The sequence below is a fragment of the Dromiciops gliroides genome, chromosome 2 (genome assembly GCF_019393635.1).
Source record: "Dromiciops gliroides isolate mDroGli1 chromosome 2, mDroGli1.pri, whole genome shotgun sequence".
Taxonomy (NCBI): Eukaryota; Metazoa; Chordata; class Mammalia; order Microbiotheria; family Microbiotheriidae; genus Dromiciops; species Dromiciops gliroides.
In genome coordinates, this window is record NC_057862.1 from 287,492,129 (window position 1) to 287,735,536 (window position 243,408).

General features: G+C 43.5%; 4 protein-coding genes across 7 annotated transcripts in view; 2 read left to right on the forward strand and 2 right to left on the reverse strand.

Moving 5' to 3' along the window:
• The window catches only part of ZBTB42 (zinc finger and BTB domain containing 42), a 6,558-nt gene extending 5,196 nt beyond the window's left edge, over window positions 1–1,362 (reverse strand). Inside the window, exon 1 of one of the 3 annotated variants that reach the window (XM_043988786.1) lies at window positions 1,125–1,362. The gene's annotated coding sequence lies outside the window, so the exon portion shown is untranslated. Of the gene's footprint in view, window positions 1–430; window positions 492–815; window positions 930–1,124 lie in introns of those variants that run through there. The other 2 variants (XM_043988784.1, XM_043988785.1) reach the window with 2 other exon arrangements.
• Window positions 1,363–34,610: 33,248 nt separating this feature from the next.
• On the forward strand, window positions 34,611–177,088 carry AKT1 (AKT serine/threonine kinase 1). 2 transcript variants are annotated; one of them, XM_043984680.1, is made up of 14 exons: window positions 34,611–34,890; window positions 48,464–48,621; window positions 112,494–112,622; window positions 121,147–121,258; window positions 123,755–123,902; window positions 124,478–124,609; window positions 124,732–124,797; window positions 130,135–130,203; window positions 133,087–133,212; window positions 140,856–140,984; window positions 150,806–151,020; window positions 162,006–162,093; window positions 170,424–170,526; window positions 175,489–177,088. In XM_043984680.1, the coding sequence occupies exons 2-14, from the start codon at window positions 48,576–48,578 to the stop codon at window positions 175,566–175,568; spliced, it is 1,443 nt and encodes a 480-aa protein (XP_043840615.1). In that variant the 5' UTR covers window positions 34,611–34,890; window positions 48,464–48,575; the 3' UTR covers window positions 175,569–177,088. The 2 variants fall into 2 exon arrangements, with proteins under 2 accessions (XP_043840615.1, XP_043840616.1); XM_043984681.1 differs by lacking the exon at window positions 34,611–34,890 and adding an exon at window positions 42,415–42,486.
• Window positions 177,089–203,256: 26,168 nt separating this feature from the next.
• LOC122737949 (POU domain, class 5, transcription factor 1-like) lies at window positions 203,257–204,291 on the forward strand. Its single transcript, XM_043979959.1, has one exon. The coding sequence runs from the start codon at window positions 203,257–203,259 to the stop codon at window positions 204,289–204,291; it is 1,035 nt and encodes a 344-aa protein (XP_043835894.1).
• A 24,921-nt stretch (window positions 204,292–229,212) lies between these two features.
• SIVA1 (SIVA1 apoptosis inducing factor) lies at window positions 229,213–238,628 on the reverse strand. Its single transcript, XM_043990228.1, has 4 exons — window positions 238,387–238,628; window positions 231,075–231,278; window positions 230,256–230,412; window positions 229,213–229,460 (listed from the first exon to the last, which is right to left on the reverse strand). The coding sequence occupies exons 1-4, from the start codon at window positions 238,502–238,504 to the stop codon at window positions 229,403–229,405; spliced, it is 537 nt and encodes a 178-aa protein (XP_043846163.1). The 5' UTR covers window positions 238,505–238,628; the 3' UTR covers window positions 229,213–229,402.
• Window positions 238,629–243,408: the final 4,780 nt, after the last annotated feature.

The window sequence follows — 243,408 nt, forward strand, 5'->3', positions numbered from 1 at the left end:
CCCTGCCTAGGTAGCAGAGAGCCAGTCAGGAATAATTGTTCGCTGGAGTTTGGTCTGTATTAAACTAACTCTGCCATCCCTCGGCACCTGCTGGGGAGCAGGAAAAACTTGATCATAAGTAAACAAGAGCTTCGGTAGCAGAGGGGGATAAAAGATAGAGACTCGCAGGAAGAGAGACCTCGGATAGAGGGAGAAAGAGGAAAGGGGGTGAGGATAAGAAAGGGTGAGTGAGACACAGAAGAATGATCCAGAGCTTAGGCGAGAAGAGGAGGCGGAAGGGAGGGTGAGGAGGGAGAAGGAGATAGAGGAAAAGAAAGAGACACCGAGTGGGGTAGAGAGCCAGAGACGAGAAAAGGAGAGACGGAGAAAGGGAGAGACGAAGAAATCCAGAGGGGGGAAAATGGGAAGAGAGGGAGAGAAGCAGTCTAACCTTTGTCTCACTCAGAAGAGATAAATCCCACAAGTACAAGTTACTGTGGTCACAGAAGCTGCTCTCCTCCTCCTCCCCCACCCCTTCCCAGGCCCTTACAGAGCCCCCAGTCTCCCCCCCCCCATTCCCTCCCTCCCCCTCCTCCTCCAGCTCCATGGGAGCCAAACTTCCCCCGCCCCGAGAATGAACTTCACTTTTCTTTGCTACAGCGAAGCCCTGGACTCCCTGACCCGGCCAGAGCCAGATCTCAGGGCCGGATCCAGAGCCTGAGCCCGGGCCAGAACCAGGTCCAGGGCTGGAGGGGGGAAGGAGAGGGGGAGGAGAGAGAGGAAAAGGAGGAGGGTCTTTTCAACTCCAAGTTCCCCAAAGCCCGCAGCCCCCTTACCTTCCCCGGGTGCCCCCCGGGCGACAAGCCGAGCATGGATCCCCCCCTCCCCGCCTCCTTCCCTCCCTCCGCCTGGGCGGGCGCCAGCACCCCGGGCCGGGAGCAGCCACCACTGCCGGGCCAAGGGGGAGAAGGAGAGTGAGTGTGTGAGAGTGTGCAAGAAGGAGAGAGGGAGGGAGAGAGGGAGGGAGGGAGAGAAGGAGGGAGGGAGGGCAGGCTGCTGCGAGGGGGAGAGGAGTGCTCGGTTTGCTAATTACAAGGCAAGCTGGAGAGTCAGCTGCTCCGACTTCCCAGCGCTAGAAATGTTACCTCCAGCTGCGCTCCTTTTAATGCCATATGTTGCTCGGAATCTCGCTACCAGCCAACCACAGCGGGGCCGCCTTTTAAAGTTTCTCCAGCCCCATTGGGAGCTGCGCGGCGGCAGTCCCGGCCCTCCCTTGCCCTCCCCGGGCCGCCGGGCCCCGGGGCCCAGCCCGGCTGCCCCCAAGTTTCTCGCTCTCCTTCGTCCCGCTTCCCTCCCCCTCCCCGGTCCCGGGCTCCGACGCAAAAGAAAAAGAAAAAAGTTTCAGGAAGTGCGCGTCGAAGCGGCCGCGGCCCGGCTGGGGCTGCGGGGGCCGGCGGGGGCTGCGGGGGCCGGCGGGGGCTGCGGGGAGCGGTCCGGGAGCTGCCCCGGGGAGGGAGCAAACCGTGCGCAGGGCTGGCCGCACGCAACGCAGCTGGGAGCCAAACTTCGGAGCCGGGAGGGAGGGCGGGACGGACCCGGGGACTGAGGGAGGGACGCGCGGAGGGGGCGGAGAAGCCGGGGACTTCCAGGAGCAGGGCAGGAATGAGGTCACCCCACACACCCCCTTCCCCACCTCCGCCCGGGGCGGGCTGGTCCCCGCCTCGGGCGGCCCCTAGAAGGCGGGGTGAAGGGGGAGAGGGAGGAGGAGGAGGAGGAGGAGGGAAGAGGGATGGGCCGGACAACTAGGAGGCCGCAGCGGCGGCTCCAGCGGTGCGCGCCCCCTCCGCGCGCCCCGCCAGCTGCGGCGCCCGGCTTTCCCCGCCCTGCGGGGCTCAGCCCCCGTCTGGGAGGGAGCTTTAATAGGAATATGTGCGCGCGCCGAGCAGGTTGGTAGCCGGCCCGCCGCTCTCGCGATACTTCTCTCTTTGGCCACCACCACCCTCTCCCCGGGGGCCCACTATCTGGCGGAGCCCGAGCGCCCCCTCCCCCAACTCGCCTGGGTTCTATAGGACCGGTCCCAGGCGGGACCACGCGTCCTCTTCGGATCTCAGACTCTCGAGCTCCTCTCCAGCCCCGCGTTGGGGCGCAAGGTGGGGGGAGGGGGCGGACTGGGAGGATCGCTAGGCTCCCGGGTCGAAGCCAGGAAACACTAGAGAGTCCGGTTCGGGGCTCCCCCTACTTCGCGACCCCCGCCCAGGACAGACAAAGTAGACTCGGGTGAAGGGGAGGGGGCGCCTGGGGCACTAGAGAGAGCGGGGTCTGGACACCTGTGATCTTGGGTTGTTCGGACGCTGCTTCTTTGACTTCCAGCAAGTCCCTTCTGTTCTGCGAGCCTCAGTTTCCCCGTCCATAAAACTAGTTTGGACTAGTTGACCCCTAATGTCCCTTCCAACTGCAACAGTCTTACGAAGCGAGGGACTTTAGAACAGTATGTGAGAGAATGTGCCACTAGGTATCATCGGAATTAGACAGCCCACCTGGCTTTGAAGACCGAAGACCTGGGTTCCAGTCTCGCCCGTGACTCTCACTACCTGCTTGAATTTGGGCGGGTCACTGAAACCTTCCTGACCCTCAGTTTCCTTATATGTAAAATGAGGGCATTTGACTAGGTGGTTTCTGAGGTCCTTTGCAGTGCTACATCTGTGATCGCTTGACGTTTGCCTCTCAGACGCAGAACTGGTGCCACCCCCCCCTTTGAAAAACCTTTCCTGCTCCCACCACCCCGGTGTTCTTTGTCTCCTCAAATTGCCTTGTATTTACACCCTGTACATATTGGAACCTTAGAAACCGTGAGTTCATTGAAGCGTGGTGTCTGGCACTTAGTAGGTAGTCTAATAAGTGTGCGCTTCTTCCCCAGAACCTCTTATATGTCTTCTCCCCACACAGCAAATCTTTTATAAATGTCGAATTTAACCCAAAGTGATTTGGGACCTTGGACTACCTTCCCGGTTCCTGAGCTCTCCAAGCTAGAGAGTCTTCCCTGAGGCCCAATCCTTTTTCCTCCTTTGAATAAAGAAATATTTACTAAGCCCCTACTGTGTTCCAGCAGCAAGGATCGAGTCTAACATTTTAATTAGCTGTAATTTCACCCATGGGAAAAGGTTTACCTTTGATTCACACAGGCACAGCTCCACACTTGCTCTCTCAGATACATCCCTCCCAGGCATGATCACAAAATCTTGCCCCTGATTCTCTCTCTTCACATTTACAGATTCACAGTACACTTTTCTCAGTCACACTCAGACTCACAGATACTCTCTCCCATACACAGACCTACCTCCCACATACACATTTACATACCAAGCACCATCCACAGAAGCAGTCACCTCAAAAATTCATATACCAGACACTAATTCATACTTATTTACACCCCTCCAGGACACATATGCCCTGAAACACCCATCCATCAGTGTGGTGCCCAATACTTCCAACTCGAATTCCACACAATGAGCTGAGTTCAAATCCAGTCTTACACATTTAACTGGCTCCGTGACTCTGTACTAGTCACTTAATTGCCATCTGCCTCGGTTTTCTCATCAGTCAAATGGGGATAATAATGGCCCCTACTTCATGGAATAATTGTGAGCATAAAATTAGATAATTGTCAAAAGCACTTGTGCTATATAAATGCAAACAATTATTATTATAGCTTCTTCCATTCAAATTTACATCACCTCAGAGATGGACACAAGAGCTGAGAGGCTGGGAGGGAGCTTCTAGTTCAATCTCATTTTACAGAAAGACAGAGAGAGAGAGAGAGAGACTGACTTGCTCAAGGTCACACAGTGTCAGAGCCAGGATTCTCATACTCTCATTCAGGAGTTCTGGCTCCCATCTTATCCAGCAGTAGTTCTTCCTGTTTTATACAACATGTGGCCCTCTTACCCTAGACTACTCTGCCTGCTATCTTTGAAGAATGCTTTCAAGAAACACAAGGCCAGGCTTTAGTTTTTGAATGATAAGGTTAAGAAATCAAGACAAGGGTGTCCAGGTGGCACAGTGGATAAAGCACCGGCCCTGTATTCAGGAGTACCTGAGTTCAAATCTGACCTCAGACACTTGACACTTACTAGCTGTGTGACCCTGGTCAAGTCACTTAACCCCCATTGCCCCACAAAAAAACAAAACAAAACAAAAAAAGAAAGAAATCAAGACAAAGGAAAGGGATTAGTGGAAAGAGCCCTGGACTCCTTAGGGATTGGAAGACCTGGCTTTTGGTCCTGGCTTGACCATTTAGTTGGGTGACCATTGGCAAATCACATAACTTCTCTTTTCCTTACTTTCCTCATCTGTAAAATGGGGATAATAATAGTTGTATTTCCCACCTCCTAGGGAGAGAGATGTGATTTGTTTATCTTAAAATACTATAGAGGGGCAGCTAGGTGGCACAGTGGATAGAACACCAGCCCTGGATTCAGGAGAACCTGAGTTCAAATCCGACCTCAGACATTTTACACACTTACTAGCTGTGTGACCCTGGGCAAGTCACTTAACCCCAATTGCCTCACAAAAAAAAAGATGCCTGTCCTCCAATGTCCCCAAGTTTAATGAGGCTGCCTTTTCTCCATTTTCTATTTTGTGGATTATCCCAGGCAAGTTTTTTCCAATCTCTTGGCCAACCACAAAGCTGGCAACCTTGAGGATATGGGTCTGCATGTATTCAGGGTATAAATACTATCATGGGATTTGAAGCCGGAAGGGACTTTAGAGATCATCTAGTCCAAATTCATATAACAGATAAGGAAACTGAGTCCCAGAAAGGAAGAGATTAGTGGATGAGCAAGTATTAGCACCCAGACCTTCTGACTCCAAATATATGTTTATTTGAATGTGATTCTAGGGGCAGCTAGGTGGCACAGTGGATAGAACACCGGCCCTGGAGTCAGGAGTACCTGGGTTCAAATCTGGCCTCAGACACTTAACACTTACTAGCTGTGTGACCCTGGGCAAGTCACTTAACCCCAATTGCCTCACTAAAAAAAAAAAAAAAAGAATGTGATTCTAAGCTAAGATTAATTAGGAAGGTAAAGGAGGGAGTTGTTGGGGGGTGGAAGAGAACTATTGACAATGTATTCTGAAGCCATGGCAGCTAGGTGGCACAGTGGAGAGAGGGTTGGGCCTGGAGTCAGGAAGACCTGAGTGCAGATGTGACCCCAGACACTTACTAGCTCTGTGACCTTGGACAAGCCACTTAACCCTGTCTGCTTCAGTTCCTTATTTGTAAAAAAAAAAAAAAAAAAAGAACTGGAAAAAGACATTGCAAACCACTCCATTATCTTTGCCAAGAACACCCCAAATGGGGTCATGGAGAGTCAGACACGACTGAATAACAACAGCAACAAAATTCTTAGGCCAAGAAGGCCAGCTGGGCTCTCAATAGTCATGAGTGACTTTATCTTTGTGGTTGAGTGTGTGTTACTGCATATATACTGAGTGTGTGCACAGGAAGAGGATTGAGGGAGGGAGAAGTGAGGAATGTACAGTACAAGTATTCAATGGTCACAGCACTCAATGATTTAGAAATATGGTGGTGGTAGATGGGGAGGATTTCATCTCATTGCTGTCCTGCCATGTGAGAGATTATATCTATATCGATCTTTCTATCTATTTCTCATCTGTCTATCCATCCATCTATTATCTATCTATCCATCCACATACATACATACATACATATAATAGGAAAAGCTCAGGGTTTAGTGGCAGAAGATAAAGATTTGCCATTTCTGAGAGCTTGGACAAGTCTTTTTTGGCTCCTGTTTCCTTTCTTGAATGAGGAAGTTGGATTTGGATAGGGTTCAGAATCTAAATCCTATCATAGACGGTGGCCTGTAACCATCCCTGTGATAACAACAACAGAGCTTTCTGATTCCTTCCTCTCAACAGTTCTGAAAGGTAGGTAATATCTTATACATGTTTATTGACATTTTACATATGGAGAAGCCGAGGTCCAGACAGATGGAAGTGATTTGACCAACCAGTGTCAGAACGGAGATTTGAAGACCATTACACGCAAACCAATCTAGTATCTTTGTCAAGAAAGCCCTGGGGGGGGGGAGGGCAGCTAGGTGGCACAGTGGATGGAGTACTGGTCCTGGAGTCAGGAGTACCTGAGTTCAAATCCAGCCTCTGACACTTGATATTTACTAGCTGTGTGACCCTGGGCAAGTCACTTAACCCCAATTGCCTCACTTAAAAAAAAAAAAAGCCCCAGGGGCAGCTAGGTGGCACAGTGGATAGAGCACTGGCCCTGGATTCAGGAGGACCTGAGTTCAAACCCAGCCTCAGACACTTGATACTTACTAGCTGTGTGACTCTGGGCAAGTCACTTAACCCCAATTGCCTCACCCCCCCCCAAAAAAAGCCCCAGATGGGGTCATGAAGAGTCAGACACATCTGAAGAGCAACATTCCAGGCACCTCAAAAGTATGAGAGGCCTCAAACTTCTTGTAGCTCCTCTCTCCCTTCAACACATATTATACAATCTTGTGTTCCTTTATTCAGGAAAAAAAAAAATCACATTAATTACACCTTTGTGGAAAGAACACACACAATAATAATAACGAACATTTACATAGTGCTTACTATGTGCTAGGTGCTTTACCCTTATCTCATTTGATCCTCACAACTATTATTGGGGGATATTATTGCCCCCATTTTACAGATAGGAAAACAGAAACAAAAAGAGGTGAACTGACTTGCTCAGAGTCCCATGGTGAGTGTCTGAGACTGGATTTGAATTCAGGTCTTCCTAACTCCAGGTCTGGTGCTCTAACCACTGTACAACCTAGCTGCCTCTAGCATCTACCTCTAGATGAAGCAATGCAATAGCTTGACTGAGTGCCATCAACCTAAAATAAACCTGCAGTTTGAATGATAGATTCTTCCCTGCTCTAATACAGCCCCGTTCAGCTGTCCAGCTGCATAAGTAAGGTGCTTTGGAGAAACAGATGATGATTGCCATCCTTGGGCAGGTGAAGTATTTACTTCTATTCTGCAGACTCCCCTCCTACCTGTTATTTTTTTTAATTATTAAATATTCTCCTACCTTCTATCCCTTCTGGTTTCTTGACACTTGCCAAGTCACTTCATCCCTACCTGCCTTAGCTGTGGAATCCACATTTTATCAGGAGACAAAACAAGGTGGAGGGGAAGGAGGGACTTACCTGATAACTTTTGACACAGATCTGTTAGGGAATATTTGAAGGAACTGAGTGAATTAGCTTGCTAGAAGTTAGAGAGGAAACATAGGAGGCAGCATTTAAACCTACATCCTCCAAATCTAAGTCTACTTTCTGTTCCCTTGTACCACAGGTTAGTTTCAGGGAACTGCTTGAGGTACTTAGAAGTATAGGGTCACACAGACAGTAATGGATCATCTTGACTCCAAGCTCAGTACTTTAACCACCATGCCAGGCTGCCTTTATATTAGCATTAATATTAATAATGATGGTGGGGCAGCTAGGTGGCGCAGTGGATAAAGAACCGGCCCTGGATTCAGGAGTTCCTGAGTTCAAATCCGGCCTCAGACTCTTGACACTTACTAGCTGTGTGACCCTGGGCAAGTCACTTAACCCTCATTTGCCCCTCAAAATAAATAAATAAATAATGATGATGGTGATAGGGGGCAGCCAGGTGGTACAGTGGATAAAGCACCAGCCCTGGATTCAGGAGGACCTAAGTTCAAACATGGTCTCAAACTCTTAACACTTACTAGCTGTGTGACCCTGGGCAAGTCACTTAACCCTCATTTGCCCCGCAAAAATGAGGAGGAGGAGGAGAATCTTGATTGGAATGTGAAATCCCAAGATACTAGAATCAGAAAGGGGCCTTAGAGATGGATGATCTGCTCATTTACACCCCCTGAGGAAGGGAAATTATTTGCCCTCTGTCCAGTAAAGGGCAGAAGTGTGACTCAAACCCAGGTCTCTGATCAGACCAGTGTCCTTTCTATTCTACCTGCCTATGCCCTCTTACTTTGACAGAGTTAATCCTGGCAAGAGTGTCTTGGACTTGGTAACATCCTGACCGTTTTGTTCCTTGTCACTTGTCCACTAATGCCCCTGGGGCAGGCAACAGTGTAGTTAAAATGCACTAAAAAGAAACAGGATGGTTGGTCTCATGCACTGGGCCCGAAAACACTATCGAGCCTGCCTGTAAGGTGGTAAATGCAGCAAGTTACCTATACTTTTTCATTCATCCCTGCTTACTGACTTCCTAGAAATAGCATCTAAATTGGGCCTTGAAGGATAAGGAGGATTTCAATGGGCATAAAGGACAGATTCCAACTTCAGGGAAAACCAGGAGAGAGGAAGAGTCTGAGATACCGTGATGACAGTGGGTGGTAGTCCAGTGTGGCCAGAACCAATGAGTATATATGGAGAACAGCAGCAGGAGATGAGACTAGAAAGGGAGGTTGGGGCCAGATTGTAGAGGATCTTGAATGCCGAGCTAAGGAGTTTATCCTCACAGAGGGGAGACTTAGGAGGTCTTTGGTCGGAGTTGGGCTTCAGGAAGATACCTCAGGGAGTATGGGCCAAGCAGACTTGAAAAGTGGGGCTCCTAACTGAAGCCATCATCAGGCTCCTACCCTACGTGAGGCCATGGAAATCTCTGTTTTTTCAGCCCCAAATCTCTTATGAAATGTTTTCCCAGGGGCAGCTAGGTGGTGCAGTGGATAGAGCACCAGCCCTGGAGTCAGGAAGACCTCAGTTCAAATCTGGCCTCAGACACTTGACACTTACTAGCTGTGTGGCCTTGGACAAATCACTTAACCCTCATTGCCCAAACAAAAAAACAAAAAACAAAAACAAAAAACAAATGTTATCCCATCCCTAAAACCTTCCTTGAGTTGCCAGCAGATAACAATGCCTTTTTCCCAGGGACCACAGCCAGCCCATTCTTCCACTGTGCCCTAGTGTATCTGTCACATCCCTCCCTTTCCCCTCCTGACTGCCCCATTTCCCCTATGTCTAGCTCTCTCTCTCCTTTGACCAGCCAGAGCATCTCCTGTGTCTGTCCTCCCCTCACCCCCTCTGCCTGTCCAGAGCATCCACTTTCTCTGTTCTCCCCTCCTCTGCCACCTGTCTGTGGCCCACATTTGGAATGGCAGTGTGACTAGGGACCGCTGCTCCAGATGAGCCCATGCCCATCCCACAGATGCTGCGGAGAATTCACCGCAGCCCCTTAGGGCTGCCAGGTCTCAGGACCTCCTGGCCAGGACAATGATGGCCAACAGCTGCAGACTTACATGGGACTCAAGGGCAAGGATAGAAGAGGGAGAGATCAGGTCTCATCCCCACTGCCCCATTTAGATTGCCCCTCAGTTTCTGCTGGGAATATTTGTCGGGGTGGGGGGGCAGGGGGAGGCAGTCAGATTCAGCTGCAGCCAGAAAAGAAACAGAATCACAGCAAAGTCTGGGCAGCATTTTCATGGTCTCTTAGATTGCTAGCACTTCTGGAGATAGCAGGGGTCAAAAGACTGAGGGTAGGGGAAGGGGGGAGGCATGATTCTTGGCTCTCACATCTTATTTAGGATAGAAAGAGCAATTGGTCTGGAAAGGGAGATCATACATTGAGAGCTGGAAGGGACCTCAAAGGACACACAGTTCAACACCCTCATTTTACAGAGAAGAAAACTGAGGGGGCAGTTAGGTGCACAGTGGTTAGAGTGCTGGCCCTGGAGTGAGGAGGACCTGAGTTCAAATCTGCACTTACTTGGACATTTACTATCTATGTGACCCTGGGCAAGTCACTTAATCCCAATTGCTCCCCCTCTCACCCCCCAAAAAAAGGAAGCTGGGGCGGCTAGGTGGCGCAGTGGATAGAGCACTGGCCCTGGAGTCAGGAGTACCTGAGTTCAAATCCGGCCTCAGACACTTAACACTTACTAGCTGTGTGACCCTGGGCAAGTCACTTAACCTCAATTGACTCACTAAAAAAAAAAAAAATTAATAAAAAAAATTTTAAAACAAAAACAAAAAGGAAGCTGAGGTCCAGGGAAGTGAAATGATTTGCCCATGGTCTCATAGGCAGTAAGCATCATATGTAAGATTTGAATCCAGGTTCTCTGGCTCCAGACCCAGTGCTCTTTCCACAGTTCTACAATGAATCCTTCCTCTACTTCTCACTGCCTGGGTCACCTTGGGCAAGATGATCTCTATGTTTACTTTTAGCTCAGCTGTAGTTCCTGTGATCCTACAGTCAGTAATTTACTCTGGGACTGATGATCCCTGGTGTCTATTATCCTCTTATCCTCCCTTTCCCTTCCCTACCTCTCCAAGTCAAGGCCAAGGTTCCCTAGTTTCTTCTCCCCCAGAGGGCAATCAGAGAAAGTGAAAGAAGAAATTTAGAGATGTCCTAATTCCATTCAATTCAATGCCTTTCCACAGAACCTCCCTCCCCCCTAGTCTCAGTCTCTCAGTCTTGTATTTAAGCTAGACTGGGAAAAGAGGGCAGCTACGGTGCAGTGGATAGCATTTTCCCCTGCCTGGAGTCTTCCTGAGGTCAAATCTGGCCTCAGACACTTACTAACTGTGTGACCCTAAGCAAGTCACTTAAAGCTGTTTGCCTCAGTTTCTTCACCCATGAAATCAGCTGGAGAAGGAAATGGCAAACCACTTCAGTTGTTGTTTATCCTTTCATTCTCGAAGAGGATCGTGTGAGACTAGACGTCAAAGAAGACTTCTGGGGATCCTGAACTCATAATGCTAAGAGGGACCTCGAACATCATGGAATCTAACCCCCGTGTTTTACAGATGAGGAACCCAGAGAGGTTAAGGGACTTACCTTGGTTAATAGGGCAGGTAAGAATCTGAAATGGAATTTGAACCCAAGTCCTCCTGACTCCTCTATACCGTGATAAGGATTGAGCAGCATCTAGAAGCAGGGATTTAGACAGGCAGAAAAGAAGGGAAAGAGAGAAGGAAAGCACACCAGGAAGGGGGAGCAGTGTGAGCAAAGTTAAAGAGGTAGAGGTGATGGACAACATTTTTGTTGTTGTTTAGTCATTTTCAGTTGTTTCCTACTCTTTGTGACCCCATTTGGGTTTGTTTGGTGGTTTTTTGTTTTTTTTTTTTTGCGGGGGGAAGGGGGAAGATACTGGAGTGCTTTGCCATTTCCTTCTCCAGATAATTTTAAAGATGAGGCACTGGGGCAAACAGGGTTAAAGTAACTTGCCCAGATTCACACAGCTAGAAAGTGTCTGAGGCCAAATTTGAACTCAGGAAGATGAGTCTTCCTGACTTCAGGCCCAGCACTCTATCCACTTTGATACCCAGCTGCCCTGATAGACAACATAGATTAGTAGGGGAAAAGTAATTCTGGATTTGGACTCAGAGGACCTGGCTTCCACTTATACTCTGTGTGACCAGGGAGTTGCTGAAAACAGAATTCTTCTGCAAGGAGGAGGTCCGGTCATCTTGGGGAAACAAATTAGCCCAGTGGAAAGAACTCTGGATTTAGATGTAGGATTACAGGATCATAGGCTTAGAGCTGGAACAGATTGTAGAGATCATAGAGTCCACCCCCCACCCCACCCCACCCCACCCCACCTCATTGTAGAGATGAAGTAACAGAGGCCTGAGAGGTCAAGGGACTTGACTAGGTTTACACAGATAGTAAGTGTCTGAGGCAGGATTCAAACTCAGGTCTTTCTGACTCCAAGACACTTGCTCTGTTAACTACATCATGTCATGAATTTTCTGAAGCCCCTTATTAGCCATGTGGGAAAAAGTCATTTAACCTTCCTCTTATCTCCCAGGTTTATTGTGAGGAAGTTATCTGTATCTATCCCTAAACCCTATATAAACACAAATGCAAATCCTAGGATTTAGATCTGGAAGGGGCCTTGAAGATCACCTACTTGGAAGTCTTTTTACGGATAAGAAAACCGAGATTCACAGAGCAATTCAACAAATATTTATTAAGCACTTCTGCTAGGCTCCCGCATTGGCATTTCAAATGTGGTCCTGGGCTTATGCCACGTATAGAAAGACAAAACAGTCCCTGCCCTCGTGGAACTTACATGGGGGGTGGGGGAGACGGAGGTAGGAGAGGGAGAACACAAAATGTATTCAAATATGCTAATGCTAAGTATATACAAATGGAGAAAGTGAGATACTGAGAGAGACACACAGAGACAGAGACAGAGAGAAAGAGACAAAAATAAACAGAAGACACAGAAAGATAGAGTGGCAGAAAGAGAAAGAAAAACAGAGTGAGGTTGAAAGAGACAAAGAGAAAGATACTGAGAGAAAGAGACTGAGAACACAGAGTGATAGAGACAGACAGAAAGAGACAGAGAGACAGAGACTTGAAAGAGAAAGAGACAGACTGCAAGAGAGACAGAGAAACAGAGCGAGGTTGAAAGGGAAACAAAGAGAGAAACACAGAGAGAGTGAAAGAAATAGAGGCACACAGAGAGAGACGAAGAGGGGCAGCTAGATGGCGCAGTGGATAGAGCACCGGCCCTGGATTCAGGAGGACCTGAGTTCAAATCCAGCCTCAGACACTTAACACTTACTGGCTCTGTGACCCTGGGCAAGTCACTTAACCCCAATTGCCTCACCAAAAAAGAGAGAGAGAGAGAGAGAGAGAGAGAGAGAGAGAGAGAGAGAGAGAGAGAGAGAGAGGAAGAGAGAGACTGAGAACAGGAGAAGGGAGAAAAAAAGAGAGGCAGGGAGTGGGAGAGAGGGAAGGAAGGAGTAAATGCTAATCATCCTTGGAGAGAGTTGAAGAGGCTTGTGTTGGATACGGTATCTGAGTTGTGCCTTAAAGCAAGTTAAGGATTCTAAGCGCTGGAAGTGAGGACAAAAGGTGTTCTCAGCTTAGGGGAACACCTCTGCAAAGGCACATGCAGGAGCTGAGGAGATGGAAGGTTGTATCCTGGGAAGAGCAACCAGACTAGTTGGACTGGACTCTAGAGCAAATGACAGGGAGTAATATAAACAAACAAATTGGAAAGGTAAGTGGTAGTCATATTGTGGATATTTCTTCCTCCCCCCCACCCCATTCTTGTTGGTATCATTTGATTTAATATCATTTATTTCCTTTTTCTCTTTGTTTTCATTTCTTCGAGTAATAAGTATTTTTATTAATCTGTCCCTTTTAGTTTCCCTTACTTCTCTCTCTTTTTTTTTTTTTTGCAGGGCAATGGGGGTTAAGTGACTTGCCCAGGGTCACACAGCTGGTAAGTGTCAAGTGTCTGAGGCCGGATTTGAACTCAGGTACTCCTGAATCCAGGGCCGGTGCTCCATCCACTGTGCCACCTAGCCGCCCCCTCCCTTACTTCTCTTAATGGGAAAAGGGGGAAAAAAAGACAAGAAACAAATCCCTCAATACATATTTACCTAGTCTGACAAAACAAATACCCACATTATCCAGGTGTGAAAATGTATCTCTCTGTGCTTTATTACCTATCAAAAGGAACTCTGTGGAGGGGGCAAGGTGGCGCAGTGGATAAAGCACCGGCCCTGGATTCAGGAGGACCTGGGTTCAAATTTGACCTCAGACACTTGACACTTACTAGCTGTGTGACCCTGGGAAAGTCACTTAACCCCCATTGCCCCGTACAAAACACACACACACACACACACACACACAAGGAACTCTGTGGCATGTTTCACCTTCATTTTCACCATCACCCTTTGCTTCCTGGGAAATTGGTGCTGATCTCACTAAAAAAACTCAGCCTGCTCTCCAACTCCCAGCTATGGGAACATAGCTTGCTCTCCAGACCTTTTGAAACTTCCAGAATTGGAGGCTCTCTTCCCTTCACCAAATGCCATGAGTCAAAGGATCATCAATATCCCCCAGAAGCACAGGAGGCAAAAGCGCATCCCCATGTGGTTAACTGATAAGAATAGGTTGCCAAAGTTTCACGCATGTTCCAGTCCCGCCAAGGCATTTCCCTTCCATGTTATCACTGCCCTCCCAGAAGCAGCTCCCTAGAATCCTTCATGTGGAGAACAAGTGGCCGTGTACCAGACCCCCATTAGCCAACACATCTTGATTCATAGTTTATGCAGTGTTTGTAGAGGGCTTTAAATGCCAGTTGAGAACTTTGTGTTTTATCCTAGAGACAATAGGGAGCAGCTGAAGGTTTTTGAATAGGAGTGGGACATGGACAGATCTTTGTTTTTAAAATATCAGTTCAGGGGGCAGCTAGGTGGCGCAGTGGATAAAGCACCGGCCCTGGATTCAGGTGGACCTGAGTTCAAATTTGACCTCAGACACTTGACACTTACTAGCTGTGTGACCCTGGGCAAGTCACTTAGCTCTCATTGCCCCACTAAAAAACAAAACAAAACAAAAAAATCAGTTTGGCAGCAGTGTGGAGAAATGCTTATGCTCCGGATCCCACGCAGCCGAATGGTCAACTAACCATTGCTTATCTATCTGTGTTTGTGTGTATACACACATATCTTATGTGTGCATATATGCATACATATGTATAGGGTTAAGTAACCTCTGTATATATACACATATAACATATATACATGTGTACAGTACATATGATGATCTATATCTTGTGTTTATATATAGATATCTTGGGCAGATACTTAGAAAGGGGTAGTAAATTGGGCCCTGGATTAGACAGGAGTAATGTGCATTGGGTTAATTTAGAGAAATTGTAGTTCTTTTAATCACCATAATGGCCTCACTGAAATAAAGGACTATGGGTTTCTGTGGTATTTTTATATTTTAAAATTTTATTGATATTTAAATTTTTATATGGTTTTCTTTTCCAAATATATCCCTTCCTTTTCTTCTATCAGCATGCTATCCCTTGTAGCAAAAAAAAAAGAAATTATATGTTCTTAAGAGAAGAAAACAGTATAGCTACAGATTATTATTAAAATTCTACATTATAGGGACAGCTAGGTGGCACAGTGGATAAAGCACCAACCCTGAATTCAGGAGGACCTGAATTCAAATTCAGCCTCAGACACTTGACACTCACTAGCTGTGTGACCCTGGGCAAGTCACTTAACCCTCATTGTCCCACAAACAAAACAAAACAAAAGTCTACACTATAGCTCAAGTCAAAGATCTGTCTTTTGAATAGTAATATTAATGTTGTCCGTGAGGCATGAAACATTACAGTCTAGGAGGGACTGAAGTTGCCACTATTCCAAAGGTCATTGGAAGGGTGCATCTGGAACAAGAATTGACTCCAATACAAAGAAAGAATTGTAAGAGAAGTAACATGAATGATGTCAAAGAAATGTGTGAACAGAAAAAGACAAACTGGCCATATCTGCAGTTATCTAGGATTGACTGATAAATGCTGTGCTCCTTCGTAAACTGTACTCTCTATGTCAAGACAAAGTAAGAAAGGCCCCCAGGATATTGGGTGAATCCTTAATGCCATTCGGATAAGAGTACCTAGACAAGATCCATATAGAACTGGCAGGAAATCATGAGTTGTGATCTGCACGTCAAAGGGAACTACTCATATCATTGTGTATCCCTGGAAGACTTTGCTTTTGTTTTTTTTCTTAATTAGTTGGTTGGTTTTTTGTTTGTTTGTTTTTTTGCAGGGCAATGAGGGTCAAATGACTTGCACAGGGTCACACGCTAGTAAGTGTCAACTATCTGAGACCGAATTTGAACTCAGGTCCTCCTGAATCTAGGGTCGGTGCTTTCCCTCCGCCACCTACCTGCCCCCAATTAATTTTTTTTTCAATCAATGAAAATCTTCCTTCTCTCCCTCCTACCTTTCTTTCTTTCTTTTTTTTTTTTTAAAGTGAGGCAATTGGGGTTAAGTGACTTGCCCAGGGTCACACAGCTAGTAAGTGTTAAGTGTCTGAGGCTGGATTTGAACTCAGGTACTCCTGACTCCAGGGGCGGTGCTCCATCCACTGCCCCCCCCCCACCTTTCTTTACCCTTGTTACCCCCACTGAGAAAAAAACAAAACAAAACCCTGTTACAAACATGGCTAACAGGCAAGTAAAACAAATTCCTGCTTTGGCCATGACCAAAAAATAATAATAATAATAATAACTTAAACCCGTGTCACTGATGAGATCACAGCTCCATTTGAGGATTTCAGTGAATGTATGAATGAATAAAGCACTTGCCATGTGCAAAGTACTGAGCTAAGGGATGAGGATACAAATAGAGAAGCAAAACAATCCCTGCTCTCAAGGTGTTTCTATTCTAATGGGGGAGACAACACATGTGGTAGGTTTTAGCTACACAGAAATGTGTCTGGTCCCCAGAGTGCAGCAGCAGAGCAGATGTTAATCCTTTCTCTTTAATGGAATTTCCACTGATAAAATCACATCAGTTTCTGTTGAGCCATTTGACAGTGCCAAGAACTTTCTTTTCTGGATCTTTGGTAGCTATGGCTATAGGAGCAGTTGCCAGGCTGCATCTCTACAGGGGTTGTTCCCTAGGATGATGTCTGAGGGTACTGAGTTGAAAGCCTTGCTATTCCAAAGGATCGTGGGTTCAGGTTCTGGGGATGTCCCCATCAAGATCTGAAGGAAGATTGTGGCCAAGGTGGTAGAGACGGTTTGACTTGCCTGGCACATACTGCTTCATGTCTCTTTCTGAGGGGGCCTTGCTGCTTCAGCTTGGCTTGGCTGACCTATGTATTGCAGTTGGTGGAGATGACTGGTCCCTTCTCCACAGGAGATGTTTCTCCAGATGACAGTCATGAGGTTGAAATCGAGACTGGTGGTTTGGAGGTGGGGATGGCACTGTCACTCCCAGAGCTCCTGTGTCTTTTTTTGTTTGTTGTTTTGTTTTTTTAGTGAGGCAATTGGGGGTTAAGTGACTTGCCCAGGGTCACACAGCTACTTAGTGTTAAGTGTCTGAGGCCGGATTTGAACTCAAGTCCTCCTGAATCCAGGGCCAGTGCTCTATCTACTGTGCCACCTCGCTGCCCCAGGATTTTTTTGTTTGTTGTTGGTTTTTTTTTTTTTTTTTTAGTGAGGCAATTGGGGGCTAAGTGACTTGCCCAGGGTCACACAGCTAGTAAGTGTTAAGTGTCTGAGGCCAGATTTGAACTCAGGTCCTCCTGAATCTAGCTCCTGTGTCTTTTTATGGAGAATGAAATGGAGGGGGAAGAAATTGGAAGTATGGAGACCACTTTGGCTATTGCAGTACTATGGATGAGAGGTGATGAAGGCCTCAGGGTGCTGACTGGGTTAGTGAAGAGAATGGAATTTTATGAGATTAAAATCGGCAAGACTTGGCAAGTGATTGGATATGGAGATGGAACAGGATGAAAGGAGAAGGAAGAACGAAGGTTGGCTTCATGATTGAAAACACGGACCAGTGGAAGGTGGTAGTATCCTCAGTAGAAAGATGAAAGTTTGGGGGGCAGCTTGGTGGCACAGTGGATAAAGCACTGGTCCTGGATTCAGGAGGAACTGAATTCAAATCTGGCCTCAAACACCTGACACTTGCTAGCTGTGTGACCCTGGGTAAGTCACCTAATCCTCATTGCCCTGAAAAAAAAAGAAAAAGAAAAGAAGGATGGAAGTTTGGAGGAAGGATAGCTTTGGGGGACAATACAATTAATTCTATTGTGGCCATGTTGAAATTGAGAAACCTATAGGACATCCACGTGGAGAGATGAAGAAGGATGTTGGTAATGCAGTGATTTGCTCAGTTTTACATACGTAATAAAAAGGAAAGCCAGGATTCCAGCCTAGACCTTCTGGTGCCAAATCCAGTGTTCTTTTCACTGTTCAACTGGTCAATAGTGAACCTAGAATTGAAAGAATAAAGTGATTAACAAAGTCCAGAGAGCCCAGGAGTTCCATTCTCAAATTGGGTTTGAGTGTTTTGAGAAGCCTGGAGGCAACGGAGCTACTTGTAGCAAATGGAGAATCAGAATGACCAGGGCCTAAGTATTGTGGGATAGAGGTAGGGAAAGTGCCCAGGAGACCTTAGAAAGTTAAGCCTTCTAAGTTGGTCTGGGCTTCCCCCTGTTTTATTCAGTTGGTTTTTTGTTTTGTTTTGTTTTGTTTTGCAGGGCAATGAAGGTTAAGTGACCCCCCTGGTTTATTCTGAAACTGGATGTTATTATTGCTCTAATGAATAAATCCTAGAAACTACTAATGTGGAGTAGAGTCTGTGAATAATACTTCAGGGTGAAAGGAAAAGGAAGCAGATGCTGGGAAAGATAACTGGAAAATGTGATACAGGAGCAGAAGGTTGAATTAAGTCAATAAACAATTATTAAGCACCTACTATGTGCCAGGCACTGTGCTAAGCATTGATAATTGGGAATCCAGTGTAGAAGACCATAACATTCTAGGATATCAGACCTGGGAGGGAACTAAATGTCTACCTATTTTAATACTCACATTTTCAAAGAAAGAAACTGGGGTAGCTAGGTGGCGCAGTGGATAGAGCACCGACCCTGGAGTCAGGAGTACCTGAGTTCAAATCTAGCCTCAGACACTTAACATTTACTAGCCATGTGACCCTGGGCAAGTCACTTAACCCCAATTGCCTCACTAAAAAAAACAAAAACAAAGAAAGAAACTGAGGCTCAGAGAAGGGGAGGGACTTAGTTATGGTTACGTAAACAGTGTCAGAAGCAGAAATTTAATCCAGAGCTTCACATTTCAAATCTAGCTATCTTTCCACTGTTAACAAGCAGCCTCTCTCTGAGCCCTGGGTGCCAAGTAGACTCAGGGGTCAGAAGGCTTGGAATTTTGAGCTAAGCTTCAGGAATCAGTCAAGTTTACTAAGAGATGAAAGGTGAAAGGCCCAGAAGCTGAAGGCAAAGTCCCTAGGATTGATCTGAGAGGAGAAAATGGTACCCTAGATGATGACTAAAAGTCGGTGAAGCCTGAATCTCAGGGCAGGATCCTGTCATACCCTAAAGCCTGTATAAAGAAAATGGTTCTGGGCAGCTAGGTGGTGCAGTGGAAAAAGCCACCAGCCCTGGATTTAGGAGGACCTAAGTTCAAATCGGGGATCAGACACTTGACACTTACTAGCTGTGTGACCGTGGGCAAGTCATTTAACCCTCATTGCCTGACCAAAAAAGAGAGAGAGAGAGAGAAAAGAATAGGCATGGAGGTAAGCATGCCTTTGTGACATCTTCCTATGTTTTTTTTTGGGGGGGGGGGTTGGAATGATGGAATTATAGTTGAAGTGATTGCATGGGGAGGAGCAGCCATTTATTCATTAATTTACTCATTCATTTATTCAACAAGTATTTATCAAGTGGTTACTGTATTCAAAGCACTATGCTTGGCCCTGGGGGTGGTACCAAATTGAGATAACAATAGGTCACTGCACAGAGATACCCACAATATAAAAATAATAATTATTATTATAAGATTGTTTGTACTTCATTTCAGAAGAGGTCCAATGACATCATGAGGCCATGTCTTGACTTGAATTGGATTGAAGTGAGGCCGAGTTGCACAAATTCACCAGTCTCACTCTCTTTTCCAGAGTTATCAAAGTCCACTGGCAGGACAAAAGTCAGGACGACTGGCGATGGCCCAGGATACAGTGGATGACTTTGGTGTCCTTGATGCCTGAGCAAGCTGTAAGCAAGCCACGGTGCCAGCTTCAACTGCCTTCGTGGCCATTGGAACAAATTGTTCTCATTTGCCCATCCTTCAAGGGGAAGTCTTCAAATGCTTGGGGTAGACATCCCTCCTAACTCATGGGTCTCAAACCTGCTGGGTTACCCTCCACCTGCTTTAGTCCATCTGCTGAGAAGGTTTTACTGGAATGTGGCCCCTGTGCATCCTACAGCTTCTTGGAGCCACAGGTGAGAGTTGGGTGAAAGTGGACACTAAAGGTGGATGAGCAGCCTGGAAAAGGGCTCTAGGCAAGCCCTCACACCAGAGGTGGTAGTCCTCCGTGAACACCCCATATACCCCAATTATAAGAGAAGAGCACTAAAGAGGAGCAAGCCAAGTGCTGTGCCGGTGCTTGTGGAGGGGGGAAGATGTTTGTGTCAAAGTAGTCTCTTACCAACTTCGCATCTTGAGTCTACGCCTGTGCACAAGTAATAGCCCAGTTCTGTTTTTTGTTTGTTTTTGGTTTTTTTTGCAGGGCAATGAAGGTTAAGTGACTTGCCCAGGGTCACACAGCTAGTGTCAAGTGTCTGAGGCTGGATTTGAACTCAGGTCCTTCTGAATCCAAGGCCAGTGCTTTATCCACTGTGCCACCTAGCTACCCCCAGTAACCCAGTTCTGGAACACATTCATTCCTCATTTCCACCTGATAGAACCTTTGATTTCTTTAAAACACGGTTCAGGTGCCCCTTCCTACACGAGCCTTCTTTTTCTTTTTAAAATATGATCTTATTTGATTGTCCTAACAACTCTGGGAGGTAGATGCTATTATTATTCCCATTTTCCAGATGACAAAACTGAGGCAAACAGAAGTAAAAGGGACTTGCTTGGGGTCACAGAGCTAATAAGTGTCTGAGTGTGATTTGAACTCACATCTTCCTGACTCCAGGCCCAGAGCTTTCTGCATTGTACCACCAGCTTCTATGAGGCTTTTTCTATCCCCCGCACCCCCACCTTACCCCACCATTTTTGGCATTTATTCCCTTTTGAAATTACTTTGTTTTTACTTAGTTGCTTGTCCATTCCTCCAGAAAGTGACCCTGTTATAGCTTAGTCTTTGTGCCCCCAAGATACAAAGACATACTGCCCTGCACACAGTAAATGCTTCATATGTAAGGTCACCTGTGGACCTGGACCCAGGCATAACTCTCACAGATATAGTTGAGTCCTGAGGATCTCTATGGCTCAGAAACTCTCCAAATATATTCACAATTTAACTTGCTTCTAGGTTTCCCCAAATGTGAGTTAAAGGGGTCCTGGTCTCCAGCAGAACCATACAAGGAAATCAGATAGGGGATGACCTTTACTATACCCAAAAGAAAATGTAGAAGATTCACAATCAATCAATAAACATTTATCAATCACCTACTATGTGTCAGTTACTGTACTCAGTGCTAGGGGATGCAACAAGAAGCAAAAAACGGTTCCTGCTTTCAAGGAGTTCACAATCTAATGAGAGAGCAACAAACAAATAAATAAGCAAGAACTATAGATGGGATAAATAGGAAAAGAGAAGAAAGGTACTAGTATTAAGAGGGGTTGGGAAAGGCTTCATGTAGAGGATAGGATTTTAGTTGGGACTTAAAGTAAACCCGGGATACCTGTAGATGGAGATGAGGAGGGAGAACATTCCAAGGATAGGGGACAGCCAGAGAAAATGCTTGGAGATGAGAGATGGAGTATATTGTCTGTGGATAAGCCAGGAGGCCAGTGTCACTGGATGGAAGGATAAAGTGTAGGAAGACTAGAAAGGTAGGAGGGGGCTAGGTTATGGGGGGCTAGGTTATGAGGGGCTTTGAATACCAAACAGAGTGTTTTGTATTTGATCTTGAAGGCAATAGGGAGCCGCTAGAGTTTATTGAGTAGGGGAGATAGGGTGATGTGGTTGGACCTGTGCTTTAGAAAAATCACTTTGGTGGCTGGATGAAGGATGGATTAGAGTAGGGAGAACCTTGAGCCAGCCAGAACAGAACCACGAGCAGGCTTTTGCGACACTCATAGGAGGTCATTCCTCAACTGATAAATGGTATGGTCAAAGGATATGAACAGGCAGTTTTCAAAGAAATCAAAGTTATCTATAGTCATATGAAAAAAATGCTCTAGATCACTATTGATCAGAGAAATGCAAATTAAAATGACTCTGAGGCATCACCTCACAGCTATCAGAGTGGCAAATATAACAAAAAGAAAAAGAAAATGTTGGATGTTGGAGGGGATGTGGAGAAACTAGAACACTAATTCACTGTTGGTGGAGTTGTGAGATGATACCCTTCTGGAGAGCAATTTGGAACTATGCCCAAAGGGCTGTAAAACTGTGCTGTATACCCTCTGATCCAGCAATACCACTTCTAGGTTTATATCCCAAAGACATCCCCCAAAAGAAAAAAAGACCTATTTGTACAAAAATATTTATACTAGTTCTTTTTTTTTTTTTGGTGGCTAAGAATTAGAAATCAAAGGAATGCTCATCAATTGGGGGATGGTTTAACAAGCTGTGGTATATGATGGTGATGCAATATTATTGTGCTATAAGAAATGACAAGCAGGATGACTTCAGAAAGGCCTGAAAAGACTTATATGAACTGGTGTATAGTGAAGGTGTATAGAGAATGTTGTGCACAGTGACAGCAGTATTGTTTCATGAAGAATTGTGAATGACTTAGCTATTCTCAGCAATACAATGATCCAAGACAATCAATCCCAAAGGAGTAATGATGAAACATACTATCCACCGTGTAAGAAAATAATGGGCTTTGCCAGTGCCCAAAGGCACCAGATTGATTGGATTTATTGGATTGACCGAGATTGACTGATTTTGCTGATTAACATACTTAAAGTTAATTCAGTTGAAACCACACCTGCCTGGCCCTCAAGAGGGTATTGTTCTCAGAAGCTGTGGACTCAGACCTCAACACGGAACCACCCTCAAGATCAGTGAACCAATGGATTTGGGTGATGCTAGCCAATTAGTTTGAAGCAGGGTGGAAGGACCACCTCTCTTTGGAAAGCAGAAGGAGCTTCCTTTCTCAATTCCTCATTTGAATGGGCTGGTGGTGGAGGAATTGAGGGTGCTAGGTTAGATAGGCTTCTTCTTGGCTTTCTCACCCAGGTGTTCTCTTTTTCACTAATAAATGCTTAATGCCCAAAACTGGTGCCAAAGTTTCTAATTGATAAGTAAACCCTAGCTAGTTTTCCCTACACTTGGGACAGGAATAAGGCAACCACACATTAGATTTTAAATGTCACAACCTCCAAAGAAAGATCTGATATTAAAAAAATTTTTTTTGGTGGGGCAATGAGGGTTAAGTGACTTGCCCAGGGTCACACAGTTAGTAAGTGTCAAGTGTCTGAGATCAGATTTGAACTCAGGACTTTCTGAATCCAGGGCTGGTGTTTTAAACACTGTTCCACCTAGCTGCCCCCGAATATTTTTTTTTTTTAAAGACCCATAGGAGGTAAAACACATAAGACACTCCCACAGCCCATCAGCTTCTTCCAGAAGGGAATTGAACCTGGGGGTAGTATAATATAAAGGCAAGCCTTTGACATTATAGTGAGTCTTTTCCCATAGTTCCTCTGAAAACAAGTATTACCACTCTGTTAATTTAACTCCCCCTGAAAGGAAAGCATACATTGGGGGTTGATGAATAAGTAATCTCCTTCCCACTAGTCCTATACTATACAAGTAACTCAACAGTTTTGCTTAAAAGAGGTTGAGTAGGAATTGTGTGGACTCTTCCATTCTTTCTACAAAGGAGCAAGTTATACCAGGCAATTCCCTCCTTTCTCTCTAAGGTCCATTCCCTGAACTCTCAAACTTGGAGACTCTCCACTATGGAATAACCCATGAAGCACTCACCAGGAAATCTCCCTTCTCTAATTTAGAAGACTAGATTTTGGAAACATGTTACCAAGGAATTCAAAACTCCCCCTTCTTGGAAGCTATGTGGAATAGTGGCTAAAGCACTGGCCCTCGATTCAGGAGGACCTGAGTTCAAATTTGACCTCAGACACTTGACACTTACTAGCTGTGTGACCCTGGGCAAGTCACTTAACCCTCATTGCCCCACAAACACACACACACACACACACACACACACACACACACACACACACACACACAAACACAAAACAAAAAAACCCTCCCTCTTCTCTACACAAGAGGTTAGGCTTCTGTAACACTGTCCATGAGTTACCCTCTCAGGCCACACACAACACATGTCCATTTCTGCTTTGTACTATTATTGCAAGCTACCATTGACTTTTTCTGGGGAGAGGAAACTGTATATGGGCATGGTTCCATAGCACTCTTTCACACTGACAAATGTCTTCTGTGTATGCTTCAATCTGTCTTCGGAAGGAGAAAACAGAAGTCCAATAGAGAGAGAAAATTTTTGAACTGGTCTCCCTGTGGAGGGGGATGATGAGTGTTCTGTTAAGAATCTGTCCCCCTGAGTTCCAATCATCCCATCATCAGTAGTTCCTCATGTGTTCTGAACAGGTGCCGGGGGCATGACCTCATTTCAAGGGGAAGGTCCCCTTGGATGCAGCCAAAGAAAGCCCACACCCTGAGATCTTATCAGGTAGATTGGTGAAACTTCTTATAAAATGGTTCAGGGGACTCCCTAATCCAATTGCCTCTATGGAATTGACGTTCAAATGGGGGAGTGCTTTTTCTAACACGACTGACATCCAACACTGAGCTAGGTCACAAAAACCTGAAGGTGGGCAGAACCCAGGAGGGAGGAGGCAAGCATAAGTTCTAGAAAGAAACCTGTGGGGCACTTCTCCCCATTAGAGATGGCATCCTGACTTCATGGACTTCAGGCCTGAATCTTATACAGGGTTCAAACTAAAACTATCTTAGTCTTGTAAGACTAAGTTAGTTTCCTCCTTTGTAAGATGGGGAGTCTCAGAGTAGCTCACATTTATTTGACATATAATAAGGTTTAAAAAAAGACTTTATGTATTCTATCTTATTTGATCCTCACAACAGTCTGGTAAGGGAGGGAGGGTAAGTATTATTAACCCCATTTTTTTTTTTTTTAGTGAGGCAATGAGGGTTAAGTGACTTGCCCAGGGTCACACAGCTAGTAAGTGTTAAGTGTCTGAGGCTGGATTTGAACTCAGGTCCTCCTGAATCCAGGGCCGGTACTCTATCCACTGCGCCACCTAGCTACCCTTCTAAATGAATGTCTACTCTATCACATTGCTTCTCCAGGAAGCATAGTGCTTCTGTAGCCAAGGACGACAACAGGGAGTTGTTAGAGAGCTGACTAAGGTTTCCTGAGTTCCAGAACCATCTTGTATTTGAAAACCGCATTCCGTATTATCATTTTGTGTACATTTGTACACTTGATCCTTTCCTTAACAAGAGAGGGCTGGAGTTGGAAGGATAAAGGGGAAAGTGGACCACAGATAGGGTACCCATCTTCGGCAAGTACAGTAAAAATGAGAACACAATTTTGACCTTGTAACTCACCTGCTCAAGAAGACTCTGGGGTTCCCTATTGCCTCTGGGATAAAATAGAGGCCATTCCAAAAGTCTTAGTGCAGTTCTCCCCTATTAATGGGTCTCTATTTAATGCCCTTCATAATCTGACTCTAAACTATCTTTCCAGAATTTCCTATTACTTCCCTCCACATTCTACTTTCTTGCCAAACAGGGCTTACTTGCTATTTCCTGTGCATGACATTCGATCTCTAGCCTCTGTTTGTGTTTTTGTGGAATGTCCTCCCTCCTCACCTTAGAATCCTTAGATCCCTTCAAGGTTCAACTCAAGTGCCATCTCCTACATGGGACCCATCCTGTAATTGTGTTTCCAATCCTTGGACATTACTTTGTATTAACTCTGTATATAGTTTGTATTTATTTATCTGTGTACATGTTGTTTCCCCTTCCCCATAAAATGTAAACTCCTTGAGAGCAGGAACTATTATTCCCAAGGAGTTTTTTGTTTCTTTGTTTTATAATCCCAATGCCTAACATAGTTTCTGGCATGCAAGAGGTGTTTCATAAATGCTTTCTGACTTGAGCCAAAAGGAATCGAATTGAGCTGTGTCAAGCAATTGAGTATTGCATCAATCAATGAACTAAATGGGACAATCTCCCCTAGGGACAGCAGCATGGATTTCATCCAAGTACCAAGATTCCATGATTCTGCAGAGCCTCTCACACAAGAGATATTTAATAAATATTTTACTGGATTGAATTCTTTTTTAAATTTTATGTAATAAAACAAACATTTCCATAACATAGTACAATAAAAAAGATGATTGCATATGAAATTGTAAGCCTACTATGTACAACTTGCTATTCCTTTCAAATATACAATAACATTATCATGTACATTTTTTCTTCCCTCCTCCCCTACCCTCAGAGATGGCTACCATTAGGCACAAATAGGTATATATGTGTAAAATTATTCTATACATACTTTTGATGTAGGAGACAAAAAAAAAGGGGTTAACAGAAAAACCTAAGACCCAAACTCTAATTTAGATCTGAGCTCTAAAAGGGATTCAGACCCCAGTTAATGGATAACTTAAGACTTGTGTCTTCATGAATACAAGTCAGGGCTTAGGTTCTTGTTGCCCATATTAATCAGCACCCATAACAAGAACATACAGAGGCAGGCCATAGAGACCTTAACTATAACAATGATACACAGACAGGGTATAGAAATTCTAACTGATAAATGAAAATATTTTGAAACCAGGCATGGGAATGAAAAGGTGACACATACAGAAAAGGCCAAATTTGTCCCTAGATTCACCTTATGATGTGTAAGCCCCCAAAACACACCTCCACAAAAAAAAGGTACCTGTCTCAGGAGTTGGCTCAAGACCCCAGGAACTCCAAATTAGGATAAACCCTCCCAAATACCTTCCTAAGGCGATTATTGTAATGAGACTGATAATCAATTTATCTATAAACTATCTTTTCTTTCCCTATTTGAGAGACACCTCCATGGTGCCCTCCCTGTGGTCACTCACACTCACAGTATTGCAATAAAATTTGGGAAACTGAGTCACTGAGTCTTGTAATTCTTTTGGGATGCCTCATGCTTAATTTGCCATCCCACATCATTTTTATTTATCAGTTCTTTCTCTAGATGCAGACAGTATCTTTCTTTATATGTCCTTTATAGTTATTTGGGTATTTACAATAGTCAAAATAACTTATTTGCCCAAAGCTGTTCTTATAACAATATTGTTTTTACTGTATGCAATGTTCTCTTGGGTCTTCTCATTTCACTCTTCATTATTTTGTGTCTTTCCATGTTTTTCTTATAGCACAGCAGTATTCCATCACCATCATATACCAGAACTTGTTCAGCCATTTCCCAATTATAGGCATCCCTGCAATTTCCAATTCTTTGCCACCACAAAGAGAGCTGCTAGGAACATTTTAGAACATATAGGTTCTTTTTCCTTTTTCCTGATCATCTTTGGAAATGGACCGAGTAGTGGTATTCTGGATTGAATTCTAAGGGTCTCTGGTGTGGAACCTATGACTCAAATCTTTAATTCCTGCTACAGATGAAGGACTGATGAATTTATTCAAGGATTTTTCTCTGGATGGGGATGAAGTAGCTGGAGCTCATTATCTCTTTTTTTTTTTTTTTTTTTTGACGGGGCAATGGGGGTTAAGTGACTTGCCCAGGGTCACACAGCCAGTAAGTGTCAAATGTCTGAGGCCGGATTTGAACTCAGGTACTCCTGAATCCAGGGCCGGTGCTTTATCCACTGCCACCTAGCCGCCCCCTCATTATCTCTTTATGAGGCTGACCTTACTGGGAAGGCCTAAGGGAAAGGATGTGAGGGACACAGGGAATACTTAAACATCAGAAAACTTCTCTGCTTTAACTGTCAAGGTACCTGAAATTCACCACCATTAACTCACTTAAGCAAACACTTATTATTAAGCCCTACTATGGGAAAGACCCTGTGTTAATTGCTGGGGATACAGAGAACAAAAAAAAATAATAACAATCCCTGCCCTCAAGTAGCTTACACTCCACCACTATTAATTAAACTCAACAAAATTAAGCCCTACCATGTGAAAGGTATTTTGCTAATTGCTGGGGGATGCAGGGAACAAAAAGAGGTGAATAACAGCGTTTGCCCTGAAGGAACTTACATTCTACTAGGGTCTATAACCTGTAAATAAGTAAGTGAAAAATGATACTTTTAAAAGGGAGAGAACACTAACACCTAGGGAGATCTAAGAAGGCTTCTGTAGGAGTAGGTGAAGGTAGTAGCTAGGTGGTACAGTGGATGAAGTACCAGACCTGAAATCAGAAAGACTTCTGTCCTCAGACAATTATTAGCTGTGTGACCCTGGGCAAGTCACTTAATCCTGTTTGCCTCAGTTTCCTCATCAGTCAAATCAGCTGGAGAAGGAAATAGCAAACCACTCCAGTATCTTTGTCAAGAAAACTCCAAATGGGGTAACAAAGTATCAGACACGACCAAACAACAAACAAAAAAGGAGGTAGTGTATCCAACATTGCCCTCTCCTTCTGCCTTTAATTCTCTGGGAGGAAGCCCTCACTCAGATCTCACCAGTCAGAGAGAGTGAGGGGATTAGGTGCTGCCCATTGGGCAGTGGACAGAATGCAGTAGGTAGACCATGGGATTTGAGGTGAGACATAAGAGAAAGGTGGGGTCAAGGGAGCTAACTCCTTCAGGCATCCTTTGCCTCTTCTTCTCCAGACAGGTGGTTGGTTTGACATGCCCAAATTTCATTCTGTCTGTTTTCAGAAGGAGGCCAAAGGGCTCGTGAAGATATTGTGGAAATACCATTGAATTTGGAGTCAGAGGGGCTAGGATCCAATCCTAGTTCTGGTCTTTGTGTGAGTTTGAGTAGGTCTCCCTGGTGCTTAGTTTGGTCCTCCATAAAATAGGGACTGTCATCTCTTCTACCTTACAGGGTCATTGGGAGGTTTAAATAGATTAAAAAAAATATGTTGTGGAAAGTGCTATATTTGGAGATTAATGTGACATTAGGCAAGTCCATGTCCTCATCTGTAAAATGAGAGGTTGTCTCTAAAGTTCCTTCCAACTCTAAATCATGTGACCTATGACTGTGACTATTTGATTTCTGGTGTTTAATTGCTGGACTTCACCCAAGTGCAGCTACTGAATTCCAAACACATTTTATTTTATTTATTTGTTTTTGTGGGAATTTGGGGGTAATGACATTTTTTTTATCAGAATTTAAGATGTTCACAAATTCTCTTCTGGGTCCCAGAAAGGGAATTTTCCCAAGCTCTGCCCAGCCCTCCCTGCCCCTCACCATGGTCAAGGCCTTGACTCTGCCCTGCCCTTGTATGGGGCTGTGGGGAGTTTTGCCTGATTGTTTACTCAGGAAGGTTGATAGTAACAGGTCCTGAGCAAAGTGTAAGTCATGTTTGGGCCCCAAGTATCAGGGTCCATCTGGGAGGGGTGGCCAGAGATTGTTGGACTCAAGTCAGAGTGGGAGAAATCAGAAGCAAGTGGAAAAAGTTGCCAATTTCATTCCAAAAGATGCCTGCTGGTCCCTTGGGGCCACTTTAGGCTTAGAATGGGTATATGGCATAAGATACTAGTCTAAATGTAATTCTTGCCAAAACTGTTTTTGAGTTTTCCCAGTAGTTCTTGTCAAATAGGAATTCATCCCTTCCCCTTCCCCCCTCCCCTCTCCCAATGGCTGTGTTCTGGCCTAGAAAAGGGAATGTCAATCCAGACAGTGAAGTGGAAATGTTCAGCAGGAAATGGGCTTTTAGTGCTGACTTTATCATTAGATCACTGTGTGACCTTGGACGTGTCATTGCCCCTCTCTGGGTTTCCCCATTTGCAAAATAATGGGGTTGAACGAAGGGTCCTTTTTAACTCTGATATTTTCTATTATAATGAGCTACTCAGTTCTGCAATTCTTTGGTCTAAGATCCCTTTCAGCTGGAAGAGCCTATGGTCCATGTCTGATAGTCTATGTGTCTCTGGAGGGTTCTGGTTTATTAGGGTATTTGGAGGGATTCATGACCCCTATCCCTATCCTTACACACTGCTCTAAAACATCTCACCCTTCTGCTTGCATAGTGCCTGAACCCGTCATTAGAGCTTGCTTCTTCTTTCTGTCATTCATTCAGCAAACATCAACTGAGTTCTACTTCCTCTTCCCCAACCCCTTTTGTGCCCATCCCTGTATTCCCCTTGTTGGGGATTAGGAAGAAGGGCAGAACCTGACTCTATGACTCTAATTTTGGGGAGCTCACAGTGGGGGATAAGATCTGCCCTCAGGGAACTTACAATTTAGAAGGAAAGCCAGGACCTGGACACAATAACTTCAAACCAAGGCTGATTGTGAGTAGGCTGATGATAAAATAATAACTTATGTTTTTAGAGGGCTTTAAAGTCGACAAAACATTTTCCTCACCACCCACTTGTGAGAGTGTTTGTACCAGTATGATTATGCTCATTTTACAGATAAAGACACTGACATCCAGAGGTGAAGGGGCTTTTCCCAAAGCTCTAAGTGATGCTTTCTCTCTCTCTCTCTTTCTCTGGCTACAACCATTTGACCCTAAGGTTTTAGGGGAAGGTGACATTACTTTTGGCTAGAGGCATGGTGAAAGGCTTCCTGGAGGAGGTATAATTTGAGATAGGAGTGAAAATGGGTAGAAAACCCTAAAACTAAGGAATTCTTGTTTATTGGGAGGATCCTGTAAATCAGTGGGTAAACATTTCCATTTAAAACAATTCAAGGGGCAGCTAGGTGGTGCAGTGGATAGAGCACTGGCCCTGGATTCAGGAGGACCTGAGTTCAAATTAGGCCTCAGACACTTAACACTTACTAGCTGTGTGACCCTGGGCAAGTCACTTAACCCCAATTGCCTCACAAAAAACCCCAAAACAAACCAAAACAAAAAACCCCACCACAATTCAGTTCACATTTCACCTTTCAAGAAGAGACAGATTCCACAAACATTTAAGCATCTATTAAGAACCTACTGTGTACTGAGGGCTGTGCTATGCACTGGGGACAAACAGAAATAAACCCAACAATCTTTACTCTCAAGAATTTACATTCTATTGGGAAAACAACATGTGCATATTTAAGTAAATACAAAATAGTAGCTGGGGTGACCGGAAAGGTTTCATGTAGGAGGTGGCACATGACCTGAACTTCAAAGGAAGCTAAGGATAATAAGAGGTGAGGAGGGGCTGCATTCCAGGGATGGGATGATGATAACAACAACAACAACAAACAACCATCACCACCACCACCATTTACTTAGAGCTTGGGCAGCTTGGTGGATCAGTGCATAGGATGCTGGGCCTGCAATAAGGAAGACATTTTCCTGAGTTCAAATCTGACTTCAGAGACTTACTACCTATGTGACCCTGGGCAAGTCATTTAACCCTGTTTGCCTCAGTTTCCTCATCCGTAAAATACGTTGGAGAAAAACAAAAGGCAAACCATTCTAGTGTCTTGCCAAGAAAACCCCAAACGAGGCTATGAAGAGTTGGCCACAACTTCAATGGCTTAACAATTATTATCTCGTTTGGTCCTCACAACAAGCCAGGGAGGTAGGTGCTATCATTATACCCATTTTATCAATGAGGGAACCGAGGCAGAGGTAAAGTGACTTGCCCAGGGCCATACAATATGTGTCTGATTGAAACTCAGGCCTTTCTGACTTCAGGTCCCACAATACTGCAATCCACTGCAATGTTATACCGTTTGGTCAAAGGAGATGGGACATGGGAGGTTGTGTACCATGGACAGCAAGTAAACCTGTCTGGGTGTTTTACATTTCCTATGTAACCACCCTCTCCCCTAAGAACCTTGTTTTTGATTTCACTGAGCAAATAAAGCCATTTGTGAAGAGCTACTTCTCCAGACATCTTCCCCCACTGTCTTCCTTCAGCTTTGTCACACATGAAGAGGTGGCCCCTTCTCCCTTTTCTCTCATACTTTCTTCTCCAGTAGATTTCTCCATCATCCACACCCACACATCATCCACCTCGATCTAATCTTGGGTCATTTTCTGTCTATTGGCGGCTTCCCTGATGCCTACAAACATACCTATCACCCCTTCCTCTCATCCTCAAAAACCTCTCATTTCATCCCTCCCTCCCCAGTAATAATCGTTCTCTCTCTTCCTCCTCCCTTTCCTGGCTAACTTCCTTTAGAAGTTTCTCTTAAGGGGCAGCTAGGTGGCGCAGTGGATAGAGCACCGGCCCTGGAGTCAGGAGGACCTGAGTTCAAATCAGGCCTCAGACACTTAACACTTAGTAGCTGTGTGACCCTGGGCAAGTCACTTAGCCCCCAATTGCCTCACTAAAAAAAAAAAAAAAAAGAAAACAAGAAATGTGATATCAATTATATGTCTCACTCTCTTCTTAACCCTCTGCAGTCTGGCTTCTAATCTCATTCAACTACAACACCTTTCTCCAAAGTTACCAGTGATCTCTCTCTCTCTTTTTTTTTTTAGTGAGGCAGTTGGGGTTAAGTGACTTGCCCAGGGTCACACAGCTAGTGTTAAGTGTCTGAGGCCAGATTTGAACTAGCTGCCCCACCAGTGATCTCTTTTTTTTTTTTTTAGTGAGGCAATTGGGGTTAAGTGACTTGCCCAGGGTCACACAGCTAGTAAGTGTTAAGTGTCTGAGGCCGGATTTGAACTCAGGTACTCCTGACTCCAGGGTCGGTGCTCTATCCACTGCGCCACCTAGCTGCCCCACCAGTGATCTCTTAATTGACAGATTAATTAATTAATCTTCATCCTCGACTTCTCAGCAGGCTTTGACACCGTCTTTCTTTTCTTTTCTTTTAAAAAAATTTTTATTATTTTCCAGTTACATGTAAGGATAGTTTTCAACATTTATTTTCACAGGATTTTTAGTTCCAAATTTTTTTCTCCCTCCCTCCACCCCAAGATGGAAAGCAGTCTGATATAGGTTGTATATGTACAATCACATTAAACACATTTCTACATTAGTCATCTTGTGAAAGAATCAAAGCACAAGGGAAAAACCTCAAAAAAGAAGGAAAAAAAACAGTCCAAAAGTAGAAACAGTATGGTTCAATCTGCATTAATAATCCACAGTTCTTTTGTCTGGATGTTAAGAACATTTTCTATCATGAGTTCTTTGAAACTGTTTTGGATCATTGCATTGCTGAGAAGCGCCAAGTCTATCCCCATTGTCATCACACAGTGTTGCTGTTACTGTGTACGATGTTCTCCTGGTTCCGTTCCTCTGTCAGTATCAGTTCATGTAAGTTCTTCCAGGTTCATGTAAGTACTTCCAGGTGACACTGTCTTTCACCCTCTTCTCTTCATACTCTTTTCTCTCTGTTTTTCATGACAAAGCTCTTTGCTGCTTCTCCTCCCAACTGTCTGACTGGTTCTTGTCAGATTTCCCATAGCTTCTAGTTAGTAGCACTCAATTGGAAATGAACATGCATTGTTATGTCTTTCATGGACAAGTCTCCTTTCCACGCTCAGACTGTGAGTTCTCTTGAGGGCAGGGTCTGCCTGGGATTACTCCTTTTCTCTCTCCCCCATATATTCTAACTGAACACAGGATTAGCATCCAGGGGCTTAGGTAACATTCTTCACTCCTCTTCCCTCCTGTGAAAGGCCAGAGACGGAAGGGACTGGTCCAGGGCCCACTGCCTTGTTCCCAAGTCTCCTCTCCCCTCTACCTAAACCTTAGGTTCAGTCACAGGCTTCAAGAGTCTCATAGGTCACAGGATCATAAACTTCAGAGACCCAGACAATGGTTTGGGTCCTATTGGGCAGTCAGAATAACTACCCTCCCAGTCTTTCCCCCCCCCCCCAGGGTCTTCTGTCTAGGCTGCACCATATTTGGCAGAGCCAGGCAATGGAAGTCCAGCAGGGATTTCCTTAGAATGGGTCATTGAGATATATATGTTTGTCAATTTTATTCTCACCCTTATTTATCTGGAAGTGCCATAAATCAGAAGTAAGGAATTCTGCTTTTCCCAGTTTTTTGCCAAAAGATCCTTGTCCTGGTGGTGGTGGTGGTGGTGGGGACTGCATAATTATTCTCCCTCCCTGGAAAACAAATGCTTTCAAATTCTAGCTTTGTTACTTATTACCTGTGTGACTCTAGGCAAATGACTTAACCACTGGGCCTCAGTTTCTTCATTTGTAAAATGAGGCTAATAATAGCAACTATCTCCTGGGGGTGTTGTGAGGATCAAATGAGATCATTATAAAGTGTTTAGCTAGTGCCTAGCACATAGTAAGGAAGGAGTGGGCTTTACTCCCTGTGTAATCTTTCTGACTCAGTTTCCTCATTTGTAAACTGAGGCGACTGGGCTGGATGATGGCTAATGTCAGTCTATGTTCCTAAGATACCATGAGAGGAGGAGGAGGAGGAGGAAGGAAGAGTAAGAAGAGGAGAAGGAAGAGGAATGGAGAAGAGAGGGGAGAGGAAGGAAGAAGAGGATGAAAAAGAGAAGGGAGACAAGAAGGAGGAGGAGAAAGGGAAGGGGGAGGAGGGAAAAGAGGAAGAAGGAGGCGGGGAGGAGCCGGGCGGATGTTGGCTGCATAGTTGAGGGAGGGCGGGGAAATGGGAGGGCGGGCGAAGTAGCCGGGGTGGTGTGTGTCTGTGTGTTTGTGAGTGTCTGTGTGTGTGTGAGTGTTTGTGTGCGTGTGTGTGTGTGTGCGTGTGTGTGTATGTATGTGTGTGTGTAGGGCAGTGTGAGTCCGGGTCGCCTGGAAGGAGGCGGAGCCGGACGCGCTGGAGGGATCCGGAGGCCCCGCGCCCGGAGCTGCGCCCCCACCTCGCCCGCCCGGGCCGCGGTAGCCCCAGCCCAGAACGCTGCAGGCGGCCGGGGGGTGGCTCTGCGGGCCGCCCCTCCCTCCTGCCCTCCCCGGCCGGACCCTGCGCCCCCAGCGCGGCCCAGCCCCCGCCCGGCCCCAGATCCGGCGGGAGGAGGAGGAGGAGGAGGAGGAGGTGGAGGAGGAGGAGGAGGGAGGCGGGCAGGCTAGCCGGACTCCGCAGCTGTAACAGCGGCTGCCACAGCTGGATTCCCGGCCCGGCCAATCCCGGCTGCGGCGGCGGCGGCGGCAGCAGCAGCAGCGTCCGGGGCCTGGGAAGGAGGGAGGAGGGAGGGGAGGCGCCGCGCCCCCCGCCCCCAACCCCCCGCCCCGGAGCGGACTGGCATGCAGAGCGGGAGGCGGCCCCGGCCCGGCTAGGCCCGCGCCCCGCCAGCGGCAGAGACCCCCCCCCCCCCTCTCCAGCCGGGGCCTGGCCAGGCCCGGCTCTCCTCAGGTAAGCCCGCATCCCGGCCAGGCCGGCTGCCCCCGGGGTCGGGAAGCCTTTCCTCCTGCGCCCCAGGGCCGGGGGAGGGGGGGGCGCAGGGCGCGGGGGCGGGGGTCCGGCCTGGTGCGCCCGGGCGCAGGACCTGCGGCACTGCGCTGCGAGGGCGCGGGCGCTTTGTTCCACGGGGTTGCGCCCCGGGACGTGGCTTTTTGTGTTTCCTTTTGTGCAAAAAAAAAAAAAAGGAAGCGGGGCCGGGCTGGCCGCCCTCCCGCCTCTGCCCGCCTCTCCTCCCCGACCTTCTCTCCTCTCCCCGCCGCCGCCGTATCCTGCGATTAGCGAACAGGAAGCTGTTGGCCGCCCCAAGCCAGCCGGGCCCCGGAGCCCAGACCTGCGAGAGCTGGGCGCCTGCTGCTCTCGGCCCGGCTGGCGGGGGGCGTGGCGGGGCGCGCCGGGGCTTGGGGTACAGGAGCTAGCCGGGGCCGGCCGGCGTGCCACCCACAGGAGGAAGGGACCCGGGTGTACACACATTGGGGAGCCCACCAGGAGAGGCTTTGGGCTCTCGGGGAGCTGGGCCAGGCAGGATTAGGAAGGACCCCAGGGTAGCCACTGCCAGGACTTTGGGGAGATTGGCTCCACTACATCCCCAGGCCTGGCCCGTCAGTGGTTTATTTCTGTACCGAATGATTCCAGGCATCAGATTTTGCTGGACAGCCCTGGGTGCTGGTCCCATCTCTGGTCTCTCTTCTGTGTGACCTTGGGCAAATCGATTCACTCACTTGTCTAAGTCTGTAAAATTCACTTCAGCAAATGTTAAGTGCTTGTGCGCAGGACCCTTAGGTTAGCACTCTGAATTCAGAGATAGAAGCCTGGCACGCCCTACTCTCAGGAAGCTTGCAGTCTAACAGAGGGAAAGGCATGTCTACAAAAAATGGACAGAGAATTTGGCAGGGCTTTTCAGTCTAATAGGCTGAAATAGGAAGACGGAGAGATGATTTTTAACTGGGGGTGGAGAACAACTTCATGGAAGGGCCAATAAGTAGCTGGAATGTTAACTGCAGAGGTGAGGGTACTCTGGGGCTGGACTGTGGAGATCCTTGACTGGTGGGATCTTTACTAGGCAGTGGAGAGATGCTGAGGATTCACCCCATTGCCTTCTATTGTGAAGATTTAATGAGAGAATGGAAGGGAAAGTGCTTTGGACGCTGTAAAGCATCTTATACCTGTGAGGGATGATTATTTTTGTTGTTAATGTATTTACTGGCAATATGACCTTGGATGAGTAACTACCTTTCTCCACCTCAGTTTCCTCATCTATCAGCTGGGAGTAAACGGTATGCATTATTACTATTTTCTCTGTGTGTGCATGTGTGTGTGCGTGCGTGCGTGCCTGTGTAGAGTCCTTGTCAAGGAATTAAGAAACTTTGATTTTCATCCCAGCAGTCACCTTGTGCAAATCACATCTCTCTGCCAGTTTCACTAGCTCTAAAAGAAGGAGGATCGTTTAGGTTGTGAGAGCCATTGGTTGAAGTGTTTTGGATGAAGGACAGGCAAGACCTGGGTTCACATCCTGCTTCTTGACACATGCTCATTGTGTGATCACAAAGCTTAACTTCTCACTGCCTCAGGCAACTCTCTTAAACTATAAGTTATCGAGGAGTTGCCAGGTTGTACACTGATGAGAGGGTTGGTTGTGTGTGGGTGTGTGTATTTGGGAAAGACATGAATAACTTGGTGGTTCTTAAGGCATCCATCCTTTCTGAACTCTTTCTTTTGCCAGGCAGGCTGTTCTCAGACTGTAAATTCCATGAGGGACTCTATTTAAGCTCATGTCTTAGCACAGGCCGCAGGGTTCTTTACACATAGCAGACTTTTAATACTTGTTGGTTTATTTTGAATTTATAAAGCCACTAGTCTTTTGAGGGGAACTTCGGGGTCTGCACAGCCCCAGGGAAGAGTTTGGGGATTGCCAGGTTCTGCTGGTCTCTAGGTCCTAGAGACCTGGGAAATTTCACTCCCTCACCCCCACCTGTTGGGTGGTCTTTAGTATGTTAAGGATCTCAAAGCACTTTCTTCCCAACCGTGCTGTAAGCAAATATCAGCTGGATTTTACAGATAAGAAAACCGAGGCTTGGAGAGGGGAAATAGCTTGTGACCATACAGCTAGTAACTGTGCAGGTTTCCCTACTGTGCTGCCTCACCATACATTGAGTCTGTGTCTGGTCCTATGCTCAGCTCTGACCAGGGGAGAGATCAGAGGAAGAGACATGAGCTGTGCCTCTGGGCATTCTGTCTGGAGACTGCCATTGTAAACAATATATGATGCAAGATCATATGTAAAATGGGGCTTCAGAACAGTAAGTGCTCTTGGTCAGGAAGGGAGAGGTCAGTGGGAGTTGTGGGAGTCTAGAAGGGCTTCCTGGAGAAGGTAAGACTTAATAACAATAATGGCTGGCATTTGCATATATGGCTTTAAAGTTTGCAAGGTGCCTTATAAATATATTATATCATATTGTCTTCACAATAATCCTGGGAGGTAGGTAGGTGTTGGGCCTTGAGAGTTGGGCAGGATGAGTGAGGCATTGTTTGTTTCTAGTTCCTTAGGCTTTCCAAAATGCTTTCCTACCCATGATTTCATTTGATCTTTACCCTCTCTCTATAGGAGGAGCTTGGGGCAGGGTTTATTAGCACCTCTTTTTTTACAGCTGAGGAAGCGAGTTCAGAGAGCTTATGACTTGCCCAAGGTCGCACTGTAAGATAGATTATACCAGGAGGAGTTCTTCAGCTGTTTGGAGAGAATGCCCCTTGATTCTAGGGTGGCCCATGGTGTGGACTGATTTTAAGTGAATAACATCTTGGGGCGTTTGGCTTTTGTGCCTCACTCTTCACCTCTTACACCTGTGGAAAAATCAGCATTGGTTGGGACTCTACCGTCAGGGGCATGGGGAGGGGCGGGGGAGAGGGGGCTCTTTTTTCTCTTCTTCTCTCCCCTCCCTCCAGGGGACCAATGATAGAGGCAAATGACAGGCTTTTTGTAGTTTTTTCTTAGTCCTCTTTGCACTCACCGTCCCTGCAGCTTTTGAACGCTCATCACCCTCTCTTTCAGGATTCAGTCCTAGTTTGCTCCTCCATCTTCTTTCCACCCCCTTAATGAAGGTATCCTCTAAGGTGCTGTCCATAAACCCTTTTTCCTCTCCGTAGTCTTCTTTGGCAGGCTCCTCTAATTTGACTCAATAAACAACCCACTGTTCCTCAAGTCCAATACTCCCATCTCTTTATGTCTTGTCACTGGCTCTTCCCCCTCCCCCCCCCCCATGCCTGGAATGCTCTCTCTCATTTCTGCCACATAGACTTCCCCCTGGCTTCTTTCAAGACTCAGCTCAAACACTACCTACAGGGGGCCTTTTTCAGTCCCCCCAGCTGCTAGACACTTCCCACTAAAATCAGGCATCTTGTTGGTACCAATTTATTTACAGGTTGCCTCTTTATTAGAATATGAGCTCCTTTGGGGGCAGGGACTATTTTTACCTCTTTGTATCAGTGAGGGCTCAATAATGGCCTGTTGAATGACTGATTTTTTTTAAATGTTCAGAATTTCTATTTTATATCTTTTGTTTTTCATCACCTTCATTTCCAAATATACCCCTCTCTCTTATACCCAGGGAGCCAGCCCTTGTAACAATACTAACCTACTTATCAACTGAGTCGACAGTTGTATCAATAAATACTTCTTCCGTGCCCTCTCTGTGCAGAGACTTGTGCAGGGTGGAGGGAGTAGTGGAAGGGGGTGGAGGGGGGTGGGGAGGGATACAAAATTTGGAAAAGACATTCTTTATTCTCATGGAGCTAAAAATCTGAGTGTGATAAGACACAAGTAGAGGTAATTATATAGATGGTAATATGTAAGAGAGATGAAAGACAAAGGAAGTGTCCTGGCATTTGAAGTTCAAGGTAGACAAAATCACCTTCTACCACCCTGTATGCCACATCTCCTAAAGGGCATCTTCACCTTGGACCCCCCCCCCCCCCGGCACTTCACTCAGCAGGTCCCCAAATGTCCTCATCTTCCCTCCCATACCTGTCCCTCCTCCCAGCTTCCTTATTCTTGGGTGACACTACCATCCTCCCAATCATCCAGACTTAAAACCTCAGTCATCCTTTGATTCTTTCCTCTACATCACCTCCACTTCCAGTTACTCATCAAATCCTATATCTGTCTCCCTCTGCAGTCTCTTATTCATCCCCTCCTCTCCACTCCAAATGCCCCAAGTTCAGTCTCTCATCACCTCTCACCTGGACTTATTGTAGTAGCCTCCTCCCTGGTTTCCCTTACCTTGTCTATCCCTTTTCCAGTCCATCTTGCACAAGACATCTTCCTCAAGTATAACTGATCAGTCACTCGGTTACTTCCCATGTCTTGTCTATCCCTTTTCCAGTCCATCTTGCACAAGACATCTTCCTCAAGTATAACTGATCAGTCACTCAGTTACTTCCCATGTCCTCCTCCCTTTGACAGTTGGAGCCCTCAACTCTTTTTTTTGTTTTGTTTTGTTTTGTTTTTAGGGGTTTTTTTTGAGCCTTCAACTCTTGAGCTGGTCTCCCTTAGTATTTCATATATGACTCTAGCGTCTGTGACTTGGCTTTATGCATTAAATAGAATATCTTACTACAAACCTTTGCCTACCCCCCCCCCCCCCAACTGTCTTTCAGAATCTGACTCAGGTGCTATTTCTTTTAATCTTCTTTGATTTCTCTCTTTCTAGTCTAGAGGGATTTTTCTATTTTTCAAGAACTTATGGTCTGTACCACTCCGTAAAAGCGAGCATAGAGTATTCTATATTGTTATCTTCATTTTTTTTTTTTGGTTTGTTTTGTGGGGCAATGAGGGTTAAGTGACTTGCCTAGGGTCACACAGCTAGCAAGAGCCAAGTGTCTGAGGCCAGATTTGAACTCAGGTCCTCCTGAATCTAGGGCCAGTGCTTTATCCACTATGCCACCTAGCTGCCCCTTATTGTTATCTTTGTAATATGATTTCAAAACCATAAAGTTTGAAAGGACCATCTATTTCAAAACCCACATTTTAGAGGGAAGAGAATGCCCAGGGAAGGTAATGGACTTGACCAAAGTCACAGAGCAAGTCAGAAATTGAAATCAAGTTTCCTGGTGCAGGCCTTCTTTGGCCTATGCCATTATTTATCATTATCGTTATCATCATTAATATTAATAATATTGAAATTGACAGATTTTTTTTTCTCTGTCCCACTTCTCCCATCCCCCCCCCATTGAACCAAAATAAAATATGCGTGGTCAAACAAAGCAAATTCCCCTCATTGACCGTGTCAAAAAATCTAGATGAAGATCTGCTTTCTCTCTCTGCTACCTCCCCTTCCTTGTAGGCCCCAGTTGTGAGAAAGCAAGAAAAACAGAATCCCTGTTATAAACATGTAGAGTCAAACAAAACAGCTTCCCGAATTGGTCATGTCCAAAAAATAATGTTTGATTCTTCATATTGAGTCCATCACCTCTGTTTTAGGAGGTGGGTAGCACGTTTCAACATGGGGCCTCTGGAATTGTGATTTGTCAGTACATATTGATCAGAGGTCTAAAGTCTTTCCAAGTTGTTTTCCTTTATGCTGTTGTTATTGTATCATTGTCCACTTTGTCATTTTTAATGGTGAAAAAATGTTCCATTACATTCATGTACCATAATTTATTTAGCTATTCCCCAAGTAGGTGGCTTCCCCTTAGTTTCCAGATTTTGGCTTCTCTGAAAAGAGCTGCTGTAAATATTTCTGCACGTATGCTCTCTTCCTCATTTCTTTGATCTCCAATGGTTATAGGCCTTGTACTAGTATCTCTGGGTTACGAGGTCTAGACAGTTTAGTGACTCTGGGGGCCTTTGCTGCTTTTCAACATATAACTATAAAGGCTTCAGTGATTCATGTTCTTGTTTGTTTTTTGTGGGGCAATGAGGGTTGAGTGACTTGCCCAGGGTCACACAGCTAGTGTCAAGTGTCCGAGACTGGATTTGAACTCAGGTTCTCCTGAATCCGAGGCCAGTGCTTTATCCACTGTGCCACCTAGCTGCCCCCCATGTTCTTGTTGGTGTGGTATCCCTCCATGTTGCAGATAACATATATGATGTATCTTCTTGTCCCATGTGATTCTTGTCTATGCCCTCCATCTATCTATCCAATGTGCTGAAGACCTCCCTATGAGTCAACATTCCTTAGTCAATTTTATGTCATGGACCCTTTTGGCAGGCTGAGGGAGCCTACTTATGGACTCCCCAGAACAATGTTTTTAAATGCATGAGACAAAATATATAGGATTGTAAAAGAAACCAATTATAGTGAAATATAGCTATCAAAATATTCACACCCCGCCCCCCCCCCCAAGTTCATGGACTTCCTAATTTAGGTATTTTTACTTTTGGTAAGTATTAGTGCAGTCTTTAGGTGGTCCTATTATAGCTCTTGCTGCTCAACAGTTGAGCAGTCCTTTTTTTTTTTTTTTTTAAGTGAGGCAATTGGGGTTAAGTGACTTGCCCAGGGTACACAGCTAGTAAGTGTTTAAGTGTCTGAGGCCGGATTTGAACTCAGGTACTCCTGACTCCAGGGCCGGTACTCTATCCACTGCGCCATCTAGCTGCCCCTGAGCAGTCCTTTTTGGACTGAACATTTCCTGGATGATGGGATTTTGTATTACTGGTTTCATTGGTAATATGTGGCAACCCACTCATGCCCTTTGTGTGTATCTCTTCCATGGCCTTTCCTTAGGGTCATCAGTAATTTTGAGTCTTTGAAATGACGGTGTTCCATGAGTCACCACCACATAGTATCAGCAAGAGAATACTAGTGTTAGTATCCAAATCTTTTTTTTTGGCAGGGCAGTGGGGGTTAAGTGACTTGCCCAGGGTCACACAGCTAGTAAGTGTTAAGTGTCTGAGCTCAGATTTGAACTCAGGTCCTCCTGAATCCAGGGCTGGTGCTTTATCCACTGCACCACCTAGCTGCCCAAGAATACTAGTGTTAAAGAAAAGATGGGCTTTTTGGACAAGGAGCCTCTTGGAATGATTTATTTCCCAAATGCAGTCCAGCCTTCTGTCACATTTGGGCCCAATTTATGGTCTCTCCACTTTCAGGATCTCAAAGGTTTGTGTTCTGTTGGACTGAGTGGGCTGCTCATCAGGTTGCAACAATAGGCATTCTTTCCCCCTCTAATCTTGTTGAGGAGACCCAGTTGGCAGCCACGGTTTTCCTGCAATCTGCGCGAATGTTTTCTATAGGGGGCAGCTAGGTAGTGCAGTGGATAAAGCACCGGCCCTGGATTCAGGAGGACCTGAGTTCAAATCCAGCCTCAAACACTTGACACTTACTAGCTGTGTGACCCTGGGCAAGTCACTTAACCCTAATTTCCCCACCCTCCCCCCAGAATGCTTTCTATAAATCTAACTCTTGAATTTTTTTTTAACAGATGAAGAAACTGAGACCCCCCACCCCCACCCCCCAGAGATAAAAGTGACTTGCCGTAGGTCACGAAGGTAGTAAATTGGGGAAGGCAGAATTTGAATTCAGGTCCTCTGGGCACCTGCCTCCATTCCCTAAGGTATCTATCTGTTTTTTTCTGGAGAACATCACCTCTTTCTTTCCTTTGGACTTTTTATAAGGCATCTCCTGTGACCCTAGCGAACCCTTTTGATGTTGAGCTTGCTATTTTCAGTCAGAGGACCTCTGAGCCCTCTCATTGGGTACCCCCTAATATGGAACTTTGTATCATGTATATATATTAATTACATATTAAATACACATACATGTGTATGGATGCAGGCATTCGTACACACATATTAATATACCTGGGAAATAACTGAGTTTTGCTCTACTGAGTCAAATACCTTTTTTTTTTTTTAGAAGAAATAATCAAAAACATTGGGATCCAATACCTCCAAACTGGTTGTGTGAGTGAACATTTCTATAGTTATTATGCTATGAAAAACTTGCAAAAGCAAGTCAGTTCGATTGTATTTTCACTATGACTATATATGTATATATGCTCATTCTTTTAAAGATTTTGTTGAGATGAGGGTCTTCATATGGATTGCTAGTCAATGGGTTTTCTTGATTGTTTTTTTTTTTTTAAAGTAGTAATAAAAATGCAAAGCAGCACGTTGTAAATGGATAGAGAACTGGGTCAGGATGACCTAATACCATAGTGTTTATGGTAGGAGAGAGTTGCCAAGGGCCAAGCAATGTGAATTTAAATGACTTGCCTGGGGTCACAGAAGTGGTCTACTGACTGACCCAGGGCAAGTCATTTAACCTCTGAGTGCCCCCCTGACTACTGTGATCCCTCCATTGCTTGTTGAACATCTGTAGATTTGCATTGATAAAGGAATAAAGGAAGTTTCCTCTTCTGGAGGTCCCCTTGAATCTTGAAATCACAGATCTAGATCTAAGAAAGTCTTGTGATTATTTTTTTTCTCAGTTTTTTTTTCTTACTTTTAGATTTCTTGAAAATACATTCTTCAGTATTGCTTATAAGCATATGTTTCTTCTGGTCCAACCTCACTGGAGACACCAACTCTGGTGATTGTGTTGCCAAAGATAACGAAAATAGATTGCTATAGAGACTGTGGTGAATCTGTTCCATTTTTCATCCATTTGTTGTCCTCTTTCAAGTTTCTGACACAGTTGGATCTTCTGCCAATCTTTTTTTTTTTTTTTGGGCGGGGCAATGAGGGTTAAGTGACTTGCCCAGGGTCACACAGTTAGTAAGTGTTAAGTGTCTGAGATTAGATTTGAACTCAGGTCCTCCTGAATCCAGGGCTGGTGCTTTATCCGCTGCCCCACCTAGCTGCCCCCTCTGCCAATCTTTTGACGTATTTCCCTTTGCTGTTTGAGGCCCATAGTTCTTATATTATCCCACCATCCTGCCTTGTGACATTTTAAAAATAAATTTCTATTGTTAATATGTATGGCCTTTAATTGCCTCAGTGTTTCTCTGCTTAAGATCTAGTGTTTGTCTGCTGAGGCAGTTTTGCAAGTCTTTTCGCCTTCTTATCTGGGTGATTGCTTACATTGATGAAACTCTTAGAAAGTTGTGATAACTACTCTACTGCTTTTCCTTAACCCATTTCCTATTTTTCTGTGTAAGTAGCTTTTTTGAATAGGTCAGGTTGAGGCTATTGTAACTTCACTCTGTTTCATCTTCATATCTAGAGCCTTTCTTTCAACTTAGTCTCAATCTTTGACCTTTTCTTGTAGCTAGTCACTAGTCAGATTGTCCTTGATGATTCAGAAAGAACTCCTACTTTGGTACCCATTTATGTCCTGCTTTTTAGCTCAATTTCAGAGTGTGTGTGTGTGTGTGTGTGTGTGTGTGTGTGTGTGTGTAAGATGATTGTTGCCCACAGTGGCCACTACATTCCAACTCTGCCTTAAAGAGAGTGTTCAGGATACTTGGTCGCAAGGCACATGTGTGTGTATTGTATTATGTTACATATTTTTATATTGCTAAATATTTCCACATAAATGTAAACTACTTTAACATTTGTTTTTTAAAAATTTTGAGTTCCAAATTCTCTTCCCTCCTGCTCCTCTTACACCCCTTGAGAAGGCAGTTTGGTATCCATTATACTTGTGAAGTCATGCAAAACGTATTTCCATTTTAGCTATGTTACAAAAGAAAACACATATAAACAAGAAAAATAAAGTAAAAGTATGCTTCATTCTATAATCAGAGTTCATCAGTTCTCTAGAGGTGGATAACATTTTTTGTGTGAATTTCATCATTTGGAATTATCAGTTGCAAGGCTTTTTAATAAGTCTTCCCCCCCCCACTTCCCATTTTACCCCTGCCCCTCCACCTTCACACTGAAGATACCAAGCATCTATGTGTATGTTGATTTCGTTCTGAAGATCTTGTAACATTTTGGTTTTTTCCCCTGCTATAGCGTTTCCCTCTTTGTAGTCTCCTGAAACAGAAATTGGTGTGTGAATTGAAATTATTTTCTTCATGGTGGTCTTTTTTGCTTATTTTTACCAAGGCCGGATAATGGCACATCACACAAAGTGATGTTTCTTATTGCTTTTTGGGTGAAAGATTGAAGCCAACGCCTGCCAACGCCTTTACTTGCTTCCCCAATAATAACCTATGAGCCGTCCTTCCATTTAATTGAAACTTCCTCTTGTCTCCATTTCATTTGTGAGAATGTCAATATTGATATGATTCACTTCCTTTACCAGTGTGTCAGAGTGTTGGTCATGAGACAATAGGATCTCACATTTAGAGTAGTAACAGTTAAGTTACCATTGGGAGACAATCTAAAAATTGTTGGATTCTTAGCACCTTTTGCCCTTTTTCCTCCTGTTTTGGGACTGTTACTCCTGAAGTAGAAGGGGGCCCAAACAGACTTTTGTGGTTGCCATGGTTGAAAAATCCATCACCTACCAGCCAGCCTGTTGGAGAAGAGCCTTTCTCTACTTAGTAAGTAAAGAATAGCAGGCTCAGTCTTCTGCCAGGACTTTGCTTAAAACTTTTCCAATTTGATCTGAGAGGGAATAAACATTTATTAAGCACCTATAATGTGCCTAGTATTGTGCTAAGTGCTTTATAAATATCCATCCCATTTGATCCTCATCACAACCCTGGGAGGTAGGTATATAATAGCTTATTATCTCCATTTACCTGATGGAGAAATTGAGGGTAAGTGACTTGCCCAGGGTCACTTAGCTAGTAAATGTTTTTGAGACTGGGTTAGGACTCAGGTCTTCCTGACTCCAGGTCCAGAGATATCTAGTTGAAAACCTTCCTTTTATAGAGGATCAAATTAAGACTGAGAAATTATGGCTTACCCAAGGTCACTCAGCTAACAGGAGACAGAGCCAGGATTCAAACTCAGGCTTTCTGATTCAAAAGCTTAGTGCTCTTTCCATTGTAGCACATTGCATGCAGTCTAACTCCCCCCAGCCAAGCTAATACTCTGAGTGTAGGGATCTTGATTAATACTTCATCCTTGTCCTCTGTTACATACAGAACACAGAGGCATCCGGTGACTCTGGATAGAGCTCTAGAACTGGAGTCAGGAAGACCTGAGTTCAGATTTGGCTGTAGACATGTAGTGACTGACCCTGGGCAAATAGCTTAGCTTCTGTTTGCCTCAGTTTTCTCATTTGTGAAAGAGCTATAATAATAGCATCTACTGTCCAGAGAATCAAATGGCATAATATTTGTAACTCATTTAACACAGTGGCTAGGCACTTAAATCCTTCTTTCCTTCCCTCCCCTTTTTACCTAAGACTCACAGAGGATAAGCACCAGCTGATACAATGGGGCCCAGTTTTCAGCTTTAAAAGCCACACTTTTGGGGCAGCTAGGTGGTGCAGTGGATAAAGCACTGGCCCTGGATTCAAGAGAACCTGAGTTCAAATCCAGCCTCAGACACTTGACACTTAGTGGCTGTGTGACCCTGGACAAGTCACTTAACCCTCATTGACCTGCTCCCCCGCACCCCCCCCCCCAAGTGCCACACTTTAAAATTGCCCTAAGACTTTTGGGACACTGTATAATGCTGATTATAAGTGTTACTGGAAAGATAAATTCAGATCTAGAATGACCCCTGAGGCCTAATTTTACAGATAAGGAAATTGGCTGGAGGCAGTTGAAGTGACCTAACGTCACTTAATAGGTAGTATATGTTTGAACCACTGAGGTGTTTGAATACAATAGGATTTGAACCCAGGTCCTCTGACTTAGGGTGAATGTTCTTCCTGTTGTGCCTTGCTGCCTTCTTGGGTTGGAAGCTGGCCTGTATTTGAGCTACCTTGAATGAGCCATAGGATTTATCTTTTTTTTTTTTAATGATAATTGTTATTTTTTTCTTTTCCTATCAGTTCCATTTCCAAATCCATCATCCCCTTCTTTTTAGCAAAACTAACCTGTTATCTAATCTAACAGTATAGTATAGGCAGTATCTCGCACCTAGGGTTTTTATTTTTTCTAGCCTTTGGGACCAGGCTTGGCCATTATCCTTGTAAAACATTTAGGGTTTCTTTTGTTCTTTTCATTTACATTTTTGTAATTGTAGATATTGTCTTCCTCGTTCTGCCTTGTCATTTCAGCGGTTCATCCAAGTCTTCCTGTGATGGCCCTGTTGTCTTTCTCCTGGTGCTATACCATTTCATTGTATTTATGAACCCCAGTGTGTTTGGCTATCCCCCAATTAAAGGGCATCTCCTTAGTTTGCAGCTTTTTGCTACTGTGAAAGTGCTGCTATAAATATTTTGGTGTAAAGAGAACCTTGCTGCCTTTGACCTCTTTGAAGTATACACCTAGCAGTAAGATCTCTGGGTCAAAGGATCTGGACATTTTAATCCCTTCCTTAGCATAAATCCAACTCCTAGGATTTCTGCAAGCAGAAAGGAAGGAAGAAAGAAAGAAAGGCTTTCCTGGGCTGGCAAAGAGTCTGAGGAAAGCTATAAGGAAGAAGAGATGTGATGCAGAAGCGATCAGTCTACCCAGTATGGATAACGAGGGGGAGAGAACATTTAACAAACATTTTTCCTATGAATATTCTATTTTTTCCCAGTTACACATAAGAACAATTTTTAACATTCGTTTGTTTTTTGTTTTTGTTTTTGTTTTTTTAGTGAGGCAATTGGGGTTAAGTGACTTGCCCAGGGTCACACAACTAGTAAGTGTTAAGTGTCTGAGGCCGGATTTGAACTCAGGTACTCCTGACTCCAGGGCCGGTGCTCTATCCACTGCGCCACCTAGCTGCCCCAACATTCGTTTTTAAATTCTAAATTCTCTCCTTTCCTCCCTTCCCCCATCCCTGGTAACCAGTTTGATATAGGTTATACATGTGTAATCTTGGAAAACATTTCCATATTAATCATCAACTAAAACTTTTAAAATGCCTACTATGTATACAACCCTGTGCTGTATGCCAGAGCCTGTCCAAAATCTAGATAAGAAAAGGACTCTGTCCTTATGGTGTTTACAGACCAGGTTGAGGCCGGATTTTTTGAAAAAACAAGCATTACGTACCTACTATGTGCCAGGGGTTGTGCAAAGCATGCTACAAATATTATGTCATTTGATCCTCACAACAACTCTGGGAAGTAGGTTTTATTATTATGCCCCTCCTCTCCCCCCCTTTTTCAGATGAAGAAACTGAGGGAAACAGGTTAAGTGACTTGCTCAGGGTCACATAACCAATAAGTGTCTGAGGTTAGATTAGAACTCAAGTCTTTTTGACTCCAGGCCCTGGGGCTTTATTCATTTCACCTTCTAGCAGCCTCTAGATTGTGCCTATGCCATACACATAGCATTGTGCAAATATATGTTGAATAAATGCATTGTGGAAGCCATTGACTTAAATTTTGGCTAAGGAATCTGGAAGGATTTTTTGTTGGGGATATTCCTTGTGATCCTGGATTGGAGGTCAGATATATGTGATGCCTTGTGTGATTAACAGTCTTAGATGCCCCCAGCCCTGAATCTGTTCCTACATGTTCACATGGGAAGGGGTGACTCTGGGTCCAGAAACATCCCAACTTACTTTTTCTTTCTTGACTTCTTCCAGAATTGTTGGGACCGGTACGTCTGCTGGGGAGTCCAGAGCCCCTCTAGGCCTTCCAGGAGGATTGAGGTGACCACTTGGGACCCACCCAGCCTCTCCTCACCTGCTGGCGGCCATGAACGAAGTCGCGATTGTTAAGGAGGGCTGGCTGCATAAGCGAGGTCAGTGTCACTTGGGTTTCCTAGCCCAAGGGGTCCTGGGGGCTCTGCATTGTGGGATGCTTGGTCTTCAGGTCAACATGGTGATGAAACAATTTAAAGATTCAAACCCTGACTCTGCTCCTTACTTACCTGTATGACTTTGGGCAAACTCTTTAATCTCCCTGGGGCTTGGTTTTTTTCATCTGTAAAATGAAGGAATTGAACTGAATGATCCCTAAGGGCATTTCTTTAAGCACATATTTCCATTTCTGTATCTATGATCTTATGTTCCTGGCAGGGTGTTCTTGGTACTTGAGGAAGGGGCCAGAAGCACTGGTGAGGTTAGGTGAGTTCTTAGATGTCTTTAGGTCAGAGAATAGAAATCCCAGTGTACTGATAGTAGATGAGAAAACCCTCTTTCCCTGATTCCCCTTGGGATATCTTAATTGTCTTTTTTTTTTTTTTTTGTGAGGCATTTGGGGTTAAGTGACTTGCCTAGGGTCAAACAGCTAGTGAGTGTTAAGTGTCTGAGGCCGGATTTGAACTCAGGTACTCCTGAATCCAGGGCCAGTGCTCTATCCACTGCACCATCTAGCTGCCCCTTTAATTGTCTTTTTAAAAAATTTATTACTATTTAAAATTTTTACATTGCCAAATTTCTCTTTTCCCTCTGTGTGTGTGCGTGTGCATGTGTGTGTGTGCACGCATGTGTGTGCACGTGCGTATCCCTTCCTTTGCCCCTTCTCAGAGAGCTATCTCTTATGATAACTTTCATTTATTTATTTATTCATTCATTCATTTATTTATTTCCGGGGCAATAAGGGTCAAGTGACTTGCCCAGGGTCACATAGCTAGTGAGTGTCAAGTGGCTAAGGCCGGATTTGAACTCAGGTCCTTCTGAATCCAGGGCCGGTGCTTTATACACTGAGCCACCTCACTGCCCTTGATAACTTTTAAAAGAAAGAAAAAGAGGAATAAGAGGGGGACTCCCCCCGCCTTTCTTTGCAGATGAGTTGGAGGAAGAGTCTTCCTGTGGCTTTTTGAGGCCAAGCTTCTTTGTAATTTTGCAACATTCATTTTTGGTTGTTTTGTTGCTATTGTCCCTTCTGTTGACATTGTTGTAGTTACTTTGTATCTTGTTTTCTTGGCTCTGATTAATTCTCTCTGCATCAGTTCATGTAAGTCTTTTTTCCCTGCTTCCAAGAGAAGCTTTTTGAGCACAGTTTTATTAGGTCTTGAAACTAATTGGTCTTGTGCAGAATTTGGGGAGGGCATGTAGAGGGAGCAGCATTCAGGGGGATTCCAAGCCTGGTCTGAAGGGGAGACAGGATGATGATAACAATACCACCAATAACTGTTGCTGATGTGTTCACAGAGCCTAAGGTTTGCCAGGTAGGCCTCATAGACATCACCTCATTTGAATTCCACAACAACCTTGAGAGAAAAATGCTCCCCATCTCATAGATGAGGAATATGAGGCTGAGAGTCTTTCCTGGGGTCACATAACTAGTAAGTGACCAAGGTGGGATTCTACTCTTGGCATCTTGAATGCAAGTCTAGTGACGCATCTACCTGCTAGACCATGCTGTCTGGCCACAAGACAGGATGGTGTAATAGGGTTGAGCGTGTAGGGCTGTTGGAACTTATAAGAGCATTTGTGGGCTGGGTGGTGGGGAAGAGGCAGTGGGAGTAAGTAGTCTATCTTGTATCTTCCTCAGTGCCCGGCTGTGCCCACAGCAGGTAATTAATGAATGTTCCTTGAGCTGGCCTTCAGGAATGAGAGATAGGAGGGAGCATTCTAGGGCTGTGTGTGTGGGTGGGGTGGGGTGGGACAGAGAGAGAGAGAGAGAGAGAGAGAGAGAGAGAGAGAGAGAGAGAGAGAGAGAGAGAGAGAGAGAGGAGGGAGGATGAGGGGGGCAGGATCCTTAGTAAAGACTTGCAAGTGGAAATAAAAAGTCCTCTATGGTAAGATTTTAGGGGGTCAACCAGGAAAAGCGAGAAATGAAGTCATTCTCCCAGTGGGACTTGGACACAGCAGTTATCAATTAAAAAAAAACAATTTGTTTCACTCTATCAGTTAATCAAGCAATAAGCATTTATTAAACTCTTTCTGTGTGCCAGGAAGTTTGTTCACTTCTTTAGAATACAAAGGAAATAGGGGATTTAAAGAAAAAGCACACGGTCCCTACCCTCAGGGAGCTTACATTCCAGTGGGAGAGCCAACATGTATAGATAAATGGGTACATACAGGATACAGAGTCATTCTTTCTTGGGGAAGGCGTTAGCAGCTGGGGGGATCAAGCTTCCTGTACAAGTCGAGTCCGAGCTGAGTCTTGAAGGGAGTAGGAATTCTAAGAGACAGAGGTGAGGAGGGAGCAGTCCAAGAGTGGGTTACAGCAAACACAGAGGCACGGAGGCAGGGGAGTGAACAAACAACGCGCTACCAGGAACAGCAGATGGGCCAGTATGACTCTCCAATAGAGCAAGGCTTCTTAAACTTGTTCCACTTGAGAACCCTTTTCGCCTGAGAAATTTTTACCCTCACCCTGCGTAAATAGGTATATAAAATAGGTGTCTGTAACCTTTTACTATTGCCAGATTTTTTTTTTGTGACCCCCCACATTCAGTTACACTACCCATAGTCTAAGAAGCTTTGCAGTAAACCACAGGAGGAGAGTGAGGGGTAAGAAAGCTGGAAGCACAGAAAGGGTCCAGATTGTGAAGGCTTTTTTAAACATCAGAGTGCCTCACATGCTCTAGAAATGTTAGTTGTTGTGGTTATCATTACTATTTGGAGGCTCTTGCAGTTGTCCAAGAGAGTGGTGAGGAAGTTCTGAGCTAGGGAGCTGATTGTGTGAGTGCAGAGGAGGAAATGCCTTCTAGAGAAGGGGGGGTTCCATCCTTGAATGACTAGAACAATGGTGATACCCTGTATAGTAACAGGGAAGTTCAAAAGAGGGGTGGGTTTGGGGGAAAAGAGGATGAGTTCTATTGTGGACATGCTGAGTTCGAAGTGTGGGAGCCATAGCCCGCCCTTTTTTTCTCCTGGGGTTGCCCTGTCTTTATGCATGAGACTAGAATGAGCAGAGGAGATGCTTGTGAAGGGGGAGCCACATGGCTTGGCTGCTTTCTTCCTTAGGCCGGCCTCTCTGGGAGCCTGTCCCTTTGCTTTGAGCAGGGTGGGGTCCAGGAGAACTGTGGGTTTTCCAAAGCTGTGGGCCCCCAGGCTGTTTTATCAGTGACTTCACCTGGCTCCCAGGGCTGTCTCTGGCTTTCCTGGAACAGAAAGGAAAACATTAGGTGCTTTCCACTTTCTACAAATTGACTGGACAGAGGCCTTCAACAGGTTCCTGTACCTTGAGAACCAGAAGGAGCCTTAGAATCGTGTCACATAGGTTAGAACTGCAGGAGGGACCCTTAGACACTATCTTTTCTAAACCCTCCTATTTTGTGGAGGTAGAAACCAAACCCTATGGAGGGGAAGGAACTTACTCAAGGTCACTTAGCAAGTAAGTGGAAAGAGCTGAGACCAGAACCCAGATCTCCTGGCCCCAAGCCCAGGACTCTACCCTGTCTGTCATTGTTACTTCTGTGAGGGAAGGGATCAAGCCATATTTTCATTTTCCATCTTCTCTGCTCCCAGCACACAAGAGGTGTTTAATAAATGCTTGTTAAATTGAAGTTTTCAGAGAGGTATACCGTGGTATAGTAGAAAGATGCCCATGTTGGGGGCAGCTAGGTGGTGCAATGGATAAAGCACCGGCCCTGGAGTCAGGAGGAACTGAGTTCAAAGCCAGTCTCAGACACTTGACACTTGCTAGCTGTGTGACCCTGGGCAAGTCACTTAACCCTCACTGCCCTGGCCCCCCCCCCCCAAAAAAAAAAACAAACAAAAAAAAGAAAGATGCCCATGCCTTGGAGGCAGGGGTCCTGGCTTAGCATCCCAGTGCCAACATTTCCCAGCCAGGTGACCCAGGGACTTGAACTCCCTGAGTTGGCTATGTAAAGTAGGGGTAAAATGCTTTCTTATAGGCTTGTTGAGAGGATAATGCCTTAGAATCCTTAAGACCCTTACTTGAGGGTTGTTTTTTTTTTTTGGCAGGGCAATGGGGATTAAGTGACTTGCCCAGGGTCACACAGCTAGTAAGTGTCAAGTGTCTGAGGTTGGATTTGAACTCAGGTACTCCTAAATCCAGGGCCAGTGCTTTATCTACTGCGCCACCTAGCTGCCCCCAAGACCCTTACTTGAAAAACCTAAATAATCCATGGAGATTATAACTCTATTTCAAACTCTTGAGTATGATATTGGACACTTCTCTTTTGTTCTCTGGATTGTAGTTTTCCTATCTGTAAAATTAGGGCTTTGGAGTGGAAGCCTTTAAGGTTCTTAGGGGCTACATATAAGTTAGCCTGTCTTATCTTAATCCTTTGCTTTGGTCTTAAGTCTTCTTGGTCACCCTAGGTTGGGATACTTTTCTTCTCTCTGATGATGATAGACTGAGGGCCTACCTGGAGGCTGAGGTTGAGTAGAAAGAACCCATAAAGACAGCTCTGACTCTAAGACCCTGCTCCTCTCTCCCTTACCTGTCAGGAAGAGTGCTTGCTAGTTAGGGGATCTCAGTCTTTGTCACAGAATCTGAGTTGGAATTCTGCTTCCTTGGACCCCTGTGTGGGCGAGAATCCTCTCTCTATATTGTGCTTGACAAGAAGTGTTAATAACTTTACATCAAGTAGAAATGTATTCTTTTTTCACTTCTTCCCATTGTGCCTAGTTTAGTTCTTGGGGCCAAGCAGAAAATCCAATTTCCTTCAGTACCAGAAGACAACCCTTCTAGAAGGGAGGAACGATACTACCATGGAAAGAGTTCTGACTTTGGCATCTGAGGACCTGAATTCAGATCTCTGATGTTATCTGTGTGACCTTGGGCAGGTGACTTGACCTTTTGGGGCCTCACTTTCCTTACATTTAAAAGGAGGGAGTTGGATTAGATACCCTCTGAGTTCTCTTCCAATGGCAGATCTAGCCTACATGAATTGATGCAGCATGAAATCTACTGTATACAAAATAACAGCAATACTGTAAGATGATCTGCTGTGAATGACTTGGTTATTTTCAGCAATGCAATGATCCAAGACAACTCTGAAGGTCCTATGAAAAATGCAGTCCATCTACAGAGAGAGAACTGATGGTGTCTGAATACAGGTTGAAGCATACTTTTTTTGTTGTTAGTTTTTTATCTGAAGTTTTGTTTTTGTCTGTTTTCTTTCACAACCTGGCTAATGTGGAAATGTTTTGCATGAGTGCTCATGTATAGATTATGTTGAATTGCTTGAGTTCTTGGTGGGGGGCGGGGAGGGGAGGAGGAAGAGAATTTGGAACACAAAGTTTAAAAAAAAATTGATGCCAACAGCAGATCTACAATCCTTTGAAGTCAGTTAAATTAAGTACTGGGCACACTGTTGTGTCCTGTCTCCTCAGAGTGGTTAGCGGGACATATGAATTCGGTTCAATTTAACAGACGTGTACAAAGAGATTATTCTGTGGAAACTTCTGGCCCGCCTAGATTTGAGATTTGAGAGAGGGAGACATGAGGGAAGAGCTTTGGACTTGGAGTTTGGAGGCCTGTGTCCCTGACTCATTTTGTGAACATAGGCTCCTTATCTAAAATGGGGGTGATAATACCAATACTTCATAACTCCTAGGGCAGTGGTGAGGAGAACCCATTGAAAGCATTAAAATGATCCAGAAGAGGGAATTATGGTGACCTTCTTTATTTTCAGTGGAGACCTAGACAAGAAATGAATGCGGTTTGACCTTGGGTGGGAAGGGAAATCTTTTATGGTATGCCACAGGTAGGGAAGAGTGACAGGTGTCCGTAAGAGACCGGAGTGGGGAAGAAGGGAGATTTCCTGTTTTAGGTCAAGTTGGGACTAAAAGGAAGTTGATTAGTTGGAGGGAGGTAGGATTTTCAAAGGCTCTTTTAAGGAAGAGAAGCTGGAGGCCATGTCAGACTGAGTAAGTAGTAGTGGGATATAGTGAGAAAGTTCAGGGTTTGGAATTGGACAGCTTGGGGTTTGGTGCTTGCTTTGCCTTAGTACCTGTGTGACCTGGGCCTCTCTGCTTTAGTTTCCTCATCTGTAAAATGAGGGGGATCGGACTAGGTGGTTCCTAAGGTGCCAGGAGCACAGGATCTCAGTAATGTTGGGAAATTCTGCATTAGTTTCTCCGAATTCTTTTTCTGACTTCTGGATTCTTTGCTCGTGGGGTTCCATTGCCTCGAATGCCCTCCCGCTGTGGAAATCATCCTCAGCCCCCAAGGGCCAGTTCCAGTGCCAGCTTCTTCATGAAGCCCTCTCAGTCCATCTGGATTTCCCAAGCTGAAAGCCATTTTGGTTTCTTCAACAATAGCAGATACTTATTAAATGCTCGCTATGTACAATGTCTGTGGCTGGTGACATGAGGACAAAAATAATTCCTGCCCCCAAGGAACTTACATTCAATTGAGATGAAACCAATGTATATCAATATAAGTAAATACAATATACTTGGAGCAGAGAGAGTTTGATGACAAGGAGAGGCATCAGGAAAGGCTTCTGGTCAGAGGGAGCACTTGAGCAAAGCCTTGAAGGAAGATTGGGACTGTAAGAGTAGAAGTGAGAAGGGAGGCATTCCGGGCCTGGGACCTTGCTGTTCAAAGGCACGGCTGGACATGGTGTATTAAGCTAGAGTGTACAGTGGAAAGTCAAAAGAAATAAGTCTAGAAGGTTCATAAGTAGGAGCTAGGTTAGGGAAACCTCTAAATGCTACTGTCAAGACTTTGGGTTTTATCCTAGAAGCCATAGGGATCCACAGAAACTTACTGAGAAGGAGAATGAGAGTGACATGGCTAAATCTGTGTTTAATTTAGTAGCCATGAGGAGAACAGATGAGAGAGGGGAGAGGGGAGTTGTAAGCCAGGAGACCACTTAGGAAGACTCTTGGTTATGGCCAGACAAGGGGTGATAAGGGCCAGACCCAGGATGATGATTGAATGAGTAGAAAAAAGGGGACAGATAGGAGATGTGGTCAACTTGGTAACTACTGGATATTGAGGGAGAAGGGAAGAATGAGGAGCTAGGGATGCTTCCGAAGTGGTGAAGCCAGGGGAGTAGAAGCATGTTGTTCCTTTTAACAAAAGTAGGAAATTTTGGAGCAGGATAGGTTTGGGATGAAAGATAATGAGCCCTGTTTGGGGCAGGTTAAATTTGGGATGCTGTTGGGACACTCAGGTCAGGGATAGAATAGAATTCAGTAGGTGGTTTAGTGGACAGAACATTAGGACTGGAGTCAGGAAGACCTGAGTTCAAATCTGGCCTCAGACACTCACTAGCTGTGTAACCCTGGGCAAGTCACTTAACCTCTGTTTGTCTTAATCCACTGGAGAAGGAAATGTCAAACCACTCCAGTATCTTTACCAAGAAAACCCTATGGTCAGTATGGTCCATGGGGTCAGGAAGAGTCAGACACAACTGAACAACAGCCCAATCCTGTCATTTTACAGATAAGAAGTTGTTTGTCTTTCAATCTTTTTGGGGGGTGGGGTGGGGCAGTGAGGGCTAAGTGACTTGCCCAAGGTTACACAGCTACTAAGTGTCAAGTGTCTGAGGCCGGATTTGAGTTCAGGTCCTCCTGAATCCAGGGCTGGTTCTTTATCCACTGTGCCACCTACCTGCCCCTTGTCCTTCATTCTTGTTTTTTTGTTGTTGTTGTTGTTTTTTTTTGTGGGGCAGTGAAGGTTAAGTGACTTGTCCAGGGTCACACAGCTAGTAAGTGTCAAATATCTGAGGCCAGATTTGAAGTTGGGTCCTTCTGAATCGAGGGCTGGTGTTTTATCCACTGTGCCAACTTGCGCCACGGCCCCCCCCCCCCATCATTTTTGAAGAGGACCATGAAATCAGGGTGATGTCATGGAGTTAAGTGAGGGAAGACTGTGCAGGGTCAGTGACCTCACTCTCTTCTCTAGAGCCATCTGGGTCCAGTGGCAAGATATATATCAGGATGGCTGAAGGTAGCCCTGGATGTTTAAGGCAATTGGGATTAAGTGACTTGTCCAGGATCACACAACTAGTTGGTGTCTGAGGTGAGATTTGAACTCAGGTCCTCTTGACTCCAGTGCCAGTGCTCTCTCTACTGATTCCTAGAAAGGGGAAGGAACTTAGTTAAAGTCTGTTAGAACAAGAGCTAGAAGAGACCTTAGAGTTAGTCCAGTGTAATTGAATTTAAATTAAAAAAATTTTGAACTTAACAAACACCAAATAAAATGGTCATTTCCATAAACAAGGTAGAACCGAAAATGAGGGTTGTACATGAAGCTGCTCATCCTCTGTTACCTTCAGTTTGCTTTCCCTTTTCTAGTATATGGTACACAATTAAACATATTACTTTCAAAGCTATCCTTGTTTGTGTTTTCTTCTGAACTTCCTTTTTTTTTCTCTGTACATTTAAAAAAATGCTTGTGGCCTCTCTTTCTCCTTTTTTTCATCAACTTTATTGCCGGGTCTTCTCTCCCTTCCCCCTTCTTCTCACCTCCTCATTGGGGGTGGGGGTGGGAAACCCTCTGTAACAAATAAGTTGAGCAGTACAAATTCTCACATTGCTGCTGTCTGAAAATGTATGTCTCATAACATACCATCACTGATCTGTCAGGAAGTGGGTATCATGCTTTATCATAATTCCTTTGAAGTCGTGGTTGGTCATTGTGCTGATCAGAGATCCTAAATCTTTTCTGAGTTTTTCCTTTACAATGTTGTTATTGTATACATTGTTTTGACTGTTCTCACTTCCAATGCCCCCATTGTACAGAAGAGGAAACTGAGGCCCACCGAGGGGAAGGAACTCACTCAGGGTTACAGAATGAGTCATCTGGGCAGAGTCAGATTCCAACCAAATCATCCCAATTCTCAGGCCAAAACACTTCCTACTGCATCTTGGGACTGGAGAAATCTTTACTGTTTGAAGAAATGATCAACTCCCTAGCCCCAGGTCCCAAGGTGATTTTATTCTAGAGTTCAAGCTTGGCTTCTATCCCACAGGATTGCTATTATTCTCCCTGCCCCTGCCCCTGCCCCCCTCCCCTTTGGGAAAAAAAAAAAACTACACACACAAAAAACCCTACAGTCCCTGGGGGTGGGGGGAGGAAATGACTGAGCAGCCGCCTGTCTGCCCTGCTTAGGGGAGGGGATCCTGCAGCCCTTAGAATGGGATGAGATCACCAACATCTGGGAGAATGAGTTGAGCTGGAGGGAAGAGGAAATCTCTCCTGGCTGGGTAGGACTGATTGGAGGAGCTCGTTGGGACCGGGAGGGGTGGTTTGGGGGAAATGTCAGAAATTTAGGCCTATAAGAGGCTTGAGGAGTTGCCCTGTGTTCTGGGAGGGGGATAGTCAGCTCATCTTGAGAACTGGATGTGGGGAAGACTATTTTTTTTCCTTTTACATTTTTAATAATTTTTTTAATCGTAAAAGTATTTTATTATTTTCTAGTTACATGTAGAGATAGTTTTCCACATTTGTTTTTATAAGATTTCTAGTTTCAAATTTTTATCCCTCCTTCCCCCCTCCCCAAGACAGCAAGCAATCTGATATAGGTTATATATGTACAATCACATTAAACATATTTCTGCGAAAGAAGAATAAAAGCAAAAGAGGAAAAACCTCAAAAAAGAAAAACAAAAAAAAAATAGAGATAGTATGGTTCAATCTGTATCTAGATGCCATAGTTCTTTTTTCATCTGGATTTGGAGAGCATTTTCCATCATGAGTCCTTTGGAAGTATCTTGGACCATTGTATTACTGAGAAGAGTCAAGTTTATCACAGTTGATCAACACACAATGCTGTTGATACTGTGTACAATTTTCTGGTTCTGCTCATCTCACTCAGCATCAGTTCATGGAAGTCCTTTGGGGAAGACTTTTTTTTGTTTTGTTTTGTTTTGTTTTTTGGTTTTTTGGTTTTTGGCAGGGCAATGGGGGTTAAGTGACTTGCCCAGGGTCACACAGCTAGTAAGTGTCAAGTGTCTGAGGCTGGATTTTAATTCAGGTACTCCTGAATCCAGGGCTGGTGCTTATCCACTGCACCACCTAGCCGCCCCATTGGGGAAGACTTTTGTAATGATTACAGCTGCCCTGTGATGGCTTGATTGGGCAGCCTCAGTGGTATTTATAAAGAAGATTACTGCCCTAGGTAAGAAGGTTGGTCTGGGGTGAGCACTGAAGTTCTGATATTCTGTGACTTTAGATTCCTACATTCAAATGATTTTAGGTGAGGAGGCAGCTACGTGGTATGGTACCTAGGGGACCTGGAGGGGGAAAGATCCGAGTTTAAATTCTGCCTCACATACTAACTAGCTGAGTGAACTTGGGTAAGTCACTTAATTTCTGTGCCTCAGTCTCCTCATCAGTAAAATTGGAGTAATAATAACATCTACTTCCTGAGGTTGTTGTGAAGATCAAACGAGATAACACATGATTCTGTTGTTTGTTGAGTCATGTCCAACTCTATGTGAGTTAGATACTGGAGCAGAGATACTGGGGTCGTTTGCCATTTCATTCTCCAGGAGATTAAGGCAAACAGAGGTTAAAGTGACATGCCCAGGGTCACACAGCTAGTAAGTGGCTAAGGCTGGATTTGACCTTAGGTCTTCCTGCCTTCAGGCCCAGCATTCTATCCACTGAGGCATTTAGCTGCCCTGTTGTATGTGAAGCACCTCAAAAATCGTCTTGTTTTTTTTTTGTGTGTGTGGGGCAAATGAGGGTTAAGTGACTTGCCCCGGGTCACACAGCTAGTGTCAAGTGCCTGAGGCCGAATTTGAACTCAGGTCCTCCTGAATCCAGGGCTGGTGCTTTATCCACTGCACCACCTAGCTGCCCCCTACACTTCAAAAATCTTTTTGTTATTGAGGGAAACTTGGACATCTAATCCAACTCCTTCTTTTACAGATGGGGGGGAGACCAAGACCCAGAGAGGGACTATGATTGAGTAAGGGTCCCACAGCTAGTGTCAAAATGACATTTGAATTCAGGAGCCCCTCGTTCCTGGCATTCTCTACTTCACAGACAGTCCCTGCGTGCAGACCCCATATGCACAGGGGGTATTGTGGTAACAAGGAGCCATGACTGGGGAGCCAGGAGACCTGACTTTTAGTCCAGGCTTGGCCACCGATTTTGCTGTGTGACCTCAGGCCTCTCTGGGCCTAGATGCCCTGTTTGTTTAATGAGGAGAATAATCCCTGACCCATACGGCTGCTGCTTTGAGGCTTTAATGAAATCACTCGTGTGAATGTCCTTTGCCAGTTACAAAGCGTGACCCACGTGTAAGGGAGTGAATCTTCCCGTCCGCCACTTAAGATGTGTCACACAGAGGAGAGTTGGCTACAGTTCCTTTCCTGGAGGTCTAGCTAGGTGTTACTCTGCAGGGAGAGCCTTCTTTCCAAAGCTGAATTGAGTCAAGGGTTCATGATATTTAAGCTTCTTCAGCTTCTGGGTCCAGTCATTAATGCTCCTTTAATTATAAGATGATAGAGTTAGAACTGGAGGAGATCTTGGAGACCAACTGGCCCAGCCCTGCCTCATTTCACAGATGAGGAAACTGAGGCAATGGAGGTTAAGAGTGTTGCCCAAAGTAACAGGGATAATACGAAGCAGAGCTGGAATGTCAGCCCAGATTCTTGCTCTCAAACCAGTGCTTTCCTTCCCTACTATACTACATGCCCCTTTAAAGTATTAAATGGCATTTCCTTACAGGCTACCTGTGATTCGTCCTCTCTCAGTGTCAGACAGACTGCCTCTGTTATTCTGAACTAGTGACATGGGGAGCTCTAGTCCCATCTAAGCTTGAGTTTCCCAACATATGCCGTGTGGGCACATTTATCATCATTTAAGAAGGTTCTGCCAGTCTGTTAGTTTACAATTTAATTAGTCTGTACCAGGTGTCTGGTGCTCTGCTAGGCCCCAGGGGAGACAGAGGGAGGAGCAGACTGGAGCCCTGACCTCAGGGAGCTCACAGTCTGGGGCAGTGGAAGAGAGATGAGACTCACACACAGCTACCTGTTTGCTTAAGCTCAGAGCCGAAGCTCTGTCCTCCTCTGTACCCAGGGTGGTAGCCCCTGGCATCTCCCCATGGTGGTTACAGAGCCAGACCGTCATTTCTTGAAAAAGGTAGGTTCAGAAGCAAGGTCTGTAATCTTCTTTCTCCCCATTTCCCTACATGTACCCTCTACTCTGGCTTATCTAGTCCAATCCTACTCACCCCCGTGTGTTCTGCACTTCTGCCCTTGTTGCTCTGCTTACTGAGAAGCCCTCCTCTTCCTCCTCCCCTTCTGCTGCCCCCGAACTCCCCTGACCTCATGAGAATGCTAGCTTTAAAGTCTGGGGAGCAATCAGTGACTACTATGTGGTTCCATTCCATGTGTGTTCAGAGGCTAGACTCTGCAGCTTAGCCTCCTGGGTGGGATAGAAATTTGGAGTTCAATCCATGTTGAATTAATGAGTGACTTGGAAGCAGAGAGATCAAGGTGGGCTAAGTGATGAAGGAAGGCTTCCTGGAGGAGGTGGGGTTTGAGCTATGCCATCACCCTCAGAGATCTAGAACTGGAATGAACTTTTAGAGATCATCTGGTCTAAGTTTTTCCTTATACAGAGAAGGAAACTGAGCCCTAGTGAAGTCAGGTAACATCAAAGCACATCATGCCACGGTATAGAGAGAACTTTGGGGCAGGTGAAGGGCAGGAGGAAGAGGGTAGGCAGAGAAGCAGGGGCAAAGGTTGAGAACACACGAGGTAATCGGATTGGTAGAGGAGGCCAGACTGGCTGGAATAGAGGGGTGCGTGCTGGAGATCAGGGAAAAGAGGTTATAGTCAATGGAGCTGATCCTCTTGTTCTTGGGAAATGATGGTCTGGCTCTGGAATCACCTTGGGGAGAGGCCAGTGACTTGCTCTGATTGCTACCACATTGGGTACAGAAGAGGAGAGGACTTTGACTTTGTTTGAGTTTAACTCCTGGAAATCAGATATGCTAGATATGGCCATTTAAAAAAAATTCTTTTTTAAGTTCTGAACTGTCTACCTCCCTCCTCACCCTGCACTAGAGAAGGTCATCATTTGATACAGATGTGTATACGTGTAAAACCATACAATGCATACTTCTATTTATTCTTTCTCTTGAGGTGGATAGTGGTTTCTTTCATAGGTCTCATAGTTTCAATTTCTTTTTGGGGGGGGTAAGGCAATTGGGGTTAAGTGACTTGCCCAAGGTCACACAGTAAGTGTAAGCTAGTAAGTGTCTGAGGCTGGATTTGAACTCAGGTCCTCCTGACTCCAGGGCGGGTGCTCTATCCACTGCACCACCTAGTTGACCCTTACATAGTTTCAATTTGTAATACTCGTTCACATTTATTCTTCGAACAATATTGTTGCTACTGTATACAGTGTTCTCTTGATTCTGCTTATTTCATTTTATTATTTTTTTGCAAGTTTTTCCATGTTTTTCTAAAATCAATCTGCTCACCATTTCTTATAGCACAATAGTATTCCATCACAATCACATACTACAACTTGTTCAGCTATTCCACAATTGATGGGCATCCCCTCAATTTCTAGTTCTTTGCCACCACAAAGTAAGCTCCTATAAACATTTTAGAACATATAGGTGATCACCTTGGGAAACACACTTAATAGTGATATTGCTGGGTCAAAGGGCAGGCATGGTTTTACAACCCTTTGGGCATAATTCCAGGCAGCTCTCCAGAATGGTTGATCAGTTCATAGTTCTACTAGCAATGTATTAATATCCCAATTTTTCTAAATCCCCTCCAACATTAGTTATTTTCTCCTATTATTTTAGCCAACCTGAGAGGTGTGAAATAATATCTCAAAGTTGTTTTAATTTGCATTTTTCTAATCAATAATGACTTAGAACAGTTTTTTCTCATGGGTATAATAACTTTGGTTTCTTTATCGAAAAACTGCTTGTTCATATCCTTTGGCTATCAATTGGAATAACTCATATTCCTGTAAATTTGACAAAATTCTCTATATATTTGAGATGTGAGACCTTTATCTGAGAAATAGTCTATAAAAATTCTCCTCCCCCTTTTCTGCTTTCCTTCTAATCTTGGCTACAGTGGTTTTTTTTTGGTACAAATCCTTTTTAATTTAGTGTAATCAAGATTTTTCATTTTACATCTCACAGTTCTCTCTCTCTCTCTCTCTCTCTCTCTCTCTCTCTCTCTCTCTCTCTCTCTCTCGTTTATTCATTAATTTTTCTATGCATAAGCCTGAAAGGTAATATGTTTCTTGTGATCTCTTCCTTTACATTTATCATGTATACGTTTTGACCTTATCTTTGTAAATGAAGTGAGATGTTGGCCTATAGCCAATTTCTACCAGCCCACTTTCTAGTTTTCCTAACAATTATTGCCATATGGTGAATTCTTATCCTTAAAACTTAAATCTTTACATTTGTCAAACACAAAATTACTATAATAATTTACTTGTCTATTCTTTCTTTTTAAAATATTTATTTATTTAAAGTTTTGAGTTCCAAATTCTATCCCTCTCTCATTCCCCTCCCTCCCTACCCCCCCCCCCACGGTTGCAAGCAATCAGTATAGGTTTTACATGTGCAATTATGTAAAACATTACCATATTAGTCATTTTACATAGAAATACTCAAGGAAAAAAATAGCAAAATATCATGCTTGAGTCTATGTTCAATTAATATCAGTTCTTTCTCTGGAGGTGGACAGTATGCTTTGTCATTAGTCCTTTGGGACTGTCTTGGATCTACTGCCGTCTGTGTCTGCTCTATTCCACTGATTCATCTTTCTATTTCTTAGCCACTACCAGATCATTTTGATAATTGCTGTCCTATAATACAGTTTAAGATCTGTACTGCTAAACTTTACATTTTCCCCCATTAATTCCTTTGATATTCTTGACCTTTTGTTCTTCCCAATGAATTTTATTTGAATTTTTTTCTAGCTCAGTAAAATAATTTTTTTGTAATTTAATTGGGATGGCATTGAAAAAGTAGTTTAGTTTAGGTAGAATTGTCATTTTAAAAATATTGGCTCTGTCCAGCCATGGACACTTAAAATTTCTCAAGTTATTTGAATCTGATTCCCATTCTCCATTCAACCTTCCCTTGTAACAAAGGAATATATCCCTCCTACCCCCCTACCCCCACCACAGCACTGAGTGTTGTGTTTTTGGATCCAGTTTGTTCATCATGGATTCATCCATTTGACTGCCTTGTTCTGTTTTTTCATATTGTTCTCTTGGCTCTATTTTCTTCATTCTCCATCTTTGCATGCGGATTTCCCATGTTTCTCTGAATCCCTCATATTCACTACTTCTTGTGGCATAGTATTCCATTACATTTATGTTTGTTCATCCATTCTGAAATGAAAGGGCATCCCTTTCCCCTCACTCCCACTCCCCACCCCCTCTTTGCTACCACAAAGAATGCTGCTATGAATAGGAAATCAACCTTCTTGGGGTATATATTATTTCACATAGTGAGATCTCTGGGCCAAAAAATGAAACATTTAATGAACTACATGATTTCAATCGTTTTCCAAAATACTTGGACCAATTCACAACTTCACTGACAGTGTTATTAGTGTGCCTATCTTTCCACAGCCCCTCCAGCATTGACTATTTCCATTTAAATAAATCAGCTTTGCCAATTTGATTGGCATGAGGTAAGATTTCAGAGTTTTCGTTTGCCCATTGGGTTTGTCCTTGGATCCTTACAGTAGTCCTCTAGGAAACTGAGGCTAAGGAAGGTTCAGGAATTTGCCCACTGTTGTACAGTAATTCAGTGGTGCAGCTGGGACTGGTAGGACAAGGGTCAATTCCTGATTCCTAAGCTAGTGTTTTGTGTTTTTTTTTTCTTCACTCTGTTACCCTGCTTCAATAAGAGGTGGTTGCTAAGCAAACATACAGTGTGGATGATAACAGTGATAATGATAATACTTAAATGGAACTGTGATTTCCTTGATGTGGGTGTTCTCTTTGCTGACCCCAAACCTGACCTCTCTATTCCCTAGTAGATAATTCTTTCTGAGTTTCCGTGAAAAAAATGCATTCCTTGGTATCCAGTGCTCCCGTGATTCTCTTAAACTAGGCAGGTCTTTAGACCACAGGTACACGGAGAGACGCCTACACATTCATGCCTTTCCTTGAAACCTTTTTTAAAAAAAGTTTGATTTATGGTCTTTTTATTTTTTACATCTGCATCACATCTCCTCTCTTTTGATGCTTCAGCCATCTTGGTGCAGGCTCACACACATCATTTCATGACTGGACTACTGCTATGACCTGCTTGGGGTGGGGTGTCTCCCCCACACTCCAATCCATCCTTTGCTCAACTGTCTGAAGTGATCTTCCTAAAACACAGATCTGACTGTATCAAGCCTCTCTCCAGTAGATTCCAACAGTTTTTCTGGGATCAAATATGAAATTCTCTGCTTGGTTTTTAAAAATTAAATTAAATTATTTGGTTTTTTTGGCAGGGCAATGAGGGTTAAGTGACTTGCTAGTAAGTGTCAAGTTTTTGAGGCCAGATTTGAACTCAGGTCCTCCTGAATCCAGGGCTGGTGCTTTATCCACCATGCCACCTAGCTGCCTTCCTCTGCTTTTTTTTTTTTTTTTGTGAGGCAGCTGGGGTTAAGTGACTTGCCCAGAGTCACACCGCTAGTAAGTATTAAGTGTCTGAGGCCAGATTTGAACTCAGGTCCTCCTGAATCCAGGGCCGGTGCTCTATCCACTATGCCACCTAGCTGGCCCCCCTCTGCTTGATTTTTAAAGTGCTTCATAACCTGGCACCTTTCTACGTTTCCAGTATTCTGACACCTTACCCCTGTCTTATTCTCTTTGATTCATTCATTGACACTGACCTCCTTGCTGTTCCTCCATCTTCTAGCTCCAGGCATTTTCTCTGGCTTTGTCTCATGCCTGGAACTCCTTCCCTCCTCATCTCTTCAGGTCTTGGCTAAAGTCCCATCGTCTGTAAGAAACCTTTCTCCATCCTTAATCTTGGTGTCTTTCCTCTCAAATCACCTCAATTTATCCTATAGCTATCTTGGGTTTTTTTAAAAATTAAATTTTTTCTTTCTTTTTTTTTGAGGGGCCATGAGTGTTAAGTGACTTGCCCAGGGTCACCTGAGTTCAAATCCAGCCTTGGGCTCTTACTAGGTGTGTGACCCTGGGCAAGTCACTTAACCCTGTTTACCTCAGTTTCTTCATCTGTAAAATGAGCTGGAGAAGGAAATGGCAAAACATTCCAGTATCTTTGCCAAGAAAATCTCAAATGGGGTCACAAAGAGTAGGACACAACTGAAACTGAACAACAACAGAATATCGTGCTTGTAAATAGTTGTTTGCATATTATTTGCCTCTTTAGTCTGTGAGCTTCTTCACATCAGGAACTAGTTTTTTGCCTTTCTTTGTATCCTGGTGCTTAGCACAGTGCCTGGAACATATAAAGCACTTTAATAAGTGCTTATGAGATTGACTGACTCCCTACAACTCCACTACCATCCATCCCCCACAATAGAACCCTTTTTTGGTAACCAAGAATACAGGTAATCAAAACAAATCAACTCCTGGCCATGTCTGACAGCATCTGCCTCATTTGGTACCTATAGTATAGCAGCTCTCTGCAGAGAGACAGGAAGCATGCTTTATCATCAGTTCTCTGATCCATTGCTTACTGGTGTGATGAGAATTCTGAAGACTTTCGATGTTCTTTTCCTTTATATCACTGTGTGAATTTGTTATAGTTCTTTTACTTTGGACTGAATAAGTTCAAAAAGTCTTCCCAAGTTTCTCTGAATTTTTTATGTTCCTTGAAGTCTTTCCAGCTTGGGTAGGTCCTAACAGATAATCAAGTTCTGGCCTAGTTTCCTTCCCTACCACAGCCAGTCGTTGAAGGAAGGCACTGGGGGAGAAAAACAACTCCCATTCGAACAGTGCTCCACAATTTACAAAGCACGTGTTTTACTCTGTAGGGCAAATGAAGCCTTACTTGAGAAATGTTGTTTTGTAGTCAGGGTTGATTTTGGATTAAGGAGATGGATTTGCTCTCCACATTGGGTTTGGGTTTGACGCTTGGATTTGATAGTTTTATTACCTGTGGCTTTGGGAAAGGTACTTCCTCTACAGAGGCCCAGTTTCCTCAGTAGACACTGTATAGTAGGAAAAGTCCTGGATTTGAAATCAGAGACCCAGGCCTCGAATCCCAATTTTCCTATCATACTTTTGTCTTACTGTCTGACCTTGGGAGAGTCACTATCTCATCTTCAGTTAACTTATCTTTAAACCAAATGGGGTTTTACTAGGAAACCATGAAGGTCCTTTGCTACTTTAAGTCTATCTGATTTTTGACTAAATTGCAAAACTACTATTAGGAATGTTGTCAGTGTGGTTCGTACAAACAAAAGCAAAAAATTAAAATTAAAAAAGATTGTCACCCTTATGGCAAAATGAAGAGTCAGATGTTAGCAGAGTTATATGGATTCAGAACTGTTAGATGACCACATGTAGCTAGGTGGTACAGTGGGTAGGGTGCCAGCCCTGGAGTTAGGGAGATGAGTTCAAATCCATCCTCAGACACTAGCTATGTGACCCTGGGCACTTAACTTCTATTTGCCTCAGTTCCCCATTTGCAAAAGAGATCATAATACCTATGTCCCAGGGTTGTTGGGAGGATAAAATGAGTTAATATTTATAAAATGTATTGCAAACCTTAAAGCCTATGCAAATCCTAGGTATTACTATCACTACTACCACACCTAATAATATCACTATCATCATTACTACCACCACCACCACCACCACCACCACTACTACTACGACTACGACTACGACTACTACTACTCTCTTGTTCAGTTGTGTCTACTCTTCAGTTATGACCCCGTTGTTAAGGGCTAAAATTCTAGCTAGTCTGTCTAAAATATCTAATGAGTGGTCGCCAATAAATTATAAGCTTTAGCAAGAGTTAGACTTTTAGGCATTTATTAAGGAGAATAAGAATTTGGTAAAGAGAGAGAGAAAGGCCTACATTCATCTATCTATTAAAGGGAGAGCAGGTTTCTAGCTCCCTTCTCTGCCAGAGTCCCCAGGAAAAAAAGTGAGACTCAGCACCAGTCGCTTCCTTCCTCCTCCCACTAGCCCGCATCACTTCCTGACGCCAAAGACTCCTGGTCTTGCCCTCAAAGACCTTCACTTCATGGGCGGAACTCTTCTACAGTAAGTCTCCAGCAGGTGGCGTCATTCCAATCGTTACACCGTGGACCATAGCATGCCAATATTGTTGTAGGGTTTTCTTCGCAAAGATACTCGAGTCGTTTGCCATTTCCTTTTCCAGTGGATTAAGGCAAACAGAGTTTGTTAAGTGACTTGCCCAGGGCCATATAGCTAGTAAGTACTTTTACATTACTACAATCAAAAGAATAGGCATTAATGGATATTTGAAAGAATGCCTTTAGTAGAGGCCTCATCTGTCCTAAGTCTTATTCTGGTCAAAATTTTTATAAATGACCTGGACAGAGGTGTAGAGGGGATGGCTCATATGTTGTATGGTGACACACTCAGAATCCATAAGGATATCTACAGGCTAGAATGATAAGCCCAATCTAATAAGATGAAATTTGATAAAACTAAATGTGGGGGGCAGCTAGGTGGCGCAGTGGATAGAGCACCAGCCCTGGAGTCAGGAGTACCTGAGTTCAAATCTGGCCTCAGACACTTAACACTTACTAGCTGTGTGACCCTGGGCAAGTCACTTAACACCAATTGCCTCACTAAAAAACAAAAACAAAGAAAAACTAAATGTGGATTTTTCCCTTTGGGTACCAACTTCACAAGTACAAGCTGCATGTGGTGTGGGTGTGGCAAGATCATCCTTCCCTGGGGATTTGGGCGGACTAAAAACTTAGTAGCTCTGAGCGCACCGTAGCAGGTACAAAGGAGTGAGATGTAAAGCTGCGGACAGAGGAACAGATTGTGGGAGATCGGGAAGTCCCAGTGGGGGACTTGGGCTTGGGTCAGAGCACTTCTTGAGTTTTCTGTTCAGGTCAGGATGCTGAGTTCTTAGGAGGAGGGTAATCGGCATGGTAAGAGGGCTGGAGACCACACCTTTTTGGGATCATCTGAGGGATTTGGGCTTAAGACTTGCAGAAGTTTGTGGTTGTTCGGTGGGCCATGGGCATGTGTTGGGGGAGGCCTGGGAGTTTGGCACCTTGGAAAGGTCAGCTCATTAGAAGACAGATGCTTTATCTTTCAAGGCATCTCCCTGTTCAGAGCATATAAAGGCTGGGGCTCACATAACACCTTTTGGGTGATTGAGTGTTTGACCCCTGATGGGCTCTTGCCCATCTCTGGGTTTTGTTTTCTCTAAGTGGAGAAAGCTAAATGAGGAAGCCAAGTGAGTAGAGTACTGCACCCTCACATCAGGAAGATCTGAATTAAAATCCCACTTCAGATACTTGGTAGCAGCGGGGCATAGGGCAAGTCATATCACCTCTGTCTGCCTCGGTTCCTCTGTCTTTTGTAAAATGAGGCTAATTGGCCGTGGATGTGTCTGGGTCTGTGCTGGTGTGGTCAACACTGGACTGCACTTCACTCTTACCCTGGTAAAATAGACCTTTCCTGCTGACCTTCTAAATGGTCTTTGGCTGGAAAATGATTTCACCCTGTCTTTTTGTGGGTTCTGCTGCTCTAGGAATTGTCTTATGGCATTTTTTGAAGGTATTTGGAGGGGTCTTGGGGACAGTTCAGGCAAGTCACTGCCTTTCCTTTGCCATCTTGGCTCCATCCCCTAAAATGAGGGTAATAAGGATGATAATAGCACCTACATTCCTGGATATGGGGCAACTCGGTGGTGCAATGGATAAAGTGCTAGGCCTGAAGTCAGGAAGACTCATCTTCAGCCTCACAGACTTACTAAGTTGTGTGACCCTGGGCAAGTCATTTAACCCTATTTACTTCAGTTTCCTAATCTGTAAAATGAGCTGTGGAAGGAAATGTCAAAACCACTATAGTATCTTTGCCAAGAAAACCCCAAATGGGGTCATGAAGAGTCAGATACAACTGAAAAACAACTGAACAAACAAGGCCTCCCTGGGTTGTTGTGAGAATCAAATGAGATAATATTTGTAAAGCCCCTGATATATACTAGCCACTATATAAATGCTTATTCCTTCCCCTTGCTCTTCCCCTCCTCCAAAAAGTCCTTTTTAAATGATGTTTTATCTGATTTTTTAATGACTTTACACAGCCTACTCATCATAATGATGAGTAAACCAAGAGCTGGAGAGGGGAGGGGACTTTCCCAAGGTGTCATAAAGAGTCAGTGGCAGAAACCACACTCGAACTCAGGGCCCTGAAGTTGCAGATGCATTTTAATTGGTAAACTTTAGCCCTTCCAAGGAGGAGATTAAGGGAAGGAGGGAATTGGTGTACGCTCCCTCCTCTAAGCACCCCCCCCCACAGTTGTTTCGAGCTCTCTTCTTGTGTGCTTTTATCAAGGGGTAGAGAGGAACTGATCAGGGGTGCAAGGGAGGGAGGGAATGGGGAAATCACCCTCCCTCCCCCTTTTCCATTCCCCACAGCTCCTAGAAAAGGACTAGAGTCACAGTGGTTTGAATCATACTATGTTTTCTGTGGTATTTCCTAGAAATGTTGTTTTACAGATTGAGATAATAAGAGGAAAGAGAACTGGCTTCCAAAACCTTCAATTTTCTGATTTTGTTTCTGTGGGCTCTGTCCGTTGTGCTATAGAGATGGGACTGTGGACTTTGATTTCACACCGCCTCTCTGGGGACCTTTCAGCTCTGGCTGGGAAACCCTACAAATATTTGTTAAGAAACCCAACAAATATTTTTTAAGGTCTTACTATGCGCTCGGCACGGAGGGAGAGAAATAGTCTAGATAAGACGACTGGTCTTATAATAGCCTCTGCCCCATAGGGCTCATAGACCTTGGTTGGAGACATAAGACAGAAATGTGGCTATCTGTAATATGCAGTATCATAGAGGTCTATTGTTGTTCCCCGTGAGAGCTGAAGGGGAAAGTTTTTCTTAACAGAGGGATCAGGAAATGGTTCCTGGAAGAGGTGACATTGAGCTTAGCCTTGGATGATGGCTAGGATTTCAATAACAACGTCATGACATTGAGTACAAATTTAGTGCCTAGTTGTGTCGTGAGAGAACGCTGATCAGTAATTGGGAGGTCCTGAGGTTAGATAGGTCAAAGTTTCTGCCCTCTTGTGACTCACAATCTATTAGGGGGATAAGTGAGAGACAGAGAACTACGGGAGGGCTGGTAGGATGGCCTTCCCGTCCCTGGACATCTGCTCCCCTTTTTGCCCCCTCCTCATCTGGATTTCTTAGAATCTGTAGCTTCTTTCAAGGCCCACACTTCCTACAAGAGACTTTCCCTTTGTCCTCCAGTTAGTGTGCCTTTCCTCCTGAAATTATTTGCATTTACTTATCTGTAGTCATATGAAATTATCCAGTAGAACATCATCTCCTTGAGGTCAGTGATTTTTGGTACCCCCAACTTCTGGCACAGTGCTCTGCGTATTTCTGGTCAGGACCTGAAGTAGGCAGTTCCTGGGGAAGAAACTCTTTTCCTAGTGAGATCAGCAGCTGTTCCCTGACTGGATCATCCGACCGCCTAGGACCCTGAGGTTCTAGGGTTGTCTAGGGTTGATTTGCTAGTATGTGTCTCATGTGATACTTGAACCCATGTGTTCCTGACTCAAAAGGTTTGCCCTTTCTCCCCTGCTCCTTGATACCTTTCACATAGTAAGGTCTTAATAAGTACATGCTGAAATGAGTTGAAAGTCTTTATTGAGGAGGATTTAAGGGAGCCTTCCTAGAGTATATAGTTTTTTTTTTAATGTATAAGGTATTTTATTTTTTCCGTTACATGTAAAGATAGTTCTCAACTTTTGTTTATACAAGCTTTACAATTTCAGATTTTTCTCCCTCCCTCCCCTCCCTCCCCCCTCCCCTAGACAGCAGGTAATCTGATATAGGTTATATCTATATATCTCTATACATATACATATATATATATATATACACACACACATATATATATACACATAATAACATTAATCCTATTTCTGCATTAATCCTGTTACAAGAGAAAAAATCAGAGCAGTGATGCAAAACCTCAAAATAGAAAAAAAAAACAACAGCACCCAAAACAAAAGAAATAATATGGTTCAATCAGCATCTATACTCCGAGTATATAGTTTTTGAATTGGGCTTTAATGGGTGGTTAGAAATTCAGGATGCACAAAGGGGAGGAGGGGGATTCTAGGCCTAGAAGGTGCCTTGCTCTGCCTCCCTCCCAGGGCTTTTAGGAGTATGGAAGGAAGAGAAATGGGAAAGGACTTTTGGGAAGCACAGGGTCCTGGGTACAGGGTTGAGTGGGAGCAAAGAAATTTACAGAGAGGAGGAGAACATGGGCCTCTTTGGAGACAGAGCTCTCCTCTTTTGCTGCGGCTGCTGTCTGTCCTGCATTTCCCAAGAGGACCAGTGACATCACGAATAATGTCTGATGTCTTGACTCGTTCGTGAATTGGATTTATGTGAGGGGCCTCCCTCTCTTCCTGAGTCATCGAAGTGCAGTGGCAGGACAGAAGTCCTGGGCATGGCCCGGGATGCAGTGGCTGACCTTGATGTCTTTTGACCATTCCACAGTTCCTGCTTCAGTTGCCGTCATAGCCGTCTACCCATCGTGCTGGGGAAAGTTTCTCCATCTTGGGTAGACATCCTCCTGACTCAACCCTACCCCCCCAATCTAGTTTAGCCCATCTGCAGAGAATGTTTTACCCCGGGGGTGTTCACTGCACATGCTACATGCTTCTTGGAATCACACATGAGCATTGAGTAACAGGACAGCAGCCCTGAAAAGGGTTTATTTAGCAAGCCCTCACACCAGAAGTGCCCGTCCTCCTTGCACACCCCATACGCCCTGTTTACTGCAGTTTAAGTATATGAAGGAGAGTAGTATGAGATAAGCCTAGACAGCTAGGGTGGTAGTAAATTATAGAGGGCCTTAAATGCCATCAGGAGTCAGAACTTCACTTGGTGGGTAATAGGGAGCCATGGAAGTTCACCAGAACTCATCTCTTTCCAAATCCTCTAATTTTCCTCCAGCCTTGGATTTCCCTTGTTTGCCCATTATCTGACTGTATTATCTGACTGAGACCTGGAGTGAATCTGAATTTGGCTTCCTTTTGATACATCTGTGTGTGTGTACATATATGTATGGATGCACCCATTTATTTGAGACAGGCTCTCCCTATGTCCTTCATACTGTAGGCTCAATAACTCCTCATAAGCCTGCCTGCAGGTGGTGGACACCAGACTGGCTTATTGCAGACTGAAGCTTAGAACTCCCAGTCTCAATGAATGGATGGGCCAGCATGGGCCTCTCCAGCCTCCTTGACATTTTTGTGGTGAGTGTGTAGATGGTCTCCTGATTCTGCTGACTTCATTCTGCAGCAGTTCATGGAAGAAAAAGAGCATGGTCCAGTGGAAAGAGCATCCATTGGCTTCAGAGTCTCAGGACCTGGGCTCAGATGCCAATGCCAACACTTCCTGTGCCTCGGACGAGTCATTGCCTCCGAGAGCCTGTTACTCATTTGTCAGATGGGGGGTGGGGTTAGGCTCTGTGGCCTTTGAAATCCCTTTCATCTCAGAATCATTAGTGATCCTCTGAGCCTTCCCGGGTTTCTCTGAATTCCATAGCCTAGTCATTTCTTAGAGTGGGCTGAATGTTCCACTAGAGTCATATGAGAAAGCTCTGATATACAGGGGGCCTTCCAGTACATCCAGGGGAGCTTTCTTTCTGTCTGACCTCCACGGGGGTATATGCCCAACAGCAGGTGTGCTCTCAGCCTGTCTCTTCAGAGGTCTGGAGAGAGGAAGTCCCTCTCCCCCTCTGCCTCCCTCCCGGTGCTTTTAGGAGGATGAAATGAGAAGATAGAGCCAAGTCCTGGGCACAGACTTTTTCTTTAGTTTCAGGGTTTGACTGAAAGTAAAGAAAACTCCCTCCCTGGCATCGGTGACTGTGTTCTGTCTCTGGGGTTGGGTTGCTGATGGAGGGGCTTGGGTACCCACCTTCCTTAGGTATAGCGCTGTTCTGGCTTACTGTGATCCCCTTCTCCTCACCCCTTCCCTAACCCTCACAGTAGTGCCCATCCAGGCCATGAGCTGGGCACCAGAGGGACCCAGGTTTCTTGGAAACTAATAGATCTGAGCCAACCCTCACGCCAGGGAGACAAAGTGCCTATGAGTGGCCCCTGCTGGCTGGCAGGTCGGTGCGATTTATCGGCTGCTAGGGCCTTAATGGGGCTGCCGTCAGCGGCGCTGTTTGCTCAATGTTGTGTAGAAAGTTAATGGGGACCCAGCAGCTGTTGGTATTTGACTGGCTGTGTGTGCGGCGGGGGGACGGCTCACTCACCTCTGTCAGCTGTCTCGCCGCTCGGCAGGCCTGCTGGGGCTCACGGCACCGTGGAGAAGCAGCCCACGCGGCAGCGGGTATGGTCGGTGCCTGCCTGGCCTTGTGCCAGCCTGCTGTCTGCCTGGTGCACAAGTGTTTATCCAGCAATTTTCTTGAAAATTGGTAACTTGGAGAAGATGTTTTTTAAACTTCAGGCAAGGAGAGAAGAATGTGTGGGTGGGTGGGTGGGTGGGTGGGTGGGTGGCGGGCGGTGTAGCGTAGGACCATTCACAGTGGTTGGCTGGGTCTTTGCCCAGGCTGGTGTGTGCACTATGTCTTCAGGTCTTTCACTGACATGTCTTGTGTGGGTGCTTATACATCCCTTTGTGTGCTTCATGTGAACCAGCATAAACATGCTTTGCACACGTGTCTAGCTCTCTCTCCACATGTACATTGTACATTGGGTCCCTATGGCATATGAGCCAGTGTGGGTCTCGCTTTATGGGGACACGTGTGTCTGTCCCTCTGTATACCATGTGAATATATGGATTCACATTTTCTGCAATTGTGGGGATGTCCCTGCCTCTGTTCTTTGCACCTCTGTGTGCTTTCAAGGGAGCCACGTTTGCCGACTTTCTTTAAATTCAGAGCTTAGAAATGGACTGTCGCCACTCCAGCCTCCTTCTTTTATAGTATAGGGAACTGAGGCTCAGAACAGAAGGGTCATACAAGTGGTAAGATGCAGATCTGGAGTTTGAACACTGGCGGAGGAGCAGAAAGAAGACTAGATTTGGGGTGGGCTGATAAGTCACCTACTGCATGTGTGACCCTGGCCCAGTCCCTTAACCTTTGTGGACCTCAGTTTCCTCAGCTGCAAAAATGAATAGTGGTCTAGGTGATTTCTGATTCTCCTTTTGGTTAAGAATCCTGTCTTCAAATTGAGTATTCTTCTCATTGTTGTTGTTCTTCAGTTATTTAGTCGTGTCTTATTCTTAGTGACCAAGATACTGGAGTGGGTTGCCGTTTTCTTCAGAGGATTAAGGCAAACAGAGGTTGTATGACTTGCCCAGGTTCACACAGCTCATAAGTGCCTGAGGTCAAATTTGAACTCAGGTCTTCCTGACTCAAGACCTAGTGCTGTATCCACTGAACCATCTAGCTGCCCTCTTCTTTCCATTACCCATGCTTTATTCCTATATATGCTGAGCAGGGACTGTCTTTGGCCTTGTGTTCCCAGTGTTTAGCACCATGCTTGGCGTGTAGTAGACTTTTATAAATGATTATTGATGGATTTTACACATGGCAGGTGCTTAATACATGCTTACCTACTGATTCTACACATGGTAGGCGCTTAATAAATGCTTAACAACTGATTCTACACATCGGAGGCACTTAATAAATGCTCATTGGCTGATTCCACATGCTCCACTTGTGGGGTACTTGTATCTCTCTGTCTACCTGTGCACACATACCTGCACGCACATACTTTGTGCTATGGAAAGATCTCTATGTGTGCCTCCATGTATTATGCACAGATGTGCATGTTCCATACATGTGTGTCTGCGTGCATCTGTGCTTTGGGTATCTGGTAGCTTTGTTTGGGTGCTCTGGGCCTATGTTCTGGGCATGCTTGGATGTGTACATGTGAGTGTGCCTGCTCTGCATGTGTGTACTTGTGTCATCTGCCTACGCTTGCCTGCTTGAATTCCTTCACCACTTTAGGATTGACCCAGCCTGTCCTGTGTGGAAAAGTACAAGGATCTGACTGTGGCACAGTGTTTTTTTGGTGTGTGTGTGTGTGTGGGGGGGGTGGTTTTCATATGCTCGTGGTTGTGGTGGCCACTGGGACTGAGCAGTTCCTGTCCAAGCAAGCTCACCCTATGCCTGGACTGCTCTCTCTCCTTATATGCATGTGGTTATTTGCATGTTGTTTCCCCATTAGGGTGTGAGCTGCTTGACAGGGGGGACCATTTTTGCCTTTCTTTGTATCCTTGGCACTTAGCACAATGCCTGACACGTGTTTATTGATTGTCCGACAGATTGACTGTCTTCCCTAGAAACCCAAAGAACACTGGAATGGGAATTAGGAGCCCTGGGATTGAAAGTTTAGGTCAAAATCCCTGTCTGGGTGACTTTGGGCAAGTCGGTCTTTGTGGGCCATAGTTTCCTCATCTCTAAAATGAGCAAGATTAGTTTAGATGACTCCTAAGGTCTCTTTCAGCTGTAAATCTTATGAAGGATATAGACCTTAGAATAGACCTGAGATCTTAGAGAAATTTAGGGACTAACTTGATACTAAGATCTCTTCCAGTTTCAGAGAAATCCAGTCTATTCTATTAGTGTTTAATGAGGCTCTCTTCTAGGAAGTGAGGGGGAGAGACAATGAATGAGGCACAGGTGCTACTTTGTGGGAGCTCAGTCTTGTAGGCAGACTTGACGGGGGTAATAGTGAGCAGAATGTGGTCCGAGTAGTAAGGAGGGAGCACTGATGAAGGCTGTGAAGAGGGGAGAAGAGAAGGAGGGAGATTTGTTAAGTGCCTATTATGAGCTAGTCACTGTGTTAAACAGTTTAAAATTATCTCATTTGATCCTCACAACAGCCCTGGGAAGCAGGTACTGTTATTATCTCCATTTGACAGATAAGAAAACTGAGGCAAACAGGAGAAGTGACTTGCTCAGAGTCACACAGCTACTGTGTATCTGAGGCTGCATTTGAACTCAGGTCTTCTTGGCTCCAGGCCTAGAACTCAATTCATTCTCCCCCTGAGACTCAGTGGCACCTGAGCACCTTGTAGGGAATTAGGTAAGGGAGAGTGAGAGAGGGAACCATTAATGAAAACAAAGGTAGAAATGAGCATTTTGAAGGTTTTTTTGGGGGGTGGGGTGGGGGGTTGATGAAGGTACTGCTCCAGCTAGAGGGAGATATAGGGTTGCTAGAGCAAATGAGGAAGAGATAGGAAAAAGAGTCTTGAGAAGACCATGGCTAACAAGGGCTTTGTACTGACCTGGCTAAGTCAGTTTGGACCCTGTTTTGGGATATTCTGTGGGGTCAGGGAATGGGGCGGGGTGGGGGGCTCCTTGGGAGACCCCAGGTTCTGCTGTGAGTGCCTGTGCCTGGCTTGGCCCCTCCTGTTCCATTTAAACAGAGAGGAGGAGAAGAATTTAGCACCACTGCCTCAGGTCCTTCAGGGGAGACATAGCATCTGGTTCTTTGCACGTCTCAACAGTCTGTCCCCTCATTCCCCATATCTCGTCGCCACTGTATTGATTTGGAAATATTGATGGCTTACTTTGTCTGTGGCTTGTTTTTGTTGTATGTTTATGTGTATCTGGCCTTTAGACAAGACACAAAGGCTATTGTCTCTCCTTCAGATGGGGGCTGCTGAGAGTCAGGGTTCTGGTTGTTGAGATTGCCTTCTGGGATAGGCTTAGCGGTGACCCCTGAGGTCGTGAATTGAGGGATGCTTGTTTCAGTAGACAGTTGCCAGGGACCTGGAGGAACAGGTAACTGGCAGCGTTGATCAAGTGTATGGACTGTGGCATCAAGACATGGATTCAAATCCTGGCTCTTGTTACTTACCATTTATATGAATTTGTCCCTTCCAGCAAAGACTAACATTCTGTGTGTGTACGTACACACATAGACACGCATATATACATACATACACACATATATATATATATATATATCTGAGTCTATTCCCCTCTCTAAACCTCAAGTTTCCGATCCATCAAATGAGAATAAATAAAATTACCTATTCATAGCCTAGACCTTTTATGAGGAATTGCTTTTGCTAATTGGCAGGCACTGTGGAAATGGGGATTTTAATTCAGTTCATTCTACAAATCGTTATTAAATGCTTCCTGTGTGCTAAGTGCTGGGGAAATAAAGACAGATTGAATAACATTCCCTAATAGGTAACCAAGAAAAGGTCTGTGTAGTAAGGTTCTCTGATAAAGGTCTCACTTTCAAGTTATATAAGGAGTTTATTCAAATTTATAAGACTAAGATCTATTCCTCAATCAAAGGTTTAGAATAGGCAGTGTTCAAAAGAAGGCCAAGGTATTAATTAATATAAATATAATCATATAGATGTAAAATTATTAAAATATAAAATAAATTTAGTATAATAAAACATAAAATCATCAAAAATATCAAATAAATAAATAACATATAAAGGTGCTTCAAGAAGTGATTCATTAGAAAAATGTCCTTTAAAACAACTCTGAGCTTCGACCCCACACCCATCAGATTAGTCAAGATGATAAAAGAGGAAAATGACATATTGGAGTAGTTGGGGTGGGGAAGGGGCAGGAATGAATGCATCGTTGTTGGTGCTGTAAATTGGTTCAGCCATTCTGGAAAGTAATTTAGAACTCTGCTCACTAAATTACTAAGCTGTGTACCCTTTGACCCAGTTATACCCCTACTAGGCCTATGCTCCAAAAAGATCAAATAAAAAGGAAAAGAGAGACCCATGTATACAAAAATATTCATAGCAAATCTTTTCATATTGGTCAAAAATTTGAAGCTAAGGAGATGCCCACGTACTGGGTAATGGCTGAACAAATGGTGGTATGTGAACTATTACTCTCCTATAAGAAAATCCAGCTGGCACAAGGGAGGAGAGTTTTTTTGAGGATACTGGGAAGAGCTCAGTGAACTGATAGGGAGTGAAGTGAACAGACCTAGAACGTTACACAATGACATCATCAAGGAAAACATCTTTGAAACATTTTAGCGCTCTGATGAAAGCAGCAGGGAGTCCAGAGGACAGATAAATCTGCCCCCCCCCCCCCCCCCCCCCCCCCCCGCCACGATAGACTTAAAATCCACAAGAAAGAGAGGCATATTTAGCTACAGCCAGTGTGGAAATTTGTTTTGCTGGATTATGCGTATTTGCTGTGAGGGTTTTAAAAAAATTGTTCATATGGGGAGGGCAGAGAGAACAGTGGGAGCAAGAGATAATCAAAATTTGCAAAAATAAATTTAAAAACAAAATTAAAAAAAAAAAGAGAGAGAACCTTACCCCTGCCTACGAGGAGCTTACACACACACACACACACACACACACACACACACACACGTAAGGAAGTGATTTCAAGATGCAGAGTGTTCTAATTCCTGAGGGATCAGAAAAGATGTTTCTTTCAGGAGATCTCAACTCAGCTATGCTTCAAAGGAACCTAGAAATGTTATTAGGCAACACTGAGGAGAGAGCAAATTCTAAACATGGGGCAGAGGGGGGCGTGGGGGGGATGGATCACTTTTGAGAGGAAGGATTAGACTGTCCACATCAACCCTTTTTTTGTGGGGGGGCAGGGCAACTAGGGTTAAGTGACTTGCCCAGGGACACACAGCTAGTAAGTGTCAAGTGTCTGAGGGCTGGATTTGAACTCAGGTCCTCCTGAATCCAGGGCTGGTGCTTTATCCACTGTGCCACCTAGCTGCCCCCTACATCAACCCTTCTTAATTCCATTTCCTTTTCTCTGTTAATTCCTATTATAAATTTTCTTTTAAGGCAATCGAGGTTAAGTGACTTGCCCAGGGTCACACAGCTAGTAAGTGTCTGAGCCTGGATTTGAACCTCAGATCCTCCTGACTCCAGGGCTGGTGCTCTATCTCACCTAGCTGTCTCCATTATTATATTAATTTCTGTTGTACATAGCCTGCTTTGTGTATGTATTTGTCTCCTTTATTAGATTGTAAGTTCCCTTGAGGGCAGAGATTGCCTTTTGCCTTTTTTGTATCCCTTGCATTTAGCACAGTGCCTGGCACAGAATAGGCTCTTAATGTTTATGACCCATTGATTGATGGGAGACTTCTGAAGCTGAGAGATACCAGTGTTCATTGATTCCCAAGTTGAACTTGAATGGAAAAATGGATAAGTATGGATTGACCCAAATACTCTTGCCAATTTCCAAGTTTACATAAAAGCCTTTCGACAAGTGACTGCTGTTGGAAGAAATTGCCCACTTATCATCTAGCTGGGTTCCAGGGAACCCACGCAAGCAGTTGGGGCTCACAGTTTGCGATGATGCATCGCGGGGGAACAGATTGTAAGAGGCTCATTTTTCAGCCTCACACAATTGGGGGGAATGTGGGTGCGCTGTTTCCTTTGCATAAGGACTTCAGGGACCCAGTTGGTTCCCACATGGGATGAGCACTTAACATCTCTGGTGATGGGTGGGCCCCGCCTTCCCTGGCACCGGGATAGTTTGGGGAAGCTTGTCCTTATAAGGATGACTTCATTTGTGTGATCTTTGTCTTCCTCCTTTCCTAGCTCACCCCAAGTCAGAAAACAGCTGTGGCTGAGGGTGGACCCGATGAATTGAGGCAGGCCTGCAGCAGTCTTTGGGACAGCTAAAACCAACATGGTTGACCTTCCAAAATGGAAAAATGGAGAAGTAAGGAGGCCAAGGGTGATTGAGAGGGAGAGAGATAGAGCCAGACTCTCAAACAGCCTGCTTCCTTAGTGCTTAATTAACACAGTGCCTGGCACAGAGTAGATACTTAATTTAAATCCTTGATTTAGACTTGGCCAGCTGAAGAGGGATAGGCATCCCTTCTAGACCTTCCCTGGGGCTGCCTTGGAAAATTCCATTGAAACATTTCAATTTTGCTCCCACCCAAAGCTTTTTTCTTTTTTTTCTTCATTTTTTAAAAATAAAAATATTTTATTATTTTCCAGTTACATGTAGAGATAGTTTTCAACATTTGTTTATATAAGATTTCCAATTTCACATTTTTCTCCCTCCCTCCCCTTTTCCCCTAGACAACAGGTAATCTGATTTAGGTTTTATGTGTGTGTATGTGTGTGTGTGTGACACACACACACACACACACAAAATAACATTGAACATATTTCTGCATTAGTCATGTTATAAGAGAAGAATCAAGGGGCAGCTAGATGGCTCAGGGGATAAATCACTGGCCCTGGATTCAGGAGTACCTGAGTTCAAATCTGGCCTCAGACACTTAACACTTACTAGCTGTGTGACCCTGGGCTAGTCACTTAACCCCAATTGCCTCACCAAAAAAAAAAAAAAAAAAGAAGAAGAATCAGAGCAAAAAGGAAAAACCTCAAAAAAGAAGAACAACAGCACCAAAAACAAAAGAAATAGTATGGTCCAATCAGCATCCATATTCCACAGTCCCTTTTTTTTTTTTTTTCTGGATTTGGAGACCCTTTTCCATCTTGAGTCCTTTGGAACTTTCTTGTACCGTTCCACCCCAAGCTTTCTTAAATGGGTTTGCCTGCTTCTCCTTTGATCTTGCCTCAGTCTCCCTGGGGTCATATTTATTTGTTGAGGTCCGGGACTATCTTGTTTCAGCCTAGAATCACTGGCATCTAGCACTAAGAAGCCTTTCATGTTCTTTGAATTTGAATGGAATGGATTCTAGTGAATCCTTTTAGTGGAATGTAAAGGTCTTTGAGGGCAGAGGCTACCTCACTTTTATTTCCTCTGCTTTCAGCTGAGCCAATTGATGAGCCTACATTAAAATTAACAATACTTTAGCGTAGGCTTGCAATTAATTAATTCCCTCCTTCCCTTCTTCTTCGTAATTTATTGATAATGGCTAAAATGTTATTGGGGGCAAGGTAGGTGGTGCAGTGGATAGAGTCCTGGGCTTGGAGTCAGGAAGACTCATCTAACTGAATTAAAATCTGGCCTCAGGCACTTACTAGCTGTATGACCCTGGGAAAGTCACTTAACCCTGTTTGCCTTGTTTTCTTATCTGTAAAGTGAGCTGGAGAAGGAAAAGACAAACCACTCCAGTGTGTCTGCCCAGAAAACCCCAAGTGGGAGTGGGGGAAGAAGTGCATTTAAAGGGTAGAAATGCTTTCCAAAGAAAAAATGAAAGTTGATGCTCAGGTTTATAACCATTATTATTTGTTAATAACATTTAAAATATAGGGCAGCTAGGGTGCAGTGGATAAAGCACCAGCCCTGGGTTCAGGAAGAGCCTGAGTTTAAATGTGGCCTCAGACATTTGACACTTATAGCTGTGTGACCCTGGGTAAGTCACTTAACCCTCATGGGGGGGTGGGGCGGGGTGTAACATTTAAACTATAACTTGCCAATATAGGATAATTTAATATTGTTTTCCTTGAATGGATATGTGATTTCTTTGGGGAGGTGAAGCTGGGTGGTTATTCTATTTAAATTAAAAAATTTTTTTTGAGTTCCGAATTCTCTTCCCTCCCTTCACCTCCTCCCTTACCTATTGAGAAGGTAAGCAATATGATATCAAGTATATGTGTAAAATCATGCAGAACATTTCCATATTAGCCATGCTTCCAATCCTATCAGTTGGGGAATGGCTGAACAAGTTGTAGAGTATGGTTGTGATGAAATACTACTGTGCTATAAGAAACCATGAACTCAGGGGAAGCTAGGTGGCACAGTGGATAAAGCACCGGCCCTGGAGGACCTGATTTCAAATCCAGCCTCAAACACTTGACACTAGCTAAGTGACCCTGGGCAAGTCACTTAACCCTCATTGCCCCGCAAAAAATCCAAAACAAACCAAAACACAAAACCAAAACGATGAGCTTCAACATGACTAATGTAGAAATATGTTTAATGTAATTATACATATATAACATCATATTGCTTACCATCTTGGGGAGGAAAATGAGTGAGGGAGAAAAATTTGGAACTCAAAATCTTATAAAAACAAATCTTAAACTGTTTTTATGTGTAACTGGAAAAAAATAAAATACTATTAAGAAAAAAAGAAATGAAAAGCTCAATGATCTTAGGGTATGGAAAGACTTTCATGAAACGATGAAGGACAAAGTGAACAGAACTAAGAATACATTGTATACATTAACAGCAATATTATTTTAAGAATGACATTGAGCAACTAAGTTACTTTGACTATTACAAATACACAAATTAAAAATAAAAGCCCTATGAAGAAAGATGCTATCCCCATCCAGAGAAAGAACTGATAAACAGAAGTATGTATAGTATAGAATGATTTTACATAGATACCTATTTGTGTCTAATGGTCACCATCTTTAGGATGGGGGTGAGGAGGATGGGGGGGGGGAAGAAATTGACATGACAACTTTGCTGTATATTTGGAAGGAATAGCAAGTTATACATGGTAGATTTGGAGTTTCATGTGCAATCATCTTTTTATTGTACTGTATTGTAGAAATGCCTGTTTTGTTTTATTTTATTTATTTATTTATTTAAATCAAGAAAATGAAAATAAAATAAATTCAGTTTGCACTCAAGAGTACATCAGTTCTCTTTCTGGAGCTGGATGGCATTTTTTCATCAAAAGTCCTTCAGAATTGTCTTGGATCGTTTTATTGATCAGAGTAGCTAAGACTCACATTTGATCATCTTTCCAGCATTGCTGTTATTGTTTACAAGGAGCTCCTGGTTCTGCTGACTTTACTCTGTATCAATTCACGTAGGTCTTCTCCCCTGAGTAGTTAATCCACAATAAGGAGAGTTGCTTGGGGCATTGAGATGTTGAGTGAATTCCCCAGGGTCACCTAGCCCCAGTATATGTCCTTGGCTAGACTCCAACCCTGTTGTTCATCATTGTGAGGCCAGCCCACGGTCCACCATGATGACAGTAGTAGTTGACATTTATCCTGAACTTGTAGGTTTACAAAGTGCTTTTTGTACACTCTCTCATTTGGGCCCTGGAACACCCCTTTCCACCACCAGGCCCCCTCCCCCCCCTTTTTTTAACAAATGGGGAGACTGACTCAGAGAAATTTAAGAGGCTTGTCTAAGGTCAAACAGGTTTGTAACTAACAAAGGCTGAGATTCTAGTGCAGATCTTCCCATCACTCTCTCTACCATGCCATCTATATTTTTGCTGACCTTGGAAGTCCAGCCCTCTCATTTTGCAGAGGAAGAAACAGAGCCAGGCAGAGAAGGGACTTGTCAAGGGCTACCCAGTGAGTCAGTAGCAGAGCTGGGATTAGAACTGACTCAGAAGCTCTTTTTTTTTTTTTTGTCACACTGGGCTGCATCTCAATATTCCCCTTCCCCCCCCCTCCCCCATTCTGTTTGGTAGCTAATGAGTGATTCAGTTCATCTTAAGAATCCAAACTTCAGAGTTTGCATGTCTTTAGTGTTTTGTGAGACACCTTTTTCCACAGACTAAGGCAGAGGTCAGGCCCTTAACTAGGTTCATAGGATCTAGATTTGGAAGGAACCTAGAGGTCATGTTGCCCTCACCCCTCCTTTGTTGTTGTTGTTCAGTCCTTTTATAACTTTCAGGTTATAAAGGGCTATAAAAGCCAAACTGAGGATTTTATATTTGAGACAGAAGATAATAGGGAGCTGGCTCTTTCTTAATGACCCCATTTGGGGTTTTTTGGCAGAGATATTGGAGTGGTGTGCCATTTTCCTTCTCCAGCTCCTTTTACAGATGAGGAAACTGAGGCAAACGGGGTCAAGTGACTTGCCCAGAGTCTCACAGCTAGTAAATGTCTGAGGCCAGATTTGAATTCAGGAGGATAAGTCTTCCAGACTCCAGGCCTGGTGATTTATCCACTGTACCACCCAGCTGCTCACACTGGTACCCCAAAGCAGCATGCTGACCCACATGGACAGTTTTCCCCTAGGATACTCCTTAGCCTCATATGTGCATCATAGTGCAATGGGGAAAAGAACATAATAGGTACTTAATAAAGGTTTATTGACTGTAACTTCCTTTAGGAAGACCATTTTGGCAGCTGAGCAGAGGGTAGAATGAAATATATAGAGATTTGAGGCAAAGAGACCAACTAGACATGTGTCCATCCCCACCAGAAAAGATTTCCTCTGATCCTCCTTTCTCCATCCTCTCATTCTGCAATGCTTACCTATTCTCAGCTCACCCTGGCTCAGCTCAGTTCCTGCCTCCAGGAAGCCTCCCCTGATTGCTCCTAGCCATCTCTCCCTCCTCTGAGCCCCCATAGCCCCTGTGTCTTTCCTGTCTTGCCTTTTGTTTGAGTTCTCAGTGTATTTTTATACACCCAGCTTGGCTGGGAGCTCCCAGGCTTATTCATTAGCTCTCAGCACAGGCCCAGCACACAGTAGGTATTCAGTAAGTTTGCTGAATGAATGAAGGGATGAGTGAGTGAATGAATGGACTGGCTGAGCTTAGTGGGATCTGTTTTGTCTTTAGAATTCTTTGCTTTGGTCTCATGGCATTGCATGAACCACAGTCCAGCTAGCTCCTCCTTTCCCTGGGCCCCCTCCCCCAGCACATACACTTTTAAACTCTGTGCTGGGCCTTGCTGAATAGGAGTCCCATTTAATTCACTCCTCCTGCCCCACCTCCAGCTCCCCCTGCCCCCAAATTCCCCGCAGATATGATAATTAAGCAGGTGCCAGATATGTTCGCTTTGTGTGAGCGTGAGAACTGGGGCCGGGCTGGGCGCCGTCGGGCCTCGCTGGAGACAGGGCTATTTCTTCTTGACCGGATGGTAGCAGTCCCAGCTCATCATTATTGCCCAGGCCAGGAAAGGGGGGTAGCTAGGAGGCCTCCCCTGGTCTGCCCAACCCTTCCAGCTGCTGGGGGCTCCCTTCTCATCTCCCGTGCCTGTTGTCCCTTGGGGACTTGTTGGGGACAGAGGAGCTGGCCTTATGTGGTTGTGGGAAGACCCTCCCAGCCAGGGCCTGGGACGTGCAGGGGGTGAGCAGAGCAGACAGCTGGGCCAGCCCGGTCTCCCCCCTCCCTCCCCCGGCGGGCACCCTGGCGGGCTGGCCGGGCTGTCTGGGCCTCTCTCATTGAGATGCAGGGCACGGTCAGAGGGAGGGTCTGTGGCTGGGAGCTTTGAGGCCTGGGAATAGCTACCGAGTGACCCAGATAAAGGAGGGGGATCAGAGCTGCCCTCCCGGGAAAAGAGAGCAAGCTGAGGGAACCAGCTGGGCAGGGTGGGATGTCAGCTGCCAGCATTTTCAACTGGTCCCCCTTGCCAGTCCTACTGCCAGCTTTGGGGGGGATTGCATGCAGAGGGTCGAGAGTTGGAGAGGGAGCCATCTTTGTCTTTGTGTGTTCATTAAGGCATTAAGGAGGTCCAGCTCCCAAACTTAGGAACTATGGGAATGAGGGCAAATTAGACCCCCTCTCTGAGCCTCAGTTTCCCTCTCTGCTTGCCTCATAGCATCATTATTAGGAAAGTACTTTTTAAACCTTAAAGTGCAAAAGAAAGGGGAGTTGCATTATATTCAGTTCTTATATTTCTCAGACAAATGGCTGGCCTGCTAATTTTTAACACTTGTAGCTCTTCCCTCTGGAGGCCCTTGGATTCTTCTGGCCTGGCCAGGCCTTGCTTATAGTCAAGGGTGTCCAGTGGGCTTGAGATGCATTTAGGAGTGGGTGCTCTGGGGCAAGGAAAAAGGAGAATGCAGGACTGGATTGTCTCTGAGGTCCTTTTTGGCTGGGATGTCCTAAGATTCTAAGAATGCCTCTGGATGAGCCGCTTGTAGGGATTTCCCACAACTCCTCTTGTTTAGCAAATCACAGGTGGGCTGTACTAGGCCAGTTTCTTTAGCTGCACCCGTGCCCCAAACCAGCATGCTGACTCACCTGGACAAACAGTCTTCCCCTGGGAAACTCTTTAGCCCCACACATGCATCATAGCACAATGGGAAGGGAGCTGAACTTGGAATCACAGAACCTGAGTTCAAATCCCAGGTCTGATACTCCCCTTTGTGACCCTGGGGAAGTCGCTTCACTTCTCTTGGTCTCAGTTTAATGGACTCTCAGGTCCCATGATTCTCTCAGAGGAATGGTTTTGCAAGAAATGCCTCATTCCCTGTTAGCTTGTGATTCTTTTCTAATTGTTCAGTATGCCGAAGTGAATGGACCCTTTTGTACTTGTCTGTCTTTGGTGGAGACAAAACATTCTAACTCACTAGAGCCCATGGCTTTCTTGGAGTCCCTGCTACAGTCCCACCTTCTGCCCTGAAGCCTTTCCCCATCCCTCCTGGTTCTAGGGCCTTCCTGTCATTGAACATCTCCAGTTTACCCGTAGAAAGCTTGTTTGTACACAGCTGTTTGTATGTTGTCTCTCTGAATGCCTAGCACTTAGCACAGTGCCTGGCACATAGTAGGTGCTTAATAAATGTTTATTGACTGATGGACTGGATTACATTTGAGGACCTGGGTTCAAATCCTTACTTTGCTACTTAACTCTCTGTGTGTTCCTTTCTCTAATCCTCACTTTTTTTTTTTTAATCTGTAAAATGGGGGAGGGAGTGATCTGGCTAATCTTCAGAGGTCCCTTCCAACTCTAAATCCCGGGATCCTCTTTCTCCCATTAATTCTGCCTGATAATATGTATCTGTAGGGCCTAAGGGAAAGAAAAAAGCGATCATCTGACCTTCTTTAAATCCCTAGCCTGGTACTTAGTGGGGTGTGTGTGTGTGTGTGTGTGCAAGCATTTAAGAGCCTACTCTGTGCCAGGCACATGCTAGGTGCTTTTTGGAGATTATTGCATTAAAGACAGGCAGAGAAGAAAATGAAAACCTTTGTACCTGTGAGATAGGGGGAGGAACTTAGATGATTGTAGATCTGGGTTATAGCTCGTTCTTTTCTGCCTTTCTGAAAGCAGTGTGGTCCAGCTGCAAGGAAGCTGGTTTTGGGGGTGAGTCCTTGTTCTGCAACTTCCTGTGAAATCATGGGTAAGTCACCTTCTCTCTGGACCTTGGTTTTCTCTTCCGTGAGATGAAGTGGTTGGATTAGATGGACTGGCTCTGAGGTGGCTTCTAGCTCTTCATTTATGTCACTGCAGTAATGGCCGTGGCACCACGGCCAGCAAGAAGGCCTGCTGGATGGAATCTGCTTGTTCCCTTGTGAAATGAGGGCAGCGCCCTTGGGTGGGCTGCCAGGTCATCTCTACCTCTAACCTCCTGTAATGATTGGAATGATGCCACGTACTGGAGACTTCCTGTGGGAAAGTTCCACCTTGAGGAAAATGCCTCAGAGGCATTGTGGCTTTTCCTTGGCGTCAGGAAATGACGTTTGCTCATGGGTGCTGTCTATCAAGGCTACCAGCCAATCAACTTGAGGAGCCTCCTATTTTCTGGGAGGAGACAGGAAGGAGGAAAGGGAGCCTGCGTGGAGAGCTCTGGGGCTTTTGGGTTCCTGACTTGGTGGTGGTGGCGGCAGAGGACTTCACAGGAAATTTGAGGAAAGATAGGAATGCCAGGCTGTTGGAATTCTGTTTCTCAATCTTTTTCTTTCTATTTTCCAATAAACCCTTAAAAACCTAAACTCGTTTTATCAGTGATTTTAGTCAGTTTCCCCCAAAAACTGGGGGAACAGATTAGAATCCACATTTAGAATCTTAAATTACACACTCCTAGGAATCTTTGTGTCAAGGGTTTGCCAGTTTACCTTCTCCAGTTCTAGGATTTGGCCCTCACCCTAGCCTGGGGAGGGAGGCTGGGCTGACAGGAGAGGGATTGTCACTTCGGTTTTGTAGAAGAGGAAATGGAAGCTGGAGGAAAGTGATTTGCCCAAGGTCCCACACTGAATCAGCAATTCGGAAACAACACTTGTCCATTTCTTATGTAGGAATTTGTAGAGTGGGCCCTGTTTCTTTCATTATGGGGTGAGGCTGGATTAGAGATTAGAGCAGTCCCAATCAACCCGTGTCCTTGGATTGTTTTAAATCTTACTGGGCTGGCATTAGGGTAGAATAGACAGCCAGCTGCTGAACTTGGAGTCAAGAAGACCTTGATTCAAATCTCAAATCACTTAATGTCTCTGGTCCTTAATTTCCTTGGCCATGGTGCCTTCAGAGGTCCCTCCCTTTCAGTTTTAAATCTAAGATATAATCTTTTTTTGGGGGGGGACAGGGCAATGAGGGTTAAGTGACTTGTTCAGGGTCACACAGCTAGTAAATGTCAAGTGCCTGAGGTCATATTTGAACTCAGGTCCTCCTGAATCCAGGGCCAGTGCTTTATCCACTGTGCCACTTAGCTACTCTGATCTTTTTGATTTTACCCAGTTTTGTTATCTTCAGATTTGATAAGCAGAGCCTCTGTGCTTTAATGAAAATAGTTGATAAAAGTTTCTAATTAAATGAGGAGGCCTAGGATGCATCCCCAGAGCACTCCGCTAGAGATCTCCCTCTAAGTTGATGCTGATCTGTGCTCTTCATTCCATTCTGAATATACCATGGGGTAGGAAAAAGTACTGTATTTGGAGTCAAAAATGCCTCTTGGAATTAATAAGCTATGTGACCCTTTACAAGTCATTTTACTCCTCTGAGGCCTCAGGTTTCTCATCTGTAAAAATGAAGCAATTGGACTATGTAATTTTTGCATTCCCTTTCAGTTCTAGATGTTGTGATCCTATTGAAGTCTTGAAATATTAGGAAAGATGACCAAAAAAATGTGAAGAGTCAAAATGTTTATAGGAGCATCTTTTTTGTGTGTTAAAAAAAAGATTGGGGGGGCAGCTAGGTGGTGCAGTGGATAGAGCACTGGCCCTGGATTTAGGAGTCCCGGAGTTCAAATCCGGCCTCAAATACTTAACACTTACTAGCTGTGTGACCCTGGGCAAGTCACTTAACCCCAATTGCCTCACTTAAAAAAAAAAGGATTCGGGCAGCTAGGTGGCACAGTGGATAAAGCACCTGCCTTGGATTCAGGACCTGAGTTCAAATCCAGCCTCAGACACTTGACACTAGCTGTGTGACCCAGGACAAGTCACTTAACCCTCATTGCCCCACAAAAAAACAAGCAAACAAACAAAAAAAGGATTCAAAACAGTAGATCTCCATTGATTAGAAAAGAGTTAAAGAAATTGGTACACAAAAGTAATGGAATGTTACTGTGCTAAGAAATGACAAATAAGATGAATGCAGAAAAGCATGGGAAAACTTATACAAATTGATGCAGAAGGAAGTAAGCAGAGTCCCAAACCCCAACATAAAGTGTTTGCAACAATGTAGATGGATAGAACAACCACAAAACAATTGAGAGTAAATGTTATAGAATTACAAAGAACAAGGCAGCCCCACAACACCCTTCCTCCTCCAATCCTTTGCAGATGTGGGAGGGCCACATAGAACATTGTTTATATTGTCAGATTTTCCAAAATATATGTGATTATTATTTTTATATGTGATTATTTTTGCCAATTGTTTTTTCTCTTTTTCTTCCTTTTCTTTTTTACTTAAAAATATGCTCTTATATGGAATAGTTCTGAGAGGGAGAAGGGGATGGGAAACAGAAGTTTAAGTGATCTCAAAACAAAAGATCAATTAAAAATTATTTAAAAAACAATAAAACAAGTTACATGGGATTTCTACTTACCATGGACAAGTAAAACAAAAAAGTCTTTTCTTCTTCTTCTTTTTTTTTTTTGGAGAAAAACTCTTAAAGTTAGTTTGAGGCTATTCTTGTGCAAAAGATACCTTTCTTACCGTAGGAACTCATAGTGGGAGTGAATACGCCATGTGAAGAGGGTATTTGGGTGGGTCAAGCTAAGTATGGAGGACTGTAGCTAGCAAGAACAGCTGAGCTACCAGAGGGACAGAATGATAAAGAAGGAAAGAACATCTAATTTGGGATGAGAAGACCAAGCCTTACCTCTGCTAGTTACTGTATGATCTTGGTCAGGTCATGTAACCTCTGGACCTCAGTTTCTTCATTTGTAAACTGAAGTGGTGGTTGGACTAGATCAGCAGGTTTTGGTTTTTTTTTTTTGCTTTGTTTTGTTTTGTTTTGTTTTTTTGCTGGGCAACGAGGGTTAAGGGTCACACAGCTAGTGTCAAGTGTCTGAGGCTGGATTTGAATTCAGGTCCTCCTGAATCCAGGGCCTGTACTTTATCCACTGTGCCACCTAGCTGCCCCCTAGATCAGCAGTTCTTAAAGTGTTGTCTGCAGACCCTGGGGTTCCTGCAGGACCTTTTCAGGGGGTCTTCAAGGTCAAAACTATTTTCATAGTAATACTAAGACATTATCTTGCCTCTTCCATTTTCCAACTACATATCTGTGTGAGACTAAATCTTCTTCCTGTACTTCAACCAAAACAACATCACAACAAATTGAATGCAGAAGCAAATAGGAGAATCCAGCTGTCTTCTATTAAGCCAGACATTAAAGAGATTTGTAAAAAATATACAAAACAGTGTCACTCTTCTCACTAAATTTGTTTGTTTTAGAAGAGTTATTTTTCATTAAAATGTTATTGGTTTTAAGCATATAATGGGTTTACTAATGTTATTTTTAAATGAATAAATATTTGAAAAATTTATCAATCTTAATTTCTAATATATCTATACTTTCTGTCTCTGTCTCTGTCTCCTTCTATACAAACAAAGATTTTTGGAGGGAGGGTCCTCAATACCTGTCTTTCTCTGAACTTGTAAAAAAAAAAATCTGATCTGTCCCAGCCTAGGTGTCATGCCACACTTTCCCTGGATTTCCCCTCCTTCTCTATCACAAATTCTGGGTTGTTATGGTCACTTCCTCTCAAGTTTCCTCCCATTTCTCTTTTGGCCCCCAGTTCCTCTTTATTGGTTAGACTTTGGTCCAGAATAGCAGTTCCCCTTTTGGCTTCCTCCACTTTCTGAAGGATGAAATCAATAGCTAGACAGGCCCAAAAATTTCTCAGCCGTTTTAACAGAGAACGCTCCAGCAGATGTCTGGATGGTTGATATCCTTCATTCATACAATAACCTGCCCGTTTGCAGGCTTTGTGATCTGCATCAGTAACTCATCATCCATTTCCTCCTTCTGTCCAGATGGTCTGTATTCTACTCTTAACATGTTGTCATGTTTGCTTCTTGCGCCATTGATCCAGATCCATATTCTGTCTACCATTGTAATAGGTGTTTACCATGGATGTATATTTTCTATATAGAGGACAGATACAACATTCTTAGTATTAGCTTCCACAACAAATTTAATATGGGACTGTAGGATTGTAGATTTATAATGGAAGGAACCTGAGAGGTCATTAAATTCAACCCTCTCATTTTACAGATCAATGAACTGTAGCCCAGAAAGGCAAAGTTACTTGTCCAGGGTTATACTGCTATAGTAAGTGTGTGCCTGAGGTGGGATTTGAACTCAGCTTTTCCTGACTGTAAGTCCAGCTTTCTAGCCACTATACCATACTGTCTCTATGCAGGGCATCATGGGAGATAGCGTTTCACTGACATGGTCCCTTTCTTCCCATAGATCATAGTCTGGTAAGGGCTTAAGCAGAGCTCTACTGGTAAGTATTTAACAAGTGGCTCTTCAGAACAAAAAAATAAAGTACCTATGACACACTTTAAATCAAGTCTGCATCATTAACACTTGTCCATCACATTCTTTTTTTTTTTTTTTTAGTGAGGCAATTGGGGTTAAGTGACTTGCCCAGGGTCACACAGCCAGTAAGTGTTAAGTGTCTGAGGCCGGATTTGAACTCAGGTACTCCTGACTCCAGGGCCGGTGCTCCATCCACTGCGCCACCTAGCTGCCCCTGTCCATCACATTCTTAAACCTATACAGTCATCAGCACAGTAAATCAAGCCCCCAATTTGTAGTGTTTGCCAGTTTCCAACGTATAAAAATACACATATTGAAAATTCAACAACTGGCTCTTCTGAGCCCTGTCCAAGCTGAGACCAGTACACCCTTGCAAGATAAGACACAGATATAGATAACTACAGTGGATAATATTGCATGATAGGTACATGAAGCAGTTTCAAAATGAAAGGAAGTCTGAGAGGGACGGGTGTTTCCAGCAAGAGAGATAAGAGAAACCATGGAAGAGGCAAAGATGGGAAGGTGGGGAAGGCATTCTGGTCAGAGGACAGCTTGAGCAAATGCTTGGAAGTCAGAAAGCATAAGGAGTGCCCAGAGGACAACTCTTGATTGTAGTGTTGAATTCATGGAGTAGAATAATGAGAGGTAAGTTTGTAAAATCAAGTCTGTAAAGTCTGGTGGTGCCAGACTATTGGTTGTCTTTTTTTTCCCTTTAAATTATTGTTGTTATTCACTTGTTTTTTAGTTATATCTGACTCCTTGTGACCCCATTTGGGGTTTTCTTGGCAAAGATACTGGAGCGGTTTGCCATTTTCTCCTTCAGCTCATTTTACAGATGAGGAAAACTGAGGCAAACAGGGTTAAGTGACTTGCCCAGGGTCACACAGCTAGTAGGTGTCTGAGGCCAAATCTAAAGTCAGGAAGATGAATCTTCCTGATTCCAAGCCCACTGTTCTATCTGCTGCACCACCTAGATTGAGGAGGGCCTTAATGATTAGATGGAGGAATTCATTGTCTCAATATAGGCCACATAGAGGGCACTTAGGTGGCACACTGGATACAGTGCTGGTCCTGGAGCCTGGAGCAAGGAAGACTCACCTTCTCGAGTTCAGATCTGGCCTCAGATACTTTCTAGCTATGTGAGCCATGGGAGAGTCACTTAACTCTGTCTCAGTTTCCTCATCTATAAGATAAGGTGGTTGAACGTGAAGATTTTCTAAGAGCTGATCCTAAGAGGCCAGAGTGGCTCTAGGCCTGGGTCTGTGTCCTGTGGCAAGGCACCTTTCTTCCTTCTGTGGGCCTGGCTTCCTCCTATTTATACTTTGGATGTTAGATAAGCTAGTCTGTCAAAGGAGTTCAATCCAACAAACATTTATTAAGCATGTCGAGCTCCCTACTCATTTTACGGCATACTCCGTAATGCATGTAAAGGGCTCAATGGGATATGCATCACATGTGCAAGCGGATGATGTGGGAGAGGAGGGTGGATGTGGGCTGGGGCAGAGTCTGATACAGCAGTAAGCTTGCAGCAGTTGGTAAATAAAGATGGATTTTCCTTTGTTCTGCTGGTGTGGGCTGCTCATCACTCTCTCCTTACGCTGTGAGCTTCCTGGGGAGTGGCAGCTGTTTCTGATGTGAGACACTCGATCAGGGGCCGACAGCTCCAGATTTGCTCAGACACTGGGGTGGAAAGGGGGGAGAGTGGTGGGAGTTGAGGGGGGAGGGACTGTTATTGTAAACCCCCTGGAGAGTTAACTTTTCCTGATGAAGGCGGGTTTCCCAGCGTTCCTCTCTGAAGTGGAGAAGTTAGGGCTGTAGCTGGGATGTTTTTGCACATGATGGGCACTTAACAAACGCTGATTGGATTGGATGGGCTGTGCCTAGCAGGACTGCTAGGCCTATTAGGCCTTCTTCTTTGACATTTAGATGCCTCAATTTAGTGGCGGTGGTGGTGGCAGCGGCGGTGGTGGTGGTGGTGGTAGTAGTAGTAGTAGTCATCGTCATCATGGTGGATTCAGTGATTGAATGAGGCAGCACTTATTCCTTCTTTGGACCTCTATTTCCTTACCTATAAAATGATAGAATTGGAATACTTTATTTTTAAGATTCTTTTTCTCTTTCTCTGTTATTTGTTATAAGTTAATTTAAACCTTGAGGCCTAGCTGTTTTAAAAAATAAATTAATTGTCTGTTTTTTTCTTTAGATTTTTGCTGTACCTACCACCTAGGCTGCCTATACTTCTTCTTTTTTGTGTGTGTGAGGCAATTGGGGTTGACTTGCCCAGGGTCACACAGCTAGTAAGTGTCAAGTGTCTGAGGCCAGATTTGAACTCAGGTACTACTGAATCCAGGGTCAGTACTCTATTCACTGCACCACTTAGCTGCCCTGGCTGCCCATACTTCTAAGAGCAATTTGGGTGCATGCCATGTTTGGATGAGTTGGGAGTAACCAACTACAGTTCTTTTGATGAGAGAAAGTTCCACCAGTCCTTACCATCTTTTCTGCCATTTCATCCTGAGGACTTCTGGGCCTTGCCATCTACTGCTGCTATACCTTTTAGACCCTTGGGCATTGCCCTCTGATCTCCTGGTATACCTTAAGTACCTTGGGCCCTTGCCATCTACATCACTGCTGCAGGCTTAGGACTGATGCATTCCCATCTGCTGTGTACCTGAATTTTCTTACAGGTGTTGTCTACCTCAGTTAGAGCATAAGCCCCTGGAGAGGTGTTGTTTTGCTTTTTCTGATTCTGTTCCTAGTGTTGGCATATAGCAAGCTCTTAATAAGTGCTCGTTCATGGGGCAGCTAGGTGGCACAGTGGATAAAGCACAGGCCCTGGATTCAGGAGGACCTGAGTTCAAATTCGGCCTCAGACACTTGACACTTACTGGCTGTGTGACCCTGGGCAAGTCACTTAACCCTCATTGCCCTGGGAAACAAAAAAAGGATTTGCTTCTGTCTGACCCCTGCCCCAATAAGTGCTCTTTCATTCCTAGCAGCTCATTTAAATACTGATCTGAAAGGGGTGCGGGTGGGGGTTAAATTAGGCGAGGCAACAGAGTCATCCCAAAGAAGAAGGCCTGGCTATCAAGGCAACATTGTCTTCTCAGGGAGTATCTTTAGTGTTTCCCTCTTAATTAATTCCAAGGGAACTATTTTAAGTGTCAGACCGAGCACAAAGCTTTGCTTTTCCTTGAATTTTTTTTTTTTTTTTTGGTGAGGCAGTTGGGGTTAAGCCACTTGCCCAGGGTCACACAGCTAGTATTAAGTGTTTGAGGCCGGATTTGAACTCAGGTCCTCCTGACTCCAGGGCCGGTGCTCTATCCACTGTACCACCTAGCTGCCCCTTTTCCTTGAATTTTACTGGACTATGAGCTCCTGAAGGTCAGGGACCTGTCTTACCTAAACTTTGTGTCTCCCCTAATGGTGGAGCACTGCACTCTGTACTTAGTCAAGTATTTATTAAGTGCCTACTACGTGCTAATCACTGGGGAGACAAAAAGAGGCAAAAGAAAGTCTTTTATGGAGCTCACAATCTGATGGGGGAGACAGTAAGCCAACAAATATGTACAAACAAACAATTTACAGGATAAAAAGGAAATAATTTATAGAGGGGAGGCACTGGAATCAAGAGGGATTGGGGAAGGCTTCCTGTAGATGGTGGAATATTAGTTGGGATAAAAGGAAGCCAGTCGAAGGAAATGAGGGAGAGCATATTGGGCCTGGGGGACAGATAGGAGAAATGCCTTGAGCCAAGAGATGGAGTGTCTTGTTTCTCAGACCAGCCAGGAGGTCATTGTCACTGGATTGAAGAGTATTGAAGAGAAAGAGGTATAAGAAGACTGGGACGAGAGGAAGAGGCTCCAGGGGGCTTTCTTTTTTTTTTTTTTTTTTGCCAGGCAGTGAGGGTTAAGTGACTTGCCCAGGGTTACACAGCTAGTAAGTGTCAAGTGTCTGAGGCCGAATTTGAACTCAGGTCCTCCTGAATCCAGGGCCAGTGCTTTATCCACTGAGCCACCCAGCTGCCCCTCTCCAAGGGGTTTTCAATGCCTAATAGAGCATTTTGTGTTTGATTCTGGAGGTGATAGGGAGCCATTGGAATTTAATGAGCGAGAGAGTGTAACACAATGGGACCTGCGTTTTAGGAAAATCGTGTAATAAGTGATAAGGTTCTTAATCAATGTAGTTTGAAACAAGTGGTTTGTTTTGCTTGTTTTTTAAAGAAGACCACACATCTTTTACTTCACAGACGCAATCCTGGGGAGCACAGTAGCTTTCATACCAGACCTCAAAGGCCTTAGAGTGTTTGTGTAAAAAGGGAGGGCAGCCACAGCTCCTAGGCTAAATTACACAGTGAAAAGCCAGTGTTGCTTTTCCCCAATGGAAACCAGCCATCGGCTCTAGTCCTGAGTAGACGTTTCTCCCTCTCCAAAGTTGTGCCTAATGAGTCTGGAGTGGGGGCTGGAACCCTCATTTGCACAGTGAGGAGGATGATAATACCAGCTCTCATTTCAACAGTGATTTAGGGCTTACAGACGATTTTTCTCACAGCTTTGTGAGATAGAGGGAAGTCATCAGTTAAGTAACACTCCCACGATCACATAGCTAGCAAGCAAAAGAACTGGGATTTCAGTCAGTCACTCAGACAAGCATTTATTTTATGATTTTATGATTTCATTTTTTTCAAGTGAAAATTTTAATATATTTTTTCCAATTACATGTAATCCCAATTTTTAACGTTTTTTTCTTTGTTTGAGTTTCACATTCTCTCATTCCCTTCCTCACCTCCTCCCTCCCTTGAAAAAGCAAGCATACATGTGCAGTTATGCAAAACATATTTCCATATTAGCTATTTTGTGAAAGAAAACATAAACTCTCCCTCCCTCATCCCCCCAAAACAATAAGAAAAGTAAAGTTAAAAAGTATGCTTTTAAATACGTTTAAAGTTATAACCTATATCAGATTGCTTTCTGTCTTGGGGAGGGGGGAGGGAAGGGAGGGAGAGAGGGAGAACAGTTTGGAACTCAAAATTTTATGAAAACAAATGTTGAAAACTATCTTTACATGTAACTGGAAAATAACAAAAATACTTTTAAGATTAAAAAAAATTTTAAAGTATGCTTCAATCTGCATTCAGACTTCATCAGTTCTTTTTCTGGAGGTGGAGAGCATTTCTTATCATGAGTCCTTTTGAATTGTCTTGGATCGTTGTATTATCAGCAGGGTATTTACTAAGTCCTACTATGTGCCTGACACTATTAAGACACTGGGGTTACAAGAGCTAAAGATTGCCTTGAAAGGACTTATATTTCTATGTTGGGAAACAACATGTTCCACAAATAAAGATATACAAAATGTAGACACATTAACAAGGACATAGAGAGGCATTCCTAAGAGATGCTTCAAGTAAGAGGGGTGGGTTTAGCTGAGTCTTGACAGACTCTGGGGATTCTAGGAGGCAAATGTGAGGGAAGAAGGCATTCCGGGCACAGGCGCAGGGCACAACTTAGGCAAAGGCAGAGAGAGGGAAGATGTCACATGTGAGGAACAATACAGGCCAGTTTGGCCAGATCCTGACCACTGTATGAAGGAGAGTGGCGTATAAGAAGACTGAAGGGTTCTGAATGCCCAACAGAGGAGTTGATTTGATTCTGGAGTTGATGTGAAGTCAGGCCTCCTGCTTCTCCCAATCCAGTGTTTTCCCCCACACTGCTCTAAGAGGGATGGGGGCGGGGGTGGGGGGTGGGGAAAGAAGGAGACCTCAGTCTGACAAAGATCTATGTTGTAGAAGGGGCTTTTTCTAAAAAGAAAAGAATCGAATGTTTTGATTAACCAACCTCCAGAAAGCACAGGGCTTTCTGGAAACATAAAAAGCAGAGATAACATCCTCTTCCTTCTGGGAACCCCCAGCCTGAGGGGGAAATGTGACCCTGCCTTTAGGGAGCCCCTCTGTGAGGGGGAAACAGTTCTAAGGGATAAGGCCCATTTCTCCTCTTCTTCCTCCTTTTTTCCCCAAAGTAGAGCTGAGCATGGGCCCTGGAAAGGACTTGTCGAACATAATGAAGGTCCATGCCTGAGGAATGGATGATATGCAGTTGCCTGATCCCCTTTCCAGGACTTTCTGGCCCAAAGGAGACCAAATAAAAGAATTGGGGGAGACACAGGAAGTCCTTTGGCCAAAATCTGCCCCCTCTTCAGTCTCTTTCTGCTTTGAACCCTCACTGGGTGAGAGACCATGTGTCCTATGGTTTAGGGCATCTTCCCTCCCCTAGAAGATGAGGAGAGTTTGTTATTATACAAAAAGTAAGCTTGGAACTTTGGGATGAAGTGTTAATCATTAATAGGCAATAGGGCAATGCCACCTTGGACTGCACTCTCTAGAGATCTGTCCTTTGTCTCAAGGCTATTCAGCAGTTTCCTGTGTGACTGGGATAAAGGGAGAGAATGGATGGCATGGTTGTTTAACTGTACTGATGACACATATCTGAGGACGGGGTGGGATGGGGTGTAGCTAGCATGTTGAACAGAAATTTCAGTATCCAGAAAGATGTGAAATTGTGACCCTCATTTGATTGGAGACACACTTTTTTTGGCCTCCATTTCCTGACCTGTAAAGTAAGGAAGTTGGATGCAATGTCCTGATATCCCTTCTGGCTCTAAATTTGTGATTCTGTGATCTTGAAGGCCTGGAGTCAAGAAGACCTGAGTTGAAATCTGGCCTTAGACACTTACTAGTTGTGTGATCCTAGGCAAGTCACTTAACCCTGTTTGCCTCGGTTGTTTCATCTGTAAAATGAGCTGGAGAAGGAAATGGCAAATCATTCCAATATCTTTGCCAAGAAAAACCCCAAATGGGGTCAGGAAGAGTCAGGCAGAACTGAAACTAATGAACAACAACAATGCTCACTTAAGTAATTTTTCAGTTGTGTCTGAGGCTAGTTGAATTCCAGTCTTCCTGATTCTAGGCCTAGCACTCTATCCACTACGCCACCCAGCTGCCCATAATAGCTGTTTTTAAGTATCTGAAAGGCGAAAATAGGAGAGGAATTAGATTGATCTAGGAGCAGAAGCACTGGTGGGAAGTTACAAGGGAGGCACATTAAAAAAGTAATTTTAGCTGTGTGACCCTGGGCAAGTCACTTATCTCTCATTGCCCCACAAAAAAAAAAAGAAAGAAAAAATAATTTTAATGGTTTTATATCACCTATATTTCCCGTTGTATCCCTGCCTAACTCCTCGAGAACCCTCCCTTATAAGTGAAGTCAGTAAGCATTTATTAAGTGATTACTGTTTGCCTCATTTACCATGCTTATTGTAAAGAATAAAGAAGAGGAAGGAAAACAAATTCAACAAAACTAACCATCTGTGAAAAACATAATCTTTGCAGTGTACCACAACCATGGTCCCCCACCTCTGTTTGAAAAGAAGTTGAGGAACGAGGTATTTTCTCTTATTTCTTCTTTGGGGCCAATCTTGGTCCTAATTCATAGCATTTATCTTTGGTTGTTTAGTGTTGTTCTTTCCATTTCCACTGCAGTAGTCCTTGCATATATGTTTCCCCTGGCTCTGTTTATTTCACTTTACATGAATTCATATAAGACTCTCCATGCTTATCTATATCAATCGTATTCTTTCTTTCTTATAGCACAGTAGTATTTCATCACATTTTTTTTCAGCCATTCTCCAGGGAGTGGGCATCTACTTTGTTTCTAATTCTTTGCTGACACAAAAAATATGCTGCCCTAAATATTTTGGTGTGTTTGGGCCCTCTCTTTTTTCTCTTTCTTTCTTTCTTTCTTTCTTTCTTTCTTTCTTTCTTTCTTTCTTTCTTTCTTTCTTTCTCTCTCTCTCTCTCTCTCTCTCTCTCTCTCTCTCTCTCTCTCCCCCTCTCTCTTTCTCTCTTTCTTTGTTCACCTCACTTTCCTCAATTTGTTATTATTGCGAAGATCAAATGAGATATTTGTAAAGCATGCAGCACAGTGCCCAGTACACAGTAGGTGCTTAATAAATGCTTATTTCCTTCTGTTCCCCTTCCCGTGGAAAGTGGAAAGATAGAGCGTAGCTGAGATACCGTCTTTGTCCTAACAGAGTTTGTAGTCTAGTTTGAGGGCAAGACATAAGCTCTAGGTGTCTAATACAGAGTAATAAGGGAGATGCAGTGGATAAGTTGAGGTGGGGAGGGGGAGGGTATTATGGTATAGCGAGAAGGGCAGGATAGGTCAGTGGGAGAATAGAAAGTAGTCCAGTGTGACTGGAGAGTAGGATGTGAGAAGGCTGTTTTGGTACCAGTATTGAGTGCCAAATAAAAGGTTTGTACTTGACTCTGCAGAGATGGCAGTGTGTGGAGGTGTCCCCGAAGGGTTTTGAGCACATTGGTGTCATGATCAGATCTATGGCTAAAAGAGATTATTCTGGAAGCCTGTTGAAGATGGAGAAAAGTGGGACCTGGGGCTGGGGAATGGGAGGATTGAGGTAGGAAGACCTATTAGATTATTGTAATAATCCCTTCTAAAAAGGGACATTGGCGACCATTGGATTCAGCCCCTTCATTGTACATATGGGGGAAACAGGCTGAGAGGTTTACATATCTATAGGAATGGGGATAAACATTTTCCCACCATTCTTGTTTAGAGGCAGACTTTGCCATTCTCCAGGTGCTGCTGATCTGAGTGAATGGTCTATAACTTAAATTTATGATACTGTCCACCACTTCTGTCCCTCCCCCCTCCCAATTCTTCCCCCCCCCCACCTCCCTAAGTGCCAAGTTTGATAAAGCAGTTGACTAATTAGCAAATCGCCCATTGTTGCACAAAGCACTTGCACTGCAAAATGTAAATGGGAAAAAAGAAGTTTTTTTCGGTGTGTCAGTATGAAAAATGACAAGAGCTAAAATACCGCGGAGGACATCTGCTGCTAGGCTAGGACGCCGAGCCCTGTGGAAGGCAGATGTTGAGACACTTTCAAGAAGCTCCCAGTTTACCTCTTTGAGGTCCCAGTAAATAGACAGACACCATAACCCACTGGGAATCGGGAGACCTAGGCCCACACTTTTCCATTAACTTGATGTCTGTGACCTCCCAGCCAGCCCCTGTGCTTTCCTGAGCATCTATTTCCTTGTCTGAAAAATGGGGCTAACCCTTGCTCTGCTGACCTCTCCCAGCTGTTTCGAAGTTCGTTTAAGATAATGGATGAAAGCTTCGTAACCCAGAAGACACTAAAACAGAGACAGCAGTTATTGTTACATGCAGGGGGTTTTAAGAACTTACCTTCTACTGTGGATACAACCTCTGTGCAGATGAGCAAGTAAATGTAATATGCTTCAGGAAAGAGAAGACTCAGCTGGGAAATCAAGAAAGGTTCATGCAGGAGGTATTAGCAGTACCTGCGCTGAGCCCTGAACAAGAAGGAAACTAGGCATTCTAGAAGGCAGAAGTGGGGAAGGAGTTCATTTTACTTGTTTTGTTTGTTTTTTGCAGGGCAATGAGGGTTAAGTGACTTGCCCAAGATTACACAGCCAGTAAGTGTCAAGTGTCTCAGGCTGGATTTGAACTCAGGTCTTCCTGAATCCAGGGCCAGTGCTTTATCCACTGCGCAACCGAGCTGCCCCCAGGAGTTCGTTTTACACATGAGGGGCACGGTCTTTTCAGAGAGGGGGGAGAGAAGGGTTCGCCGTGTTCTTGGAACAGCCAAGAGGCCAGTTCGGATGGTATTATTACCACCACCACCACCATGGACGCCATCACCTTCATTATCATCATCATCGCCACATATCATAGCCCTTCTTGCTTGCCTCCCCTTGCTCTTACCTTTACTCTACTAAAGCAAAGAATCCCTGCCTTCCAGGAGCTTAGAGTCCAATGAGAGGGAAGAGAACTTGTTCTAACTAATCACTCATGCAGTGGTACGATACACAGGAGTGAGAGAGCCAGGTAAGGGGCTGGCAGAATATTTGAGGAGAGAGAAGGCAGATCCCCCAGGGCCTCCCAGGCTTAGGGGGCAGGATATGGATGATAAACTTGTGAAAACTTTTGGGGAGACCAGCAGAGAACTGAATCAAGGAAAGCAAAGGAAGAGCAGGTGTCTGGGAGAGGAAGAGGGTCAACAGTGTTGAAAGCTGCAGAGAGGTCAAGGAAGAGAGTGACTGAAGAAAATGCAATTGCATTTACCACTGGTAAGCATTAGGAGGGTGGGCTTGGAAGTCAGATTGTGCTGAGGCTTAAAGAGTCAGTGGGTGGTGAGTGTGGAGAATGGATTAGGGAGTAGAGAGGGCAGAAGTAGGGTGACCAACTAGGAGGTCACAGTGACAGATTTAGAGTCAGTAGGGAACTTTTTGTTGCTCATTTTTTTTTTCAGTTGTACCTGATTCTTTTTGATCACTTTTGGGTTTTTCTTGTAAAAAATACAGGCATGCTTTGCCATTTCCTTCTTCAGCTCATTTTATTTTATTTTTTTGAGGGGCAATGGGGGTTAAGTGACTTGCCCAGGGTCACACAGCCAGTAGGTGTCAAGTGTCTGAGGCCAAATTTGAACTCAGGTCCTCCTGAATCCAGGGCCGGTGCTTTATCCACTGCGCCACCTAGCTGCCCCAGCTCATTTTATAGATGAAGAAAATGAGGCAAACAAGGTGAAGTGACTTGTCCAGGGTCACACAGCTGGTGCCTTCCTGACTCCATCCTCCTCACTGCCCAGCTGACAGTGAAGGGAACTTAGAGGTCATTTATCTTTTTTTTTTTTTTTTAATTTTGTTGTTGTTGTTGTTGTTGTTGTTGTTGTTGAGGCAATTGGGGTTAAGTGACTTGCCCAGGGTCACACAGCTAGTAAGTGCCAAGTGTCTGAGGCTGGATTTGAACTCAGGTCCTCCTGATTCCAGGGCTGGTGCTCTATCCACTGTGCCACCTAGCTGCCCGAGGTCATTTATCTTTCATTTCCTCTCTCTCGTCTCTCATCCGTCTTTCATTTTACAGATAAATGCAGTTCAGAAAAATCCTTGCTCAAAGTCACAAAGGTAGTAGGGGCCGAGCTAAGATTTGGACTTGAACTCCGGCGATTATATCCAATTCATCTGTCTATCTCTTGTTTGTCTATAGATGTTTTCATGTTGTCTCTACTATTAGTCTATGAGTGCCTGAAGAGCAGGGGCTGGTTTTTTGCCTTTCCAGGGTGGGGGTGGGGTATTCTCAGTACTTCGTACTTAGCAGAGTCTGAAACATAGCAGGTGTTTAATAAATATTTAGTCACTAAATGATGATTCTTATGTGAGCCTGAAGCTCACAGAATAATGAATAAAGAAATGAAATTAAATGAATGAGATGAAATAAAGAGATAAAGAAAAGTGTGTGTGTGTGTGTGTGTGTGTGTGTGTGAATCCTTATTTCCCTCACAAAACTAAGCTAATATTCTATTGGATGAGACTAGCACATAAATATAAGATCAGTTAAGGGGGCTGACACTAGCAGTTGTTGGTATTGGGAAAGACTTCAGGTAGAAGGTGGTCCTTGAGGGCAACATGATTTCCAAAAGGGGGAAATAGTGGGTGGGGGACAGCCAGGGGAGAGGTGCTAAGATGGGTAGTGGAGGGTCATGGGTGAGCAACATCGAGAGGGCAAGTACCATAAATTTGACAGCCAGGTGGGTGGTGAAGTGGATATTGTCCTGGGCCTGGAATCAGGAAGACCTGAGTTCAAATCCAGCCTCAGGCACTTCCTAGAAGTGGGACTCTGGAACAGTCACTTAAAACTTTTTCTGCCTCGGTTTCCTCAACTGTAGAATGTGGATCATAACAGTACCTATCTCCCAGGGTTGTTGGGAGGATCAAATGAGATAATGTTTGTAAAGTGCTTAACACAGTGCCTGTGCTAAGTACTGGGTAGGTGGCTTGATAAATGCATGTTCCCATCCTCTTCCCTCTTCTGATTCCAAGTTCCCAGGGCTCTGACATCAGACCTCTTGGTTCAAATGAGTGTTTTTTCCTACTTTCTCTATACAGTCTTCTCTTTTAAAAATTTCTTTTCTTTTTTGGCGGGGCAATGAAGGTTAAGTGACTTGCCCAGGGTCACACAGCTAGTAAGTGTCAAGTGTCTGAGGCTGGATTTGAACTCAGATCCTCCTGAATCCAGGGCCAGTGCTTTATCCATTGTTCTACCTACCTGCCCTCCATTCTCTTTTAAAAATTAAATTTTTCAGAAAAATCTGAACTTGTAAAGCTTGTATAAACAAAAGATGAGAACTATCTTTACATGTAACGAAAAACAAATACTTTATTAATTTAAAAAAAATAAAATTTTTCTTCCAGCAGTGAAAATCTACCTTCTTTCTCTCCCTCCCACCTGCTCCCTAACACTCACCTCCATTAAGAAAGAAAAACAAAACATCTGTTAGAGCCAGGTGCCCTACCCACTAAGGCTATGCTGCTTTTGTCTTATGACCCAATAATATTCCATTACATTCATAGGCTACTGTTGGTTTAACGATTGCCCAATCAGAGAAGGTCCCTGCTTTCCTTATCATTCTTTGTTATTACAGGAAGGCCTGCTTTATGTATGTTTGCATTCATAGGAGTTTCTTGTCTGTCTCATTGACCGATTTTCAAGTTTATGGCTAATAATGGTGCCACTGGGTCAAAGTGACTTTTCTAGTATAATATCACATTGTTTTCCAGAATGCTATTCCACTAGCAGGGCATTAGTGTGCCTGTAACACCTGCAACATTGACTATTTGGGGGTTTGGCCATTTTACCAATTTGATGGGCATGAGATGAAACTTTGGAGACACTTTCTCAGATGCTTTGGGAAATTTCAGGAGACTGTGTCTTTTGGGTTCCCCTGATCTGTTGGTCTGGTAATCCTGCCAGAAAAAGGAAATGAGGTTAGCCTGAAATGACCTATTCTTAATGAAGTCATTCTGGCTCTCAGGGATCACCACTTCCTTTTCTAAATGCTCACAAATCATCTCTTTTAATAATATGTTCTAGAATTTTGCAAGAAACCAAAGTCAAGCATGCTATCCTAACACTTGAACATTCTACCCTTTCCCCTGTTTTAAGAGAAAAGTTGTATTGGTGTTCTCCCTCCCTAAAAATAACACAGTTGTTTTAGAATCTTTTCCCTCATTTGAAAATCAGAACATTTGCCCATCTCCACTCCTGGGGTACTTGGCTCACTCTCTCATTCCCCGCAGCCTTTCAGAACAAATCATATTGAAACTTCTTTTGGTACTTGGGTATGTCTGAGGACTTGAACTCATCCAGGGAGGGCAGCTAGATGGTGGATTAGTCACTTCACTTATCTTGGGTTTCTGCTTCCTTTTTCTTTTCTCTTCTCTTCTCTTCTCTTCTCTTCTCTTCTCTTCTCTTCTCTTCTCTTCTCTTCTCTTCTCTTCTCTTCTCTTCTCTTCTCTTCTCTTCTCTTCTCTTCTCTTCTCTTCTTTCTTTTTTTTTTTTTGTGAGGCAGTTGGGGTTAAGTGACTTGCCCAGAGTCACACAGCTAGTGTCAAGTGTCTGCGGCTGGATTGAACTCAGGACCTCCTGAATCCAAGGCTGGTGCTTTATCCACTTCGCCACCTAGCTGCCCCATGGGTTTCTGCTTCCTAAAAACGATTTTTGTCCTGCCCTTTCCTGCCCAAAGATTGTTCCCCTTGACAGAGAAAACAGAAACAAGATTGAAGTCAGGTCTTATACCCATTGGTCCACCATCACTGTCCCAACCGTCTTGATCTCTGGCCAATCCAAAGGCATTCTCTTCTACTCTAGCATAGATTTAGTTACTTTTGTTTCCCCATCATCAGCCTCTGCAATTCTGCATTCTAGCACTTTCTTCATATTCATCTTTCATTGCTCTCTTGCTTCCATTGTCTGTCCATCTTTTCGATTATGAGTTATTTGAGGATTTTGCCTTTGGGTTTATCTACATTATTCCTTTTAGCTACCTCCCCTTCCTCAGGCTTTCTTTCCTTTTTTTTTTTTTTTTTTTGGGCAGGGCAATGAGGGTTAAATGACTTGCCCAGGGTCACACAGCTAGTAAGTGTCAAGTATCTGAGGCCATATTTGAACTCCGGTCCTCCTGACTCCAGGGCTGGTGCTCTAACCACTGAGCAACCTAGCTGCCGCTCCTCAGGATTTCATTCTTGAGATCATAGGATCATAGATTTGGACCTGGTAGGTATTTCAGAAGGTACTTATAGTCCAATCTTCTCTCTCCCCTCTCTACCATTTTATAGATGCAGAAACTGAGATGCAGAGAGTTGGTAACTTGCCCAAAGTCTCACAAGGGACATTGAGGCCCTTTGACTTCAAATCCAGTCTCTTTCATAATGGGCTTTCCCAGCAGAGTTTTAGTCTATAGACTCCTACCTGTTTTTCCTTTGGAATCTTTTCTCCTGAAGGTAGGGTTTCCATCAGCCTCTAGTTGTTTCTTTCTCTTCTATCACATAATAAGATATCAGTTAGTACTCAGCTGAAGAAAAAAAAAATGCCAAGTGCTAAAATACTAGACCTGGAGCAGTGGGCAGGGTGCCAAGCCTGGAGTCAAGAAGACCTGGGTTCAAATCCAGCCTCAGAAACTTAATAGCCCCGGACAAGTCACTTAACCTTTTTTGCCTCAGTTTCTTCATCTCTAAAATGAGCTGGAGAAGGAAATGGCAGACCACTCCAGTATCTTTGCCAAGAAAACTCCAAATAGGGTCACCAAGGGTCAGACATAATTGAAAACGACTAAACAATAACAAAAAACACCAGAGCCTGTCAGTGCATATTTCTTTCTTTCTTTTTTTTGGGCAGGGCAGTGAGGGTTAAGTGACTTGGCCAGGGTCACATGGCTAGGAAGTGTTGTGTCTGAGGCCAGATTTGAGCTCAGGTCCTCCTGAATCCAGGGCCAGTTCCCTATCCACTGCGCACCTAGCTGCCCCTTCAGTCTCCCCGCACACCCCATTCTATTTACTGACTCACTCACATCCTTGGGCAAGTTGCCTTCTATTTGGGAAGCTTTCTGTAATTAACCCATCGTGTTCTTGCCCTACTTGCCCATACATTTTTATGCCTCACCCTTCTCCCAAATTTCAACACTAGTAATCTTTTAGTTGCATATTTGTGTTCCATGAGCTTGTGATTTTTTTTGGGGGGGGGTGAGGTGAAGTGGGCAGGCCAGGAAGGAATGAGAGGGAATATTCTCCCACCTTACCTCCCCAGGTAATCTCTGTCTTCTTTCAAAGCACAGCTCAGGGCTCACCTCCTACCACAGGCCTTTCCTGACTGTACTGTCTGTCTCCCATGCCTCCAGTTAGTAGCTTTCTCTTCTTCTCGAAATGATTTTGTATAACTTTGCTTGATTATTTTGTATTCACTTGTATACATGGCTCCCAGTAGAATGTAAAGTCCTTGAGATCAGGGATTGTATCCCCAGTGCCTAGCATTATTCCTGATCAGAGTAGATGCCTAAATAAATATTTGTCGAATCGAATGGGCCTTGATGCTTTTGAGAAAGGGAAATAAATTTGGAGATGGACACCTGGGTTTGAAAAGCAGCTCTATTTCCAGCTACTGCCAGGCAGCAGTTTTGGATCAACTGGTTTACTGCAAAGGGTAGAAAATAGAAAGGGCCCTGAAACCTTCTCAGCAGCTTTTGGGACACTCGGTGTGTCCCTCTCTTTCCAAGCACCCCCTCTGCCCCTCTGTGTAGTGAAGTGTGGTGTGGTAGAAAGAACGGTAGGCTGGGGGAGGGGGGGGGTCAGCGGAGCTGGGATCCAGCCCTGAATCTGCCATTGTGACCTTGCCTCATCATCATGAATAGGTCTCTTCTTTCCTCTCCCCGAGTCTGATTCCACATTTCCCAATTAAGGACCAGAAGATCTCTAATCCTGTGAATTAACTGACCATCATGTACTTTTTTTGTTTGTTTGTTTTGGGGGTGGGGGGGCAATGGAGGTTAAGTGACTTGCCCAAGGTCACACAGCTAGTAAGTATCAAGTGTCTGAGGTCGGATTTGAACTCAGGTCCTCCTGAACCTAGGGCCAGTGCTCTATCCACTGTGCCACCTAGCTGCCCCCCCCATCTTATACTTTCTTATTGAAGTCTTTTTTTTGGGGGGGGGCAGGGCAATGAGGGTTAAGTGACTTGCCCAGGGTCACACAGCTAGTAAGTGTCAAGTGTCTGAGGTTGGATTTGAACTCAGGTCCTCCTGAATCCAAGGCCATTGCTTTATCCACTGCGCCACCTAGCTGCCCCTTGTACTTTCTTTATCTATCTGTAGTCATTTATTAAGTGGTTATGATGCACTGGGTCGTATGCTAAACTCTCGGGTATCAGAGAAAATGAGAACATTTCCAACTTGTTAAGGAATTTGCATTCTAATAATGGAGAAAACATCATCTTTGCTAGCATTTATATAGCCCTTTGTCTCATTTGATGCTCATAAAGAGCCTGGGAGATAGATGCTGTTATGATCCCCGTTTCACTGGTGAGGAAACTAAGGCAGGTAGAGGTTATGTGACTTGCCTGGTGTCACACTGCTAGGATGTGTTTGAGGCAGGATTTGAACCCAGGCCGCCTTAGTAGGTATATAAGTTCCATATGAAGTAGAAGGAAGGTGAATGTAGAGGGGACCCTGTTCCTATAGCAAATGGTTTTTGAACTAAGTATTAAAGGAAAAAAGGATTCTAGGGATCCAAGGCATGGGAGATGAGAAATGGAACATTGTGTGTGGGAAAGAATAAATTGACCAGTAAAACAGGACCATAGAGTGTATGGAAGGGAACAATGTGCAAGGAGACTGAAAAGATAGGAAGAAGATGGCACAATGGATAGAGCATCAGGCCTAGAGTTAGGAAGAACTGGTTTCAAATCCTGCCTCAAATACGTCTTGGCTGTGTGAGCCAGGGCAAGTCACTTTCTCCTGTTTGCCTCAGTTTTCTCATCTGTAAAATGAGATAAAGGAGGAAATGGCAAACCTCTCTATTAACCCTAAAAATCCTCAAGGAATCCCCAAACGAAAGGGATCTGAAGAGTCAGATATAACTGAAACAACTGAAGAGAAGGAAGAAGACAGATTGTAAAGTGGTTTCATTGGCAAACAAGGGGTTTCTATTTGATCCTAGAGATAATAGGGTATCTGTTGTGGCAATATACATCCCCTAAAGGATAGCACCTTTTGAAGAACCAAAACCAGCAGGTGTAACAGCTTTCTGTATTACGTGTTAATCCCATTTTTGTAAACAGAATCCTGATTCCTATCTGCCTCCATTGTCATATTGGAAATGAGCTGTCTTTTTCAGGAAGTCTTAGAGAAGTTATGTCAGCTTAAAGCTTCTTTACAAACACTTAAATGTACCAAGTGAACCCTAGCATGACTGAGTAAAATGCTAGGCAGCACACTGGATAGAGCACTGGGATTAGAATTAGGAAGACTCATATTTCATGAGTTCAAATCCAGCCTCAGACACTAATTAGCTGGGTGACCCTGGGCAAGTCACTTAATCCTGTTTGCCTCAGTTTCCTCATATGTAAAATGAGCTGGAGAAGGAAACGGCAAACCACTCCTGTATCTTTGCCAAGAAAACCCCAGATGGGGTCATGAAGAGTCAGATACTGACTGAAATGACTGGGTAGCAAGAAAATGAAGAAAACTTTGAGAAAGTAAGTTGACCTAAGAAAGAATGCTCCAGATGACTAATATATAAGAGAAATGCAAACTGAAACAATCTTGAGGCTTTGCCTCACTCCCAAGATGACAAAAGACTGGAATAGTCAGTCTTCCAGGAGTTGTGGAAAAGACAGGCAAAATCATGTATTGTTGGTAGAGCTGTGAATTATTCAGTTTGGAGTTTTGTGGATTAAGTGACTAATATGTTCATATCCTGGGACCTAGAGGTTCCACTATAACCTAGTGAGGTCTTTGACAAAAAGAAAGGATCCATTTATACCAAAATGTTGATAGCAACCCTTTTGGTGATAGTAGAAACATGGAAACAAGAACAGATGCCCATTAGTTGGGGCACAGCTCATGAATAGGATGGAAAATGACTGTACTATAAGAAATGACAGAAAGGAAGAACTACAAAGAACCGTGAAGAGGCTCATGTGAACTGTTACAAAATGAGGTGGAGCTGGGAAAGCAGTATACATAATGGTTACGGCAGTGTAAATGGAAAGAACAGTAATGCCAAGCCAATCAATTGGTAAGCATTGATTGAGTACCAAGTGTGCTAGGCACCATGCTAACCACTGAAGATGCAAAGAAAGGCAAAAGACAATCCCACCCAGTTATCGAAAGTGAAATTTGTAAAATTAATAAGAACTAATTTGGTCTCAGAAGAAAAATGAGAAGATACATCCTTGTTTATACCTTTGCAGAGTTTGGGGTGCACAGGTATGGAACATTCCATAGGATATCATAGTTATTCTATGTGTCAATTGGTTTTGCTTATTTTTTTTCTTCTTTTTAAGACTCTTTCTATAAACCTCTAAGTGATGGCTTTCTGGGAGGGGAAAAGAGAAGGGATATGAGGGAAATCTAGGTGATATAAAAAATGATATCCTTGTAAAAATGAACGTTATATGCAGTTGGAAAAATAAAATACTATTTAAAGTAAATTATATCAGTAGATGCATTTTTTTTTAAAAAAAAGAGAGTGGATCATGTTTTTAGATGTAATATTTTATTGGATTAGAATTCATGTTTATCTGTGACCTTTTTATCATAAAAGTATTTTATTATTTTCTAGTTACATGTAGAGATAGTTTTCAGCACTTACTTTTATGAGATGTCTAGTTTCAAGTTTTTCTCCTCCCCTCCCCCCTTTCCAAGACAGCAAGCAATCCAATATAGGTTATATATGTACAGTCACATTAAACATATTTCTGCATTAGTCATGATGTGCAAGAAGAATCAGAGCAAAAGGGAAAAACCACAAAAAAGAAAAACAAACAAAAAATAGAGATAGTATGGTTCAATCTGCATCTAGGTGCCACAGTTCTTTTTTTCTGGATTTGGAGAGCATTTTCCATCATGAGTCCTTTGGGACTATCTTGGACCATTGTATTGCTGAGAAGAGTCAAGTCAATCACAGTTGATCAACACACAATGTTGTTGATACTACAACATGTCTTTTCATTGTGATATAATGGAAAGAGCAATTGATTTGTGGTTTAAAATTTTTTTTCATTCATTCACTCACCCACCCATTTATTTATTCATTCAGTCAACCATTCATTTCTCTTTCTTCATCTATTCATCCATCCATCCATCCATCCATCATCTATCTATCTATCTATCAGCAATTGATTTGTAATTAGAGGAGCTGAGTTTGAATCCCATGAAGGGAGTCTCCTTTGCCCTCCAGGCCTCAGTTTACCCAGCTCTAAAATGGGACAGTTAGTGGACTAGATGCCTTTTAAGGGGGACCCCCCCAATCCTAACATCCCAGTTTTACATGTATTGAAGTATGGGGTACACCTCTACTATCCCTGAAGTACCCTGGAGGTGATTGGCTCCACCATGGGGATGCTTGGTCTGAGGCAGTCGTCAAATTCTGGGTTGTCTTAAAAAGGCCAGGTGCAAGCTGACTGCAGATGCAAAGAACAGGATCCGAAGAGATTGAATCAGTGAGGCCCACAATAAAAACGAAACGAAAATCATTTAGCTGGTTTACAAGCCCACACTTAGCCAGGATGTCCATTGGTAGGAACAGCTTGCCAGGACTCCACCCAAAGGGACTCATCATTTTACCGCCTGCATCAGAATCCCCAGTCAGTCAGCTCAAAAGAGCTAGACTCTCCTTAGGGCATTGGTTTACAGCAGATCTGCCATAAAGCTGATTTTAGTACAATTAACTTATTCCCATTCTGAGTCTTCTTGGCTAAGTGTTATCCGTTAGTACTTTATATATTTTTAAAATTTCATTCAATTCTTTTGGGGGGGGCAATGGGGGTTAAGTGACTTGCCCAGGGTCACACAGCTAGTGTCAAGTGTCTGAGGCCGGATTTGAACTCAGGTCCTCCTGAATCCAGGGCCAGTACTTTATCTGCTGCGCCACCTAGCTGCCTCTGTTAGTACTTTAAATGACTGTTACAGTGCAGCTTATTTAGGATCCCAGACCTGGGCAGAAAAAATAGCACTGTATACACCAGGTCTTCACCTCCTTGTTTTCGTCTATGCTTTTAGGAGAATACATCAAAACATGGCGGCCACGCTACTTCTTGCTAAAGAGTGATGGAACCTTCATTGGTTATAAGGAACGGCCACAGGATGTGGACCAGCGGGAGTCACCCCTCAACAATTTCTCAGTTGCACGTGAGTAGTTGCCTTGATTCTGACAGACTGACCCTTGTGCTCTCACTATTTCTCTTGAGGGCATTTTCTACCGTTGGGTCTTCTGACCTGCTAAGTTACTTAACCGCTTTGTGTCTGTGAGCCTCTCCAAATGAGGGAGTTGAATTGGATAACTGACCTCTAAGGTTTCTTCCGTCTCTAAGTTAAGGGTTCTCTGAATAGATGAAGTCTTCATCTCTGAATTTATGACTTTTGGACTCTATGTAGCCTGACCCCTCTGCAGTGTGGGACCAGATCTTAAGTGAAAAATATGGTGGTCTTGAGGAGACAGAATGCAGGTAGGGAATAACTTAGAAGTGACCATGGCACTCTTGGGTACTCTAAAGATAGCTACCAGTGACCCCTTGGCGTAACCTTTTGAGAGCTCATTTCTATGTTCTCCCCATAGCAGCTTGGTTACTTTCCCTGGAAGCCCATCTTAATGCCAGATACTCCCTCTGTTGACTATGTTAATATTTTTTTGTTGTTTTTTCCCCTCCTGTCTTTGTGGACAACCCTTTTATTCTGCCTCTACCCCACTGGGTACAGTTTGAGGTACTACCATCAAAGCAGCATTAGCAGGCAGGCACTGAGGGCTTAGATTGAACTGACATGCCTGCTCACTCATTGTATTCCAAAGTTTTGTGTAAACAATTTTTGGATAAGCTGGGGGTGGGGCGATTAAGAGAGAGTTGTTTGGTTTTTTAATTGTCTATGTATTTTTAGGGGTGCCCCCTTTTCCCTTCTGCTAATCAGGACTAGACCCAGTAAGTGGTCTGCAGAGTCCTTGGGAAAATTTGGGTGCCCATCAGAGAGAAGTACACATTTCTGTGTGTGGCAGCGTGGGCACTTCAGGAAGGGTAGAGGTCCTCTCTGTTCTTGCCCTAGGTTTCTGTTGGCAGGCTAGGTTTTTCAGCTGAATTTGGCAGGATTTTAGAACCGGGTTTTTCAGGCTTCTCTCTGCCCCCCAGGGTTGTTCTAGAAGAGGCAATAGCAAGGCTCCGAGTGCCCTCCTCAGCGTGTTCTGCGGTTTGGCAGATTAGCCGACTCAGATGCCCCCAGTACCAGCCCTGGTCGGAAGTGTATGTGCAGGGAGGGGGAGGAGAGGGATTGGCCAGATGCCCAGGCTGCAGCCTCAGCTGAGCTGGGCCAGGGCGGGAAGAGGAGAAAAGGCCCAGAACCACTTCTCCGCAAACCTTGTCAGTTTGCTGGTTTCTCCTGCCCTTAGCTGCATACAAATGTATGGCAGTGTAGTAAGAAGAGTCAAGAGAGGGGGCAGCTAGGTGGTGCAGTGGATAAAGCACTGGCCCTGGATTCAGGAGGACCTGAGTTCAAATCTGGCCTCAGACACTTGATACTTACTAGCTGTGTGACCCTGGGCAAGTCACTTAACACTCGCTGCCCTGAAAAAAAGAAAAGAAAAAAAAAGAGTCAAGAGAGCTGGACTTTAGTCATTGCTTGGGGATTTGAACTAGGTGAGTACACAATAGAGGAGGGGAAGCACTGGAGGAGAAGATGCAGGCCTCTGTTCTTGGAGAACTCATCTTCTGGGGGGGTGACTGAGGAAGGTTCCTGCTCATAGGAGCTTCTAATCTGGTTGAGTGGATGAGACTCGCTCACCTAGGACAGTAGTAAATGATAAAAAATAAGCACTGAGTTGTGTGGCTCAACCTTCTAAAGGTTACCAGAAGTCAGAGAAAGGAGAAATCAGATTGGGACAAACTAGTCAGGCTTCGTGGAGGAGACAAGGCCTTGAGCTGGATTTTGAAGACTAGGTAGCATTCAGATTAGAAAAGAACTGAAGGGGCAGCTAGGTGGCGCAGTGGTTAAAGTACTGGCCCAGGATTCAGGAGGACCTGAGTTCAAATCTGGCCTCAGACACTTGACACTTATTAGCTGTGTGACCCTGGGCAAGTCACAACCCCCATTGCTCTGCAAAAAAAAAAAACAAAAAACTGAAGAGGAGGGCATACTAGACTAGAGGAACACACATAGAGCTAGGAAGGAGTGTGTTGTGTCTGGAGATCAAGGAGAACATAGGTGTTCTAATTCGAATCTCGAGAGTGGTTGAGAAGGCCAAAGTTGATATTCTGGACTGTCTGTTTTTCTCTTTTCTGTGTTCTGCCTCCCCCAAGTATCAGTTATTTGGTAATCTTTCACCCTTGTGCCTCCCTCCCACCACCCCACCTCCTGCCATTTTTCTTTGTCCCATTTAGAATCTAAAGTAAGACATGAATATCAGATACTCTATCCCTGAGAGAAAATAAGAGGCTGCCCTTTTTGCCCAAGTGACAGTTTCTCAATCACGATGATGATATATCTGTTTAATCAGAGAGGAAACTGAGGCTCAATGACCTCTCAGTTGTTGGTGAGTGACAGAAATCAGCTGTTCACCCAAGTGGGAGAGAATGGTCTTTGAGTTCAACAAGCCTTTTGTTGAGTGCTTCTTTCATACAAGATAAGAAGCGAAGCTTGGGACACAAGGATGAAAAACCAGTCAAATGGGGTGAATTCAACATGTGCAGAAATAGACATGATGAGAAAGAAGTAGAAGGTGAGAGGGGTAGAAATCTAGGCCCGATGCCAGGGGGGAGGAATTGGGGGAGGAAGAGTGATCTCATGGGATTAGGGGTGCAGGGAAGACTGTGTGGAGGACATAACACCTGATCTGAGCCTCAAAAGGAAGGGAGAGATTCCAACAGATAAGATATATGGAGTAGGAAGTGGTGGGAGAAGAAGCAGACACAGGAAAAAGCAAGGGAAGGGTGGGAGGAAGGGAGGGAGGGAGAAGATGAGAATTAAGCACTCAGGTCCCAAGCCTTCTGACCCTGATTGAGGAAGAGAGAGAGGAGAAGGAGTAGGCATTCATAAGACATCATTACATTCATTTGACTTTCTTTGCCTCAGACATCTCCAGTGAGAATGTTCTGCTTAGAAATGTTTGGAGATGGGAGAACAACTCCACAACCTCACTAATAAATAATATACTCTGGGAGTCTCTACCATAAAGTTGGTCCCGGTGCCCGCATACTGCAGTTTAGTCTAGTCCCCCCTCCCCCCCTTTTTTGTGGAGCAATGGGGGTTAAGTGACTTGCCCAGGGTCACACAGCTAGTAAGTGTCAAGTGTCTGAGGCCGGATTTGAACCCAGATACTCCTGAATCCAGGGCTGGTGCTTTATCCAGTGCGCCACCTAGCCACCCCCCCTCCCCTTTTTCTTAAAAGTGGGGTACACAGTACAAGCCTCCCTCTGGGTTTACATTGCCAGTATAAATTAGCTGCCCTCAGCCTGTCAGTCAGCAAACGTTTTGTTGTTCTTCAGTCACATCTGACTCTTTGTAACCTCATTTGGAGTTTTCTCAGCAAAGATACTGGAGTGGTTTGCCATTTCCTTCTCCAGCTCATTTTACAGATGAAGAGACTGAGGCAAACAGGGTTTAAGTGGCTTGCTCAGGGTCCCACACCTAGGAAGGGTCTGAGGCCAGATTTGAACTCACAAAGTTAAGTCTTCTTGACTCCCTGGCCCTGCACCACACATGGATATAAAGAAAGATAAAAACCATTCCTGCCTTCAAGGAACTTACTTATTAATGGGATAGAGAAACAACAAGTAAGTAACTGGGCACCATTAAAGTAAACATTCTTTCCAGAAATAGGTTTTAAAGGTATTCCTTATATCTGTTTGAAAATTTATTGGCGGGGAGGGCAATGAGGGTTAAGTGACTTGCCCAGGGTCACACAACTAGTCAGTGTCAAGTGTCTGAGTCTGGATTTGAACTCAGGTCCTCCTGAATTCATGACCGGAGCTTTATCCACTGTGCCACCTAGCTGCCCCTTTTGAAATTTTTTCTGTATAAAAATGATCATATTAAGAGTACATAATTAACTTTGGACTTTAAAGTTTAGAATGTAATTCATATTATCATCTCATTTGATCCTGACAGAAAACCTCTATAAGGTAGCCTTTTTTTTTTTTACCACAACACCATCCTCACCTCTATCCCATGAAGGTAGATACCATCCCTTATATCCCATTCACCATATATACCTTATATCCCTTATACCATCCTTTCCTTTTCTTCTGAGCCTCAGTTTCCTCCTCTGTAAAATAAGGGAATTGGTCTAGAAGGTTTCTAAGGCTCCTTGGGGTTCTGATGTTCTGTTAGAGTGATGTTGTTGTCCCCATTTTGTATATGGGGGTCACCGAGGCTCTCAGAGGTTAGGGGACATGCCCAGAGTCACCTAAGGGATTTGGTGGCAGAACCAAGCCTGGAAGCCAGGTCTTCTGGCTCCCAGCCTGGGCTTCCATCTGCCCCAGGCTCCCACCCCATGTGCCCAGTGAGTATCGTTTATACTTTCCAGCTTGGAATGTGTTCTAAAACAGAGAGAAGGCTCTGCTCTTGGAAGTCTTCTTGGTTAATGACTGAGCAGGGCAATTAGGGGGCATATTGTTCACTAAACAAAAACCTTCCCTGCGACATGGTTGAATGATAGTGGTTATTAAATGATAAATCTCTATTATTCATCTTGCTGTGCATGTAGTTAGGGTTAGCAGTTGGAGAGGTATTGGTAGAAAATGCTGATTTGGGCAAGGGGGTGATTAGATTCTTCTCTCCTCTCTCCCTCTCACCCCCTCATCTGTGTGTGTGTGTGTGTGTGTGTGTGTGTGTCTGTCTGTCTGTCTGTCTGTCTCTTTCTCTCTCTCTCTCTGTATGTTTCTCTCTGTCTCTGCCTTTACAAACCTGATGTATGCAAGAGAATTAATTGGTGTGATGGTATAGTGGAAAGAAAGCCAGGTTCTAGCTCACTACTAATTAGCTCTATGACCTTGGGCTAATCAGTTCACCTTTTTGCACCTCCTCTTCCTTACCTATGATAGGGAAAAATAAAACTTAGACTGCCTGCCTCACAGGGTTATTGTAAGAATCTAGGGAACATGGGTAGCCAGGACACAAAAGATGGGGAAAACCAGACTCATTGAGGAGACTTAAGTATGAGCTCCAACACCTAAAGGCTCACCTGCACACAGAGAGAGAGATAGGGCATCCTGTACAGGAAACTGCCACCAAACCAGCTGGTCTGATCCGTCAGCTATGGGAAGGGGAGTAATAAGAAATAAGGCTGGACAGGTCGATGGAAATTTTGCGCGGAGGGCTTTGAAGATGCATTTTATTCAGGGACAATAAAAAGATTTTTGAGAAGGGGAGTGACGTGGCCCATCTGTATCTGGAGAATATCTGTTTGTCAGGTGTAGAGGGGATGGGGAAAAGGCTTGAGGCAGGGAGACCAATTAGAAGGCTGTTGGGTAGTTCAGGCAGGAGGGGGTTGGACTCAGTGATTCCGCCTCTGAATGCTGTCTTTCTGCAATCCTGCCCATTGGTGTGCTGACAGGAGGATGGCCCATTTCGTTTGGCCCTGGGCTGATGGTCAGAAAGAGACCCAGGGACCAGAGCCCAGAACCTTCCTCTGCATGACCTGTACACTCCTGGCCTTGAGGTCGCTCTCATTCCACTCTTATGCTGAGTATAGTGGGAAATGAGCCTACAAATGCCCAGGAGCAACTCGGGGATCCTTCCTCTTAGCCTAGATCTTACTTTTCTTCCAAGGCCCTGTTTAAATCATGCCTTCTCTAATGCTAGCGGTGCCCAGGGTCCTCTCCTTCCTGTGAGCTCCCACAGTTCTTCCTTTGATGCTTATGCCTTTAGTTCCTACCTAATCATAGATTGATTGCCCCATAGTGTTATCTTTTTTTCCCCCTCTCTGATATAACTTCCCCAGCCACATTGTGAGCTCCCGAGGGCTGGCTTAATTAGCTTCCATTTTTTGTCTCAGCTGCTGAAGTGCCAAGCTCATAGTAGGGACACAGTAAATGTTTAATTGGGCAGGTCATTAAGCCCTTCTTCTTGGTGCCCAGTCCTGTGTTCCAGTCTGCTGGGGATAGGGAGGGAGTATAGAAAAGGAGCAGACTGAAGCCCTCCGTCCTTAGAGAATTCTGCTTTGCTAGATTTGAGGAAGCCACGAACAGCAGGGTTGTTAGGAAATCCAAGCAGGGTGTTTGATGCGGTTGTCAAAGATGATGCCCTGGAGGAGGGGGCCACCAGAGCAAGGCCTGAGCAGGGTAGGATTTGCTGCTTGAATGTACAGTATGCTTGGGTTTTGGACGGGTAGCCAGAGACGTGGCACAGTTTGGAAGAGCTTGCTTGGTAACTGCAAAAATTGAGTGAGTCCTTGTGATGTTCTTCTCTCATTCCATCCATCCCCCCTCCTCTCCTCCCATCCATCCCCCCTCCTCTCCTCCCTGCTCCTGGGGGTGGGGGTGGGCTTTGTAGCAAGCTTGTGACTCTTGCCTCTTGCCCAGATTGGTTCAACTCTCTGTGCAGTGAATTCTCATCTCTGATCCCTAAGGGCAGCTGGTTGGGCTGGGGAGCCAGGCAAGTTCTGACGGGCAGCCAGGGAGCTGGGATTGTTCAATATCTGATGTGTGCCCCTGACCCTCAGGGCCCCTCTGCAAGGTCAGTTCCCATGCCCTGAAAAGCCCCTAACCTGCTTGGTTGCTAGTGCTTGAGATGGAATTCCAGACATTCTCCACAGACAGCCTGGATTCCCCAGGCTGGGCCCCCATCCTGAGCCTTCAAGAGTTTCCCTCCCAGGTTCTGATCCTGTGAGGGGAGGGTGTGCTAACAATCTTGGAATTTTAAATTTTTTTCAAAAAGCTTCCTTTTTTCCCCTTGTCTTTCCTGGACACCGTGTAGTGGGTGAGCTTTTATAGGACTTAGAGCAGGTGGGGAACACTTAATTCTCAGATTCCTTCATGGCTCCTTTGTGTGGAATTATCAGAGATGCTGCCCCCCAGTAACATTTGACCTTTCCAGTACTTAGAGGGGTTAGATATTCAGAGTAACAACCACTGCTCATAGAATTCACCAGACTCTTTCCTCATGTGGCATGCCTCATCCGGTAGGTGATTACAGCAGTAAGGGTTTGGATCAAATTGAAATAAAGTAAAACCAGACCTGCCCTTCCAGGATCCCTGTTTGATTCAGTTCAATGAACACCTCATGGATTCTTGTTCAGGTACAAGTTGGACTAGATGGCTCCCAAGATGAAGCTTCTATCATCTATCAGATATCTGGATGAGAGAGCTAAGGGAGATAAGAATTTTCAGTCAGATATGGGCCCTCCCCTCATGCAGCTGACAGTTTAATAGGGTGATGTGTGCAGTACAGAGTACGCGCAAAGTGGGGTGTGAGGGGATGGGAGGAGGGAGATTGCTTTTGATTTAAGGATTAGACGAGAGCTTGGAGACAAGAGGCTTTTGAAAGATGGATGGGAACTGGGTAGTTGGAGAAAAGACATTTGAGGCATAGGAAATAGTAGTGGCATTGAGGTGAGAGAGACCAGGGTATCTTTGTGGAGGAGGAAAGAGGAACAACGTGCTCAGAGTAACCCAACTAATAAGAGCCAGAGCCAGAATTTGAACCCAGACCTTAAATTCAGTACTTTCTATTGGCATTTCCTTCCTGCTGTCCCTTGGATATCCTGTTTGTCCCGAGCCATTAGTGTGTACAAATACACGTTTAGGGGGCCTCTACAGTTCAACAGGTTCATACCTGTATGCTGGTTATTAGACATTGAGAATGTTCTTGTTTTTGTCTTAGGTTGGGGGCATAAGGGGATGGGGTAGCTTTCAGGTATTCCCACCCAGAAGGGCCAATGAATATAAGCTCTGGATTTATAGCAAATGGGAGTAGAGATTAACAGATGAGGAAACGGAGGCTCCTGTAGGTTAAGTGATTTGCTTAGGATCATAAGATGATGGTAGGATTGGGGCAGCGTGTTGGAACCCAGGTCTCCTGATTCTAAATCCCATTGCTTTTCCCACTAATTTGCCACTAATTTCACAACATTCTTTCTTTTGGGGCATAATCTCCAAAGTGGCCCTCCCTGTCTGTGAACCCCCCTCCCTAGGATTGGAGGTGGTTTCTGACTGAGAGCCCGCGTTGGCTATCAGAACCCAATGTGGGTGGTAGGGATTACCGGAGGATTTAATGGTAGAAGGAACCTGAAGAGGTCAACAAATCCAATCCTTTCATTTAACCCAGAGACAACTGGGTCTCAGAGAAGGGAAAGACTTTCCCAAGATCACCCAGCTAGTTAGGGGGCAGAGGCAGAATTAAAACTAAGGTCTGAGAAGAGATCTGTCTAGTGCTTTTCTTCCTCCTCCTTGATCTGTTTGGATCCCTTTCTTTGACTCCTGTGTGATCCAAATAGCCCGCTTCCCTGCCCCGACACAGGGGGCCAAAGACCCAGAGTGTTTGCCCAGGTCCCCCGGCTTCTCAGCCCCTCCCTCCCCTGAACTGCATGCAGACGGTTACTGTGCCTCCCTGAGGAGCGCACAAGGAACATTCCCTGGCTGATGAATCGAAGCCACTCGAGGGATCGGAATAAAGACAAATGATTATTTAAACCTGCTTACGTACCGTGACTTCTTTTCCTTGACTGTGGTAGAATGCCAGCTGATGAAGACAGAGCGACCCAAACCCAATACATTCATCATCCGCTGCCTGCAGTGGACCACGGTAATTGAGAGAACGTTTCACGTGGAGACCCCCGAGGAGCGGTATGTTTCATTCATGTTTAATAGAGAAACCCCTCCCAGAGACAGATGGGAAGGGGGACGAGGGGGAAGAAAGGAGGGAGGTGTATCCTCAAAAGTTCTGGAGTTTGAGTCGGAGTGCCTGCGCTTTAATACCAGTGTGTTACCTGTCTAACATTGGCAAGTCATGGCTCTTCTCAGGGGGGCCTCAGTTCTCTCTCCTTTAAAATGAATTTAGACTTGATCACAAGAGACTTCCCAATCCTAAACCCAGTTGGACCTCTGATTCTGCAGAGGCTGACACGCCTCATTAGGTGGATACTCTTCAGGACTGGTCTATCTGAGGAGATAGACTGGTATCAATCCTTCTTTCATTATAAGCCCCCAAAGGGCTGCTCCAATTTATAAATGAGGAAATTGGGTCTCAGAGAAAAGAAGGGACTCACCTGAGGTTAATCAGCAAGGTAGTGGTTGAATTGGGACTAGAGTCCAGGTGTCCCGACCCTCATTTCAGGACTCTTTCTGCCTACCGACATTGCTCTGTACCATCCCTGGCAAGCAATTATCCAGCCTTTGCTCGCACACCTCCATTGGCAGAGAGCTCACTACCCACTCTTCTTCCCCTACCATTGACCTTAGCCCTACCTTCCAGAGCCCAAAAAGAACAAATCCATCTTGAGGAAAATTTGAAGCCCAGAGCTAATCCTGTTTACCCCCACCCCAATCTGGGAGTGATGTCTGTCTGTCTGTCTGTCTGTCTCTCTCTCTCTCTCTCTCTCTAATCTGATTCCAGAAAACTGTATTTCTCTTATTCACTTAATCATGTTCTTATTTGTATTACATTTAATCTGTATATATGTGTCTCTTCTTACTCTGAAAAACTGAGTCTTTCACAGGCAGGGACTGTATCCTCTTTACCTCAGGTCAATAGAAATAAAACCATGTCTACTATTTAGAACTGTCTAAAAGTTCAGTGAGCTATCTTGGCATAGAGAGTTTCCCATCACAGGAAGTATTAAACTCTTAAACTCTTTGTCAGAGTTGCTCTTAAGGACGTTCTGGTTTAGGATTAGATTAGGCTGGCATTTAAGATCTGGTGTAACTTTCTGGAATTGTAGTCTTGCCATCAGCAGCTCCCAACAAATAGCTTAGCATTTAGCAAGCACTAATTACGTTTGCTGTGACGAGCAAATGAAATAATATATGTAAAGTGTTTTGAAGACTTTTAAGCACTATATAACTGTTAGCTATGAATGAATGAATGAATGAATATTGCCAAAATCCATTGAGGTCAAGCAGAGAGAAGACATGGTTAGCTGAATCCTTTCTTACCTGGGCAGCAACTGGGGTTGGGAGAGGTATTGCCCTGTGGGGCAGCAGGAGAGGAAGGCCTAGCCTGACCCCTACCTTCCATGACCCCCCCCTTTTTTTTTAAATTAATAAAGTATTTTATTTTTTTCCCCATTATATGTAAAGATAGTTTTCAACTTTTGTTTATACAAGCTCTCCAATTTCAGATTTTTTCTCCCTCCCTCCCCCTTCCCCTAGACAGCAGGCAATCTGATATAGGTTTTATTTATATATATATATATATATATATATATATATATATACACACACATACACACACACAATAACATTAAACATATTTTGCATTAGTCATGTTATAAGAGAAAAATCAGAGCAATGACGACAAACCTCAAAATAGATAAACATCAGCACCAAAAACAAAAGAAGTAGTATGGTTCATTCAGCATCTATACTCCACAGTTCTTTTTTTTTTTCCTGGATTTGGAGATCTTCTTCCATCATGAATCCCCTGGAACTCTTCTGTACCATTGCATTGGTGAGAAGAATCTAGTCCATCACAGTAGGTCAACACACAATGTTGATGATACTGTGTACAATGGTCTTCTGGTTCTGCTCATCTCACTCATCATCAGCCCCCGCAAGACCCTCCAGGTTTCTCTGAACTCCTCCTGCTCATTGTTTCTTACAGCACAACAGTATTCCATTGTATTCATATACCACAACTTGTCCAGCCATTCCCCAATTGATGGGCATCCCCTCAACTTCCAATTCCTTGCCACCACATAAAGAGCAGCTCTAAATATTTTTGTACATGTGGGTCCCTTTCCGCTTCCCATGATTTCTTTGGGCAAAAGACCCAAAAGTGATATTGCTGGGTCAAAGGGTATGCACAGCTTTATCGCCCTTTGGGCATAATTCCAAATTGCTCTCCAGAATGGTTGGATCAGTTCACAGCTCCACCAACAATGCATTCGTGTTCCGATTTTTCCACAGCTTCTCCAACATTTATTATTTTCCTTTTTTGTAATTTTAGGCAATCTGATAGGTGTCAGGTGGTACCTCAGAGTTGTTTTAATTGGCATCTCTCTAATCATTAGAGATTTAGAGCATTTTTTCATATGGGAATAGATAGCTTTGGTTTCTTCATCAGAAAACTGCCTGTTCATATCCTTTGACCATTTCTCAATTGGGGCCATGACCCCCTTTTAGGGAAGAATGGACCAAAGCCATACAGATGGTGGCCGACAGCCTGAAAAAGCAAGAGGAAGAACTGATGGACTTCCGATCAGGCTCACCCAGCGACAATTCTGGGGCAGAGGAGATGGAAGTGTCTACGACAAAGCCCAAGCACAAAGTGGTGAGGATGGGCCATCCGGGATGAGTGAGCCCCTGTATCCCCCCCAAACCTTGCCCTGTTCTGCAGTGCTCTGGTCCCATGGTTAGGGGATTGTTGCCTTTGAGGGGCTGGAGACAGGGATGACTTGGAGAAGTCAGCAGTGGTGGCAGTACCAATATCAGGTGGTATTCCTGGTGGCAGACTTCATACCCTTCCTGCTTTCCTCTCCATTCTCATTATAAAATTGTGAATTTTAAGTTGTTTAATATTTGGTTAAAGCATGTTGGAGAAAGCTCTCTGCTTTCCCCTTACCCCTGGTCTCCCGTGGAAAAGCTTCTGGGCTAACGGTGTCTGGAGGGAGATCTGTCTGGTGCAATGAAGAGTGTCTCAAGGACAGCTGGGCCCCTCATCTTGTCCTTGATACGCCAAGAGTGGTTTCCAAGGATGGAACTTTGCTCTGCCACCTGGTTTTCTCTCTAGAAATGTATTTTTAGTTGTGGTGCGAGGCTCTGTTACGTCTTCAAACAGAAGCCCCCTGAGTGAATGCCTTCCTGCTTAGCCAGCACTGACTCTGCCTGTCTGAAATGCCTTTCCAGACGATGAATGAGTTCGAATACCTGAAGCTGCTGGGCAAAGGCACATTTGGGAAGGTGATCCTAGTGAAGGAGAAGGCAACTGGGCGATACTATGCTATGAAGATCCTCAAGAAGGAAGTCATCGTGGCCAAGGTGAGCCCGGGCTGGGCTTGGAAGAGGCTGGTCAATGGGGGAGGGGAGGAGGTAGGGTTCCCACTGGAGCTTTGGAGTCCCAGGTGGGAGAGGGATGCCCATCTTTGGCTCTTGTCTTGTAGGATGAGGTCGCACATACGCTTACGGAGAACCGTGTCTTACAGAACTCAAGGCACCCGTTCCTGACAGTAAGTGTTTGCGCTTCTTATCATGAGGTAGGGGGTCAAAAGCCATCTTATGAGTGGCCTGCTTCACCATACAACTCTATCTAGAGCCAGTGATGGACCTAGCTTGCTCTTTCTTCTTTTAAAAAAACCAATATTTTATTTTTCTCCCAGTTACATCTAAAAACTTTTTTTAACATTCATTTTTTCAAAACTTTTTTTTGGGGGGGGGGCAGGGCAGTGAGGATTAAGTGACTTGCCCAGGGTCACACAACTAGCAAGTCAAGTGTCTGAGGCCAGATTTAAAGTCAGGTCCTCCTGAATCCAGGGCTGGTGCTTTATCCACTGCGCCTACCTAGCTGTCCTAAAAACTTTAAATAAAAAAAAAAAGTTCGATTTCCCCTTTCCCCCCAATGTTGAGAGGAATATGGGTATAATCTGGCATGCATCTTAGATTTTGGGAGTATGGATTTTACAATGTTCAGAAGAGGACAGATAGAATCCAGTGGAATACAATTCAGAACAAGAATAACAGCCCTAGCAAGGTCATACAGCTAGTAAGTATCAAGTGTCTGAGGCTGGATTTGAACTTAGGTCCTCCTGAATCCAGGGCTAGTGCTCTATCCACTGTGCCACCTAGCTGCCCCGTCTCCCTTCACTTTTTTTTTTTAATTTATTTTTTTATTTTTAGTGAGGCAGTTGGGTTTAAGTGACTTGCCCAGGGTCACACAGCTAGTAAGTGTTAAGTGTCTGAGGCCGGATTTGAACTCAGGTACTCATGAATCCATGGCTGGTGCTCTATCCACTGTGCCACCTAGCTGCCCCCTAAATTAGAAGCTTTAGCACCAGTCTTTGGGCATTAAGCATTTATTGTTTTTTTTTTTAGTTTTTATTTTAGTTTTTTTAGTGAGGCAATTGGGGTTAAGTGACTTGCCCAGGGTCACACAGCTAGTAAGTGTCAAGTGTCTGAGGCCAGATTTGAACTCAGGTACTCCTGAATCCAGGGCCGGTGCTTATCCACTGCGCCACCTAGCTGCCCCACCTCCCTTCACTTTTTTTTTGTTTGTTTTTTTGTTTTTTTTGTTTTTTTTGCGGGGCAATTGGGGTTAAGTGACTTGCCCAGGGTCACACAGCTAGTAAGTGTTAAGTGTCTGAGGCCGGATTTGAACTCAGGTACTTCTGAATCCAGGGCCGGTGCTCTATCCACTGCGCCATCTAGCTGCCCCCTCCCTTCACTTTTTTTTTTTTTTTTTGGTGGGGCAATGAGGGTTAAGTGTCTTGCCCAAGGTCACACAGCTAGCAAGTGTCAAGTATCTGAGGCCGGATTTGAACTCAGGTCCTCCTGAATCCAGAGCCAGTGCTTTATCCACTGAGCCACCTAGCTGCCCCCCTCCCTTCACTTTTAACCTGGAAAGGACAAGACCTGAGATCTCAGTGTGACACTGTAACTTGCTTCAAATATTGGAATGGCTCTCAGGTCAAAGAAGAATTAGGCTTGTTTTGCTTAGTCTCAGAGGGCAGGACTAAAGCCTTTGGAAATTGCAAAGTAGCAGATTTGGACTCTACATAAGGAAAATCTTTCTAATGATCTGAGCTGTCCTGGAGCTGCTTTGGGAGTTGTGGAGAGGACACCATCACGGAAGGGCTTCCCTTAAGGGCTGGCAGCCACTTTGGAGGGATCTGTAGAGGGCATTCTGGGTTAAACTGGAGACACTCCAAGGTCCTTCCTTTATGTGCCTGTGTATAGCAGCAGTACAGTTTTGTGCAGAAGATAGAGGCAGCTGGGCCCCAGACCCAGAGTCAGGAAATGTGGGTTTGAGTGTCAGCCCCGACTCTTAGTAGTCACATGAACCTGGGCCAGTTGCCTCACTTTACTTATCTGTAAAATGGAGGTAATAATGAGAATGATAATATCTGTACTAACTACCTCATAAGATTGTTATGAGGAAATTATCCTATGAACTTTTTTTTTTTTTTTTTTTTAGTGAGGCAATTGGGGTTAAGTGACTTGCCCAGGGTCACACAGCTAGTAAGTGTTAAGTGTCTGAGGCCGGACCCGAACTCAGGTACTCCTGACTCCAGGGCCGGTGCTCTATCCACTGTGCCATCTAGCTGCCCCTATCCTATGAACTTTAAAGTGTTAGGGAAATGTGAGAGGGCTAGGGCTTGGACCAATGATTTCATTGATGTAGGGAGCCCTCACCTCCCCACCCAAGTGAGGAACTTTCTCTCTCAATGCTGGTCAGTATCTTCTGTGCTAATTACGTAAGTTAGAGAAAATTGCCTTGTCCAGGGTTATTACACTGGCAGTATATGTCAGAGGCAGGATTTAAACCCTATTCACTATCTGCTGTGCTGTGCTGCCTTTCATAAAAATGTGAGTTGCTATATGTTTATTATTATAGATAGAGTGACAGGCAAACTCAAGTTCAGATCTGGCCCTAGATACTTTACTTACTGGCTGTGGGATTTCATAGTTAGGCCAGCTAGGTGGTGCAGTAGACAGAGCGCTGGGCCTGAAGTCAGAAAGACTCATCTTCCCGAGTTCAAATCTAGCCTTAGACATTTACTAGTTATATGACCCTGGGAAAGTCACTTAACCCTGTTTGCCTCACTTTCTTCATCTGTAAAATGAGTGGAGAAGGAAATGGAAAACCACTCCAGTATCTTTGCCAAGAAAACCCAATTGGGGTCATGAAGAGTCAGGTACAGCTAAGGCCCTTTCATCAGTGTTAGAAAATTAGTAGGTGTGAGCTACATTAATGATAAAGATAACAGTGAACATTTTAATAGAGTGCTTTATAGTTAATAGGGCAGCTAGGGGACGCAGTGGATAGAGCGCTGGAACCAGAGTCAAGAAGACCTGAGTTCAGATCTGGCCTCAGACACTTATTAGCTGTATGACCATGGGCAAATCACTTCACCCTGTTTGCCTCAGTTTCCTCATCTGTAAAATGAGCTGGGAGAGGAAATGGCACACCACTTCAGTATCTTTACCAAGAAAACCCTAAATGGAGTCAGAAAGAGTTGGACAGGACTAAAACAACTGAACAGTAACAAAACTTTCAACATACGTAGGAGGCTGATAATGCCTTTTGTTTTTTGTTTTTTGTTTTTTGCTGGGCAATGAGGGTTAAGTGACTTGCCCAAGGTCACACAGCTAGTAAGTGTCAAGTGTCTGAGGCTGGATTTGAATTCAGGTCCTCCTGAATCCAGGGCTGGAGCCTTATCCACTGCGCCACCTAGTTGCACCCTCTAATAATACCTTTGAAGAGGGAAGAACAACGAACAATTCCATGGGCTTCCCTTGATGTTCCATTCCCAAGAATAATCCATCAAAGGGCTCACCTGTATGTCATAGCTCACGGAAAAGCCCTTACTTTAAAAGAAGGGGGAAAAATGAGATGAAATAAAAGCACAGTTAGGCAAATTCTTGGCTGATCTAGCATTGATGCCACACTTACACAGAGGTATCCTTGAGCACAGCTGAAAGGTCTGGGAATCCCTCGATTCCTGCTGCCTCCACTGGACTCGTGTTGAACTCCTGGCAGAGCCTGGCTCCTTAACAATAACCTCAGTGCCAGCCTCACTGGAGTGTCCTGGAAGTGGCCATTGGTAACCCCACAATCCACAAGGGGCAGGGAGCGATAGCTACAAATTTTTGGCACAAGCCCACCTGAGTTGTGATGAATACCCACTTTTGCAGGCTATACCTGTGTTTGTGTGTCTCTTTAAAGAACAAGGCTACTACCTCTGTTAGGCATTGTTAGTCCATCCAGGCAGAAAGTATCCTGCATCGAAAAATTATAGGTTGTAAGACAAAGATCCAAGGCAGAAAAGCCAGAGGAAAAGGGCAAAAAGAAGGTCTGCCAGCCTGGGGACCAGTCATCTCCTGTCCCCATGCTCTAATAGGCTGTGGGAAACAGACCTGCAACACCTCCCGCCACCCAGAGGGAACCACAGACTCATCCCTTGCCCAGCCAACCCCTGTTTGTTGCCCCACAGCTCGGTTCCCACTGGCCATAGGATGACAGTGATTAGCACTTAGTAAGTTCTTACTAAATGCTTTTCTGTTCCGTTCCTTTCCATTCAATAAACTGTTAGTACAGTGAAAAAAATTACTGGAGGCAGGAGACCTGGGCTTGAGTTCTGGCCACGTCACTTAGAATCAAAACTGGGAGGGATCTTGGGAGACCAATTGGTTTAATTTCATCATTTTAATGGAGGGGGGGTAAAATGAGGCATACCTAGTTTGGAGAAGAGTCTTGGTGGAAGGTCACACACTGAGTTAGTGACAGGCCCAGGACCAGAACTCAGGCATTCTTCCATTATAAAACATTTCCTCTTACTAGCCGTATAACACTGGGCAAATAATTTCTCTTTGCTGAGGCTGTTTCCTTCTCCAGTACTGTTTATACCAACTTTCTTGTGGAGTCTTGTGAAGAAAGTGTTTGGTAACTGTAAGGTTCAGCCATTTTTCAGTTGTGTCTGACTCTTTGTGACCCCATTTGTGGTTTTCTTGGCAGAGATACTGGAGTGGTTTGTTGCCATTTCCTTCTCCACTCATTTCACAGATGAGGAAACTGAGGCAAACAGAGTTAAGTCACTTGCCCAGGGTCATATAACTAGTAAATGTCTGAGGCTAGATTTGAACTCAGGAAGATGAGTCTTCCTGACTCCAGGCCCAGCACTCTGTCTACTGCACCACCTAGCTGCCCTACCTATGAGATTGTGGTGGTGGTCTTGGTCAGTTGTGTCCAACTTTTCATGACTCCATTTGGGGTTTTCTTGGCACAGATACTGGAGTGGTTTGCCATTTCCTTCTCCAGTTCATTTTACAGATGAGGAAACTGAGGCAAACAGGGTTAAGTGACTTTTCCAGGATCACACAGCTAAATCTGAGGACAGATTTAAACTGAAGAAGATGAGTTTTCCTGACTCCAGGTCTGGTGCTCTATGCACAGCACCACCAAGCTCTGCTATCTTCAGGCTTTAGCCACAATCCAAAGTTAACAGATCTTTGCTGAGCTCCCCTCTTTTGTTTTATCCTGTATTCAGTTCACCTGTGGAAGAGATAGGAGAGGAGCAGACCCGGCCTCTGCTCTCAGGGAGCTCATGATCTCATTGGGAGAAGAGCTGTACAAACATATAGGGCACCAAGGACAGCGTGTACATGAGGGTTGGCTAGTGAGTTCAGATTTGGAGTTAGCAGGACCCAAGCATGGCCATCTTTGGCATCTTAGGCAGGTTCCTTCTGGGCCTTGTTTTCCTCATTTATAAAATGTGGGGGTGGGGAGCAGGACTAGCAGGCTTGTGATATTCCCTGTAGTTTGAAAGGTCTGATCTTGTCTCTCTTTTTAGGCACTGAAGTACTCATTCCAGACGCATGACCGCCTCTGCTTTGTGATGGAGTATGCCAATGGAGGAGAGGTAAGGAGATCAGAGCTCAGACAGGTGGGGCTGCAGGTCTGAGGCCTGATGTTCATAATAGCCAGTATCACTGACCATCTGCTGTGTACAGAGAACTGTGCCAGGAACTGAGGGAGATGAAAAGTTTAGCTAAGATGTGGTCACCACTCCCATGCTGCTTTCTTGTAAGGCCCACAGATAGTTCTAAGTGCACAGTGTTGCAGGACAGATTCATTGGAGAGGACTTCCTCAAGAAGGATGGTTGCAACATCTCAGGGGCAGGTTATATCTCATCAAGGGAATCAATCAAGGCCTTGTGGAAAAGGTATCATAGAAGTTGGCTTCTACTAGGAAATCCAGCAGGTAAGGAAGGAGAGGGAAGTCATTCCAGGCCCAGGAAACTGAATGAAGGCATAGAGGTGAAACAGCACAGGGCTTTTTGGGGATGGTAAGAGGAATCTATTTGGATTGGAGCATAAACAACTGGCTGGAATTCAAATCCAACCTCAGATACTCACCAGCTCTCTGACCCTGGGCAAGTCACTTCATTTCTGCTTTATCTCAGTTTCCTCCCCTGTAAGATGGGAATACAAATAGAACCTGATTCCCAGGATTGTTGTGAGGATCAAGTGCAATAATAATTGTAAAGTGCTGAGCATAGTACCCTGCACATAGTAAATGCTATATAAATGTTTTTTATACACACACACACACACACACACACACACACACACACACACACATTTTATAATTAGCTGTGCGGAGAGAGGATAATTGGGGCTATAAGGCAGGAATGGCTGGAATGATTCCAGATTGTGGAGGATCTCAGATACTATGTAGATGAACTCGATTCAAAAGGCAGTAGGGAGCCACTGAATGTTGAGAGCATAATAATGTGAGCATATCCATGAAGAAGGAAATAGGCATCATGCACAGGACACATTGGAAGGGGGAAAGGGTAGATGCTCTCTGCACCCTCAGCTTCAGAAATATTTCACTCTCTGATTCTGATTAGCCTGTTTGGTTATAGGAAGCAGTAATACACTGCTGATTAATGTCCTAAAATAGAAACTTACCAGCTGTGACTGGGATGTAGTCAGCTTTCTTATCCATGGGATCTCTTTTTTTTTTTTTGTGGTCTTATTTGTGGCATTACCTTCCCTCCCCAAGTCCCAGTGGTTTAGAGCCCATTGGAGAGGATTAGATGGCATCCAGTCATGTTATTGCCTAATAAACATACCAAGTTATTTGCCAGGCTTAGAAATAGGCTGAGGCAGCAAGGTGGTTCAGGGGATGGAGCATTGGGCCTGGAGGCAGGGAGACCTGAATTAAAATCTGGCCTAAGGCACTTATTAGCTGGATGACCCTGGGCAAGTCACTTCACCTCTTTGCCTCAGTTTCCTCAACTATAAAAAGGGGGTATAATGGGGGCAGCTAGATGGTGCAGTGGATAGAGCACTGGCCCTGGTGTCAGGAGTACCTGAGTTCAAATCCGGCCTCAGACACTTAATACTTAACTAGCTGTGTGACCCTGGGCAAGTCACTTAACCCCAATTGCCTCACTAAAAAAAAAAGGGGGGGGGTATAATAGCACCTACCTCCCAGGATTGTTATGAAGATCACAATGAGATAATATTTATGAAGCACTTAGCACAGTGCTTGACACATAGTGGACACTTAATAAATGTTTGTTTCCTTCCTTTCTTCCTTCCCTTCCCCAGAGCTGAACCTGTGGGAAGGAGGAGAAGTAAAGCTTTGTGGTGGAGTTAGATCTCCCCCGGGGCCCTTGAGGGTGTATGGAGGGGAGTAGTGTTTCGATAAATGTTTTAAAAAACAAAACATACTGTATTAGGGTTTGACTGAAAAACTTCACATTATCCAGATCAATAGATTTTGTGGTGTCAGTGGAAAGTGAGTTGGGCCAGAATTCCATGAAGCCCGAGTCCAGATCTCTGCCCTGACACTTAATAGTTTGTTTTGTTTTTGTTTTTATTTTTATTTTTTGATCTGTAAAGCAGAGTTGATGATGATTGAATCACCTATGATTATAAAGAAAGTGCTCTGTAAGACTTAAGATTCTACAGAAATGGGGGTCCTTCCCTTTGATTTTTTTTTTTTAGTGAGGCAATTGGGGTTAAGTGACTTGCCCAGGGTCACACAGCTAGTAAGTGTTAAGTGTCTGAGATCGGATTTGAACTCAGGTATTCCTGACTCCAGGGCCGGTGCTCTATCCACTGCACCACCTAGCTGCCACCCGCCCCCCCCCCCCTTGTTTGAAAATGTTCAATTAGGAATAGGGCTTAGGACCTGTCCAGGACCTCCCTAGGCAAGAAGGGGGACAGTCCTTCTAAGCCCCTTGAAGTCAGGTCTAGTGCTCTTTCCACCATGCCCCTCTTCTTCCCAGCATAAGATTTCTGGGCTTTGAGTGCTGACTGTAGCTCCTTTTCCAGGACTCATTTCTAGCCTAGGTGGTCATTTGGACTGTACTTGAATGTAAAGAGTGCCCTAGGGGCACCTAGTTGGTGAAGTAGATAAATCACCAGCCCTGGATTCAGGATGACCTGAGTTCAAATCTGGCCTCAGACACTTGACACTTACTAGCTGTGTGACCCTGGGCAAGTCACTTAACCCTCATTTCCCTGCTCCCCCTTCCCCCTCAAAAAAAAAGAAAAAGAAAACAAGTACCCTGTCTTCACTAGGCTCCTCATGAAGGTTTGGATTAAAATTGTAGGAATTTCTATATATAAAACTTTGTGACAAATGGGAGAAGCTGGTCAGTGGGGGCCAGTAATTATTTTATTCCTCCTCCCTGCCTCAGCACCGATGATAGGGAGGGCAGTTTTTTTGTCCCAAGTTCAGGAAAGAGGGAATTGAGGAGGTGTAACGGATCTTTTGTCTCCACAGCTGTTTTTCCATCTCTCCCGAGAGCGGGTATTCTCCGAAGACCGAGCCAGGTTCTATGGAGCAGAGATTGTGTCTGCGCTGGACTACTTGCATTCTGAGAAGAATGTGGTGTACAGAGACCTCAAGGTAGGGAGAATAGTGATGTGGGTTCAGAAAAAAGGGGAAGGAATATGGAGCAGCTCTTAAAGCCAATCACTTGGCTTTAATAAGTTGTGTAGTAAATTTAGAGCCAGTTAGAGGCAGTTTGGGGTAGTGACTGATTAAGAAGTGGCCTAAAAGCCAGGAAGACCTAGATTCAGCTCCCATTTCTCTTTTTTTTCCCTTTTGATTTAATATTTTTTTCCCCAGTTACATGTAAAAACAATTTTAACATTCTTTTTCCAAATTTTGAGTTCCAAATTCTCTCCCTCCTTCCCCTCTCCTGCATTTAGAAGGCAAGCAATTTGACTTAGGTTATACATGTGTAATCATGCAAAACACATTTCCATGCAAGTCATGCTGTGAAAGAAAATACAGACAATACTCCCGACCCTCCCCCCCCCCAAAAAAAAAAGTAAGTAAAGAAAAAGTATCTTCAATCTGCATTCAGGCTCTACCAGTTCTTTTTCTGTTGATGGATAGCAGCTTTCATCATGAATCCTTCAGAATTGTCTTGGATCACTGTGTCTCTGAGAAGAGCCAAGTCTATCACAGTTGATCCCATACAATGTTGCTGTCACTATGTACAATGTTCTCCTGGTTCTGCTCATTTCACTTTGTATCAGTTCATGTAGGTTTTTCGAGGTTCAGATCTCACTTATGACACATATTGTGTGTGTCCCACCGTGTGACAGTGGGGCAAGTCTCTTAAGCCCTCTGTGCTCTGGGTAGCTCTCTAAGGCTATAAGTTACAGGGAAGGTCCCATACTGCGTCAGTGAAGGGAGTTTCCTCGCCTGGAAGGTCTAGCCTTTATCCTTATATTAAATTTAACCAGCAAGTAATAAAATTGCCCTATTTGATTAGGTCCTGTTCCCAATTTCTTTTTGTTTTTCTTCTGTATTTAAAACAAAAAATTTATTGATGGTCTCTTTTCCAACCATTATTATCACTTCCTATTAACTCATCCCTCTTCTCCCATGCAAACCCTCCATTTTTTAAATAAATATTTTTATTTAAAGTAAAAACAATAATAATTAGGTGGGAAGCAGCAGTACAGAACTAGAAATAATGGGTCCTAATTTTGGAGAGCAGATCAGTTGTAAAGAAAATAACATAGATTATAGTAACAAGACAAAAATGGGATGCTTTGGAAAGCAGTAGGTTCCCAATCACTAAAGTTCTTCCAAAAAAGCTAAGTTATAACTTGTTTGGGTTTTTTAATCTAGTGCTGCATTTAAACACCATAGAGAATTTCCATATGTAAATCAAAACATGTAAAAAATAGGACTGTATAGGAAATTATAAATTCTATCTCATACCAGTTGCTCTAAGTATATAATTCTATACTTTCACTTTTAGAGTTCTGTTTGTCATACTATTTGATCTTCCTCTGAGTGAATTTGAAATATTACAATGACCCCTGAAGACATTACTATTACACCAACTACACCTCCCATTAACCTTCCCTTCTTCCTCCCAAAGTAAAAACACAAACGGTGGAGGGGAGGATGGAAAGTTGTAACCATCAAAATTAATCCGCACTATCAAACCCTCCCTTATAACAAATAAGTAGATAACAAGAAAAATAATAACACATTGGCAGGTTTGAAAATAGGCATCTTATTCTGTACCATTAGTCCATCATCTCTCTGCCAATAGGCAGGAAGTAGGCCACCTCAACCCCATCGGGCTTCTGAAGTCGTGGTTGGCCACTGTATTTCCTAAGTCTGAAGCCTTTCCGCTTCAGTAATTTACATTATTGTGGTCATCATGTATTACATTCTCCTGGTTCTGAAGAGCCAGTTACTTGGCACAGGGAGGCCTAGAGAGGGGTGGCAGGAGGCAGAAAGAACCTTAGATTTGATGTCCAGTTTTGGTGGGAAAAAGTTTGAAGGAGAAAAGGATGAAGGGAAGGAAGTGTGAGTATTTGGAGGCTTTTGGAATTGTGAAGAATACCATCCTTCTCTGGGGGGGCAAACTAGGGTTAGCAAAAGCACTGGCAAGAAGCAGTCACTCAGAGCTCCCTCTCTGATCCTTTAGCCCCCATCAAAACTCTGGATGCTCAGGGAATCCCAAAGAATGGTCCAGTCCCCAGGCCAGTTCTCTCTGGGATACATATTATCCTCTATCCCAAGACCACCAGGCCACTGACATCCAAACCCCTCCTGTCCAAACACTGATAGGTACCCATGAGAGACAGCATCATCTCCCATATACACTGTGTCCAGCCCTCAGCGATTGGTATCTTTTGTTCATTCCCTTAATAATGCCCATGTTGGTAAGGGACAGAGAGGTCAGTAGGGTAGAGCTACTTGAACAGAACTGAACAACCCATTTTCACCAAATCCCTCACAAGAGGACATAAATGTAGTGGCAGAGACCCTATTTGGGACATTAGGAGACAGGGTTTGGATCTTTGCTCTCTTGCTTGTTGGCTGGGGTAGCATGGGCAAATCAGTTCACCCCTGAACCTCAGTTTCTTTTTTTTTCTTTTAATTTAATTAAATTTTTTTTTAGTGAGGCAATTGGGGTTAAGTGACTTGCCCAGGGTCACACAGCTAGTAAGTGTTAAGTGTCTGAGGCCGGATTTGAACTCAGGTATTCCTGACTCCAGGGCCGGTGCTCTATCCACTGTGCCACCTAGTTGCCCCCGTTTCTTTATCTGTATAATGGGAGTAATCCTTGCCACTAGCTGCCTTAATAGAACTATTCTGAGGGAAATACTTTGTAAAAAGTAAAGGCACTTGGGACAGCTAGGTGGCGCAGTGGATAGAGCATCGGCCCTGGAGTCAGGAGTACCTGAGTTCAAATCCGGCCACAGACACTTAACACTTACTAGCTGTGTGACCCTGGGCAAGTCACTTAACTCCAATTGCCTCACTAAAAAAAAAAAAAAAAGTAAAGGCACTTAACCAAAATGTGAGTTGTTGTTTATTATTAATCCCACATCAGCAACTGAATCACTGTGTGACCTGAGGTCAGCCTCTCCCTTCTTGGCCCTTGGTTTTCCCTATTGAAATGAAGTGGTTGGATTTAATGGTCCCAAAGGTCCCTTCTGTGGCTGACATTCTTTGATCCTAGAACTTCCATAGAAGAGGGAAGAATTATTAGGGATGGGATTGAGGAGATGGCCAGGAATCACATAGTTTTTTGGCTTATTTTTGCACACAGGAACTCAAGAGTGGGAAGGGACCTCAGAGACTATGTTGATTGCAACCCCCTCATTTAGGAGGGAGCCAGGGAGGTGCAGTGGACAGAGCAGAGGACTTGAGTTCAAATCCTGCCTTAGACACTCACTCAGCTGTGTGATCTTGGGCGAGTCCTGTAACCATTGTCTGCCTCAGTTTACTCATATGTAAAATAGGGATAATAATAGCACCCATCTCCTAGGTTTGTTGTGAGGATAAAATGGCATAATAATTGTAAAGTGCTTTGCAAATCTTAAAGCATTATAAAAAAGCTAGCTCCTGATAGCTGTTGGGGCAGCTAGGTGGAATGAGTGCTGGGCCTGGAGTCAGGAAATCTCATCTTTATAAGTGTAAATCTGGCTTCAGATACTTAGTAGCTGTGGGACCCTGTGCAAGTCACCTAACCCTATTTGTCTCAGTTTCCTCATCTGTAAAATCAGCTGGAGAAGGAAATTGGCAAACAGCTCTAATCTCTCCGCCAAGAAAAGCCCAAATGGGGTCACAACATGTTGAACATGACTGGGGGGGAAAAAAAAGACTCAACAAATATTAGCTATTATTTTACCAGTGAGGAAACTGAGGTACAGAGGGGAAGTGACTTTGCCAAAGATACATAGTTTTCAAGGGACAGACTCAGAATCTGGACCTGAGCATTCTGGTTCCGTACCTACAAGCATCACCAGGCACCCTTTGGAAGCGATCTCAGAGGCCATGTAGTCTAGCCCATACCTAACCAGGACCTCTCTAGTCTTGGATCCTGGTGCATTGGAGATTTTTCACTACCATTGTTGACAGATTAAGTTTAAGGTCCAGTAAAACTCCCCAATCTTTTTCAGATGAACTGCTGTCTTCCCCATCTTGTCCTTAGAAAGATGATTTTTTGAAACCAGATGGAGTCATCATCTTAGCTTGATGTTCATAGAGTTATGGATTTAGAGTGGGAAGGCCCCCTCTGATCAAGCTTGATGTTCATAGAGTTATGGATTTAGAGTGGGAAGGCCCCCTCTGATCAAGCCCATCAGTCTGCATGGTGTAGGGGAAAGCACTCTGCTTTTAGAAGACCCGAGTTCACATCACTGACATTTTTATTTCTCTGAGCCTCAGTTTTCCCCACTGTAAAATAAGGGGGTTGAACTCCATGAGCTCTAAGCCCTAAAGCCGCAGAATTGTGACCTTCTTCAATCCTGACATCCCATTGGTTAGTTATCCTGCCTACCTTTGCTTTCCCTTCAGATTTGATAGTTGTGCTGTCTACACTTTATCCTAGTCATTCATAAAAGTATTAAATTTCACGAGGTCAGGAGTAGATCTCTGGGGCACTCCCCTTCCCCCCAACGCCAACATTGAACCATCCGATCAGTGTGTAAATAACCTTCTAACTATACTACTGCCTATCTCACCTCTTTCCTTCTTGTTGATAAGGATAGCATGAGAGACTTGGTCAAATCCTTTGCCAGACTCTAGGTTAAGTGTATAGCATTCTCCTTATCTGCCAGGATATTAGTCATGAGATAAAAGGAAATGAGGTTAGTCTTTTCTTTAAAAAAAAAAATGATCGATGCCTCATAATAATAATAATATATAGCATTTATATAATGCTTTAAGATTCACAGAAGATTTTACAGGTCATTATTTTATTTGATCCTTACAACAGCCCTATGATGTAGGTGTTATTACAACTGAGGAAACTGAGACAAATGGAAGTTAAGTCACTTGCCCAGGGTTATACTGCTGAGAGTCTGATTCATACTCAGATTTTTCTGACTACCAAATCCCATATTCTACCTCTTGCCCTACCCAGCTGTCTCTATTCATATAGTGTTTTCTTGGTTGCTCTGTATTGGTTCATGCAAATCTTCCCTGGACTCTGAATTCCTTGTATTTCTCATTTCTTACTACACAATTATATTCAATCACATTCAAAACCGGGTTGTTTTTTTGAACTGTTCCCCAGTCAATGGGCACTTGGCCTGTTTCCAATGCTTTGCTACCACAAAGAATGCTGCTGTTAACATTTGGGCATATACTGGACCTTTGTTTGTCTACTTCCTTTGGGGTAGAAGTCCAGTAGTGGAATCGCTGAGTCAGAGAGTGAGAATGATTGACTTTTTCTACATAATTTCAAAATGAAATCTCTAATGGTTGGGCAACTTGTGGTAATCCCCTCTATGTTTTGGACATCTGGATTACCAGAAATGTTCAGTGTAACAATCCCCCTCCTACCCCCTTCTGTATGCCCCCCCCACCCCCCATCCTCCCAATTCAACAGTTTTCTTCTTACTCTGACTGCCTTGCTATTCTGCTTAGACTGACTTGCCCTGCAGAGTATTATTGGGCCTCTGGATCCTACGTGTCCTTTCTGGGAACCCTGTGAAAGCTGCTTTCCTGAAACCTAGATTGGATATCAGATTTGTGTCACTCTTTCTTCTCCTTCTCTATCAGAATTCTAAGATGGAATTCCCCCGCTAGGTTCCCATCATTTTTATGTCAATAAGTTCCTCCTTCTTGGTGAAAATAAGGTCAACAATAGCAGTTCCTCTTGTTAGTTCTTCCACCTTTAGAAGGATGCAATTAGACAGGCCAAGAAATTATTACCTACCTACTCAGAGTAGAGTGAGGGAGAGAGCTATAACAGATATCTAGCTAATTGAAGCCCCCCATCACTATATCGTGCCTCAGTGGTCTCCAGTGTACTCCAGAGACAATACTGATTGTATTTCTGCCTCTCTTGATCTTAGTCCAAAAACATGCCCCCAGATTTCCCTACTGTGGATCCTGGTTCTTCTTATATGAGTTTATCTTTTTTAATGCATATTGCTCTTTCATGGATGTATATATGTGTGTGTAGGTAAATATGTGTATGTATATATATATATATTTTACACACCTGCGCATACACATACATATATATACACATACGTATGTATGTGTATATATATATACACACACACACACACATATTTTCATTTATTTTCTTGAAAATTTCTCAACCGTGTAAATTTTTTTAACCTTAATTTAAACAGTTTTTGAGTTCTAAACCCTTTCCTTCCCTTCTGCCCTACCCCTTCCTGGATTTGATATCAGTTGTATACTACTATTTCGATCCCTTTCCTCCACCCCCACCTCCTTTCCTTGCCCATTTTTATCTGTCCTATTATTTTAAAATAGAGTATGTCCTTCTAGATCCATATTCCACTCATGGGTCTCCACTCATCACCTGTCAGTGATAACTATCAGGTTCTATTTGCCTCATTATGTTAGGGTATCTCATTCAGCTTGTTTGCTACCCATTCTTTGTGGATTTCTGCATAGGCCTCTGAGGTCAAGGCTATCTCCTTCCTTGGATTTTATCTCTTGTTAATTTCTGGGTATCTCTTTTTCCTACACGCTTCTGCTCTTTCATATCTAGTTTGTAGATATTCTTAGTGGTTCCCTCCCCGCCCCCCCCCCTCCAGCCCCTTCTCCTTTCTTTTCATTTTAAAGCCCTTTTAATTATATTTGGAAAACTCCATGCAAATACATTTTTACCAGCCTTTGTTAATTGTACTCCATCCCTGGCCCAGGGATGAGCACATGATTTCTATATCCCAAGGCGCTTATGTGTCAATTTTTGTAAGTTAGTGAATCCTTCTTGAATCCTGACCACTGGGGGTAAGGCTTTGGAGTGCTTTTGGAGAGTCAGAGGACAGTTGGGGGGCATGAAATTTAGTAACTAAATAAGACACTAACTCAAGGCAGGGTGGAATTGGGGCCATGAAAAATGGCCATCCATACAGCTGGGGCGAGGGGGGGGGCGGCAGGACACACAGTTTAAGGAAGGAGAACACTCCTGGATTTAGGGAGTAGGATGTATCAGACAGGGAAGGCTTCACAAAAAGGATAGCATTGGAAGTCTGGGGAGACCTTCCTCCCTTTCTTCCTCCCTCCCTCCCTTCCTCCTTCTTTCCTTCTTGGAGGGGCAATGAGGGTTAAGTGACTTGCCCAAGGTCACACAGCTAATAACTGTCAAGTGTCTGAGGTAAGATTTGAACTCAGATCCTCCCGAATCCAGGGCCAGTGCTTTATCCACTGCACCACCTAGCTACCCCTTGGGGAGACTTTTTCCTGGTGGTTCTTGGCACTCTTCCAAGTGTTAGTTTCCACATCTGTCTTTGTCCCTGTGCAGGAACACCCCCCCTTTTATTGCCTAGTGGTGAATAGCTGGGGTACAGTGAGAAGAGGTCCCAGTCTGGGAATCAGGAGATTTGGGGTGCTAGTCAGTTCTTCCAACTAGTTAGGCTGGTGACCTTGGGTGAGCCCCCTTTATGCTCTTCAGCTCCCTAGGTAAAACAGGGTTCTGACATTCTCTGTTCTGAGGTCTGTTTCAGCTCTGAGGTTCTGTGTTCTCTTCGGTCCAGTCTATGATGCTAACCTTGTTCTTGATTTGGACTTCTCTTGCCCAGTTGGAAAACCTCATGCTGGACAAAGATGGTCACATCAAAATCACTGACTTCGGTCTGTGCAAGGAGGGGATCAAGGATGGTGCTACAATGAAGACCTTCTGTGGGACTCCAGAATATCTGGCCCCTGAGGTGAGCTGATTCTGTCTCCCAGCCCTGGGTGATTCTCTTTTCTTTCATGGGCCTCAGTTTCCCCACTTGTAAAGTGAGGAGGTCGGAATCGATGAGCTCCCGTAGCTCTCTTTTATCATTCTTTCAATCAGTGTTTATCGATTGTGGTTTCTAGGCCAACTGCTTTGTATTCCAACTCTACTATCCTGGGAGATTTGTATGTTCAGTAAATATTTATTGAGCTTGATGTGCGTAGAACACTGCTCCATGGTGGAAGAGATACAGGGTTTAGATTTCTTCAGGTACATTTCTGCCTTCAGTGAAATCCCAGTCTATGTGGCCTTGGTTTCATGTCATCCTTCAGTGACCCATGGTTAGAGATTCCTTCTCAATGCCTTACTAAAGAAATGTTTTATTTTTTTCCAATTACATGTAAAAACAATGTTAACATTCTTCAAGTTTTGAGTTCCAAATTTGCTCCCCTCATTGAGAAGGCAAGCAGTTTGACATAGCTTATAACATGTATAGGAATATAAAACACATTTCCATGTAAGTCATGCTGTTAAAGAAAAGACAAACAAAAAGATACAAACAAACCAGAAAAATAAAGAAACTAAAGATAAAGTATCTTTCATCCGCATACCGGCTCCTCCAGTTCTTTTTCTGGAAATGGATAGCACCTTTCACCATAAGTCCTTCAGAATTGTCTCGTGTCATTGTATTTCTGAGAATAGCTAAGTCATTTACAGTAGATCCTCATCCATTATTGCTGTTACATTGTACAGTATTCTTCTGGTTCTGCTAATTTCATTTTTATTTATTAATTTAATTAACTTTGTGGGGGTGATGAGGGTGAAGTGACTTGCCCAGGGTCACACAGCTAGTAAGTGTCATGTGTCTGAGGCCAGATTTGAACTCAGGTTCTCCTGAATCCAGGGTTGGTGCTTTATCCACTGCACCACCCAGCTGTCCACTGCTCATTTCATTTTGCATCAGTTCATGCATGTAAGTCTTTCTGGGTTTTTCTGAGAGCATCTTGCTCGTCATTTCTTATACTGTAATGGTATTCCATCACAATCATATACCACAGTTTGCTCAGCTATTCCCCAATTGATGAACATCCCCATAATGTCCAATTCTTTGCCCCCACTAAAAGAGCTACCATAAATAACCAATTTCCTTTTATAGGAAACTGAAAACACTTGCTAAATCATCTGGGTATAAATCCCCTGCAGAGGCCAGAAAGTTGTTCTAATCCTGCTCATAGCTTTCTCTTGTCCCTGACTTAAGTAGTCCCCTTCCCTTTTTGAAAAATTTGACATATTTTGTTTTGCTGTGACAATGCTTCCGAAGTATCCCCCAACTTCCTCCCTGAGGTGTGTGTTGACTTTGAGAGTATGGTACTAACGTTAACTTTGTATGTGATCAGAGTTTTGTTGTCCTTCATCGATGTGGCTGTTATGCATCATGTTATGGTTACTGTTTATATTGTTGTTAGTCCTGCTACTTTCACTCTATATCATTTCAAAGTTTTCCCGGGTTTCTCTGAATTGTCACCCCTTATTAATCACATACCAGAGTTTCAGCTGTTGCTCCATCGTTGGTTACATATTTTGTTTCTAGCTTTTTTGTGTGTCCTTTTGAGGAGGGACTGCTTTTTTGCTTTTCTTTGTATATCTCCAACACTTAAGAGAGTTAACTCTGGAACAGAGTTGGTGCTTACTAAATGCTTATTGACTGACTGTTACAAATAATGCGGCTCTGAACATTTTTGTACATGTGGGTTTTTACTTACCGTCAGTAACCTCCTGGGGTACACCCAAGCCCAGTAGTGGAATCTCTGGGTCAAAGAGTATGAATAATTTAGAAATGATTCTTGTGCAACTCCAAATTGTTTTCCAGAATAGTTGAACCAATTTAAAGCTCTACCAACAGGGAATTAGCATGCCTGCCTCCAGCCCTATAACATGTTTTTTCTGTGTTTGTTAACTTGATGGATGTGAGGCAACACTTCGGGGCTGTTTTAGTTTTAATTTTCTCTGGTGAATGGTAGTTTGTATTTTTTTTTTAATTTTTCAGGTCTTTTGACCACAGGTATATTGAAAAATGGCTCTTAGTCATATAAATATCAGTTCCCAGAGATTTTGAATGATGAGCTTCTTTTTCTTTTTTGCTAGCCTCTTCTCTTTCCCAGTAATGACGTGTGTGTGTGTGTGTGTGTGTGTGTGTGTGTGTTGGGGGGGGTGGTGGTTCCTGTTCCTCTTTGGGTCTACCCATTCTTCTTTGGTGGATAAGCTCTGTATTGGGTGCTGGGAGACCTACACACTTTACACTAAGGTGATTGGATACAAACACAGAAAATGATCATTTACAGTATTTTAAGATGAGGGCATTAGAGAGTTGCAAAAAATGCTGTGTAAGGTCCAAGGGAAGAAGATATTATTGAAAGAAGGAGTCAAGGAAGGCTTCCTATAGGGTGTCGCACTGGAGTGGACTTTAAAATCTTATTAGGAGGAAGAAGAGAATTTGGAACACAAAGTTTAAAAAAATTTATGTCAATATTTGTTTTTACATGTAATTTGGGAAAATAAAAATTCAAAATAAATAAGAATTATAAAAAAGGAATAAAGAATATGCAAAAGGGCAAAAAAACCCAACAACAACCCCAAAACAAAAAAATCTCCTTAAGAATGCACTGGGTGGGGGCAGCTAGGTGGCGCAGTGGATAAAGCACCAACCCTGGAGTCAGGAGTACCTGGGTTCGGATTCGGCCTCAGACATTTACCGCTTACTAGCTGTGTGACTCTGGGCAAGTCACTTGACCCCAAATGCCTCACTAAAAAAAAAAAAATGCATTGGGTGGAGGGCAGCTGGGTGGTACAGTGGATAAAGCACAGGCCCAGGATTCAGGAGTACCTGAGTTCAAATCCAGCTTCAGACACTTGACACTTACTAGCTGTGTGACCCTGGGCAAATTACTTAACCCCCATTGCCCAGCCAAAAAAAAAAAAAAGCATTGGGTGGGAGGGGAGGCAATGCCAGGGTGCCTACCTTGGAAGGTAGTAAGCTCTCCATCACTGGAGGTGTTTAGGAAAAGATTAGGTGATATCTACCCTTCTCTCTCCCTGCCCCCCCCCAAATCAATAATAGTTGCTAGGTGGTACAGTAGTAGATAGAGCGCTGGCCCTGTAATCATAAAGACCTAAGTTCAAATCTGGCCTCATACATTTATTAGCCATGTAACTTTGGGCAAGTCACTTTAACCTCTCTTTGCCTCAGTTTCCTTATCAGTAAAATGAGAATAAAACCTTGTAGGATTGTTGTGAGGATCAGGTGCCAGTAGGCGCTTAATAAATACTTGTTTCCTTCCTTCTTCCTTCAATAAGGGAAGGTTATTTAATGCACTGTGGTCCCTCAAAACAAATTAATTTTTACTATTTCTTGGATAATCTGTCCTTTACTCAAGGTTGCTGAGCTCCAAGAGCTGGTCTTTTGGCATCTGGATCAGTTGCTTCCCCTATATCATTTCAGTTCCCACTAGAGAATGAGGTCAGGCAGGCCAGTTTTCTGTGTCCCTTACTTTATACCCTCATCGTTATTGGCTCAAAGTAGCTGAGAATTTCCTCCGTCTGGCACCTTTACTTTCCTCTGATACTTTTTTTTTTGGGGGGGGGGTCAGGGCAATGAGGGTTAAGTGACTTGCCCAGGGTCACACAGCTTGTAAATGTCAAGTGTCTGAGGTCAAATTTGAACTCAGGTCCTCCTGACTCCAGGGCCGGTGCTTTATCCACTGCACCACCTAGCTGCCCCCTGGCACCTTTACTTTCTATTCCCCACTTCTACGTCTAGTCAGGTGGCTTTGCTGCTGTCTCTGAGGTCTCCATTTTTCCTTCTTTCAAATGAAGGAGTTGAATTAGATTGTTTCCAAAGGCCTTTTCCCTCTCTGGGATTTAATTTTTCTATTTGTAAGATGTCAGCATTGGCCCTTTGAGTACTAAGATTCAACATTTTTTCTGTGATTGCTGGCTTGGCTTAAATTGGCTTTGAGAAGGGACATACTGTTTCACTTATTCATTGCCTCCGATCACCCACTGGTCTTGGAACTGACTATGAGCTAATGTCATTCACGCTCTGGACTGCTCTAATTGTGATGACAATTGGAACTATCCAAAGGTTGGATGGTTACTTCAGTAGGTGGTGAGTTCCTTGTCACTTGCAGGTATTCAAACAGAGGGAGGATGACTACTTACTTGGCAAGGATATTATAGAAAGGGATGTTTTGCTCAGATATGGTTGAAATTCTGATTCCATGACCTTAGCTTTGTCCTGATGCTCCGCAGTCTCTAGTGGACAGATATGGACTTGGCTGTGCTAAGTGATGAAACTTTGGGGCTGATGTGTTGAATTTCTGTGGCACACAGCCCCTAACCACCCACTGTCTTCAGAGTTCCTACTCTTTCCCGAGATGGGGTTGGCCTGCTTCTTTAGGTTGCAGATGAGAATACTGAGGTTGCCCGGTGTCTCACACTGACACGCAAGCTAAACCAGGGTTAGCACCCAGGTGTCCTAGCTTCCTGTGTGGTGTCCTCATCATGGAATCCCATTACTGCGTGGTGTGTGTGTGTGTGATAAGTTTTGCATCCCTTCCTTTGCTATATATATGTATTTTAATTTTATCTTCAGTTTCAAGTTTTCTCCCTCCACCTCTTTGCCACAATTGAGACATCCAGAAATATGATACCCATTATATGTATGAAGACATATTGCAGGCTTCACAAGAACATCAGAATTGTTGCATGTATCTAGGATCAGAGGTTCTGCTTGTCATTCTGCAGGCCTGGGGGGACAGTATCAAGGGTTCTGTGACTGACACCACACAGCCAAGATACCTCCCACCTTGCAAGTGTCCCAGATTCTTTCACATGCCAAATCTCAATGAAAAGAGCCTTGAACTGGAGATGAGGAAAGGGAAGGGATAAGCATTTATTAAGTGCCTGCTTACTGTGCCAGATACTGTTCTAAGCACTTTACAAATATTCTCTCATTTGATTCTCAGTGACAGCCCTGTGAGGTAGGTCCTATTCTTATCTCCATTTTACAGTTAAGAAAACTGAGGCAGGCAGAGGTTAAGTAGCTAGCCCAGGGTCACTTGATCCTCACAACAACCCTGTAAGGTAGGGACTATTATTGAGGAAACTGAAGCAGACAGAGGTGACGTGTGTGGTGGTGGTGGTCATACTGCTACTAATTGTCTCGTCTTCCTGAGTCCAGGCCCATCACTCTATCCACTGCACCAACTGCTTCTAGGGCATGCAGATTTTGAGTTTTGTATGATTTGGGGGGGGGCAGGGCATCAAGGGTTAAGTGACTTGCCCAAGGTCACACAGTTAGTAAATGTCAAGTGTCTGAGGCTGGATTTGAACTCGGGTCCTCCTGAATCCAGGGCCAGTGCTTTATCTACTGTGCCACCTAGCTGCCCCTGAGTTTTGTGTGATTTGAGGCAAATCAGTTAACTCCTCTTTACCTCAAGTTTCTTCATCTGTAAAATGGGGAAGATGTAACCTAATACTGCCAGGTTCACAGGGCTATGAGGAAAGCTCTTTTTTTTTTTTAAAGCCCTATAGAAATGTGAATAGTTCTTGATCCTACCCGTGGGACTTTGAGGGCACTAAGAAAAGGGGTTATTACTAGAATTCAGTACTGGGCAGAACAAGGAACAAATGGTAGGAAGCTACAGGGAGGCAAGCATCTTTTGGCTGGATGTAAAGAAAAAGATTCTTACATTAAGAACTGTTGGGGGGCAGCTAGATGGCGCAGTGGATAGAGCACCGGCCCTGAAGTCAGGAGGACCTGAGTTCAAATTTGGCCTCAGACACTTAACACTTACTAGCTGTGTGACCCTGGGCAAGTCACTTAACCCCAATTGCCTCACTTTAAAAAAAAAAAAAAGGATTGTTGGAAAGTAGACACCACCACCCACCGGGAGGTCTTCAGATAGAGGTCTGGTGGCCTTTCTGGGGACATTCTAGAAGTAGAAATCTCTTGTCCTTGGTTATCAGTTGGCCTAGAGTTTTCTGGGATTCCTTCTAGCTCTGAAATTTTACAATTCTATTTGTTCCCATTTTATAGGTGGTGAGACCAAGAAGGGAAAGTGACTAGCTTTTGATTTTTCATGGCAGATCCAGCTGTCCTCTTTACTGATCTTTCTGGGAGGAATCTTTTTTTTTGGGGGGGGGGACGGGGGCGGGGTTCTATTATCCCAGACATTACAAATTGAGCCTGCCTCATGAGAAGAAATGGCTTGAATTACATGGATAGTGGCTTTCCAACTTTCAAATTCTGTGATTCTCAGTTTATTCAATAAACATTAAAAAAAAATTTTTCTTTGCAGGGCAATGAAGGTTAAGTGACTTGCCCAGGGTCACACAGCTAGTAAGTGTCAAGTGTCTGAGGCTGGATTTGAACTCAGGTCCTCCCAAATCCAGGTCTGGTGCTTTATCCACTGCGCCACCTAACTGCCCCTCAGTAAGCATTTTTAAGGCACATGATATATGCAGGGAAATTAAATAAAAGGCATAGGTCTTGCCATCATGGGGTTTTCAATCTAGTCAGGGAGATGATTCATCCTTAAATAACTATAGAATTTTAGAATGAGAAGGTTCTCGGAAGTCATCCAATCCAACTCCTGCTCAAGCAAGAATCCCACCTACCAGGGCCCCCAAAAGTCATCTCCTGGCCTCTGTTTGAGGTCCTCCACGGAAGCAGAGCCCATCCCATTTCGGGACAGCTGTGATTGTTAGAAAGGTTGAATCTTAAATCTGCCTCTGCAGCTTTCTCTAATTATTGCTAGTTCTGCCCTCTGGGGCCAAGCAGAGCCAGTTCAATCCTTTTTCCCTGTGACATTTCTTCAGATATTTGAAGACAACTATCACATCCTCTTTTTTCTCTGGGCGATGCTGCCTGGAAAAAAATATATAAATTAGAAGGTGATGAGTGCTGAAGTTCAAAGTACTTTGAGAAATTTTAAAAAGGAGAGATCTGTTCTAATTTGGTGGGATTTGTGGAACTTGTGATGGGTCTTAAAAGAAGGAGGCAGCTAGGTGGTGCAGTTGGATAATGCACCAAAGCTGGATTTAGGAGGACCTGAGTTCAAATCTGGCCTCAGACACTTGACCCTTACTAGCTGTGTGACCCTGAGCAAGTCACTTAACCCTCATTGTCCCACCCCTCCCCCCCAAAAAAAAGAAAAAGAAAAGAAGGGTTTAAGTAGTCGAAAGGAGGGAAGGGTGGATGGACAGATGGATGGATGGATGGATGAAATATTCCTGGCCTAAGGGATGGTGTACGCAAAAGTGAGGAATCTGGAGAAGGGCCTTGTTGTGGAAGCCAAGGGAGGAGAGAGGATTCCTTGGAAGAATCCTGTAGGAAAGGGTATAGGGGGAGTGGGTTGTCTCAGGGGCTTGGGGTGTTGCCACGTAAGTACGTGGTTGGTCATATGTTAGTATGAGGACTGAAGTTTGTCCAGATACAAGGCATGTGTCACTGCGTGCGTGAAAGAGGAACATGGGTGTGTGTCATCGTGTATGTGAAAGAGGTGGGGTGTGGTTGTGTCTGCCTGGAAGGGGAGTGGTGTAAAGGTCTGTGTGGTGGTAGCACCGTGGAGGAAGTAAAATTGTTACCAATGAGAAAATACAGTTGAGTGTGTGGTTGTACGGCTGTGAGTGTGGGAGGGAGTGGATGGTGTCCATAGTGTGGTTGTCTTTGTCACTTTAAAGGTCTGGGGCATATTAGGAGGGGCTGTGATTCAGAGAGATAGAGACACTCCTGTGACCTCCCGTTAGGCCAACTAAGGCTCTGGGAATCTAGGAATCCCAGTGGGGAGAGGCTGGGCAGCTGTGTTGGTCTGTGTTCTCCGGGCAGCTGCAGTGACAGCTGTCCTATTAGGGTGAATTACCCAGAAAGGCTGTAAATAGACCTGAGGCAAGGGGGTGGGGGAGGCAGAGGGACCTGTAACCTGATCGCCAGCCCCAACCTTCCCAGAAGCACCATGGCCTCTGCCCCTTCCCCCAAGTGCTCAATGATGGGCTAAGGAGAACTCTGCTGGGGGCTTCATGGGCAGAGATGGATCTGACCACACCATCAGATGTCCCTTATGGGATTTAGAACTGGAGGAAACATGAGAAACTCGCTTTTCTTTTCACCTTCATTTCTGAATTGAATATATTCCCTCGATGTTCCCTGTCCCTTGTTTTTGGAAAAAAAAGAAAGAAAAAGATGGAAAACAGTTGAATGACATCAGCCAACACATTAACTATGTCCGACAACATATGCAGTATTCTACACCCATAATCTCCCACCTCTGCAAAGGAAGGAGGGAAGTGCTGCTTTTCTCCAGGGCTAAGCTTGGTTATTATAGTTACATGATATTTGGTTCTCTTTTTGTTCTTTCCTTTCATATTGTCATTCTGACCCCTTCATCTTATAATTGGAAAAATAGGCCTGGAAAATGGAAGGGACTTGTCCAAGGTCACATGAGTAGCTCTTGGCAGAGATGGGATTAGAATCCAGGTCGGCTTCATTCTGTGTTCTCTCCAACCCTCTGATCCCAGAGGATTAATCCAGGAAGGGCTAATGAAGAAAGTTAGCGAGCTGCTTGGCAAGGTACTTCAGTGGGAAAGACCACTGGACTAAGTCTAGAGGCTCTGTTGCTTTATGCCTCCATTCCCTTGTTTGTAGGATAAGGGGGTTAGATTGGGTGATAGATTCTAAATTCCCTTCTGGCTCTGAAATTCTCTTTTCTGTTCTATGTCACTGAAACTGTTCAAACAAAACTACATAACCCCTTCCCAGGAGACCAGAGGAATTCCCTTTTGTGAGAGATTGAACTAGAACTGGAACTCTCACTTCTGTAAGGTGATGAGCTCCCCGTCTCTGGAAGTGTTTGAGCAGAAGGCAGGTGACTCTCAGAGAGTGACTCAATGGGAAGTTGAATCAGAGGTTTATTTCCAATGATTCTGAGTCTAAAACATTGGAGATGAATTTCTTTCTGTGTTAAACATTGCTCTTCACATTAAAAGGGTCCAATTGAAGAGTCGCATTCACAGCTCATGCCCACTTGGTACCTTTGTACATGTTGTACTTCCCAAAGCAGTTTCTCAATAACAGTGGTGGTAACAAGGCCTAGTTTAGCAAATGCCTTATTCACTGTTGTCTTACAAGGTAAGTCATAGAAGCAAGAGTCTCACTATTTTCAAATCTAAGCTGCTGGTCTAGGTTCACCCAGCTCATAAAGGTCAGTGCTGGGACTTGAACCTCTATCTATCCATGCCCAGACTTCTTTCCATTGCACTGTACTGTCCATACTGTCCCTCTGTTGTCACTGTAAATCCTCAACAGCTGTTCAAGGCTGGCCAGGGACAGTCCAGTCCAGCCTCCATCACCCTCAATGATCACCTAGTGAAATGTAAACTCCTTGAGGGTAGGGCCAGTTTAAATTAAAAAAAAAAATTTTGCCTTTTTATCTATAGTACTTTATACAAAATAGGTAACTAGTAAATGTGTGCTGGTAGGTTGATGTTTGAAGGACGGGGATTATAGAGAAGGAAACTTAGACCTAGAAAGAGGAAGAGACAGTGTGTGTATCTTGGGGGGGTGTCAAAATCCAACCTATGAAACTAGAGAGTTAACTCAGGAAGGGCTGATGAAGAAAGGTAGTGAGCTCCTTGGCAAAGTAGTATAGTGGGAAAGACCACTGGACACGAGTATAGAGGCCAGGGTTCAAGTCCTAACTCTGGAATCTCTTTGTCTGTAGTTGACACTCACTCTGTCTCCCTGCCTCGAAGGTGCTAGAGGACAATGACTATGGACGAGCCGTGGACTGGTGGGGCCTGGGAGTGGTGATGTATGAGATGATGTGTGGCCGGCTGCCCTTCTACAACCAAGACCATGAGAAGCTGTTTGAGCTGATCCTCATGGAGGAGATCCGATTCCCCCGCACGCTCTCCCCGGATGCCAAGTCTCTTCTGTCGGGGTTACTGAAAAAGGACCCCAAGCAGAGGTAAGCAGGGGCTGCAGTGTAGTGGGGCCCTAGCAGAGCCGGGCATCCAGTGAATATACAGGGGCTAGCTCCTGGTCTTCCACCAACCTTGACTGTGTGAGAGTAAGGAAGGGGAATACTTGTTGGTACTATTTGCCTTCAAGTATCAAACAGTCATCCCCTTTCTTAAGTGTCATATTTAGGCCAGCCATTATGTGCTAAATGCTGGGAATGCACGGACAAAGTGAAACAATCTGATGGGAACTTGATTATCGTGTGTAAAAGGGATTAGACCTGGTGTGCCTGGCCTAGGGGTATCTAGGTGGCACAGTGGATAGAGTGCCAGGCCTGGAGTCAGAATGACTCATCTCATGAGTTCAGATCTAGCTGTGGGACCCTGGGCAAGTCACTTCACCCAGTTTGTCTCAGTTTCCTCATCTGTAAAATGAACTAGAGAAGGAAATGGCAAACCACTTCAGTTCCCTTGAGAAAACCCCAAATGGGGTCACAAAAAGCTGGACATGACTGAAAAATGACTGAACAACAACAAATGGTTGCTTCTGACTTGAAATCCTATAAGTCATAGGGAGGGAGGTTTCAATTCAGTGTAAGGGAAAGAGATAGGAACTGGTCCTGTGATGTTATTTTTTATTTTATTTAAAAAATTTTTTTATTGGGGGGGGGTGAGGCAATTGGGGTTAAGTGACTTGCCCAGGGTCACACAGCTAGTAAGTGTTAAGTGTCTGAGGCCACATTTGAACTCAAGTCCTCTTGAATCCAGGGCCGGTGCTCTATCTCCTGTGCCACCTAGCTGCCTCCATGTGATGTTATTGGTACAGGGAACTCCCAGGAGAGGACACCCCCTCTACCAATGCAGGTCACCACCTCCTCTGCAATTTATAGTTACATAGAGTTGTCTAAAGTAGTGGTGTCAACCTCAGGTAGAAACAGGGTCCACTAAACCATACATAAGGATCCCTACTGGCTGTATGTTGACTTAGAAAACCACATATTAGCATTATCTATGTTCTATTATATTTTTATTGATTCTGTTTCCCAATTACATTTTAATCTGGTGCCAGACTAGATTTTGCTGCTCTGGCCTAGAGCAATGAGAAATTAAGTGACTAGTATAGGGTCACAGCCCATTTGTGGTGTTAATCAAACTTGAACCTAGGCCTTCCTTGGATTTGAGGTTAGTTCTCTCTGCATTACCTCAGGCTCTCTCTCAAAAGGAAAAACTTCCTAAAAATTAGAGCTGATCAAAAGTGGAATGGACTGCCTCAGTAGGCAGTGAGCTCCCCATTATCACCAAGGTCCAAGCCAAGATTAGATGACTTCCTTTCAGGGAGATCATTGAAAGATTTCTTTTCTGGGAAGATAGACTAGAGAATTCTGTAGTCCTTCCTGATCTTGAGAGACTGCAATTCTATAATGTGTACTAAATTGGGGGGAAAAATGCCACGTATGCAACAGGGAGAGATCTGGGACACTCAGCAGCCATTGGCTGCTACCAGTAGCCAACTACTACCTCAATAGTTCCTCTGTCTCAGGGGTTTATTATGCCGGGCCCTGGTCTCTGTTGGATATGTGCTTTTCCCTAAGGTATCAGCAGCTCTGGTCAGTGATAATAGTAATCATTTATATTTCTGTAGTACTTTCTGATTTATAAAATGCTTTCATTATGATGGCCCTTTGAGGGAAGGAAGTGAAAAATAGTCATTATATCTGCTACAGATGAGTATCATAACTTGCCTAAGTTAGGGAGTGTTGGAGCTGGAATTTGAACCCGTCTCCTGATTCTAAGTCTACATCTTTCCTACTTGGTCCTCTTGGTTTGATCTCCCTTGCATTCCTAGGAATCCATCCTCTATAAACTTTAGAGGGGCAGGGTCTCCAGGATTGGCTTTGTTGTACCCAGGGTCACACAAGAAAGCCCCATCGAGGGGCAGCTAGGTGGCACAGTGGATAAAACACTGGCCCTGGATTCAGGAGGACCTGTGTTCAAATCCAGCCTCAGACACGACACTCACTAGCTGTGTGACCCTGAGCAAGTCACTTAACCTTCATTGCCCTGCTGAAAAAGAAAAAAAAAGAAAGGGAGGTAGGAAGCATTTCCCTTTTCCCTCTGGAAGCATGTCTTCTAAGGAGTCTTCTCCTAATGCCCATGCAGAGTCTGCCCCTACTGGGTAGCCAGTGTCCTGAGAAATAGCCCTGGCTCAGCTGGTACTCTGTCCTCCCTGCCCTCTGGGAGCCCTTGTAAGACATCTATAATTAATAGTAATAAATAAGTCTTACTCTGATTCCTCATGTGTGGAGGAAGGAGCCCCTGGGTTTTCAAAGTCTGTTCCAGGAGAGAAGAAATTCTGTCATTCACCCAAGCTAGAGAGGTTTTTTTTGGGTTTTTTTTAGGGAGGCAATTGAGGTTAAGTGATTTACCCAGGGTCACACAGCTAGTAAGTGTTAAGTGTCTGAGGCCGGATTTGAACTCAGGTCCTCCTGAATCCAGGGCCGGTGCTCTATCCACTGTGCCACTTAGCTGCCCCCCCCCTTTTTTTTTTGCACTAGAGAGGTTTTAAATATGGGCGTTGTGACAGTGCCTGTGTCTCCTGACCAAGGGCCCAGAGGAGCCAAGTTGGGAAGGGCCATCAACAGGTTAACCTCAGGTTGCTGAGTGTTTTTGGCCACAGTAACCTGCTAAACCACAGTGAGCTCGTGAGCCATTGGTGGAGGGAGCGCCAACCCTGAAGACATCGGCTCTTTGAAGGAGAGAAGCAGTGATGTAATAAAGGATGAACAGGGTGTGGGTAGGAAGAGAGCCTGGAAGATTTGGGGAGGGGAGGTTAAGCAGACAGGGATTCCAGGCCTTCTTGCACACAGGTTAGATACTTTTTTCTTTTTTTTTTTCTTTTTTTTGGTGGGGCAGTGAGGGTTAAGTGACTTGCTCAGGGTCACACAGCTAGTAAATGTCAAATGTCCGAGGCCGGATTTGAACTCAGGTCCTCCTGAATCCAGGGCTGGTGCTTTATCCACTGTGCCACCTAGCTGCCCCCCAGATTAGATATTTTTTAAATGGGATTAGGAAGTATTTATAAGCAAGCCTGAACAAGGAGCTGTCATGTTGAGTGATCAACTTTACTTGTATTGATTTAGTTTGCAATGGTCTAATTTACACACACCACATTGGTGACACAGCTGTTTTATTAGGTGAGGTTAACCATGGACTTCTTGAAACCTGGACAGAATCTCAGAGTTGGAGAAGACCTGTAGGGCTTCTCATTTATGGAGAATGGTGAAAAGGGCATTGGGTTTGAAATTAGGTGCCCAGGGATTGATCCCCAGCTCTCTTACCCCTTCTGTGATCTGGAGAAAATCACTTAACTTGGGAGAACCTGAGTTTGTTGTTATTGGTTGTTTCAGTTGTGTCTGACTCTATATGACCCCCTTGGGGGTTTTCTTGACAAAAGTACTGGAATGGTTTGCCGTTTCCTTTTCTGGCTCATTTTTCCAGATGAGGAAACTGAGGCAAACTGGGTCAAGTGACTCACCCAGGCTCCCACTGCTAGTAAGTGTCTGAGGCTGGATTTGAACTCATGAACGTGTCTTCCTGATTCCAAGCCTGATGCACTATCTACTGTGGCCTTAATTTCTTCATCTTTAAATTGAGGGGGTTGGATTAGATGGCCTCAGACGTCTCTTTCAACTCTAGAGTTATGATCTTAAAGGTTCTTTCCACCTTAAAATCCAAGGATTTGAACTCAGACCTGAGTAGGAGTTACCTCTACAACATCCCTGGCCAATGATTTTTTTTTTTTGGTGAAGCAATTGATGTTAAGTGACTTGCCCAGGGTCACACAGCTAGTAAGTGTTAAGTGTTTGAGGTCGGATTCGAACTCAGGTACTCCTGACTCCAGGGCCAGTGCTCTATCCACTGTGCCACCTAGCTGCCCCTATCCCTGGCCAATGATGACCCAGCCAGTACTGAAAGAACACCAGTGATGGGGAACTCATTACCGTCCCACTTTTGGACAACTCTCATTATTTGGAACCAGAACAGAGAGAGAGGGTGGCTATCAACTGTTTGTTATGAGTCTGGTTAATACTAACTTAAGTAATTTGTCTGAGAATTCTGTTCATCTTTGCCAGTCCCAAGTTTCTATTCCCACATGAACACTTATTTTCGAGGAGGAATTAATAGATTTCAGATGACATTCAGGTGCCCTTCAAGTTCAAATAATATAAATGATAATAACAACAATAATTGCTAGCATTTATAAAGTATGTTAAGCTTCTCATAGTGTGAAGGTATCATCTGATTCTCTGGGTTGTGCTGGCAGAGCATGAGGGGCAAACAGATTGGGCTTACCTGCTTGCTTCTTCAGGTAGTAGTAGTAGTAGTATTAGTAGTAGTGGTGGTGGTGGTGGTGGTCGTCATCATAGATTTATATAGCACTAACTATGTTCAAGGCACTATGGCAGGTTCTTTACAATTATTATCTTGTTTGATCCTCATAAAAACCCTGGGAGATAGTACTATTATTATCCCTGTTTTGTTGTTCAATCCTGTCCAACTCTTTGTGACCCCACTTGGGGTTTTCTTGGCAGAAGATACTAGAGTGCTTTTCCATTTCCTTCTCCAGCTCATTTAACAGATTAGGAAACTGAGGCAAACAAGGTTAAGTGACTTGCCCAGGGTCCCACAGCTAGTAAGTGTCTGAGGCCAGATTTGAACCCAGGAAGATGAGTCTTTCTGACTCCAAGCCCAGCACTCTATCCACTGTTCCACCTAGTTGTCCCATCCCTGTTTTACAGATGAGGAAATTGAGGCAGATAGAGATTTAGTGATTTGCTCAAGGTTATGGCTAATAAGTGAATATCATCAGATCTGAACTTAGATCTTCTTGAATCCTGGTCCAGTACTCTGTTCATCCAAATGCTAGCAGTTAGCTAGCCCCTGAACCACCTGGCTATCTGCTTATATAAGGGAGTAGTAACAGAGCCGAGACCAAAGACCAGAAGTCCTATGTCCCAGCCAGGGGTTCTCGTCACCATCCCCCCTTGGATTAATGCTCGATTGGGTATTGTGCTGAATTAAACCATTTCAGCCCTTGGGGTTGAGACATATCAGGGGTAGTTGTGTGAGAAGACGGAAGCCTGGGGTAGTTTCTGGCTTCTCTCTGTTAACCAAATGGCAGTTGAGATGGAACTGTCTGTCTGCCTCTGCCAGCGACCTCTGGACCAACTTCTCCTTGGTCCAGAGTCTGGTGTCCTTGGTTGGAACTGCCCCTCCCCACGCCACCACTTGTGTCCCAAGAGCTAGCTCTGAAACTGCTGTGTGGGGCCCAAGGTGGCGGCTGTGTTCTGCTGGTGTAGGAGTTCCTGGCCTTGCAGCTGCTGCTTGGAGCATCCTCCGAAGGAGACGAACCAGCTGCCTCCCCTGGCCGCCTTTGCTGGGTTGCCACAGAGAAGAGCCATGGGAACTATTTGCATCCATAGTGACAGTCCCCCCTCTAATATGATTCATAGCCTTTGCTGTTCCCTGCCCTGAGTCACATGCTCCCCAGCCCTCTCTTAGAAGGGGGCCAGTCCTTCCTCTTTCATTTCTTCACCTGGAAAAGGATAATTTGCTTCAGTAGGGGGAGAATTCCACTGGCACTTCTGGAAGAATTAACACCCATTTGAATAGTGGACCAAGGCAAACGAGATTGAGTCTAGTTGGGTTTGTGGGATCTGTGACCTCAGTGGTCCAGATTACAGCCTATCTCGGCCCTCCCATCTGCTGCGGTTCTGGTCCATGTTCTGCCCATTAGCAGATATAGCTATATGATACAAAGGAGCAGATTTAAGAGGAGTAAATAGAAAATTCTTCAGTTGTTAGTTGTCTAGGGTATACCACCTTGTGTCTCTAAGCAGATCAAGCGGGCTTTAAGCAGGATCTGGGAGTGGGGGAGTGAGTTGTCTGGGCCTCAGCTCTGCTGAGCACAAATATATCCTTAAGAACCTGGTGATCGAGATTCAAATAATTTTCTTTGGTGGTTCAGCCCTTCTGCTCAGCATGATTCTGTCTTATCCCAGGCCCCCTACAGAGAGACAGTTGCCTTCCTGCTGGGGACCCCTTTCCCTATGTACATGTAGGTTCCTAGCTGTCCTCTCTCCCCAGCTCACTGCACCTCAGGGCCCAAAGGGAAGACTCAGTGAGTAGTTGAATACACACTAAAATTGTCTAAGATGTAAGCCCACCTCCTTAAAGCTTTCATTTAAATAGGTGATACACTAATGTGTATCACATGCCCTGCCTTCTTGAAGGATGGGGGAAGGGGTATAGAGAAGGAGGGAAAGAATTTGGAAAAAATTTGGAGAAAATTTTTTTTTTTTGGGGAAAAATACTGATAAAAGGGAAAGAGCACAAGGTTTGGAGTCTGACATTTCAGGTTCAAATCCCGACTGCTACTTATAATCTGGGTGACTCTGGGCAAGTCAGTTTCGTTGCTTTGGTCCTTACTTTCATTCTCCATTTGAGAAATTCAGATGACCTTGAAAGTCCCCTTCAGCTCTAAATCCATGATCTTTCCTGCTGTTTTCCCTCAAATAACTGGAAGGAAAAGATCCGTCTCTTCCTTCACAACATATTATCATTATACACTCCAGATTTGTGATTTCAATGACACAGTTCAAAATCTATCCATGCCTGCCCATTCCTGTGCCGCTTATATCCATGCTATATGTGTTAATTATTATAAATATCAGAGTACTAGCAGCTAAGTTATAATAATAGCTAACATTTACATAGTACCTCTGGTATGCTAGGCACTGTGTTAAGCGCTTTACAATTATCATCTCATTTGGTCCTCCTAAAACCCCTTAGAGGTGGGTGCTCTTATTTATTACTCCCATTTTACAGATGAGGAAACCGAGGTAAATAGGCTGAGTGACTAGTAAACGTCAGAGGCCAGATTTAAACTCAGATCTTCCTGACTCCCAAGTCCAGCACTCTATCCAGTGTACCACCCAGCTAACGAAACTTAACTATATTCCAAGTACCGTGCTAAGCTTTACACTTATTATCTCCCTCCCCCTCCCCCCACACATTTACATAGCACCTACTGTGTGCCGGGCATTGTGCCAAGCACTTTGCACTCGTTCCTCCCAACAACCCTTCTAGGGTAGTTGCTCTTATTCACCCCATTTTACAGATGAAACTGAGACAAATGGAGTTTAGGTGACTTGCACTGGGTCACACAGATAGTGAGTATCTGAGGCTGGATTTGAACTCAGGTCTTTCTGACCCCAAGCCCAGCGCCATATCTAGCATACCACGTAACTGCCCTGGGTTAATGTTTGTCAATTCCATCAAGTCCTTCTTCTAGGCCTCATGGTGGCACAGAAGTGACCTTGAGTTCCTGAAGGCCTTGCCAGCAAAGCGCAAGTTCTGCCAAGCTGGAAAGGCTGCCAGCCTAGCGAGAGATCGTGGCTGCTTTCCTGAGGACCAGCATCAGAGACTGGGGAGAGGCTCATCACCAACAGGCTGACCACTAAGAGGGAAATCCTTTTGCGTGGACATCCCATAAAACAAGGAAAATACACACCCCACAAGCATTTTTAAAGATACAAAAATGGAGGCTTTTCCTCAGATACCTCCCAACCTCCTGGCCTCCATCCTACTTATTTCCCTGCCTATTTAACTTCCCAGTCCTCAGGGCAGAAGTGATCAAAGGAAGGTTCTTACCTGAGGACTCTGGGGCAGTAGGACAAGGAGAGGGGCAGAGTTATCCAGAGGATGAAAAACTGGCCTGCCAGAAACTTGCACTTGACCTTTGTCACACCAAAGCTGAGCCCAAAGGGTTTCCTTTGAGGATTAGATTGTCTTAATTATCAGGCCATTATCTTCTACCAGTTTGTCAACCTACCTACATATTTGAATGTCACAGCTTGTACTCCCTTGTAATTATTGTCCAACCGCAGGAAAAATAAATTGCCCCTTCTCTATCAGAAATGAATATCATTATTCTTCTGCTGATTCTGCATGATCCATTGGTGTGCACACAAAAGTTCTGTGATTATGGTAGGAAAGGAGCTAAAAGAACCATTTGCCAATTGATGAATGGTCAGAGGTAATGAATTGACAGTTTTCAAAGGAAGAAATTGAAGTTATTAACAGCCATGTGAAAAATGTCTCCAAAGCACTTATACTTAAAGCATCTCTGAGGTTCTACTTCAAACTCATGAGAATGGCAAAGGTGACAAAAACTGAAAAATGACAAATGGTGGAGGAGTCTTGGGAAAACAGACATTGTTGGTGGAGCTGTGAGTTGGTCCAGCCATTCTGGAAAGCAATTTGGAACATTGCTCCAAAAGTCACTGAAGTGTATATACCCTTTGACCCAATGTAAGCATGACTAGGCCTATACCCCAAAGAAGTAAAAGAAAGGGAGGAACAATATGTACAAAAATGTTTATAGTGATTCATTTTTTCTGGTGACAAAGAATTGAAAACTAAATGGGTGCCTATCAGCTGGGGAGTGACTGAACACATTATGGTATATGAGTATAACGGAATACTATTGTGCTATAAGAAAAGACAAAAGGGATGATTTGGGGGGGGAACCCCAAACCTGAGAAGACTTGTATGAGTTCATGCAAACTAAAGTGAGAACTGGGAGGACAATTTATTATATACTAGGAAGTGAGGTGAGATAAGCAGCAACATTGTAAGACCAACAACTCTGAAAGACTTAAGATTGGGTTTTTTTTTTTTTTTTTGGTTTGGTTTGTGTATGTGTAAAGCAGTTGGGGTTAAGTGACTTGCCCAGGGTCACACAGCTAGTAAGTGTCAAGTGTCTGAATCCGGATTTGAACTCAGGTCCTCTTGAATCCAGGGCCAGTGCTCTATCCATTGTGCCATCTAGCTGCCCCAAGACTTAAGATTAATGTTGAAACCTGCTACCCATCTGAGAGAAGATAGATCCTAAGATGAAGGAGAAGATATGCATTTATAGACATGACCAATGTGGAAATTCTTTTCCTTGACTCTGACAGGGAATGACTAAACAAATTGTGATTCATCAATATAATAGCTTCAAGGAAAAACACATAATGGAGAATTCAGAGAAGCACAGAAAGATTTATGTGAACTGATGCAGAATTAAGCAGCATGAAAAAATATGCAATGAATACAACAATTTAAAAGGAAAGATGAAAAAAAAAACCATACAAAGCTTGCCTCTAGGAGTTGAGAAAATACACCTCTCTTTCACTGCTTGTCTGGGAATCTGTGGGTATGGAATAATGTGATGTACAGTTCTCTGATACAGTTCATAGAATCATCTAGCTTGAACTCTAGAAAAGACCTTAGAGGCCATCAGCACAACCCTCCCATTTTACAGATGAGAATACTGAGGCCAAGGTTGAAAACAAGCTTCAGTAACTTGTCCAGTCACATAGGTATAAAGTGACAGAACCAGGGCTCAGACTCAGTTTCTGTGACTCCAGCTTGGTATAATGGTACAATGGTTGATTGCTGTATTGGCTTGGGTTAGAGCAAAGACCCAGGTTGGAAATTTTACAGAAAATGGGTACTTGCAGGTATGAGATTTATTGCTATGCAGCACAGCAAGCCCATAGAAATAAAACCACAAATACACACTATATAACAACACATACAGGCAGAGGCAGGGCTGGGCAAGGCCAGGGTTATTCACAGTGTGAGGGAGGTGTGGAAAGTGGCAAGATTTCAGTTGTAATACACACTCAGAGTGTGGTCTGAGCAGAGGCTTTTTATACCTTGATTGAGAACAGGTAATTTAACAGCAGATATTGGAGGGAACATTCTTTTTTTTTTTTTTTTTTGTGAGGCAGTTGGGGTTAAGTGACTTGCCTAGGGTCACACAGCTAGTAAGTGTTAAGTGTCTGAGGCCGGATTTGAACTCAGGTCCTCCTGAATCCAGGGCCGGTGCTCTATCCACTGCGCCACCTAGCTGCCCCTGGAGGGAACATTCTTAATCAGACCTAGATGATTACCTGGAAATTACCTGGGTTGCCTTTTTTTTTTTTTTTTTTTTGCAGGGCAGTGGGGGTTAAGTGACTTGCTCAGGGTCACAGAGCTAGTAAGTGTCAAGTGTCTGAGGCTGGATTTAAACTCAGGCACTCCTGAATCCAGGGCTACTACACCACTTAGCTGCTCTCCCTCCTCCCCCCCCCCCCGAGTTGTTTTTTTATATCAGGCTCCATGATATTGAATTGTGGGAGAGTTTCCTAATTTGGACCAGAAATTGGCATAGTGGATAGAGTGTTCGGCCTGGAGTCGGAAAGACCTGAGTTAAAATCCAGCCTCAGACACTTAGTAGATAGGTGACCCTGGGTAAGTCATCTAACCAGTTTCCTCAGCTGTAAAATGATCTGGAGAAGGAAATGACAAACCACTCCCGTATCCTTGCCAAGAAAACCCTAAATAGGGTTGTGAAGAGTAGGATACGACTGAATGTCTGAACAACAACAATATAGAAAAATATATTTTCATTTACATGTTTGTAAATGAATGCAATGTAAAAACAAAAGTTATCAGTAAGAATAAGTGAATTGGGGGGGGGCAATGAGGGTTAAGTGACTTGCCCAGGGTCACACAGCTAGTAAGTATCAAGTGTCTGAGGCTGGATTTGAACTCAGGTCCTTCTGAATTCAGGGCCAGTGCTCTATCCACTGCGCCACCTAGCTACCCCGTGAAATTTTTTAAAAGACCCGTAGACATTGAAGTCAGATGGCCTGGCTTTCAGGGTTGGCTCTGCTGTTTATTCCCTGTGTGATCTTGGTGGTCACTTTTCCCCTCTGGCCCCCAGTTTCCTTATCTGTGGCCTCTAAGGTTCTTATCCTGCTCTGACAGCCTGTGGTTCTGCCTCCAGAGTGTTTCAGGAGACGCAGGATGGTCCGTCTGAGTTTGCCTCCTGGTCCCTGCTGAGAATTTTTCATTGAGGTTGGTTTGAAAGTAACTTTGTCCTCTTCTGTTTCTATAGGTTAGGTGGCGGACCAGATGATGCAAAAGAGATTATGCAGCACAAGTTTTTTGCTGGCATCGTATGGCAAGATGTCTATGAAAAAAAGGTGGGTTCCCAGGAGGCAAGGCAGGTGGGCCTATCAAGGGGGGCATGGGCTCACTCTGGGCATCTCTTCACAGAAGATACCCAGCAGGCATTGGAGCTGTTTCAAAGTAGAATGGGACTTTTCAAGGAAGTATTGACTTTTCCATCCCTAGAGATAGTCAAGTTGAGGCTGAATAACGATGTTCCAGGTTTGGGTATGGGGGAAATTCCTGTTCATGTGTAAGATGAAAGAGTAGATATTAGAGGTCTCTTCCCTGTCTGTAGTTGTGTGATTCTGTGACCCTAATAATAATCATAATTAATAATAATGATGATAGCTAGCATTTACATAGGGCTTTAATGTTTGCAAAATGCTTTACAATATTATGTTATCTTCCTAAAAACCCTGAGAGGTAGATGGTATTATTATCCCCATTTTATTTATAGATGAGGAAACTGAGGCAGAGATTAAGTGACTTCCTCAGGGTCATTCAGTGTCTGAAGTGAGATTTGAACTAAGGCTTTCTCGACTCCACTGTGGCCACCCTATGTGACTCCATCGCTACTAAATCGGGATCAGGTTGTTGGAGCTGCCTGCCTTTAACATCCTGTTTCCCCATTGGAAAGCAAAAGGAGGAGCTTCTAGGGCAGGGCAGGCTTTTGGCAGGGCCTTAGGCACCCAGTCCCAGTCCCAGTCCCAGCCCCTGCCCTGGCTTGGGTGCCCCCAAGCAGCTTGGCCAACACCAAGAGGCACTTTATACTATCCTTGTTCCCTCTATTTTCATCGTATGAACAAAGTGGGACACTCGGGAAGTCATAGGAAGCAAGGGGCAGGGGAAACATTTTATCCTGTCATTTCCTCCTGAGCTTCAGACCCTGTTTACATTCATATCCTTGATCCTCTTGAGAACTGGGATGTTGTTTTTAAGTCCTTATCTAGTAGATGCCCACCACCGTACTTTGGCTGCTGCTTCCAAGAAACCTCTGTCTCTCCCCGTCTGTCTGTCTGTCTGTCTGTCTCGTCAGCAAAAGTTCCTAGACTCCTTGGATTTAGAAGTAGATAGGAGAAGAGGTTCTTAGAAGTTACCTTCCTGTTTCGTGACTAAGAAATCTGAAACCCAGGGAAAGGGAAGACACGTCTGAGGTCCCAGAGGTAGTATGCTGTAGTGCAAATTTCCCTAGCCTTGGAGTCAGGAGAGACCGGGATTCAAATCCTGCCTGCTGACACTATCATGAGCCTCAGTTTCTTCTTTTGTAAAATGGGAATAATAATACCTCACAGAGCTGCTGTGAGGATGCGATGGGAACATCCATGTTAAATGTTTCATAAGCTGTCAAGGGCTCTGTAAATGTCTTCTATCATTACTAATCCCACTAATTCCTCTTTCTTCTTTAATAGGCTACCTCTGTTGGTGTTACATATCACTTTTCCTCAATTTATTTGTATTTAAAATTTTAGGCATATTTTTTTGTTTGTCTTTTTCACATTTATTTTTCTGTTTGTTTATTTATTTATTTATTTTTTAAGTTTATATTTTTGGTGAGGCAGCTGGGATTAACTGACTTGCCCAGGGTCACACAGCTAGTAATTGTTAAGTGAGGCCGGATTTGAACTCAGGTCCTCCTGAATCCAGGGCCAGTGCTCTATCCACTGCACCACCACCTAGCTGCCCCTGTTTATTTATTTTGGGCTTTTAAAGAATTTTGAGTTCTAGATGCTCTCCTTCCTTCTCGCCCATCCCCCACTCACTGAGAAGGCACACAGCGTGGGTGACCCATTCTAGCCCTTAGTAGTCCCACCTTTGCTATTTAAGAACCAAAGAATTTGAGGGTTGTGAGGGACAGACATCCAGTTCAATCTGTACACAAAGGGAACCCCCTCTCCACTCCAGCTATGACATAGCTAACAAGTGCTCATGCAGTCCTGCCCCAAGACTCTGATATGTATATCCCTTGGCACTCCCTAGGGCAAAGACCCAGCTAGGCACATGTAGGTGGCAGGTAGGCACTAGGTGTTTGATTCGCTGACACTCCATGTCCTTCATTGTAGCCTCTAACTCAGGGCATGTGTCACCAGCTTTATCTGTTCTTCAGCTCCCGGGTCATGGGCACTGAAATGGGACCCTGGGCAAGCAGCTGCCCTTCTGCTGGGACAGAGGTCCTACTCAGAAATGCTTCACCTGTCCTCAATTCCTGGTAATGAGCTTGTTTCACTTCCTGTGTCTTTTGTTGACAAGGCACAGCCTCCCCGAACTGCCACCCCCCAGGCCCTAGCGGGAGATACACTGACTGTTCACACCTCCACAGCTGGCCCAGGCCCTTCCTTTCCTCCCCTCCAGCCTACGTGGCCAGGAACCCACCTGCCTCCTTTTCCCCTGTGAGGAGCTCAGACTAGAGTGGGAAGGCGACTCATCAGTCTTCATCCTTTTGCTAGTTTCTTCTGGCTGACCCCTGGATGGGGATCCTGGGGATGGCATCAGGTGGCCTTTCTCTACCTCTCTCCTTCTGCCAGTGCTAGCCCATACCCATCCAGGGGAGTTTTTTAATTCACCTATATTCTCCTAGTCATTCCCCAAGCTGCTCAAAACAAAAGTGGAGTTTTTCTCTTTCTTTCATTTCTAAAAAACATTCTGAACTTAAACACACACACACACACACACACACACACACACACACACACACACACACACGAGCATTTCCCAATACACAGCTCAGCTTACAAAAGGAGTGTATGTGGAACCACAAATCTCCATTCCACAGTTTGCTTTTTAAAAATAAAAAAGTCTATAATAAATTCTACACATTACTTTCAGAACTGGCCTATGTCTGTATTTCTATCTGTTCTCTTTGGTGAATGAAAAAAAAAATGTTATAATACCCCCACCCCCACAGGCAGGGAGCGGCGGGGAATTACTACAGCTATCTCCCTTTCCATTAACTTTTTTTTTTTTTTGGTGGGGCAGTGAGGGTAAGTTGACTTGCCCAGGGTCACACTACTAGTTAAGTGTCAAGTGTCTTGAGGTCAGATTTGAACTCAGGTCCTCCTGAATCCAAGTCTGGTGCTTTGTACCACCTAGTTTCCCTCTCCCATTAACTTGTTCTTGTGGTGGTGGTGGTTTTTGGTGAGGCAATTGGGGTTAAGTGACTTGCCCAGGGTCACACAGCTAGTAAGTGTTAAGTGTCTGAGGCTGGATTTGAACTCAGGTACTCCTGAATCTAGGGCTGGTACTCTATCCACTGCACCATCTAGCTGCCCCTCCCATTAACTTGTAATGGGAGACTTGTAAAAAATTAGTATAGCCAAATAAAACAAATCCATAGAGTTGCTGCGTCCAATAATGGGATGTCTCTGTACCTTGTATCCATCACCTTTCGATCATGCTTCATTATAGATCCTCTGGAGACATGGTTAGTCACTGCTTACATAACAGCAACAATAACAACAGCTAACTATATTCCAGATACCGTGCTAAGCACTTTATAGTGATTATATCACTTAATCCTCACAGCAACCCTGGGAGGTAGATGTTGTTATCACCCCCATTTTACAGATAAGAAAACTGAGGCAAACAGAGGTAAGGTGACTTGCTCAGGGTCACACAGCTAGCAAGTATCTGAGGCCACATTTGAACTCAGGTCTATCTGACTTCAGGCCCAGTGCTCTATCCACTGCGCCATCTAGATGCCTTTGATTTGAGTTCTTCATTCTTTCAGTTGTTTTTCTTTATGATCTCTTGGTTCTGTTTATTTCATTCTATATTAATTACTATTCAGGATTCTCAGAAATCATCTCTTTGGTCATTTTTTTCTTCTTAATACTGTTTTATTATTTATCCCGAACTACATGTAAAAGCAGTTTTTAGCATTAATTTTGTTTTTGTTTTTTTTGGTGAGGCAGTTGGGGGGGGGGGATTATTTATTTATTTATTTTTGGGTGGGGCAATGAGAGTTAAGTGACTTGCCCAAGGTCACACAGCTGGTATCAAGTGTCTGAAGCCAGATTTGAACTCAGGTCCTTCTGAATCCAGGGCTGGTGCTTTATCCACTGTGCTACCTAGCTGCACCCCTTTAGCATTAATTTTTAAAAAATGTTGAGTCCCAGATTCTGTCCTTCCTTCCCTCCCCTCCCCCTAGCTTGAGATGGTAAGCAATTTGGTCTACGTTACACATGTGCAATCATGCAAAACCCATTTCCATATTGGTCATGTTGTAAAAGAACACACAGACCAAAAACAAAAAACACCACAAAAAGAATATAAACAAAGTGAAAATCGTATGCTTTGATCTTCATTCAGACTCCCATCAGTTCTTTCTCTGGAGGTGGAGAGCATTTCTCATCATGAGTCCTTTGGAATTGGCTTGGATCATTGCACTGCTGAGAAGAGCTAAGTCATTCACAGTCGATCACCATACTCTGGTCTTTTCTTATGGCTTGATCATTTATATACATTTACCATTTGTTTAACCATTCCCCAGTTGCCTAAGAGCCAGCCTGAGGTATCCCCTTAGATTTTCTTTTCTTCTCCCCTTCTTCCTTCTCCCAAATTCTTGCCTTCAGGATCAGGAAGTTTGTTTTGCTTACGACTTTGCCCTCCTCAGTATTATCCTTTCCTCATTCCCCACTTGATTATCTGTTGAGTTTGATGAATTTTGGGGGGGAGTGGGGGGCAATGAGGGTTGAGTGACTTGCCCAGGGTCACATGGCTAGTAAGTGTCAAGTGTCTGAGGCTGGATTTGAACTCCGGTCCTCCTGAATCCAGGGCTGGTGCGTTATCCACTGTGCCAGCCAGCTGCCCCCTTGAGTTTGATGAATTTCTTCTCCAAATTCTGTGCATCATTCTCTGTTATGTTCTTAACCCTCCTTTGTCAGTTTCAGATAAGAGTGGGGCTCACCTGATGCCCAGTCCCTTCATCCCTTTCTCTGTGATTATATATTCTTATGCACCTCAGTTAAGAGACTGGTCAAGTGCCACCCCCTTCTTTAATCTTTTTTCCACTAGTGTCTTCTTTTACCCTCCCTTCTCTCTTTCAAATCCACAGAACAGAACCAATCCCTCTCCCTACCACTGCACATCCCCAAGTCCCACTGAGGCTCTCTGTTTTTCTTATTTAAATATTTCTTTGAAGACAAGGTTCTGCAGGAGCGCTTTTTTCTATTTTCATTAAAACGTGAGGGCTCCCATTGTCTTTGATAACAATAACATTAGCAGCTAACATCTATATAGTGCTTACTATATGCCAGCCACTGTGCTAAGAGCTTTACAATTATTACACAGTGTCTCAAATGAATTTACTTTTCTAGATTTCTCTGGACTCTTGTTTGTATTTCAAAATTTCTACTTGGCTCTAGTCAGGAATTTCATCAGCTGTGTTGGTGGGGCCTCCATTCCATTAAAGATCCACTTTTCCCCCTGTAGGATTGTACACAACACAGCTTTGCAGGGCAAGTCGTTCTTGGTTGTAAGCCTGTATCTTTCTTTACCTTTTGGAATATTGTGTGCCAAGATCTCTTCTGGTTTTTATTAGAAGCTGCCAGGTCTTGTGTGAGCCTGACTGTAATTCCTTGGGACATGAACTGCTTCTTTCTAGATGTTCATAATAGTATGGCCTCTTAGGCGAGGGAGCTTTGGATTTTGGCAATGATATTCCTATGATTGTATTACCCTTTGGGTGCCTTTCAGGAGGTAATCAATGGATTCTTTCTGTCTTTGCTCTCTGGTTCTGATACATTTGGGTAGTTTATTTATGGTATCATGAAATAAGGTGGGTAGGCTTTTTTTTTTTTTTAATCACAGTTTTGGAGCAGTTTGGTGAATCTTAAATTCTCTGTCCTTGAATTGTTTCCAGGTCGATTGTTTTGAAAATCAGATAATCTTACATTTTCTTCTATTTTTTCAGTTGTTTAACTTCGTTCTAATATTTTTTTGCTGTTTCATGAAATCATTGATTTTTGTTTGGTCTGTTCTGATTTTCAGAAATGTCATTTCCTGCATAAGGATTACCACTTTCTCTTCTGACCTACTTATTCTCTTTCCAATTCTTTCCTCAAGAGCTCATTTCCTTTTTAATGTCTTGCTTCATTTCTTCTAGGTATTCATGTATTCCTTGTAGAAAAACGTTGTTTTTTTTTTTACTCTGAGTCTCTGCTCAAAGTTCTTAGAGTTAGATTTGCAGTCATTTTTTTAATTTAAAACTTTTTTACGATTTAAAAAATTTTGAGTTCTAAATTCTCTCCTTCCCTCTTCCACTCACTAATAAAGCAAGCAATACAATGTCAGTTGTCATGGGGAAATAGGTGGTGGGCATCCTTAGGTATTGCTCTATAAAAAAATTACACTCTCCCACACAGTCCAATTAGAATGGAAATGGTCCTTTATTGACCCTAGAGAAAGTGAAGTCAAAGACTTAGCCTCAAAGGGAGGAGATGGCTTAAAAACATTCACCTCCCAGAACAGGAGGAAGGCCTAAGCTTTTGTGAAGGATAGATGGGGTGACCACCTGACAATGGAAAGTTCCTTCTGGGGGTGAGGTAAGGAAAGGTTCCTGAGAGTCAGGGGGATTTTCTTTTTTTTGGAATGATAGTCATGATCTCGAGTTATCTCTGTCTCCTAGCTCAGGTAGTAGCCACACCTGACTGACTTTCTCTTGGGGGAGACAGGGACATATACAGAGTGATTGTGAGGGCCCCCTTTTCTGGAGTATATTAAGGGTTATGAAGCGCATTGACTACAAAGTCCCAGTGAGGTGGGTTATTCACAGATTATGCCCATTTTGTAGCTGATGAAACAGAGTCTAAGAGAAATGAAATAACTAAATGGAGATCTCTCATCTGGCTGGGGAAGCCAGTGCAGCTCTTCCATAACCAGCTTCCTTCCTGTCTGGTGAATATTTGAGCAAGGCCTCCCTGCCTTGGGTTTCAGGAGAAGACTCCTCTCCTCTGCCTTGCCCCCCCAGTTCCCCCCCATTTCAAAGCCGACACCCTCCTTGGTTCCTGTCACCAGTTTTGAGTGAAGCTTTAAGGTGCTGTCATTTGGAAAAGGACAATGATTAGATGATCTCTGGGGTCTCTTCCTTGCACAAAGACCGTCCAGTTTGGCCTCTTCATTCAGCAGGTAAAGAAGACGAGGCCCCGAAAAGGAAAATGATTCACTTGCCAGAGGAGCAGTAACAAGTCTGGCAAAGCCAGGGTTAGAACCCAGGCCTTCTGGTCCCCCCCCTTCCCCCCGAAAGCCTTGTCCAGTCAGTGCCCAGTAAATACTCGAATGAATGGATGTGGGCCATTTGGTGCCGTTTGCCTCTTTGCCCTTTACCCACCTGGCTGATCTGGTCAGGGAGGAAGAGTTGGGCAAAACGGAGTCTGGGCCTGGCTGTATACACGGCAGGCTGCTTGTGATTGATAGATTGAATTGGGCGAGCAAGCAGTCATAAAGTGCCTACTGTCTGCCCTGTTCTACATGCTAGGGACATAGAACAAGGCAGCCTGACAGCCTCTGCCCTCAAATCCTTCTCCAATGGGAGAAGACAACAAAAGGGAGCTGGGAAGGTTCAGGGTGGGGGGAACATGGGATGTGGCACCAAAGCCCAGTATCTATTGGAGCCGAGGACTCAGGGGAAAGGTCCAAAGGAAGAAAGGACAGCAGCCAGAAGAGTAGGCCTTTGGCACTAACCTGGCCTCTCTCTTACCCTCCACGTGTCAGGCACCCGGGCCTCTCCTGCTGATTCTGCCAAGTCCTAAGTCTAGACTTTTCCTTTTTGAACCCTCCTTCTTAAAATTCTGTCTCATGCCCTGTTCTCCCGAGGCACTGTGCTAAGTGTTCGAAGGTTAATGGGTACTAAATCTGGTGTTAGACAAGGCGGCCTGGGTTTGGATCCGGGCTTGGCCACTTACTAGCTTTTTGATCCTAAGCTCTCTGGGCCTCAGTTTATCCATGAGAACATTGAATCGGATAATTTCTAAAGACCCTTCTAGCTTGACATTCCAAGATCTTTCTTCTGCATGACATCTTTGCTTTTCCTCTAAGGGGCCTCCTGAAAACAGTGTCTCGATTTCCTTGGTGGGCTTTCTAGCCCATAAGGTAGGGATGAGGTGGTTTGTCCCCCCTGGGGCTGGAGGCCCTCAGCTAGGGGATAGAGTGGTGCCTGGCTGAACTTTGAGGAGGGCCAAAGAAACCTGCCACAACTAGGGAAGAACCTGAGTCAGTCTCCAACCAGACCATAATTCTTAGGTGCCCTTCCTGCGGGTGAGCAACCAGCACCAAGGAGACATCAGAGCAGACAGAATCCACATGTTAGAGATGGCTTTAAGAACTGAGGATTCACACACATTTTCTTTCTGCCTGTTTCTCTCGGCAGCTGGTGCCTCCGTTTAAGCCGCAAGTCACATCTGAGACAGACACCAGATATTTTGATGAGGAGTTTACAGCCCAGATGATCACAATCACCCCTCCAGACCAAGGTGAGTTCCAGGGTTCAGAGGGGTGGCTTCTGGGTCAGGACCAGGTGGATCACAGGGACAGGTGGTGGCCTGGCTTTGGTGGATAGGAGGAGAGGAGCAGTATGTGAGAGGCCTAGACTAGAGAGGAAAGTGGTTGTGGGGAAGGCAAAGGCCAGCAGTAAATGGGGAGAGATGAAGGTTGGGACTGGGAGAGGTGAAGCATGGGACTTGGCAGAAAAAAGCTAAGGAGATAGAGGTAGAGACCAGAGACTGAGGAGGCCAAGAAAGCAGAAACCTGAAAAGGGGGGTAGGGGTGGATAAAGGTCTGATCTAGAGGGACAGGCCAGAATTGGGAAGATGGAAGCTAGACCTGGAGATGTGGGAAGAGGGAAGAGAACAACAGAACACACCATCTGGTTTTTTTTTTTTTTTTTGGTGAGGCAATTGGTGTTAAGTGACTTGCCCAGGGTCACACAGCTAGTAAGTGTTAAGTGTCCGAGGCCGGATTTGAACTCAGGTCCTCCTGAATCCAGGGCCAGTGCTCTATCCACTGTGCCATCTAGCTGCCCTCACACCATCTTCTCATGGACGTGTTCGTCAGAGGGTCTTTGGACCATAGATACAGTGTTGGGAGGTCTTCTAGACTCACCCCCTCATTTGACATAGGAGATCACTGAGGCCCAGAACAATGACATGGTTTGCCGAAGGTCACAACGGTGTCAGAGCTTGGATCTGACCTCCAAGTCTGGGACTCCAAATGAGTAGAATCTCTCAGATGGCCTGGTCAGGGTTCCTAAGTGCTTTCTTTATAAAACCCATTGTGGCATGGTGTCTCCTGGCTCCGGAGTCGCAGGAGTAGAGTTCAGGGATTGCCTACAGTGCTAACTACCTGTCCGACCTTGGGCAAACTACTCAACCTCCCTACCTTTTCTTTTCTCATTTGCTAAAGGAAAAGGATGGCCGGCCTCCAGGGTCCCTTCCAGCTCTCTATCTCTCATCCACTGTTCCCTCCCCCATTTTACAGATAGGGAAACTGAGATCCAGAGACAGGAATAAAGTAACATAAGTAATAAGTGGCAGAGCCTGACGTGACTATTTAGACTTGGGGCCAATTGGAAAAAAAAAATCAAATAGGGCAGATCTTATATACGTGTTTCAAGTGAACAGCAGCATTTTCAAAGCAGCCCCCTCTGCACTCCATATACTAATTCCCATGTGGTTGCCACAGTCCAGACATTTGAGGAAACTGGTGGGAAGGAGCTATAGAACCCCCATTGCACTTGTCTTCTATGGGAATGGGCAAAAGTCACAGGATTAGGGACAGAGCTAGAAGGAGGTGATGGCCCTGTTGCCAGTCCTGCCCCATCCTGGAAAATGACGCAGGTGGTCGCACCAGTTGGAGCTGTGACTGTAACTTGGGTGGGAGGCAGTATGTGAGAGGACTAGACCAGGAAGGAAAGGGATTGTGGGGAAGGTAGAGGCCAGGAATCAAGGGGGCAGGGGAGGCCTGGATGAGGAGAGATGAAGCCTGGGGCTGAGTAGAAAGAGACCAGGAGGGTGGAAGCTGAGACCAGAGGTTGGGGAGGGTGGGAAAGAGCAGAAGACAAGACTAGCGGGTGAAGGGATAGAGCCTGGGACTAGGATAGTGGAATTTAGGCCTGGAGACAAAAGCTGGGGGAAGTTGGGGTGAGCTGTGGTTCAAGAGCTGTTGACCCCTAAAGAGGGATGCTCAGGAGTGAATAGGCACAGGAGGTGGGGTCAGTAGTGACCCTGTTGTAGATATGGTGAGGCTGGTCCATTACTTCATCCCTCGTTAGAGGCTCCCCCCATGTCTAGGCTGATGTGGAAGTGATGTGGGACAGCAGTAACAAGCAGGCCTTCACAAGGAGGCAGGAGATCTTGGCTTTAGTGCCAGGCTCTGTCATGGACTTGCTGTGTGACCTTAAGGCAGTCACTTCTTGTCTCTGCGCCTCTGTTAATTTCTCTAAATGGAGGGGGTTTGACTGAATGATATTTAAGAGATCCCTTTTACCTCTGACATTGCGTTTAGAAGAATAAGAATAGCTTCCATTTCTGTAGCTCTTAGAGGTTTACAAAGTGTTTTTTCTTTTATTAATTAATTTCGTGGGTCAATGAGGGTTAAGTGACTTGCCCAGGGTCACACAGCTAATAAGTGTCAAGTGTCTGAAGCTGAATTTGAACTCAGGTACTCCTGAATCCAAGGCCAGTGCTTAGCTGCCCCCAACAAAGGATTTTTTCTTAGAGTAACCTTGTGTGTTGGATTATCATTGGTGGTGGTGGTGGTGGCAGTTGTTATTTTATGGATGGATGAAATAAAACTCAGAAAAATTAAGTGAGTTTTCCAAAATCCCAAGTATGCATTTGTTAAGCACCTGCTGTGTACCAGTCACTGTGCCAAGCACTGGGGATATAAAGACAAAATCAGTCCCGCTCTCAAGGAGCTCATGGTCTAATAGAGGAGACAACTTGCAAACAATATGTGCAAACAAGATTGAGAGGGGATAAGTTGGGGCAGGTCAACATAAGGGAGGCACTAGGGTTAAGGGGGAATCCTGAAAGACTTCCTGTCGAGGGTGGGATTTTAGCTTGGACCTAAAAGGAAACCAAGAGGTGGAGATGAGGGGGGAGAGCATTCCAGGGGTGGGCCAGAAAAAGTGCCCAGAGTCTGGAGATGGCGTGTACAAGGAAGAGCAAGGAGGCCAGTGACCCTGGATTGTAGAATTTGTGGAGTACGGTATAAGAAGACTGGCAAAGGGCAGCTGGGTAGCACCGTGGATAGAGCACAGACAGAGAACATAGGTGGCCTGTAAGGCTCCGTGTCCAGAGACAGCAAGAGGAAGGGGTTGCCTCAAAGGCAGCCGGGATTGTCAGATAGCTTGACCCCTTCCTTTTACAGATGGAGAAACTGAGCTTCAGAGAGAGGTGCTTACTTGGTTGAGGTCCCATAGTGAATTTGTGGCAGCACCCAGGAATAGATTGGGTGTGTTTTCTTTCTTTCTTTCTTTCTTTCCTTCTTTCTTTCTTTCTTTCTTTCTTTCTTTCTTTCTTTCTTTCTTTCTTTCTTTCTTTCTTTCTTTCTTTCTTTCTTTCTTTCTTTCTTTCTTTCTTTCTTCCTTCCTTCCTTCCTTCCTTCCTTCCTTCCTTCCTTCCTTCCTTCCTTCCTTCCTTCCTTCCTTCCTTCCTTCCTTCCTTTCTTTCTTTCCTTCTTTCCTTCTTTCCTTCTTTCCTTCTTTCCTTCTTTCCTTCTTTCCTTCTTTCCTTCTTTCCTTCTTTCCTTCTTTCCTTCTTTCCTTCTTTCCTTCTTTCCTTCTTCCCTTCTTCCCTTCTTCCCTTCTTCCCTTCTTCCCTTCTTCCCTTCTTCCCTTCTTCCCTTCTTTCTTTCTTTCCTTCTTTCCTTCCTCCCTCCCTCCCTCCCTTTCTTTCTTGGCAATGAGGGTTAAGTGACTTGCCCAGGGTCACACAGCTAGTAAGTGTCAAATGTCCGAGACTAGATTTGAACTCAAGTCCTCCTGAATCCAGGGCTGGTGCTTTATCCACTGCGCCACCTAGCTGCCCCCTGTTCAGTTTTTTAAAATTCACTATGAGTCAGTTTTATTGATAACCAGAATTCAAGAATGGCTTTTATGTGAGGAAAATTATTTTTATTATAATGTATTATAATTATCTTATTGTGTAATTCTAAAATAATTATACAACATAATTACATAACATAATATTAATAGCAAATATAAAGGTTGTGAATTTATACAATAGCTCCAGTAAAAGTATTAGACAACAGATTTATCTTAAGATGCTAAAAAGCATAGAAATAAAACTATCTTTCCTCAATATAATCAAACAAATCTATCATAGAAGAAAAACCAGAAAAACGAATTGAAACGATTCCCTGACACACTAAAATTGCAGGAAGAATATGAAACAAATCCACAAAAATCACCAAGATTTTTCGTGTATTTCTTACAACACTCAGAAAAGCAAGTCTATAAAATAACAGCAAAGTGCATTCAGAGGTCAGTGTCTCTCACAGGTCTCTGGATAGGGGAATAGCAGGTCCTTTATATATTCCTAAAGCCCTGGCTCACTTCCAGCCAGGATTCAAGGAAAGGTGATAGAATTCAGACTGATTTGGTGGCTCTATGGTGAGGGCCCCCAAGACCTTGGGTATCTCTGTGGGCTGGAGTCTGTGACATTGAACTGTTCAGCCAGGGTTATATTTGGATCAAAAGAGAGGGGAGAGGAAAAATTGTAGAGGGAGAAGGAAGGGGGAAGAGCATTTCTTAAGTGGCTACTATATGCCAGGCACTAGGCTGAGTGCTTTATACCTTATTTGATCTGTACAGCAACCCTGCTGGGTAGGTACTATTGTTGTTCATCAGTTGAGGAAACTGAGTCAGACAGAGGTTAAGTGCCTTATTCAGCATCATCCAATCAGTGTCTGCGGTCCTGATTTAAACTCAGGTCTTCCTGACTCCAAACCCACTGGTGGTCTGTGCGTTTTATCACCTGACTGCCCACCAGATTGTAAGACCATGTCTAGGGGTGAGAGGGGGAGGAGGTAAGAGCAGGGAAGAAAAGGAGAGTGATTTTTTGTTTGTTTGTTTGTTTGTTTGGGTTTTTTTTGGCCATACAATGAGAGTTAAGTGACTTGCCCAAGGTCACACAGCTAGTAAGTGTCAAGTGTCTGAGGTCGGATTTGAACTCAGGTCCTCCTGACTCCAGGGCCGGTGCTTTATCCACTGAGCCACCCAGCTGCCCTCTCTACCTCCTTTTAAAACACTCTCCAAGCTTGGAGTGTTGCCTCACTAAAAAACAAAACAAAACAAAATAAATAAAAGGAGGTAGAGAGGAGGGAAAGGAAGACAGGGTTGAGTGTCAGACCTCCACGTGGCCTGCCTGTGGGTCTCATGCCCACATACTTCATACTCAGCATCTCATTCCTCTGTCCTCTCCCCTTCTTTCCAGATGACAACATGGAATGTGTGGATAACGAGAGACGGCCTCACTTCCCTCAGTTCTCCTACTCTGCTAGTGGAACAGCTTGAGATGTAGCTGCCCCACAGGCATCCAATTGGAAGCAAAGACGTGGACTGCATTTGGGGGAACTTGGGCTTCAACAGACACTAGGGAACTTCCTGTTACCTGACTTATGAACGACGTTGTTTTGTACAACGCTTTAGATTAATTTCTAGGAAGTCTCACCATTGATTTGTATTTTTAAAAAAAGGAAGGAAAGAAAATTCTCTGTGTTTTTGAGAGGAACTGAAGCAGTTATGATATTAAGTCATTTTCATGCCATCCGGGACCTAAGGGTCTGAAAGAACATGTAAAAAAAGCAAAAGTTCATTTTAGGAATAAGACGTCCAGCATATCAGACAGTTTGAAAAGAAAAAAACCCTCATCTTTTTATTTATTTCATCTAGCTTTTTTTGTTGTTCACCTCTATGTTGCCTCGGCACTCAGAACACCCAGGTGGATGGATTTAGAAAGATGTAAAGACATTTGTCGCTAGTGCAATAATTAACCTCAGCAACAAGATGAACAGGCTTCAAGGGCCAAGGAGAGCTCGGGGGTTGGGGTGTCGGTGTGGATCTTCACCACCAAGGCAGAGAGACTGACCCTCAAAAGGAGCTGAGCTGATGGCTTCAGTGAGGGGCACAGCAGCCCCAGGGTTGTGGCCACGACTCCTGATGCATGGCGAGCACGATGGTTCAGGGGAGCTAATCGAGGTTCTGCATAGGAAGTAGGGGTTCCACAGTCATCACGGGGAGCACCCATGGACTAGATCTCTGGCACCAACTCCCTGCCAGCCTGCTCCACCTCCTCCCTTCTCCCATCAGGCCTCATGCCACGTGTAGGCCATGCACACCCAACCAGAATTCCTCCAATGAAATAAATATTGGCACTGAGCCCCCTCTTCTCCTCCCCCCTCCCCACCAATGGCTCAGCTTCCTTCAGAGTGTAGGTGGTGAGTTCCTGGATATGAGTATGTAGGAAAAAGCCCCCTGTAACCTCCTATAACTGTGTCCAGGCCACGTTCAGTCTCAGAGAAGCCTTTTTTTTTTTTACCCCCTTGGCCTATGTATAACGAAAGAACTTGAATTTGAATTTTTCCTCTGTATTCAAAAGGATATGATGTCAAAGTACATTGGGGATGGGGTGTCTTGTTAACTGTATTGTGGACAGGAGCTACTCTACCCCACCCCCCAACACACACACACACACACACACACACACACACACCCTTCCTCACATTTCATTGTCCACATCATCTTAGTAACTTTCTACAAAAAACATCTCGCTTTGTCTACAGCGAGTGCCCGCCTCTCCCGTCGTAGGTTATATTCTTTCTAGTTTGCTTATGCACCACTCCCCGACTGTCCAACCCCATGAAATGAAACGTGCTGCAGGCATGAGACGCTTCAGCCGCAGGTCACCCATCGCGTCCCCCACCCCTCACCTCTGTCCATGGCATTTTTTTATAATGTTCAACTTTACTATTTTTACTATTATAATATGGAAATTTTCCCTCGGAGTACTTCAATAAAAATTGCTTTACAAGTTATGCTTTGTTGTTTTCTTGGAAGCTATGCATCAAGTGGGAAGAGATGGTGTCAGGTGTCAGCAGAGGGTAAGGGGAGAGTATACCTTTATGTTTGAATGAATGAATGAATGAATGAATGAATGAATGAATGAATGAATGAATGAATGAATGAATGAAATAGCATTTATTAAACATTTAACTATGTTCAAAGCACTGAGGATGCAAGGAAAAGCAATATTCAAGTCTCAAGAAAATCATACTCTAGGTTATTTTGTTTGGACCGGACTTTTTTTGGATGTTTTTTCCAGATTTTCAATGCTATGACAACTGGGTTAGAGGGAAGGGGGAGATGCTCGGCACTTGCTAAAGCAGTTGTCAGGTTGTATCTGCATGAGGTTGCATCTCCATGAGTTGCGTTTTCCCTGGATGATGGCTCTAGAGACTGGGCTGGGAGGGGGACCACCGGGTTGGAGGGTGCTGCTACTCCCCTGGCTATTGTGCTCCAGCTCTTGGCCAACTCTGTGGGTGTGAGGGAAGGTGATGGTCAAGGCAGTGTGGATGGTTTGCTTCAACAAGAATGAATGCAAGAGTTAAGCAACTTTAAGCAGGAAGGGGTCTTAAAGTTCATCTAATTCAATGCCCTCTTTTTTTGGGGGGGGGGTATGGGGCAATGAGGGTTAAGTGACCTGCCCAGGGTCACAAAGCTAATAAGTGTTAAGTGTCTGAATCTGGATTTGAACTCGGGTCCTCCTGAATCCAGGGCTAGTGCTTTATACACTGTATCACCTAGTTACCACTCCATGCCCTCATTTTTATTTTTATTTTTGCAAGGCAGTGGGGGTTAAGTGACTTGCCCAGGGTCACACAACTAGTAAGAGTCAAGTGTCTGAGGCCGGATTTGAACTCAGATAGTCCTGAATCCAGGGCCGGTGCTTTATCCACTGCGCCACCTAGCTGCTCCCCCCCCCCAATGCGCTCATTTTAGAGGGAGGTAAAATGAGGTCCAGAAAGCTTGATTCTCACAGATAGGCAGCAGAGCCAGGGATGCTGACTGCAAATTCATGACTCGCTGTATCATAACAAACTGCTGCTCTGGTTCAACAATGGTTTACTAAAGACTTGCTACCCCTCCTGAGGCAGAGCTGGCTTTGGAGTCAGGAAGCCCTGAGTTAAAGTCCTGATTCTAACACAAACTTGGTGTGGGACCCTGGGCAACCTCTCAGTGGCTCATGAGATGCTAAGACTACGTAAGGTGCAGGACAGTTGCCAGTCTGCATCAATAGAGGGACTTTGCATTGTAGGGCATTCCCTACACAATGTAATCCCAGGTCTTGTCCAAAATCCTCTTAATAGTAAAAACTTGCCCCCTTAATTCCTGTTTTTATTTATTTGTTTGTCTATTTACTGTTTGCTTTTTTATTTTTTTGCTGGGCGATAAGGGTTAAGTGACTTGCCCAGGGTCACACAGCTAGTAAGGGTCAAGTGTGTGAGATTGTATTTGAACTCAGGTCCTCCTGAATCTAGGACCGGTGCTTTATCCACTGTGCCACCTAGCTGCCCCTGCTTTCATTAATACTTTAATGCATTTATATTTCCCATGACTTACCATATTAATTAACTATGTGTCAAACCTTTAATAGTTCACTTATATAGTGTCTTAAGGTTTACAGAGACATTTCATTTGAGCCTCACGACCCTGTAAAATACTATCATGGCAAGCATCAAGCATTTATTGAGCGCCTACTTTGTGCCAGGCCCTGCACTTAAGTGCTTGAGATGCCAACGCAAGCTGAAAGAAAGGCCTGCCCTAAAGGGGCTTACATTCTTTCTTTCTTTTTTTTTTTTGGTAAGGCAATGAGGGTTAAGTGACTTGCCCAGGGTCACACAGCTAGTAAGTTTCAAGTGTCTGAGGCCGGATTTGAACCCAGGTCCTTCTGAATCCAGGGCTAGTCTTTATCCACTGTACCACCTAGCTGCCCCTAGGGGCTTACATTATAATGGGGGAAAACTGCACCCAAAGTGGAGGAGATGCCCTCAGTGAACTTGTGGATGCATCTAGGTCCTGATTAGTATGAATAAAGAAGCCTCTGAAGGTGCTGGGTTCTCACTATTCAAAGTTCTAATTATGTAAATATCACTTTTGGGTCCAGCCCAGTGGAAATAGGCAGTGTGAATTTGAATTATGTGACTACTTCTGGAGGATTCCTTATTCACACTAATCTGGACTTAGCTATATTATTACCTACATTTTATAAAGAAATTGAACATAAAGGGTAATGCCATAGGCACGTTAGGAGAAGGAATAGTTTACCTGTCAGATCTCTGGAGAGGGGAAGAATTTATGAACAAACAAGATAGAGAACATGATGAAATGCTGAATGGATCATTTTGATTACATTAAATTAAAAAGTTTTTGAACAAACAGAACCAATACAACCAAGATTAGAAGGAAAGCAGAAAGCTGGGAAACAATTTTTTTTATAGCCAGAGTTTCTGATAAAGGATTCATTTCTCAAATATATAAAGAACTGAATCAAATTTGTAACGAATACAAGTCACTCCCCAATTGAGAAATGGTCAAAGAATATGAACAGGCCAGTTTTAGATGAAGAAATTAAAGCCATGTATTGTCATGTGAAAAAATGTTCTAAATCACTATTAATTAGAGAAATACAAATTAAAACAACTCAGGTACCACCTTAAACCTCTCAGGTTGGCTAATATGACAGAAAAGGGAAATGGTAAATGTTGGAGAAAATGTGGGAAAATTGGAACACTAATGCATTGGTGGAGTTGTGAACTGATCCAACTGTTCTAGAGAACAATTTGCAACTATGCCCAAAAGGCATTTGGAGTTAGGTTACTTGCCCAGGGTCACACAGCTAGTTAAGTGTCAAGGGTCTGAGGCCGGATTTGAACTCAGGTCCTCCTGACTCCAGAGCCAGTCCTCTATCCACTGTGCCACGTAGCTGCCCCTAAACTGTATACCCTTTGACCTAGCAATATCACTGCTAGGTTTGTATCCCAAAAGGATTATAAAAAAGGGAAAAGAACCTATATGTACTAGAATATTTATAGCAGCTCTTTTTGTGGTGGCAAAGAATTGGAATATGAGGGGATGTCCATCAGTTGGGGAATGGCTGAACAAGTTGTGGTATAGAAATGTAATGAAATACTATTGTGCTTTAAGAAACGATGAGCAGGCAGATTTCAGAAAAACCTGGAAAGACTTAAGAGGATTGATGCTGAGTGAAGTGAGCAGAACCAGGAGAACATTGTACACAGTAATAGTAACACTGTGTGATGATCAATTGTGATAGACTTAGCTCTTCTCAACAATACAATGATCCAAGACAATTCCAAAGGACTCATGATGGGAAATGCTCTCCACATCCAGAAAAAGAACTATGGAGTCTGAATGCAGATTGAAACATATTATTTTCACTTTGCTTTTGTTTGTTTTTTTTCCTTGTGGTTTTCCCCTTCTGTTCTGATTCTTCTTTCATAATGTGATTAATGTGGAAATATGCTTAATATAATTGTACATATATAATCTATATCAGATTGCTTGCTGTCTTGGGGAGGGGGAAGGGAAGAGAGGGAAGGGAGAAAACTTTGGAATTCAAAATTTTATAAAAATGAATGTTAGGGGCAGCTAGGTGGCGCAGTGGATAGAGCACCGGCCCTGGAGTCAGGAGGACCTAAGTTCAAATCTGGCCTCAGACACTTAACACTTACTAGCTGTGTGACCCTGGGCAAGTCACTTAACCCCAATTGCCTCACTAAAAAAAAAAACAAAAAACAAACAAACAAAAAAATGAATGTTAGCTAGATGGCGCAGTGGATAGAGCACCGGCCCTGGAGTCAGGAGTACCTGAGTTCAAATCCAGCCTCAGACACTTAACATTTACTAGCTGTGTGACCCTGGGCAAGTCACTTAACCCCAATTGCCTCACTAAAAAAAAAACCAAACAACCAAACCAAAACAAAAATTAATGTTGAGGGGCGGCTAGGTGGTGCAGAGGATAGAGCACCAGCCCTGGATTCAGGAGTACCTGAGTTCAAATTTGGCCTCAGACACTTAACACTTACTAGCTGTGTGACCCTCGCAAGTCACTTAACCCCAATTGCCTTACTTAAAAAAAAAAAAAAAAAGAATGTTGAAAGCTATCTTTACATGTAATCAGGAAAAAATAAAAATAGTATTAAGTTGGGGGGGAAGAAATGAGGTTCAGGGATTGTGACTTACCTATAGTTATACAGTATCAATCTATAGGATTGAACCCAGGTCTTCCTCTTCCAATTCCAGCACTCTATCCATTGTACAATGCTGCTTCAACTATAAATTCAATGAAGGCAAGGATTCCATCTTGTTTAACCTTTCTCCACATTTTCTGCAAACAGTAAGTGTTTAGTGTTGATTTATGTTGTGATATCCATGTGGTACAACTGTTTGCCTCAGTTTCCTGCACTGGAGAAGGAAACATCAAACCCAGCATCTTTGCCAAGAAAACCCCAAATGGGGTCACAAAGAGTCAACACAACTGAACAACGACAACAATCTGTACATATTAGTTTTAAAAGGTAATGTTCTCTGTGTGTTCTTTTATTTAATTTGGTTTAGACCGCACTCTTAAGTTTTGTGGACCTTACGCCGCCTGCCAGCCATACGTCTGGCATTATTGGTATAGACTGTTTTCCTAGTTCTATTTCCTCAGTTCATACCTGCTCCTCTGAATTCCTTTAGCTTTAAAGGGCCCTTCCCCAGAAGAGTTTAATGGTCTATGGGGGTTCATCGCTGTCACTGAAATCAGAAAAACCTCTTCAGAGGAGGCTTTTGCCTGAAAACCTCTTATAAGCTCTAAGCTCTGTGAGCTTAGTGATGGTACATCTGACCCAGGTATCCCAATGAGACCTGAGGAGAAGGGGAAGGGATTAGCCATGAAAGGAGGGAGATGAGAAGAGATTTGTCAGAGAGCTCTGGAAGGGAATGGTTAGGCTTCCCCTCATACCCTCCCCAAAGCATTGCCCATTTATCCCCACTTCCCCTTCTCCTCAGGCCTCTGGCCACCAGTATGTCCTGGTTCCTGGAACACAGACCTACTGTTTGACTGGATCAGGTCACATCCTTTCTTAGAAGCAATCTGGGCAAGTAAAAAGAGCCCTGGACTTGGAATGAGAAGACCTGGATTCAAATTCCCGCCCCAACAACTTTCCAACTGTGCCATTGGGCTCCTCTCTGGGTCTCAGCATCCTAAGTTATTTTTATCTTAAACTATACCACTTACCTGGCAGAATTGTGGTGAGGAAAATCCACCAAAAGGGCTAGGGAAATCTGAGGTTTTGTGACTAATATTTATACCTAAGGAAACAGATTTCCTGCCCCACATGTTGACATTGGGGTATCATCCATAAGCCCGGGGCCTGGGCAAGGGGAAGCCAGCCAACCATCCGAGTGATGAAAGTAGGCCATAATTAAATGCTTTGGAAACAGCAAGTCAAAAGCTTGCTGCTGTTACTTCTGATAGAACCATGGTGGCAGAGTTGGAAAGACTCCCCAGGTATAGAGTGACTAAGTTGGAAGGAAGCTTAGAATATAGAAGGTCTGAATTGGAAGGGACTTTAGAAACCTCGAAGTTCCATTAACCATTTTACAAAAGGAAATGTAGTCCCAGAAAAGACTTTCCAAAGATCAGGGAGAACAAACAAGGCCTAGGATTCAAAACCTCAAGGTTCCTGATTAAAGGTTGGGGTAAGACCTAGGGATCCTGTCCAGAGGGTGCTTCTACCAGGAGAGGCTGTGACTGATCCCTGGGGCCTGACTGTCAGTATGTACTTTTTTTTTTCGGGGCAATGGGGGTTAAGTGACTTGCCCAGGGTCACACAGCTAGTAAGTGTCAAGTATCTGAGGCTGGATTTGAACTAAGGTCCTCCTGAATCCAGGGCCGGTGCTTTATCCACTGTGCCACCTAGCTCCCCCCCCCCCAGTATGTACTCTTGTTTCAATGTGAGCCTTCCTCATGGGCTTTGAAGGGAGAGCTTGTCTTTGCAGAGTGAGAATGCACAAAATTTTCCTTTTCCTTGGCCCCTTTGAGCAAAGCAGGGAAGATTTCAAAGAGGCAGATTTCAATAAGGAAAAAAAAAAAAACAACTTCCTACCAGTTAGGGCTATTTTGATGTTGAGAACATTTTCTATCATGAGTTCTTTGAAATCGTTTTGGATCATTGCACTGCTGAGAAGAGCCAAGTCTATCCCCATTGTTCATCACACAATGTTGCTGTCACTGTGTACCATGTTCTCCTGGTTCTGCTCCTCTCAGTCAGCATCAGTTCATGTAAGTCCTTCCAGGTTTCTCTGAACTCCTCCTGCTCATCATCTCTTACAGCACAATAGTATTCCATTACATTCATATACCACAACTTGTTTAGCCATTCCCCAATTGATGGGCCTTCCCTTGATTTCCAATTCTTTTCCAAGGGCTGTCTTAAAAGGATGGTCTGCCTGCCAGGGGTAGCGAGAGCTTTGTGATTGTAGATATTTGAACAGATGTTGGATGATCAATTGGGGATATTGCAGAGGGGATGCCTTCTCAGGCTGAGCTTAAACCTGGTGTCCTTTGGGGCCCTTTTCCACCCAGAGTATACCTAAAGAGATGGCAAAGAAAGGACAATCCAGAGACAGGCTTTTGACTTGTTATCTTTTTTGGGGGGGGTGGCTTGTTATTATAACTCACATTTCTTACATTACAAAATCTTCCCTTTCCCATTCCCAACTGCCCTATGAAGTAGGTCGTATCATCAGTTGTATGGTGTGTATACTTGTTTTCCAAACGAAACCCAGGCTGATGTACGTGTTGAAGATCACATACAAGTCAAGTATCAGAAGTGATGTTCTTTCAGCCGAGTAGCACTGCCACTCGTAAAAGTGTCTTATGGGATGTTCTGCTTTCCTGAGTTGCTTGAACCTATAAACTACAGAGTTAGATGGAGAGAATTCCAAAGTGAGAATTACACTATTGTCACTACTTATCCTCCATGACTTAATGAGTCAATCAGAGATAATTTGAAGTACTGCCAAGCTGAGCTCAGGGTCCAGTCAGGATAGCCTAGCTTCTGTTCCCCACCCCTTCTTTTAAAATTGGATGGGGGGCCCTTCTGCAGAGTATATCTAGTGTATCACGTTCAATCTAGGTACCCTATTTTAGAAATGATGTTAAAAAGCTACAGAGCATCCTATGGAGAACAACCGAGATGGTAATGGGCAGGAGGGGAGAAGACTCAACTGGAAAGTATGTCAGAAAATGCCTGGTCCAATATGAAGAAGAGTGTGACATAGCTGCCCTGAAAAAGTAAGGCCAATGTCCTGATTGACGGAGGTGAAAGTCCCATTGTCCTCTGCCCAGGTCAGACCTCACCTAAAATATTGTGTCTAGGGGGCAGCTAGGTGGCACAGTGGATAAAGCACTGGCCCTGGATTCAGGAGGACCTTAGTTCAAATACAGCCTCAGACACTTGATACTTATTAGCTGTATGACTCTGGGCAAGTCACTTAATCCTCATTGCCCCACAAGGAAAAAAAATATTGTCTTTACTAGTCCTAGGTGGAGAAAGCGCATGGATGAGCAGGAGAGTGTCTAGAGGAAGGCAACTAAGGATGGAACTGCCTATGCTTGATTGGGATAAGGGAAGAAAAAAGGCTCATAGTTGTATTGTTCCAATATCTGAAGGGCTACCGTGTAGGGATGAGACTTGTTCTTTCTGGCAGGAGAAGGCAGAACTAGGAGCGATGAACGGAAGGACAATTTCGTCTTGATGTCAGGAAGAACTTCCTAACAATTAGAGTCGTCACCCCGGAGTGGGAATGTCTGCTTGGGGAAGTAATGGAATCATAGGTTCAGAGCTGAGAGGAACTCAGGTCAGCTCGTCCAACTCTCTCATTCTAGAGATGAAGAACCTGAGGTCCAGGTATCGATCTGAAGCGACTTCTCCCAAATCCAGAGGTAGTAAATAGAACATCCCAGAGTCAAGTTCAGGGGAGAGGACGTGAAAGGACCCAGGTGAAAGGGTTGACAGTGACAGCACTCCTCTGAGACTGCAGGAAGTGGAGGAGATGTTTGAGTTGAGGAGAGACCTCCGTCTTCTTAATAAAGCAGGATTTGGGGTTCTCTCGTGAGGAAGAGGAAAAGGAGGAGAGTTGAAGCTTGAGGAGAAAGAATTCAGTTGTGGGAACCTTCTCCAGTTTAAACACCCTTAGTTCCTTCCCTCCTTGAACCATTTTAGTCCTTACTCCAAGGCTTTCTGTGCAATTCTGAGCAAATCTCACTTCCTTGAGCTTTCATTTCCTTCTCTTCCTTCCTTCCTTCCTTCTCTTCCTTCCTTCCTTCCTTCCTTCCTTCCTTCCTTCCTTCCTTCCTTCCTTCCTTCCTTCCTTCCTTCCTTTCTTTCTTTCTTTCTTTCTTTCTTTCTTTCTTTCTTTCTTTCTTTCTTTCTTTCTTTCTTTCTTTCTTTCTTTCTTTCTTTCTTTCTTTCTTTCTTTCTTTCTTTCTTTCTTTCTTTCTTTCTCAGGGCAATGAGGGTTAAGTGACTTGCCCAGGGTCACACAGCCAATAACTGTCAAGTGTCTGAGGTCGGATTTGAACTAAGGTCCTACTGAATCCAGGGCCGGTGCTTTATCTACTGCTCTACCTAGCAGCCCCCTGGTTTCCTTCTTTGTAAAGTGAAAATTGGCACTGAGATATTGGTGCTGAGATACTCGGGGACTTAATGAGTTAAGAGATTCAAAGGTTCACTGGGCTGTGCTCAGGGTCCAGTTGAGATAAAACCTCATTGGAAGCCTTCAAGCAGGAGATAGATGACTGACTAACCACTGGTTGGAAAGGACATTCTTTTTTCAGGTGTGGATTGGACTAGGTGCCCTCCGAGGTCCCTTCTAGCTCTGACATTCTTTGATGCCAAAAACTTCAAACAATTTCTGAGTTCTTGAAAGCTTGTGGGCAAACTACCAGAGGGTGCCACCTTGTGGATATTTAGCTACACTGCCCTGGACCCTCCTAATCTTGTCTGCTGCTCAGTTCTATTCAGTTCCAGTACTGATTAAATGCATACTGTGCAAATAGCCTCATTTTGGCCACCTGGACTTTCAGAAAGAGAAATCAAATGGGGAAAAGCAAATCTTTCTACCGTAATTAATTAAGGGACAGCATGGCATAATGGACAGGGCACAATATGGGGTCAGGAAGACCCAGGTTCACATCCTATTTTTAACTCTTATTACCTGTGTGACCCTAAGAAAGTAATTTCACCTCTCTGTGCCTCAGTTTCACCATCTGTAAAAATGAAGGTGTTGGACTTTATAGCCTCTAAGATACCTTCCAACTCTAAAGCGATGATTCTATGACTGAGTTAAAAAAATTTGGAAAAGACTATAAAGGACTGTATATCTTACTTCACTTTAATAATTCCAAATCATAATAGTAGTCAACATGTATTTAGTGCTTCAAGGTTGACAAACTATTTAGCATATATATATATATATATATATATATATATATATTTCATTTGATCCCCAAAGAAACTCAGTGAGGTATGTCATTCAACCCTCATTTCCACTTTACAAATGAGAAAACCTTGGGTTCAAAAAGGAAATTACTTTCCCAAGGCCTCCTGGTCAGTTAAGTGGTAGAGTTGGGACTTGAACCCATTTCTTCTGACTCCAAAGTTAGTATTCCTTCTACATTATCCCTCAAAAGATCTGTGATGTGTTAGTGTTACTGACACAAATCTCAACACCTTCAAAAAAGCTCTTCAAATACAACATTTTGCACATCAGGGTTGGAAAGAACAACCACCACCACCATCATCATCATTTATATATTGCTTTAAGAATTGTAAATAAATGTATCTATGTTATCTCAATAGAGCATTACAACAACTTTGAGACTTTAGAATCCGTGTTGGAGGACCAGTGGGAAGGCAGACACACTAATACATTATTGGTGGAACTCTCAGTGGGTTAAATCATTCTTCAAAAGCAATCTGGAATTACATTTTTATTTTGTTTTGTTTTTTGTTTTGTTTGTTTTTGTTTTTTCTTTTTTGCTGGGCAATGAGGGTTAAGTGACTTGCCCATGGTCACACAGTTAGTAAGTGTCAAGTGTCTGAGGCCGGATTTGAACTCAGGTCCTCCTGAATCCAGGGCTGGTGCATTATCTACTGAGCCACCTAGCTGCCCCATGACTTTTTTTTTAAAAGGGCGTTAACGAAACATTAAAGAAACACAAACAATGCAGAAGGAAGTTCAGAAGGAGTGAGGTGCACAGGGCAGTTTTATTGCTATCATGTTAAATTTGATAAGCTTTTTAAAAACAACCTGTGGGAAAGCTCACAGTCCCACAATCCTCTTCTTCTGTTCCATGTATATTGAAGTGTTCTTATTTGTCAAATTCATAATAAAAGATGACATTAAAAATTAAAATTGAATGTAATGGAAGATGGTTGCACTATAAGAAATGAATATCAGGAATTCTGAGGGAAAATAGGAAGACTTATATAAACCGATTCAGAGCAAAGAGAGAACCAAGGAGAACAACATATACAATGAATGCGATTAAAAAAACCAAAGGGACCTGCTCCCTGTTGCTCATAGGAGACATTACATATACTGCCTTCACATGTGGGGTCCTGCATGCTTGGCATTTGCTCCCTCCTCATCTCCATTTGGAATTTCTAGCTTCTTTCCAAGTAAGGCTCAGATACCCCATCCTCCATGGCCTTTCCAGATCCTTCCAGTGATCAGTGTTCTCTCCCTCTTAAAATTACTTTGTATTGCCTTTTTATTTACTTGTATCTCTCTCTCTCTCTCTCTCTCTCTCTCTTTCACACACACACACACACACACACACACACACACACACACACACCCCACCACCAGCACCACCAGCACCACCACCGCCACACTGCTGGAAAGTAAACTTCTCGAGGGTAGAGACAATTTTATTTGCCTTGTCTAGAGCAGGCATTTTAGAAAGGTTGGTTGAGTTGGAAGGGAGAAAGGGATGTTAGGAAATAAGATATCATAACTAGAGGACACCTTAGATCCAAGAATACAGCATATCAGAGCTGAAAGGGACCTTAAGATCATCTCATTTGTTTTATGAATGGGGAAACTGGCACTCAGGGAATTCAGTGACTTGCCCAAGGTGACATAGCTAATAAAAAGGAGAACTTGGGATGACCAGCTACTTTGCTTCAGACAAACATCCAGTCTGCACTGAGAAGCATGTTATTATCATTTGGTTGTTTCCATCATGTTAGACTCTTTGTGACCCCATTTGGGGTTTTCTTGGCAAAGATACTAGGGTGCTTTGCCATTTCCTTCTCCAGCTCATTTTTCAAATGAGGAAACTGAGGCAAACAGGATTAAGTGACTTGCCCAGGGTCACCCAACTAGTAAGTATCTGAGTCCAGATTTGAACTCAGGACCTTGAGGCTTCCTGATTCCAAGCCCAGCGCTCTGTGCACCATGGCGGCACCTAACTGCCCTTATTATGACACACACCACTTATGTAATCCAATGGATAAAGCATTGGATCCAGGCTCAGACTCTGGCTCTCATCCTCTCTGGTTCAGTGATTGCAAAGAGTGTGGGAACTTGGGGTCTGGAAATCAAGAATGGAGTCTGAGCTCCTATGCTTACCAGGCTATATCATGGTTGCCTTGGTCAGCCTCCCTTTCCTCGTCTGTCAAATGAAGGTAATCATAATATGTGAAAAGTGCTCTGAAAACATTTTTTAAAAATATCTCCATTGCTCTATTTTATTTTGACCAGTTTGTAAATCTTAAAGCACTGTGGAAATGAGGATGATTACTGGACAAGTCACACCCTTGCTGGCCCTCAGTTTCCTCATCTGGAGAAGAAGCACATCAGAGTAGGGGATCTCTAAGTCAGGTCTCTTGGGCTGTGGAGTCAGTTTGGAGAAGCAGATGAGGCTGGACTTGGAATCAGGAATACTTGGGGGGGGGGTAAAACACCCCTTCCCCCCACAAGCATTCCCGACTATTATTAACTATATGACTATGAACAAGTGACAACACCTACAATGGAGTTTCCTTATCTGCAAAATTGGGACACTACTCAGTACTGACAGAATTGCTCCAAGTATCAAATGAGATGGTGTAGGGAGTGTGCTCTGCCTGAAGGGTGAAGGAGAGAGAGCCTTCTTGGGTGTCTGGGAACTGGGGCCTGTTAGGTCACAGGCCTAGCCAGGCACTCTGTGTCCTACACCTGGCGGCCGAGCTGTAGCTTCTGGCCAGCAGCTGGGCCAGCAAGGACATCGCCCACCACATGACTCCAATCATGACCAGAAAGAAACTTGGTGTCCAGAGGCCGGGACATGGTCAGTTGACTTCATGTTGAAACCAGAGTAGAGGGCAGAGAAGCAGCCCTGACTGGAATAATAAAGTCTAAATATAATTTCAGGCCAGGTTTTAGTTGCCCTCGATGCGTCTCCTGGCACAGTTTTATTCCCCCTTCGAAGAAGGTTACAGAACATTCACAATCATGGACTTTCAGAGTGGGCTAGATCAGAGATGTCAATAATGGGAGTGCTGCTGAACCCCATTCAAATGTAATTGGGGGGCAGCTAGGTGGTGCAGTGGATAGAGCACTGGCCATGGATTCAGGAGGACTTGAGTTCAAATCCGGCCTCAGACACTTGACACTTACTAGCTGTGTGACCCTGGGCAAGTCACTTAACCCCCATTGCCCCACAAAAAAAAATGCAATTGGACAAAATTTAACAAAATAAATACAAATGTGATAGAATATAGATGATGTTAATATATAGTTTTCTTTCTTTTTTCTTTTTCTTTCTTTCTTTTTAAATGTTTTTTGGTAAGGCAATTGGGGTTAAGGGACTTGCCCTGGGTCACACAGCTAGTAAGTATCAAGTGTCTGAGGCAGGATTTGAACTTAGGTCCTCCTGAATCCAGGGCTGGTGCCTTTTTTTCTTTTTTTTGGTGGGGCAATGAGAGTTAAGTGACTTTCCCAGGGCCACACAGCTAATAAGTGTCAAGTGTCTGAGGCCGGATTTGAACTCAGGTCCTCCCGAATCCAGGGCTAGTGCTTTATCCACTGTGCTACCTAGCTGCCCCACTATATAGTTTTCTAAGTCAATAAGTTCAGCAGTTGTTTCTATTTGATTTTGACACTATTTGATTAATTTGATTTAGCCATTGGGCTACCCAACCATTCATCTAAGATGGTGCAGAATTCATTCTTATTGAGGCACAGACTGGATTAGGACACTCAGGTGGCCGCTCCAACTGATCTATGATTCTGTGAAGGGATCCTAGCAGGGATCTGAATAGGGGCAGATATGTGATTCATTGACACAGTTTCAGAAAGGGAAAGCCCTTCTACTAATGTACATAGCTAACTACTTTTGCAATTTACAAGGCAACTAGGTGGCTCAATGGATAGAATGCTGGACCTAGAGTCAGAAAGACCTGAATTCAAATCTAGCCTCAAACACTTACTAGGTGTGTGACCCTAGGCAAGTCATTTGACCTTTATTTGTCTCCATTGTAAAATGGGGACCTAACTCTCAGGGTTGTTGTGAAGTTCATATGAGATAACACTTGTAAAGGATTTAGCATAGTACTTAGCACATAGCAGGTGTTATAAAATGCTAATATTATTTTAAAATTAAATTATTTTCAATGAAAATGGATACTTTAACATTCATTTTTTAAAATGTTGAGTTCCAAATTCTCTCCCTCCATCAAGTCTTTCCCTCACCCATTGAGAAAGCAAGCAGCAAGATATCAATTACATAAGCAAAGTCATGCAAAACATTTTCATATTATAAATGCTAGCATTATTAATCTATAAGCTTAGACAATAGCTAAATGATTTGCCCAAGACCACATGGCCTAAGGTGTATGGGGCAGTACTTAACCCAGGTCTTCCTGGCTCTGAAGCTTACCCTCCATCCATTGCACATATTACCTGAGCAAGAATCCCTTCTAAAGCCTTTCTGACCAGTGGTTGAAGAATCTCATGATGAAGAATGCACCACCTGTCATGATTATCTATTTTACTTTGGGACAGCTCCTTCCATCGAGATAAAATCTTCTCATGGGTAAATTCAGCCCATTGCTCCATTCCTCATTTTGCCCTCTGGGTCCAAACAGAATATCCTCTGATGTTTACTAACTACACAACCTTGCCAAATCACTTAAAGTGTTCTCTTCTATAAAATGAGGAGGTTGAACTGACTGGCCTTTGAGGTCTCTTTCAGATTTAGATTTGTCATCCTGTGATAATTAATTAATCCTTCTCCCACATGACAGCCTTCTAACCACGTAAGATAGTCAAGTATTCTTTTCTCCATCTTTAGCTTTCATCCCTAGTTCCTTCACTGAAACATCTTAATCCTTAATATGCGTCTCTGGACAAATCATTTTCCCTCTCTCAACCTCTGTTTACTCCTTTGTAAGATGGGAATAATGATACTTGCATTTTTTCAAGGCAACTTAATGAGAGCCAGTCACCCAAAAGAGATTGTCAACAATCCATATGGGAAAAACCCAAGTGGATAAAGAATGCATATTGACCAGAATGTGACAATCACTTTGGTGGGCTTCTCATTCCGTAGATGGGCAGTGAATTGGTCCAAGGAAAACAGTGGGCTGGGTTACATGTAGGAAATTTCACTATACTCTCAATGATCCTAATCTACTCCCCGCTACAAAAACACAGCTTTGACCTGTAGAACCTTGTTCACAATGTTGTGAGGTATGAATGACATACAGCCAGTAAGTGTCAAGGGTGGGTTTGGAGCCCAGGTTTTCCTGACTCAAATCCAGCACCCATCTCCTGATCCAAACTGCCTCTAGGATTGGAAGAAACCTGATTTAGAGGTCCTCTAGTCTAATCTGCTCTTCTCTAAATGAGGAAACTGAGGCTCAGAGAGGTTGTGACTTGTCCAATAACTCTCATTTCTTTGTGCTAAATAGTGCTTTGCCAACATTAAAGCATCATGTTAAAACCAGTTACTGGTGGTATCGGAATCATCATTATTTCCTGAAAATAATGGAACACCGCAATCCCAGAAGAATCAAAATCCCTGATGACCCCAAGGGCAGTGGGAAGATTACACAGCAGGTGGGCGCAAGTAGGGCTTAGCATTTTACTCAAGACAACTTGCATGAAAGAAGCCGTACTACTATGGACATCAAGGCTGCCTATGTTGGGAGATAGGCCAGTCATGTAGAGAAAATGATGTCTACACAACACATGGGAAGGCCTGGAGGAAGGCCTCCAGTTTGTTTGGGAAATGTTCATGAAGGATTTGTGGAAGGTCATGGACAAGAATCATACTGGATGAGAGAGTGTAAGTGGATTATGATCAGGCTGGGAAAAGAAGTACCCATCATGGTCAAGAACAGGGGTAGATGGGGTGGGGGTGGGGAAGGGAATAAGCATTTATTAAGTGCTTATTACATGCCAGGCACCATGCTAAGCACTTTACAAATATCTCATATGATCTGAGTTCAAATCTAGCCTCAGACACTTACTTAGCTATGAGACCCTGGGAAAGTCACTTACCTTGTTTTCCTTTAATCCACTGGAGAAAAAATGGCAAACCCCTCCAGTATCCTTGCTAAGAAAACTTCATATATTGTATGGTACATGGGGTCACAAAGATTCAGATATGACTGAATGACTGAACCACAACAATTATATGCCTTTACATGTAAAGCTCTCATTTGATCCTCACAACAACCATTGGAGATAGGTGTTATTAACTCCATTTTACAGTTGAGGAAACTGAGGCAGAAGGCGGTTAAGCAGCTTGTCATGAAGCATATGAAAAGCTTATTTGAACTCAGATTTTCCTGAATTGTTGGGGGTGGGGTGGGATAGAGAGTGGTACAAAATATCTAGAGCTGTGAAGTCTGGAGACTAGATCAATCATTCAATCAAGTGTTTGGTAAATGCTTAATCTGTGCCAATCATTTGGGACACAAAGACAAAGGAAACCAGTATACATTCTCCAGAGAGTGCATTCTACTGGGGAAGGCAATGAGTGCATAAATAAGGATTTACAAAATACAAAATACACATGAGGTACTTGGCACTGGCTGTGGAGGGGATCAGGAAAGCCTTGATGTAGAGGGTGGCAATTGAACTGAGCTTCAGAGGAAACAAAGGCTTTCGGCAGCTAGGGGGTGCAGTAGGCCTGGAGTCAGGAAGACTTGTGTTCAAATCTGGCCTCAGTAGCTGTGTGACCCTGGGCAAATCACTTAACCTCTGTTTGCCTCAGTTTCTTCAACTGTAAAGTAAGGATAATTAATAGCAGCTACTTCCCAGGGTTGTTGTAAGGAACAAATGAGATAATATTTGTACAGGGCTTAGCATAGTGCCTGGCACATGTGTATGATAAATGCGTGTTCCCTTCCACATTCCCCCCCTTAAGAGGCAGAGGTGAAGAGGGAGAACTTTCCAGGAATGGAGACCGCCAGTCTTATGCTCTGAGGTTCCTTTTGACTTTGAGAACCAGTGAATCCCAGACATTTTCTCAACTGACCTAAGGAAGGAAGGAAGGAAGGAAGGATTTGTTTGCATCCTGGCCATAGAATTAGGGGAAATCCCAGGCCTCCAGAGGCCAGGCTTGCTAGTAACCCCCTTGTCCTTTCTCCTAGGCAGATCTGAGGAGGTGTACAGGGAGAAGGTATGTGAGAGAAATTGTCTTAGGAAGATTCTGAAAATCACCTGGCAGCATAAGATACCAGACACTGAGGTCTTCTCTCCAACTAAACTGTCAGGCCTTGAAACTACTGCAGAGAGGCTGGCCACATTGTTTGAATGCCAAACATAAGCTTGCCTAAAAGACTGTTTTAAAGAGAACTCACACAAAGCAAACACTCACATGGCAGTCAGAAAAAGTGATATAAAGACACTCTCAAAAACTTTGGAATTGACTGAATGACATGGGAGACACTGGCACAGGACTGCCCAGAAGGTGCTGTGCTCTATGAGCAAAGCAGAACTGAAGTAGCTCCAAAGAAATTTGAGATGTGCAGATTCAGAGAATCCACCCCAATTGTTCACGTGGACTATTTGTGGCCTACCTGTGGTAGAGCATTCTGAGCTCTTATTGGAGTGATCAGCCACAGCAGGACTCGATAACTTGACTCTCGCATAGTGACGCCATTTTGGTCCTCTTCAAGAATAAAGGACAATGGGGGTGGCTAGGTGGCACAGTGGATAAAGCACCAGCCCTGGATTCAGGAGTTCCTGAGTTCAAATCTGGCCTCAGACACTTGACACCTACTAGCTGTGTGACCCTGGGCAAGTCACTTAACCCCCATTGCCCAGCAAAAAAACCCCAAAACAAAAACAAACAAACAAACAAAAGAATAAAGGACAACAACCAACCAATGTTAGAGAAAGGAAAGCCCTTCCCACCCCCACCCCCACCCCCCATTGCAAGGGACCAGCCTCAGGGTCCAGTTGTCCTTATCTGACTCTGCCCATGTTAGACCATTCTTTTATACCTTGGTGATACTCTTCCAAGGAAACAGGAATTAAGCATAAAATCTCCTATCTTTTGTTGGAGATGTGGTGGATTGTAGGAGTGGAATAAACTGCACATTCCCAAATGTGGACCCTATGTTGATTTATTGATTTTGTTTGTTTTGTTTTGTTTTGCGGGGCAATGAGAGTGACTTGCCCAGGGTCACACAGCTAATAAGTGTCAAGTATCTGAGGCCAGATTTGAACTCAGGTCCTCCTGAATCCAGGGCTGGTGCTTTATCCACTGTGCCACCTATCTGCCCCTTATGTGTTGATTTATTGAGCTTAATTATACTTCTGTTGGGAGTGAAGCATCATTGAGAAGTCTCCTCCATCCAAAAAAAAAAAAAGCATTAATAAAACACTACCCCTTCCCCCTCCAAAAAAGAGCTAAGGTTTTTCATGTCCCAATCAATCCAAAACCTGCTGCATTCTGCCTAGAGGAATTTCCTGGCCCCTCTCATCTAGTTGATATCTAGCAGGACTCACTTTTAAAAGGATCTCTTCCTTTACTTTGTACTCTAGTACACAGGGGTATCCAGGGTGTTCAGGGAGGACTAGCACTTTTGGTGTGAGGGCTTACTGAGTCCTCTTCAGGGCTGCTCATCCACCTTGGGGGTCCACACCAATCCCACCTGAGGCTCCAAGAAGCTGCAGCATGCACAGCAGCCACACCCAGGTAAAACCCTATTGGCCCATGGGCTAAACCAGATTAAGGGTAGCCAAAGGGCCTCAAACCCTTCAGTGAGTTAGGGGGATGGCTTCCCCAAGCATGTGAAGACTTTCCCCAGTGGAAAGGGCAGATGAGAACAATTTGTTCCAACTGGGCAATTGAGATAGCCTCTGTGGAGCACTTAGAGGTTGGTCAGACATTAAAGATACCAAAGTTATCCAATACATCCCAGGACATCGCCGGTCATCTTGACTTTTGTCTTGCCACTGGACTTTGGTGACTCTGGAAGAGAGAGTGGGGCAACTCTGTCTTACTTAAATCCAATTTATTTGTAAGTCAAAACATCACCCCTGATATCACTGGTTTTCTTAGAAAACAAAGGACGAAAAACAACAACTCCAATACCTAGAAGCCTGAGGCCTCTTAACAGAATACTTCCCTAAACTGAACTACAGATATAAGCCAGCCCCAAACCCTTTAAACACAGCTCTGCAATGTTCTTCCAAGTTTCACTGTGAAGTAAGTAGCCTCTAATCTATTTTGTACTGGAATAGGAATCCTCTTTTTTTTAAGGAGTTTGAAGACTCTTTTTGTTGTTGTTGTTTCTGTTTTTTGGTTTTGTTTTGTTTTTTGGTGGGGCAATGAAGACTTGCCCAGGGTCAAGAGTCGGAGGCCGGATTTGAACTCAGGTTCTCCTGATTCCAGGGCCCGTACTTTATCCACTGCACCACCTAGCTGCCCAATAGGAATCCTTTTATAACAAATTCTAAAAACTGGTTATCCACTTCAGCTCGAAGGTTTCTAGTGAAAGAAAACTCACTCCCTACCTAATGCAGCTAAAAATTCCATTGTAGTGCCCTCTTTGGGGTCACTCCCCTACTTGCACTGGCACTAGTGGGCCCAGGTTCCTTGGGGATAACCTGGAGGGCCTGAGTTGAGTACTGTTGTTCATAAGCCCCTACTGGTGTGCTTTCCAGTAACAGTTAGTCTACGGAACACCACTAACTTTTAGAAAAGCATTTACTTGGGTGCCAGATAGCACAGTGGATAAAGCACTGGCCCTGGATTCAGGAGGACCTGAGTTCAAATCCAGTCTCAGACACTTGACACTTACTAACTGTGTGACCCTGGGCAAGTCACTTAACCCTCTTTGCCCCCCTTTCCCCCTCACAAACACACAAAAACAAAAGAAAAGAAAAGCATTAACTAGAATGGCATAAAAAGAACAAAAACAATCACCTCCAAAGTTGGTGTGTATTCTACTTATACACACAATACCCATGGTATGTGTAGGTGATTCAGGGGGTGGGGAAGAGAGCGCAGAATACAAGGGTATTGAGGCATATGTATAGAGAACACTTCTGCATAAGGGGTGCCTCCTAATACTTTCCCCCCAAATCTTTTCTCCTTTTGTGGAGTTTTCATGAAGTTTCTTGGGTATAGGTCTCTTCTAGGCTCCAAGGGTCAGTGTCTTTCTAGAGTCCATAGTGAGCACTTTACCACGACAAGCCCATGAGTCCTGAATCTGCTGCCATCGTTGGGTTTCTCTCCAGCTGCCTCTACTACTGTTGGCCACCACCATGCCAATGGCCACTGCTACCGCCACCATTCAACTCCCATAGAACTCTGTTAGGACTTGGGGAAATTCCAAACCCTGGGTCTCCTAGACACTTCCAAGCTTGGTAGAGTAAGTCATTTACCTAGGACCAGAGAAGACTAACCACAAAGAGATAGAGACAGTCATGTGCCCACAGTCTCTATGGCCATGTGGGAGACAGAGCTACTGTCTCTTCCTCACTTGACTTTAGGGATGAGCTGCAAATAGTTCCATCTCCTCACAACCACAAAGGAAAAGAGAGGCACCCCTTTTGTATGCCCCCCAGTTCCAGCTCAGTAAATCCTGAGTCATCTGTTCCTCCAGTTCCACAGATAATTAGAAGAATTTTCATCATAACACAGGAGAGGCCCCTGAGTCATTCACATAGTTGCTTGTCCACTCATACTATATATTATTGGATGACTGATTGTTAAGAAGTTTATTAGTCAGCTGAAAATTTTCATCCTTTAATTTCAAAGGCCTTAGATAGTTCTGCCCTCTGGGGCCAAGCCAGGTAGTCATAATTGAGTGCTAAACACTCCTGAAATTCATTAGGCAAGAGGCCAGCATATTACACTCAGGAACCAAACACCCTCTCCAGCATTTTAAAACCCTGAGAGATCTGAATACCACTTGGCTTTAACCACAGAAGCAATTTTATCATAATAACCTAGTTGACAAAATGAATTCTACTTACTTTAAAAGTTTTAAAAGATGCAGAAGAGGTAGTCAGTCAATGAGTCCATACAGAATGATTTTGGAAACATAGGGAACTAAGTTCTGGAGATGACATTCAAGGTCTTCCTGGTGGCTCCGCCCACCCCAAACATAATTATGAACACAAGGACTTTCCTCTTAACTGTATATAGCTTCTCCTTGGGAGGATTTGTAATCTCCTTCTTGTAGAGATGAAGGAAACTGAGGCTTGGAGGAGGGGGGGAACTTGCCAAAAGTTGGACAGCCAGTGGGCTGCGGAGTCAGGATTCAAATGCAGACCCATGTGGCTGTCATAGTGCTTCTCTCCTGAGAAGCTGCCCTTTAGCACTGTCATATTAAAGTGACATAATGGCACATGGAATACCCATGTTCAATATATCCTTGCTATTTTTATTTTCCCCTTCCTTCCTTCCTTCCTTCCTTCCTTCCTTCCTTCCTTCCTTCCTTCCTTCCTTCCTTCCTTCCTTCCTTCCTTCCTTCCTTCCTTTCTTTCTTTCTTTCTTTCTTTCTTTCTTTCTTTCTTTCTTTCTTTCTTTCTTTCTTTCTTTCTTTCTTTCTCAGGGCAATGAGGGTTAAGTGACTTGCCCAGGATCACACAGCTAGTAAGTGTCAAGTGTCTGAAGTCTAATTTGAACTCAGGTCCTCCTGAATCCCACGGCCAGTGCTTTATCCACTGCACCACCTAGCTGCCCCCTGTTTTTTTCTTTTATTTGTAACTATATTTTTTTTGAGTTTTGAGAACTTTGCAAGGAGAGTTGGTGACAATACACTGGGTGTCAATAATCCTAGCTGACACTTATAGATTGTTCTGATGTTTACAAAACTCTTTGCATACATCCTCTCATTTGGTCCTTTCAATAACCAAGGATGTAAACGACAGGTGCATTATCCCATTTTTACAGATGAGGAAACAGAGGCTCACAGTGACTTGCCCAGGGTGTTAGAGCTAGTAAGTGTTGGAGCAAGGATCACCAACCTAGTCCCCTCCTGGCTTCAAGTCCAAGATTGATTCCATTACTCCAAAATGCCTCTCAGGAGTTTTGAGTAAGGGGAGAAGTAAAAGTCCCGGTAAGCATCCCCAGGCCCTTTGTGTCTTGTGAGAATCTCTGAAACAAGTATTATACTTGTTTGTTCCTCACAATGGTCTTGTGATCTACTTAGTGTAGCTATTAGTGACCCCATTTTACATATGAGGAAACTGAGGCACAAAAAGGTGACGACTTATTGAACTGAAGAGTAAGGGAAGAGACTCTGTCCTTGACCCTCTTTCATTTTACCCTCTTTGCAATCTCACTCATAGACTCAGAGGACTTTAAATTGAAAGGGGCCTTAGAAATCATCTAATTCCAACATCTTCTAATCCTTGACCCCCTTGACAATCATGCCTTGATAAACCTTTGTCCTAGATTACTACCATCCTCCTCCTCCTCCTTCAGTGCTATTTATATACCATTAAATGGAGCTAGTGTTCACTGGGTCCATTACAAATTTATGTTCTCTGATTTCAGCTGGGTTCTTACTGTCTTACTTACTTACTTACTTTCTAATTGACTTACTATTCCAATCTCTAAAATAGTTGTTCCAAACCTTCACATCTCTCCTCAAGATTCCTTCAGCACTTTCTTCCCTCACTTTCTTAGTTGGAGATAATATTTCATCTAAAAATTGAGGTCATTAGGCTAAATGTTACCACCTCTCTCTTCCTCCCCCAAATCTCATGTACTCCAATGCTCACCCAAATCCTATAGGAGATTGCCCTCACTGTCATTCCTACTCTCTTCAGTCTCTCCATTTTTACTGGTTTCTTCCCTAATGCCTACAAACACACCCACCTCTCTCCTATCTTTTTTTTTTTTTTTTAGTGAGGCAATTGGGGTTAAGTGACTTGCCCAGGGTCACACAGCTAGTAAGTGTCAAGTGTCTGAGGCCGGATTTGAACTCAGGTCCTCCTGAATCCAGGGCCGGTGCTCTATCCACTGTGCCACCTAGTTGCCCCACCTCTCTCCTATCTTAAAAAGACAACCCATACTTGATCCAACCATGTCTGCTAGCTGTCATCCAAAAAATCTCTTTTCTTTCATGGTCAAACTTCTAGAGAAAGCCATCTATATTCAGTGCCTTCACTTTCTCTTATCTTTTCTCATTTTCTTCTAAACCCTTTGCAATCTGTGTCCTCACCTCATTAGTCAACACTCCAGAGATACTAACTAGCTTTTAATTGCCAAACTGAATAGCCTTTCTCCAATTTGTTCTTTCTTGATTTCTCTTACATCATTTGACAATTATCACCTTTTCTTCCTAACTACTCTCCTATCTAGAATTTCATGGCACTTCTCTCTGCTACTTCTCCTATCTGTCTCAACATTCCTCAGTTTCTTTGGCTGCTTCTTCATCCATGCCATGTCTTTTAACCATGGACATCCCCAAAGAATCTGTTCTGGGCCCTCTTTCTATTCTGTTCCATTTATACCATCTCACTTGGTAATCTTATTAACTTCCATGGGTCCATTACCATGTCTATGCACATGATTTCCAGGTTTTTGTTGTTGCTCAGTTGTTTCAGTCATGTCTGATTCTTTGTGACCCCATCTGGGGTTTTCTTGGCAGAGACACTGAGGTGGTTTGTTATTTCTTTCTCCAGCTCATTTTACAGAGGAGGCAACTGAGGCAAACAGGGTTACGTGATTTATCCAGGGTCACACAGCTAATAAGTGTCTGAGGCCAGATTTGAACTCAGGAAGAGGACTCTTCTTTACTCCAGCTCTGGCATTTTGTCCACTGTGTCACCTAGCTGTCCTTCCAGATTAATATATATGTATATATATTTATAGATACATACATACACATATATGTACACACACATATATATACATACACATACATATGTGTGTATCCATCCCTAGTTTCTCTTTTGAGCTAGTCACACATCACCAACTGATTCTTGTACATCTTGAACTAGATGTCTTCTTGACATTTCAAAGTCAACATGTCTAAAGCAGAACTCATTATCTTCCCTCACCCCCACCCCTTCCCAAGCCCTCTCTCCTTCCCAATGTCCCTATTATTGATGAGGGCACTACCATCTTCCCGGTCACCCAGGCTCCTTTACATCTTTCATCAATGGACTTTTTCCTCTCTGTGTTCATGCAGTAGCTACTGGACAGCTAGGTGGTACAGTAGATAGAGCACTGGCCCTGGTGTCAGGAGAACCTGAATTCAAATCCTGCCTCAGACACTTGATACTTACTAGTTGTGTGACCCTGGGCAAGTCACTTAACTCCCATTGCCTCAAACATGTGGGGCCATCTCCAGTTGTCTTATCTTACCACTGGGCCCAGATGGTTCTGGAGGAGAGAGTGAAGTGGCTAATTTTGCATAGCCCTCCCTCACTTAAATTCAATTCACTGCAAGTCATGACATTACCTCCTGATGTCATGGTTCCTCTTCAAGAGGGAAGGACCAGGGGACAGCTAGGTGGCTCAGTGGATTAAGCACTGGCCCTGGATTCAGGAAGATCTGAGTTCAAATCCAGCCTCAGACACTTGACACTTACTAGCTATGTGACCCTGGGCAAGTCACTTAACCCTCATTGCTCCGCACATTAGCAAATAAATGTTTGTTGAGTAGAATGGAATTGAATTGAATTTTCTCTTTTCTGGTCTCTGACTCTCATGGGCCCTTTTTAAAAAATTTAAAAAATTTTTTTGCAGAGCAATGGGACTTAAGTGACTTGCCCAGGGTCACACAGCTAGTAAATGTCAAGTGTCTGAGGCCGGATTTGAACTCAGGTACTCCTGAATCCTGAATCCAGGGCCGGTGCTTATCCACTGTGCCACCTAGCCGCCCCACTCTCATGGGCCTTTTTACCCTTTAATTGACTCTCTGAGGTGGAGCACCAACCCTGTATCTTTACATCTGCAGACTGGACTTTGGCTCACCTTCCTTCTTTCCTATCCCATTGTTTTTCTCCCCGACTCACCTACCATAAAGCATGTGGAGACTGGAGCCCTGAACAAAGAAGGCTACAGAGTTTCCAGGGGACGGGCCTCAGACATGTTTTGACTTACACTGACCTGTCAGAAATCACATGACTTAGGCTCATAGATGCCTGAGCCAAGATGGGCCTCAGAACATAGATGGCCAGAACCAGAAGGGCTTAAAGAGCATATAGTTGAACACTCTTATTTTACCAATGCTAGAGACAAGAAGGGACTTGCCTAAGGCCACTCAGCTAGTGATAGACTCAAGATTAGAACTCAGGTCTCTTGATTCCCAGTTCAGAGGGATTTCTAGCTAGGTGGTACAGTGGATAGAGCACTGGCCCTGGAGTCAGGAAGACTTGAGTTCAAATCTAGCCTCAGATGTTTACTATCTGTGTGATCTTGGACGAGTCATTTTGCCTGTTTCCTCAACTATAAAATGGGAACATAATAAAACCTACTTCCCAGGGTTGTTGTGAAGATCATATCATAGACAGAAAGTGCTTAGCATAGTGCCTTACTGTGGTAAGCACTGTATAAATGCTAGTTATTATTGTTATTATACTACCTTCTTGATTCTCATCTGTGTCCTTTAAAGAAAGACAAGTGGTGGTAGAACTCCATAGAAAGAAGCATGAAAACCAGTTGTAAGCTCTTATAAAAGCCCTTTGTTTGTTTGGGGTTTTTGTTGTTGTTTTTGTGGGGCAATGGGTTAAATGAGTTGCTCAGGGTCACACAGCTAATAAGTGTCAAGTGTCTGAGGCCAGATTTGAACTCAGGTCCTCCTGAATCCAGGGCTGGTGCTTTATCCACTGCTACCTAGCTGCCCCAATAAAAGCCCTTTGAAAGGAAAACTGCATTTTACAAGCTAACATTCAGGGCTGCTGCTTCACATTTTCTAGCCCTGGAATCAGTGAACTAAGCAAAGCAGTTCTGGGAGATTTTACTGCTAGCCATGTGGCCCTGACACCCCAGATACTAACATGTTTATCACAGCATTTCTGGTAACATCAAAGAATTGGGGGGGGTAGTGGGGGAGGGGCAGCTTATCAGTTGGGAAATAGCTGAACAAATTGTGAGCCATGAAAGTAATGGGAATAGCATTGTGCTGAAGAAATAAGGAATGTGAAGAATTCTGAGAAACCTGAGAAGGCATATGAATTGATGCAGAATGAAGTAAGCAGAACCAGGGGAAAATATACATAATGATCCCAATCATGTAAACAGGAAGAACAATTTAAAAAACCTGGATACTATATAACTGCAATGACCATGCTTGAACACAGAGAAGAGCTGAAAAAATGAAACTCAAGCTATTTCTTGCAGAGGTGGGAGACAGGTTAGTTCTGCTGGACTGCTTTCCCCCTCCCCCCTTTTCTTCTTTAACCTTTGTTGTAGGGGTTGCTGAGTAAAGCAAGGAGAAATATATTTGGAAATAGATATATAAAAACAAAAGGCATGAGTAAAAAAGGAATGAATGATCCCTGAGGGTGGATAGATGGTTTATCTGTTGTCAAGGGTAGTATGGTACCAAGGAGAGAGTGAGAGAGTTGGAAGACCTAGGTTAAAATCACATAGGAAATACTAACATAAAAGACTCATAGATCATAGGCATATTAACAAATTAGAATTCAATAACAGATGGCCGGACACCTGGCTCCTGAATACTATTCGCCCCCGCCGGGCGGTGGCGGGGCTGGAGGGTCCGAACCTACGTGGAATTGGCCCGGCTTTCAAGGCCCACCCGGTGGGGCCGGGACAGGACCAGGACCCGACGGATGGGGAATGGCCCCGTACCACCCCTTGTACGATATGTGGGGAGGAGGTGTCTACTGTGAACCTCAGCCCAATGTGGGAGTGATGGCTCAGCCTGCTCAGGAGATCGCGGTCCCCGACGGCGATACAGGTCCCGGGGTAGAGAGCCCTTCCGAGGACAGTTCCCCAGAGCCCGGCGCTACAGCTCGAGTCACCAAGATTGAGCCGGTGGAGAGTGGAGACGAGCAGCCACAGGAGACCCCTTCCCCAGAGGAACTGGAGCAGTTTGCCAAGGAGCTAAAGCGGAAGAGGATCACTCTGGGTTATACCCAGGCTGATGTGGGGATAACCTTGGGGGCTCTCTTTGGCAAGGTTTTTAGCCAGACTACCATCTGTCGCTTTGAGGCACTACAACTCAGCTTCAAGAACATGTGTAAGCTCAGACCTCTGCTACAGAAGTGGCTAGAAGCAGCTAATGACAATGACCACCTTCAGGAGCTTTGCAAGGCTGAGACAGTCCTTCAGCAAGCCAGAAAGAGGAAGCGTACAAGCATTGAGAACGGAGTTCGGGGAAACTTGGAGAGCATGTTTCTCCAGTGCCCCAAGCCCACACTTCAACAGATCAGCAATATTGCCGAGGAGCTGGGACTTGAGAAAGATGTTGTCCGGGTTTGGTTCTGTAACCGGCGTCAGAAGGGCAAGCGCAGCAACAGCAACTCACCCCGAGAGGATTTTGAGGCAGCTGGGTCCTTCCCTGGGGGACCTATGCCTTTTCCCCTAGCTCCCGGCCCTCCTTTCAGTCATCCGAGCTATGGGGGCCCTCATTTCACTACTCTTTATTCCCCAGCTCCCTTCACAGAGGGTGATGCATTCTCCCCTCTCCCTGTTTCCTCTCTGGGCTCCACCATGCATTCAAGCTGAAGGGCAAGCCCATCCTTGGGCAGAGGAGGTGAGAGAATAGAGAGATGAGGAACCCAACAAATTGTTTTCAGGTCTAGGAGTTGGTTGACTGAGCTCTCTATATCCAGGGAGTATTATGGAACAGGGAAGGACGGAACCAAGATTTCAGATATTCATAAACAGATTTTTGAGGGAAATAGGTGGGAGGGAAATTAGGAAGTTTGTTGTTTGTTAGTTCCACATCTCTTTCATCTCCCAACTCTTAAATAAAGCAATCTAAAGCAAGTCAAAAAAAAAAAAAAAGAATTCAATAACAACTTGTAACTATTATTACAATTTGTCCTATTTAAATCTCATCGGGACACAAAACAGTTTTTAGGACTTTTAATAGGCATCTTACATTTCACCTTGGCTCTGCACTGTGCAAACAACTAACTACAATCTTATCTTTACAAGAAGCCTTTCCCAATCCCCCCACCTTTTTTTTTGCAGGGCAATGGGGGGTAAGTGACTTGCCCAGGGTCACACAGCTAGTAAGTGTCAAGTGTCTGAGGCCGGATTTGAACTCAGGTCCTCCTGAATCCAGGGCCGGTGCTTTATCCACTGCGCCACCTAGCTGCCCCCCAACCCCCCTTTTTTTGGTGAGGCAGTTGGGGTTAAGTGATTTGCCTAGGGTCACATAGTAAGTGTTAAGGGTCTAAGGCCAGATTTGAACTCAGGTCCTCCTGAATCCAGGTCAGTGCTCTATCCACTGCACCACCTAGCCGCCCCCCCAATCCCTTTTAATATAAGTGCCCTGAAATTTGCTATTTCTTATGTATATAGCTTATTTGTATATATTTGTTTGCTTGTAGATTGTGAATAATTTGAGGGCAGGGACTGTCTTTTGCTTCTTTTTGTATTCCCGGCCCTTAGCACATGGTACCTGGCAAATATTAGATGCCTAATACATGTTAATGACTGATTAGTACATATCTGATGGTAAAATGTCTAACTTTGAGCCAATCCTTTTATTGTTCTTTCTGATGAAGAAATTCCCTTTGCTACCATCTAGGTTCACTCTCTGGACTACCTCCAGACCTCTTGAATTCACAAGATCACCTCAAAATCTGGGCACATTGACCTTGAGGCTGGTGTTCAGCCACCTGAAGAACAATTTTCTTGATCCAGCTTAGTGGTAGTTGAGCCTCCATTTAGAAGTGAACTTGGGGGGAATGAATGCTTTATAGATTGGGGTCCACTCTTCCAAGGGCTTAGGGGAGATTGCCCCCAGGTGCTGGAGAGGAAATATTTGGTCTTCTAGAGTTCTCACTTTATGTTCTAGTAAATATCCTTTTTGTAAAAGCTAATTGATGTTAATTGGTTAAATGATAGTGAGGCACTAATCACTACTAGGACATAACAGAATGGATACTTCAGTCTATAGCATTAAGGACTCACTCCAACCCTTCAGGGCGATCCCTAGAACACTAAGGGGGAAATGTGACCTTGGTCAGGGACCCAACTCATCTGTGAGTAGGAATCATGATGAGAATCTTCAGAGTTTATGTTGGCTAACACCTAGTTTCTTAAACTGTGGGTCATGACCCCCTATGGTGTCACATAACTGAATGTGGGGGTTATGAAAAATTTGGCAACAGTAAAAGATTATGGATACCTATTTTATATACCTAGATACCTGGGGTTGCATAAAACTTTCTCTGGTGGAAAGGGGTCACAAGTGGAAAGAGTTTAAGAAGCCCATGGCTAGATGACCTTTGAGTTGCTTTCTAACTGAGATTCTATGATTTTTGGAGGGAGTCCCTGAAATGACTGGTTCTTTGTATTTTAAAACAAAAAAGATGATTGATACCCATTGCATAGGACCTACACCGTAGTTTCCACTTGCCATATGGCAAGGAAATCAGGACAAAGAAAGTAGTGGGGCCAAGTAGGAAGGAGGGAGGAGCCAAAAAACAGACCTAGAAATATGAAGAACCCGTATTCTTCCTGCTAGAGTTAGAGGGTGGCAGCTACTGAACATCATAGAGTAGGAAATGGAGAAATGGGAAAAGAAAGAGGGCAGAGATATTCTTAGCAGAGGAGTTGTTGAAACATCAAAATGTACTTTTTATTTTTCTTGCAGGGTAATGAGGGTGAAGTGAGTTGCCCAGGGTCGTACAGCTAGTAAGTGTCAAGTGTCTGAGGCTGGATTTGTACTCAGGTCCTTCTGAATCCAGGGCCAGTGCTTTATCCACTGTGCCACCTAGCTGTCCTGAACATCAAAATGAAAGGTAAAATCCACAGGAAAGCTATTCAACAGGAGGGAAACACAATGACAGCAGTGTTTCTAGTTATGTTTAAGTATCCCAGTTCTTTAGGACTTCATTTGGGTGATGAGTCTTTTTCTTCTTCTTTTTCTTTCTTTTTTTTTTTTTTAGGGAGGCAATTGGGGTTAAGTGACTTGCCCAGGGTCACACAGCTAGTAAGTGTTATGTGTCTGAGGCCGGATTTGAACTCATGTACTCCTGACTCCAGGGCCGGTGCTCTATCCACTGCGCCACCTAGCTGCCCCTGATGAGTCTTTTTCAAAAGAATGTTCTTTGGAAGTCATCATATTTTAGAAGCTGAAAATACCCTTAGAGGCCAGTCAACACTGCATGGCAAGAGAAAGGAAATCAAGGTTATTGGGACTGAGGGGTCAGTGACAAACTGAGAATGAGACTACAATGGAGTCTTATTTGAAAAAGCAAACTTGATATTTCATTATAATAATAGGAAAATGACAAGTGCCAGGAAATCACCTCTTTGCCTTATCAGGATGTGCAAACTTGGATTGAACCTAGATGAGGAGGGATGGGAAGTATAAAAATAGAAGGAATTTGAGTCACAAGAGAGGGTGATGAAAAGTGTCCATGACTGAGCCTGGCTTCCTCTGTTTCTGCAGACGCTCATTAAAGGTAAGTCTAGCTACGATACTGGCAAGCTCTCAGGAACCAGCGAGGTTGTTAGAAAATCTAACCGAGTGTATTTTAAAACAAATCCATGCTTGCTCCAAACCAAAAGTTGAAGATTAGTCACTTGCTTAAAGTGGCAAGTGCTTTGACATTTGGGTACCACAGTGCTTAGCATAGTGCCCGGCATATGTTGTCCTCTTGTTCAGTTGTGTCTGACTCTTCTTGACCCTGTAGACCATAGCACACCAGTACCATACAGGAGATATTCTTGGTAAAGACTCTGGAGTGGTTTGCCATTTCCTTCTCCAGTGGATTAAGACAAACAGAAGTTAAGTGACTTGCCCATGGTCACACGACTAGTGAATGTCTGAGGCCAGATTTGAACTCAGGTCTTCCTGACTACAGGCCTGGCACTCTATCCACTGAGCCACCTCCATCTGGCATATAGTTGATGCTTAATAAATGTTTATTGATTGATTGAATCCTGGTATCCCAATAGGGAGTGAACCTCCCTGTGGTATTATTTGAGGTAATTTTCCCCTCCTCTATCCAAAATGTGCAAACTTCAAGATGAGACTAGTTCACCATGGGGAACTTCCTTTTGTAGTGGTTGAAGTATTGGTTTTAGATTCAAGGGGACCTGGGTTCAGATTCCACATATGACACTAGTAATGTTCTATGAAATCAGATTACTTATCTGTAAAAAGAGGGAGCATCTACCTTGTTGTGAGGCTCACATGAAGTCACTTTGTAAGGTACTTTACCAACCTTAAAGTGCTACACAAATGTCAGATCATCATCGTCGTCATCATTGTCAGGATGTGTGACATGAGAGAACAAATAACTGCCTTTTATATAGTACTTTAAGTTTTGCAAAAGTACCTTTACATATACTCAGGCTTTTGACCCTCACAGCAACCCGGTGAAGCAGGTGCTAATAGCATCTCCATTTTACAGAAGAGAAAACTGAGACTGAAAGAGGTTAAGTAACTTGTCCAAGGTCAAACAGCGAGGGAGTGTCTAAGGCAGAATTTGAACTCAGGTCTTCCTGACACCAAGTCCATTACTGAGCCGTTTAGGTTGCCTATTCCAGGAAGGGGTCATTGAAGATCAACCACAACATTCTTCTAGTAGCTATGACTGTTGATTTATAATAACGATTATAAAATACATTTATATAGGACTTTCAGGTTTGCAAAATGTGGTATATATGGTCTTATTTGAGCTTCACAATAATTCTGACATTTTACAGATGAGGAAACTGAAGCTCATTGGGTTTAAACACTTCTTCAAACTCAAACATCTTGTATTTGTCAGAGGTAGGAGATAAACATAGACCTTCTGACTCCAAGTCTGACATACTATTTTTTTTTTTTTTAGTGAGGCAATTGGGGTTAAGTGACTTGCCCAAGGTCACACAGCTAGTAAGTGTTAAGTGTCTGAGGCCGGATTTGAACTCAGGTACTCCTGAATCCAGGACCGGTGCTCCATCCACTGCACCACCTAGCTGCCCCTGACATACTAATTTTAATCCATCAGTCAGGGGGCAGCTAGATGGTACAGTGGATAAAGCACCAGTCCTGGATTCAGGAGAAACTGAGTTCAAATCTGGCTTTAGACACTTGGCACTTACTATATGTGCGACCTTGGACAAGTCACTTAACCCTCATTGTCCCACAATAAATAAATAAATAAAATTAATTATTAAAAAACAAAAACAAAAAAGGGGGAAGCCAGGTGGCACAGTAGATAAAGCACCGGCCCTGAGTTCAGGAGGACCTGAGTTCAAATCCAGACCCAGACACTTAACACTAGCTGTGTGATCCTGGGCAAGTCATTTAACCCTCATTGCCCTGCAAAAAAACCACCCAAAATCAAACCAAAACAAACAAAAAACCCAAACCCAACCCCCCCCCAAAAAAACCCAATAACAAAAAAGCAAATTTTTGAATTCCTAGTGTGTGTCCATTCCTGTATTAGAGTAGGTTCTATGTGTGCATGTGTAGGGGGCTAGGGGAATATAAGAGAAACTCATCTCTGTTCTCAAGAAGTTTTATATAATCAAAATTATCGAATTTTTTTCATTTTATAATTACCTCTATCCCTTTTTTGGTAATGAATATATCTCCTACCCATAGCTGTGAGAGGTATATCTTATGATTCTCTTATGATTTTTTAATGGTATGATTATTAGTGTTCAGGCTATATGTCCATTTTGAATTTCTTGTGGAAGATGGGCAAGATGTTGTTTTAATCCTGATTTCTGCCATACTGTTTTTCAGTTTTCCCAAAAGGTCTTAGTAAATAGGAAGTTTTTTTTTAAGTAATATGTTTTGGGGTTCATCAAACATTATTTATAGAGTTCCATTATTCCTTTTTAAAAATAATATTTTATTTTTCCTCAATTACATGTAAAATAATTTTTAACATTCATTCTTTTTAAAAACAATTTTGAGTTCCAAACCCTTTCTCCCCTCTCAGCTCTCTGAAATGGTAAGCAATCTGATATAGGTTATACATGTGCAATCATATAAAACATTTTCATATTAGTTATGGAAGAAAGAAGGAAGGAAGGAAAGCAAGCAAGCAAGCAAGCATGCTTCAGGTTTTTTTTTTGTTTGTTTTTTAGTGAGGCAATTGGAGTTAAGTGACTTGCCCAGGGTCACACAGCTAGTAAGTGTTAAGTGTCTGAGACCGGATTTGAACTCAGGTACTCCTGACTCCAGGGCCGGTGCTTTATCCACTGCGCCACCTAGCCGCCCCCAGTTTTTATTCAGATGCCATCAATTCTTTTGCTGGAGATGGATAGTATTTTTCATGGTGAGTCCTTTGGGATTATCTTGAATCACTGTATTGCTAAGAATAGCTAAGTCATTCACAATTGATCATTGTACAATATTGCTATTATTGTGTACAATGTTCTCCTGGTTCTGCTCACTTCACTCTATATCAGTTAATGTAAGTCTTTCCAGATTTTTCAGAAGTCACCCTGCTTATCAATTCTTATAGCACAATAATATTCCATTACAATCATATACCACACTTTGTTCAACCATTTTCCAATTGATAGACATCCCCTTGATTTGCAATTCTTAGATATTACAAAAAAACTGCTATAATTTTGTACATAGATTCATATCCCTTTTTGGGGGATCTCTTTGTGATATAGACCTAGTAGTGGTATTGCTGGATCAAAGGGTATACACATTTTTATAGCCATTTGGGCATAGTTTCAAATTGCTCTCCAGAATGGTTGGATTAGCTCACAATTCCAACAGTGCATTAATGTCCCAGTTTTCCCATATCTCCTCCAACACTTATAATTTTCCTTTTCTGCCATATCAGCCAATCTGATAGGTGTGAGGTGGTACCTCAAAGTTGTTTTAATTTGCATTTCTCTAACCAATAGTAATTTACAGCATTTTCCGTGACTATAGATAGTTTTGATTTCTTCATCTGAAAACTGCCTGTTCATATTTTCTGACCACATCAAATGGGGAATGACTTGTATTCTTGTAAATTTAACTCAGTTCTCTATATAGTTGAGAAATGAGGCCCTTATCAGAGATACTTGCTATAAAATTTCCCCACAGTTTCCTGCTTTCCTTCTAATTTCGGTTATATTGGTTTTGTTTGTGCGAAAACTTTTCTATTTTATATAATCAAAATGATCCATTTTACATTTTGTAATGTTCTCTATATCGTTTGCTCCTAAATTCTTCCCTTCTCCATACATCTGACAAGCAAACTGTTCCATGTTCTCCTAATTTGCTTATGATATCACACTTTATGTCTAAATCATGTGTCCATTTTAACCTTATCTTGAAACATGGTGTGAGATGTTGGTCTATACCTAGTTTCTGCCAAACTGCTTTCTAGTTTTCCCAGCAATTTTTGTCAAATAGTAAGTTCTTGTTCCCAAAGTTTGTATATTTGGATTTATCAAACACTAGATTACTATGGTCATTTACTACACTGTATTGTGTTCCTAGTCTATTCCACTGATCCAACATTCTATTTCTTATCCAGTCTCAGATTGTTTCAATGATTACCATTTTATAGTACAGTTTGAGATCTGGTATGGCTAGACTACTTTCCTTCACATTGTTTTCATTGATTCCCTTGATATTCCTTCCAGATGAATTTGGTTCTTATTTTTTCTAGCTCTATAAAATAAATTTTTGGTAGTTTGATTGGTATGGCACTGAATAAGTGGTTTAATTTAGGTAGAATTGTCATTTTATTATATTGGCTTGGCCTACCCATGAGCAATTAATATTTTCCCAATTGTTTAGATTTACTTTATTTGTGTGAAAAATATTTTGTAATTATGATCATATAATTCCGGGGTTTGTCTCAGCAGGTTGACTCCCAAATATTTTATATTGTCTACAGTTATTTTATTTTATGTTATTCTTAACTTTGGATTATTTATTTATTTAGTATTTTATTTTTTCCCCAATTATATGTAAAAACAATTTTAATTTCCATTTAAAAAACTTTTGTGCTTCAAATTCTCTTCCTTCCTCCCTCCCTCCCCTCCCCTTAAGAAGGCAAGTTATGCAATATAAGTTACACATGTATAGTCATGCAAAACATTTCTATATTAGGTTGTGAAAGAAAACAGACCAAAAAAATCTCAAGGAAAATAAACTAAAAAAAAATGCTTCAATCTATATTTAGACACTAACAGTTCTTTCTCTGGAGATGGTTCACATTTTTCATTATAAGTCCTTCAGAGTTGTCATGCATCATTGTATTGCTGAGAATAGCAAAGTCATTCATAGCTGGTCATCTAACAATATTGCTGTTACATTGTAAACAGTACATTTCACTTTGCATTAGCTCATGTAAGTTTTTCTAAGTTTTTCTGAGACCATCCTGCTCATCATTTCTTACAGAACAATAGTGTTCCATCATAATCACATCCCACAATTTGTTCACCCATTCCCCAATTGATAGGCATCCCTTCAATTTTGAATTCTTTGCACCAAAAAAGAGCTACCAGAAATATTTTTATACATATAGGTCCTTTAACTTTTTGGTTTTTAAAATCTCTTTTTGGATACTGACCTATTAGTGGTATTACTAAGTCAAAGAGTATGCATGGTTTTAGGTTTTTGGTTTGTTTTTTTTTTTGGCCATAGTTCCAAATTGCTCTACAGAATGTTTAAATCAATTTACAACTTCACCAACAGTGCATTAATGTCTCATTTCCCCCATATCCCCTAGAAGATTTGTAATTTTCCTCTGCTGTCCTATTATCCAATCTAATAAGTATGAAGTAGTATCCCAGAATTGTTTTGACTTGCATCTTTCTAATCAATAGTGAGTTAGAGCATTTTAAAAATATGAAAACTGTTCATATATTTTGATAATTTATCAATTGGGGAATGGCTATTATTTTAATAAATTTGATGCAATTTTCTATATGTTTGAGAAGAGACCTTTATCAGAAAAACTTGCTTCAAAAATTTTTCAGTTACTATTGCTAACTGTATTTCCCTCCATCCTATTCCCTCCCCACAGCATTTACTCTATTCTCTATCTCCTTTCACCAGTCTACAATTATTTTAAGTGGAATTTTTCTATCTCTTGCTAATTGAGTTTGTTGGTAATATATAGAAATGCTGATGATTTATGTGGGTTTGCTTTATATCCTGCAACTTTGCTGAAGTTGTTGTTTTGATTAGTTTTTTAGTTGACTCTCTAGGATTCTCTAAGTATACCATCATATCATCTGTAAAGAATGATAGTTTTATTTCCTCATTTCCTATTGTAATTTCTTCAGTTTCTTCTTCTCTTATCACTTTAGCTAGCATATCTAGTGAAATATTGAATAAAAGTAGTGATAATGGGCATCCTTGCTTCACCCCTGATCTTTTTTTTTTTTTTTTTTTAGTGAGGCAATTGGGGTTAAGTGACTTGCCCAGGGTCACACAGCTAGTAAGTGTTAAGTGTCTGAGGCCGGATTTGAACTCAGGTACTCCTGACTCCAGGGCTGGTGCTCTACCCACTGCACCACCTAGCTGCCCCAACCCTGATCTTATTGGGAATGTTCATAGCTTATCCCCATTACAGATAATGCTTGTTGATGATTTTAGATAGATAATACTTATCATTTTAAGGAAAGTTCCATTGATTCCTATGCTCTCTAGTATTTTATGAAGAATGAGTGTTGTATTTTGTCAAAGGCTTTTTATGCATCTACTGAAATCATATAATTTCTGTTGGTTTTGTTATTGATATATATGGTCAATTATGCTGACGGTTTTCCTAATATTGAACCAACTCTGCATTCTCGGTATAAATCCCATCTGGTCTTTGTGTATAATCCTTGTCATATATTGCTGTAACCTCCTTGTTAGCATTTTATTTAATTTTTTGCATCAATATTCATTAGAGAAATTGGTTTATTGTTTTCTTTCTGGTTTAGGTATCAGCACCATATTTGTGTCATAAAAAGAATTTGGTAGGACTCCACCTATTTTTCCAAATAGTTTATATACTATTGGGATTAATGGTTCTTTAAATTCATTTATGAACCTACCTGGTCCTGGGGACTTTTTCTTAGGGAGTTCATTATGGCTTGTTTAATTTCTTTTTCAATGATGGGGTTATTTAAGTACTCTGATTTCTCTTCTGTTAATTTGGGCAAACTATGTTTTTGTAAATGCTCATCCATTTTGTTTAGATTGTCAGATTTATTGTCATATAATTGAGTAAATTAGCTCCTAATAATTAATTTCTTCTTCACTGGTGGTGAATTAACCCCTTTCATTTTGGTGAATTAACCCCTTTCAGTCAGGATAGCACAAGATCTAGCAGCTTCTACATTAAAGGACCAGAGGGCATGGAATAAGATTTGTTTTTCTTTTGTCTTTTTTTTTTTTGCTTTTTTTTATTGAATAGAATTTTATTTTCCAAAATATATGTAAAAACAAATGTTAACATCAATTAAAAAAATTTGTGTTCCAACTTCTCTTCCTCCTCCATTCCCACCCTCACCCACTAGAACTCAAGCATTTCAAAATAAGTTATACATGAGTGGTCATGGAAAACATTCCCATATTAGCTAGGTTGTGAGAGAAAACAGTCAAAAAAAAAACCCTCCAAAACTTCAGATTGAGGAATTGTCAAAGAGGAAAAAAAAGTTTTTTTTTAAATGTGTTTCCAGGGGCAGCTAGGTGGTACAGTGGACAGAGCACCGGCCCTGGAACCAGGAACACCTGGTCAAATCCGGCCCCAGACACTCAAAACCCACCAGCTGTGTGACCCTGGGCAAGCCACTCAACCCCAACTGCCTCACCAAAAATATATATATATATTTCCATCTATTTTCAGATACTATCACTTCTTTCTCTGTAGACGGGTTGCCATTTTCATAAGTCCTTCAGGGTTATATTGGATCATTGCCTTCCTGAAAATAACCACATGCTTCCCAGCAGATCATCTTACACTATTGCTGTTATTTTATATACAGTACATTTCACTCTGCTTCAGTTCATGTAGGTCTTTCCAGGTTTTTCTGATAGTATCCTGTTCATCATAACCTAAATAAAGTACCTTAAACTTGACAAAGAATTTTCTTCATATTAGCCCAGCAAAGTAGGTACCATACGTTTTGCCATTATATTCAATCATCATAACTATTTCCCTCCATCCTATTCCCTTTCCATGATATTTACTCTATTTTCTATCTTCTTTTAAACTATTCCTCCTCAAAAGTGTTTTACTTCTGACTGTCCCCTCCCCTACTCTGCACTCCCTTTTTTTTCACCCTTCCTTCCTTATCCTCTTCCCCTCATACTTTCCTGTAGGGTTAAATAGATTACTCCTCCCAACTGGGTGTGAATGTTATTCCCTCCATGAGCCAACTCTGATGAGTTTAAGGTCTTCGAGCTAATTCTATGTTCCAAATTTTCTTCTCCCTCTCTCCTCAACCCTCCCTATGAAATCAAGCAATTCAATATGTCATACTTGTGTAGTTATGCAGAACATCTTTACCTTCCTCGAAAGTATTTTGCTTTTTACTGCTCTCTCCTCCAATCCGCCCTTCCCTCCTTCCCCTCCCCCCTTATCACCCTCCCCTCCCTCAGGGTAAAAATATATTACTATATCTACTTGAGTATGTATGTTAGTCCTTCTTTGAGTCAATTCTGATGATATTAAGGTTCACTCACTCCCCAATTCCTTCCCCCTCTTCCCCTCCCCTCCATAAGCTATTTTCTTATTTCCTTCATGTGAACAACCTCTCCCCAGACCATCTCTCCCTTTTGCCCTCCCCCAGTCTATTTCTCCTACACCTCAACCCTATTTTAAAGATGTTATTATGGGTTAGTTAGATGGCACAGTGGAGAATGCACCAGCTCTGGACCCAGGAGGCCCCAAGCCCAAATCTGGCCCTAGACATAAGACACCCCACAAAGAACAAAACATAAATGCTTTATAGATATCATCCCTTCATATTCAGTTCAGACCTGTGTCCTCTGTTAATTTCTTACTGAGATAGTTCTTATGAGTTTGAAGTATTATCTTCCCATGTAGGAATATAAACAGTTTGATCTTTTAATATCCCTCATGAAGTCTTTTTCCTGTTTATCTTTTTATGCTTCTCCAGGGTCTTGTATTTGAAACTCAAATTTTCTATTCAGTTCAAGTCTTTTCATAACAATTGCCTGAAAATCTTCTTTCTCATTGAAATTCCATGTTTTCCTCTGAAAGATGACGCTTAGTTTTGCTGGGTATGTGATTTTTGGCTGTATTCCCAGTTCCTTTGCCCTCTGGAATATCATATTCCATGCCCTCTGGTCCTTTAATGTAGGAGCTGCTAGATCTTGCTTTATCCTTATTGGAGCTCCACAGGTATTTGAATTCCTTTTTTCTAGCTGCTTGCAATATTTTCTCCTTGACCTGGGAGTTCTGGAATTTGGCTATAATATTCCTGGAGGTTTTCCTTTTGGGATCTCTTTCAGGAGGTGATCGGTGGATTCTTTCAATTTCTATTTTAGCTTCTGCTTCTAGAATATTAGGGCAATTTTCCCTCACAATCTCTTGGAGGATGGGGTCTAAGCTCTTGTTTTGGTCATGGTTTTCAGGTAGTCCAAGGATTTTCAAATTATCTCTTCTAGATTTATTTTCCAGGTCAGCTGTTTTTACAAGTAGATATTTCACATTGCCCTCTATTTTTTCATTCAATTGGATTTGCTTTACTGTGTCTTGGTTTCTCATAAGGTCACTAGCTTCCATTTGTTCAATCCTAATTCTTAGGCAATTATTTTCAGCAGACAGTTTTTTAATCTCCTTTTCCATTTGGCTTTTCAAACTGTTGACTTTTTCTCATGACTCTCCTGCATTGCTCTCATTTCTCTTTCCATTCCTTCCTCTCTTTCTCTACATCTTCATTCTATCTCTCCTACTTTCTCTTCAAAGTCCCTTTTGAGAGCTTCCATGGCCTGAGACCAGTTCATATTTTTCTCGGAAGCTTTGTGTGTTGGAGCTTTGACCCTGTTATTATCTTCTTCTCAGGATGTATTATGGTCTACCTTTCCCCCAAAGAAGTTTTTGATGGTCTGCTTTCTCTGCCTACTCATCCTGGCTATTTCTTGGCTTTTTACTCCTTCTTAAAGTGTGGTGCTGCTTCCAGGACACACTGTTCATGCTACAGCGTGGCCCAGAGGGTGATTGGGCTTCTTCTCAGCCTGCCTGGCTTGTGAGTAATCTCCTTTGTCTTTTTAAAAATCACATTAACCAATGCTTTATCTATTTTATTGTTTTTTTTTTTCATAAAACCAGTTTCTAGTTTATTTATTAGTTCAGCAGTTTTCTCACTTTCCATTTTATTTATCTTCCCTTTGATTTTCAGGATCTTCTATTTGTTTTTCAAAGATTTAAATCCGTTATTTTTCTAGTTTTTTAAGTTGCATACCCAATTCATTGATTTGTTTTTTTATTTTATTAATGTAAGTATTTAGAGACACAAATTTTCCGTAAGTAGCACTTTTGGTTGCATCCTATAAATTCTGGGATGTTGTCTCATAGTTGTCATTCTCTTTAATGAAATTATTGTTTCTATGATTTGTTCTTTGACCCACTTATTCTTTAAGATTAGATTAGTTTCCAATTAATTTTTTAATTATAAAAGTATTTTGTTATTTTCCAGTTACATGTAGAGATAGTTTTCAACATTTGTTTTTATAAGATTTCTAGTTTCAAAATTTTCTCCCTCCCTACCGAAGACAGCAAGTAATCTGATATAGGTCATATATGTACAATCACATTAAACATATTTCTGCATTAGTCTTGCTGTGAAAGAAGAATCAGAGCAAAAGGGAAAAACCTCAAAAGAGAAAAACAACAGCACCAAAACCAAAAGAAATTGGTTCAATCTGCATCCATATTCCACAGTTCTTTTTTTTTTCTGGATTTGGAGAGCATTTTCCATCATGAGTCCTTTGGAACTATCTTGTACTGTTGTATTGCTGAGAAGAATCAAGTTTATCACAGTTGATCAACACATAATGTTGTTGATACTGTGTACAATGTTCTCCTGGTTCTGCTCATCTCACTCATCATCAGTTCATGCAAGGTTTCTCTGAAATCTGCCTGCTCATTGTTTCTTACAGCACAATAGTATTCCATTACATTCATATACCACTACAACTTGTTGAGACATTCCCCAATTGATGGGCAACCCCTCAATTTCAAATTCCTTGCCACCACAAAAAGAACAGCTATAAATATTTTTGTAGATATGGGTCCTTTTCCCTTTTTTATGATCTCTTTGGGAAAAAGACCAAAGATTTGAGAGGTAAACTTTTCCTTCCTCTCCTAATTTACCTATGGTATCACCTTTTATGTCTAAATCATGTACCCATTTTGACCTTATTTTAGTATAAGGTGTAAGATGTTGGTTTATGCCCAGTTTCTGCCATACTATCTTCCAGTTTTCCCAGCAGTTTTTGTCAAATACTGAGTTCCTATCCTAGAAGCTAGAATCTTTGGGTTTATCAAACAGTATATTACTAAAGTCATTTACTACTGTGTCTCCTGTGCCTAACCTATTCCATTGATCCTCCACTCTCTTTCTTAGCCAGTACCAAATAGTTTTCATGCCTGCTGCTTTATGGTAAAGCTTCAGATTTGGTACAGTCAGCCCTCCAATTAATTTTTAATTTGTCAAGTGAGCTCTTGAACTTGTGACACAATCGCTCCAAAAAACATCCAAATAATGCCATAGGACAATTCTCGGAGCAGCAAAATCCACAGAAGAATGTGCTGAAATCATATTCCAACCAAGGATTTCTTGGAAGGTCAGAAGGAGGGAGCTGCTGTGCTGAGACAGGAGTGGATCAAAACCCCACAGTCACCCTGACACAGATCCAGTCCCAGGAAGACCTCGCCAGAGAAAGAGACCCCCCCTAGAGCCTCTGAATCAGCTGCAGCACCAGTGTCATCTGGAACTAAGCTCATAGTCTGGTGAGAGGGCTGAACCCTTGGCAGGGGGGAAGATTATAAGGGTCTGTGCTGGTGCTGAGGCAGAACTTGAATTTTTCACCCCTGCTGGGAACCAGGAGGTAGGCTTGAGTAGCAGTGGCCCAGGTTGGGGAGGGGCACAGGCTCGTCAGAGCTGACAACCACAACACACAAAGCTGGTTGATTAGCAAGTTGGTCTGTGGTCATCTACGGACCAGGGAACAGGCCAGGCAAGTGAAGAACCTGCTCCTCCTTAAATCATACCACCTGGGACCTTCTGAAGCTTGGGATAGTGCAGGTTGGAAACAGTGACCCATTTTAAGAAGCTAAAAATCAAGTAAAAGAAAGGTAAGATGAGAAGACAGAGAAAGGTGAGAACCATAGAAAGTTTCTTCAGTAACAAGGAAGATCAAGGTGCATGCTCATCGGAAGATGTCAACATCAGGGCCCCTATATCTAAAGCTTCCAAGAAAAATATGAATTGGTCTCAGGCCATAGCGGTGCTCAAAAAGGACTTTGAAGATAAAGTTAGAGAGGAAGAGGAAAAAATGGAAAGAGAAATGGGGGTGATTCAGGAAAGACATGAGAAAAAAGTCAACAGCATGAAAAGCCAAGTTGGCCAAATGGAAAAGGAGGTACAAAAGCTCTCTGATGAAAATAACTGCCTAAGAATTAGGATTGAACAATTGGAAGCTAGTGACTTTATGAGAAACCAAGACACAATAAAGCAAATCCAAATGAATAAAAAAATAGAGGGCAATGTGAAATATCTTCTTGGAAAAGCTACTGACCTGGGAAATAGGTCCAGGAGAGATAATTTGAAAATTATTGGTCTACCTGAAAACCATGATCAAGGAAAGAGCTTAGACATTATCTTCCAAGAAACTGTCAGGGATAATTGCCCTGATATTCTAGAAGCAGAAGGTAAAATAGAAATTGATCGCTGATCACCTCCAGAAAGAGATCCTAAAAGGAAAACTCCTAGGAATATCATAACCAAATTCCAGAGCTCTCAGGTCAAAGAGAAAATATTGCAAGCTGTCAAAAAGAAAAAAATTCAAGTACTGTGGAGCCCCAGTCAGGATAGCACAAGATCTAGCAGCTTCTACATTAAAGGACCAGAGGGCATGGAATAAGATTTTCCAGAGATCAAAGGAATTGGGATTACAACCAAGAATCACATATCCAGCAAAACTGAGTATAATCTTGCAGAGGAAAAAATGAGACTTCAATGAAAAAGAGGACTTTCAGGTATTTGTGATGAAGAGACATGATCTGAATGGCAAATTTGACTTTCAAATACAAGACCCTAGAGAACCATAAAAACTTGGAGTTGGGGAACATACCTGGGATCATGCAGTGGGTGACTGTCTTGTGTCTGAGGGGGGGTTTTGGCTGGGATCCCCCTGGGTCTGGGATAGATGCTTTGTCCACTGTGTCACCCAGCTGCCCCATGATGACATCTTTAGGGTAAAATTGAGGGGTGAGGGGAATGCACTGGGGGAGGGGGAAGGGCAGAGGTAGCATGGGGTGAAATCCCAAATGAAAGAAACAGGAAAGGGCTTATGGAGTGGGGGAAGAGATGGGGGAGGAGCGGGGAAGTAAATGAATTTTACACTCATCAGAATAGGCTCAAAGACCTTAATCTCATCAGAGTTGCCTCAAGGAGAGATTAACACACACACACACACACACCAAATTGAGTAGAGTAATCTATTTAATGTGGGCAGTAAATGAGCCTAACACTCATCAGAATTAGCTCAAAGACCTCAATCTCATCAGAATTGGCTCAAGGAGGGAATAACATACACACTCAATTGGGTGGAGTAACCTATCTAACCCAGGAGGAAAATAGGAGGGGAAGGTGATAAAGAGGGAGGGGTAAAAGAAGGGAGGGCAGATTGGGGGAGGGGACAAACAGAAGCAAATCCTTTTTTAATAGGGATAGGGTGAAAGAAGATAGATAATAGAGTAAATATCATGGGGAAGGGAATAGGATGGAGGGAAAGAGTTAACAATAGTAATCGTGAAAAAGAGAAAAGGGGAGAAAGTTGTACATAAATATTTATAGCAACTCTACATGGTGGCTAAGAATTGGGAATCAAGGGAATGTCCATCATTTGAGGAATGACTGAAGAAGCCGTGTTATATGATTGTGGTGGAATGTTATTGTGCTATAGGAAATGACAAACAGGATGATACCAGAAAAACCTGGAAAGACTCATATGAACTGATGTATAGTGAAGTGAGCAGAACTGGGAGGACATTGTGTATAGTGACAGCAGTATTGTTGGATGAGCAATTGTGAATGACTTATGATGAAGTATACTATCCACCCCCCACAGAAAGAATTGAAAAAAAGAGCACTTGTATATTGTACATATATAACCTATATCAGATTGGTTGATGTCTTGTGGAGCGGGGAGGAAAGGGAGGGAGAAAAATTTGAAATTCTAAATCTTATGAAAATGAATGTTGAAAACTACCCTTATATGTAACTGGAAAAAATAAATGTTTGTTGCACTGAGAAAAAAAAATTAATCTGTCTTCTGTTGCTCTTTATTGAATGTAATTTTGATTGCACTATGATCTGAAAGGAATAGATTTAATATTTCTGCTTTTCTGCATTTGGTTGTGAGGTTTTTATGCCCTAATACATGACTAATTTTTGTGTAGATGCCAATACTGCTGAGAATAAGGAATATTTTTCTATTTCCATTCAGTTTTCTCCAGAGATCCATCATATCCAGCTTTTCTAGAATTCTGTACACCTTCTTAATTCCTTTTTTATTTACTTTTTTGGTTAGATTTATATAGTTCTGAGGGGAAATTTGAGGTCCCTCACTAGTATAGCTTTATTATCTATTTCCTCCTATAATTCATTTAACTTCTTCAAAAATTTAGATGCGATACCATTTAGTGCATATATGTTTAGTATTGATATTACTTTATTGTCTATGGTACCTTTTTTCTTTTAGCAAGATATAGTTTCCTTCTTTATCTCTTTTAATTAGATCAGTTTTTGCTTTTGCTTTGTCTGAGATTATGATTGCTACCCCTACTTTTCTAACTTCAGCTGAAGCATAATATATTCTGTTCTAGCCCTTACTTTTACTCTGTGTATGCCTCTGTGCTTCAAATGTTTCTTGTAAACAGCATTTTGTAGGATTCTAGTTTTTAATCCATTCTGCTGTCTGCTTCCATTTTGTGTGAATTCATTCAATTCACATTTACAGTTATGATAACTTTATTTCCCTCCAACCTATTTTCCCCTTGTTTATCCTTCTCTTTCACCTTTCACCCCGTCTCTCTTCACAAATGTATTACTTCTGACCACCATCTCCCTTTTATCAGTTCCTTCCTTCCCTTGTCCCTTCTCTTATCCCTGTCCCTTTATACTTCCCTATTGGGTAATCTTTCTATATCTGATTGAGTGTGTATGTTATTCTCTCTTTGAGCTAATTCTGATGAGTGTAGGGTTCAAGCCACCCCATCCCCAATCTTTCCCTCCAGTTAGTAATAGCTCCTTTGCATCTCTTTTATGTAAGATAATTTAACCCCATTATATATCTCTCTTCCCTCTTCTCCCAGTGCAATCTTCTTTCTCATCTCTTAGGGTTTTGTTTTTTGGGGTTCTTTTGGATATCCTATCATAGTCAACTCATACCTGCACCCTCTGTCTATATATACTACTTCTAATTGCCCTAATAGTGATAAAGTTCTTAAGAGTTACAAGTATCTTCTTGAAATATAAGAATATGAACAGTTTAACTTTATTGAATCTCTTATCTGAGCTTCTCTTGAATCTTGTATTTGAAAGTCAAATTTTCTATTCAGCACTGGGCTTTTCATCAGGAATGCTTCAAAGTCCTCTATTTCAAATGAATGACCATTGCCCCCCCCCAAAAAAAATTATACTCAGTTTTGTTGAGTAAGTGATTCTTGGTTGTAATCCTGGCTCCTTTGTCTTCCAGAATATTATATTCCAAGTCCTCCAGTTCTTTAATATGGAAGCTGTTAATCCTGGGTGATACTGATTATAGCTCCACAATATTTGAATTGTTTCTTTCTAGTTGCTTTCAGTTTTTTTCTCCTTGAACTGGGAATTCTAGAATTTGGCTATGACATTCCTGGGAGTTTTCATTTTTGGATCTCTTTCAGGTGGTGAGCAGTGGATTCTTTCACCTTCTATTTTGCTCTCTGGTTCTAAGATATCAGGGAAGTTTTCCTTAACTTTTTTTTTTATAACAAACATTTTAATTTAAAGTTTTGAGTTCCAAATTCTATCCTTCCTTCTCTCTCCCTCCCTGAGGCAGTAAGCAATCAGGTAAAGGTGATACGTGTGCAATTATGTAAAACATTACCATATTAATAATTTTGTGTAAGAAAACTTGAATAAAAAATGAAAGAAATGAAGTGAAAAATAGCATGCTTCAATCTGTGTTCAATCAATATCAGTTCTTTTTTTGGAGGTGAATAGCACGCTTTATCATTAGTCCTTTGGGATTGTCTTGGATCATTGTATTGCTGAGAATAGTTGTCATTCACAGTTTACCATCAACTAATATTGCTGTCACTGTGGACAACATTCTCCTGGTTCTGCTCACTTCACTATACATCAGTTCATATAAGTCTTTTCAGGCCTTTCTGAAATTGCCTTGGTTGCCATTTCTTAAAGCACAATAATATTCCATCACAATCATATACCACAGCTTGTTAGCCCTTCCCCAATTGACTGTAATTCCTTTGATTTCCAATTCTTCGTCATTACAAAAAGAGCTACTATAAATATTTTTGTGCAAATAGGTATTTTTCTCTTTTGGGGGATGTCTTTGGGATATAAACCTAGCAGTGGTATTGTTGGACCAAAGGTATTACTGGACCAAGGACAGTTTTATAGACCTTTGGGCATATTTCCATATTGTTCTCCAGAATGATTTGATCTACTCACAATTCCATCAACAGTGGATTAGCGTCCCAGTTTTCCCACATCCCCTCCAACATGCAATATTTTCCTTTTTTGTTATATTTGCCAACTCTAATAGGTGAGAGGTGATACCTCAATGTTGTTTTTTTGTTTGTTTTTGTGGGGCAATGAGTGACTTGCCCAAGGTCACACAGCTAGTAAGTGTCAGGTGTCTGAGGCTGGATTTGAACTCAGGTCCTTCTGAATCCAGGGCCAGTGCTTTATCTACTGTGCCACCTAGCTGTCCCTTGAGAGTTGTTTTAATTTGCATTTCTTTGATCAATAGTGATTTAGAAAAGACTTCCTGGGCAGAGCCAAGATGGTAGAGGACAGGCAGTGACTACTTGGAGCTCTCCCCCAAATCCCTTCAAATAATGCCATAAGACAATTCCTGGAGCAGCAGAACCCACAAAAGAATGGGGTTTTCCAGCCAAAGACAGCTTAGAAGGTTGGCATGAAAGGTCTGCTGTACTGGCGTCAGAGTGGAGCCCAGACCTGGGATGCACTGGCACAGATCCAGCACCAGGAAGTCCGCACCAGAGAAACAGGCCTCCGGAGTCTTGGAATCAGCTGTGGCAGTTACAGCTACTTTTGTAACTCAGCTCACAGACTGGTGAGGGTGGCCAGAAGGAAATTGTAGGGGTCTCTGCTGGCACTGAGGTGGAACTCTGTTGTGTTGCCTGTGCTCAGAACCAGGAAACAGTCTTGAGTGGTGGCCCAAGTGGGAGAGGGGTACAGGTTTGTCTGAGCTTGCAACCACAAGTGAAACAGAATTCTGTTCCCAGGTCAGAAAACAAGCAGGTCTGTGGTTACTTACAGACCAGAGCACAGGCCAGGGGAGTGTAGAACATTTCTCTCCTTAAATCATACCACCTGGGACCCCCTGAAGCTTGGGACAGTGTGCCTTAGAAGCAGTGTCCCATTTTAAGAAGGAGTTAAAAGTCAAGAAATAGGCTAGGAAAATGAGCAGACAGAAAAAATGCAGAATCTAGAAAGTTTCTTTGGTGACAAGTTCAAAATACACACTCAGAAGAAGATAACAAAGTCAAAGCTCCTACAACCAAAGCTTCCAAGAAAAATATGAATTGATTTCAGACCATGGAAGCACTCAAAAAGGACTTTGAAGATAAGGTAAGAGAGGAAGAGGAAAAAATGCAAAGAGAAATGAGAGAGATGCAGGAGGGTCATAAAAAAAAAAGGTCAATAGCTTGAAAGGACAAATGGAAAAGGAGATACAAAAGCTCTCTGAAGAAAATAATTGCTTAAGAATTAGGATTGAACAAATGGAAGCTAATGACTTTATGAGAAATCAAGACACAATAAAGCAAAACCAAAAGAATGAAAAAATCGAGGGCAGCTAGGTGGTTCAGTGGATAAAGCACCAGCCCTGGATTCAGGAGGACCTGAGTTCGGATCCGTCCTCAGACACGTGATACTTACTAGCTGTGTGACCCTGGGCAAGTCATTTAACCTTCATTGCCCCTCAAAAAAAAAAAAAAAAGAATGAAAAAATCAAGGGCAATGTGAAATATCTTCTTGGAAAAACTGCTGACCTGGAAAATAGATCCAGGAGAGATAATTCGAAAATTATTGGACTGTCTGAAATCCATGATCAAAAAAAGATCTTAGAAATCACCTTCCAAGAAATTGTCAGGGAAAATTGCCCTGATATTCTAGAAGCAGAAGGTAAAATAGAAATTAAAAGAATTCACCAATCGTCTCCTGAAAGAGATCCCAAAATAGAAATCTCCAGGAATATTATAGCGAAATTCTAGAACTCCCAGATCAAGGAGAAAAATAGTGATTTAGAACATTTTTTTCATATGACTATAGAAAGCTTTGATTTCTTTGTCTGAAACCTGCACATTCATATCCTTTGCTCATTTATCAATTGGAGAATGACTTGTATTTTTATAAATTTGACTCAGTTCTCTATATATTTGAGAAATGAGGCCTTTATCAGAGATACTTGTTTCAAAAATTCTTTCCTAGTTTTCTACTTTCCTTATAATCTTGGTTGCATTGGTTTTGTTTGGGCAAAAGCTTTTTAATTTTGTATAATCAAAATGATCCATTTTACATTTTGTATTGCTCTATCTTCTCTGGTCCTAAATTCTTCCCCATCTTAAATCTGACAGATAAACTATTCCATGCTCTCTCTCTCTCTCTCTTTTTGTTCATGCTCTCTTAATTTGCTTATGGTATCACCCTTTATATGTACATTATGTACCCATTTTGACCTTATTTTTGTATATAGTGTGAGATGTTGGCCTATACCTAGTTTCTGTCATACTGTTTTCCAGTTTTCCCAGCAGTTTTTGCCAAATAATGAGTTTCTGTTCCAAAAGCTTAGGTCTTTGGGTTTATCATATACTAGTGTGTCAAGATAATGGAATGTGATAGATGAGATTCAGCAGATACTCACGGGCCCACCTGGAGACTGATTTAAACTAATTGAATTGGATAAGGTGACTGACTGCTGACTGGCTTACTGGCTTACTTTCAGTTAAATAGATTGTAAGCACATCTGGCTGGTACTTAAGAAAGTAATTGTTCTCAGAAGCTAAAAACTTTGAACTTTACATTGAGACCACCTTTGGGTCCAGCGGACCAATGAATTTGATTGACACTAGCCAATCAGCTTGAAGAACCTCCCATTCCTGGGAGGGGAGCATGAAGCAGGAAGCAGACACTGGGGAGAGTCTTCTTCCTCTTTTTTGGTGCGGGACTTCAGCGTGGTGGCAGAGGACTTCAGAAGTGAGAGGTTTAGGAAGGCAAGGATTTCCAGGCCACAAGAAATCTGTTCTCAATCTTTTTCTTTCTTTTACTATCTTTCAATAAACCCTTAAAAAACATAAATTCATTTATCAGTGATTTTGATCAGTTTCCTCCCAAAACTGGGGGGACAGATTAGAACCCACATTTAGAATTTTAAATTACACACTAGATTACTATAGTCATTTACTATAGTGTAATTTGTACTTATTTTATTCCACTGATCCACCTCTCTATTTCTTAGCCAGTAACAGATTGTTTTGATGATTACCACTTTATGATACAGTTTGAGATCTGGTATTGCTAGACTACTTTCTTTCACATTACTTTTCATTGATTCCCTTGATATCCTTGAACTTTTGTTCTTCTATACGAATTTTGTTATTTTTTTCTAGATCAATAAAATATTTTTTAACAGTTTGATCGGTATGGTACGAAATAAACAGATTAACTTAGGTAGGGTTGTCATTTTTATTATATAGGCTCAGCCAATATAATATTTTCCAAGTGTTTAGATCTGACTTTATTTGTGTAAAAAATGTTTTATAGTTCTAGTCATATAGTTCCTGGGTTTGTCTTGGCAGGTAGATGCCCAAGTATTTTATATTGTCTACAGTTAAGTGACTTGCCCAGGGTCACACAGCTATTGTGTCAAGTGTCCAAGGCCAGATTTGAACTCAGGTCCTCCTGAATCCAGGACTGGTGCTTTATCCACTGCACCACCTAGCTGCCCCCTCTCTACAGTTATTTTAAATGGAATTTCTCTATCTGTTGTTGTTGGACTTTGTTGATAATATATAGAAATGATGATGATTTATGTGGGTTTATTTTGTATCCTGCAACTCTACTAAAGTTAATAATTTCAAGGAGGTTTTAGTTGATTCTCTAGGATTTTCTAACACTATATCATCTGCAAAGAGTGATAGTTTTGTTTCTTCATTGCCTATGCTAATTCCTTTCATTTTCTTCTTATTGCTATAGGTAACATTTCCAGTACAATATTAAATAATAAGTATGATAATGGGCATCCTTGCTTTACCCCTGATCTTATTAGGAAGGCTTCTAGCTTATCCCCATTGCCTATAATGTTTATTGATGGTTTTATATAAATATTACTTATCTTTTTAAGGTAACCTTGATAACTTCTTGAAATATGATGTTGAGTCTCTTTTTTATCATGGCTTTCAGGTAATCCAATAATTCCTAAATTATCTCTCCTGCATCTATTTTCCAGGTTAGTGTTTTTATAATGAGATCTCATATTTTCTTCTAGTTTTTCATTCTCTTGATTTTATTTTATCATTTCTTGATATAGCATGGAATTATTAGCTTCCACTTACCCAATTCTAATTTTTAAGGAATTATTTTCTTCATTTAGCTTTTGTACTTCCTTTTTCATTTGGCCAGTTCTACCTTTTAAGAAGTTGTTTTCTTGTATATTTTCTTGTGTATTTTTTCCTATTTTTGTGCTTCCTTACTAAGGGGTTGACTCTTTTCTCATGATTCTCTTGCATTACTGTAATTGCCTTACTTAGCCATCTTGACACTGAAAATCCCAAATTCCATTATTCCTTTTTTTTTTCCTTTTGCAGGGCAATGAGGATTAAGTGATTTGCCCAAGGTCACACAGCTAGTAAGTGTCAAGTACCTGAGGCTGGATTTGAACTCAGGTCCTCCTGAATCCAGGGCAAGTACTTTATCTACCGCGCCACCTAGCTGCCCCCCATGCTACATTGATTCTTTTTTTTTTTTTTTTAAGTGAGGCAATTGGGGTCAAGTGACTTGCCCAGGGTCACACAACCAGTAAGTGTTAAGTGTCTGAGGCCGGATCCGAACTCAGGTACTCCTGACTCCAGGGCCGGTGCTCCATCCACTGCGCCACCTAGCTGCCCCTACATTGATTCTTAATATCCCCACTCTGGTGCAGGCCCTCATCGCCTCACGAATAGACAGTATTGCAATAGCCTGTTGATTCATCCCTGTCTCTCCTACAATCCATCTTCCATTCAGCTATCAAAATGATCTTCCTCAAGAGCACTTGCCCACCCTGCTATTTACTAAACTCCAGTGACTCCATTATCACTTCCAGGATCACATATAAAATCCTATTTGGCTTTTTAAGTTCTTCATAATCTGGCCCCTTCTTCCCTTTCCAGTCTTCTTATGTCTTACTCCCTCCAACAATTCTACAGCTCATTTGCCCTGGTCTCTTTGCTGTTTGCTCATACAATATTCTATCTCTGGAATCTGCCTGTTCGCTGGCTGTCTCCCATGCCTAGATGCCTCTCCCTTGTTGTCTCCACTTCCCTGGCTTCCTTCAAGTATAAACACTACCTTCTACAAGGAACCTTTCATGATCTCCTTGAATTCTAGTGCCTCCCTGTGAGATGACCTTCTGTTTATGCTGTCTCTGTCCTGTCTGTATGTAGTTGTTTGCATGCTGTTTTCTCCATTAGACCGACTGTCTTGCTGCACTTTGCTGTATCCCCAGAACTTAGCACAGTGCAGTACCTGGCACATAGGAGGCGCTTCATAAATGCTTGACGACTTGCTCTTGGACAGGAAAAGTAAAAATTAGTATCCTAGAAGGAACCCACAAATATGCTCACTTTTAAATTGACTATTTAAGTTTAAAAAAATTCTCCATTTTAGACATCACTGAATAACAAACTTTTGGTGAATTACTTCACAGGCCCAGGATATTCTTGCCAATATCCCGCATAATGATGACTTTCAAAGGGCCTTGGATTTACACCCTTCACACAAGTGATAAAAAGGTGACCAGTCATCCAAATATAAAAAGGGTTTATTTAGTTCTGCTACTTATTCTATTTCGAGTACAAAATATAAAACATACAAGCCACAAAATCTTAGAAAACCTGTAGTTCCTCCACCTGCACATTAGTGTTAGTTGTGTGGATGGAGATGGCCGAAGGGTACGGGCCTCCCAGAGAGCAGAGGGAGTCCTTTCTGACAAACGTCAGGCTTCAAACATGGAGCAGCCACTGCAGAGTGCACTCTCACCCATGTCACTGTAACTGTGTAGAACACCGTGCAGAAAGAGAAGACAAGAAAATCCGTTAGATAAGCCTATGGTCAAGATACAGTGGAAAGAGACCAGGCCTTGAGTTCAGGCAACCTGAATTCTAGGGCTGGGCTTTGCAACTAAACAGCTGTGACTTCTTGGGCAAGTCATATCCCCTTTCTAGGAATGACTGTTCTCATCTGTTAAATGAAGGGTTTGCACTAGGTCTGGGGTTTTTAACTCCAGGGGAGTCTATACATGGATTTCAGGGGATCTCTGAACTTTCCTTAGTAATCTGATTTATTTTATTTTATGCATTTAAAAACATTCTTCTGAGAAGCAATCCATATGCTCCACTAGATAGCTAAAGGGGACCCAAAAAAGCTTAAAAACTCTTGAACTAGATGATCTCTAAGGTTACTTCTAGCTCTGACATTCTGTGATCCTGTAACAGCTAATATTTTTAAACTGGCATGAGATTTGTAGTCAGAGGATTTGGGTTTGAATTCAGCTTTTTACCTCCCACCTGTGTGGCTTCTGGCAAGCCACTCTATGTTTCTGGGCCTCCCTCAGTTATAAGATCAGACTGTATGACCTCTAAGGTCTCTTCCAGCTTTAGTTCTAGGACCTAGGAACTCGGGAACTGCTGGCAAGAGCAATCTGGCAGAAGGAGGATAGTGTCTGGTTTGTTGACAATACTTTCCATCCCTGTTAATACAAGAATATCCCGAGAGCACCCACAGCCCACCACAGTAGCTCCATGACTTCTCTAGCTTTCTTATCAAATAGGACCCTCTGAGCTACTTACTTAACAACAGCACATAGTGAGCAGACCACGGTGTTGCAGCCATAGCAGATTCTGATGCAGCTCTGACACAGGAAGCGGTCACACTGGCTACAGGCCTCTTTCCCATGGACAGTCCTTACACAGGAAGAACAGGCTTTGGACATTCCCTCTGATGAGTCTGTTTGGGAAATCAAGCGCCTGTGGTTCACTGATTTGGACACAGAGAAGTGCTGGAAGGTTTCTGCCATGTTCAGATTGACCCCACTGCCAGGTCTCCACTTGCCTTCCTCTACCTCTTCAGGTAACTGGGCACCCAGAGGATAAAAGGCAGTTTTTTCAATTCATATTAAACTTTGTACTTTGCCTTGGTGGGGTTTCTTTTGCTCAATTACTAAGTTTATGTTGGAGCCCACAGTTCCATGAAGCTCTGTGTTCCCGACTATTCCACACCAATTTTTTTCAATTCTCAAGATGATTTTTTTGTTCCTTTGCCATTATATGAGTGCCTTAAATATGGACTGAGGTGTTAATAGAATAAACTGTGCTCAGGGATCCTTTAAAAATTTGACTGGCTGGGATATATCTAATTTTTAGCTTACCATGATCATTGAAAAGCTGTTTAACCTAGTTTCAAATTTAAACTTGTAACTGGAGTCAAAGCCTTTTGTCTTCCTGAAAGAACAAGACACGTCTCTCATATTGGCCCAATTTGTAAAACAAAACTGAAACCAAGAAAACCTTTATGAAGTTTAAGTATATGTGGATAATGTCATGAATTTTATGAAGAGAAGGCACCCTGGCTAGAGATCTATATCTATCTATATATCTATCTATAGGTACCTGTATCATCTGTGGCTTGTGCACACCTCCTGAGAAGTTTGCCATCCTGCCCAATCAGCATCTGCCCACTCAGAGCACACATTGCTCTTGGGGCTTCATGACCGCGCTTTGCTGGCTCTGGAAGATGGTCCATGGCACAGCTCTCATCCCACATGTGGTCCATGTACGCTTGGGCTCCCCGGAACAAGAGCTGCTTGGTCTTCTCTGAAAAAGCAGTGAGGGGAATTGTATGTTTAAAAAAAAAAAAAGGGGAGAGAGAGAAAGATAAGGAAGATAAAAATGTAAAAAGTTCCTGACCTCCAGAAATTTATCAGGGAGATAAGTAAATAAAAGGTAATTTGAGGAAGGAGAGTGTTCTTCACACCTGGGGAGATCTGTCAAGGCTTCACAGAGGCTGTGGCACTTGAACACGGTGTGTCTTAGGTGGATAAAGGCAATAGGAATCCTAATCCAACAACAGAACTGGAGAAGGGCATCTTGTGACATCCCAATGGCATTCATTTTCTCTCTTCTTCCCCAAACCAATTTCATTATTTTTGGAGGACAGAAAGACACAAAAGTTACAGACGCCATGGTTGCAGAAGACAGAAGTTAAGGCTTAAGAACTACTTCTCAAGCCTTATCAATCCACAAATACTTTTCAAGCACCTACTTTGTGCTAGGTCCTGGGGATAGAAGATAAGAAGGAAACAGGCCCTGCTTCTCAAGAAGGCTTACATCTATTGGGCACAACTACAAGACATGCACACATGTGAGAATATGCAAAATAAATAAATACAAGATAATCTGGAAGGGGCACTAACATTTGTGGAAAGTGGGAAAGGCCTCGGGGAAAAGATGACTGTTGAGTGGGGATCTGAAGGAAGCCAGAGGTAGTTGAAGGTGAAGAAATGAATTCCGGGTCTGGGGAACAGTATCCAGAAATACTCATTCCATAAGCCCCTATTATGTGCCTTCTGTCCTCCCCCCAAGCTTCAATTATTCGCCTTCTGTCTCCCCACCACCACAGGCCTAGCAAAACTATCTGAGTAGATGAGCTCCTCAAGGCAAGCCTACATAATGAACTTCACAAGAATGTGGAAGCTAATTTATGGGGAAAAACTATGATTAGCGGGTAGTAGGACCATGAGCCAGCAAAGCTAGAACCAGAGAGACGGAAGAGTGAGATGTTCCCTAATTCTTAAATATAAGTGATTTTTTTTCTTTTTTCTTTGGGGGGGGGGCAGGGTACTGAGGGTTAAGTGACTTGCCCAGGGTCACACAGCTAGTTAAGTGTCAAGTGTCTAAGGCTGGATTTGAACTCAGGTCCTCCTGAATCCAAGGCCAGTGCTTTATCCACTGCGCCACCTAGCTGCCCCCAATATAAGTGATTTTAATTGTTATAGTAATCATAACAGACTACAAATGGTGATTTACTAATGTTTAATTGTTCTCTATTCTCTTAGAAATTATGTAACTTGGTTTTTTGGTTTTCTTTTTTGGTAAGGCAATTGGGGTTAAGTGACTTGCCCAGGGTTACACAGCTAGTAAGTGTCAAGTGTCTGAGGCTGAATTTGAACTCAGGTCCTCCTGAATCCAGGGCTGGTGCTTTATCCACTGCACCACCTAGCTGCCCCACTTGTTTTTAATGTACTCAATATACTTTAGTGGCTTAAGCCAATGCAATAATATGTTCTCATGTATCAACTTTAGAAGAAAATTTGTTTCTTGATCATTATAACTGATGTCCCTTGATCCTTGTGGTTAACCACAAAGTACTGAAAATAGCATCTTCTAAGCTGAAGCAGCCAATCAGCTTCAGAGAGTTACCAACATCAACTATGCCAAGTGAACCTATTGGTGTTGTCACAAACTCATATAAGGTCAGAACTTCCAGGGTGCAGGACAATGTGGGACCAATCAGCATTAAAAATCGGAGGAGGTCAAGAGGACACATGGCTACAACAGTGACTTGGGACAAATGACTATATCTACACTCTTTTTGTTTGTTTGTTTGTTTGTTTTTTTGCAGGGCAATGGGGGTTAAGTGACTTGCCCAGGGTCACACAGCTAGTAAGTGTCAAGTGTCTGAGGCCGGATTTGAACTCAGGTCTTCCTGAATCCAGGGCCAGTGCTTAATCCACTGTGCCACCTAGCCACCCCCTACACTCTTTTTTTAACAAGTACTTTTAATTTGTTGTACATTTGGGAGGAGTTTGTCTAAAAATAGTAAGGTATAAATACTTTTAAGGCCCTGTATGGGTATATAAAAACCACCAGATCCCTACGCTTGGAGTCTCTCAGGTCCTACCCCTGCCTGAGACTGCTTTAGTGTGAGATAGGCCCTCTCTCAATAAACCTATTTTCTATGGCTTGGAGACTTCGCTGTTTCTTTTCTTCATTGGACTTAGAAATTTTCATGACAAGAACAAGGTCTTAGAAGCCAAGGGAGAAGGGAATTTCTACTTTCTTGACAAGATTTTTATAAACAACAGCTCACAATCGATCTCTCCATAGAGCATTCAGAGCCTGAAACAGATAATTTAGTACCTACATGTAAACCCTCGTGTATTTCCTGTGTATTAATCTTAATGCCCCAACAAAAATGTTTAGTTCCCACTCAGTATTCCTCACCACAGCCATGGGCATGTAGGAAGCACTTAATATTTTATAATTTGATTTCAGTTCAAGAGCAGGGCATGATCAACAACAAGAAATGTGACTGAGAATCTGTATGTACATTGACAACCTAAAATATAAATGATATAGGTACAGAATACTTTTGGTGGTTGTGGGGGGGGCTGGTAAAAGGGAAGAATACAACAGGGTGAACTGGGTAAAGTCCTTGTAGAAGGTGGCATCCGAGCCTGAAGGAAGGTGGGGATTCCAAGAGATGAGGTGGAGAGGGAGCATTCTGGACATCAGGGGCAGATGGCCCGGGCAATGGAAGATAGAATGTCATGTAAGGAACACTACAAGGAAGTGAATTTAGCTGGAACATGGAATGTGGGGGGAAGGGAATGTGAAATCAGTCTAGAAAGTATAGGTTGGGGCCAGAATGTGAAAGGCTTTAAATGTCAAACAGAGGACTCTGTATTTTATCCCAGAAAAAAAAGGGGAGCTATTGAAGCTTTTTGAGCATAAGAGTAAACATGCTCAGAGCTATGCTTATAGGGGAGTGGTGTCAAACTCAAATAGAACTGGGGGCCACTAAACCACATATAAGGATCCCTAAGGACCATATATTGACTTGGAAAACCATATATTAATATTATCTCTGTTTTACTGTATTTTTATTTTGTTAAATATTTTCCAATTATATTTTAATGTGGGTCAGGTTAGACCTGGAAGTGTTAAGGGTTGGCACTGCATGCCTGGCACCTCTGCTTTAGGATATTAATTTGGCAGTTGTGTGGAGATTGGTTTGGAGATCAGAGATATTGCAGGCTGGTAGATCAATTAGAAGGCTATTGTAATAGTCCAAGTAAGAGGTGGAGAGGAGTCACATGAGGCCGGGGGCTGGGGGATAGTTGGGGCGGAGGGAGGGCCAGGATGGGAGATGGATGAATCCTGTTCTGGTTATATTAAGTTTGAGATGTCCACGGTACAGTCAGGTGGGGGCCTGTAGCCTTTTGGTGATATAAAGCAAACCTAAAGTCCAGGAGAGAGATGAGAGCTGAATATGTGGATCTGGGAGTTGGTGGCATAAAAATTGCAATTGATTTTTATGGGAGCTGATGACATCACCAAGAGAGAAAATACAAAGAAAAGAGGGAATATCCATGTAAAGGGGGTGGGGCATGGATGAAGATGATATGATCTAGGGATGGCAGAGAGCAAGAGGCTCAGTGTCTGGGTCAGGAAATGCCTGGCAACTGGATCCCTAGGGACCAGGCTAATCTCATAAGTGGTGCCAGCTGGCCCGTGCTCTCGATCACAAGGGATGAGGCTCATCCAGAAGTTACCCTGAAAATAAAGCTAGTCCTTGGCTCTGGGCCTGGTGGGCAGGAGGCAACAGAGGTGGCCCTTGTACACTCAGCTCTCAATCGAATTGTTGAAGTACAACCAACACAACAGACATTTGTCACATGGCTGTTATGCACAGAGCTCTGTCACAGGTACTTGGAAGGATACAATGTTTACACCCAGTCTTGCCCTCTTAGCAATTATCTAATCGAAATAGCCCCAGAAAGGAGAAGGAACCTGTTCAAGGTCACATAGCCAGAATCTTCGTTCTGTTCAGTTCTGAAAGGACCTTGATATATTTTAATCAACAGTTCCTGATGAAGAGGCAGCTGTCCCTTCTACTTGTATCCTCCTGTCTCTCCCAACAGAGTGCCCCCACAATCAACCCCTCTCTACTTTTCATCTCTAGTAGCTTCCTATAAACATGCCCAAGCCTCTCCCATCTTAAAAAAGTCATTTGACTACCACTCAAACTGTATTATATTCTCTCTCCCTTTCCTCTCATAGCTGTGTATACTCACTGTCTCAATTTCCTTCCCTCTCATTCACCTCTCAACCCTTAGTAATCTGGCTTCTGATCTCATCACTGTGCTGAAGTTCCTCCCCCATATACCAATGATCTCCTAATGCCCCAACTCTGTCTTTCCTCAGTCTTTATCCTTCTCATGTTGGCTGATCATCCTTTGCTCCTCCTCTCTCTTGATGATCCTACCTCTCATTTTCTTTAATTAGACCATCTAGTTCCTGCTCCCCTAACTATGGATATACCCCAATGCTCTGTCTTGGGTCCTCTTCTCTTCTCTCTAAATTCTCTTTCTTGATGATCTCAGCAGTTCCCATTATCATCTCCATGTAGATGACTCCAATACCTGTATGTCTAGCTCTTGTCTCTCTCCTGAGCTCCAGTTCTGGAACATCAGTTGCCCAGTGGACATTTCCAGCTGAATGTCACAGGCATCTAGAACCTAATATACCCAAAATATATCCAATTTGGCCAGCACCCTTACTTCCTTATTTCTGTTAAGGGTAGCACCATTCTTCTAGTCATCCAAGTATACAAACTTAGAATCACCCTCAACTCCTCATTCATCAATCCTCTATATTCCTATTCAATCTGTTGCCACACCATATCAATGCTTCTTTGCCACACCTCTCAAATCCATCCCTTTCACTCCACTCTGGACACCAGTTAAGGCTTTCTTCACTTCTTACATAGACCATTAGAGTAGCCTAACTGGGCTCCCTGTCTCAAACCTCTCCCCTTCTTCCAGTTAATCTTCCACACAACTGTTAAATTGACATTCTTAAAGGCAGCTAGGTGTCATGGTGGATAGAATGCCAGGCCTGGAGTCAGGAAGACCCAAGTTCAAATCCAGCCCCAGACATTTCCTAGCTGTGCCACCCTGGGCAAGTTACTTAACTCTGTTTGCCTCAGTTTCCTCATCTGTAAAATGAGCTGGAGAAGGAAATGGCAAACCACTCCAGCATTTTGGTCAAGAAAACCCTAAAAAGTGGTCATGAAGAGTTGGACATTACTGAAAAGGGCTAAACAACAAAAAACAAAAGCATTGGTCCGAGTATAATACTCCTGCCTCTAGAAAAAAACACAAACTCATCTGTTTAAATTGAAAGCCCTTCACAAATTGGCTCCAGACTGCCTTTTGGGATTTACAAACTATCCCCTCAATGTACTCTGTTAACCATTTCAGTCTTAGTTTTCTTCTAAGATCAGCTCAAAATTACCTTGCATTTACTATACAGGGTGTCTCAAACATCTTTTAAACTTGGCTTAAAACTGCACTACGGGGGCAGCTAGGTGGTGCAGTGGATAGAGCACTGGCCCTGGAGTCAGGAGTACCTGAGTCCAAATCCGGCCTCAGACACTTAACATGTACTAGCTGTGACCCTGGGCAAGTCACTTAACCCCAATTGCCTCACTAAAAAATAAAAAAAAAAACTGCACTAAGAACTTTTGGGACATTTTGGATTTTGTAATTATTTTTTCTGTTCACGTGTCCCCATTAGCACCCAAGGGTGGGGCCAATTTCATTTTTTGTCTTTGTATTCCCATTGCTTAGCCCAGTGCCTGGTATATAGTTGTTTGTTTTTCATTATCCAAGAGGACCATGACATCAGGGTGATGTCATGACTTGCACTGAATTGGATTTAAGTGAGGGAGGGTTGTGCAAGGTCACCAAACTCACTCTCTCCTCTGGAGATGGCCCAGGAAGTTTAAGGCAATGGGGGTTAAGTGACTTGCTCAGGATCACACAGCTAAGTGTTTGGGGTGAGATTTGAACTCAGGTCCTCCCAACTTCAGGGCCAGTGTTTTATCCACTGCACCACCTAGCAGTCCCCCTGGTATATAGTAGGCATTTAATAAATGTATATTGACCAACTGATCAATGGCTATTGGTTTGGACAGGATGACTTCCAAATCCGGACCGCATTCCATCTTCACCTCGGCCTTAGTGTCCGGAACTCCTTTCAAAGTATACGCCAGATACCACTTTCTTTCTTTTTTGAGGGGCAATGAAGGTTAAGTGACTTTCCCAGGGTCACACAGTTAGTAAGTGTCAAGTGTCTGAGGCCAGATTTGAAGACGGGTCCTCCGGAATCCTGGGCCGGTGCTCTATCCACGGAGCCACCTAGCTGCCCCCGCAGATACCACTTTCAATAGGTCTCTCCCTATTTTCCCCCTCTTCCCCACGGTCTTCCATACTCCTAGAAATTATTTTGTATTCACTTATCTGCATACACCTTGCAATTCTGCAGTGGAATAATCTAAGTTCCTCGAGGGCAAAGATTTTCTTTTTTTTTTGGCTTTGTACCACTTAGCACTCGCACCGAGTATCTGCTAAGACCTCTTCTTGGCCAGGACCCATTTCTCTGTACGTGGTCTCCCCCATTGGATTATGGGCACGAATCTTTTTTGGGGAGTGGGGAAGGGCTTTCTTTGTATCCTTGGTACATAATCTAACCGGAATAAACGTTTAGGACCTGTCTACGGGAGGAGACACAAAGTTTAGATAAGACAGGCCCTTGCACTCAGGGAATTCCCAATTGCGCAGAGATCACCCTAGTTCACCACGGAGCCGGGGCGGGGGCATCCTCGAGTTCCGAGGCGGTAGCGGAGGTCCGGGTCGGAAGGGCCATTTGGCTACGGCACCTTTGCCCACCTCCGACTTCTCTAGGTGCCTTTCTCCTCCCCGAGATCACCCAGGTCCCTCTTCTCTCCGCCAGCGCCCCTCCCCCTGGTCCTCCTCCTCCCATGCCCCTCCTCCGGGTCCCCCTCCCCTCCAATTCGCACCCCTCGCCCCCGGCTCCACTCCTTCCCGGCTCCCTCGAGTCGCCTCGCGGCCCTCACCAAAGATCTCCCGCGTATAGCGCTCTCCGAAGACGCCTCGGCTTAGCTCCTTCGGGCCCACCCTAACCTTGAGTTGCAGCGGGGTCGCATCCCCAAAGGGGCAGCATCGCTTCGGCATTGCCCCCGCTGCCACCCGCCCCTCAGCTTAGGGGCTTCTCGACCCCTTTCCCCGCCCGGGGCCGGACCGTACAGCCGCGCGCCCCCGGGAAAAATTTCTGATCCCGTGACGTCTCCGAGAAGACAGCCAATCAGCAACGGCAAAAGAAGGGAAGGAGGCGGGAGAAGGGGAAAAAAAAGGCCCTGGGGCTGCGCGCGAGGAGGCAAAGCCGGGAGAGGGCGGGGTTCAGGCGGACCACGCCCTGAGGGGAAGGCGGGAGCCGCCTTCCTTTTGGAGTACGGGAGAGAGACTTTTTTCTCCTCAGGGGGTGGGGCTTAGTGCAGGGGCAGGAGAGCGATCCGGAGGAGGGCGGGGATTGCAAACATTTTCTCTTCTAGAGGCGGGGCTTAACTCGGGGCGCTGGCGAGCATTCCAGGGAGGTGATGGTGGCACCTCCCTTTTTGGGGAGGGCCTTGGTTTGGCAGATGGGACCGCACGCATGCGCATTCCTTTCCAGCCCTTCCGGAAAGAGTTAGCGGAGCTCCTTCCCTGGGGGCGGAGGCGGTACAAGTACTGCCTGCGACTAAGAAATCACTGCATTAAAGGCTCTCCTCACTAGCTCACTGAGCCGTCTTCCCTGACTTACTACTTCTGTGTACGGGAAGCGGAGCCGAATTGCGTTTATAGCTCAGCTTAGTTTCTATATAGCATAAATTCCAACCCCGCTGCCCCACCTTGAGTCCCAGCACCACGATTTCTGGCTTGGAATCCTGCCTCTAGGGTCTATTTGGACTGTCTGTATCTGAAAATGCAAAGGACATAAAAGAGAGAAGGAGAATGAGGAAAGAGGGAGGGAGAAACAGAGGAAAGAGGGCGGGAGAGAAGGAGAAGGGAGGGAAAAAGAAGGTGAATTGGTATTTAAAGACACAGCCTATTCCTACTTAGCCAATGGAAACAGGCAGGAGGCTGCCCCACGTGGGTGGCATCATAGGTATAAATGCAAAATATTTTTCCTTAAGTTGTTTGCTAATTAGGGGTGGTTTGGGGATTATTATACACCGTGTGCCTATCTTGGACAGGTTCTGCTACTGTGTCACAGATGAACTTCCTACACTCAATACCGTATGGCTCCTTCCACTTGCAGGATGAAAACACATCTTTTCTGCTTCCAACTTGCCGTGTTTGTGGGGCATGAGTTATTCTAATCCTGAACTTTCATTTTCTGCCATTACAGTTAAAAGTGAGGGCTGCAGATTTTGCCCATTCGATATTTTTCTCTCCACTCTCCCCTACTCAATCCTGCAAGTGATTTTATTTTTAATTCCCTGGGGTTTATTTTAGCATACACTTTCTCCTCATGTGAAGCCTATTTATAAAAACAGTGCTCTTGTCCCATGAAGGCCCCACTGGCTGCTCAGTATTTAATAGTAGTTTGTATTTCTATAGCACTTTGAAATTTACAAAGCATTTTCCTTTCAATAGCCCTGTCAAGTAGGTGGTACAAGTATGAATATCTCCCATTTTATAGATGAAGAACTGCATGTTGCTTTTATCTTCATTAGACTATGATATGCAGTTGGATGGATAGCTTTTGTTTTGTTTTTTGCAGGGCAATGACAGTTAAATGACTTGCCCAGGGTCACAAAGCTAGTAAGTGCCAAGTGTCTGAGGCTGGTTTTGAGCTCTGGTCCTCCTGAATCCAGGGCCGGTGCTTTATCCACTGCGCCACCTAGCTGTCCCGGGGAAGGATAACTTATAGAGCTTGTCAGTCAGTACATGTGTGTATGTTGAGTGTATTCCCAAAGTCATAGTGCCGGTTTATGTTTTATTAGCATAAATATTTTTATTAAATTTGAAAGCGCTAATAGTTAAAAAATATACTAAGATTCTTGGGACATCCCATATCCATCCATCTAGTCATGCTTTTGCCTTTGAAATTTTTTTTTTCCCTGAAACAAAAGCCCATCTTTTTAATCACAGTAATCTTCTAGTATTCTCTGACTGTGAGTCGTGGAACACTACAGCTCTGAAAATAAATTGAGGATCACCTAAAGGACAATCGAAAAAGAAGTGTGTGGTGGAAATTAAGATGGAAACATTTTATAAAAGTCATCAAAAATATGAATGAAAATTAAGATGGCTTGGCTATGGGGCAAGAATGAAAGAGAACCAACGTAGAGCCTGTGTGTTCCATTGGTACCTTTTGTGGCATTTAAAAATTTATGGGAGTGCCCTATTTCTGTCCCAAGTTTTAGAGAAACATAGCTGGGGTTTCTTATATATTGCTACTTAGAAATTAGAGGCTAAAGCACCAGATTTGGACATTAAGCATTTATTAAAGCATATTAAACATTAGTAAAGATAGAGTACATGGCTCAGAAAGTTAAGAAGGCCTATCTAGGATAGAAGGTTAGTCAAAGTGCTTCTGCCCCCTCCAGCATGCCAGGACTAAGAGAGAGACCAATATTTGAGAGACTACTATTTGGTACTGGCTAAGAAAAAGAGTGGTAGATCAATGGAATAGGTTAGGCACAAAAGACAGAGTAGTAAATGACTATAGCAATCTACTGTAAGGGAGTGCCCATCAATTGGGGAATGGCTGAACAATTGGTATATAAATGTAATGGAATACTATTGTGCTGTAAGAAATGATGAGCATGCAGATTTCAGAAAAACTTGGAAAGACTTAAGTGGACTGATGCTGAGTGAAATGAGAAGAAACAGGAGAACATTGTACATAGTAACAGCAACATTATGTGATGATCAGCTGTGTTAGGCTTAGCTCTTCTCAGCAATACAATGATCCAAGACAATTCCAAAGGACTCATGATGGAAATGTTCTCCACATGCAGAAAAAAGAACTATGGATTCTGATTGCAGATTGAACCATATTGTTTCTACTTTTTTGTGTGTTTTTTATCTTTTTTTGAGGTTTTTCCCTTTTGCTCTGATTCTTCTTTCACAGCATGACTAATGCAGAAATATGTTTAATGTGATTGTATATATATAACCTATATCAGATTGCTTGTTGTCTTGGGGATGGGGAAGGGAAGGGAGGAAAGGAGAAAAATTTGGAACTAAAAATCTTATGAAAAAAAATGTTGAAAACTATCTTTACATGTAACTGGAAAATAATAAAATACTTTTATGATTAAAAAAACCAGAAACTATCTCACTTTGCTATTTGTGTTTTAGCATAGTGCTTGACTTCAATATTTTTATTTTTTGTCTGTATGTCTCAGTTATTTTGGGGGGAAAGAGCCACCTTACAAACCAAACAACCTTTCCTTCCCTTCCAAGTGAACCATCTGTTGTGACAAAGAAAAATAATTAAAATATTTATGATCCTGTATGCCAGAGGTCTCAAAGATTCACCCCAGCAGTCCATGACACTCTTCAATGCTTCCCGAGCCAGATTAAAATGTAATTGAGAAATATTTAACAAAATAAAAATACAATAGAACATAGATCATGTTAGTATGTGGTTTCCTTGGGTCTTCAAGGATTCTTTGTATGGCATGTGGCCCGTTGAATTTGACACTGCTGCTGTATACAACATTCTGTCTTAGTAGTCCTCCTCTCCCTTTGCTGTGATTGGGGAGTACGTTTCATTATCTGTTCTCTGAGATCATCAGTGGTTTTTCAGTTACTTGGAACTCAGCTTCCCTAAATGATTTTTTTTAGTTACATTGCTATATCATTATTCTGTATATTGATCTTTTGGTGCTGCTTATTTTACTTTGCATTAGTTCGTACAATTCTTCCTATGTTTATCAGAATTACTCATTTTCATTTCTTACTGCACAATAATATTCTATTATATTCATATTTTATAGGATTTTTCCTAGCCATTCATCCCCTTGATTGAACCCACTTTGTTGTTAGTTTTTTGCTAACACAAAGAGTGCCACTGTGAATATATAAATGGACCTTAGTTTCTGTTTGACTTCCTTGGACATATGGCCAGTAGTGCTGTTGATGGATAATAAATATTGGAGGTTCAGTTTGCTCCTATGATTCCTGATATCCAGTCAAAAGTTTCACAGCTACTTTGTTACATAGCTGGGACTTGAACCCAGGGATATTTATACAATAATACTGATCATGATGAGGATAATAACTAGCATTTATATAGTGCTTTAAAGTTTGCAAAGTGTTTTATAAATATCTCATTTTATCCCCAGAACAACTCTGAGAGATAGGTGATATTATGATTCCCATTTTGTAGATGAGAGGGGCAAACAGAGGTTAAGTGACTTGTCCAGAGGTTGGATTTGAACTCAGGTTTTACTTATTATAAGGCCCATGGGCAGCTAGGTGGCGCAGTGGATAGAGCACTGGCCCTGGATTCAGGAGTACCTGAGTTCAAATCCGACCTCAGACACTTAACACTTACTAGCTGTGTGACCCTGGGCAAGTCATTTAACCCCAATTGTCTCACTTAAAAAAAAAATTAGGGAAGAATTATAAGGCCCAGCACTCTATCCACTTTGCTACATGGCTGCCACACTGCTTGATTCCAGTCATCTTTCTTTTCTAGTGATATATCCATTAAAGTTAGGAGAAGAAATATGGAGCAGTGGACAAAGTTAGGTGATGTGGGTTGGCTCCACCATTTGCTAGCTCTCTGACTCGGTGCAAGTCATTTACCTGCCATAGGGCTCAGTTTTCTCTTTTGCAAAATGGGACTGCTATTAGTATTACTTAACTCACTGGGTTGTTGGGAGGATAGCATGTTATAAATCTTAAAGTGCTGTAGAAATCTGAACTATTATTAACATTTCCATTCTTATAACATGTTTAGTTAGGTAAGACGTTGATTGAGATTTAAAATAGCTTCTAAAGAGCAGTCTTGAGGAAGTCAGTAGGAAGAGAATAGTAATTAAAATAATTAGAGCCTCTCCCACACAGTCTTTGTGGGATGG

Bases quoted from the DNA above. Each gene is read 5' to 3' on its own strand.
- SIVA1 (XM_043990228.1), bottom strand. From the start codon at position 238,504: ATGCCGAAGCGATGCTGCCCCTTTGGGGATGCGACCCCGCTGCAACTC. The intron at 231,279-238,386 runs GTGAGGGCCGCG...CTGCTTTTTCAG, and splicing joins CTATACGCGGGAGATCTTTG to AGAAGACCAAGCAGCTCTTG. The intron at 229,461-230,255 runs GTAAGTAGCTCA...TGTTCTACACAG, and splicing joins TCACTATGTGCTGTTGTTAA to TTACAGTGACATGGGTGAGA.
- AKT1 (XM_043984680.1), top strand. From the start codon at position 48,576: ATGAACGAAGTCGCGATTGTTAAGGAGGGCTGGCTGCATAAGCGAG. The intron at 48,622-112,493 runs GTCAGTGTCACT...CTATGCTTTTAG, and splicing joins GGGCTGGCTGCATAAGCGAG to GAGAATACATCAAAACATGG. The intron at 112,623-121,146 runs GTGAGTAGTTGC...TGACTGTGGTAG, and splicing joins CAACAATTTCTCAGTTGCAC to AATGCCAGCTGATGAAGACA.
- LOC122737949 (XM_043979959.1), top strand. From the start codon at position 203,257: ATGGCCGGACACCTGGCTCCTGAATACTATTCGCCCCCGCCGGGCGGT.